Genomic DNA, 288,358 nt, shown 5'->3' with positions numbered 1-288,358 from the left:
GAAGTATGACAGGGATTACAAAGAGGACCTATAACAACTTTTCGGTTCTTGAAAATGAAGTTGAATGTTCTATTTGCAATAATTTTGGTCATAAAGAGTCTGAATGCAGGAGCAGGTTTCAGGAGAAAAAGGAACAAGCCACGAGCACCAAAAAATGGAGAATAAAAGAACCTCAGACAGAAAGATGTGGGATAGCGTTTTATGCAGAAGGACAGGAAAATCTATGGTACATTGACAGTGGATGTTCGAAACATATGACAGGTGATAAAGAAAAACTTGAATCTTATTCTACTTTAGAAAAGGGAAAGAAAGTTTCTTTTGGAAATGATACTCCTGCAACTATAAAAGGAAAAGGTATTGCTCCTTTGAAAGAAAAGGTCAAGGCTGGAAATGTTTTGTATGTTGATGGATTGAAGCATAATCTTCTAAGTGTCAGCCAGATGTGTGATCAAAAAACCGAGGTTATTTTCAGATCGAATGGATGTCTTGTTCGTGATCTTGATACAGGTAAAACAGTTCTCAAAGGCAAAAGAACTCCAAATAATCTGTACATATTTGAAGAAGGACAACAACAATGCTATCTTAGCAAGGATGAAGAGCACTGGTTATGGCATCGAAGGTTGGGACATCTAAGCTTCTCACAAATAAGGAAAGCATGCAAATATCAGGCAGTTCGCGATCTTCCAGATATCAAAATTCCAGACAACACCATATGCAAATCTTGTCAGTTTGGAAAGCAAACCAGAACTAACTTTCCAGAGAAGGAAGGATCAGCTAGCTTGCCTCTTGAGCTAGTCCATACAGATGTATGTGGTCCATTTAGGAAAAGGACACCTCGAGGAGAAGAATATCTGATATTATTCATTGATGATTTCTCAAGGTTTGTTTGGTTAGGGCTTATGAAGCACAAAGATGAAGCATTCGAAAAATTCAAATCCTTCAAAGCATTGGCTGAAAATGAATCAGGACACAAAATTAAGTGCCTCAGATCTGACAGAGGTGGGGAGTTCACATCAAATGAATTTTTCGATTTCTGCGATGAACATGGGATAAGAAGAGAATTCTCTACAGCTAGAACTCCTCAGCAAAATGGGGTTGTGGAAAGAATGAACAGAACTATCCAACAAATGGCTCGTGCTATGCTCGATGAATCAGGTACTCCTGCAACCTTCTGGGGTGAAGCTGCACATGCTGCTGTTATCATTCTTAACAAAACAAATGTCCGAGTAAACAGCACTCAAACACCTCATGAGCTTTGGAGTGGTAAAACTCCTTCCGTGAAGCATTTCAAAATCTTTGGGAGCAAATGTTATATTAAGAATACTGATGAGCAACTTGGCAAACTTGAACCTAGAGCAGATGAGGGCATTCTTCTTGGTTATTCTCCACATAGCAAAGCATACAAGTGCTACAATAAAAGACTTGGCAGAATTGTTGACAGTATTGATATAGTGGTTGATGAGAAGGGATATATTCCTAGGCAAGTTCATCATGAAGACATTGAAGAAGATGAAGGTTACTCTCAAAGGCGAAATGATGAAGAAGAAGAACCTCAAGAAGAAGAAGAATCTCAAGAAGAACCAGAGGAGCAGACAAGAATAGAAGAGAAGACTCCATCCAGATATGTCCAAAAGAATCATCCAGAAACTCAGATTGTGGGGCAGAAAGAAGCAGGAGTACAAACAAGAAGGACACTTGCAGAAGCTTCAAGCTACTTGGCTCTACTCTCCTCCATTGAACCACAAAATGTGAAAGAAGCATGCAAAGATGAATGTTGGGTCAAAGCAATGGATGAAGAACTTGAGCAAATCGAAAGGAACAACACTTGGGAATTAGTTCCTAGACCAAAAGATAAGAATGTAATAGGAACAAAATGGGTCTTCAAGAATAAGTTAAATGAAAATGGAGAAGTAATTAGAAACAAGGCCAGACTTGTTTGTAAAGGGTATGCACAGCAAGAAGGAATAGATTTTGAAGAGACCTTTGCTCCTGTGGCAAGACTAGAGGCCATCCGAATGTTCCTTGCTCTCTCAAGCTTTCAAAACTTCAAGGTATTTCAAATGGACGTGAAATCAGCCTTCCTGAATGGAGACTTAGAAGAAGAAGTATATATTGAGCAGCCAGATGGGTTCATTCTTGGAAATGATCCAAACCTTGTATGCAGATTGAAAAAGGCACTCTATGGGCTCAAACAAGCTCCAAGGGCTTGGTACTATCGGTTGGACAAATATCTTCACCAACAAGGCTTTTCAAAAGGATCAGCAGATAGCAATCTCTATATAAAAGTTGAAAATAACAAATTGCTAATTCTTGTTGTTTATGTAGATGATATTATTTTTGGCAGCAATGAAGAGACCATGAGTCAAAACTTTGCCTTGGTTATGCAGAAAGAATTCGAAATGTCACTTCTTGGAGAATTGACATATTTTCTTGGATTGCAAATCCAACAAAATGAAGGAGGTATCTTCTTGTCTCAAACCAAATACCTCAAGCAGATCTTGAAGAAGTATGGCATGGAAGAGTCAAAGCCAGTATGTACACCCATGGTTACAGGATGCAGCCTCAGTGCAAATGATGAATCAGCAGCAGTCCACCAACCCACTTATAGATCCATGATTGGGAGTTTGCTTTATTTGACAGGTACTCGACCAGATATTACACATGCAGTAGGAATGGTTGGAAGATTTCAAGCCAACCCAAAGGAAACTCATCTTCAGGCAGTCAAAAGAATCTTCAAATATCTTCAAGGGACCCAAAACTATGGCTTATGGTATCCTAGAAATACTGATCTCACTCTTCATGCTTACACAGATGCAGATTGGGCTGGAAGTGTGGATGATAGGAAAAGCACAAGTGGAGGTGCTTTCTTCATGGGTTCCAGATTAGTATCTTGGTTCAGCAAGAAACAAAGTTCGATTGCCTTATCTACAGCTGAAGCAGAATATGTGGCTGCAGCATCTTGTTGCACACAACTTCTTTGGATGATGCAGACCTTGCAGGACTTTCAAATCACTTGCACTCCACCTGTCTCTATCTTATGTGATAATACAAGTGCAATCAGCATTTCAAAGAATCCTGTCATGCACTCAAAGACCAAGCACATACCAATCAAGTACCATTTTCTTCGGGAACAAGTGCTTGAGCAGAAGGTCAAGTTGGAGTATGTTCCTTCTAAGGAGCAAGTTGCTGATATTCTCACAAAACCACTGCCCAGGGAAACTTTTGAATATCTCAGACAAAAGCTGGGAGTAGTTGATGCTTCATCCTGTTGTTGAAGTTTGTTTGTTCTACAGAAAAATTGGTATACGCAGGTTACGGAAGGGATATGTGCGTATACACGCGGTTTCATGCTGGGTAAGTCGCGTGTATGCTGGACGCTTGTTGCAGAAAGAATATCCGCGTACATACGCTGTTTTGTACAGGATAAAACGCGTATATGAAGTTCTGAACAGCAAGGGAAAACTCTGAAGTTCTGAACAGCAATAGGAATGTCAGAATTCTTCAGGCACAGTTTCAGGGAGTGCAACAGGCACAGGTTCAGGGGGAGCAGCTCAAAAGTCTCATAAAGCATTGTTGGCATTCAGATGTTTTGGTTGTTGGTTTCAGGAGAAGGAGCTCAGAAAGAAATTCTGGTTGCTGATCTAACAAGATGTTTATCAGATGCTGCTGGTGTCTTTCCTAAGTCTTGGTCTAGATCTGTTGTCTCTATGTCATGTATCTCTCTTGTCATATCTCTTTTATGGTATCAAGGTCATGTAACGGCCTTTGTTGGTTTCCCCACTATGCCTGGGATGAATGCTGTAATATAATTGGTTGTTTCTGTTATGTCCCCTCTTGGTAGGGAGTATGGATGTATGTATTGAGTCTTTTGGTGATAGGAAGGTCCCTTATGGTGTATAAGTCTTGGTTCTTGTTGAAGAACATCTTTTGCAGATCTGGCCTTCGGTCAGGGGGAGCACAAGTCAGCACAGCCAAACAGAGATATCAGCATGTCCTCAGGGGGAGCACAGCCCTTTGCCCTTGATGTCAAAGGGGGAGAGTGACTTGGTGTGATGGTTGCCATCAAGTCCAAAGGGGGAGATTGTTGGCATTATGATTCAAGTGTTGTCCTTGATGGCAACTCACTCAGAGGATGGTACAGGTGCTCAGAGGTTGGTACAGGTGATGGCAACTTAATCAGAAGACAGATCTCAGTACAGCATACCAAGGAAGCTCATACACGCCGTTTCGTTAAGCCCAAGTCGCGTGTACACGCAAGTTCGATTCATAAAAAGCGCGTGTATGTGGAAAGGTTCCTTTGGTCCATGGTGGTTAGTCCTTGGAAGTTGTGCCTATGATTTCGGACCATTGTGTCTCGACGGGCGTGTCGATCCCTAGTTTTGAAGTTGATGGTATTGTGTTACTATGGTTTTGGCTCTTGGTATTGGGTTAGGCCTAAGACTATATAAGGAGAAGAAGATCATTAGGCAAGATCATCTTTCGACAAGGCTTGAATATCTAAGAGAGAAAGAGATCTGATATGCAGGTTCTGGGTTGCTTGATCTAAGCCAAGGAGAGATCACATCGGTTGATGGAAGACTAGATCTAAGGATAGATCGGGATCTAATGGTTTGAAATGCACTATCATGATATGGTTGATTATGCGTATTTCTAGATCTGCATATTGTCGCAATGTTACGTTTTGGATCTAACTAATGTCTGGTACAGCTGCAAGTTGAGAAAGTTTATTTTTAGATCTGTACGCAGGTTGGCTTCGGTAAAAGAGCGTGTATACGCGGGTTTTGCTCATTGAAGTAGCGTATATCTTTTGAAGCTTGATTTTGGATTTACAGTGGGGTCTGACTGTTATTGCAGAGTTCTGTAGTCTGCTCTGTGTTCTGGTAACTGGTGATTGACAGGGTTCAGTGGTTCAGTGATTCAAAGTTTGGTTGTTTTATGCTTCAATGATCTGTTGTGGAAATTGAATGATTTGTGGTCTTCAGATTGTAATGTTGTGCTTCAGGAATATCCAAGTCTGAAAATGTATGAAAAGTGATATCTGAAAGAAGGAAGTTTGTAGGTCAGCACCTACGTACTAGTATCTTGGCTAGTACAAGAGCAAAGGGGGTTGGAACTCCCTTCCAAGGAAGTTTGGAGAACGAGAGAAGGTTGAAGCCTTCTGCAGGTTGTAGCCTGCGTACTGGTATAAGGCTGCACCAGTACAAAAGATTGTAAACTGAAGTTTCATATTAAAGAAAGATAGAGACAACTTGCAGCAGGTGGTTTTCACCCACATTGGGTTTCCACCTTATATCTTGGTGTTCATGTGTGTGGCTTTTTATCTGTTCTGTTTTACTGCACATGTTTACTGTTAATGTGATGAATAATGTCCTGATGCACTTAATTGAAGAATAAGCTAACTAAATTGTGAGTTTTCTTCCTATACGCTGTTTTACTTCGTCACAGTAGCGTGTACACGCTGGTTCACTTAACTGAAGTAGCGTATATGTTTCTGAGCATTTAAAAAGTTTGATTAATCAGATAATACTGATTCACCCCCCCTCTCAGTATTATTTCCAACATTAATCTCTCCGGAGGACAACTCAGATCTATGCAAACCTGTTTCAGAGGAAGAAATAATCAAAATTATCTGGTCTATGGACTCCGACAAGGCCCCCGGGCCGGACGGATTCACCATTCATTTCTACAAAGTATGCTGGGATATCATAAAATATGATCTGCAAAAGATGATAAGGGGATTCATGACAAAAGCTAAAGTAGGTGGTAGCACCAACTCAACCTACTTAGCTCTGATTCCCAAAGACTCTAACCCGGAAACCTTTGCCAGATTCAGACCAATTTCGTTATGCAATGCCTCCTATAAGATCTTGGCAAAGTTGTTAGCCAACAGAATAAAGCCCTTGCTTCCCAGAATTATCTCTAACTCCCAAGGAGGCTTCGTGGAAGGTAGACACATTCTGGACAACGTCATCCAAGTGCAGGAGACCATACACTCAAGCAAGCAGAGAAAAGAGAAAGGTATGCTCATAAAGTTAGATATGGCGAATGCGTTTGACAGAGTCAACAGAACATTCCTCAGCAAAGTTTTGCTCTCCTTTGGTTTTTCCACTCAGTTTGTTAACCTCTTAAAAGCCTGCATGAATAACCCATGGATAGCTCCCCTCATAAATGGCAGGCCTGCCAACTTCTTTAAAGCCAAGAGAGGCATCAGGCAGGGATGCCCGCTCTCCCCCTATCTTTACATCATATTGGCTGAAGCATTAAGTCGAAAACTTGAAGCTGAAAGACTGTCAGGATCCATTCCGGGCCTCAAACCCTCCAACAGAGTAAGTCCCCTGAATCACGCATTATTCGCAGATGACTCGATCCTGTTGGGGGGCGCCTCAACCAGAATAGCAAAGGCCTTCGACACGGTCATCAGGAACTATTGCAAAGTATCAGGAGCTTTGGCAAATGAAAGAAAGAGCGAAGTCTACAGCTGGAATACAGATCAATAGGAGAGCAATAATATAGCTAATACTCTCGGATTCAAAGGGCATTCCCAATGGGATAGAATCAGATATCTTGGGCTCCCCATAATCTCAGGAGTGAATAAGAGATCGCTATGGAGCGACATAATTTGCAAATTTAAAACCAAGATTTCGAAATGGGGAGGATACTGGTTGACAAAAGGAGGTAAGGTCATTTTAATTAAATCTCAGCTCTCTTCCTTAATTATTTACCAAGCAGCCTTTCTGCTCGCTCCCAGAAATGTCATGGATCAAATCTCCTCTTTCCTCAGAGATTTCCTTTGGCAAGGAGGCAGGGGCAATGATAAGAAACAACATCTTGTAAACTGGGAAACTGTCAAGAAGCCCATCGTTGAAGGAGGACTGCAAATTCGCGATCCTTCTCTGGTCAACCTCGCCTTAGGCAGCAAAATCCTGTGGAAAATGATCAAAGAACCAAGTCATCCTGTAAGTGCCATACTGCGGTCAAAGTATACAAATAAAATTGACTTGAGAAACCTCCATCTGGGTTACACAGCTAACAGCACGCTGTTGTGGAAACTCTGTCATAAGAGCTGCAAATTCTTCAAACGAAATGTCTACAGAATTCCAGGAAATGGCAAGCAAACTCGTCTTTGGCAGGATCGTATAATGGGGCAAAATCCTCTAAGCGAAAATGAGGAAATCGCTGACTTAAGGGACTGGCTAATTTCTGTTGGGAAGCTAAGTTTATTTGATATCTCCTCATGGGATCAGAGAGACGATTGGGCCGGTTGGGCAATCCCCGTTCCTCCTGCCCACCTGCAACTGCAAATGAACTCATTTCTGAAACTGATCGAAGACGCTACACCGATACATCGTTCAATGCAAGACCGGTGGGGCTGGGGCCAATCTGGAGAATATACAGCAACAGAAGGATACAAAGCACTTCAGACTTCGGGAAACAATAAGCACAGTGCCGCGTTCTGGAAAAACGTATGGGAGCCCTTAGCTCTCCCAAAAGTCAATTTTTTTTTCTGGACTCTGATTCATAATAAGATCTTAACCGGAGACAATCTTGCAAAAAGAAATTTCGCTGGCCCACACTGGTGCGCTCTTTGCAGATGCAACGCCGAGACAGCCCAACATCTCTTCATCGACTGCCAGTTCGCAAAGGAAGTATGGGAATTAACGCTCCAAGATTTACATATAAGCTCTCCCGCTCAGATATCTGTCCCAGATCTCTTCGCAGATTGGAGCCATCTCTACTCTCATCATATTCCTCAAAAATCGATTTGGTACAAAATCTGGAACGCCCTGCCCAAGTTTGTCTGTTGGAAGATTTGGTTGGCCCGTAATCAGAAGATCTTTAAAGACCTCCATCTCACTCCCTTGCAAGTAGCAGCTAAGGCCAGATCTCTTCTCCTAGAAGCGGTGCAGCAGCAGAACTATAAAGAGGACACATCACTCCAGCAGGTAGAGAAGAGGTGGCTTGGAAAGCTTGAATTTCAAAACAGAAAAAACCTCCTTTCTCCTCAAGCAGAGCCCCCAACCTGGAAAAAGAGAGACACAGATGAAACATTCCAGCACTGGTGGAGAGCACAAAACTCCCACACAATCTTCTTTGATGGGGCTTCCAAAGGAAACCCCAGCCCCTCGGGCGCCGGTGGGATCATCTATTCCCCTGAAGGGCTCTCTCGAGATACTTTCTATTGGGGTCTTGGCCTGAAGACTAACAATCAAGCAGAGCTGCTCAGCCTTCTTAAAGCATGTCAAATTGCCAGAGAAAAAGGGATCAGAGATATTCAGGTTTTTGGAGATTCGGAGATTCTCATAAAGAAGCTGAATGCTGGAGAGCTATTCAGAAATGCAGGTCTTAATAGATCTCTGGAAAGACTGAAAAGAGTGCTCTCCTCCTTTGCTTCCTACAAATTCTACCATATACTTAGAAGCTCAAACAGCGAAGCGGATTTGATGGCTAACAAAGGGAGTGCGCTGGATAAAGGGTTGTTGTTCATAAATGAGGACAGATTTGTAGAAATTCCTTGCTAAATGCTTAGATAGATCAGCTGATTTAGAAGTACAAGCATGATGTAAACAGGGCTGCTTTGGCAAAGCCCCACTCTTTTTCCCACTAAAAAAAAAAAAAAAAAAAAAAAAAAAAAAAAAAAAAAAATATCCGTTAAAGTTAAAAAAAAAAAAAATCAGATATTTTGTTTAATATAATCATGGACATAGTGTCCCAATTTAAAGACAAGGGGTTACCAATAACAATCTCATTTTGTATGACAAAGAGCATCTTATTGATATATAATAAAACACATTTTAATTTATTCTATTTTGTTATTCAATGTCGTTGTGAAATGTTACACCACTAATTAAATATATGGATGATTAAATATTATAATGAAGAGATGTGAAATATGATAATATAACAAATTAATCCAAACATCATATACAAATGCACTAATCAAATATTAATTTATATGAATATTGTTATAAGATATATGTTGATTTTTCAATGAATAACGAATTTTAAAAATTACAATAATTTCATTGTCACAAGTCGATGTCTCCAAAAAAGAGAAAATATCATACAAAAACATCGGTCCGTCTATAACATAAAAACACACCAGTGCTTTACTTCAAATAAAAAGCATCATGACGTCATCTTTTAGCATAACCAACGTCTTTTCATAAAACAATAGCACCAGAGCTTTCATGTCTTCAAGCACCAGTATTGTTTTTAATTAATGCCCCGGTGCACTATAACTCTTAACGCACCAGTGCTTTCATATTACTAATACCCCCCAGTTCTACAAAATATTATTTCCATTCCTGGTGCAATATTAAAATTAACAGCACTAGGCTGCCTATATAACAAACGCACCGATGCACCAGAACTACAATTATTTTTGCATGCCTTGGAGTCATTCCTTCATCAAAGAAAGTCTGAGGCTTTATTTATATAAGCACCGACGTGGTATATATTTCAAGGTTTGGTGCTCTTCAAGTTGAACGCACCTAGAATTTTTTTGTTGTAAGCACCAAGGTGGCATACATTTCAGGTTCCATTTATCTTTCTATTAAATGCATCAGTGCTTTTAATTATGTATGAATCCTGGTGTGTTTCTAGAAGTAGCACACTGGGGCTATTTGTTCCATAAAGCACACCGAAAAAAAAAACAAAAAACAAAAAAACAGAAAAAAAAAAAAAAAAAAAAAACAAAAACAAAAACAAACAAACAAACAAAAACAAAACAAAACAAAAAAAACAAAAAACAAAACAAAAAACAAAAAAAAAAAAACAGAAAACAAACAAAACAAAACAAACAAACAAACAAACAAAATAAAACAAAAACAACAACAACAAAAAAACAAAAAAAAAACAAACAAACAAACAAAAAAACAAAACAAAACAAAAAAACAAAGCAAAAAACAAAACAAAAACAAAAACAAACAAAACAAAAAACAAAACATCCGCTAAAAACTTTGTTCGCCCAGATTTTTTCAGTTGTGATGAAGTTTTGTTATAAGCTATACTAAAACATCTGTTCCCACAAACGGATCTTTTAATGGATGTTTTTTTGACAATTTTTGCCAATTTTATAACACTAAAAACCTTTCTTTAAGAATAATAGTAAATAATTTATGAATTCAAGGTTCAGCCCTGATGATGAACCACACTTGTTGGTTCGAAACGTGTCACCCAAAAATTTCTCTTATGTGATTTCTACCAAAAGACTTTGCTTAACTAAAAACCTTTGTTATAATCTCCGCTAGAAGGTCTTTTGCTTGTAGTGTGCTTTTTTTTGTTGTTGTTAAAATTCCACTCTTTGAAGTGCAAAAATGTAATCAAGTTAAAATGGAAAAAAAAGTCAGGTTAACACATAGGTTTTGGATTTGATGAAGTTATATTACTTGATTAGCGGTGATATTTGTAATATGTCAGTTGGGATGATGATTTGTCATTTTAGTTATTATGATCTGTAACCTAAGGAAAAGTAGGAAATTTGAGGGTGATTTTTATGAAATTGCAATATAGATCATTATCCCATGTGTAATATTTTTTATGTGAGTTAAATGAAATATATGATGACTTAGAATAAAAGGATTTGAGGACAGCAGGTTTTACCTTTTCCCTAGTTGTGTAAATATTACATGGCGTATCTTAAACTAGGAAACCCTATTGGGCCAAGAATAACTTAGGGCGATGAACCATATTTCATTCAAATTTTGTGGGTCTAACATAGTTGTGTGACCACGTCTCCGACGTCGAGGAGCTAATTGATATAACAATTGTGTCTAATAACGAACTCGTTGAAAGGGAAGGCATACCAAGCCCCTGGATGAAGGTCAGGATGTGGAGGAATCTGCCCATCAGAATGTAGATTATAATGTTTTAAGCAATTAGTTGTCATATGAAGGAATGAAAATAAATATATACGAAGGAATAATAATCTTATTGGTATGCAAGAGGAGATCCAAAAATTCATCTTGGGTGTCGATGTATATTGGGAAAATGTTATCAGATTGAAGCAGTGGGTCCTATTTGTCCGTTGAAAGTTTGCAAAATTCAATGACGCCTAGATGAAATCTTGGATTGATAAATGTTTGAATTCTATCATTGGATACCGACCAAAGTTTAGTGTGTTGGTAAAAGGTTGGTTTGGTTTCCATTTTTTAATGAAGGGGGATCTTTTTAAGATCGTAGCAATGCCTTGGGCATGTGATCGTGGATATTTATATCTTCAGAATTAGACATTTAGGTTTGATCCTATTACGAAAATCCCTAAGAGAAAAATAATATGGGTGAAACTCCCTACCCTTCTTCTGGAGTTGTGGTCAAAGAAGGTAGTTTCAAACATAGACAATAAAATAGGAAGGTTCTACTATGTAGACGAGGGATGTGTAGGTCTTATGGATAAAAAAAAGTGGCATGGTTTCTTGTGGAAGTCAACCGTCAACCTGTCTTGTGGATTATCGGTTGCAATAGACATATATTTGGGTCCATCCTCTATTAGACAGCAAGTGTATTACTGGAGTATTTCGTTTCGTTTTTTAGGGTGTCAAGAAACAGGTCACTTAATCAGGTAATGTCCACATCATTTCAATGATGATCGTCTCAGGAACATGTTGGTTTCTATTGCTAATAGGTTCCCCAGGAGCCTTAAGATGGCAAAGATGAGTCATTCGACTTCGTATGATCCATAGATGTCGGCCCTTCAAGAGGTTCCACTAAACAAGAAAAGTTAAAAGTATAATTTGCAGGAGCCATCTGATATGGTAAACAATAAACAAGTTAAAAACTATGGATCGAAGAGTACATTGGAATTTATTTCGCGGTGGATCCCCTCTTGCCCCATTGAACAATCTAATGGCAAGGACCCATTTTTCCAACAAGAATCTGGAACTATCTCATTATCCCCCATTGGAAACAAATCCATTCAGGTAGTGGTTTCCTCTCCTCTCTCAGATGATGTTGAATTAGAAAATTATACTAGTAATATAGAATTGGACCTGGAACCAATAACCGTAAAGAAAGTATTCTTCCAAGAGAATGAGGCTCTTGCTTCTCTAAAACAAAGTAGGTGTGGTTCACACAGAAAGAAGAAGTGTAATAAATATAAAAAAGTCTCCTTACGTGGGGATAATGATAGGGAACTCAATGATAGATTTTTAGATTCTATAGAGCAGGCTTTGTACCCATCTTTCGATCTTGGTTCATCTTATGAGGCTAATGGAGTTCAAGAGGATTCTGAAATATGGGAACTTAGAGAAGTGAATCCAACTGATTTAATCTCTAAATGAAGGTCATGTCTCTTAATGTGCGGGGTATGGGATTAGCCCAAACTAGACGATCTCTCCACAACATAATCCTATTGAAAGGCCCCATTGTTGTACTTTTATAGGAAACAATGTTAGATAAGGTGAAGGTTCAGGATTCTCTACTTAAAAAAATGTCCTACATGGGTGGTTTGTGCATCGAGTACCTTTGGAAACTCTAGGTGACTTGCGGCAATGTGGGATCCTAAGGTATTCTCTCTCAAAGCCTATATCTCATTTGCAGGCATAATATTGACCAATTATTACATGGGATCATGCAATCGCATTCGCATTTAAAATATATATGCTCCATATAGAAATTACAAATCATTTTGGGATAAGATAGATTGTAGTGGATTATTGGACATCCACTCACTAATTATCATAGGGGATTTAAACTTCACAATGGAATAAGGGGAAAGTTAGGGGCAGAGAGCTAAGTAGGATCCAATGGCAAGATTCTTTGAATATAGCTTCAATTAAAAAATGCTAAAGGACATTATTCCCAACCCCATATGCCCTACTTGGAAGAATGGAAGGGTGGGGTGGAAGGAATAGCGAAAAGGGTAGATAGATTTTTCATGCACTCATACTTGCTCAAGAAGCTCAAACACCTGATGACATCTTCCTTGTACTCAGGTATCTCTTATCATGGCATAATTCTTATCAATTGGAATGGTGAAAATGATGTGAAGACCCTATCATTTAAATTCTACCACATCTAGTTAAAAGAGTCGGAATTCATAGAGTTGGTTCGAGAATCATGGTCTCAACCTTTAGAACCAAACATAGAAATTAGATGGAGAAGGTTAGATATAAGTTAAGAATATTAAAGAAGGTGGCTCGATCTTGGATCAGTGAGAATAAGAATGCTCTATTGAAGGAAATCTCTTATATTGAGAAGGATATCTCTATTCTAATAGACCCTTCAGATCCTGAGTATTTTTCTAAATACACTAAGAAGGCATTATTTGATCTAGTGGCAAGAAAGAACAAAATTTTGAAAAATCAAGAAGAGGAATGGAGATTAAAAATCAGGATGAGTTATATTTAAGGTAGTGACGTGAACACTCAGTTCTTCCACGGCGTCACCACAAAAATAAAGAGTGCAAATACCATATGGTTCATTAGATATAGAGACAATATAATTCTCTCATCTCAGAAAGGCATTCAGAAAGTAATTTGATTTTTTCATTCACAATACAGGGCGATAGAGAACTCAAATATATTCAACCAACTGGACCTATTTAATCTATTTTCCTACATGGTCAATTAAGAAGAAACAAATTTGATGGATAAGACAATCTCTTTATAAGAGTTACATGAAACTTTGAAAAATCCAACAAAAGAAAAAATCCCAGGTCTAGATGGATTGCTGGTGGAATTATTCCTTTTCTTATTTGATATTATGGGCTCTAATCTCCTGGAGATGGTCAAAGAGTCTCACATTTCAAGCAATGTTACAGGTGCCACCAATGCTACCTTTATCACTCTTATTCCTAAAATCTAATTTTTCAAAATTTCTCTGATTATAGGCCTATTTCCCTATTTAACCTTATTTATAAGATGCTTTATAAATTAATAGAAAACAAAGTTAATAAGATTCTATCATATTACATCACCCCGGAACAATTTCATTTCCTACCTAACCAACGGATTCAGGATGTTGAGGCCATCACACAAGAAAGCATCCACTCTATCAAATCCCACAATCTGAAAGCATGTCTAATGAAAATAAACCTTATTAAAGCATATGTCAAAGTTGAATTGGAATTCTTCAGATTGATTCTACACAAGATAGGTTTTTATTGCATGCACATTAACTGGATAATGGCTTGTGTAAATTCAACAAACATGCTTGTGCTTATTAATGGTTTGTCGACAGAGTTTTTCAATATCTCAAGAGGCCTATGCTATGGGTTTGCACTCTTGCCCCTTATTTTCATTTTGGTTATTGATGCGCTCGGCAGAGGGATTAGGGATGCTAAGGAGACTAGCTTTATTAGAGGTTACGAGGTCTCAACAACACATTCAATGTTTGTTATGCAACCGGCTCACAAAATAGAAGAAAGAGATAGATCAATGACTTAAAACGTAGCCTCTTCGAGGGGGAAACCTCCTTTACATTACACAAATGAAAAATTCTTGGATGATACAAATGACAAGACCTCCTTTCTATATATAGGAGTCTAAGGGTTCATAATATAATCAAAGCCGACATAGCAATAATAATGTAAGGGTACAACAATAACAATAGTGGGCTTCTATGGGGCACAATAATAACAATATGGGGACAACATGGGCACAAAAATAACAATAAGGCATACAATTAAAATAATAATAAGGGAATACACTAGTATTATAGGGACCTAACAATGTTCATTGATGATTTTCTTTTCTCGAGAGAGGCAAAAATCTTAGAATGGCATAAATTTCATCACATATTATCCAAATTTGGTAATGCCTCTGGGCTTACCATGAATAAAGATAAATCTGAACTTATTACGGAAAGGAAGGATGAGGAGGAGATTCAATAAATTACTGCCCTATTTAGTGTTAGAGTTAGAAAATTGTTGGTTGGGTTCAAGTATCTGGGCTTTCTATTGAAACCTTGCAACTATGAGAAGTGGGATTTGAATTGGCTAGTTGAAAAATTTGCAAAGAAGCTTGCCCTATGGGAACAAAAATGGATAACATTGGGAAAAAGAATGGTTATGATTAAGGTTGTTCTCCATGGAATTTTCATGTATTGGATGTGTTTGTATAATTTACCAATGGAAGCCATTCACAAAATAGATGTTATCATCTCTAACTTCATTTGGAATGCGGTAAGCAATAAAATCAAATATCACTTAATATATATAGGCTGATAGAAAAGAGAGGATGGGCATTAGAGATACTAAGATATTCAATCAGGCCCTACTTACCAAGAACCTATGGAGGGTGTTTATTGGTTCATAGATATGGCAACATATTATTTGTGAAAAATACCTTCAAAATTAGAATCTAGAAGAATGGGTGTCTTTTGGGGCCCCTATGAAAAGAAACACTTCATATATATGGTGCAGGATTCTTATGAAAGTCAAACAATGGTTGTGTTAACCTATGATAGGAGGTTGGCATAGGTGATAATGTTTATATTGGTTTAGATGCGATCAAAGGGATAACTGGGGGACACAATCTACATGCCTATGTCATCTAGTTCCTTAATGATAATCGCATTCTTACCTTGGCACACACTGGTAACCTTTGCAGCTCTATTATATCCTCAACCTTTTGGCCTCATGCATATGAAATTGGCCTTCGAGCAGAGTTTGAAGCACTATGGTAACAATACCATATCCATCTTGGTAATGTTGGGATTTCCATTTTTTATAAGTCTGCTAATCTTATATGGGAACGTTGTGTATCCGCTTGAAACATTTATGTCAAATATGCATACTCCTACATTTCATCACATATCCAATCTAAGCCCTATTCTAAATGGTTGGCTCGAATGTGAAATTTGGAAGTGACATTGAAACTAAAATGTTTTACATGGCTAGTAATCCACAACTAGATTCTCACCATAGAAAACCTATTAAAGAGGGGATTTCAGGGTTCGGGGAGGTGTCCTCTATGTGGAGCGGCCCTTGAGGAGGTTGAGCACCTATTTCTAAATTTTCCCTTTGCAATTGATGTTTGGGAGGAGGTCTCAAAATTCCTTAAGATTAATCATGAGGTGGAGAGAACATTTATTGCATCATGATTGGCCAACTAGAGTTCGAAACAGAAAGAAGTAAGGGTGATCACGCTATGCATTTTCTAGGGCACTTAGTGTTGTAGGAATGAAAATATTTCTGAAAACCTTCTCCCTGATGTGTGTTCTAGAAATTCTAAAAGTATTTTCTATTTTCAAGAGATTGGTCCTTGGAGGCCTAAGGTTTTGTTGTTGCTGCTACAACACCCTCCAAAATTTTGCTACATTTGAATTTTGGAGCTACCTCGTTATCGTATTGAGTGTCACCTTGGTCATAAAGTGTCATTTTGTGTTGATTCATATGTTTCAAGTGTTCTTAAGTGTCGTCGCATTGATTTGAATATCCTTATATGAATTTCATGGTCACAACGCCTTTCTTATTGTAAAATGACACTTTTGGGTTGCAGTTGCACACACTTCACTATTTATATTTGGGGAATGAACATAAAGTGGTGTTTTGATGTTTATTCATTGTTGGTTACATTTGTTTAAGTTTCTTAATGATTTAGTATGATTCACACATGTTTTTATGTCCAGAATTCATCTTGTCCATTCCTTGACCAATCATCCACACTTAGACAAATTTTAGTTGAAAAGTGAGCCCATTAAGGCCAAGAGTGCATGAGCGCACTCTGAAGCATTAATGGGAGACCCTTCATTGTTCTGAATTTCACCCTACACCCTCCTTGAGAGCTGGGCGCACTCTGAAAGTGTGAATCCCCTTCATTTTTTTGAACTTCTCCCGCCAAGAATGATTAAGTCTTCCCAGAGCGCACTCCTTCGACTCGAAGAAGTGTGTCATCCTTGAGCACATTGTCGCATCTTAAGGACCTGAAGCTCATCCCTTCAGCCTTCCCTTATGTTCCATGCGCCATCCTAGACTGATTGAACCCGTTGTTGCACCCTAAAGGCATGAATCCCCAACCTTCAGCCTTTATGAGTGTGTCGTATGCCCTCCTTGAGCCCCCTTGAACGCATGAACACACCTCAAAGGCATGAAGCTTTACCCTTCAAGCTTCTAGAGTGCGCATTGCACCATCCCTCTCTCCCTTGAGTGCATAGCTCACTTGGGAAGCTCAAAGCTTTTCCCTTCATCCTTCAGACTTGTGACATGCACCTTGCCTTCACTGCCTTGCTTTTTAGGGCACATGAGTGCATATCGAAGCCTCAAGGCTCCTCCTCCTCCTTCCTTTAGCCTTTCAGAGTGCACCCTTGTGCCCTGTAGTTCTCTTGAATGTTTTAGGCGCACCAAAAAGGCATGGAGAATAAAATTTTCATAAAACATGGTCGAGTAGGATATTTTCATATTGATGGCTACTTGTCATGAGTGATTGCAGAAACAGGTATTCCAAGGACCTCATGGAAAGCACACACAATGAAGATAAAGCAAAAAGGATAAACAAAGGAAGTACAAGAAGAACTAAGAATGCACATAAAACTTGAAGATCAAAGTACCATGAAGACTCCAAGATTTAAGACCCTTTGGAGGGTGGAAGCACCATGAGAAGATGATGATAAATAATAGACACAATGGCATCCATGTCACCACTAAAGCAAGACCATGCCATTAATCATTGTTAGTCCCAGTCATCCCAGATAGTGATGTATCAAGTATCATCATATAATGATATGGAAGACAAAATATATTATTGTAATTATTTTAAAAGACAAGCAAGTAGAATTCCAAGAGTCATATGTAAACTCAAGAGTCACGGAAGTCCAAAGCACATGTAATACCAAAAGTCATTTGAAACTAAAAAGGTTGTAGAATTCCAGAGGTCACTATAAGTTAGAAAGTCAAGAGTCATGAGGATATGAAATGTCACTCCTAAAGCTATAAATAGATTCTCATTTCTCATGTAAAGGAGTTTTAACCTTGGCTTCTCCGATATGGAATAAGAGAGATAAGTTAGTACTTTTGGGGATCAAGTAGTGGTTCCAATGCTCCACTATTCGAGAAAGTGATGTTCATTGTATTTATGAATCTTGGGACTTTTACTTAATATTTGAAGCCTTGATGGTCAACACATTTTCATGCATGGCTTGTGGATGTTTGTAAGACTATTATGTGAATGTCCATGGTTCATGTTTGCTTTCACCAGTACTAAGATAATTGAATCATTTCAGTTCTTTTAGTGATTATTCTATTGAGAATGTGTTTTAATAGTTATAACATTTGTTGCATTTGTGTGGACTATTGTAACAACCCTTGTGAAAATTACCTGTAATAAAAGTTAAAAGACAATAACCACGGTCGATGGTGTTATCACCCAGGTTGTTCCCTATGACTCCCAAGGGAATACGGCCGGGGTAACCACTAACCAAGCTTTGGATTACAGTCTCTAGCCAAACTGTAATCAGAGAGGGCTCTCTCTTTAAGATTTATCTCTGTTTTGTGAGGATTTTAGGCTAGTTATGAAGTGAGGGTTTGGTTTGAATTTTGGTTGAATGATATCTTTCAATACCTAAGATGTAGTGTTCAGACAGTTGTAATTCATTGGGCAATGGAGTCTAGAGCTGTGAATTGTTTGAAATGCTTAAGTGGGAGTGTTCAGACTGCAGGGCCTATTGGGTATTCCAACAAACAAACTTAAAACTGTGGTGATGATGTATGATTAGCCAATGGAAAGCAATTAAGAATTTTCCACTAAGCTAGTGGTGTGAAAGTGAAGTATATTGCACAGGAGCAAACTTGAATTCCTGAAACAAGGGTCACTGTGAAAGATATATTCTGAAAGTGCAGCAATTAAGAATTACACTTATCAAGATTATAGCTGAAGAAAACATTCGTTAACAACATAGATTGAGCTCAGGTTATTTCATGAATAAATCCTGAAGCTATTCTTTTTATTTGCTGCTAAATACTAGAACTTAGAAACATGTATGGATTGTAAAAGACTGAAACACATAATGAAGAGAGTTACAGAAGACTTATTGTATTGTGAGATGCACAGGGATCCTGCAACTTTTAACAAACACCATGAACGCATTCAAATAGCTCAGAACTTGAGAAATTCCATCACTTCTTTTATTAACTCTGAATAAATTACAGCATAGGATCTCTTCAAGAGGAAATCAACAACCCCTGCAAGCTTATGCGAGGGGGAATTTATACAATCGGTTTCAAAATATCTAAATCGCTGAGTCATCTGATAATTAAATACGTTACCAACTTTTACAAAATATCAGAAAAGCAGTTACTGCTGCTATTAATACAAAATGAATGCCCTTTATATCTGTCAGGAGATACTTTGACCCTTGAAGGCCACTTAGTCGGTCTGAACATTCTGCTTTAATGCTAGAAATGTGCCTTTATGGCTGTTGTGAACTAGCTTTTCGGTCCTGTTACCTGTTTAGCTGTCAATCTTGCTTTTGTTGGCCGAATATGATCTGCTGAGTTGGCTCAGCCCTTCCCTTTTCATGCATGCTGATTTTACTAAGTTTTCCTGTGCATGCCAACTTGTATTTTTTGATGAAAAAACTTAGTGAATGGCTTCCTGGTCTATAAGATCATCTGTATTGTCTTAGTCCACCATTCCTGTGTGGGCAGTTGATGTCTAAGAATTGCATCCAAAGTCTCATCTGCCTCTGTGTATTTATAGAAATTGGGAGGCACTTCAAACAGGCGTTTAATTTCATTCATTATAAAGAATAAATTCTCTACCCTATTGTAGAGACTTTGTCCTGTAGCTGGCCCTGTTTCCTCTGAGGTGCTGGGCCTTTCAGTGATCTGATTTGTGGCGAATGTGTTGACCCTCTTGGCATACTACTCATGTGTAAATAGTCTTCCTGCGTTGTTCAGTAATCCAGGGAGCCCTCTGTTTTGCAATGCCACAAATTTGTCCATGAATCTGTTGACCTCTATCTGCATGTCCTGGGTCCTTCTTTCTAATGTCTGCACCAGGTTTCTTAGTGTCAGGACCCTCTTTACTAACAAAATAGTCTCAGTCCTGTTGGAAATTCCCATAGTTGCTAACTGAGCACTTGTTCTATTATTAAGCACGTTGATCATCCTGTTGGCAACTTCAGGCATATTGCCTAGAGAGGCCCTTGATCTCTGAATTTCCTTCTGTGCTTTTGCAATGAGCTCCAACTGCTCATGAATTGTCTCAATATACTGCCATTGATCAATGATGGATTGGCCAATATTGGCCCATAGCACTGTCTTGAGCTCAGCCACTACTTTATCCAGTTTGAGCTCCTTCTCCAGCTCCTTTATCCTGTCTTTGAGGGCTTTTATTTCCCTGCCCTTTTCTGCCACAGTCTGCTTGGATTTGTCATATCTTTCATTTACCTTGGCTAAATTCTCCCTGGCCTCATTTAATTCTGTCATTTGAGCTTCCAGGGCCTGAATCTCATTTCTCAGCTTTTGCATGTCCAGGCTTGGGGCCTGCTCTGTTGTTGGCGGTGGTGCTGAGGTAGAAGGTGATGCCTGTTCTGTTTGTTGAGTAAGGGGAGCAGTAGTTGGAGGAGCTTCCTCAAGGTTAATTATTTCAGGAGGAGGCTGAGATGTTTGACCTCCTTCCTTTTGCTGTAATGATGCTTGCAATGCTGCCTGTGCAGCCTCTGATTCTCCCAGCTTTTCTTGAGTCTGGATTAGCTGTTTATATAAAGACACCAGCAAAGCTGTGGCATCTTGATCATGTCTCAGCTGGGCAACTTCATCTGTTTGAGGGTGAATTGTTGCTGGGAGTTTGATCTTTCTCCTCAAAGCTGCCATGTCTGCATCCCTCAATTTCAATATTTCTTGTATGCCCTTGATGTCCTTGGGATCATGCCCAATCTCTATGATTATATCTTCTAAGGACCTGATCCTGTTGTCCTTTGCTTGAGAGGATGCTCTCTCCAACTCAAGTTGGGCAGCTGTATTATTTAGGCTATTTTCTAGCCTATAATTATCCAATGTCTTGTCTGCCAAGGAGGCATACACCATCTCACCCGTTTGCTTATGCAATTCGATTTTGTCCATTGGGTGGATGTCCTTGGCAAGGACCTCAAGATTGGTCCTCAAGTAGTCTGAAGGGGACTGTGGCTGCAATGCAGTTGGCATGAAGTGACTCATGATCATTTTGCCTTCACTAACATCATATGCAGACATCAGTCTTTGCTGGTTAGTGGGAGCCATTTTCAACAAATGATTATATAGTTGTATCTTTATTGGCTCATTCCTCCTCTTTATGTCAATGAACTTTGTTTGATGCTCAGTTCACCTTCTCTCTGCTGGCTTGAGGAGCTGACTTCTCCTCCCATTATCCTCTCTTGTTCCTGCTGGAAGGAACTTGCTGAGGCCTCCAGACTTGGTGGGCCCATGCCCAAAGATTGCCCCATAGGCATTTCCTCTTCTGAAAGGGGATTCATTCTGTGTCTTTTCTCCCCTTGGGTCGTTGTTGTTGTGAGGGGAGTCTCTCTGTCCCTCTTTCTGCTTATGTCTTCTTTTTGTGGGGTTTGGAGGATTGAGGCCTCCACTGTCGTTTCTGGCCTAGGAGGCACCGTGTCCTGAGCCTGCTACTCAGTGGAAATTGGGGCTTCAGCTGCCTTTTCTTGTTGTAATGGCTGCTCTTTCTCTTGCTGCCCCTCTTGTTGTTGTTGTACCTCTTGTTGTTGCTGTTGTACCTCCTCATGAGGTGGTTGTTCTGGTTCCATCTCCTTTTCTTTGCCTTTGTTTGAGGTTTGCTTAGTAGCTTTAACCGCTTGCTGATTTGCTGTGGAGGAAGATGCAGCTGCTCCTACTTGAGTGCTTGGAAGAGTGAACACCTGTGCACAAAGCTCTAAGAAGCCATCTTTTGGATATTTCTAACTGCTCTTTGATTTAATTCTTCTTGTGTAGCAGCCTCCTCTAAGGTTCCCCTCCTCCATTTTGCTTGATTTGCATATTTTTCTATGTGAGGCAACCTTACATGGTCATAACCAGATAGCCTATACTTGACCCTTCTTAAAGTTATGAAGTGATTGGGGTCATAAGGTTTCCAAAGGAAACTGGTCTGTAGGCCAAGGGATCCTAACATGCTGTCGGCTTCTTGCCAACCTTCCTCCCTTTTGTTGTAGATGAAGTGGCCTAATTGGTTTCTGACCTTGAGTTGTGCTTTCTTGCCTCTGCTTGAAAAGTGCAGCACATCAGCGTTCCCAAATTGCCTGAAGTATTGCAGGGCAAACAATCTCATGGGCACATATCTGGGCAATCTGTATGGGGGCAGCTCACACCCATATATTCTGATGATTGTGTGGTGTTGGTAATAATACCAATCCCCGATGTTGTATGCCTTGGACAGCTGAAGAATCCTCTGCATCTCATCAGTTAGCCTAGGAGGAGGTGAGCTCATGAGCAGAGACATGGCTGGGTGGATGAAGAGGTCTATAAATTCACAATAAGTGTATGGAGAAACAGATCTGCAGTGGAAAGCAAAGGACCAATACACCACTGACCTTGGATTTCCCTGTGCATCCACTCTCTTGATAGAAAAGTGGAACTTCTCATGTTGATAATACAAAGCCAAGTGGTAGATGTAGGAGGTGTATCTGAACACCCTTTCTCTTGGTAAGTTCATCAATTGCTCATGTATTTTGTCAGATATGTAAGTGGCATAGTCATAGCAGATTGGAGACTTGCCAGGGGCAAACATGAGCATCATCACCAGCACAGTCTCATCAACAAACTCAATAGAATTATAGCCCAGAATGGGACTGATCATATCTACAAGGTCCCTGCCCAATTGGTTGAGGTAAACATGAGAGATGGGAGGGTACTTCACGGTGTCAGACCCTATGTACAACTGATTTAGTTTGGTGATCTGGGCCTCTGTCAATTTAGCTCCTTGCTTTATCAGATCAGCCAGTGATAAAGGGACTAATTTCTTCTCAGTTTTGAAATGGAGCATCTCTCTGATGGCTTCAGGGGTGACATAGAAAACAACTGAGCCTGAAGGGTCAATCACAGCCCTCTGAGTGGCGTCGTAGGATTCAGCACATAGGTGGATTAGGTCAGGAAACTGGTTGACCTGAGGGAGTTTGAATAGAGGGAGGAAAGAATCCCAAATGCCCAATACATCTGTTCCAGCCTCATGTTTAATCCTCAACTAATTCAGCAAATGAATGTGGTACTTGCTGTGCATTAGCATTTCTTCTGCTATCTGATAATCCAAGTCTGCTAGAGGCTGCCAATCCAATTGTTTCTGAGGGGCATTTAAAGGAGCAATGTTTAATGCTACAGGAGCTACTGGTGGATCCATGGTTACTTTTAGGATTTCTGTTGTTTATAAACTGGTGTTACTGTGCAGAGCAACACCAAAGAGTTTTCCTTTGAACAGAAAGGTAAATTACTGAGGGACAGAGGATAAATGGTCAATTTGCAGCAATTGAAATACTGCTTAAAGTATGGATAAGAGAAATGTCTGGTCTCAAACTCTTTTTCTCAGCAAATTGGTACAGTTTGGGCTACCATTTTGCGATTGCGCGAACAGAATGCAGTTATTTGTAAAAACTCGGGCAAACAAGGCTCAACCGGTGAATTTCGACCTTAGAGTGTAAATGGGGACTAGGCACAGGGGATTTGCTGGTGAATTATAAGTTTTCTCAGTGTTTTAAGCTTTCTTGGCAATTTACAGACGAAACCAGGTGCAGGAGGGATTCACAAGGATAAATACCTGGTATACAGAGAACAATGGACACGAATGCAGGTGGAAATGGCGCGCCAGCGGTCTCCAGGTCGAGTTCAACAGGTTGGTGCGCGGTTGGATGTAAAAACCATGCAGAGAAAACAATAGCGTTTTTGGCAAAAAGTGAAAAAAAACGCGAAATTTTGGCCAAAATATGGATTTTTGGAACATTGGCGCTTTTTTTGGATGACGTCAGCATGACGTCATCAGGTGGGGTCAAGGTCGGATGACGTCAGCATGACCTCATCGGGTGACGTGGCGGCATAAGAGAGGTCCACGGGGATGGTGAGGTGGCAGACAGGTGGAGCAATGGCGGACGGGGCGTACCGACGCGGCGCTGACGTAGCAGTGATGCTGGCAGTGACGAAGGCAGGGCGGATCAACCGAAACCGGAAGTGGTTAGCGGTTTCATATCGCACTGCCTTCCATACGGAAGCGGAATTGTCAGAGGTACCTCCGATACGATGTGGGGGTGACGCGTGGCAGAGGCCTGACGTCACCCTCTGACAGATATCGGAAGGTATCTTTCAGACGTCGGGGCCGGTCCGATATGCACGAGGGCCGTCGGATGAAAAGGGCCCGATCCGACGGTCGACGGATCATTGAGCTGGCCAGACGATACGGATGCGGGTGGGATTAAAATAATATTTCTTTTGAAATTTGTGCCCGGCAGGACCTTTGGGAATTTGGCAATTCATATGGTTTTTTCAATGTTTTTACAAAAATGCGCTTAGCGCTAAGACTTTGGGTAAACGGGAAAAAGTGGGTTTTTGTATGTTTTTTGCAAATGAAGCGGGTTATGGGTAAAAAGGGGTTTTTTCACAAGGTTTCTTAGAAAATGAAGGGTTTAATGGGTTAAATGGCTTCTGAAGGGGAAAAAGGGGTAAGGTTTAGGGTTCTTAAACTGACCAGATGTCACTTTAATCCCTGACTGTGAACATATGGCTATAGTGCCAAAGGGGAAGGGGTATTTATAGCATGCTTGGGGTTTATACACCATAGTGTTTATAATAGTAGGGAAAAGGGGAACATAGGGGATTTAGATAAGAAGTTAGGGGTTAGTAAGAGTGGGGAAAGGGGTGAAACATTAAGTTTTTTGTATGAAATCAACTTAGTATAGGGAGTAGATCAAAATGAAAAGAATTTTTAGACAAGAAATGTGGCTCTAAAGGAAACCAGAACCAACATAAAACCTTGAATTCTTTCATGAAGACAACTGGTGTAGGGATGTTAGTAATGAATATGAGAAGGGGAGAAAGGAAGTTAGACATGATCCATTGTGTTACTGCAAAGTGATAGAGAAGAGGAGCTTTTCTATCAATTGATGCTTTCCTTGTTTTGACCAGCAAGATTCAGTTGGAAAGTAATGACATTTCTGCAACCCCATCTACCTACCCATCTACTTGCCTAGCATTTTTTGTTTCTTCTTGGAGGGTGCACTTGGACTTGCAGACCCTTATGCCTTTTCTTTTCTCTTGGCTTTTTCTTTTGATTTTCTATCTAGAATTACCCTTATTGCTTCCAAGGTCCCAGATTAAGCAGTTGGGAACCTTAATTCTCTACCTAAGCTACTGGTCTGCCAAGATTAAACAGTTTGGACAGACTTCTTTCTCTATTCTACAACAGAAAATTGAAACATGGCATGATCCAGATTAGGCTGTTGGACCATCCACCAAAATTGAGTCAACATCAAGCTATGTACATACCTTGTCTTCTCTTGGAAATATGGGATCTTTGTATCAGCAAAGCAGAGCATATTTGGCACTTGCATTTGCCAATCATGAAATATGAAACCTATTGATATAGGTATCCAACAGTGGCTCCACATGGGGATGGTTTTTCTTCTTGAAAGACCAAGAACAGCAGGTCAGAATGCCTTGGCCCTTTGACTACTCTTTACCAAAACTTGGAGTTTTTCTTCCTTGAAACCTCAAAATTGTAAACCGTCATATTTATAGAACTTGCTGAATTACAGCCTTTTCCTGCTTCTGCAAGATCCTTCAAACTACGCTATTCACATGCTGAAAGAAAACACTAAACACAACAAATTATGTACAAGGGAACAGCCATGCTATATACATGGGGGGCAGTCAAAATAGTGCTTCAACATCCTGCCATTCACAGGACCTTCATCCAAATCAGTTTCATCAAGATTCTTGAGGAAGTAAGTGTTGTTTCCTTATACTGCTTGGATGACAAATGGTCCTCTCCAAAGGGAATCAAATTTTCCATGTTTTCCTTTATCTTCCCTTCTTGAATCCCACTTGAGGACTTTGTCACCCATGTTGAAATCTTCAGCCTTAGTCCTCCTGTCAAAGGCTTTCTTCAGCTTCTCTTGTAGGATTTGAACTCTGTTATAAATTTGGTCTCTAGTTTGTTGTAAACATATAATTTGATTTACCCTCCTTTGCATATCATTGGGCTCAGCTTGAGTCTCTTGAAGTAGTTTCATAACAGGGATCCCTAGTGATGAAGGGAATTTGGCCTCTAATCCATAGACTAACTCATATGGGCTGACCCCAATTGATCTCTTGGTTGTTAGTCTATCTGCCCATAAGGCATTCACAAGCTTCTTATGCCAATTCTTCTTATTTTCTTCCAATACCTTCTTTATGATGTTTACAAGGCGTTTATTTGATGATTCATCTAGGCCATTTCCTTGGGGATAGTATGCAGTGGAATGGCCCAAAGTGATGTGAAATCTGTGGCAGAAGTTCACCATCTTCTTAGATCTGAAAGCAGCAGCATTGTCTGTTATTATCTTATCAGGACAACCAAATCTAGCAAGGATATTGGCCTCAAGGAACTGAATGATAGTGGAATCATTTGCTTGTCTACATGGGATGGCCTCAATCCATTTAGTAAAGTAGTCTGTAGCTGTTAGAATCCATCTATGTTGGCCTGAAGATGAGGGATGAATTTCTCCAATGAAATCCAAGCCCCATTGCTGAAAAGGTCTCTCTGTTGTAATAGGCCTCAAAGGAAGTGGCAGTAACTTTCTCTTTCCCTCAAACACTTGGCATTTATGACATGAAGTGGTAAATTTCTTGACATCAGAGAAAACAGTGGGCCAATAATAACCAGCTCTCAATATCTTATCCACAGTGGACTTCCAATACAAATGTCCACCACAATTACCTGCATGAAATTCTTCCATGATTTTGTTAGACTCATTTTTCATTAAGCAGTTTAACAATATACCCTCATGGTTTTTCCAAAGCAAATTTCCATTCATAACACAAAATTTTGAAGCTTTCATTTTTAGGAACCTACATTTAGTTCTGGACAGTCCTGGGGGAGCACACAGGTTTTGTAACACATAACAGATATCAGAATACCAGGGGGATTGTTCAAAGGCTACATTGATCTTTGGAGTCGCCAGCTCTGGTTCACTGTCTAGCTGGTTGATGTCCAAGGCTTGGAAATTTGTTTCAGACATTAATTTGGCCAAACCTTGCCCTTTTATCAGTTTTGTAGGTTTTATTTCAATGTCAAATTCTAAAATGTTGGCAATCCATTTTCCTCTTCTGCCCTCTAAGTTCTCTTGAGTAAGTATGTCTTTCACAATTGGGCTTGGTACATAGGCTATAACATGGGAGTATAGGATATAGATCCTAAAGTCTTTGATAGCTTTGACCAAAGCATATGCTTGCTTTTCCATGATCTGGTATTTCAGGGGTCCATCTCTAAGAGCTCTACTGAAAAAAAGCAATAGGTTTTTCATTTCCTTGGTCATCTTTCTGTAATAAGACAGTAGCAATTGTGTGTTGGGAAGCAAAGGAAAATATGATAAATTCCCTATCAAATTGAGGGTTGGTTAAGACTGGGGTTTGGGTGAGGGCTAGTTTGATACCTTCAAAAGCTTGATTTGCTTCTACTGTCCATTTTACTTTTGAATCCTTTTTTAGCATGTTATTGAGTAATCTGCTTAATTCGGCCAAATTTGGGATAAATCTCCTTAGGAAGTTGATTTTACCCAGAAAGGCTTGTAATTCCTTTACGTTTCTTGGATGAGGCATTTGTAAGATGGCCTGGATTCTGTCTGGGTCGATCCTAATGCCATCCTTTGAAATGATGTGACCCAACAGTTTACCTTCTTCCAAACCAAACAGGGATTTCTTGGGATTCAAGGAAATTCCATATTTCCTACAAGTTATGAATATCTGCCTTAGATGTTTCAGATGTTCAGGGTCAGATTTTGAAAATGGTGTAAGGTCATCTAAGTAGACCACAAGGAAATCATGGATCTCTTTGGCAAAAGCAATATCCATTGCTCTTTGAAAGGTAGCCCCTGCATTTTTCAATCCAAAAGGCATTTTCACATATTTGAAGGTTCCCCAAGGGGTTGTAAATGTTGTTTTGTCTTGATCATCAGGGTGAACTAGGATCTGGTTGAAACCTGAGAATCCATCAAGTAGAGAAATTCTTGAGGCCCCCACTACTCTCTGCAAGATGTGATCCATCTTGGGTAAGGGGTAGTTATCTTTCAAGGACACTTGATTTAAGTTCCTTAGATCAACACAGAGCCTTATTTCACCAGTTTTCTTTCTTGTAGGGACTAAGTTTGAAATCCAATCAGAAAATCTGATTGGTGCTATGATGCCATCCTTAAACATTTTTTGTACCTCTTGTTCCATTGTTGGGAGAAGCATAGGATTGATTCTCCTCAATTTTTGCTTAAAGGGTTTTTGATTTGGCTTGAGAGGGACAGTGTGTTGAATTACAGAGGTGTCATAGGATTTTAAATCCTCATAACTCCATGCAAAGACATCCTGGAACTCCTTGAAGAGGTCAATGTATTTAGGCTTTTGATCAGGAGGTAATGAAGCAGACAGTTTTATTATTTTGGGTTGTTCAGCAGTCCCAATGTTACACTCTTCTATGGCAGTGTTGAGGGGCTGGATTTTTGGTTTGCTGGGAACATCATTGGAGTCGAAAATGTCTTCTAATGGAGCTAAGCCTATTGGAAGAAAATTGTCTTTCAATTGTATAACTTCGGCTTCATCATCAGCTATCTCTTCACAATTGTTTTGTCCAAGTTCTTGTATGTTTTCTTTGTTAAAAATTGTTGGATGTAACATTTGGTTTGCTGTTTTAGGTGACATTGGCTTGTTATTCTGTTTACTCTGTATTTGTGATTGACTTTCTCTTTCAAGTATTTCTAATTGACTTGCTCTTTCAAGTATTTGTGATTGACTTGCTCCTTCAGTGTCAATATTTAGTCCTGCAAATTCTTGTTGCAAGGTCAGGAAATTATTTATTTGTGCATCATCATCAAATACTTGCCAATCCTTGACATTATTTGGGACAGATGGTCTGTGTTTTATCTCAGTTGTAAAACAATGGTTGGGTTCAAATGGAAGTTTACAGGTGCTTGCAAATGTGGCCAAACTATGAGCATGAAGATTATGTGTTCTCGGAATTTTGGTTATTTGAAATTCAGTGAAGGAGTTTAGAAGTTCAGCAGCAACAGGCCTATAAGCCCTCAGTCTTTTGTCATTGGTGACAAAATTTCCCTTTACTTGTTGGATAATTAGGTCTGAATCTCCTAGGACTGAGACTTTTATGGCTTGTAAGGATTTTACTAGCTTTAGGCCTAGTAAAAGAGCTTCATATTCAGCCATATTATTAGTGCATCTGAAATTTAGTCTATAGGCTCGACCCTCTGCATGATTGTTCTGCTTGTTATGTATCCAAACCCCAGCTCCTGCCCCTAATTTGTTAACTGACCCATCAAATTCTAGAAACCATAGGTTCTCTTGTTCTAGGGGAGACTTAATGACCTCTTTATAAGCTGGAATTGTAAGTTGAAGTTCTGGTTTTTCACCTGGTTTGTCTTCTAGGACAGTCTGATCACTTGATTCAATTAGCTTGATTTCTAGAGCAGTAGCTTGTTCATTAATGTCCTGATCTTGTTTATGTGTTTTGGTTTCAACATCATTATTTGTAAGACCTGTATTGTCATTGAAAAGAATGTATGAGTCTATGTCAGAATGGACAGCATATATGGGAAAATTTTGAGGTTTTTCTTCACTGCTGACCATGTATTTCATAAGTGTTTCTCTGTATAGTCTTTTTGGTTGCCCAAAGACAGAGATGGTTGCATATGACATGTCTAGTTCTAGGGAACCTTGGAGTTTAGCCCCCCATGATCTTGATAACAGCATCCCATATTTAGATGGGATATCAGCAACTACAACATCCATTAAGATTGTTTTATTTGGATATTGGACAAGGGATACACATAAGTCTTTTATCAAGCCTAAACACTTAACTTGGCTGGAGTCAAATGAGAATAGGTCCTTATATGGTCTTGTAATATCTAGATTCAACCTTTCCATGACTGATTTCGGCATCAGGTTATGAGAGGCACCTGAGTCAAACATTGCATTGTGTAGTATCTTATCATGAACATGTAAACTGACATAAAAAGGTAAGATCCCTGTGACTGTTGTCTTTCCATCAACCTCTGGACCGAACAGCAATTCTGGGGTATCATCCAACACATTGACATTGTCTTTATTACGAGTAAGTTGGAGGGACTTCTTGATTTGTTGTTTGTAGATGTCATGCTTGGCTAGTTCTGAGAGAGGGATGGCTACCTTCAGTTTGCCAATTTCATCTTCCAAGTCAAAGGGTCTTTCAGATTGAACCTTAGTGTTGTGGGTGACAACTTTTTCTTTGTTTAGTAAGTTTTCTTCTTGATCCTTGTCTTGATCTTGGGGCTTGTGCCTTTCATTCATCTTTTGAGGAAGGTCACTTGGATTAGGCTGCAAAGATGATGCAGCCAGTGGCTGTTGTGTTGAGGGAAGTTGTTCAATAACTTCTTCAACGGTTACCTCCTTTGTAAGTGAATCAGTTGTGTTAATTGGTTCTGTGACTATGGCTCTTTTAGGCTGCAGCCTGTCCTTTGTTTTTTCAGGTTGTGTTATATTTACAGTTCTACTTCTTAGTTTGTATTGTTTATGAACTTCATAAACAGCTGTGTCATAGCCTTGTTTGAAGTCAAATGACTCACCTGACTTGGTTTGGAATTGTTTAATGTCATCATCTTTGTGATCTTCTTGACTCAGAAAAACTTGATGCTCATCATTGAGGCCCATTAGGTTGATGTGGGTGTCATCTACTTGCTCGTTTGAAGTGGATGTTTCAGCATAGTTTTCCTGGAACGGAGGTCTTATCTCTGGATCAGAATTGGCCTTGCCAACGTTTGGGTTTTGATTTCTCCTAAAATTGGGATTCCTTATAGGGTTGTTTTGCGGTGCTTCCCATGATGCCTTTCTCTCAACCGATTCCACTCTATCACCCAATCTCTTCATACCATTGAGTATTGCATCCAGTTTCTGATCAAAGGCCGAGGGTTCTTCTTTGTATATGTTTCTCTTTTCCAATCTTGCCCTGTTTCTTTTAGCAATCAGGTTTGCTTCTACTGTGACAGCTACCTTTTGGGCATCTTGGAGAGTTTCAGGTGCTCTTTCCTTTAACTGATATGCCATGTCAGGGTCAAATCCATCAGGGAATTTGTACAAGGCTAAATCAGAAGGAGGTCTTAAGTTTTGTGGTATTGCGTTGTATACATTGTTAAATCTGGCACAATACTCCAGAACGGTCTCTTGAGGACCTCTCTTGATTGTGTCATATTCACCAAGTATGTGCAAGGGATCTTTATTTTTCTCCCATCTGTTAGTAAAGGCTTGATAAAGCTCATCAGGGGTTGTGATGGTATTTACAGCAACTGATCTGAACCAGGTTCGGACATCACCTGTCAGGCTCTGGACAAAAATTCTCATTCTCACACTATCATCATCTATTTCATAGTTCTCAAAGTGATCCTGCATCTTCTTGGCATGCTGAATAGCTGTGAAAGGGCCAGTGGAGTCAAAATATGAGATTTTGGTTTGGTAATCCTGAGGTAAGGCTGCAGGATTAGCAGGCAACTGCAAGGGTGCATATCTGTTAGCCATATTAACAGGGTTTAGAGGATTGACAAGGGCAACTGGGACAACAGGAACGATGGGTACCACAGGGGTAACAGGTATAGCAGAACCTAGAGTGTTGGTCAAGGGAATATGTGCAGTGGATGAAGGTGTGAAAGGAGGGCTTTGAGATGTGGATGGTGAACTAGGGGAATTGGGGGCAGACCGAAAAAGAACCTTGATTGGAGTGGAAATGGGGTTAGGGTGAACTGTCTCTAGACTTAAGTCAGCAAGCTTATCTGGCCCTTGCTGTTTCCTAACAATCTTAGGTATTGTGTTAGGATTTTCAAAAACAGTGGGTGGGTTGGGGTCCGGATTTGACCTTGTATACCGTGGATTCTTCTTGGGAGCCAGCTTCTGAACTTGTTTTTTGAGTATTTTGAGGAAATTTTTATATCTGCAAGGACTAGACTAGATTTTGGAATGGCTGTATATGTCTCAAAGCTATCATGAAGACTTGACTGAAGTAGCTTTAGGGGATATATAGCAACTAGAAAATCCTAAGGAGTCCCCAGTGGAGTCGCCATTTATGTTATCACCCAGGTTGTTCCCTATGACTCCCAAGGGAATACGGCAGGGGTAACCACTAACCAAGCTTTGGATTACAGTCTCTAGCCAAACTGTAATCAGAGAGGGCTCTCCCTTTAGGATTTACCTCTGTTTTGTGAGGATTTTAGGCTATTTATGAAGTGAGGGTTTGGTTTGAATTTTGGTTGAATGATATCTTTCAATACCTAAGATGTAGTGTTCAGACAGTTGTAATTCATTGGGCAATGGAGTCTAGAGCTGTGAATTGTTTGAAATGCTTAAGTGGGAGTGTTCAGACTGCAGGGCCTATTGGGTATTCCAACAAACAAACTTAAAACTGTGGTGATGATGTATGATTAGCCAATGGAAAGCAATTAAGAATTTTCCACTAAGCTAGTGGTGTGAAAGTGAAGTATATTGCACAGGAGCAAACTTGAATTCCTGAAACAAGGGTCACTGTGAAAGATATATTCTGAAAGTGCAGCAATTAAGAATTACACTTATCAAGATTATAACAGAAGAAAACATTCATTAACAACATAGATTGAGCTCAGGGTATTTCATGAATAAATCCTGAAGCTATTCTTTTTCCTTGATGCTAAATACTAGAACTTAGAAACATGTATGGATTGTAAAAGACTAAAACACATAACGAAGAGAGTTACAGAAGACTTATTGTATTGCGAGATGCACAGGGATCCTGCAACTTTTAACAAACACCATGAACGCATTCAAACAACTCAGAACTTGAGAAATTCCATCACTTCTTTTATTAACTCTGAATAAATTACAGCATAGGATCTTTTCAAGAGGAAATCAACAACCCCTGCAAGCTTATGCGAGGGGGAATTTATACAATCGGTTCCAAAATATCTGAATCGCTGAGTTATCTGATAATTAAATACGTTACCAACTTTTACAAAATATCAGAAAAGCAGTTACTGCTGCTATTAATACAAAATGAATGCCCTTTATATCTGTCAGGAGATACTTTGACCCTTGGAGGCCACTTAGTCGGTCTGAACGTTCTGCTTTAATGCTGGAAATGTGCCTTTATGGCTGTTGTGCTGTAGCTTTTCGGCCCTGTTACCTGTTTAGCTGTCAATCTTGCTTTTGTTGGCCGAATATGATCTGCTGAGTTGGCTCAGCCCTTCCCTTTTCATGCATGCTGATTTTACTAAGTTTTCCTGTGCATGCCAACTTGTATTTTTTGATGAAAAAACTTAGTGAATGGCTTCCTGGTCTATAAGATCATCTGTATTGTCTTAGTCCACCATTCCTGTGTGGGCAGTTGATGTCTAAGAATTGCATCCAAAGTCTCATCTGCCTCTGTGTATTTATAGAAATTGGGAGGCACTTCAAACAGGTGTTTAATTTCATTCATTATAAAGAATAAATTCTCTACCCTATTGTAGAGACTTTGTCATGTAGCTGCCCCTGTTTCCTCTGAGGTGCTGGGCCTTTCAGTGATCTGATTTGTGGCGAATGTGTTGACCCTCTTGGCATACTGCTCATGTGTAAGTAGTCTTCCTGCGCTGTTCAGTAAGCCAGGGAGCCCTCTGTTTTGCAATGCCACAAATTTGTCCATGAATCTGTTGACCTCTGTCTGCATGTCCTGGGTCCTTCTTTCTAATGTCTGCACCAGGTTTCTTAGTGTCAGGACCCTCTTTACTAACAAAATAGTCTCAGTCCTGTTGGAAATTCCCATAGTTGCTAACTGAGCACTTGTTCTATTATTAAGCACGTTGATCATCCTGTTGGCAACTTCAGGCATATTGCCTAGAGAGGCCCTTGAACTCTGAATTTCCTTCTGTGTTTTTGCAATGAGCTCCAACTGCTCATGAATTGTCTCAATATACTGCCATTGATCAGTGATGGATTGGCCAATATTGGCCCATAGCACTGTCTTGAGCTCAGCCACTACTTTATCCAGTTTGAGCTCCTTCTCCAGCTCCTTTATCCTGTCTTTGAGGGCTTTTATTTCCCTGCCCTTTTCTGCCACAGTCTGCTTGGATTTGTCATATCTTTCATTTACCTTGGCTAAATTCTCCCTGGCCTCATTTAATTCTGTCATTTGAGCTTCCAGGGCCTGAATCTCATTTCTCAGCTTTTGCATGTCCAGGCTTGGGGCCTGCTCTGTTGTTGGCGGTGGTGCTGAGGTAGAAGGTGCTACCTGTTCTGTTTGTTGAGTGAGGGGAGCAGTAGTTGGAGGAGCTTCCTCAAGGTTAATTATTTCAGGAGGAGGCTGAGATGTTTGACCTCCTTCCTTTTGCTGTAATGATGCTTGCAATGCTGCCTGTGCAGCCTCTGATTCTCCCAGCTTTTCTTGAGTCTGGATTAGCTGTTTATATAAAGACACCAGCAAAGTTGTGGCATCTTGATCATGTCTCAGCTGGGCAACTTCATCTGTTTGAGGGTGAATTGTTGATGGGAGTTTGATCTTTCTCCTCAAAGCTGCCATGTCTGCATCCCTCAATTTCAATATTTCTTGTATGCCCTTGATGTCCTTGGGATCATGCCCAATCTCTATGATTATATCTTCTAAGGACCTGATCCTATTGTCCTTTGCTTGAGAGGATGCTCTCTCCAACTCAAGTTGGGAAGTTGTATTATTTAGGCTATTTTCTAGCCTATAATTATCCAATGTCTTGTCTGCCAAGGAGGCATACACCATCTCACCCGTTTGCTTATGCAATTCGATTTTGTCCATTGGGTGGATGTCCTTGGCAAGGACCTCAAGATTGGTCCTCAAGTAGTCTGAAGGGGACTGTGGTTGCAATGCAGTTGGCATGAAGTGACTCATGATCATTTTGCCTTCACTAACATCATATGCAGACATCAGTCTTTGCTGGTTAGTGGGAGCCATTTTCAACAAATGATTATATAGTTGTATCTTTATTGGCTCATTCCTCCTCTTTATGTCAATGAATTGTTGTTTGATGCTCAGTTCACCTTCTCTCTGCTGGCTTGAGGAGCTGACTTCTCCTCCCATTATCCTCTCTTGTTCCTGCTGGAAGGAACTTGCTGAGGCCTCCAGACTTGGTGGGCCCATGCCCAAATATTGCCCCATAGGCATTTCCTCTTCTGAAAGGGGATTCATTCTGTGTCTTTTCTCCCCTTGAGTCGTTGTTGTTGTGAGGGGAGTCTCTCTGTCCCTCTTTCTGCTTATGTCTTCTTTTTGTGGGGTTTGGAGGACTGAGGCCTCCACTGTCGTTTCTGGCCTAGGAGGCACCGTGTCCTGAGCCTGCTGCTCAGTGGAAATTGGGGCTTCAGCTGCCTTTTCTTGCTGTAATGGCTGCTCTTTCTCTTGCTGCCCCTCTTGTTGTTGTTGTACCTCTTGTTGTTGCTGCTGTACCTCCTCATGAGGTGGTTGTTCTAGTTCCATCTCCTTTTCTTTGCCTTTGTTTGAGGTTTGCTCAGTAGCTTTAACCGCTTGGTGATTTGCTGTGGAGGAAGATGCAGCTGCTCCTACTTGAGTGCTTGGAAGAGTGAACACCTGTGCACAAAGCTCCAAGTCAGCCATCTTTCGGATATTTCTAACTGCTCTTTGATTTAATTCTTCTTGTGTAGCAGCCTCCTCTAAGGTTCCCCTCCTCCATTTTGCTTGATTTGCATATTTTTCTATGTGAGGCAACCTTACATGGTCATAACCAGACAGCCTATACTTGACCCTTCTTAAAGTTATGAAGTGATTGGGGTCATAAGGTTTCCAAAGGAAACTGGTCTGTAGGCCAAGGGATCCTAACATGCTGTCGGCTTCTTGACAACCTTCCTCCCTTTTGTTGTAGATGAAGTGGCCTAATTGGTTTCTGACCTTGAGTTGTGCTTTCTTGCCTCTGCTTGAAAAGTGCAGCACATCAGCGTTCCCAAATTGCCTGAAGTATTCCAGGGCAAACAATCTCATGGGCACATATCTGGGCAATCTGTATGGGGGCAGCTCACACCCATATATTCTGATGACTGTGTGGTGTTGGTAATAATACCAATCCCCGATGGTGTATGCCTTGGACAGCTGAAGAATCCTCTGCATCTCATCAGTTAGCCTAGGAGGAGGTGAGCCCATGAGCAGAGACATGGCTGGGTGGATGAAGAGGTCTATAAATTCACAATAAGTGTATGGAGAAACAGATCTGCAGTGGAAAGCAGAGGACCAATACACCACTGACCTTGGATTTCCCTGTGCATCCACTCTCTTGATAGAAAAGTGGAACTTCTCATGTTGATAATACAAAATCAAGTGGTAGATGTAGGAGGTGTATCTGAACACCCTTTCTCTTGGTAAGTTCATCAATTGCTCATGTATTTTGTCAGATATGTAAGTGGCATAGTCATAACAGATTGGAGACTTGCCAGGGGCAAACATGAGCATCATCACCATCACAGTCTCATCAACAAACTCAATAGAATTATAGCCCAGAATGGGACTGATCATATCTACAAGGTCCCTGCCCAATTGGTTGAGGTAAACATGAGAGATGGGAGGGTACTTCACGGTGTCAGACCCTATGTACAACTGATTTAGTTTGGTGATCTGGGCCTCTGTCAATTTAGCTCCTTGCTTTATCAGATCAGCCAGTGATAAAGGGACTAATTTCTTCTCAGTTTTGAAATGGAGCATCTCTCTGATGGCTTCAGGGGTGACATAGAAAACAACTGAGCCTGAAGGGTCAATCACAGCCCTCTGAGTGGCGTCGTAGGATTCAGCACATAGGTGGATTAGGTCAGGAAACTGGTTGACCTGAGGGAGTTTGAATAGAGGGAGGAAAGAATCCCAAATGCCCAATACATCTGTTCCAGCCTCATGTTTAATCCTCAACTAATTCAGCAAATGAATGTGGTACTTGATGTGCATTAGCATTTCTTCTGCTATCTGATAATCCAAGTCTGCTAGAGGCTGTCAATCCAATTGTCTCTGAGGGGCATTTAAAGGAGCAATGTTTAATGCTACAGGAGCTACTGGTGGATCCTGTCTAGTCAATTTAACGTCTTAAATTGCTCTACATAAATTATCAATCCGGGTATCGTAAACTGATGAAGTGTGGTGCACTATATGTGCTTAGTTAACCTTTTTCTTACTTCGTTGTTTTATAGTTTATTTTGTTTATAGTAATGGTTTTATAAACAATTGAGTGATTTGTGTGTGTATGGTGGTTTCTAAATGAGTGAGTGTGTGTAACTGGTGGTTTCTAACTACCTTCTAAACTTGCAAAGAAAGAGCTTGAAAGAAATAACTTGAAATGAAACTGAAAGCAAAGCATAAAAACCACTTTCTAATGGCACTAGTCACTACTCATGCTGCTGCAAAAAAAGTAAGAAAAACCACTTTAAAGACCAATTATAATGATCATCTCTTCCTAACTCTCTGCTTCCAACATATAGTACTATGTGAAACACGATTAAGAAGTAGTTAGAAATAAGTCTAAAAAGTAATCAAGCTCTAAGATGACAAATTATAACACCACTTTGCCTTTCTCCAACATTCTGCTTCCAACATACATTGTAATGTGTAACAAGTGAAGAAAGAGTTAGTGATATAAGTCAAAAACTACTCAAAGCAAGCTGTGATTTATTAGTATTCTGATCTCTTAAAGATGAACAACTTATGATAAGGAGACCATCAATATGTTAGCATACAACTTGAGAAACTAAACTTAGAAATCAAGCTAGAAAAATAAAATAAAGGCAGCAACTTATGAATATGACAACTGAAAATACCATTAGAGATAAAGCAAATACAACAAAGACATCTGTACAAGGCAGGGGCCCCCTACCACCTATGAAATCAAAGCAAAATTAAACACACTTGCATAAATTAAACTTGCATGAATGAAAATCTAATCTACCTTACATTCTACAAAGCAATATTTACAAAATGAAATCTACTCTACTTACATCCTAATATGCTCCATGAAATCTACTTCACATCTCCTTCCATGTTGAGAACATCAAATCTTTATTCAATTTCTTCAAAAGTACAAAGTACAAAAGCTTTCAAAAGCCATGGGACTAACAAGCTAAAAGGACTTAGAAAAGACTAAAGGAAAGACTAGCAAATGAAGGAGAGAGATCTCCTATTTATACAAAAAGATGAGAGCCATCTCATTAATGATAGTCCATGAATCTCTCCCTCTACCTCTAGAGTCCTAATCAAAATAGGAACTGATAAGACAAATGTCTTTTTAGAGTTACAATACAATTAGGAGATGTGATACATATCCTCATGATCCCATGATTCTTTCCAACCAAATTCGAATTTGGCCTTAGAGTGCCACATAAGGGTCTTCTAGAAGCCTCCTTTCAACCTACACATGTCAACAATCTCAACCCATTTGTTAGGTATAAGCATATGCACATTATTTTCTAATGTTTAACCACAAATTCACTTAAAAGGCTTATAAATAACAAATATTGGAAAAACATAAAGGTGGCCCAATGATAATGAAAGTGGGATGAATGTGGTGACATAGTAGTGAAATGGAGGTGAAATGGAGGTGATATAATGGACATAATAGTGAAAGTGTAATGGAAATGAATGACATTTTCAAGACTCAACAGATCCATGGTTACTTTTAGGATTTCTGTTGTTTATAAACTGGTGTTACTGTGCAGAGAAACACCAAAGAGTTTTCCTTTGAACAGAAAGGTAAATTACTGAGGGACAGAGGATAAATGGTCAATTTGCAGTAATTGAAATACTGCTTAAAGTATGGATAAGAGAAATGTCTGGTCTCAAACTCTTTTTCTCAGCAAATTGGTACAGTTTGGGCTACCATTTCGCGATTGCGCGAACAGAATGCAGTTATTTGTAAAAACTCGGGCAAACAAGGCTCAACCGGTGAATTTCGACCTTAGAGTGTAAATGGGGACTAGGCACAGGGGATTTGCTGGTGAATTATAAGTTTTCTCAGTGTTTTAAGCTTTCTTGGCAATTTACAGACGAAACCAGGTGTAGGAGGGATTCACAAGGATAAATACCTGGTATACAGAGAACAATGGACATGAATGCAGGTGGAAATGGCGCGCCAACGGTCTCCAGGTCGAGTTCAGCAGGTTGGTGCGCGGTTGGACGTAAAAACCATGCAGAGAAAACAATAGCGTTTTTGGCAAAAAGTGAAAAAAACGCGAAATTTTGGCCAAAATATGGATTTTTGGAACATTGGCGCTTTTTTTGGATGACATCAGCATGACGTCATGAGGTGGGGTCAAGGTCAGATGACATCAGCATGACATCATCGGGTGACGTGGCGGCATAAGAGAGGTCCACGGGGATGGTGAGGTGGCAGACAGGTGGAGCAATGGCGGACGGGGCGTACCGACGCGGCGCTGACGTAGCAGTGATGCTGGCAGTGACGAAGGCAGGGCGGATCAACCGAAACCGGAAGTGGTTAGCGGTTTCATATCGCACCGCCTTCCATACGGAAGCGGAATTGTCAGAGGTACCTCCGATACGATGTGGGGGTGACGCGTGGCAGAGGCCTGACGTCACCCTCTGACAGATATCGGAAGGTATCTTTCGGACGTCGGGGCCGGTCCGATATGCACGAGGGCCGTCGGATGAAAAGGGCCCGATCCGACGGTCGACGGATCGTTGAGCTGGCCGGACGATACGGATGCGGGCGGGATTAAAATAATATTTCTTTTGAAATTTGCGCCCGGCGGGACCTTTGGGAATTTGGCGATTCATATGGTTTTTTCAATGTTTTTACAAAAATGCGCATAGCGCTAAGACTTTGGGTAAACGGGAAAAAGTGGGTTTTTGTATGTTTTTTGCAAATGAAGCGGGTTATGGGTAAAAAGGGGTTTTTTCACAAGGTTTCTTAGCAAATGAAGGGTTTAATGGGTTAAATGACTTCTGAAGGGGAAAAAGGGGTAAGGTTTAGGGTTCTTAAACTGACCAGATGTCACTTTAATCCCTGACTGTGAACATATGGCTATAGTGCCAAAGGGGAAGGGGTATTTATAGCATGCTTGGGGTTTATACACCATAGTGTTTATAATAGTAGGGAAAAGGGGAACATAGGGGATTTAGATAAGAAGTTAGGGGTTAGTAAGAGTGGGGGAAGGGGTGAAACATTAAGTTTTTTGTATGAAATCAACTTAGTATAGGGAGTAGATCAAAATGAAAAGAATTTTTAGACAAGAAATGTGGCTCTAAAGGAAACCAGAACCAACATAAAACCTTGAATTCTTTCATGAACACAACTGGTGTAGGGATGTTAGTAATGAATATGAGAGGGGGAGAAAGGAAGTTAGACGTGCTCCATTGTGTTACTGCAAAGTGATAGAGAAGAGGAGCTTTTCTATCCATTGATGCTTTCCTTGTTTTGACCAGCAAGATTCAGTTGGAAAGTAATGACATTTTTGCAACCCCATCTACCTACCCATCTACTTGCCTAGCATTTTTTGTTTCTTCTTGGAGGGTGCACTTGGACTTGCAGACCCTTATGCCTTTTCTTTTCTCTTGGCTTTTTCTTTTGATTTTCTATCTAGAATTACCCTTATTGCTTCCAAGGTCCCAGATTAAGCAGTTGGGAACCTTAATTCTCTACCTAAGCTATTGGTCTGCCAAGATTAAACAGTTTGGACAGACTTCTTTCTCTATTCTACAACAGAAAATTGAAACATGGCATGATCCAGATTAGGTTGTTGGACCATCCACCAAAATTGAGTCAACATCAAGCTATGTACATACCTTGTCTTCTCTTGGAAATATGGGATCTTTGTATCAGCAAAGCAGAGCATATTTGGCACTTGCATTTGCCAATCATGAAATATGAAACCTATTGATATAGGTATCCAACAGATGGCACACATATTCCAAACTGAATGTTGGGTAAGACATCCTAGTGTGGGTTTTCGTTTGGTTGTTATGGCTGAGGAAATTAGCAAAGGCAATGGCTAAGGCTTTAGAAAGGGAAAGTGGCATTTTGGGTACATTTATTTATGAAAATAATGGAAATTATGAGAAAAGGAAGGTGAAAGGTCATCAGTTTCATGTGAGGAGGAAATTGAAGGAAAATGATGGAAAATGAAGAAAATAGAAGCCTCACTGATAAAAAGGCTCTGAGGATCAGTTGGAAGCTTGGTTAGTTCATTGTTGGAGCTCTCTCATTATTCTCTCTCTCTCTCTCACTCTTGGACACTTAGAGTTTTCTTGGAGCACTTTGGCGTTGGAGCAAGAAAGGAAAAGAAGGCAAGAGGAAGCAAAGATCAAGAAGGAAAAGGCAAGATCAAGCAACTAAAACAGGCTTCATTGTAGGTATCGACTTGCATGTGTATTTTCCTTGCTAGATTTGGCACGCATCGAATTGCATGTGTTTATTTTATACCATGGCATGGGATTTTCCAAGTGTGACGGTATTTTTAACCTAGCCTTGCCATTTCCTGATAGCTTTAATGAGATGGGTTCTCTCATTAAGTTTATGTGGGATGGTTGGATTAGATTCAAAACTGAGTGGGGTGGATATTCGAATTGAAAAAAGCATGGTCTAAGTGGTCCTTGAACCGAACTAAGGATCACGAAGCCACTGGCCTAGAAACCCATGAACCGGACTATGGGTTGCAATAAAGCCATATTGTCTACTTTTGTGTGCCTAGGAATCCTTGTTGGTGAATGCCAGGATATACGGTAAAGCCAATAGGTGGATTTTCTCTCTATTAGGCCTAGTGGTCCCAAGATTTGATGCATGGTAAAGCCTAGAGAGTAATTCTCAGTGTAGGTCCTAGTGATCTCTAGATCAGATTGTGGATGCATGGTAAATCCTAAGAGACTAGGAGGCACTCAAATTCCTCATGGTGTAGGCGGAGAACTCCAATGGCATCCATGTTGATTGGTGTTTTTGGTGTGTTCTATGAGTCCCACATTCATGCTTGGAATATGGCACAAGGGTGATTGGCTGAAGAGAGACTTGGCTTAGCCAATCTATGGTCAGGTGGAACGTGGTAGTTCCATCTCTGGTTGGTTCATTACATTCATTAATGAGAAATTCATTCCCTTGATTTTCATGTGTAAATGCACTGATGTATATATGGATTTTGATGGTTGATATGTTTATGGTATTTTTGTTCCTATTATGTTGGTTATATGTACATTTTATGACAACAACTATGTATGGATCTCAGCATGTTTTTACTTGTATATGAATGGATAATGTGTCTATGACCTAATAGAGGATAATGCAACAATTGACATGAGGGAACAATGGTTCATAGTGATTCTCATATAAGTATGAGATCCCTACACTTAATTCTATTGTTTACACCTGTAGGTTACATGTTGATGATGTGTTTGACGAAATTCCTATCATGGCCAGTAGGGGTTTGCTTATGGTCTTATTCAGTTTATTTCAATTGCATCATTATTTCCCTTTATTTTTATTTATTCTAAGCTATCACTCCATTTTGGGCAGTGGCCTGGGCTCCGGGCCTGAAAAAGTGGCTTAAATATCAGGGTTTTTGGCACAAAACTAACAATTTTGGTCACTGGTCACTAGCAAGCAAGCCTATGAGAGTGACCTTAGGTTGTTGGTCACTCCCTTGCCGATAGCATGATAGTGACGATGGCCTAAGAGATCCAAAACAGTAGTGGGACCAAGGGACAGGTTGTCTGAGTGGTCGACTTGCCTCCTGAGGGTTCTATTGATGATTTTGGATGATTGTGTGTGATGTTCCGTTGATTCCACTTACTTAAGGTCACATAGGAGGTTGAGTCTTATCACAGTGGCCTCTCGTCGCATGTTTACCCCGGCTGGCTGGTTTCTTGGGTAGATGTGGGAGGAGGATGTTGCAGAGTGGTATTAGAGCATGGTTCAATTCTCAGACTAGATGGGCGGTGTGTGTTGGTCATGCGTGCATGTCAGTTGCATGTGTGTCTCTTACACTTACATTTCATGTGATTTTTGCATTTTCTTGATGATTGATTATGGTTGTAGTATGGTTATCATGGATAATTTGATATTGATTTTGTGGAATGCATCTGTCATGAGTATGTGACTGGTTGTATATGGTTAAATGTCACTTACATGTTGATTTTCTGTCACCTACTTACATCCTTGTATGTTAGGCTCAACTCTTGTATGTTTGATTACATGTATCAGTCTTGTAGGTTGGTTACAAGTATTGATCGCTTATTCTCGACTACATGCATTCATGCGTATGTGTAGTTGATTGTGCATTGCTTATGCATGTTAATGGTTGCATGTGGCAATGCGTACATTGGACTAATAGTTGTTGTCATGCATGAGGTCATGGTTTGTGAAGTTGATATGTTCATGCATTAATGACTGGACTCTAGCTAGAATGAGGTGTATATGGTTTGGTACTCATATGTTATATGTATATATGTAGTTTTCATGCATGTACGATCTTGGTTATGGCTATGCATGAATAGTAGGTTAAACATGCCTTGAGAAGTCATGGTATGTAGTTTAGGTCATCATGATGCTATTTGTTGTTATGATGCTAATGTGTTGGCTAAGATATAGCAGGAGATGCAGATCACCATAATGAGGTTGCAGCATTAGGCTCTGGGATAAGAGCAGATCGTCATACAAGTATTTTATGTTTGGCATGTAGGTATGTAAGTTAAGGATGTTATATGCATTAGGTTTATATTATGGTTGCATACATGATAGATGATATTTGATTAGTGTAGTCATATGCACATGAGTCAGATATTCAAGAATGATAGTAACCGTGATTTTATGCACCGATATTGTTGTTTTATGTTAGATAAATTAATGATTAGGTTATATGATGTTGTTGAGCATGATATATAACTTATTGTTATTATATTATATTAACTTGATGATTAGGGTTATTTCATTGAGATCTTGATGTTGTAATTTGGATTGGTCATATGTGTGATGGTTATGTTTATTGTATTGAAGATCTTGATGTTATATGTATTGTGTTAACCTGGTTTTACCTATGCAAATGGTTATTGTTGTGATATTTAGGTATGAGCCAACATATTTGTTATATGGTGTTGTACTAATCTAGGTTGATTGTGTGGATTGATTACTATGTATGAATGATACTTGTTTGTGAGCTTACGATGCGAACATGTTAGCTAGTGACTATTTTGGATATCATGATCTTATTTACGTTTGGGTTGATATGCTGAGAAGCTATATCATGCTAACCAGCTTGATTGTGCAGACAAGATAGCCTCCCATGAGATACATTAAGATATGAGTTTTCTTACATCATATACTTGGTGCTTGACTATTTGATTATGTCGTCTATTGGGTGTTTGAGTGTTTCGTGTCTATTACATGGGGCATATGGCAGTAGGTCGCATGGTGGTCACAGGTCAGATAGAGATGACATGGTTAGAGATGGTAGATTGTTGGACACTCTGGAGAGGAGAAGGGATAGACACATGTATTATTCTAGTTTTGATTCAGATAGGCACTATGATTGTCATCGTTATGATTCATACAGTAGGAGCGATAAGGGATACTTTCTAGATGAGTTTAAGAAAGAAAAGCCACCTACTTTTGATGGGGAGATGAAGAAACCACAGGATGCAGAGGAATGGTTGCTTGGAATGAGGAAGTTCTTCAAGTTACATGACTATTAAGAGAACATGAAAGCAATAGTAGCTACATTCAGGCTCAAAGCTAAAGCAGACATTTGGTGGGTAGATGTGAATAATGTCAGGTGTATTCATGAGGAAGACTTGAATTGGAGTCAGTTTGAGCAATTATTCAAGAAGAAGTATTTGTCAAATAGATACTTTGATGACAGGGAAAAAGAATTCTATGAGCTAAAGATGGGATCCATGACAGATGAGGAGTACACTAGCAAGTTCTTGGAGTTACTGAGGTATGTGCCTTATCTCACAGAGGAAAAGGCCAAGATTCAGAGGTTCATTAGTGGATTACTGGTTGCATTCAAAGATAGGATTGAGTTCGATGAGCCTAGATCATTGGAGGAGGCCATTCGAAAGTTAAGGCATTGCTATGAACAATTGAAGCGCAAATCTGAGACTAAGCCATATTGGAAAGGTAATGTAAGGAACAAAGGAAAATGGGACAAGAAATGAGCAAGACCTCAGGGTATAGATAATAAAGAGAATGTTGCACCATCTAAGAAGTTTAATGCATCAGATAGAGGATAGGGACATTGATCTGAGCAGTAGGATAAGGAGCTCGTGTGATGTTGGACTTGTGGAGGGGATCATCGCAAGAGAGATTGTTCGTAGTATCAGGGTGGTAGACCACATATATATAGTGCACATGATGCACAAACTGTTGGGGATGTTGGTCAGAGAATTCCTTGTATTTTTGCAGCATTGGATAACAAACACGAAGACCATCAGGAATCTATCATTGAGATGGACAGTAAGCTTTGTGATAAAGTTATTTCTATTTTGATTGACCCTGGATCTAATTATAGCTATGTTAGTCCTCACCTAGTGGATAAGTGTGGCTTGAGTAAGGAATTGCATGCAGAATCTTGGTTAGTGCATTTGGTTATAGGAATGAAGAAGTGAATTCATCATTGGGTAAGAGCTTATGCATTTGAATTGAATGGTATGCCTACCACAACACATTTGAATGTATTGCCATTGGGATCATGCAATATGTTGTTGGGCATGGATTGGTTAAATACCTTCATAAAACCAAGGTGGATTGTTATGATAAGGCCATTGAGTGTGTGGATGACAATGGGGAACTAAGAGTCTTACAGGGAAAGAAGAAAGCCACATCAGTTATGATGGTGACAACTATGCAAGAAAATTGTAGTCACAGAAAAGGGTGTGTGTTATTTACAGTGCACATTTCTAGTGACAAAGGTAAGGAAGTTGAGGATGCAGATGTTTTGAGAATATGCCCAGTTTTACAACAATTCAAGAATGTATTTCCTGAGGAAATTACAGAGTTTCCACCTCACAGGGAGGTAGACTTTTCTATTGAGTTGGTGTCAGGGGTAGCTTCGGCATCAAAAGCACCTTATAGGATGAGCACACCTAAGTTGGTAGGAAATGTTGGACAAGGGATACATTAGGCCAAGTGTATCACCTTGGGGCACACTGGTATTAATTGTGAAGAAGGAAGATGGTACTCTCAAATTATGCATTAACTACAGGCAGTTGAAGAAAGTGACCATCAAGAACATGTATTTGTTGCCAAAGATTGATGACTTGTTTGATCATTTGAAGGGAGAAACAGTGTTCTCGAAGATTGATCTGAGATTCGGATATCATCAGGTACACATCAAAGAGGAGGACGTTTACAAGATGGCTTTCCGGACAAGGTATGGGCATTATGAGTGTGTTGTAGTTCCACTTGGTTTGAATAATGCTCGAGCTACATTTATGTGCTTGGCGAATAATGTGTTGCACTCGTATTTGGATAATTTTGTTATTGTTTCCATTGATGGCATATTGGTATATTCTAAAAAAGAGGAAGAGCATGTCAAGCACTTAGCAGCAGTGTTGAGGTTGTTGAGAGAGCATCAGTCATATGCTAAGCTCAGTAAGTGTAGTTTCTTTCATACTGAGGTACATTACGTGGACATGTTGTCTCCAAGGAGGGAATTGCAGTAGATCTAGAAAAGATAAGGGCCATCATGGAGTGGGTAGCTCCTAGGAATGTAGATGAGGTGAGATATTTCATGGGGTTGGCAGGCTATTATAGGAGGTTCATCTAGAACTTTTCATAGATTGCTTATCCTATCACATCATTGCAGAGGAAAGGTAAGAAGTTCAAATGGGCAGAGGAGTGTGAGGCTACTTTTGAGCAACTTAAGCAATTGTTGACACATGCACCAGTGTTAAAGATTTCAGATCTAGACAAAGAGTTTATAGTATGCACAAATGCTTGCAAAAAAGAACTTGGTGGATTCCTTATGCAGGATGGACAGGTGGTATGCTATGAGTCATGAAAACTAAATGAGCATGAGTAGAACTACCCCACACATGATCTTGAGTTGGCAACAATTATACATGCGTTGAATATGTGGAGACACTATCTTTTGGGTAAGAGGTTTACATTGATGAGTGATCACAGTGGGGTATCTATTTGACCAACTAAATCTGAATGGTAGGAAAGATCAGTGGTTGGCTATGATGAGTGAGTTCGATTTTGAGATTAGATATATCAAAGGTAAAGATAACAGAGTGGCAGATGCTCTTAGTGGACGAATATAGGTAAATCAATTAGCAGCTATGAGCTCTTATCGGACGTACTTATAGGATAGGATCTTGCAGGAAGGTTAGCAGGATGTCAGATATATGGATATTATGCATGGGTTGCAGTGGAGTATTGGTATAGGTACAGGTAAATGTGTAGGTGCACAAGATGTGGATTATTGTCTTACAATAGATGGATTGGTCCAATTCAGAGATAGGATATACGTGTCAGATAGTAGTGAGCTCAAGAAGGTGATCTTGAGGGAGTTTCATGCGAAACCTTATTCAGGTCACCCAAGTTATCAGAATACACTTATAGCAGCAAAGGGATTTTATTATTGGCCTAATATGAAGAAGGATGTAGTAGAGTATGTGCCTCGGTGTTTCGATTGTCATTGTGTGAAGACAGAGTGTAAACATCCAAGTGCACTGCTACAACCGATTGCAATTCTAGAATGGAAATGGTAGGTCATTTCCATGGAATTCATCACAGGTTTTCCAAGGACAGGTTGACAAAGGTTGCACACTTCATTCCAGTGAAGTCTACATTCACATATAGAGATGTAGCACAGGTATTCATCAGAGATGTGGTCATAGTGCCTGGTGTTCTGAAGAATATTGTGTCAGACAGGGATGCAAACTTCACATCCAAGTTTTCGAAGGAGTTGTTTGCAAGTTTGGTCATAGAGTTGGCCTTCAATACAACTTATCACTCGCAAACCAATGGACAGATAGAGAGGGTCAACATGATATTGGAGGACGTTGAGGATGTATGTGATGCATCAACAACGAAAGTGGGAAGAGTACCTTCCACTGGTAGATTTCGATTACAACAATGGGTATCAGGAATCTTTGAGGATGAGTTTGTTTGAGGCATTCTATGGGTGGAGTTGCAATACTACTGTCAGTTGGAGTGATCCAGTTAATAGGGTGTTAATTGGACCGGACATGTTGGTGTACATGGAACAGGAGATGCAATTTATAAAGAAAAATTTAAAGGTAACACAAGATAGGTATAAGAGCTATGCAGATCAGAACAGGTTGTTCAAGGAGTTCTAGGTTGGGGAACATGTGTACTTATGCATCAAAATGAAGAAGAGCTCCTTACAGATTGGATCATATGCCAAGATGGCACCACGGTTTTATGGACCCTTTAGTATCATCGAGAGGATTGGACCAGTAGCCTATTGACTTGCACTGCCTCCGATAGTGAAAGTCCATGATGTTTTCCATGTGTCATTGCTTAGGAAGTATGTTAAAGATGTTGATCATGTGATTGATTGATGTGTATTGCAGGTGGAACAAGATGGAGAATTTCAACCAGAGCCTCAATGTATATTGCATAAAAAGGTGCTTATGCTCCGGAACTGAGCAATTGAGTAGTTTAATGTGTAATGGAAGCACTTTGGGCCTGAGGAAGCTACATGAGGGATGACGGATCAAACGCGGGCTATGTATCCTTCCTTGTTTGTTGGTTGCGGAAAAGTAGTTTTGGTATGGTGTTTTGATATATGTCTTGGTATATGTTTTGGTAATGTTTGTTATATGTACATATGTATATGGATGTAAATACTGCCATGAGATTTTTTATAAATCTCCAATAAGAAGTGTTAGAGAATTATATATTACGGAGCAATGGAAGACATAAAATATTGCAGAAATATAAACACAGAAAACGCACAAAACAAGAGAGACACAGATATACGTGGTTCACCGAGTTTGGGCTACGTCCACCCCGAACAACCAGTCCTTCCTTTCTATTATCCATCAAAATGAAGAGACACATCCTACAACAAATTCGTTGTAATATCCTTTGTTTTCTCTCACAGTCTCACCTCTCTGTTTCTCGCTCACACAGAATACACATCTATCACACAACCTCAAATACAATGCCCTCATACAAAGAGAGGGGTTGCCTTCTAGGGCAAAAAACCCTAAACTAAACATAAGTTATACCGTCAGATCATCCGCCTAATGAACGGCCCAGATTGACTAGAAATTACTATACTTTTACAAGGCAATTTTACAGCTATTTTTAGCTTCAGGGGCACTGCCCCCGAAACCCCCCGCCAGGGGGGGGGCTCCCAAAGGTCGCAGCCGCCCCCCTGGACCCCCCCTGCAGCGAATATTTTACGGCCGGCGTTGCCACCCCCATTTCGAACTGGGGTCCAATGTGGCGATACCTTTGAATATAGAAGATAATCAGGCTCCACACCCAACAAGAAGTATGGGTGTCATGTCATTATGATGTTATGTTGTTATGATTTCACGTTGGTTTTCTTCTCAGCGGGTTGATCATTGTATATATTGCAACGAGATAAGTTATAAAGCTCCATCGACAGTATATTTTTCTTACAAAATTTTTGTGGTTATAGGTGTCGTTGAACACCAAGGACAGTGTTCCCCTTAAGGGGGAGGGTTCTGTAACATCCCTAGTGAGAATTCCATGTAATAAAGTTAATAAAGAAAAAATAATAACCATTGTTGATGGGACACTTATTCCAAGCTAAATGTTGGGCAGAAGTATAGTGATGGGGATCACTTGTGGTTGTTTAATGGCTAAGGAAATTGGCAAAGGAAATGGTTAAGGCTTAGGAAAGGAAAAATGGCATTTTTGGCACATTTAGTTACGAAATAACGGAAATTAGGAGAAAAGGGAGGTGAAAGGTAACAAGTTGCATGTGAGGAGGAAAATGAAGAAAATAGAGGCCTCATTCATAAAAGGGCTTCTGAGGATCAGTTGGTAACCTTTTGTCAATTGAGTTTTGGAGCTCTATCATTATTCTCTCTCTCTCATACTCTTGGAAACTTAGATTTTTCTTGGAGCACTCTTGGAGGGTATGGCATACTTGGATTTTTGGAGCAAGAAAGCAAAGGAATAGCAGGAAAGCACAAGAGGACATCGGGATCAGCAGTTACAAAGGGATTTTCTTACAGGTACCAAGTTGCATGTATGTTTTCCTCACTAGTTTTGGAATGCATGGCATATGCATGTGGATTATTGGTCATGATCTGTCACTGGCATGGAGGATTGCCTAGCCTTTCCATTTCCTAGATATCCATGGAGATTGTGGGTTTATTTCCTTCTTTTTTTTGGTTGGTTCTCATGTTTCCTTAGTTTCGGTTCATTTACTAGTTCCTGGAGCCTTAGTTGGACAAATGATTTGGAGCCCTGTAACAACTTGGATTGAGTTACTAGTCCCATAGCCTTGGTTGGACAAACACTCTTGAGCCCTTGGTGGGTTGAGTTACTAGTCCTAGAGTCTTGGTTGGACAAACACTATGGAGCCCGATGTAAGTTGTGGGTTGAGTTACTAGTCTTGGAGCCTTGGTTGGAACAAATGCTCTGGAGCCCTAGAATGCTAGTATAGAGACTAATCTGATGATGGTTTTGTGATGTCCAACCGTGAGGTGGAATCACTATTTTATGGGTTGAGGTGGTTGACCTTTGGAAGCCTTGGATGGTTTTTTATTGATGTGTTCTATGATATCCCACAGTCATGCTTGGAATATGGCATGGGGGTGAATTGCTGAAGAGAGATTTGGCTCAACCATTCCACGGTCAGGTGGAACGTGGAAGTCCCTTCCCAGGTTTGGATTTTTCATCATCAATATGAGGTTATTTCTCCTTGTATTTCCGTGAGTATTATACTGGTTTATATGTGGATCATGTGGTTGTGATTTCATTGGTATTTTTGTTGCTATTATGATGGTTATATATGTGTTTTATGACAGTATCTATATATGGCGCTCATCATGGTTTTACTTGTAAATGAATGAACAATGTATCTATGACCTAATGGATGAAATGGCAATTGATGTGTTGAGGCATCAATGTTTCTTAGTGCTTTTCAGCTAAGTATGAGACCCCTATGCTCAAATATGTTATTTACACCTATAGATTATATATTCGTGATATGTTTGAAGAAATGCCTATCATGGCTAGTAATGGTCCAGTCAAGGTCTCATTCCACTAATACAAAATGACTAATTAGTTACTAAAGAACAACTAAAATTTGCATATACATGACCATTTTTCAGTCAGTGACCAATAGTAGCTAATTTATAGTATCTTATAATGCGACCAACTTTTAGTCATTTTTAACTTAGTCAGTAATTGGTTTCCTCAATTTTCCCATCTAATAGTATATTTAGTCATAAATTTTTCATTGGTTTAGTCATTAATTGTCGCAATTAATGACCAAATATACAACAAATATATTACTATATGAATCCTCAAGAAAACCAATTAATGACCAAAATGTTGGTCTTGTTATAAGATACTGCAAATTAGCTACTAATAGTCATATATATGCAAAATTTAGTTATCATTTTATTAAAAAAAATTATCATTTGCAGTGATCATTTATCATTTTTTGGTATTTTCATATTCATTATATAAACTATTGATTTAGTAGTTTCTATTCATTTCATTTAATTTCATTCATAATATAAACGAATAATTTAGTCATATATTCTTTTTTTTTTTTTTCACATGTGGTTCACGGATACCCATGGTCAATGGGCAGCCGCTACGTCCACGGTAAGAACTGGGTAGCTCGACCCCGAAGGGGAGCACACCCCTCGGCCTATGCTGACCTGACCCCAAGAGCTTTTGGGAATTGACCCTGTGACCTCCCGATTGGCGAGGCACTGATTTGACCGATTGAGCTAACTCTTGGGGCTCTATTCATTTTATTCTTGTTCACCATTAATTAATATAAACTACTAATTTAGTAGTTTTAGATTGATTTCATGTGTTCATTATTAATCAACATAAATTAATTAGTATGATTTTGTGACTAAATTTTTAGAAAATGCCATACAATGTGCATGTTTATCTTATATGATATCACAATGTTACATATGTTATTTACAACTAAATAATATCAAGTGCAAATAAAAATAATTTCAACCATATAAATTTTATTATATAAAATATCAAGTATTACAATATGAGTTTCCAACTTAATATCGGTTGGACTACAATTTACACATAAAATATTGTTTCATCATTTTGAAACATTATCACTGTGTTGCCAAAGCATTGCAAGTGAATTCACCAACTCTGAAGGCTTGACCATCAGTCTCTATGAGTGTGTCTTATGCAAGATATTGGCTCTAATGGTATCACTAGACATATTTTCTTCTCTCTCTCATTTTGCATTTGTCACTCCAGTGTTATTGTTCTCCTATTTCTTCAATTGCTTCTTCTTACCATCAATATTGAGTTCCTCTCCTAAAAATGAAAGAAGATACGATACAGAGTATAAGACATGAAAGACAATGAATACTTTAATATAAAATAAAGTAGACTATAAAATATTTATACAACATATAGCTCAACATTCGATAGTGGCCACTATGCGGCTAGATGACTTGTATAAACAAAGAAAATAAAACTTCACTATAGAAAATAACGCCTTAGGAACTTAGTATTCAACCTTCAACAAAACCTTAGGCATAATCATACCAGCTAAGCTACATGCTAAAAATATCAGGCAATATATAACTTGTGAAAACAAATGGAAAAAAAAAGATTAGTGTAAAAATTATCCTTATTTCTTGTTCTAAAGAGTCATGTTCCTTAAATTTGGATATTCTTTTTCCCACAGTAAAAGTTCCTCGCTATTATGACCTATGTTTTTAGGATCATGATATTGATCCAACATCATATTGAATTATGGAGACAAAATGATTCAACTTTCCAAGACGAGTACCTCACTTGGTTGAATGAAGGTGATAGCTGTGAGTAGTGTCAAAACCTTAGGGAAGCATAACACTAAGGCCTAAGAAAATATATCACCAATTGTCCACTGAAAGAAAAAAATTCAATCCCACAATGGCCTCTAAAAGTACATTTCGTTGGATGGATATCACACTCTGGGAGATGATTGTCTAATACAATGAGAAGTGTACATATATTGTCATAATGCCCCTCACAATAAGACCCTATAGTTGTGTCTTATAATATTAATCATATTATACTATTTAATTATAAATTATGACTATCAGATAATTATTAGTTTGAATAATTACTTTGAAATTGTGTTTTTAGTATTTCTATATACATGAAAAATTCGGAAAGAAAAAAGTACTTTTTGTGACTAGTTAATTTCGAGTTAATCTAAATACACAAGAAATTATGGTGCCTCAGTGTTTCTCTAACAGTTATCCACTCATTGTACCAATTTATCCCATGTCCTCTACTGCTTTTGGTGAATTTTGCTTTGATGATGTCCAATGCCAATGCAATGGACATTTATCCTTGATGTTTTCCTGAGCCAAAGGGTTGCTCCACAAGTAACAACGAAAAAGTAGCCTCAAATATATTATTAGGGGCCAAAATGCAGTAATTATATGACAAGCCAAGAAACATGTGCATGTTAATAATATTCCCTTTAATATTGATTAATAATTTCTTTGCATGATCATGTAATACTAAAGTGTCAAGTAGGGACATTTAAAATTAGTCATCTATCAATATCATCTTTTAGAGTGCTTAGTAGTTAATACTTCCTATTACACACACATTAGATCACCAACTTCAAGGATAGCAATATAAACACACACAAAAATGAAATCAAAAGAAATGCTAGGAAGTCAAATGTGACTAATCTTGAGTCAAGAAAATACCAAGCCCTTCACATTAGCAAGGCATTCTTAGGTACTAAAACAGAAAATCCTTCCATTACATCATTTTAACCTTTTGTTTAATTTCTTTAATTGAGAACATAATTTAGAGGAAAAAAAAACATTGAAAAATGTCTCAAAATCCTAACAAATACTCGAATGATTGTCGTATCAATTAAACAGAAAGGTAATTGTTTGATATGCTTTTAACTTGCAGAATATATCGAAGAAAATGAATCTTTCTCATACCTTTCTCCTAATCAAATTGTAATATGTGGGTTCTAGTCAAGTAATCAAAGTCCATCCAAGATAGTTAAGAGATCACTTTGGAGAAGGACTTTTAGAAGCATTGGGATAGTAGAAATGGAATTAACTAGGAGGAAAATGAAGCACTTTAGTGGGTGCTCCAAAATATTTGAACGCAACTGAAAATGATTTTATACTCCCTCAACACATTTTAAAACAAAAACCATGCAGTTGCATCTCAATTATTTTCCACCTTTCTGTAATATGTAATTCTTTGAGCAAGAATAGAGCATTCATAAATATTGTCATGAAAGATGACTCTTCATAATCCTAATAATTTGGGCTCTAACAAATAAACAATTTCATGTAGTGAATAAATCTTACATGGTAGGTTTCAGTGATTAAAATGAAAACTTTATTCTTAATCTCATTACAAAAACAACAAAAAATCAACCCTAACTAGTTGGGATCTAACAAATCAAGAATTTCATGTAGTAAAGTAAACTTACATGGTAGATCGAAATTATTTGCAATGACAACTTTATTCTTGATCTTACTATAACATGGATAAATTCAAGAGTACATACATATTTCCTTATCTGAGACAAACTTTGAACACATTCAGAGATTTCATAGAAATATAATGATACGATTTACCTGGAGGACATGAGAAAGCTATCTACATCTAGCACCCGTCACTGGACAATAGTGTTATTGAGACATCATCTCATGGAATTAGAATCATGTAGATAGATAGTGCTATAGAGATACCTCGCAACACCTATTCAACACTGCCTTCAAGCTTCAAATTCATCAATTGATTTACTTTAGTAGCAAATTCTAGTGGGAATTCATTAAATACAACCCGACAAAAGCCATTTATGATAGTTGTTGTTGCCTTCTCTGGATCTAGTCCCCTCTGGAAATAGAATAACTGATATTACCCAATTTTTGAGGTACTTGTTTCATGTTCAACATGGGCTATTGAGTTCTTCACATAGAAAAGGTTGCAAATATTAGATGTATAATGGAAACAAGCATGCAATTCAAGGTTGCTCCTAAAGTCTCTTGGGTGAATTATAAAACACCATCTACTTAAAACATGATATATGGTAGTAACAAAAACCTACCCAAGATCCAACTTAAGAATTCAAAATGTTGCAAATAGGAGATCTCTTAAACAATATCAACTATTTAATTGCATAATCACACTAAAATAGACAAATCTTTAAAATGTTGAAAAGTGTGAAAAAATGGAGTTGGAATATTATAGTTATGTCAGGGTAGATATAGCTATGTAAAATGTAACTTCTATCTAAAACACGTAAATGTAACTTCTATAGCTACATGAAATGTAACTTCTATATAAAAAAATGGAGTTGAAATATTATAGTTACGTTAGGGTAGATATAGCTACGTGAAATGTAACTTCTATATAACATTCTAAATATCCTTTTTCAGTCATTTAAGAGACTAACATTTTTCTATCTTCGGTTAATAACTTAATACTCCACCAAAAATAGCACCAGTGTGAAAATGCTTACTCATTCCCTTGCCATATTTATGATATTTTATTTGTTTGTGGATTTAAGCTAGTGTAATGTAAATTCTACATATTCGCAATCTTATCGATCCGTTGCACTAAGTAATATAGGAAAATCCATGTGCATGAGTCTGTAATACCTGAATATTAGTCGAAGATCACATTTTCAAGTCAAGTGGTATCAGAGCTTTAGGTTTGCTAAGGTTAGATAAGCTTGTGCTCGATTATTGAATGCTAACTAGGTCAAAGCTAAAACTAGGAGAAGGAGAACTTGTTTAGGCTAATCCAAAAATTGGAAGTCTATCCTAGGAGGAGAATGGTAGAACAAGTCCCATTGGAATCAGAATCTCAGTTCATGGACAATTTTATGACCATGAGAGCCATGGTAGAATAGATGTATCGAGAATTCAAGAAGGGTCAAGGTGAAAGCACTTCGACACCCAAACAAGACAAGGGAGAAGAGGAACCTTATCTAGATGCCCCAGAGGGCAAAGGGAAAGGGGAAAAGCTTCCTCCATCATCTCCTCCACCATCACCTCCATCATCCTCATCTCCTAGCCCTGAAAATAAAAAGAAGAAAACATCTTTGATTAAATTAGATGTAAAGTTTGATTTGCCAATCTATGATGGAGAATTAAATGCAGAAAAGCTAGATAGCTGGATTAGACAGATTGATGTATATTGCAGGGTGCAGAACATTGACTTAGAAAGGAGAAAAATTTAGCTGGCTAGCCTTCGCCCTGGAGGAACTGCACTAATGTGGTGGGAAGGCAAGACACAAGCTGATTGGAAGAAGCACGGTAAAATTCTTTCTACCTGGAATGAATTTGTTTCTGCCATTAAAAAACAATTCTATCCACTAGCTTATATGCAGCAAGCAATGATGAGTTGGAAAACTCTTTGCCAATTAAAAGGGCAAAGTGTACAAAGCTATACCGAGGAATTTAGAAAAAGAGCTTTAACCCTAGGCATTTCTCTAGACTCAGCTGAAACTTTGTTGAAGTATATAGGTGGTCTACATAGCTATTTGAATCACACCATTCTCATGTTTAACCCCACTAGCCTAGATGACGTATCAGTTTAGGCTACACATCTAGAGGCTAGAGGCAAGAATGTGAACCTAGAGATTGGGGGATCATCAAAACCCTCTACAAGCAAGAACAAGGAAAAGAAGAAGCTAAAATGGAAAGAGAGGAAGGCAAACACTGTACAGAAAGACAAACCTTCATGCAATCACTACAAGAAGGAGGGGCACAATGATGAACACTGTTGGTCTTTGCATCTGGAGCTAAAACCAAAGAAGTTCAGTGGTAAGAAGAAGAAGACTGTTGCTGCTATTCAGAAAGACTTGGGGTCAGACTCAGGAGATGAAACAACAGTCACGACTATAGGTATAAAAGGTAAAAATTCTGAAGCATCTACAAGTAATTCTACTCAATATATTGATAATGAAGATAATGAGAGGAAAAGACATGATCTTTTTCATATTAGAGTTATTTCCAAGCACCAAAAGATTGATACTTTATTTGATAGTGGTTCACAAGTAAACTTGATTTCTGAAACAATTGTAAAGAAGTTGGGCTTACTAACAACACCTCACAAGAAGCCGTATCCATTAGGTTGGGTACGTGATAAAGCAAAGCTACAAGTGACTAGATAATGTAAACTTAGGTTTGCTATTCGGTCAACATTTGTAGATGAGGTTGAGTTAGATATAGTTTTGTTGGATATCTGTGGTATTGTTTTAGGAAGTCCTTACTTGTATGATACAAAAGCCATTTTCTATAGAGCTGAAAATAAGTATCAACTCACTAAAGATGGAACAGAATACATTGTAAGAGCTCACAAACTCAAAAATAACTACACTCTCATAAACTCGGGGCAGATGAAAAGAATTGTAAATTCATGCAAGCAATTTTTACTAATGGTTGTAAAGGAAAAGAACCTTGATAAAACCAATGTATTTGAAGGTTGTGATGCTAAACAGAAAGTTGATTTAGAAAAAGTTGTTTCAGAATATGATATCCTATTTCAAGAACCTAAAGGTATGCCACCCAAAAGGGAAATAGTACATGATATTCATTTGTAGCAAGATGCTCCATTGCCTAACATCGGAACGTACAGGTTATCCACTTTAGAGAATGCAGAGATCAAGAAGCAGGTACAAGAGTTGCTCGATAAAGGGTTCATAAGACCAAGCACATCACCATGCAGATCTCTAATCGTGTTGGTGAGAAAGAAATATGGTTCATGGAGGATGTGCATTGATTACAAAGCACTGAATAAAATAACGATCAAGAATTGTTATCCTCTTCCTCACATTGATGATCTATATGATCAGCTGAAAGAAGCAGTTTACTTTTCCAAGTTGGACTTGTGTAGTGGCTACCATCAAGTCAGAGTTGCAGAACAAGATGCATGGAAGACTGCTTTAAAAAAAAGCAAGGGTTGCATGAATGGCTGGTTATGCCTTTTGGCTTAACTAATTCTCCTACCACTTTCATGAGAGTTATGAATGATGTACTCTGACCTTTTATTGATGATTTTGTAATTGTATATTTAGATGACATTCTTTTTTTCAGTAAAACATGGGAAGAACATTTGAATCATGTAAAGCAAACTTTATATGTTTTGAAAAGAGAAAATCTCTATGTGAAGCTATCAAAATGTGAATTTGGAAAAACATCTTTAAATTATTTGGGTCATATTGTAGGGGGTGGTGAATTGAAGATAGATCCCTCTAAGGTTGAAGTCATTGTGAACTGGCCTAAACCCAAATCTGCTACAGAAGTTAGGAGTTTCCTAGGAGAAGCACAATATTTGAGAAAGCTTATTGCTAACTTTTCCTTGATTGTAGCTCCCTTACATGCTTTAACAGGATTGAACAAGGTGTTTCAGTGGGGAGGCAAACAGCAGAAAGCCTTCGTCACCTTGAAAGAAAAAATTAGTACAACACCAGTACTAGCACTGCCAGATATTCAATGACCATTTGAGATTGAAACAAATGCCCATGACTATGCCATGGGAGAAATGTTGATGGTACATGGTAAACCCATATGCTATCATTCTGAGACATTTAATTATGCAGTAGTTAATTATCCCACATATGATAAAGAATTGTATGCATTAGTACAGAGTGTGAAAAAGTGGAAACATTACCTAATGGGAAAAGAAACAATTATACATACAAATCATCAACCACTTCAATATTTACACTCACAAACTAAATTGCAGCAATCAAGACACTATAGGTGGATGGGTTTTCTACAGCAGTTTCATCTTGTCATCGGATATAAGAAGGGCATACACAATAAGGTTGCAGATATGCTATCAATACCAATCATAAATGCATCTACTATACTTAAGCATAACTCAGTATTGCATGAAAGCTACATTGAACAATATGCTCAAGATATAGATTTTAAAGATATATATGCAACTTTAAGTCATGGAAAATGAGTAGAAGATTTGGATTATCATGTTAAGGACCAACTCTTATATCATTTGGGAAAGTTATCCATTCCTCAAACTGAAAGAGTTAACATAATCTGAGAAGCACATACTTCTCTAATATCAGGTCATTTTGGTGTAAGTAAAACAGTTGCACAGCTGCAAAGGTTTTATTATTGGCCAAGAATGCATGAAACAATTTCTAGATATATTAAAGGGTTTACCATGTGTGCTACAAGCAAGCCCAGTAATAGAAAATTAGGCTTCTACACCCCACTTCTAGTTCCTTCTCGTCCTTGGGAAAGTGTTTCCATGGACTTTGTTGGGGGATTGCCAAAATCTAGAAAAGGTCATGATTATTTATATGTTATTGTGGATAGGTTCAACAAAATGTGTATTCTAATACCTTGTAACAAGCAGATGATAGTTGAACAAACAGCAAAGTTGTTCTTTCAACATGTATGGGTTCATTTTTGGTTACCCACTTCTATTGTATCTGATCAAGATTCCTGATTTATTGGGAGGTTTTGGTCAAGTCTATGGGAGTTTATGGACACCAAATTGAAGAAGAGCACAACATTTCATCCACAAACAGATGGCCAAATAGAGGTGGTCAACAGGACAGTGATCCAGTTACTCAGGGGTTATTGAAGCAAGCATCCCAAGCTCTGGGATGAACATTTGTATTATGTACAACATGCTTACAACCGTGCCAAGCACTCTTCTACACAGAGATATCCTTTTGAGACTTGTTTTGGTTTTACACCAAAGTCTCCCTTGGATTTTGTCTTTAATAAAGACATAGCAGTTGATGGACACAATGATGTGGACAAAGCAACCAAGTTCATTGAACAGATCCAAGAAATTCACCAGGCAGTGCAGGAACAGCTGGAAAGAAGCCAGGCCAAGTACAAGGAAAGGCATGACAAGCATCGAATTGAGCATAGCTTCCAAGTTGGTGATCAAGTCTAGTTGTACATCAGCAAAGACAGAATGCAAGGTGAAGGTAAGAAGTTGAAGCCAATAAGGTATGGGCGTTTCAAGATACTTGAGAAAATTGGGGAAAACGTTTTTCGCCTTGATTTTCTAGCTTACATGCACATCTATTTAGTAGTTAATGTAGAAAACTTGAGACTGTTTGAACCTTCATTGATTGAAGATCCCGAAGAGAAATCAGTTGCCTTCCATTGATGATTTATTGCCTGAATATCTCAATGAGTTGCAGGAAGATACAGTTCTGGATAGGAAGGTGAGAACTACGCGTAGAGGGGATGTTGAGTACCTGATAATTGGACTCAAAGGTTCAAAACCAAGCAGTGCAAGATGGATATAGATTGGACAAGTGAGGAAGCTATATCCTCACTTGATTGATGCTTAAAAACCAACTTTTGGTGGTCCAAAAGCTTTTTCAGTGGGAATGCGTGATCCAAAATGGATCCTAAAAACCCTCTAAGTCTTAAAAATAAAAAACTATCGCAAAAGGATGAACTTATAAAAATGGCGGATTACACTATCGGGCCTGAAAAACATGAAGAAACTATGGGAAACAAAGTTTATCAGATGCTTGAACAACGATGCACAGGAGCCATCAGATCTGGCCGATCAACGACCCAGATCGGATCGGCATATCGCAATCGACGATAGAAAGCAGAGGCTATTGGATGCTACCACATAAATGTTGTGACAACGATCAGCGTGGGTCAATGAGGACTGTCGATCAAGCGCGCAAATCGACGGCCCAAGTTAACCCACAATATCGCGTTAGCAAAATACAAGGAGCGCTTACTAACGGCCCGGGGACTATGCGATATGCGATTATGACATGTCGCATCGCAATATCGCATCGGAGCAACACAAAGGAGTGGGGTTGATACACGTGACTGCGATAGCTGGACCCGACGGGATTATAGATGAAGCTTAATATATTTTGAATTCCGGAAAATGGGTTTTTCTATGTATTTCGCATTTTCGTTAAATAAACGAAATACAAAGGGAATGTGCCTGATGCGATGAATCCGAACCCGAAAGGGTTTATAAATGCAAATGTATATTATTTGAAGTCCACCATAAAGCCATTCGATGGTATTTTTAGTGTTTTAATGTATTTTTACAAATACAAAGGAAATGCGAATTGGACGATATAACGGACCCGAAAGGGTTAATATATGCAACAAGATATGTTTTGAGTTCCGTAACAAGTGGGATTTCGGGCGGGCCGTAGGCGGTAAGTGGTATTGGTTGGGCTCCACCCAAGCCCATACATTGGCTGCCACATGGCCAGGCGCCGGAGAGAGAAAACCACCCTTTTCGGGCGGGTAATCTCCGTGCGCATTAGCCACCCGAAATCAATAACAATCGTAGGATCATGATCACTTGCGATAGCGCCCGAAGACGGATCTGAAAGGATTATAAGGCAGAATTAATAATATTTCAGGTCCGAGAAAAGGCGTTTGGGCAGATTTTTACAGTGTTTTTGTGTATTCTCTGTGTAAACAAAGAACGACTATTTTAGTGATTTCTAAAGCGCCGATGGTCCCTTCCGTTGCAGAACAGGTGGCCACCATCCCTGAAGACGTTTAGAAATGATTGCTTAATTCTCAGAGGGGATCCGAGCGAACAAAGGCCGGAAGCCAGAGAGCCCAGAAGAGGAAACAAATAGACAACGTCGATTGGCTTAAAAGCCATAGAAGACAAAAGACAAAGAAAACAGTGCTGAGACAGAGAGAAAACAGAGCCAGAGAAGGAGAGAAAGAGTCTGTGCACTCAGAGAGGCTTGAGGGATTCAAGCAAACTCATGCTATTTTTGTATCTGTTGTGTTGAGACTCAATTTGAGCTCACATTTTGTAAAACTCTACTCTTGAAGACATAATAGAGAGGTCACCACTGAAGGCTGAACCAGGAGATGTAGCCCAGGAGTTTTGGGTGAACTCCTTGATTATCTTGTTGTGTTATGTGTGTGTGTTTGTTATGCATCTTTAACTTCTTCATTGTCTATATTATTCGCAATCTTATCGATCCGTTGCACTAAGTAATATAGGCAAATCCATGCACATGAGTCTGTAATACCTTAATATTAGTCGAAGATCACATTTTCAGATCAAGGGACCAGTTGCAAGGGCTTGGAGAAGTCATCTCCAATTTAGAGATGACCACTTGTGTACTAAATTCTTTGCCACCTGAATGGAGTAGTTTTGCAACTAGTGTCTACTCAAGAAAATATACTACTCCCTTTGATGAACTATAGGCTCAATGTATCTTAGAAGAAACAAGGATAAAGACAAAGGATGACATTGAATCAAATGAAAAGTCTCAAATCTTTTTTATAAAATCCAAGAATAAGAAAGGGAAGTTTGGAAATTCCAAAGGAAAACAAGATATGTCCAAGATTCAATTCTTTGGATGCAATAAATATGGACATTTTAAGAGGGTTTGTCCAAATAAGAAAAAAAAACAAAAGGAAGGAAAGGATTGGAGCTCACATATTTAAAGAAAAAGAAGAACCTGAGAAGAAGCCAAAAGGTGAAAATCCCAAGGATTTATATTGTTAAAGGCAACTCCATCTCTATCATGTTCATTTGCGGTTTGTCTTACTTTTATTATAAAGTAGAAGTTAGAATAGCATGCACCGTTACATTCTCTAGAAGAGCTTTGATTTTTGTGGCATCATGAAAAGAAGCATGGCATCATAGAAGAAAGCATATGATAGTAGACAAATTAGAATCTACATGATCAAAATTGCTTTGGAAGAAATCATCTAGCTAACTAGAATGAGAATATTTGGAAAATCTTGCACACCACAGTTCATCCAAGTATTTTCTAACATAATGTTAGAGGTAGTCATCTTGCAGAAAGGATCATCAAGATCCTCCAATAAGAACCATCATTTAGGGAAGGTTCTTTAATATTTGAAATATGCATTATGACATGACCAATATATGTTCCATTTAGTATAGAAACAATTGTCTTTAAGGATGAAGGAATGATGATGGTTAAGTTGCAGTTTGAGAACCAAAATTGAAGTTTTTCTCCTCTTAAGGGAAGCTCATCTTCGACAAGGATAAGAAGCAAGCTCATTCAAAGGAAGGATGGCTATATGGTTATATGAAAGAATAGGTATGTGTCTCTTTAGTAACTCTCCTCTAGAAGGTAGAACTCATGTCAACAAGAATCATGCAAAAAGAGTTGGTCATAGGAATGTGCTCAATAACATGAACATGAGAAGTCTTCCATGAGGTTACTCGATACTTGGATGAAGGAGTTTAGTATGCTTTAGAATAGTGAAGGATTAAGACTCTTCCATAAGATCACATGACATTAGATATGATGATATTGATTGACATCAAATATGGTATCATGAAGAAAGAAAGAGAGTTGATAATGACAACTCCAAGAAAGAAGATACTGTAGTTTGCTCCATGGGAACTTTGATAAAAACATGGAGAAGGATTCTTATACATGATGGAGATAGAACATATAGAAGGATGTTGATCTCTAAAGGGAACAAGTAAGCATAATCTAACACTTTGACAAGAGGCCATCATAATAAGATAATTATGATATTAATGTCTTGGTATTTGTTATATGGTTGCTATATAGTTTGTCCACCTAGAAGAATGTTGTAGAAATGCATAGTGGCAGTTGACGCGAGTAAATCTACAACTATTTGTTTTGAACTCAATTCATTGAACACATTGATTGAATGGATGGCTTTGGTAATTCTTGAAGGATCATGTGGTTAAGTGATCTGAATTGGATCATTATATTGTTTATCACCCATCTTGATGCATTCGGAGTGGAAAAAGTGGAGGAATCAACTCACGAGACATTTTTTTACTGGCAGGACCCGATTTGGAAAAACGGGGTTCGAAACCTTCCGGGACCGTTTTGAGGCATCAAACGATGTTTTTTGGGGGTAAAACTTTGTCACACCAAAGCGGAACCTTTTCATGCTATTATACACACAGAGACATTTCCAACGACATAAGAAGTGCGTCAATCTGATTCCATATGCAAAAGTTCTGCCACTCAGAAGTTGATCTTCCTATTTTCACACCTATAGTTCAAGAGGATGTCACGTCAGCCCCCATTATTTATGGAAAAGGGGCTAGCCACGTGTTTGTGATGTAAAATACTCTAGAAGAGTTTATTTTGTAACTCTAATTAAGAGTTGATGAAGTCAAACTTAACCACTAGTAAGCTATAGGGTCGTGTTATATGTGGGCCACTAAGAGGAAGAGGCATTCCATTCTTTCGAGAGAATTTTGTTGCATAGCTGAGCAAAGATAGCCAGAGGAGATAGGAGGTAGAGCACACAGAGAGGACCTGTGCACTATAGTAGCCCACAGGCCACATGAATTACTTCTTTGTACCTGCAACCATATTTCTAGACAGAGAAAGAGAGCGAAGTAGCCTCACCTTCCAGCTGGGTTTCTCCTGAAAGGGTTTCCCAGAAGGCATATCTTGTGTCTTATGTGTGTGTGATATTATTTTTTCATTCTGTAATTTTCTTCATAATTTCCATTCACATGCATGCACTAATTACAATTAAATCCACAGATCTTAAAGTTTAATAAATTGTAATAGTGTAGAATTTTGTAAAGTTTTAATATAATATTATTAGGTCCGTTGTGACAAACTGTTTAGTGGAATATCCACAACAGTTTACAGATCATCAAGATGTCTACATTATCTTGAGATTAAAAGGTAGCAGTACAAAAGGATACCCTGATGTTTATGTTTTGATGATAATAAAGATCACTTTCATGACTATAAGGAGTTATGTCTAGCTCTACTTTGATTGGCTCAATGAAATTCCTTTGTTGATGATGACTAGAGGAACGTGATATGAAAGGTTGATGGCCTTAAACTTGTCACAAATTGAAGAAAATTTTTGGTTCCATTACATCGAGAAAGACAAAAGCTCAATATAATGAGATGCAAAGGGGAGGAGGATTCATGGAACTACTTGAAGATCTCCACGAAGAACTAGTAACTTATGTATTGAAAAGACAAGTGGTTATGAATTCCCAATTGAAAGGAATTAAGGAATCTCCTCTATGTTTGAGTGGGAGTAAGAATTCTCCTTTAAATGTTTGAGAAGGAGCTAGGATTTATTCCTAGATTAAAAAGGAATGATAATCTCCTCTTCGGTTGAGAGGGAGTGATGTTAAGACATCATATTCTCCATGTGTCATGCATTAGACTAGGACTAACATTTGTAATTCTAGTGAAGGCACTAGGAAAGAGAATTAAGGATTGGATAATCATATGAGATTTCCTAGAGGATAGAGAATCTAAAATAGGAAGTAGACCGACACTCTTCCACGATTGGACAAGTATCCAAGACAAGAGTGGTCAAAGAGGACCGATATTCTTTGAGGATTGGAAATCCAATAAAAGAATAGTCCTAAAAGGATATACCTAGTGAACCTACAGATGGGGTATGCACCTTAAGAGGTAGTGTGGTGTCTCACATAAAGCCTCTTAGCATTATGCTATGATATAGAGAGACCTTGTCAATTAAGGCCTTACTATGTTGAAAATGTTGGTTATGATGTTGATGCTTAAAAGATGGCTTATCAATCTGACTTCTCTTATGAGAATATTTTAGTTTGAGATAATCCTTATACTATTTGTACAATTATGAATACCTCTCTAGTTAAGAGGGAGCGTTGGAAAATGTAACTAGTTTCAATGTTCATAATGGTCATTGTACTTATGCCATTATGCATATCTTATGTAACAAGCAAAAGAAGAAAGAAAAATATCATTTTCTAGCATGGGTTTCATGTTTAAGTTGATTTGTCATTAGGTCAAGCATGTTATTCATGCTTCTAGGGTTTTTAAAGTTAAAATGAATATTTTTCATAAGTCTTGTAGTCAAGTCTCATTAGGAATTTAAAAGAAAAGTGAAAGTAAAATTTTATTTTAAGTCAAAATGTCATTTTTTTCCCTTAAAAGACCAAGTCAGCCTAGTTTGAGGTAATTTGACCACCACAGATGGGTATATATAAGATCAGTTTGAATTCATTCGATATATATCTAATAAAGTTCAATATCTTGATAAAGAAGGAGGAAAATCAGTGGAAACAACAAGGAAGGAATTCCAAGTCAAAGGAGAGAGACAAACAAGATCAAGGAAGAAGAAAATCTGCCCTAGAACTCCCACATGTGCAGAATTTCAGAGTTGTAGGAGGGCTGAAAATTATAGGTCTATTGCAAGAGGTTGAAATTCTATTGCAGGGGCCAAGCTTTGAAGTTTGACTAGTTTTGGAAGGGTTTGACCATTGTTGACTTGTGGAAAATTTGACTTGTTGGAAAAGCTAAGGAGGGTTGACTTGGGGCTTGTAAGAGGACTTGGTTTTGGCATTTAGGTCTTGGATTTCTCATTTTATCCAATTCTATAAGCATAGAAGAGATTCTTTCTAGGTTTTCCACTTGGAGAGTTTTTTCCCTGGCTTGGAGCCTATATTTTGTGTCCATTATCTTTTATGATCTTCATGGTTAATGTTCTTGATAATTGTTTGATGAAAAGAATTTAATAGATAATAACAAGAGGATAACATATGTTCACAAGACTTTATCAAGGATAAGGAGAATTGTTTTAATAGATGGCACACTAAATTCTCCAACAATATTCACGTTTTTGTGCACTATATCATCCTTTGAAAGTTGGTATAGTGGCTACTGCATTTGCATAAATAGTTCAAAGGCTACATGGAAACCCAAAGATTAATGTAAGTGGCAGAGATCCCATTTTCATTGGAAATTTTTGGACAAAATTATTTTCTTGTCTTCATACTCAATTAGCTCATAGCTCATCTTATCATCCTCATTCTATGGGAAAAAATGAGATAGTGAACAAATGTTTGGAAGGATATATTCATTGCTTTGTATCTAATAAAAAAACATAATGGGTCAATTGGTTACCTTAGACATTATGGTGGTATAACACTTCCTTCCATACCGTAGCAAAAGTGACCCCATTTATGGATCTTTATGGATATCATCCACCGTCCATCACATCGTCTTTAAGAGGCAATTCTAAGGTTCAAGTAATGGAAGATCACCGAGCATCAATAACAAGTTCTCCAACTCTTAAAGGATAACGTAACTCTGGCACAAAATTGAATGAAACAACAGGTCGATCAATGTCACAGTGAAAGAAGTTTTGATGTGGGCATCTGGGTATTTTTACGACTACAACCATACAAATAAATGTCCTTCAAGAAAGTTAAAAATGATAATAAATTATCATCCAAGTAATATGGCCATTACAAGGTGTTGCAAAAGATTGGTACTATGGCATATAAATTGGAGTTTCTTGCATCTTCACGAGTACATACAATTTTCCATGTTTTATGCTTAAATAAGGTTATATGTGACAAGCTCCCAATTCAAACTATATTTCTAAAACTTGACAAGGAAGGAAAAATCATATTGGAGCTTGAAGCAACCACGGAAACAAGAATTTGGAAGCTACATAATCGATCAATTTCAGAGTATCTCATTAAATGGAAGAACTTACTTGCTGAAGATTCCACATGGGAGGATGTGTATTTTATATAGAAGCATCTAAAATTACTCAAGCATTGAGGACAACATTTTTTTAAGGAGAGGGGAATGTTAGGTCCCTATAATACTAGTATAGCCCCCATATTGTTATTGTTGTGCCCCATAGAAGCCTACTATTGTAATTGTTCTGCCCTTACATTATTATTGTTATGTAGGCCCTAATTATATTTTGACCCTTTAGACTCCTATATATACCAAGGAGGTCATGTCATTTGAATCATCCAAGAATTGTTCATTTATGTGATGTAAAAGGAGGTTGGTCCTTGAAGTGGCTTATTATCAAATCATTGATCTATATTTTCTTATGTTTATTTGTTATTTTGATCTGGATACATAACATGTTTAAAGTTGAAAATGCAAAATGATAAACTTTTATTATACTTCTCAAATTAGATATTATGACCATGATTATGGAATTCCACAACTTTTCTATATCAATGGAACTAGATTGGCTAAAATATGTTTTCTATCAAAAGATATTCAATTTTTAAAATTCACAGCCTTCTTGAAGAAACCCTAGAAAAATTATCGATTTTAAATTGCAAATAATTTCACTTTTTGGACTTTGTTTTGAATGATTTGTTTTTTGAATTTGGATATTATTTTGAGAAATTCAATTCTTAAATTGGATTCTTCAAATTCTACATAGAAATTTTTAGAAATCGACTTGAATTTTGTGATCCTCTTGCATTAAAAATTAGAAAAAATAAAAAACATTCTGCCACTTTTTTTCCTAAAACTTCTGCCACTTTGTGCCCAACAAAGAGCTTTGATAGCACTTGTAGTGTAACTCACATAACATATAGTGCAAAATCCAAATGACATAAGAGAAAAGAGAGATAAACCATAGAGATATCTATTTGATAATAAGAAATAGAGAATTATGGCCAGTTCCCTCTTCAAGGGGGTAAACTCCAACAATGATGATCCAAATACAATCATAATTCTTGAAAAAACATTACATAACCTTTTACACCCTCTCTCCCCCCCCCCCCCCCCCCCCCCCACACACACAAAGAATCTGATCTACTTATGAGTCCCTTATAATGAAGGTTGACCATCTAATTTAAGTCTTATTGATGAAAATGACCCTTTTACAATGAATGACTATTAAGTAACTACTTAATAGGCCTTATTCAAAGAAAGTGCCCTCATATATTAATAAAACATCTAAGGAGGTTAGGGTAGGACCCTAACAATTTTACATAAATAATGAACAAGTTTTACAACATGTTTAATGACACAACACTTATCTACCGACCAAATGATCATGGTATGCTAGGGAAAAATTTCATCAAATAACACAATAGACAAGTAATTATTGAAGCTACTGTATAATGTTCCTCAATTATCCACAAAGACGCATGAAGCTAGTATGAGGAATATAACATATTGCTAAGAAATGTAAATGCAATTGAAAAACATAAAAAATAGGTGAATTCACTAATGAACCCCTTTGAATGGGCATTGAGTTGAAGAGAATTGATGAATCCCTAGAATGAACTTTAACTCAACTCTGTAATAGCAAATTTATTACATTAACAAACATATCTTCAAGATTAAACCCTAATTTGCAACTCACAATTCTAACCCTAGATATGGAAAAATTAGAATCTAATCAAAATCGAGTTGCAAATGGGTACGTTTACATTGGGAACTTCTTGGATACCTCAAGACATCTACTGGTGAGCTCCAGTTGCCAAACATATTTTTTCCCAAAACCTGCAAATTGCTTCATTACAACAATTAAATATTATAGTAGTGGATTACTAAAGAAGTGACTTGCTCGAGACATTACACTTCTTGGTAAACAATATTGGTGGGGTGCTAAAGATGTAAGTTCATAGGCTCATCTTCCTTATTTGATAAGCTAAAGAACCACTAGAGAAGTGAATTCATAGGCACCTTTCCCTTCTTGATTGGGTTGATGTAATAGGTCAATTCATATGCCCTATTTACTATTTTAAACACTATTACTACTTTTATTAAAAGGATTTTTTTTTTGTAAATCTAAAAACTTCCATTAATTCAAATGAAAGTTACATCGTTGATAACAATTTTGCCCAATATTCCCAATTCTTCCAATGTCACTCCTACTAGATTTGTTGGCTAGAAGACTAACATCAAAACACAAAATAAGAACTTGATACAACTGAGAAAACCAAAAACATAATGGCTAATCATACTAGAAAACATTCAACATCAAAAGAAAACCTACAATCATTAGAGGTCTGCTGAATTAACTAGAATTGGGTTCTCTAGTGAGGTACTAGGGGAGAACGGAGGTTGATAATCCTAGTGAACATTGTTTTCCAAATGAGCAAGCCTCCCCTCTAAGCGCTTCAGCTTCTCCATAATTTGTCTTTGTCCCATCGCTAAAGAATACAATCGATCCTTCATTCTCCATTGATTGCTTTGTATCTCATTGAGGAATTATATAGTCACATTCGGTCTTTGTGGCAGTCATGACTGATTTGCTCCAGCAGAGAGAAGATCCAACTAATCTGGATCTCTAAAGCATCAAATGAAGGAGGGAGAACCACTAAGTTAAGGGGTTGCTTAAGAGGGGGGTTAACAACCTCCCCCATACTGTGGCCAATCCTATCCAAATGTGCCCTTAGACCCAACCATTTCCTACCACCACCCCGAAGGCGCTGCATGGTAGGTTTGGTGATGTTCCAATGGCTCCAGACTATAATATTCTCCCGCATAAGGCACCTATAACGCCCAACCTAGAATATGCAACAACTGCGAATTTCCAAAACTTTGACATTGCTAGCACCAATAGGGACAAGCTCATAGAATCGTTGCCCCTTTTTCCATACAAGCCCAACCACACCCAACCCCCATACGTTGTGACACAACGAACAGAACTTTGCCCCCCCGGGTGGCTTAACTCTGTAAGCGGAGTAGAACCAAAGACATATGAGAAACCCTTCTACTAAAAACCTACATCGAGAGCCAGCTACCAACAACATTAACCTTAAACACCAAACAAAGCCAAAGGGGCCATGGACCTTATCACAAGGAGGGCTCTTGACATATCAATTCTCCACCCCATACATAGAGGAAAAGACAACAAAGTCAACAAGGAAAAATTTCTTTAAACCACATGAAAACAAAGAATAGATCACAGACCAACAAGTGCTTACCATTATACAAATGCAAGGTACTCCATCCAGGTCCAGCTAAGTGCTCCCCAAGCATGGAAATCACAACTTCAAGGACACCTTGTGACAGCAAGGAAAACTACTTTTCTCTCCTGCAATACCTGGGTCTCAGACCCTATCCACCCACGCAATAACAATTTGACCACCACCCTTAATTGAATTGCAAACCTCCTCGAGTGAGTTCCAAACAATTCCCAACTCGTGCAGGTAGAAGACTCGCACAAGCTTAATAAGTATCCCCTCCACCCATCAATCTCCCATAACATAACTTAGATAAATGACCATCTAGCTGGGGTTGAGGCGTAAATACCCCCTCCAATTCCTTACCAATGCATTCATATCGCCCAAACGCGCATGACGACAGGTGCCACACTTCTCTTACACATTCTTCGTGATTTCATTGATTTGATAACCTGCCTTAGAGTTCTCAATGTCCGCTCTGTCTTCCACACCCATAGGGAGTTATTAAAAGGTTATTATAAGTCCTCTCTATCTATATTATATCTAGACCTTAGAGAAATGGTAAAAATCTTCTTAAAGTAGACATCTTTAGTAAATAGTTTCATTTTTTTTCCTCATTAATTTTCAATTATGATAATCTTTTCTTTGGATTGGGATCTTATTTTTTCACTCTATGTTTCTCTACATTAAATGCTATGGTATCTCCCATACTACATGCAACCATTTATAACTCAAAACTTAGTGTTTTGAGAACTATTTACATATTCTATTAATGTTTATGAAATCAATAACTTTATTGTAAATTATAGTGTTTTTAATCTTAATATTTCTGATGATGAATTGTCTTTAATAAATTATAATGTTGTAATCATATAAAAATTTTAATATTAATTTAACTTTTTAAACCACATGAAAACAAAGAATAGATCATAGACCAACAAGTGCTTACCACTATACAAATGCAAGGTACTCCATCCAAGTCCAGCCAAGTGCTCCCCAAGCATGGAAATCACAGCTTCAAGGACACCTTGTGACAGCAAGGCAAACTACTTTTCTCTCTTGCAATACCTGGGTCTCAGACCATATCCACCCACACAATAACAATTTGACCACCACCCTTAATTGAACTGCAAACCTCCTCGGGTGAGTTCCAAACAATTCCCAACTCATGTAGGTAGAAGACTCGCACAAGCTTAATAAGTATCCCCTCCACCCATCGATCTCCATAACAGAACTGAAACAAATGACCATCCAGCCGGGGTTGAGGTGTAAATACCCCCTCCCATTCCTTACCAACGCATTCATATCACCCAAACACTCATGACGATAGGGCGTCACACTTCTCTTACACATTCTTCGTGATTTCATTGATTTGACAACCTGCCTCAGAGTTCTCAATGTCTGCTCTATCTTCCACGCCCTTCGGGAGTTATTAAAAGGTTATTATAAGTCCTCTCTATCTATATTATATCTAGACCTTCGAGAAATGGTAGAAATCTTCTTAAAGTAGACATCTTTAGTAAATAGTTTCATTGTTTTTTTTCCTCATTAATTTTCAATTATGATAATCTTTTCTTGGGATTAGGATCTTATTTTTTCACTCTAGGTTTCTCTACATTAAAAGCTATGGTATCTCCCATGTTACATGCAACCATTTATAACTCAAAACTTAGTGTTTTGAGAACTATTTACATATTCTATTAATGTTTATGAAATCAATAACTTTACTGTAAATTATAGTGTTTTTAATCTTAATATTTATGATGAATTGTCTTTAATAAATTTTAATGTTGTAATCATATAAAAAATTTAATATTAATTTAACTTTTTTCATTTTAATTTATTTATTACATTATAATTCCTCTTTAATATATATAGATGAGAAAGATGTTAGCTCATTTAAATCTATTTATCAAATATTTTTCTATTGTATAATTTTTTAATCATTTATTTTTATATTATATATTAAATCTTTCATATTAAATGATTAAAAATTAAGAAAAAAATATGTTAACTCATCTGAATCTATTTATTAAGTATCTAAAAGAATCAAATTTCTTATTGTATAATTTTTTCATCATTTATTTTTATATCATATATTAAATCTTTCATATTAACTAATTAAAAATTATTTATTAAAAACTTTGAATGCTTTTTAACCTTAATTAATTCAAATAAAATTTAAAATAGTTTTTTAAATATTACTAAACATATATATAATTATTATTTTTATTTCATTTTTAATATAACATCTTATTATATTTTTATTTAATGATATCTTTTATTAATATAACATCATATTATATTTTTACTGAATGATATCTTTTGTATAGCTTCACCACTTTCAATATAATTACTTTTTGAGTTTCACTACTCTTAATATAATTATGCTTTTTGTTACCTTTTATCCAAACAATTAGCTTTTTAAAGCTGCATTACTCTTAATGTATTATTGTTTATTACACTTTATTAACATCATAGACAAAATAGAAATATAAAAAATAATTTAGAAAATCAATCCGCCTGATACACACGATGTCTCACCTTAAAGTGTAACGCTCAATGCAACCAATTCGCTTTCACGAACAATCCTCTTAATTTCATCGAATAGGCATCATTCATTCTCCACGAGCAGGGTGGCCATTTTAATATCGATATGAATCGCCAAAACATGTGAGACAATTCCCAAAATAATTTGTTTGTGTGGTTTGTGTGGATGGACAAACCTCGACCACCCCATAAGGATAACAAAAAGAGCAAGATATAGGGTCATGAAATAATCCAATACACAAATGCACAGGTTTTGGTCTGAGAATAAAGGAAAAAAACATAAGGTGGCCACTCAGATATTTGTCTGAATAACAAATTATTAAAGAATCAAACATCCAGCAACAAAAACTGCAAAAACTGGAACTCAACTTCTTCACTCATTCCTTTTTGTCATAAATCAATATCCCAAACACAGTACGGTCAATTTCAACTTTCAGTCTATATTTCACCCCATAGAAATTGACCAGCTGATGAAATTAAGAAATCCTGTTTAAAAAGCATAGAAAAAGAGTAATTGTACTGCAGCTGAGCCTCAGGCAACCTCACTTCTGCACTTTTGTTAACCCACTTCATGTGAACAGTTTTCAAATATTTTTCTTTATCATTGAATCGATTCTGGCTCTTTGATTTGGCAAAATTTACAGTCTAGCATCATCCCCAAACTCAATCTGGCCTGAAGTTTTGAATTTGCAAACCCTGTTCTCACAATATGGGTGTTTCAATTCTGTGATATATTGAATCTGATAAGACAAAATTTGTATATTTTTGGTCATTTTGATATGTGACTGTTTGCGTCATTGTGACTATTTGTGTCATTGTAGAGGTGGAAAAAGTAATAAAGTGAAGGAATACTGATGCTTTTGAAGATTCTTGCAGAATAAACTCTTTTACTTTCGGCTGGAGCTATTCCTGTAGCTGCCAAGTTGGTCACTACAACTATACAATTATGTAATAGCAAGCAACGAACAAAGTTAAACAGAGATTTATAAACTGTAGATGATAAAGAAAAAGATGAAAACCCTTTCCACTAGAAAATATTAGTACAATTGTAAAGATTGAGATTCGCTTCTTTTTTGGTACTTAAGTCAAAAAGAGTCACACGTGTGTATATTCTCTTCATCTTCTTGGTTGGCAGAAAAACCTGGTATATGGGCTTTAGAACTTGGACAATATATTTCTGTCTCTGTAATCTGTCTGGTTTGTGCTTATATTTCGTATTGGGCTGGAACTGCAACTTGGCTTGTACTATAAAAGGGTTAATAGAAGATTGGGTGGCTTGAAATTTCTCTGATTTAGCTTGATTACCTTCTTACAGGACAAGGAGGACTAGTTACAGAGAAAGCAAATAAGCAGCTTTTAGTTTCATTGTATAGCCTGAAGATTAAAGAAAATATATTTATCCAATGCCTGGAAGCATTCGAGTATCAGGTGAGCATCTCATCTTAAAAGTTTCAACAGATTTAAGCATGCCAAAATTGCCATCAGTAAAATTGAATTTTACTGTCTGAGGAATGATTGTTGTCTTTTATTCTTTTCGCTGTGCTTTTGGGTCTCTTTAGTTTCCGATCTCAAGTGGTTTTTAGACTAAATTATGGTATTTGGGCTTTCATTTTATGCAGTTCTCGAGTCTGTAAATCTGCCTACCGAGGCAACAGGTGAGAACAGTAAATTCTTAATTCCGACTTCATGTTCAGTCGATGCATATTTTGGTGTTTTAAGTTTCAAGACTATTTTTATTCAGAAATGACAGGACGAGGTTTAATTTTTGACTACTAGAAATAAATACTTCTAAACTGTATTAAGTTCACTGTGTTTTTTTTGAAAGGATCTTAGCTCGCATGGTTTGGTGAACAATTTGTTTAGCCCCAGCTGAGTGGGTTCAAGTTTCCAAAGATATGTTGTAATTAACCTGTTTCTGGCATTTATGAAATAGTTTTACCTGGTGCAGTAGTGGCAGGCTATCTTTAAAAATTACCCTTTCTCCAAAAATTCTCATTCGTGTTTAAGAAAAAAAATTCCACTCTGTTTCTTTTCCGTTCATTGTTTATCGTCTGCAATAATGAAGTCCTATGCTCTCTGTCTTTCTACTTTGGAAAGCCTGACACCATATTACTAAAGGGGATGCATTTGTCACAATCTTCATGTTCTGTGGATACATGCTAAGTCATCATTACACCAAAAACACCTCCCTCCTACCTACCCATGCAAGTAGGGCAAGTGCGTGAGATCCAGCTGCTGCATCTAGCTTATCACAAGCATTTTTAAAGACTATCATTTGTGCTGAACATTAAATAGCTGTACAATCTATAATTGATAATTTTATCAATCATAGTTACCCTTTCTCTGGACAATCCTTCAGTCATTCTCTCACGACCTTTTCATCACAGGCAGTGGAGAGCCACGGTCTCGATTATCTGCTAGATATTCTAGACAGATATGTGGTAGGACAAAGGATCCACAAGGAGGACACTCATCTAAAATTTTGATTTCTCAAATGTCAGCATGCCACTTAAGTGACTGCCTGAATTTACACCAAGATTCTGACTTTCAGTTTTAACATGCAAAAATAATTCAACTGATCTTTCTTGTGCTGTGATTCTGTTTTTATTTGGTGAAATAGTTTATGTAAATGAACTTCAGGGATCAACTTGCAAGGTCCTCACTGCAAATGTTTTCTGTTGTTGTTGTTGTTGTTGTTGATGATCTTGTTGAACAGGAGGCAGATATGTGTCAATAAAAGGTATGGTTTTCTTTCAATTTTGTATGTGTAAGATTTATGCCGTTGAATCCAGACTGTTAGTGGCATCTACAATGTGTAACTCCCATTTTAAGTACTTCCTAACATGCAGTTGTTTTTTCTCTTCTGTGATGAGTAAAGTTAATCATTTTGATTATTTTCCTCTTTTTGTGTGTTTTAGTTAATGTTGGGAAAAGGGAGTACCAGACAAAGCCCTCAAAGGCAGATGGAGACAGGACAACAGCATGGAATTCAGATTTTACGTTGTAAGTGACTGGTTCTCATGCAATGGTTTAACTCCAACTTGGTTTATGCACTTCCGTCTTTATGACCATGTCAATTCTGGTGCAGTCCTGTGCTGAATCTTCGAGACAATTTAGTAGTATCACTTCTGGATAGCAAGGGCAATTCAATTTCTGAAACAGGTTTGTTTGTTTAAACCATTGCTTTCCATGTTAATTACTAAGTATTGGTAACATGTTTGAAATAATTATTTCCTCTTATGGGTATATTGACTTACTGGCAGACATTGGAACCCCGATTATAATTGAGAAGGGGTTCTGGGATGATCTATTTCCCCTCAAAGGTGGTGGGCATGTTCATCTTAGGTTAAACTTTCTTTTAACAGCAGAGGAACGGAAAAAAATTGAAGCTATGGTAAGCATCTATGACATGCTACAAGTCTTCCTGGGATCTATATCCTGGCAGTCCCTGTGCAGGGAATAATATTATTTTGTATGATTTTCTTTTTGTCAGAGAGAAGCTGCTCTCAACAGGAAAGAACATGGAATTCTCAAGAAACGTGTAGCCATCCAGGTTTTGGGCCCGGTGGCTGAAAATAGGAGTAGTGCTTCAATCTCAAGCACTGGCGTTACCCAAGCCAACCCAGAGGACGGGAAGAGTAAAGATGGCAGTCACAACAAGGAGAATCAAATAGCAACTCTAGTTGTCCCCCATGTATCACAACTGAATGAAGCGCAAAAGGTAACAGAGATTATTGAAGAGGCACCTGGTGAATCATCAACTGCTTTTATATCCTCACCAATTAAGCATGTGATTATCAAGAAGGAATCAAGTAACGATGCTAAGGACATATCTGGTAATAACACACAAAACCATGGATTCCAAGATCTGCCACAATATGATCTTGGAGGAGCAGCCATATCTGTATCATCTAAAAAACTTATTCCATCTGGTGTGTCAATTTCAAGCACAGGCATTGCACAAGCCACCCCTGGGGATGTGAAGAATAAAGATGGTAGTCCCAACAAGGAGAATCAATTAGAAATACTACTTGTCCCTGAAGCATCACAATCGAATGCAGTGCAAGTGAAAACGGAGACTATTGAAGAGGTATCTGAAATGTTATCAACTGCTTCTATATGCCTACCAATTGAACATGCGACTAATGAGAAGGCATCAATTCAATATGTTAAGGGCACATATGATAATAATATAAAGAGGGAGGGATTCCAGGATCTGCCACAACACAATCTTGGGGGACCTACACCTGTTTTATCTAAAGAACATACCCGATGTAAAGAATCATATTTTCTTTCTTCCCAATTCCCATCTCCTGAAAACCAGACTGAAGGGAATATGTGTGAAAATACCTTAATTTCTCATGAAAATCTACAGGCTACTCTGTCACCCCATGTGAAGGATGACTTTGCAGAATCCCAAATTTCACAAACTTATAATCTGATAGATAAACATCCCATGATTGAATCTGCACCGACAGAAGTTGAGGAAACACGATCCCTACTTCCAGAAACTGTGATTGTTTTCAAGATCTCCTCTTCTCAAGCTTTAGCCGCAATTCATCACGCAGGGGAAATCAATGTACCATGGTCTCCATTGCAGCAGGAAAGCAGCACTTTGACGTCAACGCAGGCATTTTCTGGATCATGTCCTCCTTCGGAATCATTACACATTCAGAGTTCAGCTAATTTGGTTCCTGAGTTTACTACGAAAGGTGAAACTTCTGATGCTCCCGTTTTTGAATCAACATCTTTATTGGTAAATGATGAGACTGCAAATAATTATTTGGTGAAGTTTTCAAACAAACCAGATATAGCTAGCTTAGGTTTATCAACTTCTCCAAGTATGCTGCTGCAGTCTTCTATGGATGATTTAATTTCTCCAACTGCATTTGGAGACATTCCAAATGAGGGTACAGCTGGGGAAATTGTTCACCTTCCATCTGTTTCATCTAAAGGGTCTCAATTGCATGAAATGTTTCAGACACATGAATCTTTCAATGCTACTGGACCTTTTCCTGCGTCAATTGTGGATGGTGGTGACCCCACTCTTCCTGTCAAAGACATCATTAATAATTATAGCAAATCATTCTGGTCCAGCCTTTGGTGCTGAATCGGTGCAATGTTCAGAAAATTTATCTGTGGCTCAGTGCAGGAAATACGGAGCTGCTTCCCCAAGATATATTTCCAGTAGAAAACAACAGAACTGATTATCCTTACAGAGTCTTGCCATTGGATGCTGGAAGTGATTCTTTAACTGGTTGGCCAGCAGAAGGACTTCATGAGGGATCTTCTTTGAAGACAGTTCCCAATCAACCAAATTCTGTCTCAGTGATGAATTCTACGGTTGATACAGCCTCTCCAGTGTCAACTTGCTTTGCTAGCCTTCCAGCATCACAGATAATGAAGGGGAACAGTACACAGAGCAGTGTCAAGGCAAAGATAAAAGCTTTTGAGAGCAACATATATCAGGTGATTTTTTTTTTTTTTACTTTTACTTTTTAAAGTTCATATATTATTTGTTACTCATTTTTCAATTAAAAGAATCTGTATCCACTGTTAATAAATTTGAGTGTGCAGGACTCAGATAATCACAGCAGTCCGCAAGCAAAATCTAGTCACAAAACTGAAATAGAAAGGGCTCGGCAGCGGTTACAGGCAGAAGCAGCCGCTGCAGAAGCTGCAGAGGCTATGAGGCGGGCTGAAGAAGAGGAATTGAAATCAAAACGCGTTGCTAAGGGAAGAGAAAGAAAGCCGGCTTTCCAGGAAAAGCTGGAGGAGTCAATGCACAGAAGTTCAGCTAAGGTGAAAAGAAAATGTTTGGAAAAGAATGAAGAGGATGAGAGAGAAATACAGGAAAATATAAAGGATATCACAGTTGTGGAGAAGGATAAAAGACGACATGAGTCTTACAGAATGGAAGGGGAAATACAGAAGGTGGATGAGAAAAAGCTTGAGCTAGGTGAAAGGAACAGGTGGATGGAAAATATGACTGCATTAAGGAGGCCCATGCAAGAGCAAGGAGAGAAACCATTGAGGGTAATTGAAACTAAAGATAAGACAACAAAAAATGATCCTGAGGAGAACACACTCATATGGGAAAGAATGAGGCTTGGTGAATTACAGCTAAAGAGAAATTCACGAGACAAATCTGTGAAGTCAGATCTATCTGGAAACAATACTGAAGAGGGTGAGAAATCAAGGGTGAATATATCTACAATGGATTTATATACTAGAACAGCATCTGAACAAAGGCAGAATCTGGAAGCGCTGACTGGCAAAAGCCAGCTACTGAAAGATAAAGCTATGTCTGTGGCAGAAACAAGCCTGATTACTGCAGAGAAAAGGAAGACTGGGGGAGATCAGAGGATACAAATTGGAAACGACATTATTGATGCTAATCAGAAGGTATATCTGCAATTTTTCCTAAGATAGCAGATCACTGATTTAGATATTTTCATCTCTAAATCTTTGAAATTTTTTTCTTTTGAAAATGTGCTTAAGCTTTGACATCTTCTATGAGCTATGAGTAAATTCTGCTAAAATATTATGTATTTGTTGTTATCTTGAAGAAAACAGAGCAACTCTCTTGTAAATTAATGTGCATAGACAGCCATAGGTAGTACCGTAGTTGTGCATGAATAGCTATAAAAAGTTAGTTGGCTTGTTCCCCTTCCTCTAATTTCTATCCATAAATGTCAGAAGAGGCAGAAGAGACACTAAAGAGATAGTTGATTGTTGTTATGCAAACTCTTGCAAGAGAGCCAAATTGAGTTAGATTTTTATAAGAGGAGGCCAAATGCACCATTTCTTTGTAGGGTTTACTTACCACTTATATTTCCTATTCGCTGCTGATGGATTTTTACTTTAAATCTTCTTAAGTTGATCTTCAGATAATCATTTTCAACCATTTGAAGGGTTTACTTACCACATATTTTTTCTATTTGCTTCTGATGGATTTTGACTTTAGAGCTTCTTAAGTTTCTGATTTTCATCATTTTCAACTTCCCTATATCATAATGACCATAAATTCTCTATTTAGGTTTGAACGGAATGCCACTCAATCAAAATAATACGAATTTCATTTTCCAGGATTGAATAAAATCAATCTCAGAAGCCTTTTGTTCCGGGTCATTCTTCTCTGTTTTGACATTTTTATTTTAGTGGCTGTTATTTTGTTGTTATTTGTTAATGATGAATTGCCGTCCTCATATTCCATAGATGGCAATTGTTAATTCTAAGTTTTTACGATGAAATTTATTTTCAGAGTTTAAAGGAGCGTGTAACTTCAAGCTGGACACACTTTCTATATATTGAATACTTTCATTTAGTTTTCTGTAAAAACGGACTCACTCCTATATGATTATCTATATTCTCCCCCTAGGGAGTAACTAATGTATTATTGCAATTTTGAAATTGGGCCCTGTTTTGATTCTCTACCAGCATTGTTTTTTGTTCTTTTATGTTGTTGGGGAACGGTGCTTCTTGAATGACAGCCTGAACAACAGCTCTGTTGTTAAGGAAATCTGTCATTAAGAAATCAGTAAATCTGGCATCATGCAACTTAGTTTTAGGTGGTAGAAGAAATCTTTGTCCAGTGTCAAAGTTTTGGTTAGTTTAATTTTAACTGAGGATCTATAGAATGTTCCATTCTAGTAGTAAATGAATTGGAATAGAAGAGCAGGATTTTGCTTTTATTTATACTATAGGGCATCCATCACTGCCAATTATTATCCTCTACCAAGTCTAGTCTGTTGATATTTATTGTGCCTAACCTTTTATATCAGGCTCTCGCATCTTCGTTGTTTCATATTTCGTTTCTGTCCAGTAATTGGAGCTTTTCTGAAAACCAAATGAAATAAGTGTGGAAGATAATCTGTTCACACTTAGTTGCTTCTTGGTAGTTAACCACATAGCTCTATTCCATTTTATATGAATATACCTGCATTTCTAAGCTTCTAATGTTTATATCAGTCAACTTTACTTTTCATCTGTAACTTCAGGCTATTTAACGTGCAATCCATCTCTTACAATACTTTAAAATTCATATTGTCATTGTTTTGCACTTATCTGTGTCGCATTTTCCAGTATTACATGATGCGTGTTCCTTAAAGAGTCATAAGTTCTCCACTTTGTAAAGAAGATAAATTTCAAGCCAGTATCTAGTAAGAATTTTTTAAGAGGGGAATGCAATGAAGATTTTCGTGATTTTTACCTGCAGCTGAAACTGAGGCAGGTTGGTGAGCATGACTTTATCGTTAAACAAAGAGTGAAGTTAATCGCACCTGAGAACTCATTTGCTGAAGACACACAAACAGAAGAAGGTTCTGCCATTTCAGAGGAAGAGCTTGAGGATTTAGCTAATAGCTCAAAAGCCATTGGAGGATTCATTAAACAGGTTCGTAATGAATAGACATTATGTTTGGAATCTATCTGCCACTCCTTTATGCTAGTTTATCCTTGTTCTTATTTATAGGTAATTTTGGAACTTTTCATTAACTTATCTAACATAGATATTCAAAAAGGGGCACAAGTTATGGAAACAATACCAAATAGATTAATGTCTAGGTTAAAACCCAAACAAATCTAAGAAAGTGGTGAAATAAAATGGATGCCCCAAAAGCCCTTTTTTGGTGAAAAATATTGCTTATATTACAGCAAGAAAATCTACAAAAAGACAGCCAAGAAGAATGTATAATCAAGTATAGTTTGTTGACTAATAAGGCTTAAACTAAACTTTAATGGGAGCTTCTAAGAGAATCTCTGGGAAAGTGGGCTGTGGAGGTGTGTTTAGGGATGTAGAAGGGATTTAATTACAAGCCTTAATCCAAGGCAGTGGGGAAATCTCAGAAAATGTATCTGAGATTGAGGGCTTGCTAATGGGTCTGAGTAGCTGTAACTGTGCAGTTATGCAAAGTAGTAATTGAATGTGATTTGGGAATAATGATTAAGGTCTTAAAGAAAGGAGGAGGTGAGGTAAACAATTGGAGGTTAAATTCTTTAATCAGAAGCAAGACAACTAACAAATTATCTGCAACCAGTAACTTTTGGCCACATTCAAAAGGGAGGGCAGTAAGTGGTAAATCTATTCGACGATTGGGCAGTTAGATTGAAGCTAGGAAAAATGATTACTGGGCCAATCATATCATTGATTGCAGAAAGCAAGGGGTGGGAGTATATTATGGAGATTTTAGATAAAGATAGATTGACAAATGGAGACGAGTGAACAAAAGGGAAGAAGTGAGGCAGCGGCTTCCCTATCACCTGCACAGCACTTGCTTCAAAACCTAGGAGGGTTTCACCAGCATGTACAGTTAGGTATGCTAGTGGTAAGTAGAAGCGAGGAAGGAGTCATGGTAGGGCTAACAGACAAACCCAGATGCCAGTGGTGCATCACATGGAGGGGGGCTGTTGCAGAGAAGAGATTAGGGCGGTGGCTCCAATGAGCAGCAATGGTTCTGAAATGATGGCAGCATTATGGGATCTGAAGTGGCAGCAGCATGGTGAGAGAATGTCCAAAGGTAGCTGGAAAGCAGTGGTGATGGAACATCTTTGCTCTAAGAAGGCTCTTTGTTCAGGGTCAGTATTGTTATTGCATGTGGCTTGATTTTGTTTCGAGTTGTGGGGTGATTCAGCTCCTCTTTGCAATTCCACTGGATGCCAGGTTTCTCTCTAAATTGTGCAGCAAATTGGACTATGCAGCTCGTATTCCTCTTTGCAGCTGAGCACTCAGTTAGATGTCTCTTTTGAGGACTGTATAACAGCAGCAACCTCTAGAGCTTTCTGTGTCTCTGTTTGGTGTTGCTGTAGCAAGATCTACCAGCTTCAAGCATTTTCAGGGGTCCACCTTCCTGAAGGCATGTCTATGGTTTATTTGTGGGGTCATTTTCTGTGTCACATCATCGTTGTATTTAGGAGCCTGAATAAGCTAGAAATTGTAGAAAAAGGATGCCACAAAGATAATAATGAAGCACTCAAACAAGGCAGACAGTTACATGGTAAAACCCTGACAAGGAAACATCCATGGCGCTAGGTATCAGTATATTTATTGTTCAAGAAACAAGATTACAATCAGGCTTACAAACATTCATGCTGTCAGGACCAGAGATCTATATCTAACTTTGTACCATTATAAATGTTACATGAACTACCATGGTTTCATAAATCAACACCGTTATACAAGCTACCAAATTTATGTGAAGTAAATTTTGGTTTTGACATTATAATTTTCTATTAATTGTTGGCACAATTTCAACAATCTCCACTTTGACAACAAGTTACCTAACACCTTTGCCAAGCTCATTCATCGCGTCTTTTGTAATCCAAAAGAAGCTAAACACCATCGTAGCTTCTCTAAGAGTAATGGTTTTGTAAACATGTCTTTACAATTTTCTTGAGTATGGACATTGTTAAGATCTACTCCACCTCCATCAATAATCCGTCTTACAAAATGGTACTTAATATCAATATGCTTAGTCTTACTATGGTAAGCTGGATTGGTAGCCAAATGGATAGCACTTTGACTATCAGAAAATATAGTCACATTGTCTTGTATTCTTCCAAACTCACTCAAAGTACCCTTGAACCAAATTACCTCCTTGCATCCATGTGAGACAATGATATATTTTGCCGTAGTAATGGATAAAGCAACTGTTTCTTGAATCTTTGACGTCCAACTAAAAGATCCTGCTATGGGAGTAAAGGAGTAAAGACGTAACTTGAAGTAGATCTCCTATTGTCCAAATCACTTGCAAAATCCAAATCAATAGGGGTGATGCAATAATCACTTGTGCTTCTAAGATACCAAGCACCCATTTCACTGCTTTCCAATGCTCTATTCCTAGATTTTCCACGTGTCCATTGACAACACCAACTACATGTGAAATATTTGGTCTAATACATACCATTGCATACATTAAACTTCCTACTGCATTAGCATATGGTACATGAGATGTATACTCCTTTTATTGCTCACTACTATAACATAAATTTGAAGAAAGCTTAAAATGGGAAGCTAAAGGGATATTTACAAGTTTCACATTCTCCATACCAAATTTCATGAATACTTCTCTGCATACCTTTATTATGATAACCTGAGCTTACCATTTCTCTGTTTCTATGTATTTCTATACCCAAGATTTGTTTTGCTACTCCAAGATTCTTCATATAAAAGGTCTAGCCAACTGAGCCTTTAAACTATTGATCTCATCCATGGTTTTGCTTGCAACAAGCATATCATTAACAGATGATGCAGAAGCATCCGAGCACCCTTCATTAAAATCGGAATCCAATGCTGCGAAAAGAGGAAGCATGGCATGAGGACGAGATTTACTCACGTTTTGTTGAGTTTGTTAAATTTTTATTAATGAAATTACTATTTTAAGAGATTGTAAGCCATTTCACTAAAGTAGATATGGTCAACCTATTATAAAAATAGGGAAGTGCATGATTTTAGCAAACTATTACGAGATCCTAAGAGAAACGAATGGATTTGAAATGATCCATTTGATGTATTGTGGTATATATAAATTATAGCCTTCGGTATAGTGAAAAAGAGGCCAGACGCTATGTAACATCAAGCGCTGAGAGAGCGACTTGGCTCATATAAGCGTATTGTAATTTGAATTCAAAAGTAATATAAATCATGTGTTTTATTATTATGAATTTTTTGTTGCTGTGTATACGAGTGTATTAGTTCTTCAATTTCCGTGAAACTGTATGTTTTTAGATAGATCAACACTCATCTTATGTTGTGTACAAGCTTGAACTCGTGTGGAATTGCATGCACTGCGTAGAGGAGTATGGATGGTGGTCCATAAAAGTGATAATGTGTTGCTGCATAGTGAACTATTTCGTTCATATCGTGGGCCCATAACCCACAAGTCCACGTGTTTGAGAAAGGTTGCAACTTTGCTGCATCAAAGTGTTATCATAGTAGGAAAAGATTTCCTACGAGAAAGAGTTTTCGTGCAAATGGAGGAGGTACTATTATGTTGTAGATTGGAGAGCTTGTGGTCTTTATATTGTCGTACAAGTAGCGACAAAAGAAGGTGAGAATATTGTAGCAGCCTAGAGCAAGGAGTGCTCAAATGGTTCCAAGGAGAGAGAACAAGAAAGACTCAGCTCAAGGGAGAGAAGCTTGGTGAGGTATCGGGTAGCAAGGAGGACTTGTTACTGCAGAGGTTTTGTTGCAGGTCGCAGAAAGATCATAAAGGCAATTCCACAGAGGATGTGGGTAGAATTGCTAAGGGATGAAGGAGACATATGACCAGGATGTCATAAGAATTTTTGTACCTCGGGAGTCTTAAGCAGGAGCATCCGAGCACCCTTCATTAAAATCGGAATCCAATGCTGTGAAAAGACAAAGCATGGCATGAGGATGAGATTTACTCACGTTTTGTTGAGTTTGTTAAATTTTTATTAATGAAATTACTATTTTAAGAGATTGTAAGCCATTTCACTAAAGTAGATATGGTCAACCTATTATAAAAATAGGGAAGTGCATGATTTTAGCAAACTATTACGAGATCCTAAGAGAAACGAATGGATCTGAAATGATCCATTCGATGTATTGTGTTATATATAAATTATAGCCTTCGGTATAGTGAAAAAGAGGCCAGACGCTATGTAACATCAAGCACTGAGAGAGCGACCTGGCTCGTATAATCATATTGTAATTTGAATTTGAAAGTAATATAAATCATGTGTTTTATTATTATTAATTTTCTGTTGCTATGTATACGAGTCTATTAGTTCTTCAATTTCTGTGAAACTGTATGTTTTTAGATAGATCAACACTCATCTTATGTTGTGTACAAGCTTGAACCCATGTGGAATTGCATGCACTGCGTAGAGGAGTATGGATGGTGGTCCATAAAAGCGATAATGTGTTGTTGCGTAATGAACTATTTCATTCATATCGTGGGCCCATAACCCACAGGTCCATGTTTTTGAGAAAGGATGCAGCTTTGATAACACCAAGATAATGAATATATCATTTAGACTCTTGAAGTAAACAAAATGATCATACTCACTTCTAATATAATTTTGGCTTACCATGAAGGAAGTAAATTTCTTGTATCGTTTCCTGGGAGACTGCTTTAGTTCATATAGTGACTTCTTGAGCTTGCAAACAACTCTTGTTTTGCGATGTTGAACAAATCCTTTTGGTTGTTCCATATATATTTCATCATCCAAATCTCCATGTAAAAATGTTTTTTAGCATCTAATTGCTCTAACTCTAGATTGAGTAAAGAAACTAGCATAGATACAATACAAAATAAACAAGCTTAACAACTAGTGAAATGATCTCATGGAAATCAATACCTTCCAACTGAGAATACCCCTTTGCTACAAGTCTAGCTTTATATTTTCCAACTTTAATATCAACACCCTTCTTCAATTGTTAGACCCACATACACCTGACCAATGTTACACTAAGTGGACACAGAGTAGGTGTGCTTTTGAGAAGTAAAGAATCATTTTCCAAAAATCCTTGGAAGCGAAGCATCTCAGAAGCGCCTATATATATATATATATATTAAAAAAAACATCCAGAATGCCAAATTAATATGAAAGCATACATATTTGTACATAAATCAAGATAGAAAGGGTATCCATAGTATATTAATGATTGATTTTTCAAGCATGAACCATCTAGAATTTAGATTCAATCAATTACAAACAAACATACAAATTTTTAAGTCATATAATAAAAAGTAGACCATCGACTTATGGAATGAAATAGGTTATCTAGCAGCTATCAACAATAACGTGATGCAATAGTTATGTTTACAAAATAGGCCATCTGTACTCTGAAATATGAAGACCAAAAGGTCTAAAATAATAGACTGACATAGTTTCTAAACCCCTCTCTACATAAGAAGTGTTCACCAATTGTGGAAGCACCCATGTTGTTAAATGTTGTAGTTGTGGGGTAGCATCACCATGTATGTTCCACCACTCCTTGACAAACAATATTCCACCATCACTTATTGGGATCCTCATTGCCGGTATCATCCTTCATTCTTCTCCTCTTGTCTAGCCTTTGTCTCTATTTCAATTCTCTAGGGACGTCAATCAACAGTGCCCAAACGTCTTAATCCAATCCTTAAAATATGGTAGAAAAATATTAACGTGTTGGATCAATGATTTTGATTTGAGTGAAGGGTATATTTTTGCGAAGTCCATGACAAAGGAGTTCAACAATCAACACCACCAACATTGGGATACATATAGGGCTTGGTACTCTTGATTAAATGCTAATCACATACCCTCATACATGATAGAATATAATGTAATGCCACAATCCCATTGATCCTTAAATCCTAAAAACTGTTAATTTTGAATGGGATATGAATTTTTATTTTCTCCCTGTGAAGTCCGATGAGGTTGGAACCACTCTCAAATGTCACATTTACTATAAGAATTTAACATTAACATTAGGGAGCATTTAGGAAATGTCTAGGGAGCATCTAGGGAGAACTAAGGGAGTGTCTAGAAAGCACGAATGGAGCACGATTCAACACGTGGGAACATATTTCTGCACGGGGCGGTTCCAAATTTCTAGTAACCACACAAATTGAGCTTGAAGTGTGGTTCTATTTTTTTGAAGCATAGTTCCGGGGGTGCTTTGCCCATACTTTGGAATGGTGCACATTTCAAGGTCCAGTGTGTGGGGGGCGACAATTCCTGCAACACTACACCTGACAAATTTTCTATCTTTTGGAATTTCTACGAGGTTGATGGGCCTCTCAATTACCTCCTAATTATTTAGCATATAATTGAGAAGCTGCACATTAATTATGAATCTGATGTTTGTATGGAACTTGCAAACTATTGTACTTTGTATATGCTAATACAATTTGTTAAGTGCCAACGAGGTTGTAGTACTAACTAAATATGATAGAGTTGGATGTTAATGTTCTTTCACAAGTCACCAAACCACACTTTGCAGGAATTGAAAGGCTCACACTTGCAGGAATTGAAATGTCACACTTCACACTTATACTTCACGCTTGCTGGAATTGAAATATCACACTTCACACTCGTACAAATTGAATGGCTAACTACAACACTCTTGTAGAAAGGTAAATTACTCTTTGTTAGAAAGTAATAATTCATATAGGAAAGAAAATCACTCTGCTGGAACGTAAACACATAGGCAGGAAAACAAATCACTCTTGTTGGAAAGTAAATGGGTGACTTGATCAAACTAACTGCTCATTCCTAAACTTTGCAACTGAAATGCTCATGAATTGATAAAAGCCTGCAATATTGGTAACTGTGATACAAAAGATCTATCCCAATAGGCCAAATCAAGGACGATGCTATAAAATCTAGAAATCAGAATGAATCACTACTCAAATTGATCAACTCACAAAACATTAGAAGACAAAGTGAATAGCTTAACAAGTTGCTGCAAAACTATTAATTAGAAAAAAATGTTGCAACAACATAAATAATTAAGAAATGGAGTAAATATTCATATGAACTAAATTGTAAATGAAATTATGAACTACCCTAGGTAAAATATAGGCAGTAGCTGACTAAGGAGGGGGGCCTACCTCCTTAGCTGAGGCACTAATCAAACTTGCAGTAGCACGCTCACACTATCAACATATCTCACCCACAAGAAATGAAATAGGAACCAACAAGCCTTTAAATTAACAAAAATCATAATTGCAATAGTATTTTCTTCATTTATTTCCTCTCTCTCCTCCTACTATTACTCGAGTAGAGAAAGGTATTTAGACAATATTTCAATCTCTCAAATTGATCATAAAATCAAGGGATATCCATGAGAATATTTGATTCTCAAGTTGTTCTCCTCTGTTACAACAACATACCCAAAAGATGGAAAATTTGAACATCCATTGACTCACTTAACCATCATGACTGTCAAGAGGTTGGGTCAAATCCATTGCGTTCAAGCTCTCCACACTAGACGACCAACTACCCTTGTTTTTTTCTTTGCTGAATAACCAAATGGTCGATCTCTCTGTTGTGAAACTGGTGGTGACAGGTGTGCACATGACAATTGCTTGCGCTTGTGCTACTACAGTTGTCCATGGAGTTTCAAAAGCTAAGGAATTGTGGTTGCTTCCACGGTTGGTATGCCAAGGTGTTGCAACATCAGTACTTAGTCGTGTTGCAACATCGATACCTCAACATGTTGCAACATTGGTACTCAATTGTGTTACAACATCGATACTCCAATGTGTTGCAATATCAGTATTTGTTCGTGTTGTAACATCGGTTCTTATGGACATGTTGCAACATCAATGGTGTGTTGTTGCAACACCCAACAACAACGTGCTGGAGGTGGCACAACAATGTGATTTGGGATATTACTGTTAAAAATCGGTTACCCAATTCCAACTGCAGCAACTGATGTTAATTCGATTAACTAATTTACTTGTTGTGTGCTACGGAAAATATCGAATTAAATACACTGCAACCTACACAAATAAAAACTGTGGAAACTAAATGCAACACAAGAGAGAAATAAACATCACACACATCTACACAGTTATTTTTGGACAAAAGTCCCCAGAAAAACCCAATGTGGGAAAACTGGTGAAGCAGTTGAGGGTTTTATTATTAAACAGTAATTCTAAGTACAATTCGTTTGATACCCAACTGGCTATCCGATACAGAGAGAAACTGGGAAAAAAATAGCGAGATGATCTCACCCTGTCATTGGAAGAACTGGCTATGATCTCTCTGGAAATGAGCCTCTGCGTAGAATTATGTCAACCCCATGCAGTGTCTGCGTCACCTTTGTTGGGACTACATTGCCCCTCCTTCTGATCCTCTGCTGGATGGAAAATTCAGCTCTCAGCCTCCCGGTCTCACACCCCAGCTCCCGACTTCTGAAACTCGATTTCCTTAGCAGAAATTCGATCTCCCTCTCAAGCTCTGCGTTGTGACAACGTAGCTCTGCGTGGCCCAGCGTCATCCTCTATGGACGTCGTTCTTCCCTCTCTGCCTTATACTTTCATGGCCTAAGAAAAACTTCCCTCTGGATACTATCCCTACCCCTCACTGCAAAAGATCACTTCGAATTCCTCTTCCGGCAACTGCTGTTCTTCAGAATTTCGATCTTTTGATCTTCACTCAATGTGTCTTCCAAATTCCCATCAAGCTTCTTCTTATAATCCTTTTGTTGAGAACCAACGACCCAAATTAGATCCTAATCAATGGCTCAGATCATTTTGGCTTGATCCTCATCTTCTTCTAGATGTTTCACCCCCAGTTAGATTAATACCCTTTAATTATTTTAATTTCCTAAGTTTAGACTTAGGCACCCATTAAAAAAAATTAATTATTTGAATAAACTGATTCCGGGTGGAATTTTCCAAACACTTTCTGGGTATTGTGGAATACATGTGTCCAAGCCTCCCTGCAAATTTTGAGGCTTAGAGCACATCCGATGCTACCAGAAATAAACACTCCCTCTTAGCAAGGAATTTGCTCTAGTAATGCAACCTGCTGAAGCATCACTCTGACTCTGAAACATCTCCCTCGGCGTTGTTGATGTTTGACATCGTTGCCCACCAACTACTGCTCAAATGTTGCATCTATAATGCTGCTGACACTGCCACTACCAATATTGCATCTGTACTGCAACCCTCATAAGTTCTGCATCTGTGTTGCTGCTAGCAGTGCCATTGCCAACACTGCATTTGCACTACAACCTTCTCCAACTGTTGTTGCTACTGCATCAGCAATGGAAAAGCATCCAAAATTACTGAACTGGTGTTCAACATGATGCATCTGTTGTTGGAGTTTTCGTTGTTGCTAGTCTCTGAGCTGACCCTCTTAAGCCTCTGCGCTGCTGCTGACTCTTCTCTGTGCTAACTGCACTGCTGCTAACTCTAGCTCTGCGCTGCTTAGTCTCTGGTACTCTTAGCTACTGCAACTGTCACTCCGACAATCCTCTGCACCAACTGACATTGGTCCATCCTGCTACTTCTGATTTGGGCTCCCGTAACAAGGTATTGATCCAAGAGGTGGACTCCTCAAGGATCATGCCCATCTGCAGTTCTTTCAAACTACAGGTTCTATATCACCCCACCTTTGGGTGATCATGGCAAACTCCTCCTCTTCAATCTATGCGGATGCAACCTTCGGGTCGTGCTTCTCGTCCTTGCCCTTCTTCTTGAGAGGACACTCTGTAGCGTAGTGACCAAGTTCACCACACCGGAAGCACTTGACATTCGAAACATCTTTTTTCTTCTTTCGTTGCTCCTGCTACATTTTCGTCCTCCTCCTTGGGCTTCTTTCCACTGTTGCTGTTGCCATCAAGTTTACACTTGACCAAGTCCCTCTTCATCTCTTCTTGCTGAAGAGCGGATCACATTCCTTCCCAGTTTGGCAATTTCTCCCTGCCTAGGATGCTCTGGACAAATACTTGCCACTCTTCTGAAATTGAATTTAGGGCCATCCTCACCATTTTGGTAGGCTGAGGTGTTGACCCCATAGTTGCCAACTCGTCTCAGGTCTCTTGAAGCTTTGCAAGGAATGGATCAATGCGTTCCCCCTTTTGCATCTGCGTGGATCTCATCTTTTCTCCGAGTAGATCTTCCTCTACTCGGAAGATCCTTGATATAGTGTGGACAAGGCATTGGCAGTCCCTTTGCCTGAGATGTGACATACTACATGATCCTTCACTCCGTCGAGAATCATTCGCTTGGACTTCACCATCTCTCCCTTGTACTTTTTGAGCGGATCTGGATCCACGGGCTTAGCTATGACATTGTCGACATAGATCTTGAGAAAATGTTCATTTAGAAGGCATGAAATCCTCGCCTTCCAGATCACATAGTTGGATGCACCATCCAATCGATCCTAATCTCACAATCCACTAGCTGCCATCTCTGCCAATGAAAAGGTCTAATTGCCTCCTCTCTCCTCTGCACAACACTGGGCTGACCTACGCACTCCCTATTGGAGTAGTAATGTTGTTGCTCCCTGCTGCTGCTTAGCTAATGAGAAATTAGACTTCTTGGCTGGAAGTCCTCCGAGGAAGAATTCCCTCTAGTGTGTCTCCTTCTCTCCCACTGACACTATTTTGCCAGCAACTGCTGCAAAATATCTGCGTCCCAGCTGAAGATCTGCTCTGCAAGGAAAAGTACACTGCTCACTTCGGCCTCTGGAAAGCTTCAATCTGGAGATTGAATTTCTCTATCGACTCACTCAGAGAAATCGAATTCTCCTCAAAACTTCGACTTCCTTGGCCCACAAACTACACTGCCTCTAGGATTTCGAATTGCTGCCTCTGTAGTAATTTCAAACTCCTCTTCCTTTCTGCTTCTGAGCTCTTTTTCTCACGATCTGTGCTCTGATACCATGTGAAAAATCGGTTACTTGATTCCTACTGCAACAACTAATGTTAATTTGATTAAACAATTTACTTGTGTGCTACGACAAATATTGAATTAAATACACTACACCATACACAAATAAAAACTGCAGAAACTAAATACAACACAGGAGAGAAATAAACACATGCACATCTACACAGTTATTTTTGGACAAAAGTCCCCAAAAAAACCAATTTTGGAAAATTGGTGCAGTAATTGAGGGTTTTATTATTAAGCAATAGTAATTCTGGGTACAATTCATTGGATGCCCAACTGGCTATCCGATACAGAGAGAAACTGGGCAAAACAAATAGTGAGATGACCTCACCCTGTTGTAACGACCCATCTAAATTGATCCATTATATAAAGTTTTAAACTTTATAATAAAACAAATATGATGAAATTTAAGTAATAAATATGTTAAGTTTTATAAATATAATTAAACTTTATAAAACATATATAAGTTAAATTTTATAAAATATATAATTGAACTTTATAATATATATAAATTAAATTTTATAAAATATATAATGTAACTTTATAATATATATAAATTAAATGTTATAAAATGTATAACTGAACTTTATAAACATACATAATCTAAAAGCGTAAAACAAAACTATATGCTAAATCATACCAAAAATCATTGCAGGACCCTTTAAAAGGGGGCGCTTTCAACCAACTGAAAATTGATAACAGAGCGCACTTGCCAGGAAAATATCTGAGATCTTAAATTGCATGGAAGGCGTGTCGAGTCGAGGGAAGGCGGTGGCTGCAGGTAGGAGGGCGGCCACCGCCAGGCCCGTAGATAAAACCGGCAGCCTGGATCGAGAGTGGGGGGGAAAAAACCAGGGAGGAGCAGAGAGAACCAGAAGCAGAAATTCACCAGGAGAAAACCAGGAGAAGATAATTATCCATTGGAAGAGCTTTAAGCCGTCTAAGGTTATGGGCACGGAGGGACAGAGAGCTTCTGTTGAGAAGCTTTCTGGATTGAGCAGCTAGGTTTGCTCAGTCTGGTTGGGTGGTATTGGTCTCCCGGAGATTGGATCGAAATAGCCACGACATCACCAGCAGAATCACCAGTTCAGTAGCAGAATCAGCAGCAGTTAAGGTAAGTACAAATTTAATTCTTCAGGTTTTCTGTATTTCAGATTCTAGTACTGTGTGTCTGGTTATTACAGATGGTATCAAAGCCCAGTGTTCAAACCCTTTGGGACCTCACAGGAACTACATAACCGAAAACATACGTATTTGCTCTGTCAAATTCTGCGTAGAATCATATTAAAAAAACCAGGGTCTGCGTAGAATGAGAAGCACAACCTTTCTTGTGAAAAGGGCTGCCAATTAAATCCGGCCTGGTCGAATAATGGACTTGGCCACGATACTGAACTCCGCCCTTGTTAACTTGATCACCTGAAAAAAATGCGATTACTCAGGCTGCTCTGTGGCTGAGGTAACGAGTCACTGCTTTTGCTTCTCTTAATCAGGGAAGAAAGGAATATTCAGTTACAAAATTCTCGGCTTCGCAATAATAAGGCACCCCTGCTTACCTTCTATCAGGTGACTGTCGTATCTACCTTCTGTTTTCCTTGAAATTAGCCATAGCTTCACTGCCTTTCGTTGATTGCATTGAGAATGATGAGATTTTATTTGTCAGTCATGAAAATTATTTGAAAAAAAAATGGGAAGATTGAAGACCAGAAACCGAGTTCACGGGTGAAATTGGCAATCAAATCGAAAAATAAGTGGGGTGGGGATATCAGCAGGGCAGCCCCCAAAACCCTTTCGGAAGTTGGTGGAAGTTGCAGAGAGTAAAGGAGATATGTATAGTCCAATACTTCTACATGTGCTACCATGGAATGAAACATGTTGCTCAATTTCAAATTTAAATTCGTGACGTGTTTCATTGCGGAATTATTTTGTCGGAGATAAGGCGTTAAACAATCATTTTAACATGATTATTTATTTCAAATACAAGTAAATATCAAATACAATACGCATATAGGATGGGATTAAATTGATTCTAGCGAGCCGAAGAAGTCTGCTGTAGGTCATTGTTTGCCCTTTCAATTTTGGTATTCGGCTGAGCTGAAATCGGAGCATAGTTTGAACGCATCATACTTTAAAAGCCGCATTCTCAAGCAATCTCGAAATCCCTGCATCGATACCTAAAACCGTCGCATAACATATATTGTCCCCGTAATTCGTCACAGGTTCATCTATTTTATAGCTTAAAATTGAATTAGTTTTATCATAGCTTCTTCTATTTCGGCTTAAATTCGAGGAATTTTGTCACTGTTCAATGAAATCCTGTTTTGTGCATTCGATCTGTCTGAAATCAGTGGATATCCGGATAATTTGTCTCCGAGTGTCGATTGATTTACAGCAATATGATGATTTTAAGTCTGGAATTCGGCGTCAGTGGTTATGACCAGGAACGGGTGAGAAAACAGCCCGGAATTCGCAGGCGTTAGGGCAAAAAAATGGCGGGGGAATTGACCCAAGCGGAGAAAGAGATCCTTGCTGCCGTTAATGTCGGGGCATCGGCATTATCGTTTGCAGGATCGGCTTTCATCGTGCTCTGTTATGTGCTTTTCAGACAGCTTCGCAAGTTTTCGTTCAAGCTGATATTCTACTTAGCATTATCTGTTACAGTTACAAATAGCTTTTCCAGAAACGTAGGCCATGAGGATTGCAGCTATACGTCTTCGGAGGCACCTGGAAATCTCTGGTCACGAAACTGTTTTCAGTGTTTTCCTTTATTAAAAATATGCTTCTTATTACCTATTAATAAAACAATATGTACAGCGAGAGCATGATACAAAAATGGGTGACAGAAAGTCCATTGCCATAGGGTTAAGACTGCAATTCAAATCTCACTTCTAGAAATTAAAATGGGGCATTAACCATAGGAAATCTTGGAGAAACTGAATACAACTCACTGACATCAAATTATTGACCCCGGGTCCTTCAATAGATATGCAGATGACAAAATTTAGTATCTGATCCCATCATTCTTTTAAAAAAAAATATCAATTTGTTTGTTTTTGAAAACTGGTCAGGGATGAAATCTTAAAAGCAATCCATCATGGCGTGAGAGAGGAACTATGTAATACAGGAATCATATCGATGACAGGTATGTTACCGATGTGCATTGTAAACGAGACATCTAACATTTTCATTTTGTGGATGTTGTTAGGTAAATAAACTTTAGGTGCCTTACCTTAGGGGCTAATACCCATACACTTTTGCATTATTCATATTAGGATAGAATACCCTGCATTAGGACAAGGAGGTCGCGAGACCACCCTCCTTGACCTCGGTACCAGTAAGATCCGCCTAGCGGGTAAAAATAGCAAAACTATACCCGTTTATGAATGTGATGTTGCAAAAGGAAATTGTGTGTTAAAATTCGGTTATCCACCTCAAAATTTTTACGGAATTTTATTATGTGTTCAGGAACCATCACAATGGTAAAGACGTATGAGCGACGACGACGTGATCAGGTAGCATCACCACCATTAATGTCGCCACCGTCGCCATCATCATCCCCATCACCATCGTTACCGCCAAGACCATCATCAGCACCAATCGCCCCAGCGCCAGAGTTGACTATGATAATGAACTCTTTGGAAGCCTTATTAGAAACATTAAAAGAATCAACTAAGGCTAAAACCAAAGAGGAATTTCAGCATGTAACCGCCAGTTCAGCGGAACCAAATAATTTTGAGCCCAGAAGATCGAGAGAAGACATTTCTAGGGAGCTTCAGAAAATTAGACTCCCAGAATTCTCAGGAGGTCGAGCAGGTGAATGCGCTGAAGCATGGTTGGAAGGAATGAACCGATGCTTTAGGTTAAGAGAATATTCGCCTTCAGCAAAAACAAAAATTGCCGTGTTTCAACTAAAGGAAAGTGCCTTGATTTGGTGGGGAAATTTGGAAAAGCAGCTGCACCTTACATCGGATAATGTCCCTTGGGAACTATTTGAGGAAAGGTTCCGCGCAAAGTATTTGCCTCCATACTTCCAACAACAACAAGCCAGGGCCTTCCATACATTAATTCAGGGAAATAAAACGGTGGAAGAATACGAGATAAGGTTTATGGAACTTGTAAAATACATTCACTACTTAGATTCTAATGAATGTCAAGCTGAACGCTTCATATTTGGGTTAAATCCTCGCATAAGAGCCTTGGTGAGCATGTGGAAACCCTCATCAGTAGCCGAGGCAGTCGAATGTGGTCGTTATGCAGAAGAGCACCTTGGAATCAAAAAAGATATGGGGCCAGCAGGGCCTTTACAACCAGGATTTCCAGGGAAGGCTCCCCGGAACTTTTTCAGAGGAGGTAGCTCGAGGCCACCTTACGGTAACAGGTTTACCCCAAGTGTGGGGACAAGAGTTCCCATGGCAGTAAACACTATAACCGCGGAATCGTCCAACACCAGACCAGGGGCATCGCGAGGGACTGCCGGTAGAGGAAGGAGTGCGAGAGGAATCAACATGGGAGGACGCGGCTCGTTCTCTAGAAATTCACACCTTGATTCAAGAGGATCAGCGCAGCTCAATTGTTGGGGATGTGGGGGACCGCATTTCCAGCGTGATTGCCCAGAAGCTTCATCGAATATATTGCATAGGACTGGGAAGGAGCCGATATCAGCCAATCGAAGTAATCATAGAATTCATGCAGTAGTCAACCACGACCAAGCAGCCCATCAATCTACTGTAGTGGAATCTTCAGGTATTATCAATGGCATAAAACTCAAAATCTTATTTGATACTGGTGCCATAGATAGTTCCATTTCGTCATATGCATTAAACAAATGTGGGTTGGCAGCTCGTAGACAAAATGATTTCCACCAAGTGGAAATGGCCTCAGGAGAACTCCAAACCGTGGGCTTGAGTGTGGATCAATGCAAAATTGACCTAGGGGTCTGTTCGACTAAACTAAAAGTCTATGTCACAGCCTTAGGAACGTATGATCTTATCATAGGTATGGATTGGCTGGAAGCTCACCAAGCTTGGGTGGACTGTTATGGAAAAAGGATTCTGGGCATAAATGACGAGGGAGAAGTAATCCAAATTCAAGGAATCAAGAGGGAAGTTTCTTTACGATACATTTCGGCAATGCAGGTGAAGCGTTGTTTAAGAAAGGGTTGTTAGGCTTATGCAATTCACGAAGTAAGCCAAGAAAAAGGGCCATCCTTAGAACAATATCCGGTGTTAGCCGAGTTCCCGGATGTATTTCCAAAGGAACTACCTGGATTACCCCCGGTAAGAGAATTGGATCTCACTATTGAATTAAAGCCAGGTACCCAACCAATCTCTAAAACGCCTTATAGAATGACCGCTCCAGAACTTCAGGAATTGCAAATCCAGTTGAAGGAACTACTTGATATAGGGCATATTCGGCCCAGTACCTCACCTTGGGGCGCTCCTGTAATTTTTGTGAAGAAGAAAGATGGATCCTTAAGATTATGCATAGACTATCGAGACTTGAATCGAGCTACACTAAAGAATCAATACCATATGCCGTGAATCAATGATCTTTTCGATCAAATGAAAGGAGCTGCTGTCTTTTCAAAAATTGATCTTCGATCAGGGTATCATCAGCTAAGGATTTCTGAAAACGATATCTCTAAGACTGCATTCCGGACACGTTTTGGACACTATGAATTTACTGTGGTACCATTTGGGTTAACAAATGCGCCAGCCGTATTCATGAATCTTATGAACAGTGTTTTCCGTCAATATCTTGATAAATTTGTACAAGTCTTTTTAGATGATATTCTCATCTATTCCAAGAATGAAGAAGAGCATGAAGATCATTTGCGGATAGTATTGTCCTGCCTTAGAGAACGTCAGTTATATGGAAAACTATCCAAGTGTTCTTTCTTTCAGGAAAAGATTCATTATTTGGGTCACATCATATCAGGTGAAGGGATTTCAGTAGATCCTGAGAAGGTAAAAGCGATCATGGAATGGCCAATACCGAAAAATGCACATGAGATTCGAAGCTTTATGGGTTTAGCCGGTTATTACCGGAGATTTGTGGAGGGATTCTCCAAAATCGCAAAACCAATCACAACCCTTCAGCGTAAAGGTGTTAAGTATGAGTGGACCGAGGAATGTAATAAAGCATTCTCTGAACTCAAAAGACTACTCACTAGTGCACCAATCCTAAGAGTCCCTGATATGGGCAAAGACTTTACGGTATGTACTGATGCATCCAAGCAAGGGCTGGGTGCAGTATTGATGCAGGATAAGGGAGTGATAGCTTATGCTTCCAGAAAGCTAAAACCTCATGAAGAACTCTATGCTACTCACGATTTAGAATTGGCCGCTGTAATGCTAGCTTTAAAGATTTGGAGACACTATCTGGTGGGACGAAATTTTACACTTAAAAGCGACCATCAAAGTCTACAATATTTGTTCACCCAAAGAGACTTAAATGCCAGGCAAAGACGATGGAGTGAATTCCTAAGTGAATATGACTTCGGAATATCATATATTAAGGGAAAAGAAAATGTAGTAGCCGATGCTTTAAGCAGGAGACCTCGGATATTTTCTCTCATACCCATTAAAGTGGACTTAAGACAACGAGTACTGGATCGTCTTATAAAAGACAGCTGGTATTTAAAGGTGAGAGCAAGTCTTAAGGGAATTAAGGCAAAAGAATCTAAATTTGAGGGTTATGAATTAGAAAACGATGGGATCTTACGATTTCATGGAAGGATGTACATTCCTGATGATAAAGATCTTCGAGATACCATCCTTGGGGAAGCCCACAAAGCAGTATATTGTGCTCATCCTGGAGTAGGGAAAATGTATGCGGATACCAAGAAACTCTTCTTTTGGGCAGGCATGAAGCGTGATATCACTCAATTTGTTGCAAAATGTTTGGAATGTCAGCAAGTAAAGGCAAATCATTGTCACCTAGCGGGCCTCTTACAACCCCACGACATTCCTATGTCTAAATGGGAGACCATTTCTATGGATTTTATCACTGGACTACCTCTTACTTCTCAAAGACACAATGCCATTCTGGTAGTGGTGGATAAATTAACAAAAAGCGCCCATTTCATTCCGGTAAGAGATACTTATGATGTTGCTGACGTAGCTCGAGTATTCATAAATGAAATTATCAGATTTCATGGAGTACCTAAGAAGATTATATCCGATAGAGATTCGCGATTCACTTCCAGATTCTGGACTTGCATGCAGACAGCCTTAGGTACTCAGCTAAATTTAAGCACTGCTTACCATCCTGAGACTGATGGGCAAACTGAAAGAGTAAATCAAGTACTTGAAGACATGTTGCGAATGTATGTAATGGATCAGCAATCACACTGGGAAAAGTATTTACCCTTAGTCGAATTCGCATACAACAACAGTTACCACAGTTCGATTGGGATGCCTCCATTTGAAGCGTTATATGGCAGACCTTGCAGAACACCGTTAAGTTGGGACAGGTTAGAAGATCGAGTGATAATAGGACCAGAATTAATCCATGAAATGGAAGCGCAGGTCAGACAGATTAGACAACGATTAAAGGAAGCCCAGGATAGACAAAAGAGTTATGCTGATGCTCACCGAACTGATAGGAAATATGAAGTAGGGGATCAGGTCTTCGTCCGCATCAAACCAAATAAGAGTACTATTCGATTTGGAAAAGGGACAAAGTTGTCACCCCGATTTATAGGACCGTTTAAAGTCGTGGAAAGAGTTGGACCTGTTGCCTATCGTCTTGCCCTGCCACCTCACCTGCATAGAATTCATAATGTATTTCATGTTTCTGTATTAAGACATTATATAGCTGATCTATCTCATAACATCCAGTGGAAAGAATTGCAGGTATCGGACGAGAGAGTCATAACGGTCGAACCATTACGTATACTGGAACGTAGAGTTCGACAGCTGAGGAATCGTCTGGTGGACCAAGTTAAGGTCCAATGGGACAAGTATAGTCCTGGATCAGCAACTTGGGAAAATACAGAGGACATATGTCAGAGATACCCTAATTTATGTCCATTTTGAAGAACTTTACACTATGTTTAGTATATATTTACTTCACTACAATCGGAGACTCAGAAACATTTTGAATGATTATGGATAAACATGAAACTTTATGGCATAATATATGTTTAAATTCCTGTTGGTACATGGATACCAAAACAATATATGTGGTTCATTTTACTAAGTTATTGTTGTTAAAGTAAAGACATTTAATTATTTTTTTTGTCAAATATGATCAATGAGATAGAAATCAGGAAGTGAATACATTCTAGGTGAACGTCAAAAGACATGCATGGAATATGGCAAAATATGTTATGCTGTAGTGTCATATGTGAATAATACATGAGTTATTTTGAATATGCTGATGCACATTTTACAAATGCATGGGTAAGTGTATGATTGCAGGTAAATGATCCAATTTCCGAGATGACCATGTGATGACAGAACCTCAGAACAATTAAAGCTCAAAGTGATTCTATGATAGGGTAGTAGCCCTAATTTTACTGGGAGGGGTGGAGGTGTTACCCACCGTTTATCCTCCGAACCCTGGAGTCATAGGAGGACTGTGCGAGTCACGCTCCCCTAGACGTGTGATGATGACTGCCGGATGCCTACTGGGAATCAGGTCGGTATAGCCGATGCTGTCACCTTAGTGTTTATGAATGGTTAGGTCAGTAAAATTGACGCCATGGCATACTCCAGTAGAGGACGGATAAGATGGGAGCAGAAGAGATTAGGGGGGATAGGATGATTTTGAATAGCTTGGGGACCTGGATAGAAAAAGGTCATGTCCATTAAAACCTTGAACCTAAAACTCTAAACTTCGGGACGAAGTTTTCAGAAGGGAGGGTGTATGTAACGAGTCACGACCCATCTAAATTGATCCATTATATAAAGTTTTAAACTTTATAATAAAACAAATATGATGAAATTTAAATAATAAATATGTTAAGTTTTATAAATATAATTAAACTTTATAAAACATATATAAGTTAAATTTTATAAAATATATAATTGAACTCTATAATATATATAAATTAAATTTTATAAAATATATAATGGAACTTTATAATATATATAATGGAACTTTATAATATATATAAATTAAATGTTATAAAATGTATAACTGAACTTTATAAACATACATAATCTAAAAGCGTAAAACAAAACTATATGCTAAATCATACCAAAAATCATTGCAGGACCCTTTAAAAGGGGGCGCTTTCAACCAACTGAAAATTGATAACAGAGCACACTTGCCAGGAAAATATCTGAGATCTTAAATTGCATGGAAGGCGTGTCGAGTTGAGGGAAGGCGGTGGTTGCAGGTAGGAGGGCGGCCACCGCCAGGCCCGTAGATAAAACCGGCAGCCTGGATCGAGAGTGGGGGGGAAAAAACCAGGGAGGAGCAGAGAGAACTAGAAGCAGAAATTCACCAGGAGAAAACCAGGAGAAGATAATTATCCATTGGAAGAGCTTTAAGCCGTCTAAGGTTCTGGGCACGGAGGGACAGAGAGCTTCTGTTGAGAAGCTTTCTGGATTGAGCAGCTAGGTTTGCTCAGTCTGGTTGGGTGGTATTGGTCTCCCGGAGATTGGATCGAAATAGCCACGACATCACCAGCAGAATCACCAATTCAGTAGCAGAATCAGCAGCAGTTAAGGTAAGTACAAATTTAATTCTTCAGGTTTTCTGTATTTCAGATTCTAGTACTGTGTGTCTGGTTATTACACCTGTCACTGGAAGAACCATCTCTAATCTCTTTGGAAATGAGCCTCTGCGTCCCTTCTGTGTTAGCCTCTGTGCAAAACTATGTCAACCCCACGCAGTCTCTGCGTCACCTTTGCTGGGACTGCGCTGCCCCTCCTCCTAATCCTCCGTTGGCTGGAAATTTCAGCGCCCGGTCGCACACACCAACTCCCAGCTTCCGAAACTCTATTTCCTCAACAGGAATTCGATCTCCCTCTCAAGCTCTGCGCTGCCACAACGTAGCTTTGCGTGGCCCAGTGCTCTCTAGACGTTGTTATGCCCTCTCTGCCTTGTACTCTTCAGCCCAGGAAAAACTTCCCTCAGGATACTATCCCTGCCCCTCACTGCAAAAGATCGCTTCGAATTCCTCTTTCGGCAACTGCTGTGCTTCCAAAATTCGATCTTCTGATCTTCACTCAATGTGTCTTCCAAATGCCCATCAAGCCTCTTCTTATAATCCTTCTGTTGAGAACCAACGACCCATATTAGATCCTAATCAATGGCTCAGATCATTTTGGCTTGATCCTCGTCTTCTTCTAGAAGTTTCACCCCCAGTTAGATTAATACCCTTTAATTAACTTTAATTTCCTAAGTTTAAACTTAGGCACCCATTAAAAATAATTAATTATTTTAATAAAACTGATTTTGGGTGGAATTTTCCAAAATGCTTTCTGGGTATTGTGGAATACATGTGTCCAAGCCTTCCTGCAAATTTTGAGGCTTAGAGCACATCCGATGCTACTAGAAATCAACAACTGCAACAACGTAAAGGTATTACAACAACACAAGGGGGTTGCAGCAACTGAACTTCTTCAAATCATTTGTTGTCGCCTCCAAGGGTACCCGTGGGAATATTTCTGAAGTATTTCTCATAAATTCTCACTAGTTAGCATAGAAGGCATATTTTTTCCTTAATACATAAGAATGAACACTAAAAGTGGCATAATCAGAGAAATATTGTACCTTGGTAAAAAATGCATCGTTGTGAGTAAAATGGATTATGAGATGGTATGGAGGTGGTAAAAAGGTAGTAAATGGGGGCTCAAAGGATGCCAATTTGGGCACCTGTCAACTCCCCCTAGCCAAGAGTGTTGCATGTCCCCTTGCAACCAAATAGTCAATCTAAATCAAAGTGAGAGAGACCCCTGTGGAGGTTGTTGATGTTGTATTCAACCTCCCCTGCATCATATACAAAGAAATATCCTTTTCTACTCTCAATTTCCTTCTAGCAAATCAACCTCTTCTTTCTTAGGCATGCTATAATTAACTTGACACTTTGGGGTTGGTAACAAAATCATGGGGTAGTGAAGCTTGAGGCCTATCCATTCATTCCCACACTTCTCCGTGCTTTTAATGTACCAATGCACCCTTTCCAATGCTACTGGAAGGTTGTTGTGGTTGAATGGATCTTTTCGACGCATATCTTATGTGGCTTGTTTCCACCTCTTAGCACATCCATCTACAACTACTTCAAACAACGCCTTTATTTGTGCCTTGTAGTGATAAATAGCTTCGTGTTTGTTGCGAGCCATGAACTCTGCATGTTGATGGGAGTTTACCTAATTATGTGATGTGGACACTCTAGGGTCTGTAGTATTCTCCCCTGATCCATAGACTACAACTGTAGTTATTCTCAGCTACTTTGTGAGTAATTATCAAATCAACATCATTGTTTAGGTATGATGCAAGGCTATCAATTGACATCACCCACAAAGCGATTAGGGTTCTATTCGGGATTGTGATGTAGCAAAACATGATGATAGTATAATTTGCACATCAAGTTCTTTTCTTCATTGGTGGATTTGTAGTAGGCCTCTAAGAAGGTAATTTGAGAGGTTATCTCAAGTCTTACTAGTTATCAGTGCTTTCCTCTGAAACATGAGATATTTTTCTTGGAGATACATGCTATAGACAGGGGATGGTACGCTGTAGCTGGGTGCAAACTCTATCAGTAAGCGAAGCTGTATCTTATCAGTTTTCAACTTGTCCACCTTTCTCTGTAACTTGGAGGTTTTCTCTATAATTTGGACGTTTTCTCTGCTTCTTCTTTAAACTCTTTCTTCCATTGGTCCCACTTAGCCCTATGAGTTTCTAGTTGTTCTGCCCACTTTTCTATAAGGCTTTTGATAGCTTGGGGATGTTCTCTAATTGATAACATCCTCTCTTCATGGGCTGCCATCATATTTTTTAGTTATCATCCTTGGCCTTTCTCCATACATTTGGGATTTTTTTAACAGATTACCCATCCATTAGTTTGGCCTCTATTTAAGTGGCTACCTTTTGTAACTTAGATTTATATTCTTTTGTTTGGATAAGTATTTCCTGAACAAAGGCTCTCTCTCTCTCTCTGTATTTCTTCTTGAATTGGCTCCTCTACCCTAACAGTGAGTTCACTTTCATTCTCTGTGTCATCAAGGATCCCTATTACCTGGGCAAGGCAGTATAGCCCCTCAAAAGATTGTTTAGCCTTTAGTCTAGCCTCTAGGGTTTTAGCCTTGTATTGCAACTCCTTATCGTTCTTTTCGAATAATCTATTTCTTCTAACAATAAATGAATGCAAAGGTGTAAAGGAAAGTGTACCTACATGCTTCTCCTTCCTTTTGGCTTTGTGCATTTTCCTCAAGCTTGTGCAACAACATTGGTCTATTGAGCTGCAACCATATGTTGTAGTTCTACTCCTATTTTTGTGGTTGCAGCCTCTCCTTCCGTTATCTGCTTCTTTTGATCTCCTCCTTGTGCAACGAAGCCTTATTTTAAGTCTTCCCCTGCTGGTTCTTGTGTAGCAGCTAGGTTTTCATCTCTTCTTCCACTATCCCTGTTGGTTCTTGTGTGTCAGCAGGGATTCGTTGGTTCTTGTGTGTCAGCAGGGATTCTCACTTCTTCTTCCACCACCCTTTCTGATTCTTATGTTTCAGCAGGGGTTTCTACTTCTTCTTCTACTATCCACATGGGTTCTTTTGTGTTATCAAGGGTTTCTACCTTTTCTGCCACATCCCTGTTGATTCTTTTGTGTTAGTAGAGACCTTTGTTGCTTCTCCTTCTACATTCCCTTCCACTATTCTTGCTATTCTTGTGTGTTAGCGGGGATCTTTGTTACCTTTCCTTGCTTTGTTTCCTCTGTTTTAGTTGCAACAAGCTGGGTCAAATTTTCCTTCTTCGAACCTTGTCCTCCTCCTTTTGTGTATGGCCACATGTGAGGGCCTCTTAGTCATGTGTCATTGATAGGAGGCGAACTACCAGTGATATCAAGGTCGTTGTCATGACTGTCTCTGACCTCTCCTTCTAGTTGTTGTGGCTTTGTTGGTGCCTCAGGTGTTGTAGCAGCAACCACTGTTGTGGATGCTTTAGTTGTTGTAGTAGCTACCCATGTTGTAGATGCTTCAAGTGTTGCAGCCATGGGTGCTTCAAGTGTTGTAGCATCCTCTTCAGTTGCGTCCTCTAGTGTTGCACCAAGTGCCTATACTAAGGGTGGCTTCTTCTCTAGTCTCCTCACTAGTTCATCCTAGGTGTAGCGTGCATATTGGAGCGCATGGAACACCAACAATTTGATGAGACAGTGGTGCGTGAGGGAGTCCTTGGGCTGACGAGATTTTGAATGTTGGAGGCCATTCATTGCAGCGTGTTCCATAGGAAAAATGGCATATCTATCCACCTTTTATGCCTTCAATGGTCCAATAATTTCAAATGGTGCCATAACATAATTCCATGGCATCCCTCCCAAGTAAATACCTCTGAATGAAGATTGCTACATCAATCCATGGTGCTAGCAAAGATTTTTTGTTGAAGGCATTACCCTTCTTCACTAGCACTTTAGTTGTTGCCAGGAACTCTTCCATCAATTGTGGTCATGGCTTCTTCTAGAAGTACCATCATTTTCCTACTCATGGCAACCTTGATATGGTGGCTATGGTTTCTTTGTTTACTAGACCTGGTGTTCCTCCCACCATGGTTCTGTCATTTTGTAGATTTAGAGCGAATTCGAGTGCAACGTTGTCTTCATAGTATCACACCCTTGCAGTCTTTCAACATACTCAATCCACCCTGCAACCTAGATGATGGCATGAATGTGGTCAAGGGGTTGCAATAGGAGGGTCTAGGAGGGTTCTTGATGATTTAGTGAGCCACCCATGATGCTTGCTTGAATTCAAATAGTCTATTAGTTGTAATGTGGATGAATAGTTCATTGGGAGATTTCCAATTAAGGTAGTGTAATTATGGATTAATGGCATGAGCTGTGTCATGGAGTGTGGCGTGTTGAGAAATCTAGGGGCAACAAGTGTAGGTGATTTCTCTTATAATGATAACTGCTTGTGAAGACTTTTTACTTTTCTTAATTAGGTTCTTCTTTAGCTTGATTAATATTGTGTTCTCTTCATCAAACAACTACCAAAACATAAAGAACAATGAGACAAAGGACACAAGATATAGGCGATCAGCTAGGGCCAAAACCTCTCCAATCTTGAGAGGAAAACCCACAGAATTGTTCTTCTTATAGAATATTCAATTGACAAATTCCAAGAGCTACACCCTTGACCAATGACCCTTCCAAGACCAAGTCAATCCTTGCTTCAAAGTCAATTTCTTCTGTGATATTGTTGCAATCCTTGCTTCATCCTTAACCCTCGGCCCTACAATCCCGATCTAAAACTTTCGGCCTTCCTTCCTGCAATTCTCGGCCCCCTGCAATTGACTATCCTTTTCGCACGTGTGACAAGATTTCTTTTTAACTTGTCTTCTCCTTCGCTAGACTTGGGCTAGTTTCTTAGTGATTTCAGCTTGCAAGATAAATCATTTCCTTGCCTTAATTCAGTCTTCTTGAGGAGACTAGATTTCTGATTTGCAGCAACAAAATGTGCTCTAGCTTCCTCGCACGTGTGGAGAGAAGATAACCCAAAACCAATTTAGAAATTCGTCCTTTCTTCTCTTCCTTCGTCCTTCTCTTCTTCACTCTTTTTCTCTTTCTTGTGATCGAGTGTCAAGTGGAGTAGTGTGTCCTTGAAAGAGGTCGGGTGCTCCCTTATATAGGCTTCTTGTCCATGATTTTAGGCAGACTTTTTCATTTGATAGGCCGACTTGATTGTAGCACATTGACAAGGTCTTAGAGGGTCCTTTTGACTCTTCCTTTGACTCAAATAATTTTCTTACAATATGTAACATACCCCAAATGGGTCTTTTATACATGACAATGACTCTAATGACTTGATGACTCAATAACAAATCCTAAGAGCTCACAATGGGAGCTTGACCTAAATTTTTCTTGAGTATGAAACCCATGCTTCAAGATCAACAATAATAATTTTATTTTTCTCATTACATAAAATCTTGATTACATATGTCATTATGAAGACCGAACCTAGTTACATATTTCAACAATCCCTCTTAACTAAGGAGGTATTCATAATCCATACAAGGTACTTGGACATTCTCAATCTGAAGAATCCTCATAAGAAGAGTCAGATTGGTAACCCATTCGTATAGCATCGTATTATCCAACATTGTTGCATAGCAAGGCCTTGACTAACAACTCTATCTCTCCACAAGATCAGAGCACAATGCTGGTGAGACCAGTGATTTATAGGCACCATCATTATTGTCTCTCAAGAAGCATACCCCACTCGGGTGTTCACAGGGTATGTCCTTCTAGGACTATCCTTATCTTGGATTTTCATTCCTCAAAGAATATTGGTCCTCTACGACTACCCTTATCTTGGATGCCCTACCACATCCTCAATGAGTATTGGATGCTAGATGCTTACCCAATCCTCCATTCTTTCTTCCCAAGTGAAGACAAGAATGATGTGTCTATCTCTCCCTCTCAACTAGGGATGATATACCCATTCTTATAAAAGGAATGTACCCAGGCTCTCTCTCAGTCAAGGACTTGTTTCCAAGTTTCTTCTTAATTAGAAACTTGCTTCTAGGGTTCCTCTTAACTAGGGACGTGTTTCGAGTAGCAACTCTTACTTCATTGGTGGAGATCATGGGACCTTTAGGTTCTTGTAGCCCTCCTTCATTCGATGTCATGAATTTCATCTTTAACATTATGGAGTCTTCATCTTTGGGACTTCTTTGTAGGGCATCGACCATCTATCACTTTCCTTCTTGAATCAAGGCAGTGATGTCATCCTTCCTTTCATCGGAGAGTGATCCATTAGACCGTATCTGGCCTTTCCTCATACAACTACCTTTTCCACTTCATGTATCCTTCAGGATCTTCCATCCTTCCACATGAGTATCAGTTGTAGATGACCTCCACATCTTTCTTTAGGTAGTCCTGTATCAACCCATCCAGATATTGTTCAAAAATAAAAAAAATGAACATGAAATTAAAATTACCTTTTGTGATGGCCACTCATCATGACATCTGCTTGTTGCAACATCAACATCATGCATACATATTGACACATCTCCAAGATATTCATTTGTCAAGGGTCTTCTTTCTTTCGAGACTTTCCCAAGGTCTTCATATCTTTCCCATGGAGATATTATAGCCAAATCTTTTAGTCATTGGATGTTGATTGCCTTTTCCATGTGACTGTAGTTGAATCTTTCACGATCTCTTCCTTTCCTTATTCACATATTGTTTCCTAGGAACTCCCAATCATAGTTCCTTCATATTTGTCAACCACCTCATATTTCATATGAGGACATATTATGTTGATTTCATCTAGTCAATATGTGAACCATGCCTTCAATGCATCTAATCAGAAGATAACCCTTTCTTTTGATCATACTCATGAGGTAGAGTATATATCCCAGATGATTGCAACTATATGATAACATGACCAAACTTATCAAACATATGCATACATAGCTCTTTCCTTCTTTTGGTCATCTAGACTTCCTTCAGTAGCTTCCTTTCCTTGATTGATAATATTTCAACCATGTCAACATGTTGCATTCCTTTGTCATCATACCATCATTCTTTCAAACAATGAATCCCATCCAATATGGAATTTTTCAGCGAGACATTTGCTTCTTCCAAGATATGAATCTTCTAATGAAGATTCCAACAGAGGATCCTGGTTGTCCTCATCTTGCTAATGCTCCTTCCCAATGATGTATGATGAGCTCCATATTTAGATGACTCTCTACTGCCCATAAGTACTACTTATGCTTCTAGTGAGGTTACCAAGAGCTACTTTCTTCTAATTTTAGCCCCAGCTATCTTTCAAGCTTCTCATGATGATGTCATGAGCTCTTGCTTCAATTGAACCTTTGCCATATTCTTCTTCCTTTTCTGAGAACCAAACTTTCCAAACTTCCCTTTTCTCTTTGCCATAATAGCATATGCTTTAGTTTGCAAGTTTGATCCTACATCACTTTTTGCCTTCAACCTGGTTTCTTCAATTTGGCATAGTGACCATAGTTCATTGAATGGAGTAGCTTCCTTCTTTCCATAGATGCTTGATGTCAAGTTACCCCTTTCCTCCGGCAATGCATTGAGCACTATAGTAGTCATTTCCTTGTCAAACATTATTTCTCCCAACTCTTGTAGTTGGTCCCTTATTTCAGACACCCTCATAAAGTATGAGGCTATTCCTTCTTCTTTCGATATTTTCATCTTGTAGAGTTCTTGTCTTAATGAGATTACTTCTCCTTCCGTACTTACGGAGAACAATTCTACAAGTTTGTCATATATTCCTTTTGATGTTTCTAATTTTGATACATAGGGAATGAGGGGATATTTGAGGGATTCTATGAGAATCCTTTGTGTCCTTACTTCCCCTTTCATGTACTTTGCAAGTGCTTGAACTTATTCCTTTAGAGCTTTAGTGATTGAGCCCTTAACATGTTCCATAACTTCATTTTCTATGAGGTTCATATCTGTCCTTTTCTTCCATGCAAGAAAGTTTGATGACCCAACCAACTTGTTGCTCTCCTTGCAAAGCAACATTTTGATATATTCATATGTGGACATAAAGATACTTACTTGAGAAGATACTCCTCGATGAGAATATCTTCAATCTGTTGCCTTCTTGATTTTAATGATGGTGATAATGATAGAGATGTCTTCAAAAGTGATCTTTCAAAAAGAGAGAGATCACCTTGGTTCCTTGATGATGATGACAACACCTTTGTAAACTTCAAGATGCTTCAAAGTCCTTTCTTTCTTGGAGGTGTTTAAGGTCTTCCCTTTGATGATTGAGCGAGGTTCCCAAGAATGCTTTTAAGTGTAGAATCCTTCTTTGAACGAACTAGGGTTTGTAGGTCTTCTTCTACTTTCTTTAAGATGATGATAATGTAATCCTTGTCCTTGAAGTGACTTTGAGATGAGAGGTTCATTTTGATGGTTGATGCTCTTGATGATCTTCTAGTGCTTTGGTCCTTGAGTGTCCTTATTTGAGCTTCCCTTCCTTGACTTTGTCACCTAAGCTTTGATACCATGTTGAGAAATCTAGGGGCAACAAGTGTAGGTGATTTCTCTTATAATGGTAACTACTTGTGAAGACATTTTAATTTTCTTAATTAGATTCTTCTTTTGCTTGATTAATATTGTGTTCTCTTCATCAAACAGCGACCAAAACATAAAGAACAATGAGACAAAGGACACAAGATATAGGCGATCAACCAGGGCCAAAACCTCTCCAATATTGAGAGGAAAACCCACAAAATTCTTCTTCTTATAGAATCTTCAATTGACAAATTCCAAGACCTAGACCCTTGACCAACAACCCTTCCAAGACCTAGTCAATCCTTGCTTCAAAGTCAATTTCTTCTGTGATATTGCCGCAATCCTTGCTTCATCCTTAACCCTCGGCCCTGCAATCCTGGTCTAAAAGTTTCGGCCTTCCTTTATGAAATTCTCGCCCCCCTGCTATTGACTATTCTTTTCGCACGTGTGACAAGATTAGGGCTCTTTTTAACCCTTCTTCTCCTTTGCTACACTTGGGCTAGTTTCTTAGTGATTTCATCATGCAAGATAAATCATTTCCTTGCCTTAATTTGATCTTCTTGAGGTGACTAGATTTCTGATTTGTAGCAGCAGAATGTGCCCTAGCTTCATTGCACGTGTCGAGAGAAAATAACCCAAAACAAATTTAGAAATTCGTCCTTTCCTCTCTTCCTTTGTCCTTCTCTTCTTCGCCCTTTTTCTCTTTCTTGTGATCGAGTATCAAGTGGAGTAGTGTGTCCTTGAAAGAGGCCGAGTGCTCTCTTATATGGGCTTCTTGTCCATGATTTTAGGCCGACTTGTAATTGACTGTAGGCCAACTTTTTCATTTGACAGGCTGACTTGATTGTAGCACATTGAAAAGGTCTTGGAGGGTCCTTTTGACAATTTCTTTGACTCAAATAATTTTCTTACAATATGTAACATACCCCAAATGGGTTTTTTATACACGACAATGACTCTAATGACTTGATGACTCAATAGCAAAACCTAAGAACTCACAATGGGAGCTTGACCTAAATTTTTCTTGAGCATGAAATCCATGCTTTAAGATCAACAATAATAATTTTATTTTTCTCATTACATAAAATCTTGATTACATATGTCATTATGAAGACCAAACCTAGTTACATATTTGAACATGGCGGTGGTGGAGCTTTATGTATTTGATGGTGAATGTTGTATGCAAATCATTCCAAGGTAAGTGTGATCATGTGCCAAATTAATGTCAGTCATTATGTAAGGAAATTCATACCTTTAAATGCCTGTCATGAGTTGGAAAATTTTCCAAGTTGGATACAACAGGTGTGTCACATCCCATCCCTTTTTTTGATGTTTTTAGTAGAATTAGGAGCGGCTATAATTGCTATTGGTGAAGGTGTTGCAACAATTACCTTGAATCAATGTTGTAGGATGAGGTGTTGCAACTTGCAACAATAGCCACTGTGTTTTCCCATTTGAAAGGTGTCACAACACGGTTGTCGAGTCAGCTTCAAGCTGAAGGAGTTGCAACACTGTGTTGGTTTTGTCTGTGGAAGGTGTTGCAGCGATGGTGTTGCAACACTGTATTGGTTCTATTTGCAGAAGGTGTTGTAGAACTATGTTGCGGCCACACAATACTGGTATTGTAGCAATGGTATTGCACCACATTGCAACCACATGATACTGGTGACATTGACCCCTTCTATATCACGAGTAATTCTTGAGAGTGTTTTATTGGAGAAACAGAAAAAGTATCAAGAACTTGCAAATCACACAGATATATGAGTTTCAATATATTTTATTTCATCTCCTTTTTTTATCTTTTTTTCTTTTTTAACTTATCAAGTGTCATCCAAGCTAGTTTTCACATGACATGCAACTAGTTGTGCCCTAAGGGTTTTCACAACTAGAATTTTATTGTATCTTTTTTCTAAAACAAGAACATCATAAATGAATCATCCGGCAAAGATTCCTCCCTTATAGAAAATCCCCAAGTCATTATTGGGGCATCCTTCATTAATCCTTCTTAAAAGCGCTTCTTTTAGTAGGGGCTTGTGATATAATCAAATCCTATGCCCATTTTCCATCAATGGAGTCCTTTCCTCATCAATGGCTCTAACTAAGCTTAATGGATCCATTGTCATATATAGTGTCGATTTCATATGGCCCAAGTCAGTGGGTATGGAATTTTCTTTTGTATCCCTTAAATCTTGAGTCAAGCAATAAGGTCCAATCTCCAACTTTGAATTTTTTTCCTTTATGAACTTGTCATGCCACCAAACTCTCTATTGTTGAACAATGGTTGTTTGATGTAGAAAAACTTGACGAAGTTCATCTAACTCATTGACTTGGAGAGGTATTTGTTGTTGTGCCTCAGATAGGTTCATGCCAAATTGCATTGTTGTCCTCAGGTTTTGTACTTTTGTCTCTATTAGTGGAAGAACTCTATTTCCATATACTAGCTCATATGGAGTGAAACCCATGGTATTTCACAATGTCGTTTGATAGGATCATAATGTTTTAGGGAGTCTATCTTCCCAGTCCTTGAGGTGGAGTTGATGGTCTTTGTTATGATGGTCTCAATGGTCTTATTTGTCCCTTCTACCTGACCATTGGCCTACGGATGATATGGTGTCGTCACCTTGTGTTTAATGTTATATGTTTCCATGATGTCCTCAATGAGTCTTTAAGTGAACTATGTTCCTACATTGGTGACATACTCTCGTGGTAGCTTGAACTTGACAAAGATTTCCCTATGGAGGAAGCTTGCTATTTCTTTATGTAGTGCGAATGGGAGTGCCTTTGCTTCCATCCACATTTTAACATAATATGTGGAAACTAGGATATTGGAGTTTCGTAAATATGGAGGGTTGATGGGTCCAATGAAATCAAGAGATCATTTCTCAGAGACTTCTATCATTAGATGTGTTTGTAATGGCATTTCATTTGACTGGACTGGACTTCACATAAGCTAGTAGTTGTCACATATTTTCATGTATTGTTTGGCATCTTGGAAAATGGAGAGCTAGTAGTACCATTGATGGAGTACTTTATAACCGATCCTCTTATCTGCAAAGTGGCCTCCACAAGGCCCATCATGATAATCCTTTAATATATCATGGATCTCATCCTCTCTCACACATCGTCAAATAACTAGATCTGGCCCTATGTGAAAGAGGCATACATCGATCCATGAAAACCTCCAACTTTACTTGATGATCTTTTGTCATTCTTTTGGAGATAGATGAGGTGGAAGCTTCCCTGCAGCCAAATAGTTAGCAATATCTACAAACCATGATGAGTTAATAGATACTGCAAAAATATGTTCGTCAAGAGTCTTTGATAGGTGCCTAATTTTTGTTTGTGGTAAGCCTTGAAAGGAAATCTACTACCACATTGTCTTTCCCTGGCTTATTCATGATAGTTATATCCAGTTCTTGCAATAGTGACAATCATGTAGTCACCGTACCATTAGTAATTGGTTTGTTCATCAGATACTTAATAGCAGCATGGTCAGTATGGAAGATCACATGATATCCAATTATATAATGTTAGAATTTTGGTAGCATGAATTATCGAAAGAAATTCTTTTGTAGTTACTGTGTAATTCAATTACACGAGAGATAGATTCTTATTAATAAAGTATATTGCATATGGATGATGCTCTTCTTGTTGTCCTAAAACAACTCCAATGGAAGTATTTGAAGCATCTATAGATATATGAAATGGGTGGTACCAATTGGGTCCTCTTAAGATGGAAGCCTTGGATAATCTTGTTTTTAATTCCTCGAAGGCATGTTGGCAATTTTCTATCCACAGAAAGTCAACATTTTTAGTAATCAATGAAAATAAAGGACGAAATGTTTGCCTAAAATTTTCAATAAAGCATCGATAGTAACCTACATGCCTGAGGAAGCTACATACCGCTTTTTGAGTTCTTGGAGTTGACAAATTAAATATTACCTTTATTTTTAGAGATCTACTCTTATGCCTCTAGATGAAATATGGTGCCCTAACACGATGCCTTCAACTGACATCATCAAATATTTTTCATTACAAGGGCTAAGTGACATTCCTTACATTTTATTAACACCTTTTCTAGATTGGCCAAGGAAACTTCAAATTCATCACCATAGCTTGTAAAATCATCCATGTAAATTTCCATGCATTCATGAAATAGGTCAGAGAATATTTCAATCGCAAATCGTTGAAAAGTTGCAGGAGTGTTTCAAAGTCCAAATGGAAAAACACAGTAGGAAAATTTCCCCCAGGGACAAGTAAACGTGGTTTTACCCTGGTCTTTAGGAGCGATCTGAATTTGGTTATATCCGCTAAACCCATCCAAGAAAGAAAAATACTTCTTTCTTGTTAAGGTGGCTAGCACCTGGTCAATGAATGATAATGGGAAGTGGTCCTTATGAGTGGCCTTATTGGGTTATCTATAATCAACACAAATTCTCCACTTGCCATAATTTTTAGTCACAATAATAAGAGGGAAGACTCATTGGCTGTCAAAAATAGGGTAAATAAATTTAGCTGAAAGTAACTTTTGCAACTCCTCTTTGACTATGTCTCCTAGAGCAGGATTCATTTGTTAGTGAGGTTGGCGAATGGGTCTGGAGTCTTGGTTGAAATAAATGTGTTGAGTACAAAAAATAGGATGAATCCCCTTCATGTCAGTGTAATCCTAGGCAAAAGCATCACTATTCTTTTGTAAAACCTTAATCAATCGTTCCCTTTGATGTTCTATTAGCCCTCGATTGATCATAAACCAACCTAGATCCATCTTAACTCTGGATATATCAGGCGCCAAGAGGGATCATATCTCTCGAGGCGCAAACTTTTCCTCAAGTTTTAGACTTAAAAAAGAGCTCTGCACCTTGAGAGATATGATCCCTCTCGACGCTTGATAGATCCAAAGTTAAGATGGATCTAGGCTGGTTTATGTGATTTGGTTGTACTCCTTATTTATTTATGTGATTTTGTTAGATCTTTAAATGACTGGGCTCTTCAAAAGATTCAAGAATTAAATAAAAAAATAAATTATCAAGCTGGTGGTTGTACTTCTTAGGTACATATGTTTATTTATGTGATTTTGTTAAAGTTTTAAATCACTAGGTCAATGGGCTCTTGAAATTTTTTCAGAATTAAATAAAAGAATTGGAAATAAAAACATATTTCTCCTCTTAAAAATCTTGCCATCAATTTCAAGATTACAATGATTTGATTTCTACAAAAAATCTTATGTCAATTTTTTTATTGATTCCCATAGCATTTAGTAAAAAAACAAAGCAGCTTTGTCCTCATGGCATTTTGTAAAAAAAGCAAAGCAACTTTCTCCTCTATTGATTTGACTTTTTATATTTGTATCTAAATCTAATAATTGATAATTAAAAAATGAAATGTAAACTATAGCTAATAAATCTATAAAGCTAAAGAAAATGAAAAATATTAAAAGACTTAAAGGCTTAGTACCGTTCATTGATAGCATTTTTATGTTTGTGTCAAATTTACAAGGAAACTATGACTACAATTTTATCATATCAATTTATCAATAAGTAGGCACAAAATATTACTTTTAGGTTTCCAAACTTGTCAAAACAATGAGTAACCTAGAAATATTACTTACAGATTCATAGCAGCGCCCCCTTTAATTATTCAATTAAACCTAAATACCAATCCACTGTAGTAGCACCTCCTTTGATTATTCAATTAAACCCAATCCTCTGCAACTGACAGATATGAAAAATGTGTGTGTGTATATATATATAAAGAAAAATCACTCTCACCAATATTAAACAATTTTACTGCAAAACTGGATCTCTCAGAGTATCTTTTCTTCCTGTAAATATATGTTCAAATCCTTTTTCCAATAAAAGTATGGCCATAACCTAAACGAATCTCACCAATATTAAACAATTTTACTACAAAACTAGATCTCTTAGTTTATATCCTTCCAATAAATATTTTTTTAAAACGCTTTTTCCAATAAAAGTATGGCCATAACCTAAATGAATCTTTATTTTATGAGGAAAAACGATTTATGTACCTAATTTATGCCTTTAAATAGGTTACATTAGAGAAGAATACCATGGGAAAAACCATGGGTTATCAAAACACATAGTTCAAAAACCACTGGTAATTTGATCGAGTCAAAATGTTTAGATAACATTGTTGATTTCTGAATCGGATGTGCTCTAAGCCTCAAAATTTGCAGGGAGGCTAGGACACATGTATTCCACAATACCCAAAAATCATTTTGGGAAATTCCACCTGGAGACAGTTTTATTATAAGAATTAATTATTTTTAATGGATGCCCACGTCTAAACGTAGGAAATTATAATAATTAAAGGATATTAATCAAACTGAGGGTGAAACTTCTAGAAGAAGACGAAGATCAAGTCCAAATGATCTAAGCCATTGATTAGAATCTAATCTGGGTCGTTGATTACTCAACTGGAGGATTATAAGGACTTTGATGGGCATTTGGAAAACACATCGGAGAGAGATCAAGAGATCGAATTTCTCAGAGAGGGCAACACAACAGTTGCTAGAGAATCGATCAAGGTGATTTCTTGCAGTGAGGGGCAGGGATAGTAGACCGGAGGAAGCTTTCCAGATCCAGGGAGTGCAAGGTAGAGAAGGCAGAGAGCAATTCAGTGAGGTAACACAGTGCCACGCAGAGGCAACACAGAGCTTCAGAGGGAGTTCGAATTCCAACTAGGAGAGACGAGATTCAATGCAGGAAGCCGGGGTGTGAGACCGGAAGGCCTGGAGATCGAATTTCCAGTCAGCAGGAGGTCAGCAGAGGGATTGATGCAGAGCCCAACCAGAGTGACGCAGTTCTGCGTAGGGTTGATGTAGAAGCTGCGCAGAGGCAACGTGGGGCCAGTCAACAAGCCCCTAATCAGAATCGAATCTCCCAGAACAGTGTGAGATTTCTCTCACTAACCTTTTTGCCAGTTTCTCTCTGTATCGGATAGCCAATTGGGCATCCAACGAATTGTACTCAGATTTACTACTGCATAATAATTAAAACCCTCAGCTGCTGCACCGGTTTTCCTGCATTGGGTTTTTTCCAAGGACATTTGTCCAAAAATAACAGTGTCATGTGTTGTGTATTTCTTTCTTGCTCAGTTTCTTGTTTCCGCATTTAATTTAATTGGTGAAGGCTACATTGTATTAGTTTTGGTATTTGCTATATGATGCAGTAAATAATTTGTTCAATAATTTAACAAATAGAAGATACTTAATCAGTCGCTGTAATAGAAATTTGGGTCTCCAAATTTTCACAAACATAAGATAAGAGGACAGGCATTACAACATCTTTTCCATACTGAGCTGGAGAGTGCCTCTTGGGGCAAATATTCCTGGGGGTGATTTCCACAGTTTCCGAAGTTGACTCATGCTCTTCCTTGAAAGAGGAATCATGTTCCGCTTGTGATGTATTTGTTGTGGCAAGAGAAACCTAGACTCTAGGGTCTAATATTAAATATATGGATGAGAATGTGCGACCTAGGTGAGGAAGATGAAACTATAAAGTCACCAATCTCATCATCCTCAGTTTTATCTCTGATAGCGAAATATTGCTTTATAGTAAGCACTTGGTGAGCAACCGCCTCCTCATCACTTTCCTCCCCATCTGCCCAAAATGGAGTTTCTTGGTCAATGTTGGGCTTCGCTGGAGGATATAGGGTGAGTTGGTTGGTGGAGGTTCTGTGAGAAATGGTCATATTTCTGGACTTGCAATTAATATATGTGTCTGTAGTGTATGCTTGTGGCATGGTCCTCACTGCATATTGCACAAGCCTCAGTGTGATCTAGCATACATTATTTCAATGGTTGCTTTCTCTTGCACTTTGGACAAAAGATTGCCAAAGCTAACTTTGCTCCTTCTTGTTCATTTGTAATGTGTCCAATTGAGAACTCAGCAAGCTAAGTATATCAGTCTTGAAGTAAACTAACATATTCCCAATTTCTTCTCTAGTGACTCCATTTCTTGCAATCTTACTGATTTTTCCAATAGGTCTCGTGGTCCTCTCTTAGTCTTTGATGTTCCTTAGGAATATTTTTGACATAATTCAACAATGTTGGCATAAGGTTGTTGGGAGACATCTCCACCCAACAGATTTAAGATTTCAGTACAATCATCATGAATTCCACGCAACAACAAGACATGTAATGTGTCTAGACCCAAGTCTCCTCATCTTGCCCATTGTAAATTATAGTTAAATCATTCAACATAGTCTTCTAGGCTTTCACCCTCATTTTAAGTCATTTGAAGACCTCCTCCCTTCATTCCTTGTCCTTGCAATAATCGTTAGCAACTTACGCTGTTCCTCCCATAAAATTACAATGACAGGGTGTTCTTCTCCAAGGGAGTGATGCTTGGGCTGTAGGGTAAGCCTGGTTCCAACCTCAGGGACTCTAGCTCAGACTATTCTCCTAGTTGGTGTTTTATCGAGGACCGCCCACAAAACCAAGACTTGCCAAGAGTGGACCCACAGATGATAAATGCCTTCATTGTGGCAGAATGCAGACCATCAAACACATGTTTTGGTAATGCTCCTTTTCTGTCTAGTTGGAAAACAGTGGAACATAAATTTCTTGTTTATAGCAAGGTATTATTTCATTGGCATGAATCTTTTCTTGATGGCTGCAGTCAACTTCTTATTGGACACTATGTTGGTCTTTCGTAGTGCATCTGAATATTATTCTTGTATTTTCTAATGGAAATCCATTGTAAGTTTCTATATGAAGGAACGACAAGCACTGTCTTTGCTTTTATAAATTTTTCTTCTAATGAGGTAAGTGCTTAAGTTAAAGCCAAGGGTTTTCTACTCATACATCATTCTAAAAACGTATTTGTCAATGCCTATCCTAACTGGTGTTGATAATATCGGTATTGGAAAAATATCGGCGAGGGTCCAGAAAACATGTTATCGACAATATCGGCGAAAATATTGGCAAGCATAAAAAATGCATAATATATTCATTTTTTTTTCAAATTTTTAAACATATAAAGAAATAACAACATGAAATAAACACATTGGCACATAAATATGAAGAAAGCACTGATATATATGATGTCAAATATAAATGATACATCAAAGGCGATACCAAACCCTGTTGATCTTTGATAATTGTCCAATCAAGGACTCAAATGTGGAGAACCAATACAAAATAACATCACACATATAAAAGTATCTCATCACCATGAGTTATATGTAGCAAAACAAATAAAACTAGCAGTTATCTATCTGAAATCATTGCCCTCTCCTCCTTTTATGGGAAAACATGATGGGATTTTTGCCTGGCCTGCCCTAGCAGTAGAAGGCCCTGGCCCTGGCCCTACACCTAATGTCAAATAATGAGTGCTAGGTATGGAGATGTCCTTTCCTGTATCTATAGTAGATGGTGTTGATGCTGATGCTCCCACAGTCTCCTCCTCCTCCTCCTCTTGCTGCCCTGTTCTAATGGATCATCTGGCTCTAACCATGAAGGTGACTCCTCCAAGATGGGCACTTCAGACTCCACCCTCCATGGAGACAATACATCAATATTGTCTAAGGAAATACCATCTAGATCCATTGGTGCTTCTATTTGCTTCACTCGAAGTCGGATATTGTAATGCACATACACTAAATCATTGAGGCGTGCGAACTCCAACCTGTAAGAGTGTCAAAAAAACTAACGAGTCTCGAGTCTTGACACTTGAGGATCATAAATTAAAAATTTTAAATTACAATAAATGTAATTGCTCAACTGAAGGCTGAAGCTCAAAGTTATACTTGTTGTGCTTTTTTAAGTGTATTTTCTCAAATACACTCCAATTGCACTCACACCCTGAAGAACTACATGTTTGACTCAGGATTCTTATGGCTAATTTATGCAAATTTGGTGCCCTTGCACCATAGCTTCGCCACCAAATATCTATAACAAAATAAAGAAATACAAAATTCAAAAACTTAAAACATAATTAAACTTTCAAATAAAAGTTACATAATTGAATTTTAAAAATCTAGAATTATGAGTAAGGAAATTCTAAATTGAAAATTCTAATTTCTAATGAATGATGACTTGTTACTTATGTGGCATGAAGAGGGTCATTTCCCTAATAGCATCATCAAAGCCAAATAGGCCAACACAATCCTAATAAAACTGTATCTCGCCATTGATTTTTCTACGAAGCTCAGGATCAATTACCATCCTCTGAATACAGGAATGGAGCCCTTCCATCACCTCACTATCAAAATCAAAGGTGCATTTGTATGAAAATGCAGGGTTGAGGAAGAGTATTGCTGCATGAATGGGTCGATGAAGCATCCCTGTCCACCGACTATCAATCACATCCCATAACATCAGATGCCTATCAAGCCCAGCATAACCCTTGTCTGCATAATAAGAACGAATGGCCTTCTTGGCCCTATCCACGACCTCATACAAATAAGCCATTGTAGGCTTGTCCCCATCTACCAATCTCAGAACCTTTACTATAGGTTCACTAACTGAGCATGCTTCTCCTACTCCCTGCCAAAACGTGTCAGAGTACACCATTTTTTCAATGTCTCTCCCGCCTTGTCTCCTGCTGTATCTACAATCACGCCACTCGTCAGAAACAAAGATTTGCTTCAACTTGAACTGGTATTGAAGCAAAGACTGAAGAGTAATAAAGTTGGTGGCAAAACGTGTGATTGTAGGATGCCACAACTCATTGTTTCTAGTGTATCTCCTCATGAGGCTAAGAACAAAAGCATGGTTATAAATAAACTTAGGGACGCTCCTAGCCATATCAATCACCTCCTTGATGAAGGAGAGTTTCCCCATATCCTCAAGTAGAAAATCGATACAATGTGTTGCACACGGAGTCCAGAACAATGTGTGGTGCCTTTCCATAAGCATCGTGCCGGCATACACATAATTAACTGCATTGTTTGTATGACTTGCACCACATTCTGCACACCAATATCCCGAATGAACCCATCTAACAACTCACATATCGTTGTTTCACCTTTGATATGTGCTGATGCATCCACTGATTTAATAAACATGGTACCTTTAGGACAATGTACCAAGAAATTTAGAAGGGTCCGACCCTTCCTATCTGTCCAACCATCAAACATCACTGTGCATCCAAAAACTTCCCATGTTTGTTTCAACTCCACCAATCTAGAATTGATGTCTTGCTTTTTTGCTTGAAGAATTGCCCCCCCGCAACTCCTATGTAGCACTTTTGTATTATGGGCCCACAATAGCAATAGCATAACACATTGGCCACCAAAATGGATTGATTTTGGTGATGCTGAGAGGTAAGTCGCTCCAGAAAAGACACTTCCCCATAACTCTATCTGCTTCTTGCTTCTCCATTTTTTTAACAATTGATTTTATGGAAGGTTGTGGTCCATGTCCTGTTCGTGGAACAAAAAATTGATGCAGGGTTACCCCGCTTACACCCACAGTGTGCATGTAAAATGCATAAATACATTTGTCCCAGGAATTTAACTCACTAAGGAGTCAAAATCTTCAACCTCTAATGGTTAAGGCCGTATTAATCAACATAGGCAAACCAACATACAAAATTCATGTCTCGGGACTTTAATCACCCCTTAACCTTCAAATATGACTTTATTAAAGCCTTTCTTTTAAATCCTTCCTATCGGGACTAAAACCCTCTCATTAACCCTTCACTAACCCCTAAACCATATATATATAACCTTTCTCTTCTTTAACCATTGGTTACATATATTAACATGTAAATTCTCCCATCGGCGCTACTTTCCTTTATAACCCATTTACAAAGGAAATACTCACAATCTTACCTTTTTACCTGGGGCTTCACTTTATCGGATTACAAAGGAAAACCCGACTGAAACACATAGGCCGGACTTCAAACCTTATAAACCCATGTTCATGATTATTGTCGGGTCCGCACCATTAGTCGCTCCACAGCGCTACTCCAATGCCTGATTACTGATTAGCGCGATCTCTGATCAATGCTATATCGGCCTATCGATGATATCGTGATGTCACTTTCCTCTGATCTTCGATCAATAACTCGCACGCAATCTTCCTCCGATGCTATTTTCCTTTATAACTATTTACAAAGGAAATATATGCAAACACACTTTTTCGCCTTGGTACGGCCTCCGCACATATACCGAGGTTTACCTTTTCACTGATCGCAATTGGATCTTCTCCGTGGGTTTCGTTAACAAAATCGCTATCACATCCGATATGCGATTAACCTCTGGAACTCAAAACATATTAATTGCGCCATATAACTCCCTTTGGGTCCGCTTACTTTGCGTGTCGCATTCTTCTCCCTCCCGTTGATCTCCTCCCACAAGATCCAACGGTTCACGGTAGGTTTCAGATCGACCACAAACTCGGGGTTTAACCACCTGATAAAGCAGTTTCCCCTCTCACCTCTGCTGCTACGTGGCGTGATATGTATGGGATCGGTGCTCAATGCTCAATACCACTTATGGTTTCTTCACCGCCTGAAATATCATTTTGCTTATAAACCAACCTTTCAGCTAGTTACTTCCCACGCTCTTCAATCACGCGATGACCGTTGATCTTTGAGATCTAACGGTTCATATGCGCCGATACTTCACTTCTCCGCTCTTCCTTTTTACTTAGAATTTACGCTAATTCTTCAACGTTTTCTCTGTGGTTTGGGTTTTTCTTCAGGGTTTCGCTTTCCGCCTCTGCTACTCAACTTCTCTGAGTTTAACTCCTCTGCGAATTCTCACTTTGCTACTTCTCTCCAGAGCTTCACTTTGTTTATTCAATTGGATTCTAAAACCCGTGATGATTCCTCTGAATCATTCTCTCCCTCTGCACATTCTACATAACTCTGTCTGCAACCCTGTTACAGAACCTGCAAATTCATATGTAATTCATTCATAAAATAATCATTTCACACATTTACACAGCTAGGAATAAACCTCTGTATACGTAAGTATAAACAAATGATTACATTCGAGACTCTGTGTCTCTCACAGGCCTGATCTTCAACTATCATTGGCCTCCTCCACTTTACTCTGCCCGTAGGCTTACATTTATACCAGAAAGGCTCTGTTGAACTAATTCTGGTTCAACTCCTAAGTCTACTGAACTGACTCCTAAATCGTCTATGTCCACTTCTAACTTCAATTAATTCATAAGAACTTTCTCTAGTTCCTCAAATCATGGCACTGCTTTAAGAGTTATAATTGACTTCTAACTCTTGTCATTATTAACCACTCATGTTCTCCTTTATTTGAGAGCATTTACAAAACATCTCACATTATCTAATTAATTCCTATTCTATGCACTCAAAAGCCTAAATATTACATTAATTCATCACTTAGGGAAACCAACTTCCCTAAAACACATGAGCCTCTATGTTTACTAAAATGCAATGATTTTCCTTGGGCTGAATGCTCCCGCATCAGACTCCCAAAGTAGAATGTATTCATGATCTTCTGATCATGTGTCTTCTGAGCTTTGTTTTCCTGGATCCCATACTTTGTTTTGTAATTGCCCAAATGTCTTGTTCCTTTGTTGTTGCTGCACTTCTGTTGTCTTTTGCTCCATCTTCCTCTCCTTGTCAATCAGGTTCATACTCTGATTGATCATCCTCCCTGTTGTCATCAACTTTCTCCCTATGGCCTGTTTCATCATCAACTGCCACATTTCTTCAATCTCTGTCTCTAGTACATCCTTGGACTAGTTATACTTTTCCACTTTCTTTTTCTTCTTTTTCTCTGTTTCAGGTTGTTGTTGCTGTCCACCAACTCTTCAATCCGCTGTTCTTCTCTTTGAAGTTGTCGAATGCTATCACTTACTCTTACTCTTCCTCTCATTCTTACTTGTTCTGTTATTCTTGCTGCCTCCCTTTCATCCTTACCCTCTTTCATGATTATTTCTGTCTGCACTAAATCATGATTTTCCAGCATTCTCTCCAGCAATTGAGCATCTCTGTTCCATGGATTGAATTCTTCCATAGAATCTTCTTCTTTCATCTTTATTTGGCTGCTCATTTGTGCCAAATTTCCTTCAGCATCTGCAACAAAACCTGCACTCACAAAACACTTGTTAAAATAAAAAACATAAGGCTTTTGTGCCTTATCTTCCTTTGGCACCAATTTAGTTTGTTGATCTAATTCTTTCTCCTCTGTCAGCACATCAGTATGCTGTTTTGAATTCTCAAAAGAATTCATGAGACTGTCAACTAGTCTCTCCTCCATATCATCTGCTTTAATGATGTCTTCCTGCTCTTGTCCACTGTAGTGAACTCCTTCTGCAATCACACTGTCATACTTTGAATTTCCCAACAAATATTCCAGCAATGCAATTTCTTTGTGACACTTCGCAAGTACTTCATCATCACTTATGATTCCTGCATTAATTCAAAAATCACAAGGTTCAATAGTCTCAACTGTTGCTTCACATATCAGCTCTTCAGACTGAATTTCATCTCCTTCTTTCACAAGAAATTGTTCCTGTGTTGTCACAGTTTCAAATATCAATGCATTATCAAATTCTTTCTGCTGCAATAAATCACTGCTTCTCTCATTTAAGAGACATTCTCCCTTGTCTTTTACTCTAGAGTAGTCATCTTCTAAAAGATACCTTTCCATACTTCTGACAGCTTCAAGAGATTGCTCATCCTCTGCAAAACACTCTTTTGTTAGTGTTCTTTCTCCCAAGGTTAAATCCTTTGCACAAGTTTCTTTCTTCTTAACATCTTTTAGTAGATGCCCTTCTTTCTTACTGATTGTCTCAACCATTTCCATGGCTATTTCCACTGTGCCTATCATCATGGTGAATTGATGATCCTTTACTATGTTTTCAGCTAACATAGTCTCTTCTTCAAGTTTTTCTTTAATCTCTCGCTATTTACCTTCTCCAAGAGCTATCCTTGTCTCACCATCTGCATTATCATTCTCCTGCATTTGTTCAGCATCCACAGACAAACTATCAATCTTAAAAACATAAGACCCATGGTCCCACTTGATGTTTCAACCATCATATCTCCTTGCTGTTCTAAATCCTTCATATGATTCAGAAATTCTTCCATGGTCTCCTCTTCAATCTCCTCAAGCCCATTCACTTGGTTGCTTGATATCTTTCCCCAACTGTTTATGAGACCTATCTATCTCATCTTCTTCTAGAACATAATTTAGATTCTACTTGTCTTCTTCCTCCTTTATGACAATATCAACAAATTTTCCTTCACTTGTTTCACCTGCAAACATACACAAATTGTCAGATTTAAAACCATGTGACCCTTTGGCCTCACTTGAAGTTTCAGTCTTCAAGTCTTCATCTTCACTCTCTCCCAGAATTTCTCCCCGTTCTAGTTCACAAATGGACTCTTCCATTTCCATTTCCAACTCAGCTTCCTTGAGTTTTTCCATCAGCCATCTCACTTGCCTCTGTTGTAGCCTTCTTTGCAACTTATGCCACTTCACTGGCTTCTTCCTCAAGACCCAACCTAGTCTCTGGCTTTCCTCTAGTATCCTTCTTAATGCATCAAGTTGTTCTTTCGACTCTGCAATCTCTTTGTCAATTTCCTCTTGATTCATCCTCTCGCCATTTGCCTTGGCATCCTCTTTCTTCATCTTTCTTCTGCTTTGGTCTTCCTCAGAACCTCTACTATGACTATCAGTAGCCATCTTCTTCTTTTCTCTCTTCATGAGCTCCTCACTCACTCACTATGAGTTGCATTAAAGCCTCTGCAACAACAAGTCCTCCTTGTTGCAATTACCTCACCAAGTTTTCCTCTATACTTGGTCTTTTGGCAAGCCCTTGGTTCTCTATCTCTGGAACCTCCTTTGAGCACTTCTCTCTGCTCCTTCTAGGCTTCAACGCATCTGCATATTCTCAAGAACACAACTGTTCTCTTGTATTTCAATCACAATAAAATACTTGGTTCTAAGCACTTCTTCTTTCACTTAGAAAGTCTTACCAACTTCCTTCATTACCTTGGCAATTCTATCCACATCCTCTGTGGAATTGCCTTTGTAATCTGCAACAATACCTCTGCAATAACAAGTCTCCTTCTTGCTACATATGCCTCACTAAGCTTCTCTCCTTTGAGCTCAGTCTCTTAGCATTTCTCTGGTTCTTTCCTCTGGAACCAATTGAGCACTGCTCGCTCTAGATTGCTGTAACCCTCTCACCTTTATTTGTGCATTAATGTACAAACACACATTCTCAAATCAAATCAAAAAGAACATATCACCTCACCTTCAAGCTGTCTGCATGATCTTGTTTCACCATTCCACCTGTACCTTGAATGGATTGTCCTCGGTTTCTTGCATTTGCGAGTTCTGCTACACATCACCTCTGTGTGCCTACTTTCTGTTAGACTAGAATCTAACCCTTCCTTGCCTGCATAAACATCTTAAAACATAACTTTGTTCTCAATTCTTTCACATAGAATTTCTTTGTTCTGTTTTAACACCAATTGTTTCAATTACAATTCTGCTCTGATAGCAAAATGATGTAGGGTTACCCTGCTTACACACACAGTATGCATGTAAAATGCATAAATACATTTCTCCGAGGAATTTAACTCACCAAGGAGTCAAAATATTCAACCTTTAATGGTTAAGGCTGTATTAATCAGCATAGGAAAACCAACATACAAGATTCATGTCTCGGGACTTTAATCACCCCTTAACCTTACCAGTGTTCCACGGGGACTCCCCCCCCCAGGGGTCTAGTTTCCTAGCTCTCCCGCGCTTCGGGGACTTGGGGACGAGAAGGGGTCGTTTCCCCACGCTCCCAAAAAACAGTGTATGCAGGGGGACGTGCCAGGGGGTCGTTTCCTTGTGCTAAAGGGTCGTTTCCAAAAAGGGGGTCATGGGGGGTCGAGGGGGGACGAGGGGGTTCGAGGGGCCCGATTTTTTTAAATAAAATTTTGTTTATAATTAAAATTTAACATTAGTTTTAATACTTTAGGGTTTCAATTCGTTTTTTTATAAATTTAATTCATTATTCGCCCTGGCCCCTCACTCCATTTGCAAGACGTTCCTAGTTGTTCTGCGGCAAAGAGGAATTGGTCCACATATAGCTTCATCCACTCTATCAAGAGGAACAAGCTTACCTCTAAAAGAGCGAAGAAGTTAGTTGTTGTGCACAGTGCCCTACGTCTTGAGCATAGGAAGACACCTAAGTATTTGAAGGAACCAGCAACACGATGGGATGTTGATCTAGAGGACATTGCACAGGTAGATATGGAGGAGAGACTTGATGAGAGACAGATGGGGTTGGTTGGTGTGCCACTTAGCATGTTTGAGAATGCTAGTGATTCATATTCAGATGGTGATATGGTTGATCCTGATTTATTCATGCAGCAGTTGGATGCAGAAACTAGCGGGGCATTACCTTGAGGCTTGAGCAAAATTATGCTCGTTTATCTTTTGATATGTTGATGTTCTTATGTTATTCTGACTCTATAAAATTTTGACTCTTGATGTATCAGACTTGACTTTTATAATTTTATGTCAATATTCACTGTTCAGTATTCAATGTTCATAGTAGGAAGTGGAACATCAATATGGTTTAAACTTTAATCATAATGTATGATGTATGATTATAAATTAGAATTTTAAATTTATATGATATTAGATAATGATATTCATATCAATGATCATGCTTTGCAGCTTTTCAATTCAAATCCAATTGTCATAGTGGACTTAGTTTATAAATTATATTTTATATTTATAAGTTTTTAAGACCTTGACGTCCCCCCATGTTTTTTAAAAATTGGTGAGGAGCTTTTGCATAGGCCGCTCCCGCGTATCCTCCCTCCCTCGCCCCCTCGTCCCGGAACCTTGGTGGAACATTGACTAAAACCCTCTCATTAACCCTTCGCTAACCCCTAAACCATATATATATAACCTTTCTCTTCTTTAACCATTGGTTACATATATTAACACATTCCCATCAGTGCTACTTTCCTTTATAACCCATTTACAAAGGAAATACTCACAATCTTACCTTTTTACCCGGGGCTTCACTTTATCGGATTACAAAGGAAAACCCGACCAAAACACATAGGCCGGACTTCAAACCTTATAAACCCGCATTCATGATTATCGTCAGGTCTGCAACTTTAGTTGCTCCACAGCGCTGCTTCGATCCCCGATTACTGATCGACCCGATCTCTGATCGACGCTATATCGGCCTATCGGTGATATCGCGATGTCGCTTTCCTCCGATCTCCGATCAACAACTCGCACGCAATCTTCCTCCGATGCTATTTTCCTTTATAACCATTTACAAAGGAAATATATGCAGACACACCTTTTTTGCCTTGGTACGGTCTCCGCACATATACCAAGGTTTACCTTTTCGTTGATCGCAATCGGGTCTCCTCCGCGGGTTTCGTTAACAAAATCGCTATCGCATTCGGTATGAGATTAACCTCCGAAACTCAAAACATATTAATTGCGCCATATAACTCCCTTCGGGTCCGCTTACTTTGCGTGTCACATTCTTCCCCCCCGTTGATCTCCTCCCGCAAGATCCAACGCTTCATGGTAGATTTCGGATCAACCACAAACACGGGGTTTAACCACTAGATAAAGCGGTTTCCCCTCTCACCTCTGCTGCTACGTGGCATGATATGTATGGGATTGGCACTCAACGCTCAATACCACTTATGGTTTCTTCGTCGCTCGAAATACCATTTCACTTATAAACCAACCTTTTAGCTAGTTACTTCCCACGCTCTTCTATCACGCGATGACCATTGATCTTTGAGATCTAATGGTTCATATGCACCAATACTTCACTTCTCTGCTCTTCCTTTTTACTTAGAATTTACGCTAATTCTTCAGTGTTTTCTCTGTGGTTTGGGTTTTTCTTTAGGGTTTCACTTTCCGCCTCTGCTGCTCAACTTCTCTAAGTTTAACTCCTCTGTGAATTCTCACTTCGCTACTTCTCTCTAGAGCTTCACTCTGTTTCTTCAATTGGATTCTAAAACCCGTGATGATTCCTCTGAATCATTCTCTCCCTCTGCGTGTTCTACAGAACTCTGTCTGCAACCCTGTTACAGAACCTACAAATTCATATGTAATTCATTCATAAAATACTCATTTCACACATTTACACAACTAGGAATAAACCTTTGTATACATAAGTATAAACAAATGATTACATTCGAGACTATGTGTCTCTCACAGGCCTGATCTTCAATTATCAATGGCCTCCTCCACTTTACTTTGCCCGTAGGCTTACATTTATACCAAAAAGGCTCTGTTGAACTAATTCTAGTTCAACTCCTAGATCTACTGAACTGACTCCTAAATCCTCTATGTCCACTTTTAACTTCAATTAATTCCTAAGAACTCTCTCTAGTTCCTCGAATCATGAAACTGCTTTAAGAGTTATAATTGACTTCTAACTCTTGTTATTATTAACCACTCATGTTCTCCTTTATTCGGGAGCATTTACAAAACATCTCATATTATCTAATTAATTCCTATTCTATGCACTCAAAAGCCTAAATATTACATTAATTCATCACTTAGGGAAACCAACTTCCTTAAAACACATGACCCCCTATGTCTACTAAAATACAATGATTTTCGTTGGTTTGAATGCTCTTGCATAAAAAATGATGACCTCGCACTAGCAGTAGCAAGTGATGCTGTGGAGCCCCTCCCACTACCGTCATCCTCAAAATCATAAGAAGATATCCCGAAAGATCTACCTGCACATTCAACCTTGTTTCTTTCTGCCTCTTCCTTCTTTCTGTCTTTTTCATCAATTGCTTCAAGAGCTTTTTGTATAAGCTCCGGACTAGAAACTATACAAAGCCCAACATCATGTCCAGGGAGTCTAGCCAGATGGTATTTCAATCGCGTAACCCCTCCTGTCATCCTAGTCCTGCACAATTTGCATAATAGATATGCTCGATTTTTCCCACCATCATGCTCCCCATACTCCCAAAATGGGTCCAAGGCTTTTGGCATATTTGTAGTGAGCTAATTCAAACCTAGGGCACCAAAAAAACATAAAATTGGAATTAATGATTAAAGTTACTCCACCCATACACAAAAAATAATAAGTAATAACCACCTCATTTTACAAAATAATTTTTTTGTTGCATTATTTTCAATGTGAATTCAATGAAAAATGACAATAAGATGGTGCATTTGAAAGTTAAAAAAGATATGGAGTTTGTTGTCCAAATATGGAGAAAACCATTGCATTGGCTCATGGGCATGAAAATCATAGAAAATGGAAAAAAAAATAAGCAAAATGTTGGTAGGCAAAGAGGCAAGCAAGAATAACCCTAAATCTATCAAAAAAATCATTAACATAGGGGTTTTTTAGAACATACCTATTAATGGAAGAAATGAAGATTGTTTCACTGTTCTTCAATCTTTGATCAACAAAAAATTCATAGTTAGTTGTGATAATGACTCTTCAATCTTCAATTCTTCCTTGACAACAACCACAACACTCTCCACTTCTTTCTCCAACACTCAGAAAACAAAAATGAGCAAAACAAAATTGATAATTCCCTTTTCTAGCCATGGTCCAGCTGGCCCGACGATATTCCATATCGTTGCGTGATCTTTTCGCGAGATATCGGCGATATCTTGGAAATATCACGATATTTTCGGGGAGCGAAAATATCGCGATATTTTATCGGTGATATTTTGGCTCCCCGAAAATATCATGATATTTCTGAATAATATCGGCGATATTATCAACACTGATCCTGACCTCATTCTAGTCTTGATTGCTCTGAGGTAATGCTTCTTGATATGCGAATATCCCTTTTCCGTATAATATAAGACAACTTTTCTAATAAAAACGATTATTTGCATTTATTCCATTCTTTGAATAAAGCATGTTCTTGTTTCTACTCACATTATTTCTTGTTGTTTCCTTGCCACAAAACATTATTATCATGGCCTAATTATTTTTTTACCATTTTAAAGTTCACAAACATTACATATTTTTCTTTTGAGTTGCACACTTTCTATATCTTAGTGGCTTCTCTCTCTGTATTGGACTTTATTGGATTATCAGGCAGATAAACTTCCAGGAATGAGTCTCTAAATGCATACTTCCTTTATATATATATATATATATATATATATATATATAAAATAGATGCATGTATATACACATCAGTGTAGATCCATCTTAGATGTTGATCAGTTAAGTAATGAGAGGGATAAAAAGAAATTGAGATACAAAGCTTTGGGTGCTTAAAAGATCCCAAGATAAGATGGATCTAAGTATTATATATATATATATATATATATTGAGAAACACAATGCTTATTCATCCCCGTTCGCTAATATCTGATTCTAAATTGTCCAATAACCATGTTTGGCTTCACCATAACTTCTGGGCATGATGCATATGATCTTGTTCTTTGTTGACAACATGATGATTATTAATCCCATTTGTTAATATATGTGACCCACATTTTTTTTCAAATGTCATGTATTAGCTGAGTGTTGAGCATGGTTAATACAAATCTCAATCACACTAGGCTGTTGAATGCACCTCACCACCACACAACTAGCATGGAACCATGTCAAATAATTAACAAAAAGTAATACTTAGTGCACATATCGTATTATTCTATGAAGGTTATTCGGGCATCCTTGCACTGAGCTTTATCTAGTGTGCTTGTATGGCTTATAATCTGCAGGTCCTTCTGGGCACTGGGGGACTGTGTTGCATGAGCTCCGTTGGTCCACATGGTTCATTGTATTAGGGTTCCCTTGCATGACATATGCATAGAGAAATGACCCACATTATTTTTTTAAGCATTTAAATTTATATTATTTATAATAATATATGATGATATATTTATGTCTCTGTATGTCTGAATGCTAGAACTGTGTCCGGGCATGCACATTCAAGTTTATTGTTGTGGATGAGCCTATGTTAGTATGACATGAGTTGAATTTACTTAATGCTATACATTACAGATTGTTTTTTTTCTAATTGTTTCCACATTAAATTTACAATATTGTTTTGGAAAAAATTCCTGGGCTTTACGTTCATATTTTATTCTTGATAATGACAGGCACTGGGTGTAGCAACCTTGTTGGCTGCCGGAGCTCTATTCATGTGGGCAAGAGAAGAAAAAATGAGTAGCAGGTACTGATTGTATGGTCCCTGAAATGTCTGCCCAGCTCTTTTAGGTTTTTGGATATGGAATTCATAATATTTTTGATACCTTTTAATGCTTGTTTGAATTGGATGTCCTGACAGGCGGGATCACCTTACTCCATCCAAAGACAAGTAAGTCTCAAAATTTTATTTTCAGTTGCATCAAAAACTTAATAGAGAACAACAAACTTAATTGTAACAAAAACGTGCAATTATACTTGAGAGAATATATCATGATTAAGTAAACAAAATTATGTCAAAAGTTCCATTTATGCAATTGAATAAAATTCAAATTCCTATATGTATCTCACTAACTACTAATTTAAAGTAAATTCTCAAACACACCTGTTTTTACTTTACATTCAAATGTCGAAAACATGGGTTCCAACTATTAGAGAAAATTTCAACCTAAAAATGCTTATGAAATTTTCATGTAATTTCCATGTTATTTCCAATCAAAATCCTTTAAATTAAAAAGAGGTACATGTAAATATTGTGGAGGGAAAAGAATAAAAACTATTTTTTTTAATTGCATTTTTTACTTATCTCCTTATAAGTTTACTCAAATTTCAAGTGTAAACACTCGTTGGATGTGGAATTAAATTCAACATCCAATGAGTGCCCATTATGCATACTTTTGAGAAGATCCACATTGATACAAATTGAAGATACATTAGAAAAAACGCGTTCAACATTTTTTTAAATGTATCTTCAAATTTTATCGATGTGAGTCTTCTCAAAAGTATGCATAATGAGTACTTGTTGGATGTGGAATTTAATTCTGCATCCAACGAGTGTCTACACCTGAAATTTGAGTAAACCTATAAAGAGATAACCCAAAAATACAATTAAAATAATAGTTTTCTTCTTTTCCTTCCAAAATTCATCTCTTAGTTTATTATTTTCCTTTAGGAAGCCACTTTTAGGCTGAAATTTCCTCTAATGCTTATTGTGACATTACTTATTTTTGAATGTGGTTGAGCTAGTCAACATTGGATTAAAACTCCTCTTGGGGAGAGCACCCTACCTCTTTGGTTGTGTATATATGTGCAAACTCTTCATTTGTAAGAATTCAAGTGACTCATTCGTCTGTTATAGAAGTAATTTAGCCGATAGACACCATAATTGTTGCTCTCTTTTGTGCTTGGGTCCTTCTCTCCTTAGCACACACTCTTTTGCTTGACTATTTTTCTCCTTTTACTTCACTCATGTTTAGTTATTATTGCAGAATTTGGGTTTAATTCTCTCTCTCACGTGCACACAAATTTCACTTGGTATCAAAGCAAGTGTGAACCATATTTTAGTAGTTGCTCTAAATACTTTTGGCTAGTGGCATCACTCAAAATTTCTCTGCGAGAACAAGACTAGTTTTTTCTTGGATTATGTCTCTTTTTAAGGTTTCTAAACTTAAACCTTCCTTTAAGGCCAATGCCTCTTTTCTAGGGTTTCCTAGGGTTCTTCCTAGTGTTTATAACTTTATGCCCTCCAAGGATAGCACCTTTTTCTAGTTTTAACTAGGGTTTTACCTCTTGGGTCTATAAAGGTGGAATTTTGTAGACCTCCATTCTTTCATTTGAAGGTTTCTCTTGATGTTGCTAGTAATCCTAATGGACTCAAAATGGATGTTTCTTCACATAAGTGCCAATTATCATATTTGGACAAAGCAATTCACTACCCCTTTTTGGGGCAAGGGTTTATGGATGTACCTAGCAAAACCCCTTTTGGTTGCTACTAATGACAACTATAATTGAAAATGTCTAAATAAGGACAAATATCTAGGGCTAATCAACCTATATGTAGAGCCAGATATATTTCTTCATAGCAACGAAAACAAAGGTATGAAGGATATGGTTCTTCATAACAAGGAAAACAAAGGTATGAAGGAATTTAGGAACACCTTCAAATCTCTTTTTGGCATAGTGAATAGCAATTAGGTCAACAAACTTGAGACTAAACTTTCTATCTCAAGATAGATTACTTTGATAGAATTGAGGAGTATATGGAAAGGTTTAAGAACATGAAGGATGACATCATTATCTTAGGAAGGAAGGAAAAAGCTAATTCAAGATATGTAAGGTATTTTTATGAATAATATTTCTCTACATGATCCGAATAAGATCATTATATTGTTTTTCATCCATATCGATGCTCTCAGAGTGGAAAAAGTGGAGGAATTAGCTCACGAGACCGTTTTTACCGGTGGGACCCAGTTTGGCAAAATAGGGTCTGAAACCTTCCAGGAGCATTTTGAGGCATCAAATGACGTTTTTTGGGGGTAAAACTTTGCTGCTTCAACTTTGCACCTTTTCATGTAATTCTACACACAGAAACCTTTCCAACAACGCAAGAATTGCGTCAATCAGAGTCCATATGCAAAAGTTATGCAACTCAGAAGCTGACCTTCTTGTTTTCACCACCATAATTCGAGAGGATGCCACATCAACCCCCATTATCCATGGAAAAGGGGCTAGCCACGTGATTATGATGTAGAAGAATCTAGAAGAGTTAATATTCTAACTTTAGTTAAGAGTTGAGGTAGTCAAACCTAACCATTAGTAGGCTATCTGGCTATGTTATTACCGGGCCACTAGGAGGAAAAGGGATTCCATTATTTCGAGTGCATTTATTCCATAGTTGAGAAAAAATAGCCAAGAGGGATAGGAGGTAGAGCACACATAAAGGATTTGTGCATTATAACAAACCACGGGCCACAAACCATACTTCTTTGTACCTACAACCATATTTCCATTCAGAGAAAGAGAGCGGAGCGACCTCACCTTCCAGCTGGTTTTTCTCCCGAAAGGGTTTCTTAGAGCATAACTTGTGTCAAATGTGTGTGTGAGCTTTTATTTTGTCGTTCTCTATTTTCTGCATAATTTTCATTCTCATGCATGCATTATTAACAATAAATCTACAGATCCAGATATCAAATAAAACTATAATAGTGTATAATTTCTATTTTAAATATAATATTATCAGATATATTGTGACGAACTGTCCAGTGGAATATCCACAATAGTTTACGGATCACTATAATTCAAATATTTTGCTATCATATTTTATAGTATCCTTGTTTCTATTAAGGTTTACATAGCTCCTTCTCATGAGAAGGTTTTTGCTAATCTTATCTAACACCAAGTCAATTTAAGGAATATGGGTGAATTACCCCCCGAGGTTAATCCCATCCAAAGTCTATCTCAATCCCTTCTATGCATGAGTTTGAATGGGGTAAGAAGAAAATTCAAAATCCTCCAAAGAAAAGAAACTCATATGTAACTTGTTGAAGAATCTTGGGCAATTAGGTGTAGTGTGATTCTTCACTACTTTGATAACAATTTGTGAAGCACTTTTACAATTATCTTAGCTTGATCTTCTTCTTATTATTAGTGTGTATGTTTCATCAAACTGCTACCAAAAACATAAAGACAAGAACACAAATGTTGGCTCTCTTGCCAGGGCCAAAACCTCTCTCTCTTAGAGAGGAAAACCCTTCGGTAAGTTTCTCTTATTGAAGTTTCTTATTGATAAATTCCAAACCCTAGACCCTTGACAAGAATATCCTCCAAGCACAAGTCAAGACCTTCCTTATTCCAATACTTTGTTTTCCCATCACTTCCTTCTTCTTCTGACACTTCGTTCCCCGACACTTTGTCCTCCTACTTCTTTCGGGAAAAAGTGATAGACCTTGTTATGCTTAGTTCTAGAAGAGATATTTCTCCTTGATCCTTAGTGAAATCTTTCACATAATATGATGCCTTCTCTTAACCAACCGAGCTCCTTCTTGATGTGAAGTTGCAGACTTGATGTGACAACACTTCAGCCCTAGCTTTTCACACGTGTGGGAGGTTTCCCTTAGGTTTTGACCCTTTTCTTCTTCGCTATAGTGGGAGGCCTTATAGGCCTTAGTTTCTAGCCCAAACAATGAGAGATGAGCAACTTTGATGTTGCTGCTGTAGTGACTGCAGACAACCCTCCTTTTCCTCGCACGTGTGACTGCAATTCACCCTAAAACAGTCCTTTAGACTTCGGTTATGTCTCCTCCTTCTTCGTTGCACTAGAGGCTCCTTTAAACTCGACTTTTCCACCTTTTATTTGACTTCACTTGCTCGCTGATTTCAGAGGTGATTATGATGTCGTTGGAGGAGTGGACAGCCTCTATATATAGAGGACTGTCCCTCCCTTAGGCCGACTTGAGGACAGTGGGACAACTTGACTTCCTTTGCATCATTTTACTCTTTTGATGATGTCGTTGCAAGGAGGAGACTTTGACTTTGCTTGGAGGTATTCCTTTTGACTCTAATACAATTATTTACATGGTGTAACATACCCTTAAGGGTCTTCAACATTTTCTTTTGACTATTTGACTCACCTATAGCACTTTAACATGTGCTAGACCTATTTCAATGAGCAAGAAACTCATTGACATATATTATAAAAATAATATTTCTTTTCTTGAATAAATACAAATATCATAAATACATTTATGAAAACCAAACCTAGTTACATTTCCTTCAACATAACTATTGTCACATTATTATTTTCCAATGCCCCATATACTATGAGATCAGAGAGAGATATTGCTATTTATTCTAAGACATTGGGAGCTCCTTTTCTACCTTTTACCACTATCTTATATAGAGATGCTTTCCCAGTATTTTAAAAAACGACCAAGCTACCTCCCACTCGGCCGAGCCAGACCGAGCCAATGCCTGGCTGGGTCGTCTCGATGGCCGAAATGGAATGGTTGGTCGTGTTGTTACCGAGCTGGCCGAGCCAGTCATCGACTCGGCCGGCTTGGTAACAACTCAGCCTACTCGGTAACAACTCGGTCAGCTCGGTAACAACTTGATCGACTTGGCTCTTTGAAAAAGATCCCGAAGCACATTTGTCAGATGTTGTTCTGCCTCCTACATATCAACGTTTGGGTTGTTGTTTATTGCATATTTATAGCCCTAAAGTAATCTATCACTGTAAGAAAGTTTTGAAAATTACAGGGCTGAAGTATGGTTATCCTAGTGGCATGAATTAGAAAACTGAAACAATGCATTGAGCCATACAATGTTTTTAAAAAGGCAAATGTTCTGGCAATGGACTAATAGATACATATTTACCTCTGATTGTTATGGAGCTTGACAATAATTAAATCAAGGGTTTTGAGACTTCATTAGGGGCAAATTTCTTGAAATCATCTCCAACAGTCTAGGTAGAAGCATGAGACAGGCCATCTTGTAGCAAAGGCACAAATTTGAAGACATCTGTTGATCAGTTCATTGGCTTACCATTTGGGAAGCTATGATTGGTTGCAGAGAATTGGTATTATTTTTGTTGTTGTCTAGTGATTGTCCTTGGGTTGAGGCAGAAAAGAATCCTAACAATGGTGGCTAAGTATGAACTTTGTATTAGACAGTGCACTGGGTGCCATTTTGATATAATGGATATATTCATGAGCCTACTTTGATCATATGTTGTCTTCTCTCTATATTCTAAAGCTTTGTGTTTGGAAACATGAATGAAAATATTTAAAATTATGTTATATATATATATATATAGATATATTTAATTTATTTTTTACAACGACTGAGTCATTGAAATCAAACCGGTCGAGTCGATACCGAGTCGGAGCTGACCCTCAACCGTTTTCGAACCGGAGTCGAAGTTTTAAAACATTGTGCTTTCCCTCCTCACAAGGGAAGCTTTTGGAAATAGATCTTGACCCATATTATCCTAACTTGAGGTTTTTAGGATGATCAACTACATTTCATGGGTGTCTCATTGGATTGGGACAAGAGGAGTTAGATACTCATGAGACTTCAAATTCTAGATCTGTGTGACCTCACATTACCTCTCGACCGCACCATGGGGAGTCAATTAACCTCATTAGGAGTTGCCACTTGAGGACATAGAGCCTACACCGTCACCCTAGCAGACATACTAGTTCTAGATGTCTATAGAGTCAATTGACACTTGACCTCACATTACATCTTGATTGCGCCATGGTGAATTAATTAACCTTGTTGAGATCCATTAGGAGTTGTCACTTCTAGACATAGAGTCTACATCACCATCCTAGCAGACATACTAGTTCTAGATGTCTATAGAGTCAATTGACATCTCCACCCCCCTTCCATCTGCCAGCCACTTTGGTTCATTTGGGAAACTAGGTTTATATCAAATATTTATTCCCCGTGACCTTGAATATTAGGAGAACTAGATTTCATAACTCTTGCTCTCCCCTGAGGATAATACAACTAATCCCTCTCAATCTTGACCTCTCATCGGAAAAAGGATATCGTCTACTAGTGCATTGGCCCCTTCATAGTTTTTGATAGCTTTGATGAGGAGCTCATATTGCGGTTTGCCCACATGTCCTAGACAACTAGATCTAGTGCCATCATCAAATCTAGTTCTAGTTGTGTCAATCCTTGACATCCTACCCTTTTCTTTTGGATTGAGACTCTGCTTGTACCTTCTTCTTTATATCATCTCTTGGCTAGATATGTAGCTTTCTTAGACTTTTAGATAGACATTTAGTTCTTTGTATTTTCTACTTTCATTATTTATCTAGGAGTTTATTTTTCACTCCCACATTGTATTTACACTGGATTTAGTCTTTTAGTCCCTATTGACCTACTTTTATGGTTATTTGCTAGACATTGATAAAATGATCTTATTTTTTATCATTGTTGTTAAGAAACTTACATGCAGAGCACATTACAAACTCCCTCAAGTCACAAGCTAATATCCCTTGTTGCACTGAGAGGTGCTCCACAACCAGGTATGGGGAGATGTCGTAGTGGTGAATTAGTTGAAGTGTTAGATCAAATAATAATAATAATAATTATAATGCCTGCTTAATTAAAAAAGTAATAAAAATAATAAATCGATTCAATTGAATCTGTGATATTGTAATTTTGTTTTTATTAATAAGATTACAAACAATTTTTTCTATAAAAAATCATAATGTACATATCATATTAAAATAAATTTAAATAATAATGATTCATATTAGCAACCATGATATTTCATAGCATATAATTAATAAACATATAATTAGAAATAAGAATATTTCTATATATAGATATGTGACATATGTATAAACTATAAATAGTAGCTATAAATTAAGATCCATTTTACCATATAAATTAAAACAATAATCCATATTCATAACCATTCATATTTCAGAACTTCATATTTAAATTTAATTAATAAGTTCACACACAAATATATATATATATATATATATATATAGTGCAACCATATAAATTAAATGGCTGGTAAACGCCCATAAACATCAATCCATGATAGACATAAAAAAACTTACCTCATGATACATCTCATATTGCCAAGATTAAAAAAACATAGAAATTAATTAAATTATAGCTTTATTTAAATTATTGTTGTTGTTATTAATTATAAAATAATTAATATGTGAGTTAAACATATATATATATATATATATCACCCAACTAACCACTTTACCTCACAAACCTTTGTTAGAATAGAGAGCAACACTTTAATTATGCTTCCGTCTTGCCCATTCACCTTTCGATAATAGGGGTTTCCCTTGTGGTGTATGATTTGGAAGATACTCATCAAGATGATGTTCGTCCTAGTTGTGAAGTAGGTAACATGGTCAGAGATGATCTGTATTGGGAATTTAAGCTTGCAAATCATGTTTTTTATTTTGAGGCTCTGCATATTTGATAAAGAGATCAGTGGCCATAATTATGTATAGGAATCACTTATTCTTTGTGGACATTGTTGCTACACAGAATAGAAGGCTTAGTAAATGGGCTAAAGCTAGAGGGCACAACAATAATTTGGGACAAAGGTTCACTATCACCACAACCTATGTCCCCTTCTCTTCTTGGTTTTTCACCGATGAGAGGAGTCCCAGTATCCCTCACTTGTGATTAATATGTCTATACTAGGGTTCCAAGTGAGGCGAGGAAGGCTCATTCAATGGAAAGGCTCAATTGAAGTTCGAGCTTTGGGAGAAGTTAGAATGGCTTTCCACGAAAAACCCCTTGGAAGAAAGACAATATTTGACCTAGGGTTGAGGTATGTGTCAGGATTCAATGCTGTCAAGAGAAAAGGCTTTGAATGATACACTACTTAAATTACAAACCTTCAAGGAATCTCTTAGTTGAAGGGTTAGCTTCTAACGTTCTCACTTGGTATGATAGCTAGGGCATCAGTTTATTTGAAATTCCATCGTCGGAATTCGTTCAAAACTAAAGGATGCCTAGAGAGGCATGTTGTCGCACAAGTTGTCACGACAACGCTCAGACCGGGGGCTGTCACCCTGATCCCCGATCTCTCCGTTTAAGCCTGTCTCCCGCGGCTAAGGGGGGTAGACCCTATGAGGTGATGAAGACCCACTGTCGACCAGTTGGGTTGGGAGACACGAAGAAACAAGCACTAGATTGATTTTGCTGAATTAATAGACCAGTGCCTTGTGGGTTTGATGTTTAAACGATTGTTTACTAGATGTTGCAGAGATGTAAACCATGTATAGCAATCATTTATCATTAAATAACTTGAACGATGCAAGATATCCAATAAAACCACAAAGTTCTTATAATGATTAAAGTTTCAATAACGATATCCAGCGACTAAATATTTCGAAAGATAAATGCTTTGAACAACCATGCAAATTATGAACATTAACCAGATATCATAGTCATGTAGCGAATCTTCCAAATGATCAAAATGATCAAAAGAGTTTGAATCTCAGCAAGAAAAAATAAAACATGATAAGTCGTCAAACTGAATCTGGCAAAAATCTCCCACAATATTTTTATACTTTTCAAATTACGGCAAGAAATTAAAAAAAATAAAACTAAATAAAAAACTAAGACTACACTTTAAAAGAAAAGATTTTTTTTTTTTTTTTTTTTTGTGATTTTAAATTTTTTATGATTTTTTATGATTTAAAAGAAATTTAAACTACCTAAATTAAAATATAAATATTAAACTAAAATTTGAACAAAACCTAAATCTAAAATTTAATAAACAAAACCTAAAATAAAATCTAATATAACCTAGTCTAAAGAAAATAATAAAAAAAAAATGAAAATCTAATACAAATCAAAAATACAACGATATCGAATTTCTTTTCTCTTTTTTTTTTTTTTTTAAATTTTGTAAAAGGAGAACAAATCGTAGAAAGGACTTATGCTATTCAAATAAAAGAATGAATTAAAAACTGAAACCACGTTAAAAATTTCTGCTCACGTTGAAAATCAAAATGATGCTACAACATGAAAAAAATACGCCTTTCAAACGAATCGGATTTTACCTGGCATTTGATGGAGAGAAATAGTTCACGTGAAAGGTTCTCAACCTATGCTTCTCTTACCTGTTGATCACACGCAGTCATGCCCATGCACATATCAGAAAAATGAAAATCGATACCTGAGATCATCGCACGTCAACTGCGTGAAGAAAACGTCTGCGTGATGGGATGAGCTCGACGGCGGACTAAGAAAAACCCTGAACGTTTGCAGGTCTACGCAAGTTTTCTCAGTGGCAGCCACACGCAGGAAGAAAACCGATTTGCTGAAGTGATGAACGGATCTGCCTGTGGTTTGCAGGTCGGAGGCTTAACACATACATGCACTAAAACAAATTTCACAGTTTTGCAAGCGATGATGAAGAGATAGATGCAGCGAATCAATTCTGGGTGTATTGATTCGGATTTGTCATTCAACGCAGAAATTTGAGACAGGCCTGTGTGAGAAAGAGACACGCTCTTGCTGTCGGCGGCCCAATTTTTTTTTTTGAATTTCTTGTAGTGCAGGTCGATGAAGCTTGATTAGCACCAAGGGAAAGAAAATGATTGTGAGAGAAACGTTGGTTCTGACACACACTTCTCAGCAGAGGTTGAAAACAAAATGGCGGCTTGAACGGTGATGGGTAGAGCAGCAGATATGGAGAGAGATGCATGAGGGCTGCTGCGGATATATGATGCAGCCTTAGACCACGATTGTGGAGAGAAAAAGACAGCAGTGGAACTGAGACCTGCAAACAAAAAAAAACCTGCAAAATTTGGAACCCCAGATCTGAAAACACTTGATGTTTGGAACCCTTGGACAGCAAAACGGCGCAGATAAACCTTGGAAATCTTCAGAAACCTTGCAACCTGGAATGAAAAATCACCCGAAAATGATATGTGCATAAAATAAAAACTGAAAAACCCTAAACCCAGCAAAAATTTACAGTATTTACAAATTGAAAGCTTTTCAGAAGCCAGATTTATTAATAATCACAGTAATATTATCAGAATTTAATTTTAATATAAAATGCTTCAGAAAACCCTGCATGCATTCATAAAAAATATTTCGAATGATAAGCCCGGGATTAAGAACTAGCTGGGCTCTTTCAGAAAACACAACCCGGGAGTTGGCTGGTTCAGCCGAGAACTTCCCCTAACGCCCGGTAATCTGAAAAAAGGATTCCCTGCACAGCTTAAAATCAACCATCAACATAGAAGGAGAAAACAATAGTGAAACCCCGATCAAATGGAGATACCTGCCAATATATTTCAGAATCTAGACTATCATTCAAACCCCAAAGATCAGACAAGATACCTGTGCCTAGATTAATCTTCATTAAGCTATCATTAATGGCTGAAAATAGAATTATGCAGAACAAATAGAACAATCTTACAGCATTTTCAGAAGAGTAACACCAGCAAGATTTTTAACCCCAAAGTCTTCTTTATTGCACAAAAATGACTACAAGAGAGCTTTCTTTAGCACCAGACTCTCAGATCCAATCTCTTCTCAAATGACCCCTAGCACCCTATTTAAAGGAAAAATTCCCAACGGCTAGTTCGAGTGATCCACGTCAAAATGATCTCGACCGTCGATGAGGATCAAAACATCTCTTAATCTCATCCGTCGAATTTTTTTATGCATTAAAAATTGAAATTCTGCATTTATTTACTCAAAAATATTATTATTTTATTATTTTTAAGTTTTTTCTTTATTTTATTATTTTTGTTTAAATATTTATTTATTTAATTTTATTATTTTATATTTTTTTAAAATTTTTATTTTTCAGTTATTTTTTAATTTTTAATTTATTTTTAAATGGATCCTCGAACTTAGCCTTTGGAAAAATCACCTAGGATCTAGGACTTAGGACTTATGAGGGGATTAAAACATTTTGTAACCCTCAAGACACTTTACATCATGACTTTTACAACTTTACATCTCAAGGGGGAGAACCCATTTGACATAGACCCTCATAAACCACCCAGTTCTGCGACACAACTATAATCTAGCAGATTAACACACTAGGATTCTCCTAAGATTCTAATGACAAAATCCATTCCGGCTTTGGGGTTAGGCTGAAGGAAAACTCTGCCGATCATAGATCGGTGAGACAAAAAACCTTCCGGAACGTAGATTATCACTAGGAAAGTAGGTCCACCTAGGCAATTTACATACATGACTCATATCTGCTAAGATTATTTACAATTCACACATGCAAACTGGGTTTACAACATAATATGATCAAGTTGTCGATGACTGTCGAATGGCACGGACATGTCGATCAAGCGCTACCCTTCTTGCAAAGAAAAGGGGGTGTACTGCTATGGGTAGTTGACCGGTAGTGGTCAATAAGGCATAAATGAAGAAATGTGCTTGGATGAAATCTGAAAATTGCTCTTCCCTAAAATTTCATACCAAGCCCTAGAAAACCTCCTTATCCTTAAAGGGACGAAGAAAGAGAGAGAAAGAGGTAAGGAACGAATGATTTTTCAAATCACCAAGGATCCTAGACCCAATGCATGCCTATTGGGAGAAATGAAGTCAAGGCAAACCATGGAATGATACTTATGCTCTTCAAGGAGACCTAATAGATGTTTCACTGCCCTAGATGCAACAACAACAAAATAATTTCTAGACTTTTATAATTCATTGACAATTTTATGGAGTTTGAAATATGAAAATTCAATCAATCCTCTAGGAACATTCATTCATTCATTGTCCAATGAGTAACACATGCAAAATCTTCAATAGTTCAATGCTTCCAATAATTCACATTAATTAGGGCACATTATTCACCATAAAAGAGTATTCCATTCATTAGACATTTATGAAAGACAAAATATAAGTTGCACCTACAAGACAAAGAAGAATATATCCATCCATAAATTGCCCAAAAGAAGCTCCAATAATGCTAGCGAAAATATCCAAACATCATAATTCATCTAGAAACATCCAAATTTCATCCTCTACTACAGGTCCAAATTCTCCTTTAGAGAGAGATCCAAATCCAAGTGATGATGAAATACAAATGAGGCTCTCCTTTATTTATATGAGCCTTTACAAGTTCGAATTAGCCTAATTTGCCTAATTAAGCCCCGAATAATATTTTAATGTGAAAATAACATGTCTCTGGTGACAAGCCCACCAAATAGCTACTAAAGTGAATGATAAGCCATACCAAGAGGGATGAAATAGTGGAAAATGGAATAAGAAGGGTCATTGGAAGGCCACAATGAGTCCTCTATGTTCTATGATGAAGAGGAGGGCTCCATAAATGACGATCAAGTTGGGGGCCCCTTGATTTCCAAGAAAAACATCAAGGGGTGCTCCAAGTGGCTGTGGGGCACACTCAATGGTCTCATGGCCTCCAATGGCTCAATAACGAGTTGATGCTCCATCAATGAGGGCTAGAATATGGTACATTTCCTCCCGTGTCTCTTCGGATGAGACAAAACCTTATCTGGGCCTTGGATCAACTGCCAAGTGTCAGGTGCAAATATGTGGCCAACTGGGAACGTGGTCCAAGCGCATCATCATCTGTGTATGGTTGGAGAACGAACAAGCAATGTGTGGTGTTGAGGAAGCCCATGGTGTGGCAATCAATGCTTTGCTGTGGTGGAGGCCCATGGCTCTCAGCGCTCACCCTACAAGTGCCATTATGACCCTCTAGAGGGCTTGAATCCCATATAAGGAGGCCAAGTCCAAGATGAAAACCCACCTGCAATCTATATAAGATCTAATGCGTCTCCTCACCTTCTAGTATAATTAATCATTAGTGCAATTGAGTAAATAAGCTTGCTAATCAAAGGCAAAAGTGGGCACTTCATAGTGGCATGCCCTTCCAAATGAGCTTTAAAATGTACAGGTGTTACCTTGCTTGGCAAGAGAGGTTAATGAAGGACCCTATTAGGTGGTTTCAACTTATAAGGGAGTGACAGGTCCATGGTAAATCCATCAAGTGGCAAGAGTCACGTGAAATAATGTTGGAACGAAATGGGGGCAAGAGGGAAGGCTCCAAGCTGCATGCCATGGTACAAGGGTAGCTATAATGAAGGAAACCCACACATTGGGTATATGAATGTAGGAGGGAGCAATCGTGGTACATGAGTTATCCCGGTCTTTTTTTTTTCACCCTTCTTCATATGCCTTTTTCCTTTTATTGATTTTTCTTGATTTTAATGCTTGGTGCTCAAGGGTATGAGAGCATGATGCATAAGATGTAGCAATGAATACCCCCTTAAGGTGGGGAATTTCATTGCCCACCAGGTGTTGGAAGAATCATGGGTTCCTTAATGATGCAGGGGGCACTCATAGGGGCCCTAGGAACTAGGGTGATGGCCATAATTATAAGGGGTAGAGCTCATGTTTAGCTTTTGGTTGTTACCCACCACTAGTGGGTGACACCCATAGGAGAAATTTTTCTCCCAGATTTGTCTTAAGTTGGCATCCAACAGTCCTTTGCAGCCACCAGATAGCTTGATGTGCCACCATTCTCTGCCACCTAAGCTGGCCATTATGTGCCCTCGCCCATTTGTTATGATTGTATGTTTGAAGGTGGGCGTTCGAACCTCAAAGGTATGGTTTTTCATTATGTAATTGGGTATTTTTGTTTACTTATCATGGACACATCTGGACATGGATTGGGGGGGATTCGATGGAAAGAATGGACTTGGTCTGTACTCTTGTATCCTTGTCTTCTGGGATCTCCTTTATTGGCTACTAGCTTTAGTTGTGGCACTATATGGGGAACCCTGATTTTGGTTGCGTGGTCCTGCTTCCTGATGCCACATACATCACTCCCCTTCACTCATTTTAAACCCATTTCACATATTTCCCATTTGGGTCCACATTTGTCCATTGGATCCATAGGGAGTTAGCCTCCCCCCCCCCTTGTCCACACTTTGGGTTGGGCCTGGAACGATGCCCCAGAAGTTGATGCAGCTAGAAAGAAAGTTAAAAGCATAATTTGTCACTTACAACATGAAATTGTAGCATAAAATGCAAAAGATGGCCGAGACCTAAACATTTAGTAAGTAGGCAAAAGGCAAACATGAACTCTACCCCCTATCATTATGGCAACCACCCTGGTTCCTAGGGACCCTATATGAGCCCCCTGCATCATGAAGGAACCCATGATTCTCCCAACCCTTAGTGGGCGATGAATTGCCCAACCTTAAAGGGGGTATTTACTGCTATATCATACACATCATGCTCTCATGCCCTGGATCCCTGAGCAATTAAAAGAAAGAAAAAATCAATAAAAGGCAAAATGAATATGAAGAAGGGTGGAAAAACAAAGGCCAGGGTAACTCATGCACTATGATTTCTCCCTCCTACATCTGTACAACCATGTGTGGGCTTCCCTCATTGCAGCTACCCTTGTACCATGGCATGTGGCTTGGAGCCTTCCCCTACTATCCCACTCCGTTCCATCATTATATCACATGACACCTTCCATTCGACGGATGTACCATGAACCTATCATTCCCTTAGAGGTTGAAACCACTTAATAGGGTCTTTTATTAACCTCCCTCTTGAACCTGGGGACACCTATACATTCTAAAGCCCGTTATGGAAGGGCATGCCACTACGAAGTTTCCACTTGGTTCTCTAATTTGTAAGCTCATTTACTCAATTGCACTAATGAATTGTTGTACTGGAAGGTGAGGAGACACATTGGATCTCATACAAGATTGCAGGTGGGTCTTCATCTTAGGGTTTGGCCTCCCTTTACAGGATCCCAACCTTCTAGAGGGTCATGATGTCACTTGTAGGGTGAAGTGTTAGGAGCCATGGGCCTCCTCCACAACAGAGCATTGATTGCCACGCCATGGGATTCCTCATCACCACATTTCGCTTGCTCGTGCCCCACTCATGCAAAGATGATGATGCACATGAACCACATTTCCCATCCAACTACACATTTGCACTAGACACTTGGCATATGATCCAGGGCCCAGATGGGGTTTTGTTTCACCTAGGGAGACATGGGAGGGCTTGTGTCATCATCCTTGCCCTTATGGATGGAGTATCGACATGTTGATCTAGTTGGAGACACATGAGACCATTCAATGTGCCCCCACAGCCACTTGGGAGCACCACAAATGTTTTGCTTAGACGCCAAGGGGCCAACCCCTTGGTAGTCATCATGAGAGCCCTCTTCTTCAATTTGGCACATGGAGGACTTGTTTAGGCCTTCCAACGACCCATTTGCACTATTTTTCTATGATTTCAACCTCATTAGGAGGGATTTTTGCATAATCTTGAGCTATTTGGTGGGTTGTCACCACTTTTATTGTTATTTTGCACATTAGATTCATTCTTAGGGGCTCATTAGGCTAATTTGACCAATTCGAATTGTTAGAGGCTCATATAAATACAGGTGAGGCCTCATTTGTAAATCATCATCACTTGGATCTCTATTTCTCTTGTGAAAAGAACTCGGACCTGCAACTGAAGCACGAATTGGATGTTTTGGATGCATTTTGATGTTTGGAAACTTCGCTATCTTATTTTGGAGCTTCTCTTTGACGTTTTGATGGATGGTTATATTCACTTTCTCTTGTAAGTGCCTTTTTCATGTTATTTTCTTTAGAATACTACATGATTAATGTATGGAATGTTTTGTCAAGTCTTATTGTGCCCTAATTGAAATGTGAATTCTTGAAAACACTGGGATTTGAAGTATTGCATGCATTACATGTTAAAGATTAAGTGAATGAATGTTCCTAGAGGTCTAATTGCACATTGCATTGCCTTGAAACTCCATCAAACATTAAATGAAGTATAAATACCTATAGTAGTTGTGTTGTTGCATCATTAGGGCTACCGAAGTTGCTTAGGTTTCCTTAATTGAGCGAAATTTTGGAATCAAAATAAAGCTTGACTCCATTATTCCCAATCGTAAGGAATTAGGTCTTAGAATCCTTGGTGATCACCCTTTAAAACTTTTTACCTTTTCTCTCCTTTTTCTGCCCTAACCCTAGTGGTCTCCTAAGGCCTAGTGAAAATTGCTTTAGGCTGGCCCATTTGAAGAGCGAGTTGGTCCACTATTGCGTCGGGGTCTCCTCCTGGTCTCCTTAAAATTTGAGCAAATTCCCGTGGCTAGATTTGGAGATATCCCAAGCCTTAGATCCAACATCATCCCTAATCTTAGGTTACCTTGGTTAGTGAATTTCCATAGGTCAACCATATTGGAAAACTCATTGGAAGTTAATCATTCAATGGCCTATTCGATCCTTGCTTGGTTTAGGTATCTTATTTACCTTGAAAAATTACAAACCCTAAGTCTCGCTTGGATCCCCCGAGGGTCTCTCTTGTGGACCCAACAACTTCGTAAGATCATTATTCTACAAAACCTTAAGAGAGGTTCTTTTACTTCTTTAGGAAACATTGATCTAGGCATATCTACCATATTGATTATCCCTTTGACCTAGGTATTAGCCTCCTAACAATAAGCCTTTCTTGGAGAGCCCTTCTTTTGCTTCTAAAGCAAGCAAGCCATTATTTGAGCCTCTCCTTTGAATGGGCTTTGGAAATCACACCATATCTACTCATTGACCTCATCATTCTAATGATTTCCTTGATATCGAGACTCCTCCCATCAGTGAAAGTCCGTAAAGAGTAGGGGACATTGATTGAGGTGATAGTGGGTCCTTGTCCTGTTGTTTCCATTTGGTCTAGTAGTTGTCCTGTAGGTACCTCTCTTAGGACCCCTGCCAGATTGTGTGGTAACATTTTCCATGTGCTAAATTTTTATGTCCCGACCATCTTTTGCATCTTGTGGCATATTTTCTGTTTTAAGTGGCCAAATTATGCTCTTATCTTTCTTTTTAGTTACATCAACCTCTGAGGCATCGTTCCAAGCTCGACCCAAAGTGCGTACAAGGGGAGGGGGAAGCCAACACCTTGTGGACCCAATGGGCAGATGTGGACCTGGATGAGAAACGTATGAAAAGGGGTTATAATCTGCAAAGGGAAGTGAGATATATGGTGTCAGGATGCGGGACCATGCAACCAAAATTAGGGTTTCCCATGTAATGCCACTCCTAAAGCTAGTAGCCAGTAGAGGAGATCCCACGGGAATAGAATACAAGATTAACCACCAAGTTGGGACAAGGGAACAAGAGTACAATCTGAGCCCTTTCTTTCCACCGAATCCTACGACTAATCCATGTCCAAATTTGCCCAAGAAAAGCAAGCATAAACACCCAATTATGTAATGAAAAGTCATACCTTCGGGGTTGGAAGGCCCACCTTCAAATATACGATCATAATAGATGGGCGAGGGAACACAATGGCTTGTTCAAGTGGTAGAGAATGGTGGCACATTGAGCTATCTGGTGGCTGCAAGGGGTTGCTAGCTACCGGCTGAAGAAAATTCTAGGAGAAAATTTCTCCTATAGGGGTCACCCACTGGTGGTGGGTAACAGGCACAAAAGGGACAATGAAATCTAATCCCCAATGTTAAAGGGATGCATCAAAGAACGAAGGTGAAGTTCATTGTAATCCCTTACTTGAGATGTGGTAGCACCTTTGGGCATTTCTCACACCTCTTCACCCATTTGAAGCAATCTCTAAATAATTTTAGTCACTTCAATCTTGAACACCAGATTTTCTAAATTGTCCTTGTTGAGAAGTAGTGCCTACTAGCAATTACTTGAATGATCTTTCGTTATTAGTTTCTCTATGTCTAAGGGTGGCACACATTGACATAGTATGCCATGCATCCTGATTTTGTACAGTAACCTTGCTAAGAACTTGAATCTTAGAGATTTTTGTACAAATCTTCTCTCTTGGGCCTTCATCATGCCATTGGGTGCTTGTTTGTGGTGAATGAAACACCACACATCCTCCTAGTACTCGATATAGCTTGTATTTTAAACAAACTAGCATCAGGGAAGTTATCTTCTTTGTCTTTTTCTAATTCATCGATGTTCACCCTCAAAATGTGTTTGTGTCTAACATGGGATTTAATAAGTTAACAAAAATTCAAAATTATACTTCCCGAGCAACATCAATGATTAGATGAACCTTCTTGACATTGCTATCTTGTTCATTATTTAATTCAAGGCATAGTGATGAATCTAAAAATTGAATTTATTTTCCAATATATAATGCCAATTTTTGCAAAGTAGAGAGCATACCTATATCTTTCCACTCTATAGTGTAGAGATCATTTTCAGGTCATGGAATAGATTGGATGATTTGTTTCTTTATCACGAAATTGTGTGAGAACAATTTGGATGGTGATACTTGATGCGCCCACATGGAGAATTAAAGGCTTTTTTTAGTAGAGAAATTGTAATATTGTTGCATTCACAATCTAGTCTTTTAATGCCTTGAATTCTTGTTGGGATTCATTTGTCAAGATTTAAAGGTGTTTCCTTCTTAAGTAATAGTCCCATCAGGTAAGTGATGCATGCATACCCCTTGACAAACTACCTATAATAGTTCACGTGTCTCAACAATGACTTAACCTTGGATAGGTAAGTTGGAGGCTTTAGGCCTTGAATCATCTTGAGGTTCCACCATCATAGCTTATTTTGCTAGTATATGTCCCCATTGTTATCCTAATGTTGTAGATTCCAAGACTTTTGGGTATTGAGAGAGACTCTTGTCTCCTTGGACCTATTCAATATTATCCTTGTTAGAAAATTAGAAAGGCAGAAAGATATTCTTATGTTGATAATTACTTGTGATATTCTTATGTTCTTATTTACTTTTTTATGTTCTTCTTTTATCTTTGTTTCATCAAGCAATTATCAAAAGCAAAACATGAAGATTTGGGACACCAGATGTAGGAGCACAGCCAGGGCTAAAACCCCTATATAGGGGAAAACCCAGTCAAGAACTCTTCCTTTAGTAATTTAGATTGAGATTGTCGAAGACCCCAGACGAACAGACTTTCCTCCTCCACCAAGTCAGCCTTCCAAGATGATATATTAGTTGCTTCTTATCCAGTAGCTCTAACCCAGCAACAATCTAGAAATTCGACTTCCTAGTTGGAAAATTTCGACCACCAGGAGCAGAATTTCGGCCTTCCAGTTACTGTAGAATTTCGGCCCCCTTCCAGTAGCTTCACAGCTTCACACGTGTGGGAAAGAGAGAGAACATTTCTACTTATTATGCTTGTGAGATACCTCCTTCTCCTTTGCTATCCTTCTTCCTCTTCTTCCTTGAAATTCACACTTTTTCTGGCCCCATAAGTTGTAGATTAAACTTGTTGTGAGTGTGTGTCAAATGAGGTCGAGTTTCTACCTTTATATAGTGATTCTTCCACCCAGATTTAGGCCGACTTGTCTAGTTTGAGGCTGACTTGGTGGAGGATGCCTAATTGACCTATTTTACAATAAAATAAATTTCTTCTTTGACAAATAAATCCCAAGAAGGGTTGTTTACAATATGACATGGACAAGGACACTTGACATAAACCCTAGAAGTCTTCAATGGAGAATTTGACCTAAAAACAATTGACCCAAGCATGAAACCCATGCTTTAATAAGTCAATTTATTTTAATAATAATTTTTTTTTTCTTTCTTTTGATAATACATTTCATTATGACTCAAGTACAATTATGAAGACAAACACTAGTTACATTCTTCAATGCTCCCTCTTAACTAGGGAGGTATTCATAATTACAACCATATAGCAGTACATGGAAGATCTCCAATATAAACTATGAAGAGTTCAGGCACACTCAGTCCCATGGACTAGATACCTGACCAAGGTTATCTATCCGGGTGGGACTAAGATGGACTCAAGCTTTCAGCCACTCTAGGTACCATCAGTCTTACTTGCTAACCATCAACCCAGGGATCTAGGTGCGTATCCAAGGTCAGAGATCCAAGACCAATGCCGCCCTCACTCTTCGGGATCTAGACATCATCGCATAGGACGACCAGATGTCGTCCCAAGCATCCACCATTAAATGCTTCAACTCTCCCTGATAAACTAGATATATCCATTTGTCCAAGCATGCTTCTCAAGTGTTCATCCTTCTTTATGGAGATTTACCTGTACAATCACAACCCCAATCAATAATAAATTTTCAAACATACAAGTAAACACAAACCATCAGGGTCCTCATTCATTTGGATGTTGTTTGTATCATCAAGTTATCCATATACAATTTTGTCGAAAGCTTTCTTCTTTTCATTTCTTCAGCAGCACCAAATACATTCTCAGTTCTTCTCAGGTCTTTTTCTTTAATAATGTGCCCTCCCTCTCAATTGGGGAGATGTACCCTTCTTTCTATCCAGGCTCCCTCTTAACTTAGGGAGATCAACTACTTTCTTTTTCTATAACATCAGTGAAGCTTCAACCTTTCATCTTGATCATGCTCATACGAACATCATGTGTACCTGCACAACTTTTAATAGCAAGTACAACCAAATACATATATAGAAGCATGAAGTTAACTATATCAGAATCATGGACTCATTAGATTTTAGACATCAAATACCTAAACTTAGTAGGTTCATAATCAACAAGAGACACATATTTCTATACTTCAACTTCTTTGCTAGGGTTTTGTTACAAACCCTAGACTATAACATAAAGAAACTTAGATCAGTCTCATTCTATTTAGGGCCTCAATATTATTTTCAGAGATAGATTCTATTATGATCCATTACAAACCCTATATTTCATCTTAGGACACAAAGCCTTAGATATCAGTAATTCAATTAAATAACAATTCTACTATGCAGCTAATGTTTTAGGCTTTACTAAGGTTTGATGCAAACCCTAGACTAAATCATATCGAAAACATTATCATCATATCCTAGAATATCAAACTTCTACTAGGGCTTAGTTACAAACCCTAGAATTTACAAACTATGAACATCAACAATTAGGTTAGCATATATACATATCTAGGATTTCATAATCATGCACAAGCATATCACACAAATATCAATACATTAAAGTTAGACATACAACAACTTTGACGAGGCTAGGTTTTTGACTAGACAGACGAACATACACCTAGGGCTTCATTCCTAGGATCTTACTATAGATATTATAAGGTTTTTGCTTATAAACCCTAATTAATCAAACCCTAAAGATCTAGGGATTCAATACATAAATTTTAGATAGAAAACCTAAAGGACTAGGGTTTTATTATTATAACAATACCGAGACTCTAAACAAGAAAATAGGATTTCTATACTTCATCATTAACCCTAAGTAGACTAGGGTTTCATAACTATAGACATACCCTTAGGTTAGGGTCTTATAGAGAACCTTTTAGGTATCCATACGAATTATCAAAATATAATGAGGGTAGATTCAATCTAATGATTAATCACTCAAACAAGAATCTCTTACGATTCAAAACACTAGACATGACGAACAAAATTTAAAAGAAGAATGATCGTACCTTTATATAAAGATATCTTTAAAGCTTTATAGGTTGAGACATATCTTGGGTTGTTTCTTAACAAACCTTGTAGGACATCAATGCTTGAAGGATTTCAATAGAACTTATTTCATACTTCAAGTCTATCCTTAGAAGTCTTCTCCATTATCCTTGAGCAATTAGCAAGCTTTCCTAGCCAAGGAAAAATATAAAGAGAAAGATTATTAGCATACAATACAAACACATCTTGATAAGAGAGGAAAACTAAACATAGAAAAAAAATAAGACAAGTAAGATACTCATCTTTGGTAAAATGGTGAGGGCTCCCTCTTAATCCAATCTTGAGGGATATGTACAACTTTATCAAAATAAAATGTGTTCTAACAAGACTTGTTAGACCTACAAATTCTAGAGATCAAAATATCAAGGAAAACAATTCAAAACTTAGAATAGAAGACCAAGGGAGGATACATGTAAGGGAGGACTTAGTAGTATAAGCCCTTGACTTCCGATTCTTCTTCAGTCTTGTTCTTCTTAGATGGAGCTTCATTAGCGACATTTGCTTGATCCCTATTTCTTTTCTTATTTCTTGGATTCTCAAGACAATGACTCTGGTAATGTCCTATCTTGTGGCAATTGTAACGTTCAACCTTGGATAGGTCCATTCTCTTCTTTGGTCCTTTGAACTTCTTGAAGGTTCCTTTCTTTTTGTGATGTGCAGAGTAAGCATTTGAGGTGTTTTCTTTTTCATTCTCCTTTTTGTTGTTTACCATTGATATTCTGGTTTCTTCTTGACTACAAGAATTCCAAATTTGTTCAAATGTTGACATATCCTTCCGACTGTTGAGTCCTGATGCAAAGGCACTCCAAGATTTAGGTAGTCCTAGAAGAACAGTAATTACAAGCTCCTTTTCTAGGAGAATTTCATCTATTGCTTGGAGTTGATCTCTGATTCTAGACATCCTTATAAAGTATGATGAAACAACATCATCATTTGTCATTTTAACAGTTCTTAGTTCATTCTTGAGGCTTGCTATTTGACCAACGTTCTTGATTGTGAATAACTTGGAGAGAGCCTCATACATTTCTTGAGCAGAATTTATGTTTGATATGTATGGAATTAAGTTATCCTTAACTCCATCCACTTTTAGATTCATAGCCACAATTTCCAGTTCTCTAAACTTCACTTTATTTGCATTACTTGATTTATCAGTAGGCTTCTTAACTTTTCCTTGAACAAGATCTAAGACACTGTTCTTTTTGAGAATGAGATCTATTCTCTTTTTCCAGGCCCTGTAGCTGTAGGCTCCTAGTTTTTTCTCTGCCTTCATTGAGTTTGTCATGGTTCCTGTAGATGGTAGGTTTGTCTCTTTATATGATCCCTTTAATGATCTTCCTTCAATCTCCTTTTTCCTTCAATAGATCTTCAGGCTGCCTTTTTCTCCTTCTTCACCTAAGCTTTGATACCATGTTAGAAAATCAGAAAGGCAGAAAGATTTTCTTATGTTGATAATTACTTGTGATATTCTTATGTTCTTATTTAACTTTCTTATGTTCTTCATTTATCTTTGTTTCATCAAGCAATTATCAAAAGCAAAACATGAATATTTGGGACACTAGATGTAGCCAGACTATTGAAGAATCTAGGGCAGTGAGAGTTAATGAGATTCTTCTTAGCATGATAACCATTTGTGAGGTATTTTATCTTTAGCTTATTAGCACAATATTTTCTTGATATCATTAGTGTGTGTATTTCTTACTTCATCAAATAGCTATCAAAACAAAGAAAAAAGAACACACAATTTTGTCTTTCTGCCAGGGCCAAAACCTCTCCCTCTTGGAGAGGAAAACCCACACAAAATTCTTCTTATAGAGATTCAATTGACAAATACCAAGACGGTGACCCTTGACCTACTAGGCTACTCCAAGACCAAGACATCAATTCTCTTCTTACTGTTGAGATCAACATCATCATCACTGATTTACCGAGATCATCATCATAGTACCACAAAGGTCCTTAGTTGTGCCATTGCCTGCTTCATCATCATGTCAACGAGGTCTTTCTACTTGGATGTGAGGTGCACCAAGGACTTGATCATGACCTTGTCTTCATTAAGAATGAGACCATGATTGCTACCTCACTGAGATCTTGACTGTGTCTAGAACGCCAAGAATATATAATTGTGAAGTCACCATCATGTCGAGATTGTGAGCCGAGGAGGAGAACCTGTAGTTACCGAAACTATTACTGTGATTTCATCCTTCATCGAGATCAGTACTGAGGAGGAGACTGTGATTAATGGAGACTGTAATTACCTTGCACTAAGATTTGTGTCGAGGAGGAGAACCTGTAGTTACTTGTTGTCATTATCACCGAGATCACAGAGATGTCCGAGATCCTGTACCCATCCGAAGTTTTGTACCTCTGTCCTCATCCGAAGTTGCAGAGAAGTCCGAGTTTCTGTGTTTCCTGTGGTGACCCCAACGGGGTATTTATAGTTGTTTGTCCTCCATAATTAGCCGACATGTCAGAGTGAACCGATGTGTCTCTATTTGCAAGCCGACATGACTTATTTAGCTTATTTAATTCATTTGCAGGCCGACATGACTGTGTTTTACATTGTTTTGCTTGCTACCTTCTTCAAGAGGATTGTGCTTGTCTTGGAGGGCTGATCTAGACACTAGGTTGACTCATATACATTACATATATGCTCAAGAAGAGATCCTTAACATTTTCTTTGACTATTTGACTTTCCTATAGCACTTCAACATGTGCTGGACCTACGTAATGAGCAAGAAACTCATTTTATAATTTACAAAAAAAATATTTCTTTTCTTTTACAAGTACAAAGATCAAAATTACATTTATGAAGACCAAATCTAGTTACACTTTCTTCAACACGGACAGCCAGGGATAAAACCCCTATATAAGGGAAAACCCAGTCAAGAACTCTTCCTTCAGTAATTTAGATTGAGATGGACCAAGACCCTAGACCAACAGACTTTCCTCCTCCACCAAATCAACCTTCCAAGATGATATAGTAGTCTCTTCTTATCCAGCAACTCCAACCCAACAAGAATCCAGAAATTCGACTTCCCAGTTGCAAATTTTGACCCCCAATAGCAAAATTTCTGGCTCCCAGTTACTATAGAATTTCGGCCCCCTTCTAGCAGTTGCACAACTTCACACGTGTGGGAAAGAGAGATGAAATTTTGACTTCTTATGCTTGTGAGAGACCTCCTTCTCCTTTGCTATCCTTCTTCCTCTTCTTCCTTGAAATTCACTTTTTCTGGCCCCAGAAGTTGCAGATCGAACTTGTTGTCAGCGTGAGTCAAATGAGGTCGAGTTGCTGCCTTTATATATTGATTCTGCTGCCCAACCGACTTGTCTAATTTGAGGCCAACTTGGTGGAGGATGCCTAATTGACCTATTTTACAATAAAATAAATTTTTACTTTGACAAATAAATCCCAACAAGGGTTGTTTACAATATGACATGGACAAGGACACTTGACATAAACCCTAGAAGTCTTCGATGGAGACTTTGACCTAAAAATAATTGACCCAAGCATGAAACCCATGCTTTAATAAGTCAATTTCTTTTAATAATAAAATTTCTTTTTCTTTCTTTTGATAAATACATTTCATTATGACTCAAGTACAATTATGAAGACCGACACTAGTTACATTCTTCAACAATCCTAAGATCAAATATGTGATTGTTTAAAAACTCGAACAAAGCCTAGTCGTCCATATACATTTCCAGTGACTTGTGGATAAATTGTTTGAAAATATTGACTATTTTTTGAGAGAAACATCGTTGTGTTTACTAGATGGAAAGTCATCTAACAATATGCATAATAATTCCATTTGTTGGAAAATGTCGTAAGTGGTTCATCCTTATCTTAATTCGTTAATTGGTTATAACCCAAATATCCATCAAGGAAGGAATATATTTCCCTTCCTATGACTCTTACGATTGCTTTGGGAAAAGATGTAGGAAAAAGGACTTTCATGGTTACTTGATCAACTTTCTATAGTCCATGTAGATGTCAATCTTCCCATTCTACTTCTTAGCCACCATTATGGCTGATACCTCGATTCTTTCCTCGGTCAAATAGATGATCTCAACATCTAACATCTTTTGAATCTCTTCTTGTATCTTGGCTTTGTATTTAAGATTCATTTGATATGGTCATTGTCTCATTGGTTTGGCATCTAGTTGAAGTTCAATACGAAGTTTTCCAAATTCTTTCAGAATGCCCTTTAGATCATGACCGTGGTAGGTAAAGATGTTACCAAACTCCTTGAATAGGGTGATGGCTTTGGCTACTATATGATCATTCCAACAATTAGCTATCTCCAAGTACCTCGATTCATTGCATCTTTAGCAATATTGATCTTCTTTGGAGGACCTTCTTGCCTCCTCAATTTGTTGTTGCTTGATAGGTCGTTCGTGTACATATCAACATTGACCTGCTTCTTGATATGGGCATAGGGGATAGGATTGACCTCCTTAACTATTGAAACTTTGAAAACAACAGTCCATTGATTCCAAAAGTGTGCTCTAATACAAAATAGTGCATTTTCCTCTATAATTCTGTCAATGCTTTATTGTTATCAATGGGTCCTTCATTCATATCTGAAAAATAATGCCTACATAATCGTTCCCCGTCTCTCATTTCTTGGTTCTTCTCCTTATGTGAATACCACTTATAGGCATGTTGACCTTTAAACCTGCACTTAAAAGATTATCCAAGTCTAAGAGAAAACGAAAATAAAAGAAGACCCAAGTACTCCACCCACTATCACGTTGGTGCTAATCCTCCATTCTTTAGGTTAGTGTTTTTCTATCGAAGGGGGAAAACTCTAGAATAATACCATAGATCTGTCCCTCAGATGCAGGTTTATGGAATGTAATGCTTGATTTTGGATTTATAAAAGTTAATATGATGGATTTTGGAGAGATCAGTGACTCAGTCCCTTGTCTTAGGGTTGTGGATTCTAGGCAATCGGTGGTGCTTCACATCGAGAAGGATGTGACAAGCTCCATAGTGAAAGATATTATCAGTCCTAACATATCTGGTATATTAACAGCAGTGAAGTGAAACAAACATAGGCATTATGATGATACATGCATTCATTTATCATGATCATATATTTGTCAAAGTTGAAATATGAGTGAAGGAATGACCATATTTATTGCACGGATAGCTCCTTAGTAAATCACAAAACTGATTTGACAAGAAAAGATAGGAGGTTGTTAAAGCCACCCTTCGAACCTGTTACCACTCCTTTTAGCAAGGTTGTTGAAGATCCATACAATTCTGCTAAGCGACACACACAGAACAAAGGCCTACTACCAGCACAGATTAGGTCCCCACTCTTTAAGCCCAACTCCTACCAAAATTGGTATGGGAGGTTTCCCTTGAATGACTAAAACCAATCAGTACAAGCCCAGTGCCTTGTAATGGGGTCAAATGAATGAAGTGGAGGAGTTTGTGTTGTTGCTTTGCTGGCCCATTATGTAAAATTTGCAGTAAAATTATACCAACAAGAAATACACTCTGATCTAAAAAGATATAACATGTGAGTAGTCAAATCGAGTGTACAGAAAATATACTAACCAAATATGTAAATATTTCTATAAACAGAGCATTTCCTAGGGGGCTTATTGTGGCTTGCTGTGTAAAACAACTTTCTGTCTTGTGTTTATAGGTCTCTAATTTCTGCAAAATATGCAGAAAACAACAAGATAACTCTTTGAAAAGTCACAAAAAATTCCTAAACACTTCTACACCATATATCTAGGGGTGGGGAGACTAGAAGGTAGAAGATTGGTCAATTTAGACCACATCTAAGATTTGTATCTGAAACAAAATTGAATTCCCAACAAGTTGGAAATTCACTTTTGGAGGTCTAAGTGTCAACACTCCCTGGGTGCACAGCCCAAAAAATTATTTTAGCTAATAATAGAAACTTTTAAGGGCTGAAATAAGTAATTTTAAGCTATATATTAAGGATAAAAACTTGCAAAACAAATTTGAGCTAAAACAAGGCAACTTAAAGCAGTGTTGATAATATCGCCGAAATATCGGCGATATTCGGAAATATCGCGATATTTTCGGCGATATTTTATATCGCGATATTTCCGAAATATCGCCGATATTTCCGAAAATATCGCGCGACAATCGAAAATATCGCCCGGTGACTGTAAAAAATTTCCGCATGACCTATAAAAATCCGATTTTGGTTTTTTTCATATCATTTTCATTTTTGATTGCTGGAGAAGGAAGGGGAGGGCTATGCGGTTGCTGCCAAGGAGGGTTTGAGTGTTCTAGGCCCTAGTATTGATATGCTATTCATGGTAATGTTAAATTCTTAAAGTAAAAGTGACATTCTCTTTAATCTTCATTTTCATCCTTTTACTTAAATTTTTAACATTACCATGAAATGACTCAGGATGTTTGAGAGTGGTTCCGGCCTCATTGGATTTCATATGGAGAAAGTAGAATTTTAGATTTCATTCAAAATGCAGCAGACTTATCAGTTTTTTAGGATTTCAGGATTGGGAGATTGTAATGTTTCCAGGTGACACCACCTGCCCAGGCTACCCCTGCCACCAGTAGAGGACGTGGTCTACCTCCTATAGCTCCTACTTCTAGTTCTTCAGCTTCTAGAGCATAGCAAACTCCACTGCCAACTCCACCAGCACCAACAACTACATCTAGAGGGAAAGGGAAAGCTATGGCATTTTCTCGCAAGAGGGGCAGAGGAAATCAATAGGATTAGACTTTAGTTATTTTCTTATGTGCTTGTAAGTTGTACATGAACAATGAACATTGAATATTCAAGAATCAAGACCAAGCATATCACATTCTAATTTCTAAATAGTAAATTTTGATTCTATTTATTTTTTTAAAGTGAATTATGAACTTTGAGAAGTAATTATATTTTAATTTGATTAGATAAGCTGCAACCTGCAATTTAATATGGATAAAAAACTATATTTCGGTATATATATATATAAAACGTGTCCCCCATGTCTTGTTTCCAGGTCGTTGCGTTTCATAATGAATACTCGTATTTACGTGTCCTCTGTGTCTCGTGTCCTCGTGTCATGTGACTTAGCTTAGACAATATTGATGTATTGTCTCTGTGGAGGGTGGAGTTTGAGGAGCCCCTCTTGGAGGAGTCACCTTCATGGTTAGAGCCAGTGGCAGATGATCCATTAGAGCAGGGGCAGCAAGAGGAGGACTCGGAGTCAGAGGAGTAGCAGCACTCAAAGGAGGAGTAGGAGGAGGAGGAGGACACTGCGGGAGCATCAGCATCAACACCATCTGCTATAGATATAGGAGAGCATAGCCCCATACCTAGCACTCATTATTTGACATTAGGTGCAGAGGCAAGGTCAGGGCCTCCTACTACTAGGGGCAAGCCTGGCAAACAGCCCATCATGTTTTCCCGTAAAAGGGGGAGAGGGCAGTGATTTCAGATAGATAACTACTAGTTTTATTTGTTATGCTACATATAACTCATGATGATGAGATAATTTTATATATGTGATGTTATTTTGTATTGGTTCTCCATATTTGAGTCCTTGAATGGACAATTATCAGGGATCAACAGGATTTGGTATCGCCTTTGATGTATCATTTCTATTTGACATCATATATATCAGTGTTTTCTTCATATTTATGTGCCAGTGTGTTTATTTCATGTTGTTATTGCTTTATATGTTTAAAAATCTAAAAAAAATGAATATATTATGCATTTTTTATGCTTGCCGATATTTGCCGATATTTTCGCCGATATTGCCGATAAGATATTTTCTAGACCCTCGCCGATATTTTCCTGATACCGATATTATCAACACTGACTTAAAGTACTTGTAGAAATGGCACCTTGTAAAGTGAAAAACATGCAGAAATTTGTTTGCTACAGTAATTCCTTACTGTAGATTTGCAAAAATAAACTAAAGACACCTGTGAAAGATATGAAAAATGTTCTCAAAGCAGATGCATTTTTCCTTCGTCTAGATATTGAAATTATGCACTTTTACTCCAAGGATTTACTAGCTATAAAGATAGGAAATTTATAGCATGCTATTAGAAAAAAGAAAAAGAGACTTCCAGAAATTTTAAATAAAATGGTTGAGAAATGAGACTTACTATTTTGGCCTTTTGTCTTATCAATTTGTAGAGTAGTCATCACAACCCTTTATATTGAAAAATGTGTAACTAGGTTCGGTCTTCATAAGTGTGAAATGTATTTTTGATTATTGTAAATTATGAAATGAAAGAAAATTATTATTATTATTTTTGGAGCATGGGTTTCATGCTCAAGGTCTTTTATTTTATAGGTTAAGCACCCATTGAGTGCTTCTAGGGTTTGTCCTAGGTCAAGAAGTCAAAAGAGTCATTGTCATAAGTTGAAGACCCCACTGGGCACATTGTAACTTGTAAAGAAAATTATTTTTGTCTTTAAAAGTGTCGAAATACCCTCCAAGTCCAAGTCGGTCTGGCATCTAGCAAGTCAGTCTAAAGGAAGAACCACATCCACCCTTGAAGAAGCCTATATATAGAAGAGGACTCGCCCTCCTTGAAGCACACACTCATCACTCATTCTAGCGAAGGAAGAAGAAGGAAGAGGCAGCGAAGGAGAAGAAGGATGAAGAAGTTTTATATTTGGGCTATCTTTCTCTCACATGTGCTAGAGAGGACTAGGGTTTCTGCAGCTAACCTAGGGCATCTTTTACAAGTTTGATCTTGGAGAAAAGGAGGCAAAGAGGTCAAGTGAAGGTCATCAAGGGCTTCTCTCAAGCTCTAGAAGTCAGGGAAAGGCAAGCGAAGGTCATAGGCGGGATCTTGAAGAAGATCGAAGTTCCCACTTGTGGCAACAACTGTTGCTGGGGGCCAAAATTTCAGATTTGTATCAGGAGGCTGAAAATCTGGCAATAGAAGGTCGAGAAGGTGCTACTGGAAGAGATTTGACTGGGTTTGACTAGATCGAAGTTGGCACATCATTCAAAGAGGTCAGCCTTTGTCTTGGAGGATATTGGTCTCAGTGTTAAGGTCATGGAATTTGTCAATTGAAGAATCTATAAGGAAGAGAAGAGATTTAAGGGTTTTCCTCTCAAGAGGAGAGGTTTTGCCCTAGCTTGCAGCCTATATACTGTGTCATTGTTCTTTTGTTTTTGGTGGTTGTTTTATGCTTCACACATATAATAATAATGAACAAAGTTAATAAGTAAAAATGAACCACAAGCAGTTATTAAGTAAAGAGAATTAATCATAATCATTGCCCTGTTGAATTCTCGACATGGTATCAGAGCTCAGGTTGGCTAAGGGCATCATGAAGATCTCCAATACATTGAAGAAGTTCATCAAGAAGTGTTCAAAGTTAGCAAGCTATCTCAAGAAAAACATCAAGGAAGCATGGAGTCTCTTATTCTCTAGAAAGAAGGAAGTAATCGAAGAAAAGGATGAAGGTCTCCTCTCGACACTCACTGACACATTCCAGGATGAGAGCATTTGGGTAATTGATAGTGGTGCATCTAGGCACATGACAGGTCATCACAAACAATTGAAGACTTTATCACAGGGAAAATCTTCTTATTCAGTGGAACTTGGAGATAACAAAAACTATCCCATGGAGCCATTGGATCAACCTCTATAGAGTTGGAGAATGGAAGCAACATTCATATCAACAACATCCTATTTGTTTGAGGTTTGCATAAGAACTTACTTTCCATTTCAAGTCTAGAGAACAAGGGTGAAAGATTATCTTTCATTGATGGAAAGGTTGTTGTATGGAGTAAAAACTCAAGCATAGAAAATGCTAAGAGTAATTGGTATTTGAGAAGGAAAACTTTACAGGCGGATATCTCCTCTAGCTCAAGCCTTGGTTCACATTGAAGTTAGACCATGTGGACTATGACATAGAAGATTTGGTCATCTTCATTTCAAGATTCTCCCAACTCTAAGTTCCATAGCAGATGGAATACTTGAACTAAAAGAATAGGATGAAGGAGTATGTAAAGGATGTGCATTGGGTAAGAATACCAAGAGACCATTTGGAAGTAGTGCTTCACGGTCAAAAGAAATCTTGGATCTCATTCACTCCGATTTATGTGGCCCTATGACTCCTAAATCGCTTGGAGGTCATGTATATTATGTCACATTTATAGATGATCATTCAAGAAATACCTGGGTTTATTTAATGAAAAACAAGGATGAAGTATTTACAAAATTTCAAGAATTCAAAGCTGAAGTGGAGAACCTTATAGACAGGAGAATCAAGATACTAAGATCCGATAATGGAGGAGAGTATACATCCAAGAAGATTATAGCATTCTATAAGGAATCAAGGATTAAGAGGGAGTTAATAGTCCCATATAATCTCGAACAAAATGGAGTTGCAAAACGAAAGAACCGATCCATTGAAGAAAGTGTAAAGGCAATGTTACATGATTAAGATCTACCAAAATTTATGTGGGGAGAGACCACGAAGACTATAGTATATATTCAAAATCGAAGTCCCCACAGATTGCTAGATAATAGGACTCTCGAAGAAGTATTCATTGGGAAGAAATCTATTGTAGATCATCTCCGAATCTTTGGGTGTCCCGTATATATTCATATACCAAAGGAAAAAAGGAAGAAGCTAGATCCATTAGGCATGAGAGGAATATTTGTTGGCTATAGCAATTCCTCTAAGGCTTATAGAATCTACATAAAGGAAGGACACCATATAGAAGTAAGTCGATATGTCATATTTGACGAAAGTGTCACATTTAAGAAATCTAAGGAACTTCCCATGGATTTTGATGACGAAGAAATTCCAGTATTTGAAGAAGAAGTTAACAGGGAAGAAGAAGAATCTCATGATGAAGATGAGGGTCCTAGTGAACCCATTCAACCCGTGGTCCTCCCCAAATCAAGAAAGAGACCAAATTGGTTGAAGTCTACACTACTTGATGCAGAAGGTCATGGGGTAGCAAAAGGCTCATTTAGAGAAAGCAAGAAACCCAAGAGATATTTTGGGTATGCTGCATACATGACAAAGCTAATAGAAGTAGAACCATCCACTTTTGAAGAAGTTGTCAACCATCAGGAATGGAAGGATGCCATGAATGAAGTGTATCAATCTATAATGAAGAATGGAGTTTGGGAAATTGTACCTAGGCCTGAAGACAAATCTGTGGTAACTTCCAAGTGGATCTACAAGATCAAACATGTGGAAGATGGAAGTATAGATAAGTATAAGGCAATATTTGTGGCTAGGGGCTTCTCTCAACAAGAAGGCATCGACTATGAAGAGACATTTTCTCCAACCACAAGGTATACAATGATGTGTTCATTGGTCTCTCTAACAGCAACGATGGGATGGAACATCCATCAAATGGATGTCAAGACTGCGTTTTTGAATGGAACAATTGATGAGGAAGTCTATATAGAGCAACCCTTGGGATTTGAAGTTAAAGACAAAAATGCATATGTTTGCGGATTGAAGAAAGCATTATATGGCCTCAAGCAAGCACCAAGGGCATGGTATGCTATAATGGATGCATATCTACAAAGAATAGGCTTCACAAAAAGTTCTGATGATCTGAACCTCTATATCAAGGTTGTGGATGGAGAAATTGTAATCATTCTTTTGTATGTAGATGACCTTCTCTTGACAGGTGTAGAAGATCGAATTGAAGAATGTAAGAAGCAACTAACAACAAAATTTGACATGAAGGATCTAGGGCTGATGCATTACTATTTGGGACCAGAATTCTGGCAAGGATGTGATGAAGCTTATTTGGGTCAAGGAAAATACGTGATCAAGATGTTGAAGAGGTTTCACATGATGGATTGCAAACCTATGAGCACTCCGATGATCACAAACTTGAAAAGACTAAGGGGTTCTAAATCGAGCCCTGTGGATCCTTCCAAGTATAGACAACTGATTGGCTCACTAATGAACTTGGTGAACACTCAACTAGACATATGTTTTGCAGTAAACATTCTCAATGAATTCCAAGTGGAGCCAAAGCATGATCATTGGATAGCAGCAAAAAATATACTAAGATATTTGCGAGGAACTATCCACTATTGCTGAAAATATGATAGGAGGAATGATGTCCACCTGATTGGATATACCGATTCTGACTAGGGAGGCAGTGAGCAGGATGGAAGAAGCACTACAGGAGGATATTTCAGTTTGGGATCCTCTATGATCTCATGGATGAGCAAAAAGCAAGACACAGTTGCTTTGAGTAGTGTCGAGGCTAAGTATGTTGTGGCTTGTGAAGTAAGCAGAGAAGCGATCTGATTAAGGAAGCTGCTATCCGACCTATTCGAAGGACCGATGGACCCGACAGTGATACATTATGACAACACCAGCTGTATACATTTGTTTGAGGACCCAATATTTCATGGAAAGACAAATCATATAAACAACAAGTATCACTATATTCGAGAGCTAGCACAAAATGGTGTGTTGCAGCTACAATATATCTCCACTGATGAGCAGGTAGCTAACATATTGACGAAATCTATTCCCAACAAGAAGCTTGTGTACTTGAGAGACAAGCTTGGCTTGGTGGATATATCCTCTCTAGTTGAGAGGGAGAGATAGGCATGTCATTCTTGTCTTCACTTGGGAAGGCAAAATGGAGGATTGGGTAACCATCTAGCATTCGATACTCTTTGAGGATGTGGTAGGGTATCCATGATAAGAGTAGCCATGGACCGATATTCTTTGAGGACTAGCTACCCAAGACAAGAATAGTCCAAAAGAAGTTCATACTCGGTGAACAGTCGAGTGGAGTATGTACCTTGAGAGACAATGATGATGGTGTCTATAAATCATTTTGTCTCACCAGCATTGTGTTGTGATCTTGTGGAGAGATAGAGCTGTTAGTCAAGGCCTTGCTATGTGACAATGTTTGTTGATATGATGCTAGACAAATGGGTTACCAATCCAACTCTTCTAATGAGATCTCTTCAGATTGAGAATGTCCGTGTACCTCTTGCAGCTACAATATATCTCCACTAATGAGTAGGTAGCTAACATATTGACAAAAAATCTCTTCCTAACAAGAAGCTTGTGTACTTGAGAGACAAGCTTGGCTTGGTTGATATATCCTCCCTAGTTGAGAGGGAGAGATAGGCACATCATTCTTGTCTTCACTTAGGAAGACAAAATGGAGGATTGGGTAACCATCTGGCATTTGATACTCTTTGAGGATGTGGTAGGGCATCCAAGATAAGAGTAGTCGTGGACCGATATTCTTTGAGGACTAGCTATCCAAGCCAAGAATAGTCCAAAAGAAGGTCATACTTGGTGAACACTCAAGTGGAGTATGTATCTTGAGAGACAATGATGATGGTGTCTATAAATCATTTGTCTCACCAACATTGTACTCTGATCTTGTGGAGAGATAGAGTTGTTAGTCAAGGCCTTGCTATGTGACAATGTTTGTTGATATGATGCTAGACAGATGGGTTACCAATCCGACTCTTCTTATGAGATCTCTTCAGATTGAGAATGTCCATGTACCTCTTATGAATACCTCCCTAGTTAAGAGAGAGCGTTGAAAAATGTGTAACTAGGTTCGGTATTCATAAGTGTGAAATGTATTTTTGATTCTTGTAAATTATGAATGAAAGAAAATTATTATTATTCTTTTTGGAGCATGGGTTTCATGCCCAAGGTATTTTATTTTATAGGTTAAGCACCCATTGAGTGCTTCTAGGGTTTGTCCTAGGTCAAGAAGTCAAAAGAGTCATTGTCATAAGTTGAAGACCCCACTGAGCACATTGTAACTTGTAAAGAAAATTATTTTTGTCTTTAAAAGTGTCGAAATACCCTCCAAGACCAAATAGGCCTAAAGGAAGATCCACATCCACCCTTGAAGAAACCTATATATAGAAGAGGACTTGTCCTCCTTGAAGCACACACACTCATCACTCATTCTAGTGAAGGAAGAAGAAGGAAGAGGCAACAAAGGAGAAGAAGGACGAAGAAATTTTATGTTTGGGCTATCTTTCTCTCACACGTGCTAGAGAGGACTAGGGTTTCTGCAGCTAACCTAGGGCATCCTTCTACAAGTTCGATCTTGGAGAAAAGGAGGCAAAGAGGTCAAGCGAAGGTCACCAAGGGTCTCTCTCAAGCTCTAGAAGTCAAGGAAAGGAAAGTGAAGGTCATAGGAGGGCTCTAGAAGAAGATCGAAGTTCCCATGTGTGGCAGCAACAGTTGCTGGGGGTCGAAATTTCAGATCTGTAGTAGGAGGCCAAAAATCTTGCAATAGAAGGTCGAGAAGGTGCTACTGGAAGAGATTTGACTGGGTTTGACTAGATCAAAGTTGGCACATCATTCAAAGAGGTCGGTCTTGGTCTTGGAGGGTATTGGTCTCAGTCTTAAGGTCATGGAATTCGTCAATTGAAGAATCTACAAGGAAGAGAAGAGATTTTAGGGACTCTCAAGAGGAGAGGCTTTTCCTTGGCTTGCCGCCTATATACTGTGTCATTGTTCTTTTCTTTTTGGTAGTTACATTAGGGGAATTTTGAGGTCTAAAATGGGCTCCCTAAAGAAATTATAAAATAATAGTGGAAATAATAAAATAAGATTAGATTACATCATCAAATTTTAGAGGGAAAAAAGAAAAATCTTATTTTTCAACTCATATTTTCAACTTATCTCCCTATGGGTTAACTCAAATTTTGAGTGGAAACGCTCGTTGGATTAATCACGTTTTTCAAGTATTTCTCATTTTTCGTGTAGTAGGGTCCATCGAAAGTATGCAACATGGGTACTCCTTGGATGAAGAATTAAATTTTGCATCCAAAGAGTACACCCACTCGAAAATTGAGTAAAATATTAAAGAGATAAGTTGAAAATACGAGTTGAAAAAATAATTTTATTATTTTATAAATTTATTGTTTTTTAATCTTTTTACTTTTTTAGTCAAAAATGGTGAATTATCCCCCATGGTTGACATCATCATGTTGAATCCTATTGGTTCTTATAAAGTTTATTTTGGTTGTACAGTTTTCTTAGGAGGCCCATTTTAGACCTCAAAATTCCCCTAATGTTTGATGCTTCGCACATATAATAATAAGGAACATAGTTAATAAGTAAAATGGAACCACAAGTAGTGATCAAGTAAGGAGGAATAATCATAATCATTTCCCTATTGAGTTATCAACACTTTCCTTGTTAACTTTCTTTTTGAGACTATAGATGAGTGATGAGTAGGAGGTGAAGTTATTCCAATCGCCTGCATGAAAATCCACCTCATTAGGAGGATCTATTCACTTGAGATGCCCCAACTACTATATCAATAATAGTATCAATAGCCCACAATCTGGTTGGTGATTCTTATTAGAGGGCTTTTCCAACACTTAGAAAGTGTATTTTTAATGCTAGCTAAGGGTGAGGTGAAGACTTCGGACATCTGGCTCCAACTATGGGACATGTGCTCCACCGGGGGGGGATGTGAGATCTCCAAAATCTTCCACCCATTGCTTGAAACAGACTCACCAAATAGATTTAAAATGTTAGGGGAGAATCAAACTGAAATCCCATCGCTTCCTAAGATGGCATAAATCAAAATGAAAGTGCATCACTAAACTAAGACATGAAATAGAAATAGTTGAAATAAAATGCAAAGAAAATGCAAAGGACTAATTTAATGCTCACGCTAAAGAGTATATTCATCCTATCCTACTCTAATATAAGAAAAACATATTAGGTAAAATCATACAACCAATGAAACTAGTGGATGAATTTTTCATTACCTTGGGTTTTACCTTTGTGTTTGGTGGCTAAGCAAAATAATGAAGTATCAAACCTATATTGGATGTTTGTCAAAGTTCCCTTCATGGTTCATAGCACATTTGTGGGGTAAAATCAAATAAGTGCAAAGTTTCCTTTGTGCTACTACAGGGTTCTTCGATTTGCATATCCATAGGACTAATGTAATGAAAATTTTTCATTGTATACATAGGGCCATTCATCAATTTTTTTCACTTTACTGGGAAGCAAGGGGGGTTTTGATGGTGGCTTTAACTAGAACCTGCAAGACTATTGTCCTCCCTAGCTGTCCCTAATCACATGCACACAACAATTATGAGACAATTTAGAAAAATCCAAAAGATTATGAAACCAACGACTTATGGTTAACTATTCTAAAAAGGGATGTTGGAACTTGGAAGCTTCTGAAGTATGTTTGAATATGAAGATTCTTTGGCTTGCCCACTACTACAAGGATGATCCAGGTGGATGATAATTACCATAGTTAATAATTATTAATAGTTAATAATTACCATAGTTAATCATCGATACGCATGATAAAAATAAAAAAATCATAATAGTGAAGTGAGAATCTAATTGTACAATGATTTAGATTTTACCATTATATTCACCCATGGATTTTGTAAACCATGGTATTTGAATCACACGATGATTTAATTTTTACCATCGTAATTTGTGATATTCACCTATGGTATTAATCCATGGATTTTGTAAACCATGGTATTTACCCATGGTATTTTGAAATGTAAAAGGGAATAACTCTCGATGGAAAGACACTCGTAAAAAATATAGATACGGGAATTCATTGGGAGAAAAGCATGTTTTTTCTCGTAATATAGTCTCATGGGATATTATCAATTCAATAAATATTTTAGCTCATTTTTATTGTTTTTCTGCAATATCTCTCTTGCACATGGTGCCATATTCTGAGTTATCTTTATAATTTGTTTTTTCAATATTTCTTTTACGCATTGTGCCCTATTCTCAATTCTTTTTATAATGTTTTTCTGCAATATTTCTCTCACACATTATGACATATTCCTTTGTCATTCATGAAGTTGCATTTCTTAAACAACTTGGATCACACCAACATTAATGCATCAGATTTCATGAGAACTCTATAGTTAAGTGCACTTGGGCTAAAGTAGTACTGAGATGGGTGACTTGTTGGGAATTTCTAGTTTTTATTCTTTTTTCACTCTCTAAGTCGCATTCCTCCAATGATCCAGTTCAAAGGTTCATGTCCTTTCTATCAAATGGCTCTTTGTACACCTAAGAACTACATGTCAAGGCTCTCCACTAGTGAATATCCTCTTTTGTAGCCTGAATGTAGAAGTCCCCTTTTTTCACTTGTACATATGCCTGCTCCCGTATAAGTTGGTATGGATTCTCACGGGGCCAAAATTTAGCAATTTGAATTCTCTTAGTGTTTGTGTCATACATGGGATTGTTGTAAAAAATAACATAGCTTATATCCCATTTGCATTTGTCAACTTTGATGAATGCATAAATACTCACCATTTTCTTATGGCCACCATCATCTTCAATAGCATGTCTGGTTACCAAATCCTCCTCTTCCAAATCGCTAGTACACGTGTCATGAAAATTGTTGGAAATCCATAGAGTTGGCAGTTAAATGATTTCCCTTATTAATGACATTAACTTGTGATGTTTTCGTTATTATTATTAGATCTTTCAATTTATCATCAAGACTAATGCCAAACAACAAATAGAAGAGGACACAAGATGTAGGCACGCTGTTAGGAGAAAACCCCACTCTTTGGGGAAAACCCGGTCAAAGTTCTTCCTTTAGTAGATTCAAGATGAGACAACCAAGACCCTTACAATATAGACTAGAGACTCCTTCCATCAAGTCATCCTTGTCACTGTAATGCCACCGAGAGATCATCACTGTAATAGCACTCAGCACCGAGACCTCTTGACTATAGTGACATCGAACTCTTATCTTTGAGGTTACACCGAGACGAGTTTTCACCGAGACTGTGTTATGTAGCAGCGCCGAAATTGTGGTAACACCTTACTGTGATAGCACCGAGTGATAGCTCCTTACTGTTATAGCACCTTTACTATGACAACATTTTCTTACTGTAACAACACTGAGAGTATGCATGTACCCCATCTGTGTTTCTCACTGTAATAACAACGAGACTTTCTTTCTAAGATGGAACCAAACCTTCCTTTCAATAGATACAAACTTCTGAGATTGCACCGAGAGTATATCCTGTGACATCCGAACTTCATTTCAGAGGTATCCGAACTTGTCCTTCTGTGATTTTATGCGAGCTTCTGTGGTATAATGAGAATTACTTAGGATTGTATATATAGTAGTTTCTCCTTGTAATAGGCCGACATAACATCATGAATACTTGTGTCATTATTCTAGGTGAGGCCGACATGATCGTGCTTGAATGTAGCTGACTTGATGATGATCCATTTGAAGTAGACAGAAGGAGACTTGATGGAGGAGTCTTTGACCAATAAACAAATTGACTTTGACCTAAATAAATAATCCTAAAGCCTACAATGGAGGCTTGACCTATAACAAATGACCCAAGCATGAAACCCATGCTTTAATAAGTCGATTTCAATAATAATAAAATTCTTTTTGCTTTTCTTTTGACAAATATATTACATTTTGACTTCAAGTACAATTATGAAGACCGAACCTAGTTACATTTTCCAACAAAAGCCAAGTGCTTGGAAAGGAGGGTGGGATGTTGAACTTGTGCTTTCATCTAGAGGAGGGAGGGTGGGTTCTTGAATTATCCTGACATCAAGGTTCTCCTCATACTCTTTTTCTTCAATTATTTTTTGATTTATCCTGAGAATCTTCATCTTCTTTATTTATAAGAGTAGAAGTATCTCATCCCAATTCGACCACTTTTTCCTCCTCAATGAGATGGGTCTCTTTGCTACTATTCTTTTCTTGAAGTGAGACGCTAAACTCTGTTGTAGGGTTTTCTTTGTTGTTGAGTTCTTTAGGACCTTGAAGGTAAAAGAGTCATTTTTTGTTTTGACATGGTTTAATATGATGATTCCTTAAATTGAAATAACTACCATAAATGTGGAATCATCAATATTTACCTTGATTCTTACCTTTGAGAGCAACCTTTTGTATAATACCTTTTTATGTTTCATTGAAGTGGAGTCACTAGATACGATCTTGCAAGTTAGTATTGAAACAAATATCTTATCAAGTACTAATACAAAATGAAAAGTTTACCAAGAGTATTGTCGTGTACAACCATGATTAAATGACCTTCTCCCTAGAAACATCGCCAAAAGATGTTACAACTCCTTTTAGCAAAGTTGTCAAGCATTTGTACAATCTTGCTAGGCTAGCGCACACAAGACAAAGTTCCACTGTCACTTCGGCATAAGTCCCCAGTGTTTAAGCCCAATGCCTACCAAAATGGCTATGGTAGGTTTCACTTAAATGATTGCAGCCAACAGATACAAGACCAGTTCCTTGTAATGCGGTCAAATTACTAAACTAGCGGATTTTGTGTTGCTGCCGTGCTGGCCCATTGTGTAAAATATGCAATAAAATTATACTAACTAGCAAGAAATACACTCCAGTCTAACAAGATATAGCATGTGAGTAGTCATATTGAGTGTACAAAAAATATACTAATCAAATATGTAAATATTTTTTATAAACAAAACCTTGTTGAGGGGGTTTACTGTGTAAAACAACTTGCTGTCTTGTTTTTAAAGGTCTTTAAATTCTGTAAAATATGCAGAAAACAAGAAGATGAAATCCTTGAAAAGTCATCCAAAAGTGCCTAAACACTTTTAGATCTTAGATCTAGGGGTGGAGAGGCTAGAAGGCTTAGAGATTTATAGGTCTTCCTTACTTGAGTCTGATTGGGCCTCAACTTAGAGAGTCTAGACTCTTCTCCTTCAATGCATCATTAGATGCAAGCATACAATCCATCAACACATCATCCTAGCAGAGTTTGGGGTCCAGCTCTTCCAACTTGAGGCAATGTTCAAATTGGTCTCTTTGATGCATCACATCTAGGGCTTCACTAATATTATGAAGGGGTGAAACTAGTACCAAAACTTGTCCTATTGTTATTTAGAGACTATTTTCCTCTCTAGCCCTTTGGGTCATGCTCAAGATTGGTTTGCAGAGGTTTTAGATCTTTTAGAGTTAGTGGGCATTAAAAAGGACTATCTCCCTCTATTTAGATATTTCTTGGATTTTCCTAGCCACTTCCTACCTACTAGACAATCCTTTTGAATAGGATCTTATAAGAAATTTGTCTAGGTATTCCCAAAGGTGGCCTTATATGCTTAGCACTTCTTGGAGCTTAGAGAGAGGTTCATAGTTTGACAACAAGGTACACTCCACCATTAGGTACATGCTCTAGCATTCCCCTTGGCCATTTTAGAGTGGGTTATAATAGACTTCAGGTAGAGATGGACCATCATATCGTTTGATCATACAAGATCTGCCATCTATAGGAGGTTGAGACCAAGGATCACTTCTTCTTTCATTGCCCCATCTATTATGATATCAAGGGGAGGTTTCATTGCTTATTTAGTGTGTGTGAGACCTTCACTAGCTTCTTCAGATTCTTTGACCAGAGATGCTTATCCTTATAAATGTAGAAGGCCTCCAGGCTTTGTGCCCATATTCTTTATCCTCCTACTCAACCAAACTCTACCCAATGGATCACTTCCTTCTTCATAGTGCTACCCTTAGGAAGGGGCACTAAGAGACAAAACAATATTATCATAGCTCTGAATTCTAGATTACTGTGGACACATGGGATCTTCCCCCCTCTCATGAGGCCTTCCTAGGGATGGATGAGATCCCCTATGCCTAAGCGGTGAACTACCTTTTCCAGATAATTGCACAACAAATGGTCTTAGCATCGTACCAGTTCTCCCTTGGGACATCATACTGTACCGAGCTTCCTTTGTTCAACCTTGGAAGTTAGGAGAGGTTGGTCTATGTCATGATAGACCTAGCTCTTTGCTTTGCTTTGCTTCTCCTTGTTCTTTAATTTTCTCTTCCAATACATATCCACCTTGAAGCAAATATCTAGGCTTGGTGTTTGAGGGTTGTTCATGTCTTAGCTTAGATCTCACTCTCTATTCTACCTTACTTTATTTTCTACATTTTTACTTTTATGGAAGACCTTTGGCACTTTAGTTTTTTAATGACATCATTGTACTCCACACTGCACAATCATTGTGACCTACTTTTGTGGGCATCAGTTGGACATTAATAAAATTATCTTCTCTGGATGAGTGCAATCTTGTTAGTGGTGTGCTAAAGGGTTCATATTAACCATCCTAATGGTGAAATATACCTCCAAATAGGTGGAACATGCCACTAACAATGTATCCTTACCCCCAAAGACCTCAAAGGTGAAACATGCCTCCAAATATGTAGTAGAGCCATGAAACGATGCATCAATACTCCAACATAAGACATCCCAACGATAGTGCTAGCCTCCAACATGTTGACATGAGGTGAATAGTAGCCATAAGAACACCAAGAGTCTTCTAAAAATTTTTCTCTTGCAATCTCCATGTCAACAAGGAAAAACCATCAATAAAAGCAGGTGAGATGTAAACCGCAATATCATAAGGTGCTTTGTTGTGCTTCATTTACTCCTACTTCATATGTAACAATCTTTGTAGATGTTGGAGTTGGATAATGCCAAAGTATCTAATCAGGGCCATTTCCTTGATATTTCTGATAAGTCTCAATTAGGGCTCTCAATGATATCTTCCTGGAATCAATATTTGCAATATTGATCAGATTAGCTAGTGGTGGCACATGTGATAAGAACCATAGTGATTTCATTAGAAATAATGTGATTGCAATCGCATTAGGTTTAGAGTGATTAATTTCCGCTTCACTTGTTTGGACTAAGGCATAATATTGATCTTATAAAGACACACATCTTGTAAGTTATGATATTCATTTATCAAGATGATTTAGTGGTCATCATGTTGGAGAATCTCTTTGATAGTAGGGTTACATGTTTAACATGGCCAAGTATAGGAATCACTATAGCCAATATTGACCACAATTGACAATGTGTACCATCACTCTTGGAATGTTAATTGACATTGCACTAAAGTAGGTTTTCATAGTCATACAAAAGAAGGAAAGGATAACTTTTGGAAATCTTAATTGTTTCCTTATGTTTTAGTAATTTGTTGTCGCACAAAGTATTTAGGCACCGCGACAACGCTCAAAGTAAGGGTTGTCACTCTAATCCTTACTCACTCCATTTAGACTCTCTCCTAGATAAGTCAAGGGGGGGTAGTCCCTAAAGTGAATAGATGAGGGTAGCCTGTGGAACACAGGCTCTAGGAGATTTTAATGATGAATAACTTGATGAATTTAAAGCAAGTCTCGGTCAATTACGATAAATAGATTAAGATAAGACACAATTACAAGATATAAATGACTACAGACCAGTGCCCTTTATATTGAATTAACCATAGACTAAGTAATAACAAGTCATCCGGAGAAAACTTATAGATGTGGCAAAGCGACGATCATGAACAATTAGATGTAAATGCCCAAAACTTTAACATGCAAGAGATTCCAGATTTAAAATGATTTTCACTTAATGGCCCAAATCTAGATTCAATTAACTGTTTCCAATAGTCAATATGATTTAAAACATTTATTGCACTTGACAATAGAGAAATATCAAAAACACATTTAATCACCAAATAACACTAAGGAACTTCAAATTTAAATTTAAATTATTCCTTAGGCAATAACTTCGATGTGAAAAATGAATAAGTAAAATAAATCAAAGGGGTAATGAATCAAATTTTTAATGGGTCGTAGGCCATGTTAAATTTTTTTAATGTTAAAGTGCAATTCATTTAATTTACTTTAGTTTATTTCATTTTTAATTTTAGAATCTTTTAAAGTTTTTTTATTTTTAGGATTTCTTAATTTTTTTAATGTTTTTAAGATTTTTAGGATTTTTAAAATGTTATGATTTTTAAAACTTTTAGAATTTTAAATCAAAAAACAAAAAAAAATGAAAAAAAATGAAATGTCAAAAGAATTTTTATATTTTACATTTTTTTAGATTTTTTGAAACTTTTATGATTTTGAGTCAAAATTAAAATCATAAATAAAAAATAAAAAATGAAATAAAATCGGATCAAAATAAAAGTGAAAACAAAATCGATTTTTTTAAAACTCCTAATCAATTTAACTTAAGCAAAGAATGAAATCAAATATAAATCTAGGCTAAATCATAACAAAAATAAAAAAATTCAAAAGGAGGCTAACCCTAACTCATAAATAAAATATCGAAGTGAAATAAAAAAAAAATTAACTAAACTAAACAAATGGTAATATATAACAATACACTTAAAATTCGAACTAACTAAAACCATACAAAGAAATCAAAAGCTTTGTTGTTTTGCAGCTCCAGGTCTGCAGAAGTGAATGGAGGGGCTCACGACGGCAACGAGGAGATCAATTGACTGACAGAGGATGAAGAACATGTCGACAGACAGGGATGAGGGTATGAGGCTGGAGCAGGACGGAGATGAAGGAGGCTATGATGGGAGGATGGACAGCGATGGAAATCGCAGATTTTTTTTTTTTTTTTGCAGGTTGATGGGAGGGCAATGAGCAGCGGATAAGGGCTGTAGTTGTGGACAGGTGAAGTGATGGTAGGGGTTTCGAGCGTTTGGAGATGAGGAATGGATGACTCAAAGCATGCAGCGTGGATGAAAGGTTTTGACAGCAACAAGATGGGTATTGAGGGCTGCAAAAAAATTCAAAATTTGCACAGCGAAACGAAAACCCAACCAGCAAATAAATCAGCAAAATGGTAGCCCTGATACCCTCATGAAAGTTTGCAGATATAAAAATTTTTGGAACCCTTTTCCAGATTAAAAAATAAATAAATTTAAACCCATGGATTGGAAAAGGCTGAATAATATTCCTCCAAAATGATGTTGATGAACTCTAGAGATCCAGATCTCACCCTCTAGGGCCTAGATCTGGACTCTACACAGATTTCTCTTTCAGATTTGTAGCTGCACGACAACAAGAAAACACCCAAATGATATATACAATGATAAAAACCTAAGTCACATGACACGAGGACACGAGACATGGAGGACACGTAAATACGAGTATTCAATACGAAACGCAGCGACTTCGAAACAGGACACGGGGGACACGTTTTATATATATATATATATATATATATATATATATACCGAAATATAGTTTTTTATCCATATTAAATTGCAGGTTGCAGCTTATCTAATCAAATTAAAATATAATTACTTCTCAAAGTTCATAGTTCACTTTAAAAAAATAAATAGAATCAAAATTTACAACTTAAAAGCACATAATAAACTAAGTAGTAAGTACTTACTACTAATTATAAATTTAGAACTTAGATATTAAAACCATAAAATGCAGATTTTCCATTAAGTCATCAAAATCAAAATGTATCACTGTTCAGTGTTTACAATGTACATAGAGAGTAGATACTGACTCCTGAGAGAATGCCAATGGAAAATACAAAAGAGTAGATACAAAATAAGTAGGAATATCATAGCTCGGTACTGGTCCATGAGTCATGACTCATCACTCTATCAATAGTCCATGTCCTCTATGTCATAGTCACCATCACTGCCACTGTCATCTGACTGTACTCCATCCTCCTCCTCTATGCCCAATCCAGGATCTACTGCTGCATTTGTTGGTGTGGAGGATGACCCCTCAAGATGATGTGTCTCATCATCAAAAGTCACTGGCTCTAGCACTGGGTCATTAAGATCCATGTTGGCTAATGCCAACTCAATACTATCGTCCAAGCCCATATCATCAGGAAACACATCCCACATCTTTGTTTTTCCCTTCAACCACTCCTGTCTCTGCTTGTAAATAAGATGAAGGTTGGTGTGCACATACACCATTGTCTCCGCCTTGGATTGCTCAAGCTTGCTATTTTTCAAACTATATAGATTCCGTAAGTGCTCCAATTCCTCTCACAACAAGAAGATGAAGTAATTTGAGAGAGGACCCTCAAGGCTAACTATTGTAGAATAGGGCATGCTGCCCTATGAGTTGCTCACCATGCATAGGCACTTTTGACCCCCCTATCTCCAAGTACATTATACCCCCCAAATCTCCTGGTGCCAATGGAGAACTCTACAAAGCCTTCCTCCACCTCAAGAAAAGATGTGTATCTTGAAATATCCTTCTGAATGCTATCTTCCTCCCCTGTGAAATCTCTCCATCCATGTGAGGAGAGTATCTGTGTGAGGTCCCACCACGGAGCCACTCTTGACTGTAGTACTTGGGATTCAAAGAGTGAGCTAAGCAATGCAAAGGTGTGCAATTCTTATCCCACCTAGAGACAAGAATATCCTGTATGGTGGACCATAAGCTCTCTACTGATGTCTCATATGCAAGGCACTCATTCTCCATAACAATAGTCTTCACAGACTCAATCATGGAATCCCAACCCTCATAAACCTCTCCTAAGATGGGCTGGTCCGTGTCTGCAAACCGCAAGAAAGAAATGATAGGGTTCATGATCTTTATGGTAAGATCCAGCCTCTCCCACCAACCATCATCTAACACTATGTCCTTTACCTTTTTTGAAGCTGTTTGATCCGTCTTTCTCCAAAAAGACCAAAGATCTGAAATAACCATGGCCCAAAGAGCGGCCTTCATCTCCTTCAACCTCTTAAGCATGATGAATGAGGAAGCAAACCAAGTATCTGCAATCTTCAACAAGGATAGATGTGTGTACTCTTTATATATTGTGAGGGCATTCGTATGGTTTTGCACAAAATTTCAGATATGGCGTGCATCCTCAATAAGATTGCCAATCCATGTCACATCTGAAGCAATAGATTTGAGTGCTAAATTCAAAGAGTGAACAATGCATGGTGTCCAAAATATTTGTGGATATTTAGTTTCCACAATCAAGCCAGCTGCTTTGCAAACAGGTGCATTATCTGTGATGATTTGCACACAACTTTCAATGCCTACTTCTTCAGTAACTTTAATAAACAGCTCACCCATATATTGTGCATCCTTGTATTGTCCAAGAGCATCAACTGCTTTCAAGAAAACCGGTCCATTTTGAGAATATACCATGAAATTGATGAGAGGATGGCGTGCTGTATCTGTCCATCCATCAGAAACAACACTGACACCAAATGAGATCCATGATGATTTAATAGGTTGTAGAATTTTATCCACCTCCTTCCTTGCCTTAACCAACAATGTGGTTCTAAGTTTTTCTGAACTTGGAGGCACATACCCAATTGGAGCCCTATCAACTAGAGCTCGACACATCTCAATAAACATAGGAGACCGTGCAACATTAAAAGAAATGAAGTTGAGATAGAAAAAGAATGCCAATGTAAGATCAACCTCATCTCGTTGCTCACGCCGAAAAATCTTGTCCATTGGACCACCATAAGTTTGGGCTGCCCTCTTTTTTGTTGGCTGAATTTCTTTTCTCCCAAATCTACTACTATTAGCATTCCTCAAGAATGGAGGAGGATCTTCATTTTTACTACTTTTCCTGCTTGCTGCCACCACATTCCCAGAGCCAGCTGCATCCTCCCTTTCCAAATCCATTTTTTTCTCTAGGACTGATCTTTTTGCATGCTCCAATTCCACAAGGAAGGCCCAACAAATGGCCCTTAACTTGAAAGTAAGTGCTCTTAAATTCACCCTTGCATAAATTACAAGGCCAATGCACATTCCCTCCCGGACCAGCCTTTGGCACTTGCTTCTTGGTTACATACTTCCAGAGAGGGTATTTTTTTAGCTGTGCTTGTTGTCTTGCTGCAACAGCATCATATGTTAATGTTGGCTGAGAAACACCTACAGCTTCACTTGAAGCACTTGGGGCACTATGACCAAGAGAAGGTGAAACAGAAACACTTGGAGGGGGGGGGACCACGAAAAGCACCGCCCTTCCTTTGACCTTTGCCGGCTGCCTTGGATGATTGAGCCATTAATCTTCTCACTGTTATAAAGTCCACACACCTTCACCTACAAAAAAACAATTAAAGTTAAACAATTATAATTTATAATTTATAAACTTATAAAGTTAACTCAGAACTGTTATATGATTCAATATGTACACACTGCATACAAATTGAGCAAAACAACTCAAATTGCCCCAGAGAAGGAGCTGTTGATAACATGCAGTCTTGCTGTTTCTGATTTATTGGACCTACTGTCAATAATAATTTAATATTAATAAATATATATCCATTATCCAAACTTCAAAGACAATGGCTATGTCACTTACATGGTCCACTAGACTGTGTCCTTTCTTACTTTGACAAATGCAAGGATTTAGGACTTCAGCCTGACAGTGTTATTGCCAACTTAGTGCAGGCTGATTTAAATTACAGTTAAACATTTGATTGCTCTTCCAACATAATATTGGGTAGACTAGCCATCCTTGAAGTTGAAAGGTTTCAACATGCCCATGGGGCTCATAATCCCCAAATTCATAATCACTTATTAATTATATGGTATATGCCCAAAATCAACGTTACCTACATATTCACTTCGCAATCTTTCTTACCTATTTCTAATAGCTTCTTCCCTTAATAAGTTGAAGCCTTCCTCTCTATTTCTTGCAGTATAAGCTGTACAGACCGTTGTTTGTTTGGGGTTACACTTGCTGGGATCTCCGCTGAATGGAGAAAAATACCAATTGTTTATGAATGCTATGGCTATGTTGCAAATGCGGTTGATATCCCTTTTGTCATTGTTCTTTATTCTAGCCTAAAGAAAGAAGTTCTGATTGAGAGCCGAATCCAAATGCTCTCCCGCGTGTGCTGGATTATCTCTGCTCTAAAATATCAATTGTAATACTTTGCCAAATTTATTATTATACCTACAGGCTACAATATCATTCACTTGTGCTGCGTGCATGACTAAAGGTGTCGCAATTATTGAGTAATGCGCTTTAATTGTTTTTAATGAAAATGATTTCTTTACAAGTTTACAATTTTCGCTGAAGCAGTAACATACCATTCGTTTGACAAAAAAAAAGAAATGCACAGATAAGTTAATTTGAACACGGGTTTAGGGGTTCCGGTTTACTGGTTTACAGGCCGGTCTTGAACGCTGAAGCGGAAACCTGAACGCTGCACAACAATCGACACGGGCACCAGCCGCACCACACTCTGCTCCAGACTCCAAATTCAGTTCTAACTTCAAACATCCTGCTCCACACGACAACTCCAGACGACAACACAGGACGAAAATAACTGGGAAAAATCCATTGCGTGGGCAACTAGGTTTTAAATTACATTTTTTTGCGGGGTACGTATTCAACCTGTCGAAACACATTAGGGCCACATTTTCTACCAACGAAATACATGTTTTCTAAATTCAGGACACGACGAAAACCGGCGAATACGTATTCCATTTTCCAGGGCACGGTAAAAACCGTATTCGACACGTATTAGGGTCGTTTTCGTGTCCAATACGTAAAATACGGGACACGGGACCTTGGAGGACGTGTCCTGTGACTTAGATAAAACTAAAAACAGAAAACCCAAGTCAGAAAACTAAAAATAATTACAGATCTATGCACATGAATGACAAATCTATCAGATTTAGGGAGTGTGAGTCCAACTCCATTCCTAGATCTCATAATCTGAGGCTCAACAGCTAGATCTATCGATTTAGCACAGAAAATTAATTTTTTTGATTTTTAAAGGAGGTACTGAGCTCAAAACCCTTCATGCATTACCCATAAAAAATATCTTATGATAAGCCCGGGATCAAATTAAGCTTGAGCTCTTCAGAAAACACGGATCGGGAGTTGGCTAGTCCAACAGAAAACTTCCCCGAACGCCTGGTCATTTAAAAATCAAGACTTTCCTGCAAAACTCAATTCAGCCATCAACATAGAGCGAAAAAACAATAATAAAATTCAGACAAATAGAGATACCTGCTATTACATTCAGAATTTAGATTATTATTCAAACCTCAGTGACTGAGCAAGATACATGTACTCAAATCACTCTTCAGAAGTTATTATCAATGGCTAGAAAAAAATTTACGCATGAAAATGACACATCTTACAGTATTTCCACGAAGAGTAACATCGGCGAAAATTAACCCCAAAGTCTTCTCTTATTATCCAAAAAAAAGTTTACACGAGCTTTTCGCTTAGTACACGATCCAACGATCAGATGAATTGACTGACAAATGACCTCCTATTTAAAGATGAATCCTCCAACGGCTAGTTCGAGTGATCTTCATCAAAACAATCTCGACTGTTGATGAGGATCAAAATTTCTTTTAATCTTATTCGTCGAAATTTTAAATTCTTGAGGAAATTCGAAATTTTCAATTAAATGTATTTTAATTAACTCAAAAATAAAAATTTTGAGTTAATTTCCTCAAAAAATTGACTTTGACTTAAACCCTAGGGACCAAGGGCTTAAAATTGAGCAAAATAATTAATTTGTCTTAGTCCCTGGACCTCTTAAAATTTAATTTTTAACGACTCATGGATTTTGCCTTCGAAGAATTTAAATTTACCTATGACCTAGAATTAATTAAATTTCTGGCTTAGGATTTTAATTAATTTTTAGCTAGAAAATATAATTAATTAACCTATGAGGGGATAAATTATTTTTCCAACCCTCAAGACACTTTACATCGTGATTTTTACATTTTTTACATTTCAAAAGGGAAAACCCATTTGCAAAAGACCCTCACAGATTACCCAATTCTGCAACACAAATATAATCGAGCAGACCAAGAAATTGGTAATAAAATAACCTAGCCAAATAGTTAGGATTATTCCCAAATCACTTTTACATAGACTCGATCTAGAACACTAGGACTCCTCTAAGATCCCAGTGACAAAATCCATTCCGACTTTGGGGTAACGCTGAAGGAAAACTCTACCGACCATCCGAGAATGGATCGGTGAGACAGAAAACCTTCAGGAATGTAGATCGTCACCAGAAAAGTAGGTTTACCTAGGTAATTACGTATACGACATGGATATGCTGAGATTATTTACATTATACACATGCAGAATGGGTTTACATTATAAGATGATGATCAAGCTGATGATGATCGCTGGATGACACGAACATGTTGATCAAGCACTATCCCTTTTGCGAAAAAAGGGGGTGTACTGCTATGGGTCGTTGACATGTAGTGGTCCACATCTGGCTCCACTTGGGGACATGTTGTTGTACTGGAGGAATGTGAGAATCCAGAATCTGCATCCACGCAACACAACATAACATAAGTAGCGTCCATTCAAAAATCATCATATAACGTTAAGAACATGAAAGATATAAGCTCTCCATTTATTAACTAGCTTAACAACATGAAAAACACAAATCTAACTACAAAATGAAATACTGAAATAACAGGGCATAAGCTTAGAAATACAATACAAAGATACCCCATGGCATCAGATGCGTTCAATATAGTGCATACTGAGCATTTGCCTGCTTTCAGGCAAATCTGTCGGCTCTTGCTCGGATGTGCCATGTCCAATCCTGCATACGACAGGACTTTTTCCTATCCGAAAATCAATCTGCTTGCGGCCATCTGATGCATCAAATCGCTTTCTCATTCTCTTTATCTTGTGTCTTTTCTTTGTGGCAGGATGCATCACTGATGACGTGGAACATTTTGCTTCAAAACTCTCAGATGAAGTATGTAAGATATGTGTGACATGTCTTTCTTCATTTTGCATCTGCTCTGTCAAGAATGATGGATCAGTCTCACAGGTGTCATGAGTTATAATTTGATATTTTTATGACTGGTTGATTAACCATGTGAGCATGAACCTGATTCTTATTAATTTCCATTTTATCCGGGTCACCTTTAGTTAGCCACTTTTTAATGGAACAAATGAACTCATAATAAGATGGAGCTTGTTGCAATAGATAGGGAGGCTTATGATCTGTTGACGTTTCCTTGTTTCTTTCATCCTCTGACTGATGCTGAAGTTTCTGTACCTGTATTGTTATGGCATCCATTTGGGTAGAGTGTTCAACCTTCATAGCACTGAATTCCTTGGCATTGTTTTCCTCCATGGTCAAAAATTATTCTGAAGACATATCTGAGCAGCTTCCATATTTTTTATTACTTTGTCATTATCCGCTTTTATGGTTATCAAACAATTTTGCATAGAGTTTATCTCTTTCTCATGATTTGCTTGTATGATAGCTAACTGATTATTATAATCGAATCTCATGATGGTCATTTCTTCATCCATTGTTGACAATATGTTCTGAATCAAACTTATTTCTTCTTGATAACTTGTTTCCATGGTAGCCACGTGATTTGAATTATTAAATTCCATGATCGTCATATTTTCCTCTAGGGCTAATAACTTGCTTTGCATAGAATTAATTTCCCTGTCATGATTAGGTTTCATGGTTTCCATTTCCTTAGCATGCTGACTCTACATGTCGGTCCTCATATCTTCCATATTCTGAGCACACTTTTCTACTATGGTGGCTATGTGATCGTAGTGTTTAATTTTCATGATTTCCATCTCCTCATCATGTTTTTCCAGTTGATTGTACAAAGTTCTCATATCCTTAACGTAATCAGTTATAAATTTTTCTTGGTTAAGCTCCATATTTTTTACAAGTTGTGTTTGACTGAACTGCATGTATCTAACCAACCGCTTTAGTTCTTCTATAAGATGCTTATCATTCTCCCTTTCATTGTCGACACTGATTTGATAACTTGTTCTTGCTTTCCCACTATCATGGATTCGTCCTACAATAGTACAAGTGGATGGCACATTTTGATATGGAGAATTGTCTTGAAATCTTTCATTGATAGCTGGATCCTTTACAAGATCACTCTCATTCTGTTGCACAATGTTAGGGGCGCAAGGCGAGCTACCTTGATCACCATATATATCTATAAAATCATTGACGATGTCTTGTAAAGAAGTGAAAGAATCTCCAGGACAATTATGAAACCAATTCAAAGCATCACCCTCTAAAGAAAAGGCAAATAGACGCATTTTGACATCTTCATGATTATACTAGGGAGAACTACAATATTTGATTATTGTATGTGCAACTTTGCGTAGATGCTTTCTAACAGCAATTGAATTGCCACCTGAGAACAAAGGCAATTTATGAATGGCCTCTTTCGGTATATCATGGAGAAAATCAGTAAAATGACACGGGGTCAATGAATCATCCATGGTGACTTGCTTAAAGGGATATGGAGGGACCAAACAGATGCTAGAGAGAGACGCCTGCTAAAAAAAATCAAGAGATCCACAAGAAGCGAGCTTCTAGTAAAAATTCTTGTAAGTAATGAAAGAATTGGAGTCACCACTTGAACATGAATCTAGATCTAAGATCCAAAAGGAAAACAACTAGATATAAGGGAGGGTTTCTTGTTTGAGAAATAATGGATGAATAAGTGGAGTCACCACCCAAACAAGAAACGAACCGATATGTCCAGGTGCTAAAGGTACAGATGATACGATTAATGACATGACGAAAGATAAGGCGATGAAAAGATCAAACGAAGCCAGGAAATGTTCTGCTGCTTGACAGACTAATGAATGGCGGAAAAGATGAGATGATTAAAACGATATTGAGGAAACCAAGGACAAAAAAACTCTATCCCCAGCAACGGCGCCAAAAAATGTTGTTGTTTCCTAGCTGAAATGAAAAGATGAGAAATGAGAAGAATGATGAGGAAATGTTGTTGAAACGCCAAGAATAAAATGTCCCCAGCAACAACGCCAAAAAATGTTGGCATTGTCGGTAAAAATGATAAAGATGATATGAGGAGAATGAAGATAAAATGTCGTTGAAGCATTGAGAATTAAATATCCCCGGCAATGGTGCCAAAAAATGTTGGCGTTGCCGGATAAAATGAATGATAGAAAGATGAAATATGAATGTCGTAAAGCCAAGGCCTAATAAATTGGTCCCTGGGAACGACGCCAAAAAATGTTGTCGCACAAAGTGTCTAGGCACCGCGACAATGCTCAGAGTAAAGGTTGCCACTCTAATCCTTACTCACTCCATTTAGACTCTCTCCTAGATAAGTCAAAGGGGGTAGTCCCTAAGGTGAATAGATGAGGGTAGCCTATGGAACACGGGCTTTAGGGGATTTTAATGATGAATAACTTGATGAATTTAAAGCAAGTCTCGGTCAATTATGATAGATAGAATAAGATAAGACACAATTACAAGATATAAATGACTACAGACCAGTGCCCTTTATATTGAATTAACCATAGACTAAGTAATAACAAGTCATCCAAAGAAAACTTATAGATGTGGCAAAGTGACGATCATGAACAATTAGATGTAAATGCCCAAATCTTTAACATGCAAGAGATTCCAGATTTAAAATGATTTTCACTTAATGGCCCAAATATAGATTCAATTAACTTTCTCCAACAGTCAATATGATTTAAAACGTTTATTGCACTTGACAATAGAGAAATATCAAAAACGCATTTAATCACCAAATAACACTAAGGAACTTCAAATTTAAATATAAATTATTCCTTAGGCAACAACTTCAATGTGAAAAATGAGTAAGTAAAATAAATCAAAGGGGTAATGAATCAAATTTTTAATGGGCCGTAGGCCACGTTAATTTTTTTTAATGTTAAAGCGCAATTCCTTTAATTTACTTTCGTTTATTTCATTTTTAAATTTTAGAATCTTAAAGTTTTATTATTATTATTATTATTTTTTAGGATTTAATTTTTTTTTTAATGTTTTAAAGATTTTTTAGGATTTTTAAAATGTTATGATTTTTTAAATTTTTAGAATTTTAAATCAAAAAACAAAAAGAAAGGAAAAAATCAAATGTCAAGAATTTTTATATTTTATATTTTTTTAGATTTTCTAAAACTTTTATATTTTTGAGTAAAAATTAAAATCATAAATAAAAAAATAAAAAATGAAATAAAATCGGATCAAAATAAAAGTGAAAACAAAATCGATTTTTTTTTAAACTTCTAATCAATCTAACTTAAGCAAAGAATGAAATCAAATATAAATCTAGGCTAAATCATAACAAAAATAAAAAAAAATCGAAAGGAGGCTAACCCTAACTCATAAATAAAATATCAAAGTAAAAAAAAAAGAAATAAAAAAAAGCCTAACTAAACTAAACAAATGGTAATATATAACAATACAAATAAAAAACTGAACTAACTAAAACCATACAAAGAAATCAAAAGCTTTGTTGTTTTGTAGCTGCAGGTCCACGGAAGTGAATGGAGGGGTTCATGACGGCAATGAGGAGATCGATTGACTGGCAGAGGATGAAGAATAGGTCAACAGACAGGAATGAGGGTATGAGGTTGGAGCAGGATGGAGATGGAGGTTGTGTTGGGAGGATGGACAACGATGGAAATCACATTTTTTTTTTTTACAGGTCGACAGTGGGGCAACGAGCAGCAGATGAGGGTTGTAGCTGCGGATAGGTGAAGCGATGGCAGGGGTTTCGAGGGTTTGGGGATGAGGACGAAGCAGGCAGCGCGGATGAAAGGTTTTGACAGCAGTGAGATGGGTATGGAGGGCTGCAAATGCAGTGATGAGGCTGTAAAAATCGAGCAGTAGAGAGGGATGATAAGGAGATAGAGCCGCAGGCCGAATGGAGGATTTAAAAAAAAAAAACGAGATTTCTTTGCAGCAGCGAAAATGAAAAACCCTAGGTAGCAGCAAAAGGTTGTAGGCCTTGTAAAAAAAATTTGAAATTTGCACAGCAAAACGAAAACCCAACTAGCAAATAAATAAGCAAAATGGCAGCTCTGAAACCCTCATGAAAATTTGCAGATCTAAAAATTTTTGGAACCCTTATAAATTTTTCTAGATTAAAAAAAAATAATTTAAACCCATGGACTGCAAAAGGCTGAATAATATTCCTGCAAAATGATGTTGATTTACCCTAGAGATCCAGATCGTACCCTCCAGGGCCTAGATCTGGACTCTGCCCAAATTTCTCCATCAAATTTGTAGCTGCACGACAACAAGAAAACACAAAAACGATATAAACTAAAAACAGAAAACCCAAGTCAGAAAACTGAAAATAATTATAGATCTATGTACATAAATGACAGATCTATCAGTTCTAGGGAGTGTGAGTCCAACTCCGCTCCCAGATCTGATAATATGAGGCTCTCAACAACCAGATCTATCGATTTAGCACATAATTTTTTTATTTTTTTATTTTATTTTATTTTATTTTATTTGGTAAAGGAGGTACTGAGCTCAAAACCCTTCATGCATCACCCATAAAAATATCTTATGATAAGCCCAGGATCAAATTACGTTGGGCTCTTCAGAAAGCGCGGCTCGGGAGTTCGCTGGTCCAACCGAAAACTTCCCCGAATGCCCGATGATTTAAAAATCAAGACTTTCCTGCAAAACTCAATTCAGCCATCAACATAGAGCGAGAAAACAATAATAAAACTTAGACAAATAGAGATACCTGCTATTACGTTCAGAATTTAGATTATTATTCAAACCCCAGCGAATGAGCAAGATACCTGTACTCAGATCACTCTTCAGAAGCTATTATCAATGGCTAAAAAAAATTTACACATGAAAATGACACATTTTACAGTGTTTCCACGAAGAGTAACACCGACGAAAATTAGCCCCAAAGTCTTCCCTTATTATCCAAAAAAAAGTTTACACAAGAGCTTTTTGCTTAGTACACGATCAAGAGATCGGAAGAATTGATTGACAAATGACCTTTTATTTAAAGATAAATCCTTCAAGGGCTAGTTCCACTGATCCTCGTCAAAACAATCTTGACCATTCATGAGGATCAAAATTTCTTTTAATCTTATCCCTCGAAATTTTAAATTCTTGAGGAAATACAAATTTTTCAATTAAATGTATTTTAATTAACTCAAAAATAAAAATTTTGAGTTAATTTCCTAAAAAAATTGATTTTGACTTAAACCTCAGGGACCAAAGGCTTAAAATTTAGCAAAATAATTAATTTACCTTAGTCCCTGGACCTCTTAAAATTTAATTTTTAAGGACCGATGAATTTTGGCTTCAGAGAATTTAAATTTACCTAAGACCTAGAAATAATTAAATTTCTGTATTAGGATTTTAATTAATTTTTGGCCAGAAAATTTAATTAATTAACCTATGAGGGGATAAATTATTTTTCCAACCCTCAAGACACTTTACATCATGATTTTTACATTTTTTACATTTCAAAGGGGAAAACCCATTTACAAACGACCCTCATAGATTACCCAATTCTGTGACACAAATATAATCTAGCAGACCAAACAATTTGCAATAAAATAACCTAACCAAATAGTTAGGATTATTCCCAAATCACTTTTACATAGACTCAATCTAGAACAATAGGACTCCCCTAAGATCCCAGTGACAAAATCCATTCCGACTTTGGGATAAGGCTGAAGGAAAACTCTGCTAACCATCTGAGAATGGATCGGTGAGACAAAAAATCTTCCGGAATGTAGATCGTCACCAGAAAAGTAGGTTTACCTAGGTAATTACATATACAACACGAATATGCTGAGATTATTTACATTATACACATGTAGAATGGGTTTACATTATAAGATGATGAAGCTAATGATAATAGTTGGACGACACGAACATGTCAATCAAACACTATCCCATTTGCGAAAAAAGGGGGTGTACTACTATTGGTCATGACACGTAGTGGTCAACATGATCTAATCATCCATTTGTTCCCTCGAAAAACACCCCCTTTGTTTCATGTATAGCCTCAAGAAGTATAGAAAACTCAGTTCGAATCCACTCCCAAATGGATGATTCGCTCTACCTCCCCAGAAAACATTCTTCACCATTCTATTAACAACATGTGCGCCTTAGTCAAGTGAATACTGTATGGCTTGACTTTCTTTACAAAACTGTGGTTGAAAACATCCATATCAATACTTAGTTCTTAAGAAGTGGGGAAACTGTAACGAACAAGGTTTGTATACGCAACAGAGTATGCTTCAAAAGACTTAGAAGATAAAGACATCCTTTGTAGGACAAGTAAGTGTATATTGAATATTATCAAAAAATTGATATGAAATGAGATGATTACAATGAGTGTGAGGGTCTTCTTATATACCCTAGGCAGGTAACTCATAACCAATGGTTATGTCCTTAGGGACATCTCTTTTCGTTAACTAGTTACTAATTAATCATTTATTTATTATTATTATTGTTTTACATTATTTGTATTATTTTATATATATTTTTATTCATAACATTGTCTTCCTCTTCAAAAAGCTTTATCCTCAAAGCTTATTGATGAAGGGCTTGATCTCTTTTCCTGTTTCGATTATTTTCTCATTTCCGAACTTTCATCTTCGTTGATACAAGACGATATGATGCTCTGAGTGATAAACAAAATTGTCAAACTGAGAATGGATCGGGCCAACCTAAGTTAATCTTCTGATCACTGGAAATTTGTAATGAATTGTTGTCATAGGACTGGATTTTGCAAATTTCAATATTCCTTGGAACATAAATCTGTTGTTTCTGTTTTGAATGGTTCGAATATATAGACTGACTTAGTTGTCTGCTCTTATGGTTTGGATCTTGAGAAGGAGTTTTTCTGGTTGGATTTCCCCTTATCATGCATGTGGCAGTTTCCTGGTCCACTTCAAATACTAATGTTGCTGAGTTGGCTACAAAATCATCACTTGGAATTTCCATTGTTTGAACTGCAACATCTGAATATGTTTTAACTTTCGTTGGTTTTTCATCTTCTTGAGTTATGATATTGTCTGGATCGGTATTTGTTCCCTTATCTTCAACTTGCACTTTTACAACTGGAGACTTCAATATTTCTTCTTGAGTAAGTTGTTCTAACTTGTCATTTAGTGACTTTTTGTCACTTTTTAGTTTCTTTATTTGAGTGAGTAGACTTTGATTATGGTTTCTGAGACGTAAAAGTTCCTCATTTTCTAAGTCAACTTTATTTTGGTATTTCAAACTTCTCATCTTTTAAACACTTGATTTGTTCTAATAACCCTTGATTAAGGTTCTTTAAGCATAAACTTCCCTCTTCTTTTCCTGATAGACTTTCGTTGAGTTTCTTTTCAGAAATTTCCTTTTCTTGTTTTAACTGATGTTTTTTATCTTTACATTTTCTTTCTTGTGTAAGTAGTTTTTGATTATGCTCCTTCAAACATGAATTTTCCTTATTTTTGTTGGATATGACTTCTTCAAGCTCCTTATGTTTCTTTGATATTGTTTCTTGATTCTCTTGTAGCATCAGTTTTGAAATATCCTTATAGTTTTCTGATGACGAAAATCTTGACTTTGACTTCAAAAATCTGTTTTTCTAAGTTTAACATCAACATACCCAATTCTTTTAACCAAGGTTGACCAAAAATTGGGTCACTCTTTAGGTTAAACATAGTTACGACGCAAAATTGAGAGATGCAATTATTACTTGTAAATCATTAATTTCATACTCTTTTTGGCTAAAAATATTTGTTCTTTCTCCTATGTTTGTGATCTGGATTTAAACAGGAACGCAACAAATTATAGAGATAACCATAAATACAAAGATGTAACAGAAATAATATTTCATTTCATTAATGTAAAATACTGAAATATGCTTACAAACAAAAATGATAATAAACCAGCTAGGGCGATGGTAGCTTATCTCTGAGAAGAGATGTGGCGGCTACATGCCTCTGAAATATGTTACAATGAGGCTCGAAGGCCTATTTATTGTTGAAAAACAATGGAAAACCCTAAACATCTCAAAACCTAACCCTAGAGGATGAAACGCCAAATTGTGGGGCCCCGTTTTGGGTAAGTTGGTATATCAACTTCTCAGGGTCATAACTTTGGCACCCGATTTTCGCGTGATGCGTACAATAGCTCGTTAGAAAGATCTATTGGAGCCCTACAACTTTGGGAAAAGCAAAATTGGCCCATGAACCCATGTTGCTCCCAAATTTCCCAAAAAATGTCGTTTAGGGCCTCAAAATGGCTTCGGAAATTCAGGACCTGAAAAAACTGCTAAAAATAGTAAATTGTGCTAGAATTAAGGAAACTGAAAGAGACAAGTGTGGGGGTCCAAGTGGGATAGGTGGGTGGCCACCAACATCCACTTGGATCATTCCTCCCCATTTAGGAAGCAATGGTTCCCATTGCGTTGAGTTCCTCCATCTGCTGAACTTGGTCCCTAGTGAGCTGTTCTGCAATCTCTGATGTGTCCAGTAATAGTGGGAAGCATGGTCGACGACGGTCCACGTTGAACACTTGGTGCAATCGAAGGAATGGGGGAATGTTGTGCTTCAAAGCATTATTTCTCGCAGCCTTGGTAATGGTGTAAGGACCATGTCGTCGTGGTCGGAGCTTCTGATGGGATCTTGTAAGGCGTTCTTTCTATAGATGCAACCAGACTTTGTTTCCCACTTGAAGCTTGTGTGATACCCCTGTGGGTGAGGAGAAGTTTTTTCTGTGTTCTTTCATGACCATATCCCTCTGCTGCTGCTGCTGCGTGGAGGAACCCTTCGCGGGGGTCATGGATGTGGTGACGATCTTCCCCTAACTTTGGGAGTGAACCAGATAGAAAATGAATTTCCTAGTCTGGGAGATGAGATTGCTGCCTTTCTTGGCAGTGATCAAAGAGGTGGCGGTAGGTGGGGCTACCTCCGGTATCCTGTATAATGAATTATTCAAAGAAATAATGACAGCGCGAGGCCTTGACTCATACACAGCATGTCACCTCCACAAGTATGGCTGGCCTAATAATACATCACAAACATCCAGAGGTGTAACATCACACAATACGTCGTCTGTGAAGGGCTTGATGCTGTAGAGAAGGCGGCATTGTTGGCAGACTCGGAGATCTCGTCCTTCATGAAACCACCCAATACTGTAGGGCCGCGGGTGTGGTGTAGTCGATAGGCCCAACCGCTTCACGACCTTTGCTGAAATGAGGTTCTTCTGGCTCCCACTGTCAACAATGAATTGCAGCGGCGAACCCTTCACCCACATTTGTGAGTGGAAAAGACACTCCCCTTCCTCTAGCTTTTCAGGCTCATTCTTTTGAATCTTGGCGGTGGCAAAAGTGGTGCTAGGCTCTGTATCAATGATCTACTTCCCTTTGTCATTCCCCTTGTCGGGTTCTGACTTAGGGTCGGAACATGCATCTGATTCGGAAGCCTTCAACTCGGCCACGAGCAATTGCTTGGTCCGACACTCGTGTTATGAGTGGGGCTCTTATGGAACTCACACCACTTTTCTGTGTCCTTCCTTGACTTCGTGATGTTGTTCTTTTCATGCGGCTTTGATGGGTTCAATGTTGCACGAAGCGCCCCCCCCCGGTTCCAAGCCCCGAAGCGCCTAGGAAGCTTGGCCGGAAGCGCGCTTCCGAATTTTTTGCCGCTTCTTGGAAATTCGGAAGCATGGTACGGAAGCGCTGCTTCCAGGCCTCCGAAGCGTGCTTTGTACGGCGCTTTGGGCCTCGGAAGCGTGGCGCTTTGGAGGAGGAAGTGTACGCTTCCCGTACGCTTCTGTACACTTTCGGAAGAGGTCGCGCGCAAGGCAAAAAATCATTTTTTTTTTTTTTTTAATTTATGTTAACTTAGCATAAAGGGGGTGGGTTACGGTGAGGTTAGAGTGAGGTTAAGGTGAGGAATGAAGAGAATAAAGCCCCCATTCATTCCTCATTTTCTCACTTTGAGTTTATGAGAGTTGGAGAAGAGAAGAGAGGAAAGGAGAGGAGAAGAGAGGAGAGCTTGGAGGAGTGAAGGAGGAGGAGCTAGGAGAAGGAGGAGGAGCTTGGAGGACTTCATCTACAAGAGCTAAAGAGGTAAGTTCAAACCCCAAACTCCCTTATTTTTTTGACAATTTTTTTGTATTTTTCTCCTCCCTCTCCTACTCTTTCCCATTGTTTTTACTTGCTCCTTTACTTACAGGTTGTTCACCACCTATATCCATATTCCAAGATGGTGTTCTTTTGGCTTCTATGTATCATTCCACTCTTGGTTTTAATGATGGCAAAGGGGAATAGGAATAGAAGGGAAGAAACACAAGATGACAGTGGTCCCAATATGAGTGACCCAATGTATGATGAGGAGGAAGGGTTTGAAGAGGAAGGGGATGAACCTGAAGGGGACACTGAAACACAAGATGGGAAAGCTACATCAACACCCTTGTGGAACTATGTGACCAAACTTGATGGGGTAAAGGGTGGTGGATCTTACAAATTTGTGTGCCCTCATGGTTGTCATGGAGGAAAACTATATTGTGGTTCATATACCCATCTGAGGAGGCATCTTTGTGGGGTGCTGGACAATGATGAAAAAAAGGGTCCTGTGGGGGTACAAATTTGCTCAAACATTTCAACTGAAGAAAGAAGAAAATACATCCAAATAGAGATGGCTGCACAACAAAAAAACAAGAAACAAGAAACTCATTCTGAATCAAGTGCAACCTCTAAATTTGGTAGCTGCTCATCTCCTCATGGTACTTCTGCAAGCTCTGGAGGTAGAAGAACAATAGGGGATTTCCTTAATGTTGCTGGGAGGGATGATGTGGATGGAAAGATAGTCCGTTTTCTTTGTGCTTGCGGCGTACCATTCAATGTGCTTCGCTCTCCCTATTGGCATGAAATGGTAAAGGCCATCAATGAAGCCCCAAAAGGATACAAGGCCCCCAACTATGAGAAAGCTAGAACAGTGTTATTAGAAAGAGAAAAAGCTAAGGTTCAAAGAGCTTTGACACGTTTTACAAATGAGTGGGTAGATTCTGGGGTATCCGTTGTATCAGATGGGTGGACAAATATTAGAAACCAACGTTTGATGAATGTTCTTAGTGTTTCTTCTAGTGGTGCAGTATTTATTGCATGTCATGATTCATCCTCCATCAGTGCATTTGCACAAAACATTGCAGATCTCCTATTGCAATCAATCAAAGATGTTGGTCCGAATAATGTGGTTCAAGTGATCACAGATAATGCAGCAAATTGTAAGGCAGCAAGAAAAATTATTGAGCGTACTCATCCACACATCTTTTGGTCTGGGTGCTTAGTTCACACATTGAACCTTTTGATGCATGATATTGTGAAGCACAAAGAATGTGGGTGGATTACTGAGCTTTACAGGAGAGGGAAGCAACTCATTAAATTCATCACAAGGCATACAAGGGTAAACTACTTCTATGGCACTTACTCCAAGTTGCAGCTGCTTAAAATTGCAAAGACAAGATTTGCTAGTTATTACCTCACCTTTAGGCGGCTAGTGAAGGTGAGACAAGCTTTAACTAATCTGGTGTGTGCTGAATCAGGGGATGAAATTAACACTGACATAGATGGTGCTAATGCAGTCAAGGACACTGTTCTTGACAGTTACTTTTGGGCACAGGTTAAATATGTTTTTCAATTCACCAAACCAATTTATTACATGATCAAGTTTGCAGATTCAGATCGACCAGTAATTGGGGAGGTGTATGAGCAAATGGATAGCATGTTGGGGCAGATTAAAGACATTGTTGAGCCTAGAGATACCACCTTGTACAATTATATTCGTGTAGAGGTGGAAAACCGATGGGAAATGCTAAATGTTCCATTGCATGCATTAGCATATGTTTTGACACCTAAATACTATCATCCATCATGGCTTTCAACACCAGCACCTGGGGGGGGGGAAGCAGGAGAAAACCACACCAAGATCAAGAGGCTCACAGAAAATATATGGCTGCATTGAGTAAATTAATCCCTGATGAGGAGGCTGCATCGGTACAGAGACAGGTGAGCAACTATACGCTTAACACTGGTCCATTTGGGAGCAAGCATGCAATTAAAGATCGAGAGACTTTTTCTTCTCTTGAGTGGTGGAACGTGCATGGAGGGGTACTCCACTTCTACAGGCTTTGGCATTGCGGGTGCTATCACAGGTGGTAAACACTTCTTCTACAGAGAGGTGTTGGAGCTCTTATTCTTTCATCCACAGTGTTAAAAGGAACAGGTTGAGTTTAGACTGGGCAGAGAGCTTGGTTTATGTTCATTACAACTTGCGATTGTTGTCCCATTACTGTGAAGATGCAAAGTCTAATAAAGACCTGTTGATTTGGGACAAGAATCCAGAGGAGCCCAATTTGGAGGATGGAGTGTTGCGATTAGAGCAATTAGAGGATTCTCTTATCCAGGTATGTTCATTGTGGTATGAATTTTCCAATTTTTCCTTATAAAGCATTTCTCTAATTCATGTTTTTAATTTTTTTGTTAACTAGTGTTTTTTTTTGCATGAATTTTTTGAGCGATTCTAGGATGATGATGATTGTGTTGATATGCCATCCCCACCCCCAACTATGAGAAAGCTAGAACAGTGTTATTAGAAAGAGAAAACGCTAAGGTTCAAAGAGCTTTGACACGTTTTACAAATGAGTGGGTAGATTCTGGGGTATCCATTGTATCAAATGGGTGGACAAATATTAGAAACCAACGTTTGATGAATGTTCTTAGTGTTTCTTCTAGTGGTGCAGTATTTATTACATGTCATGATTCATCCTCCATCAGTGCATTTGCACAAAACATTGCAGATCTCCTATTGCAATCAATCAAAGATGTTGGTCCGAATAATGTGGTTCAAGTGATCACAAATAATGCAGCAAATTGTAAGGCAACAGAAAAAATTATTGAGCGTACTCATCCACACATCTTTTGGTCTGGGTGCTTAGTTCACACATTGAACCTTTTGATGCATGATATTGTGAAGCACAAAGAATGTGGGTGGATTACTGAGCTTTACAGGAAAGGGAAGCAACTCATTAAATTCATCACAAGGCATACAAGGGTAAACTACTTCTATGGCATTTACTCCAAGTTGCAGTTGCTTAAAATTGCAAAGACAAGATTTGCTAGTTATTACCTCACCTTTAGGCGGCTAGTGAAGGTGAGACAAGCTTTAACTAATCTGGTGTGTGCTGAATCAGGGGATGAAATTAACACTGACATAGATGGTGCTAATGCAGTCAAGGACACTGTTCTTGACAGTTACTTTTGGGCACAGGTTAAATATGTTTTTCAATTCACCAAACCAATTTATTACATGATCAAGTTTGCAGATTCAGATCGACCAGTAATTGGGGAGGTGTATGAGCAAATGGATAGCATGTTGAGGCAGATTAAAGACATTGTTGAGCCTAGAGATACCACCTTGTACAATTATATTCGTGTAGAGGTGGAAAACCGATGGGAAATGCTAAATGTTCCATTGCATGCATTAGCATATGTTTTGACACCTAAATACTATCATCCATCATGGCTTTCAACACCAGCACTTGGGGGGGGGGAAGCAGGAGAAAACCACACCAAGATCAAGAGGTTCACAGAAAATATATGGCTGCATTGAGTAAATTAATCCCTGATGAGGAGGAGGTTGCATCGGTACGGAGACAGGTGAGCAAATATACGCTTAACACTGGTCCATTTGGGAGCAAGCATGCAATTAAAGATCGAGAGACTTTTTCTTCTCTTGAGTGGTGGAACATGCATGGAGGGGTACTCCACTTCTACAGGCTTTGGCATTGCGGGTGCTATCACAGGTGGTAAGCACTTCTTCTACAGAGAGGTGTTGGAGCTCTTATTCTTTCATCCACAGTGTTAAAAGGAACAGGTTGAGTTTAGACCGGGCAGAGAGCTTGGTTTATGTTCATTACAACTTGCGATTGTTGTCCCATTACTGTGAAGATGCAAAGTCTAATAAAGACCTGTTGATTTGGGACAAGAATCCAGAGGAGCCCAATTTGGAGGATGGAGTGTTGCAATTAGAGCAATTAGAGGATGCTCTTATCCAGGTATGTTCATTGTGGTATGAATTTTCCAATTTTTCCTTATAAAGCATTTCTCTAATTCATGTTTTTAATTTTTTTGTTAACTAGTGTTTTTTTTTGCATGAATTTTTTGAGCGATTCTAGGATGATGATGATTGTGTTGATATGCCATCCCCACCCCCATCTGGTCCCTTGGTTCCTAGGTTCCATGTTTCAACACCAACAACAGGGGGTTCTTCTTCATCATTTTCAGTGCCACAACTTCCACAGGCACCATCTTCTTCATTGCCACCACGTGGAGGCCTGCCGCCACGTTCTCTTCGTGGTGAAAGGAGGAGAGATTAGTAGATATATTCACAATCTACTACTTTTTGTCATAGATTATTCATTAGACTTGTAGGCTTGTGAATTTGAATTTTGAACCTTTTTTGTCTTGCCGGTGACCAAGTGACATATTTTCTAAACATTATTATTTGAATTTTGGACATGACAAATGTTGACAGTGGCTCACTTGCTAGATAAATCATAATATTCTCTATGTTTTATGTTTTATAATATGCTTAAATGTTTTATAATATGCTTAAAAATTTGATGTATGTTTGTAATGGCTAGAATATAGATGATTGTTGTACATACTAGTAACTACAATGGAATCATGGATGCCATATCTATCTTGATTTATGCAAAAATATGCATGTTTTCATGTCTTCTACAATTAATTTGGTATTTGGGATGTTTGTTTTGAGTATAAATGCAAATATATATATATATATATAGCAGACGCTTCCGCGGACGCTTCGCTTCTTAGATTTTTGGAAAATGACACTTCTACGTCCCCGCTTCCAAAAAACGTCCCCGCTTCGTGCAACATTGGATGGGTTGTCTTGGGTCATCCCTCCTTGGCTTTGTCCTTTGGTCTTCGGATTTGCAGATCTAAAGTCTCGCTTCTTTTGTTTAAACTTCTGCTTGATCTTGACAGCGTATCAGTATGTTGTGCTGAGCGAGGAGATGTTTAGGAACTCCATCTCTTCCTGGATGTATCTGTGTAGGCAGCCGTGGTACTTGAGTACCAAATGCTGCTCAAAGTCCTTGATACCCAACTGTGTGCGAAGGGTATGAAAAATGTTTGTGAACTCCGACACATCTTGGTCCCTTACCTGTCGCAGCGTGGTCCACTTTATGTATTTGTCCTCATAGCTTTTGACAGGGTATTATTGCTCCTTGATGGCATCCCAGAATGAATTCCAAGTGGATGCAACTGAAAATAGTGAGCCCCTACTTTCATCCTTCTGCTCGCAGTAGGTTTTCCACCAATCCTTGACGTGGGGGGCTGCTTTGAGAAGAGCGAAAACAATCTTTTCCCGACTCGAAAATTCATGAACAAAAAAATACCCTTCTAGCAGATTTAACTATTTATCTACAGCATCTGCGTCTATATGACCCTCGAAGATGGGGATTTCAAAATTAACTTGTACCTTAAAGGGTGTGGCGTTTCCAGAGTAGTTGTTGGAAGCTGATGCGTCGCCTCTGGGTAGCCACTGAAGGATCTGGGTAAAATTGTCCATCATCGCGTTCCTTTGTCGCTCGAGGGCCTCTTCGAGCAAGATTTTGATAGGATCTCCTGCCCCCTTGTCTTTCTTTTCATCCGCCATGGGAGGTCGTCGGGATTTGAGAGGCTGGTCTTGCAAAGGTTCGACTAGTTCAAACCCTAACTCCTTATATCCTGACCTCGTTGGGGACATGCAAAGAGAAACAGAGAAAAAGCAGATCGCTCTAATACCATTGATCTGGATTTAAACAAGAATGCAACAAATTACAGAGATAACCATAAATACAGAGATGTAGCGGAAATAATATTTCATTTCATTAATGTAAAATACTGAAATATGCTTACAAACAGAAATGAAAATAAACCAGCTAGGGCGATGGTAGCTTATCTCTGAGAAGAGATGTGGTGGCTACATGCCTCTGAACTATGTTACAATGAGGCTCGAAGTCCTATTTATTGTTGAGAAACAATGGAAAACCCTAAACATCCCAAAACCTAACCCTAGAGGATGGAACGCCAAATTGTGGGCCCCGTTTTGTGTAAGTTGGTACATCAACTTCCCGGGGTCGTAACTTTGGCACCCGATCTTCGTTTGATGCGTACAATAGCTCGTTAGAAAGATCTATTTGAGCCCTACAACTTTGGGAAGAGCAACATCGGTCCATGGACCCATGTTGGACCGATGTTGCTCCCAGATTTCCCAAAAAACGTTGTTTAGGGCCTCAAAATGGCTCTAGAGGTTCAGGACCCAAAAAAACTGCTAAAAATAGTAAATTGTGCTAGAATTATGGAAACTGAAAAACTAAAGGAGACAGTTGTGGGGGTCCATGTGGGATGGGTGGCTGGCCACCAACATCCACTTGGATCAGCTTGACTCGGGAAGTAATAGTTGATTCGCCAAGTTAACATTGATATAATTTTCCTCATCATGTGCTGATAGTAATATTAGTCTCATTTTCTTGGGTATATCCTTTTAATGTACTTAACCTACAATCTACAATTGGAAGACTTTTATAGGAGAATTTTCCTTCCCTCGTCATTTCCAATTTTCTTGTATTTAGTGATCGTTTTCAAAATTTTGAAAAAATACTCTTTCCTTTAATACTTCTTCGTTTATGTGGATTATTAAGACTTAAATAACTTGTAATTTGGAACTTGGGGACTAATCAACTTGGATTTTTTTTTTAAGTATCCCTTTTCGCCTTTTCAAACATTAATAATGAATCTTTAATAACCTTTTCTTCCTTAAAAAGAATTTCAATTAATTTTGGCCTTCAATTTTAATAATGGTTCTCCTTTAAGATTTAGTCACTGCTTCAAACCTTAATAATGGATCCTTTAAATAATGGTTCTCCTTTAAAATTTAGTTACTACTTCAAACCTTAATAATGGATCCTTTAAATAATGGTTCTCCTTTAAAATTTAGTTACTACTTCAAACCTTAATAATGGATCCTTTACGAATTCTCTTTTTATGTTTTTGACTTTGAATTTTCCTTAGTTCCTTCTTGCTTCAATTTTTTTTTTTTTTTTTCAAAATAAATATTCTTTTGTAAAACTTTAAGGTTGTTTAACCTTGAACTAATTTTTTTTTTAAGTAAAATTATATATATAGTTAAATATATAAATAATTATATAATTATGAAATTATATAATGAATTAATATAATTATATAATCAAATATATAATAAGGTAATATATACTAAATTATATAATTCTTTAATTTCCAAATGACCCACGGGAACAAAATGTTGACTGTTTTATAGTCCGACGATCGTGACTGTTCGCGCGGGACAGGACAGTGGATTTAACTGATTGAAAAAAGAAAGGGCAGATTGTATTAGTCAACAGTGGTCTGCCGATCGAGATAGACTGCGGAAGGATGTAGGGATAGTGGTCGCGGGACAGTGGATGTGGTTGGACAAAGGGTATTGGAATGGCAGCCGAAGACAATGGACCAACTACAGAGAGGGTTGTTGGGGGTTGCGTGGGTTTACGGAACAGAGGTTGACAGAACAACTGATGGATTTTACTCAGGTAGCAGAATGTTTGACAGTAAGAGTATTCAGAAAACGACAATGAATGGGCTTCGACTATGGCGTTGGTAAGTGAGAGGATGGGCTACGGTGGCAATGGTGGTGGTCCATTGGTGAAGACGGTAGGGTAAGGTTTTGTGTTATATATATATATATATATATTTTACAATGTTTGATTTTATTATTATCATTATTACTTTTTTTTAGAATAGCACCTTTTTCTTTTTAATAAATGTATGTTTTTAATATCCTTTGTTTTTTTTTATATGATTATTTTATTTCTCCATTTCCACTATATAATTTTTTTTAATGGCCAAGGGCCAATTGTCAAAAATGGAGAAACTCCAACTTGTGTAGCGAAACACTTCGGTTTGTGATGACAACAAGGTTGATGAAAGATTGTTGGCTAAAGGCCGGTGATCGGAGAACGTGGCTCTGACACCAACGTAATGAACAAGGTTTGTATACGCAACATAGTATACTTCAAAAAACTTTAAAGATAAAGACATCCATTGTAGAACAAGTGTATATTGAATATTATAAAATAATTGATATGAGATGAGATCATTACAATGAGGGCGAGGGTCTGCTTATATACCCTAGGTAGGTACCTCTTCACCAACGGTTATGTCCTTAGGGACATACTTTTTCATTAACTAGTTACTAATTAATCATTTATTTATTATTATTATTATTGTTTTATATTATTTGTATTATTTTATATATATTTTAATTCATAACATAAACATTGCCAATTAATTGGAAAAAACAAAAAAAATTGACGATTTTTCCCTACCATGAAAATTTTGATCATTTTTCAAATAAAAATTGCCTACACTTGAAAAATATGATTTAATATGATTTTTTCTTAAATTTAAATTTAAAAAAATGTTTTTTTTTTCATTTCTTATTGCTTGCCAATTTTTTTTGATTTTCCAAGTTGACAACCCTACCAATTTTTTCTTGATTTCAATTTTTTCAACACTGATCTTAAGAGCAATTGTAGTGTTCTATTTCCATTGATTGGCATCTGTTGTTGTTTAATTGTTTAATTTTGAACTAGGCTGAGCCTAGGCCAGGCCTAGCTCCAATGTTGGATGGAAGAATGATTTGCCCACAAATGGGATGCTATCACTAGGATTGTGCGAAGCTCGATTGACCTTGGACTCCCTTTCGGATAGTTTAATTCCCCCAAAGTGGTTCCCATCCTCAACTCCTCCCCATGAGATTTGAACTTACAACATGGTGGGGACTAAACCCCACACAAACCGATCGGTCTACGCCTCATGGGCTGACTAGCATCTATTTACCTATCTATTCTTGGTGGCTTACAACCCTGATCTTCTATTCATTCTATGTGATATTTACAAATTTGGTCTAACTCTATCATAAAACTTCTTGGTATCATAAAATGTCAAAGATTGTCCTAGCTCCCAACTCCAATTCTAATCCTTCTAAATGTGACTAGAAGCAACTTGGATAAAATTATTATTATGGGATTTTTTGCATTTATGTTGCATGAGTTTCCAGAACATGGACACCAATGTTTGAAATGGCTAGATGTTTTGCCTAAATTTGCAAGAAACATCAAATTGGGAGCAACAATATTATATATTAAGAAAATATAAAATATTTTAGTTTATAATGTATCCAGATAGTGATACATTTTAAATTTTATTTCAAACAAATTGAAGGCCAATCTAAGGCAGATCTAGTCTTACTATGTGCTAGAATTGCTATATAGTATTTATACTACAATATATTAGATTTTACTATGTTATTATATCAAATTCTCTTTTTGTTATTAAAATGTACGAATTTCAAACTATATTAAAATCTGCAAAATCAAAACCTTATGTTTTTTGAACAACAAATCAGAACCTTATATTTCTTGAACAACTATACTATAGAAATTACTAATTTAATTTGTCCTTACAGTTTTATGAATATATTTAACAGAATACTGAAACTTTTAATAACCATACATATTCAACTAGAAAAGGAGAAACAACATAATACTGAAACTTTAATAACCATAAATATTCAACAAGAAAACAAAAAATAAAATACATATATAAATTTTAACATCTTTGTAAGTTTGAACCATTGCTCGGGTTCTGATTGGAAAAAAGTTAAGTAGTACTACTCATAATATGAAAATACAATAAAAAACAAAGATATCGTTGCAAATGCTTGCTATTTACAAGGCATTAATTTATGAGACTTTCATGTCTAGTCCAGATTCGGAGAAAAGCATACATGCATTGAAAGTTATTCATATCCACAATAAAAAAGAATATGGTTGCAAATGCTTGCCATTTACAAGGCATTAATTTATGAGATTTTCATGTTTAGTCCAGATTTGAAGGGAAGCATACATGCATTAAAAGTTATTCATATTCACTAATAATTTTTAAAATAAGAATTATGTGTAGTTTAGTTTTTGTTTTGGAGTGTTATTTTGAATAAATATAATAAAAATAATTATAATAAATTAAGTATTGAATAAAAATATACACATTTTAATTTAATAACACTGGAAATTGTTATTTATTATATCAAAAATAAAATTTTAATTTAACTCTCTATATTGGAAACTCATTCCCAAGTTACCATTTCTTTGGCATTAAAGATCCCAAAAAATCCCCAAAAATCCCCAAGTTCTTAGAACCATTCCGAACCAACTGGGGACATTTAGTTCCTATTCCCATATTCCCAAAAATGTTAGAATGGTGAAAATGAGTTTCAAAGATGCTAGAAGCAGTTCCCATGCAACTATGTTTTTCTTGCTACCAAAAAGCATGATTATCTAGCTGTGACTTGGTTTGAAGATCTCATACTCAAACTCAAGATCAACATGAGTTATTCTTCTACACCTATAATTTAACAGCTGTCAAAATAGAACTTCGGGATTCATTTTCCTATGTTTAAAAGTTCAGTCTCCCAATCAGTTTATCGAGTCTTTGAAGAATCTTTACTTTGAGATTGACAATGACATGCGTGTGGGCATTGGAAGCTGGCATGGAGACACTTTTCCAATATTTATAAAGTCCAATTTTCCATCTAGTTTACCAGTGCACAGGGTTAGTTCTTCATCTTTTCCTACAAGATTAAGAGTCTTCATAGCATTTTGTACTGTTTGTGGCACACTGCTTGTTCATGTTTTCCGAATGATTGCATTAGTCATTTTCACCACTATGCTTAGCCACCATTGACATATTTTTTCGGTTACTAAGTATGGATAAAGGATGTCGCTCCAAAACTTACTTTTCATGTGTCAATTTCCTTGTAATAATCTGGGTCTATATCCATAATTTTGAATTTTACTCTCTTTCTCGAGAGAGATTATTATCATTGCTTGTAGTATATAGTTAGCCTATTCTCCAAGTACTTTTCAAACTTATGCGTACTGGTGCAATAAAATTTACTCTTCTTGCGTATTCCTTCATCACAGGTCTGCAGTTTCAGTTGTGACCAAAACAAAGTGTAATACCTTACCTTGAGTTCCCCGAGTCAATACACAATTCCCTCGTGACCACAAGTCTTGAGATGAGGTGCTTAACATCTCCACTTGTTTTTAACTGATATCGCATATGCACAATAGTGAATCCCCTTCATTAAATCCACGCAGAGTATTCCTTTCTCAGGCTTGTTCCTTCAATCAAAACCTTTTACACTGGCGTTCAAGTCATCTTTGACTTCCCTTTAAAACACCACCGTTCGATCTCCTCCATTTAAACCCCTCTTATAACACTCCTTTGTTATTACGTACTTCTCATACATAAGGAGCGTTTTGCAGACAGCATTATCATAACCATGATTCCAAGTTTGGATTCAATGGGCAGAAGGTCAACAAAAATGGTTTCCACAGCAATTGTAAATAACAGAGATGCCGAACTACCACGATTTGGTCAAAATTTAACCTAATCTTCTTCAGTGATCGAGCTGGGCGTTTTCACCTGGGAAATCCCTTGCTTTCAATGGTTAGGTTCCAGATTTCACAAAGAAAACTAAATAACTGCTCAAAAGTGAACTTTCTTCCTCAGGGACTCATTCCATAGGTTTCAGTTTGATTTTATAAAGAAATTCGGATCCCAAAGAGATTCGAATCTGTTGACATCATGTGGAACTTAGATTGCATGAATAAATCACTTACCTTAAGTACAGCGTCAACTATGACTACACCCCCTTTGTAGCTTAATGCAGACTTCAATTCAAGAATTGAAAATAATGAGATCCCCAAACCCTCACGAATTTATCAACCTTGTCAATGCATTTTCCCACAGCAATTTAACTCAAGACTTAACCACGCCTTGTTACATAATTGGGTTGTTGGGTATTTCCTCCATTAACCAGCACTCAGGGTTCGATTCAATACTTGGATCTGTTGTATTGATCCACACAAGACTGATTATTGCTTCCTGCACATTCTGGATGACCATAAATTGCTCACGCAGAGTATCACACAATTTCTGCACAGAAATTTCGTTTGCTTTCTAGGCAAACTTCCAAACAACGATTCCACAAAAGAAAACCCCAGAATATTTAGTAACAAATGATTTCATCAATATTGCTCAACGCAGAGCAATCCTCTCACAAACAAGTCCACAATTCAATGCACTCAACAGGATTCAATCCAATATCACATCTATTCAATCTATTAAGTGGGTTTCCAAACATTCTACTGGAATCATATATTCCTGTAGTCATTTACCACCAGAAATATCCAGCCATAACAATTCAGACATTTAGCACCATTCATCATCTATATAGGAACAGAGATATTTACTTCGCATTGACAGAGATATTCACAGTTCCAACTTCCAAAGCACATAAAACTGTATTTCATTAACCAGTTTCAAATATATACAGTACTTGGCCTGATTTCCAACATGGGCACGCAGCCCTGGCCTTTCTCTCCACATTCCACACTCACCTTCCCTGCCTTTCCTCTCTTGTAGTCTTACAGTGCTTAAGGAAAATGATTCTGAACTAATTATGGTTCAGATCCACTAATTACTCTAACAATCCCTAGGATCTTTCAGATCCACAAAATCCTGTTAAGATCTCTAACATGCTCCTAGAATCTCTCTAACCTAAGTCACCGGATTCGTCCTAAACCCCCTGCGAATCCCGAATCCGGCGAATCCGACACGATTCAGTCCGGATTCGTGTCCAAATCACAAGACACGTTGTGTCCGAAGGCGTGTCGCAATTTTCAAAAGCGTGTCACGATTTTAGGACACGTGTCTGGTTTCCAGGACTTGCTAAGTTCAGCGCGGGAATGAAAAGGGTGTGTTTGCTCATTAAAATTGTCATTTGGCAAGTGATTTGTGCTGTTGGAGCAAGGAGTAAAGCATTTTGGTAGCTTCATGATCAAGTCTAGGCCTTAGTATTGATATGCTATTCATGGTAATGTTTAATAAAGTAAAAGTGACATTCTCCTTAATCTTCATTTTCATCCTTTTACTTAAATTTTTAACATTACCATGAAATGACTCAGGATGTTTGAGAGTGGTTCCGGCCTCATTGGATTTCATATGGAGAAAGTAGAATTTTAGATTTCATTCAAAATCCAGCAGACTTATCAGTTTTTCAGGATTTTAGGATTGAGGGATTACAATGTTTCCATTGAATTTTGTCATGTATTAGGGTATGGAACTGGTATTTAATCAAGAGCACCAAACCAAGAGCTTTTGAATGTCGCTCCCGCTCCCCGCTTTCGCTCCCGCTCCCAAGTAACACTGTTCCTGATGATATGGGTATGGACACCACTGTTGAGTTGGCATTGGCCAACATGGATCTCAATGATCCAGTGCTAGAGCCTGTTAGATTTGATGACTTAGAGGGGTCAACCTCCATACCAGCAGATGCAGAGGCGACTATGGATACAACAGAGTAGGAGGATTAGAGGAGAGCAGTGGGGAGTCGGGGACCATGATGATGGGGACAGTGATGCTGATTCTGATGCTGATTGATGCCTTGAGGCTTGTATACCTGTAGTTGTTTTATATTTTCTATTTCTATCTGCCATTGGCATTGCACCAACACTACCTATGTAACACATTTTGATTTGATGACTTAATGAGAAAACTACAGCTGTCAGTGTGTTTATCTTACTATCTTGTAGTTGTAAGTTGTCTTTCAGTTATGAATCATGATTTAAATTTTTAATAGATTTATCATTTATGTGACCAGTACCACTGACATTTATTTGAATTTTGTATGTACTATGCATGCTAATAGCTATAGATGAAGATCTATGTTTGAAATCAATAAATTTGTATCATTAATTAAAATTTGTGTAAGAAATATGATAATATCTAATTTTTAATATATATGTATATTTTTTAAATATATATATATATATATATATATATTTAATAAAATAATATATAACGTGTCCTAACGTGTCCTGTTCCGGGGGATCAGCGTGTCCGAATCCGACACCACGAATCTCGAATCCTACGTGTCCCGAATCCCCGTGTCAGGGGACTTAGTCTCTAACTCACTCCAGTCTTGAGATCTGTTTAGAGCGATCTGATTACAATGTATTTCAATCAAATAATACAAACTTTCTAGAATTCCAATAAAACATAGGAATTTCAATCATTTAAATAATTAGGGAACCCACTCCCTTGGTAAATGTCAAGACCCCCTAGGCCTAATCAACGAGTTTGAACTTGAGAGCTTATGCTCCTACATCATCTACATTTCTTGCATCAGAGGTTACAATGAAGGCCTAGGAAGTTTCTTTGAAAAGTCCTTTTGATTGATGATCCAATAGGGCCATGAGTTCCTGCCCTCTTGGTTCCTTCATAAGAAAACCCTTGCGAAATGCACGCAACGTTTGTTTTATCCTAGTGTCATTTTATGTGTTTTTGGCGTGGATACCTGCCGTCCTTTTCTTTTTTTTGTTCGAGTAAATGATTTTGTTTCAATGAACGTTCAACTCAAAACTTGAAATCCAGAATCTGATAGAAAACATGAAACCGAGAATAACTGATGTTACAATTCAGATGAAACTGCAATATTCTCATGTTCATTTCTTGAATTTTTCCAGGCATAATTTCCTACAGAAGAATGAGGAGTCAAGCAGGAATCTTAGAGGACAAATTCAGAAGCCTAATTCAAGGAACTCTAAGCCCAGTTCAAAGGTAATTCATATAATAATGTGTTTTCCTATGCATCAGGTTTTGATTTTATGATCTCAGAGATTAATAGCTTTGGATAGATAACATTTCCTTCAAACTGTTATCTATGAGATCAAGTGATATCCTGCATACTTGTTGCAAAGAAGATGGATATATTTTGATTTCTAGTTATGTTATTAGTATTCTGGATCTTGAAATTGTCTTGGATGTGACCTTATGTTAATGCACTCAAACTTGAAAATGTTCATGTGCTGTACCTCTGCTGCTGTGTGAGGTTGTTTTCACCAAATCCTCTATGATCTTGGGCTGCATGCACTTGTTTCATCCCAACACAACTATGACGCTTTTTTACAATTGTTGTTTCTTGCCTGCCGTCACAATATGTTGAGGGCTCAAGGTTGCGGCATTACTTGAGGACATGATCTTTACTTTGTGGTTTTGCTTTGTAGATGGTAGAATTGGATGAGTTTTTTGGTATTTCAAATTTTCATGGTGGGAAATGTTTTCTGTAATGATTTCTTTTTTGCCAAGGAACACCCAGGGGATGCCCCCTTCTTCCCTTTAATATCGAGATGGAGGGTAGCTCAACTGCCAGCTACAACAGTGGCTGGTAACCCTGAGAGACTCAACTTGATTTGAGCCTGTGACTGATGGCCTCCCCATCAGCAACATGCCTTGGAAGGATGGTTCAACTGATTGAGCTAACCCTTTGGGCTATTTGCTGTGATGAAATTGTTTGTCTAGTGTAGTTATTTCATTTCCAACATTTTTCTTTGTTATTCAATCACAAAATTTGTTAGAAGGACATAATAGTTTCTTTATTGTTTATTTTGCCACAAGTTGGTACCTGTGAGGGATTAGTTTGTCTAGTTGAGCTTTGCCATTTTCCTTTATTGCAATAGAATTTCGGCCTAACTCTGTGTTGGGAATTTGGTGACCCCCCTTCCTTTACAACAGGTATGTGTTACACATTCTTGTGAAGAACATATATGCTGATTCATTAGAGAGCTTCAACTTGACTTTCTAAGTCGGTGAACCATGAATCGAATCTTCACGTTGTTATTCTATTACACATGAACTTAGTGACAAAGTTCTTGTGGCTAGTCTTTGATGGGATACAAACAATTATGGTTGTTTTCAGCTCATATGTTTCCCTCTTCCTCCCATCATTTACCATCTCTCCATGGTTAAATGTTTTTGACACAAATATTTAACCTTTAACAAGACAATAAAATTGTAGAATAAAGGTAGGACTTCACACTTAGTTTTATGTGAAGTCTTTTTGTAACATATTTGATCTATACAAATTTTTCCTGCTGTCAAACTAAGGGTTGTTGGTTTGTTTCTATTATTCATTATATTCATGTCAAAGTCTAATGCCTAGCATGCTCTGCTTGATAAAGATGGGAGCACCTTGCCTCCTGTCATACTAGGGGTTGTTGGTTTTGTTTCTATTATTCATTATATGTTAGACACACAAATTGGAAACCAAATTCAACTATATTAACTATTGATCTCAATGAATGATGTACAATGTGTACATATAAATACATACAAGAAACCGTTGAATCAATTTCCGGGTCTTCTTGGACTCTAATAACCACTCAACATAACACAAACTAACCCAACTTTAATCCCGAAGATTAGTTGTCTAACATTCCTGCCTTAATCCAAAGGGATATATCAAAGTCCAAAAATGAGAGCTCAAAATGCAAAAATGCATCTCAGCCAAGAGATGAATGTTTCTTAGAAATGGTTTTTAAGGATGACCACAAACCAATGTGGGAGAACTCAAGGTCTCAACCAACACCAACTCTGAAACCTTCATAGTAGTTCTCAGAACAACCAAAAATGTGGTTTTAAGGTGAAAACTAACTCTGGAGCTATCAATGTAGTTCCTCGAACAATTCCGAATCTGGAAATGTTCATTCAAAAACAACTTATTCAGCAAAAACTGAAGTCTCTCTGGCTACAACTTTGGCTCTAACTGGTATAGGTCGTGGCTCAGTGGATCTCTGACTCAGTCTCACTTGACATCTTCGAACCGGTAGCAGACCATGAACAATTCCCCCTTTGTCGGATATAGGGTGAGAAGTATTCTTCATCACTGCAAGGCTGGTCAACACTCTCGAACATATCCTGTGGTATGACCTGTAAATCTTCAATGGTTCCTTGTATGTATTTATATGTACACATTGTACATCATTCATTGAGATCAATATTTAATATAGCTGAATTTGGTTTCCAGTTTGTGTGTCTAACATTATATTCATGTCAAAGTCTAATGTCTAGTATGCTCCACTTGAAAAAGATGGGAGCACCTTTTGCCTATCCATGGTAATTTTCAATCCGATATATCATGATTAGCATGTAATGCTTTCTTAATTGTCTCCATATTCGCAGAAATCTTCATGATCGTGGCCAGTATTTTTATCTTCCATACCAAAAGTATACTGCTTTTGTTACTTAGAATTTCAGATCATTCTTGCATTGTGCTATCTCCTGATAAACAGATAGAACACAATTCTGACAACTGAAAATGCTTCTTCTTTTCCTTTCAAAGATTGTGCACATTTTATCCAGTTGTGTGCTTATCCACTCAATTCCATTGAGGGTGAGGTTTACAGCTTGGTTTTCTTGTCATTAAAGATTAATTTTTAAACAAGTAGAGCAAGTAGTGGATTTCGACCATGATTGATAACTAGCTATTATGTGTCAAATCGTTACTGGGTTGAAACTTTGATTCTTCACCAAATTGTTTTGCACATAATCTCAATTCTATGATAGCCCAAAGGGAATATCATATCCTTGCATAATCTTGTTCACTATAAAGGAAATCACGTAAGGCATATAGCTTGTTTTGTTTATAGGTATGGACTCGACCACCCTCAGCAGGCTTTAACATCTGCCGGTTTGCATCCTTGATATATGTGTTTAAAAGTTCAACACATTGCAAATTTGTGCTTATCATCTTCTGTCTAGCTAGAGCTCTTGCTTCTCTCTGCTTGTATTAGCCTGTTTCTGTGATTTTACCAAGATTTCACAAAATGTTAGCTCATATCATAAATTTGGGAATGTCTTAACCAAAAACGTAATAAATCTCTCAGCTCTTTTCATTGACAGAACAGGTGATATCTGAGATATACTGCTGATAGTCGTCCCTACATACAAATCAAGTGTTTTCCTAACTGTAACCAACATATACTATGATCGGCAGTGAACAGATACAATACACATGCTATCATTTAGTCCTGTTGTAGAACCAATTACAAAAACATGTCTTAGTACTAAGCTATTTCTATCTGTGGATTTTGGCAGGATCCCCAATGTCCTGGAGAGTATTACATTCTTATATAAACAAATTTAAAGATATCAAACCCAATTTATTTTATGTTTTGTATTCTATATTAAATTTTCTCATCAGATTAGGTAAAGTTTCAGTCTGAGCAGTTAATTTTTCAGAGACATCTATGGTTCCATTTCCATAACGATAGTTGGGTTTAAGACCTTTGAGATATAACCGATTCTAGACCTTAGCTATAATCACTATAATTCTAAACTTTAACTATTTTCCTTATTGGTTAGTAATAACCGAACATGAATTAAGTGCAACCTTGTGATTGTTTTCAGAATTTTTCAAGAGGCCCTTCAATTTCATCTCTGTTATAGATGTGCATATGCTTTTTTTTTTTGTTAGACGTGTAAGCTTCTTTTCTGTTGTTTATCTTTGACATAATGGTAATCCTGTTCGTATCTTTTGGACGTTTTTCTGTTGTTTATCTTTGACATAATGGTAATCCTGTTCGTATCTTTTGGACGTTTTCCTGTTTGTGAATTCTTTCATAATTTTTTGAACTCATAGATAAAGATTGAGTCTGAGCAATTCATTTTTCAGAGATGGTGCAATATCTTGTCAATTTAAGTTCTATTTTGAGTAGTACTTTATACTTATACGTATTTTCTTATAGTAACATTTGAAATATTGGAATTCTCTTATGGTCCTGTAAGCACATTTCCTGTAGCTCCTGTACTCGGTAACTATGCTTCTAACATGCATGGAATGTTGTTGGTATTGAAGGTATCTGTGTACGACCTAGGTGATTTGGATTAGGGATTAAATCTAAATAAATATTTTTTAGCGCCACCTTGGAATTTTTTTCTAAACCTAATTCTTCCTTTAGGAGTTTTGAACAAATTAATCAATCCATTATACAATGAAAGTGTTGCAGAAACCACAGATTTCTCTTCACAAAAAAAGTATTGTCTAAATTCAAGTGAGAGGGACAAAATATTTACAATTCTTCCATATGATCAATGCCATTTGAAGGGCATATATCTCATTAAAATTGATATACTGTTGGTCTTCAAAGGATTTTCAACATAGGAAGCAAGCGTTTGGGACCGAGGTGGAGGATTATGAGTTATGTGTTAGTGTCATCCCTGTTTTTGGTGTGTGTGTCTATATATATATATATATAGAGAGAGAGAGAGTCGGTAACTTGTTGGAGTAATATGGGCAAGGCCCAAGATCAAATCTAGTGGCTGCCACTATAACAGCAAGAGTATACCCAACCATATATACAAGAATTTGTGACTTGACAAAAACCGAGACTCTACAAGGGTGGGAGAGCCTACTACTTGAGCCTTATCACAATGGGCCAAAGATGTCACCCTGTGGGATTTAAAACTCGGTGGAAGGGATAACATCCCATTGTGCCAACCACTTAGTTGTCCCATGAGGAGACCATTTGTGATACATATATTATTTGATGATCCCGTGTGTTAATTTGACCACTTTTGATTTTTGGTTACTTGATGGTTGGTGGAGATGCACTGTTCCACAATGTGGACATGCAATCCCCAGGGCCCATGGTTTTTCTCACAAAAATGATAACGTTTAATTCTTTATTGAAGGTCATTTTCTTGGTATATTTTTGATGCGATTCTTTATCATCCACTTCTTGGATTCTCGATTAAAGTAGGGTTAGCCATTTTAATGATGCGCTAAAAAGCATTTTGGGTCTTCCCCATTGTCCTTTCCTATAAGAAAGGAGTTTCATATATGAAAGTGTAGAACAATTCATGGGAAACAAGAAATTACACTCCATTTTAAAATAAACTTTGACCATTTCCAACAAAAATATTTTATAATTTGTCGTTTAGTTAGGATTTAAAAAACTGTTCTGCAATAAAATGTGAAAAAATAGTATTAATCTTTCATTGGAGAATTTTCAAAATAAAAAGGAGGCTTGAAAGAAAAAAGTGTGCTATTAACATCAACTTTAAAGGAATCAATAAAATTCAAGATGATGATGTCAACCAAGAATAAATAGATTTGAAATTAAAGAAAACAATCTACATTTTTTTATCATATTTATAACTTATTTTCTTATAGGTTTACTCAAATTTCAATTTCAAGTGTGACCACTTGTTGGATGCAAAATGAAATTGTAAATCCTAGTACAAACAACACATATTTTTATAAACCCACATATGACTGATCCTGATTGGATCATTATATTGTTTTTCATCCATACTGATGCTTTCAGAGTGGATAAAATGAACGAATTAGCTCATAGGACCTTTTTTACTGACAAAACTTAGTTTGACAAATTGGGGTTTGGAACCTTCCAAGAGCAGTTTGAGGCATTAAATTGCATTTTTTTGGGGGTAAAACTTTTCCTCTTAAGCGCCTTCACCATTTTTCGCTATTCTACACACAAATATCTTTCCAGCAACACAAGAATCATCTCAATCATAGTCCGTACACAAAAGTTATGCCACTCAGAAGTTGACTTTCCTATTTTGATCATTATAATTCGAGAGGGTGCCACATTAGCCCCAATTAGGCATGGCAAAGGGGCTAGCCACGAGATCATGATGAAGAAAACTCTAGAAGTTTCCATCTTGTAACTCTAGTTAAGAGTTGAAGGCGTCAAACTTAACCAGTGGTAGGCTATCAGGTTGTATTATAACTAGGTCACTAAGAGGAAAATGGGTTCCATTCTTTTCAAGTGCATTTTGTTCCATAGACGAGCAGAGTATCCAAGAGAGATAGGAGGAGAGAACATAGAGAGGATTTGTGCATTGTAGTAGCCCACAAGCCACATGCCTTGCTTCTTTGTATTTGCATCCATTTTCTATTTAGAGAAATAGAGTGAAGTGACCTCACCTTCCAGCTAGGTTTTCTCCCAAAAGGGTTTTCCCAAGATATATCTTGTGTCAATTGTGGTTCTATTTTTTGGATAATTATGATTTGTATGCATATGCAATAAATAGTAATTAACAAATCCAAAAATCTAAGGAGAAATAAACCCTCATAGTGTAGATTTCAGATTTTCTAATATATTTTCATAGATCTGTTGTGACGTATAGTCAAGTGGAATATCCACGATAGTTTATGGATCACATTGGTAACAAAATAGGTTTCTTTGGGTATATTGTGGGGAGTTGCAGGGCATCTAGATCAGTTAAACTGAAAGTTAGAAAACCCCAGTCATGGCCGACGAATTTGTGAATAACCCTTCTAATCCCACAGAGGAGATATTTTCGCGGTTGGAAGCACAAGTTGCAGATATAAAAAATAATGTGATCCTCGTTATGGCGGTCTTGAGTGTTGATTTCTGGTAGCATCGGATGTGCCCTAAGTCTCAAAATTTGCAGGGCGGCTTAAACACATGCATTCTCCAATACCTATAAATCATTTTGGGAAATTCCACCTAGAGACAGTTTTATTAAAATAATTAATTATTTTTAATGAGACCCTAAGTCTAAACTTAGGAAATTAAAATAATTAATGGGTATTAATCTAAACTGTGGGTGTAACTTCTAGAAGAAGACGAGGATCAAACCAAAATGATCTAAGCCATTGATTAGAAGTTAATCTGGGTCGTTGGTTGTCCAACAGAAATATATAATAAGAGGCTTGAGGGCCACTTGGAGAATACACAGAGGGGAGATCAGAAGTTCGATTTTCTGAAGCAGAGCAGCTGCCGGAGATATTTTTGATAGTGATCTTTTGCAGAGAAGGGCAGGGATAGTATCTGAAGGGAAATCTTTCCCGATTGGAGAATACTCAGCAGAGAAGAGAGAGAGATCCAACAGAGGCAACACAGAGCCAGAGAGGCTGACGCAGAGCCACATAGAGGCAACACAGAAGCCTTGAAGGAGTTTGAAATTTGTTGGAGGGTTCGATTTCTGTAGCTGGAAGCCGGGGTGTGAGACTGGGAGAGCAAAAGTCAGAATATCAGAGGAAAATTGATCAGCTGAGAAGAGTGACACAGGTCCTAGACAGTGTGACATTGGGCTGACGCAGACACTGCACAGAGGCAGCCAGGGGCTGTTCATTCAAGGGCTGGATCAGCCAGGACTTCCAGTGATAGTGTGAGGTAATCTCACAAATCTCTTTGTCAGTGATATTCTCTGTAACTGGATTGTCAGGAAGGCATCCAAAGATTGTATTCAAAAATTACTACTGCATAATAATAAAACCCTCAAAGTTGCTGCACCGGTTTTCCCGCATTGGGTTTTTCTGGGGACATTTGTCCAAAAATAACTGTGTAGATGTGTTGTATATGTTTCTTGTTCAGTTTCTTGTTTCCGCTTATAATTTAAATGGTGTAGGCTGCAGTGTATTAGTTTCGATATTTACTGTAGGAAACAGTAAGTAACTTGATTCAAAAATTAACAAGTAGGAGAAACTTAATCAGTTGCTGCAGTAGAAATTTGGGCATCCAAATTTTGACATTGAGTAATAAGCTCGAGCTATTAAGAGAATATGGGGGTCCTAAAGAAAAGGTTTGATTAAAGGGGAGATCAAGAGATCAAGAAGAAACAAAGTCGAAGAAAGAACTCGAAAAAAATCAATCCAGTTCGAGTGTCGTGAACCATTCATAGCCCCTATTCTAAATGGAAGCAAAAGTTGACATTAAGTTGTATCAAGGTGAGATTGATGCTCTAAAGCTAAATCGTTGGTTGCAACGATTGAAAGCTTATTTTAGTGTCCATCATATAGATTAAGAACAAAATATTTCGTTTGCTCAAGTAAAATTAGAAGGCCATGCCTTGACCTAGTGAGAAAGCCGCACAAAGACCTTAAGGTTGGAGGGAGATCCTCCAATGACTAAGTGGGAGGATTTCAAAATCCTCATAAAGTCACAATTTTACCCTATCGAGTATGTAGAGGACCAGTGGATCTGGTGGCATTACTTTAGGCATAAGCAGGGGTAGAGTGTACAAGAGTACAAAATGATGGCCATAATGCCGGGTATCTACCTAAAGAACCTAGACATACTCCTCAAGTATCTGGGGGGTCTACATACCATTTGCAGAAGAAAGTGTTGTTGTTGAATCCTAAATTGATGGACGAGGCTTGTGTACAAGCAAAATACCTAGAGAAGATATCCTAGAAGAAAGGGCAATCAAGTGGGTCGAAGCAAAAGGAGCACCAGGATGCTTCTAAACAGGGGAAGACGAAGTGGAAAGGGAAAAAGATAAAAAGATGGAAGTCACAACACACTAGTGCAAAGATCCTAGCAACCACTATAACATTCATGGTCACACATGTTGAGAAATCAATGCTTGTAGGAATTAGGGTTTGATTCCTCTTTCTTGATAATTACTTGTGAATTATGTTGGCTTCTTTTACTTCTTTATTAGTTTATCTTTCATCAAGCAATTACCAAATTATATGTGAAGACCACAAGAACAAGAGACACAAGATGTAGGTGCTCAGCTAGGGAAAAACCCTACAAGGGGAAAACCCTGTCAAATTCTTCCTTTAGTATATTCAAATCAAGATGAGACACTTCCAAACTTTTTAAACCTAGACAAATACCTCCAACCACCAAGTCAAGCCTTCCCTTCAATAGATGATCCTTGTCAAAGTCTCCAAGTGACAACTCCCCAACAACAACTTCACTCCAAAATTTCGGGCCCCTAGCAACATAGCTTCAACCCCCAGCAACAAAGTTTCAGACCTGCAATAGACACAAAATTTCGGCCCTAACAACTGCCCAGAAAATTTGCACGTGTGAGAGATAGATAACCCAAAAACTTGAAATAGGTCTTCCCAACAAATTTTGTCCTCCAACTACTACGCTCTCTTTTTTTGCTTCTCTTCCTTGAAGATCGAATTTGTTGAGTGAATGCTCCAAATGGGTTGAATTGCCTCTCTTTATATAGTCTTTTTGTTGGGTCAAATTGCCTTAATGTAGGCCGCCTTCATGGGGACATGGCTGACTTGGTGTGGAGGTGACAAATAACCTTTTTGACTAAATTTTTTTTTAACATGATACAAAATCCCCAGAAGGGTCTAGTAATAATGATAATGACTCTAATGACTCAAGACAAAGCCTAGAAGCCTTCAATGGAGGCTTTGACCTAGAAAACATTGACCCAAGCATGAAACCCATGCTTTAATAAGTCATTTTCTTTAATAATAAAATTTCTTTTGACAAGTACAATTATGAAGACTGATACTAGTTACATTCTTCAACACTCCCTCTTAACTAGGGAGGTATTCATAATTACATACATATAAGAGTACATGGAAGATTTCAAAATGAAATGAAATACGAAGAGTTCTAGCACACTCAGTGCTACAGATTAGATACCTAACCAGAATGCTCTAATCAGGTGGGACTAAGATGGACTCAAACTTTAGCCACTCTAGGTACCATAAGGCTTATAAGCTCTACCATCAACCCATGGATCTAGGTGCATATCCAAGGTCGGAGCTCCATGACCAATGCCTCCCTCCCTACTTCAGGATCTATACATCAACACATAGGCCAACTAGATGTCCTCCCAAGCATCTTGCCATAGGATGCTTCATCTTTCCCTATCAACTAAATTAGTAACATCAACCAACCCAACCATGCTTCTAAAATATACAAACTTCTTATTCAGAAGAGATTTTGTCAGCACATCAACTACTTATTCATCTGTCGAAATATATTGTAGCTTTACGACCGAATCTTGTACCAAACTCCTAATGTAGTGGTACTTTTTGTTGATATGCTTTGTCCTTACATGGAATACGGGGTCTTCAGACATCTTGATGCTGCTTTGATTATCACAATTTATCACTTTAGGGTCCAGAGGCTTTCCAAACAAATCTGACCAGAGTTTTCTTAACCAAGCAACTTCCTTTCCTACTTCACATGCAATAATATATTTTGCTTCAGCACTACTTAACACAACAAGATGTTGTTTTCTACTCATCCATGAAATCATTGCAGATCCCAAACTAAAACATCCATCGATAGTGCTTCTTCCATCAGTCTCACTACCACCCCAATCAAAATCGGTAAAACATGTTAACTTGAATTCCTTTCCATCATACTTCAGACAATGATGTATTGTGCCACGCAGGTATCTCAAAATATGCTTGGCAGCTATTCAATGGCCATGACGACGCTCCAACTGAAATTGACTAAGAACATCTACAACGAAACATATATTAGGTCTTGTATTTACCAAGTACATTAGAGAACCCACCAACTTATGATAGCTAGTAGGATCGACGAGACTAGAGTCAGAGCTTCTCAACTTCTTGAGATTAGTGATCATGGGAGTAGTCATAGGCTTGGAATCCATCATACCAAATTTTTGTAACATCTTGATTATGTATTTACCTTGACCCAGATATATCTCATTGGGTTTCTGCCAAACTTCCAAGCCCAAGTAATAGTGCATGAGTCCCAGATCTTTCATCACAAATTCAACTGTTAGCATTTTCTTGCATTCTAGTATTTTGCGCTCCACACTTGTAATAAATAAATCATCCACATATAGTAGTATAATGACTGGTTCATTCTTTACCACCTTAATGTAAAGGTTTGCATAGCCAAAACTTTTGATGAACCCAATTCTTAAGAGACCTGCATTCATTCTTGCATACCATGCCCTAGGAGGTTGCTTCAAGTCATATAGGGATTTCTTGAGTTTGCAAACATGTGTATCTCTGCTATTTATTTCGAAGCCTCCTGGTTGTTCAATGTATACTTCTTCATCAATGGTTCCATTTAAAAATGATGTTTTGACATCCATTTGATGGATATTCCATCCCATAGTAACATCCAGCGAAACCAAAGATCTTATAGTAGTATACCTAGCAGTAGGAGCAAAGGTTTCTTCTTAGTCTATACCTTCATTTTGTGAGAAACCCCTTGCAATGAATCTAGCTTTGTATTTGTCTATGCTTCCATCAACAACATGTTTGATTTTGTAAACCCATTTTGAGGTGACAACTGATTTGTCACTAGGTCTAGGAAAGATTCCCAAAACTTCGTTATTCATGATGGATTGATATTCTTCTTGCATTTCCTTCTTCCATTCCTCTTGATGAGCAACTTCTTCAAATCTAGTTGGTTCAACTTCTATCAATTTTGTCATGTATGCTGCATAACCTGAATATCTCTTTTGCTTTATCTAAAAGTTCCTTTAGTAGCTCCATGTCCTTCGACATCTTCAAGTGTAGCTTTTAACCAATTTTCCCTCTTCTTCATTTTGGGAATGATTACAGGTTGAATAGGCTCACTTGGTCCTTCTTCTTCTTCTTCTTGGTTTGTAGTTGTCTTGCCATGGTGCTCTTCTTCATATAGTGGTACATCTTCATCATCATATTTGATTGGTATGTCCTTGGATCTTTTGTAGGCATGATTTTCATCAAATATAACATCTTTGTTAACTTCAATTTGTCTTCCTTCCTTGATGTAGATTGTATAAGACTTTGAAGAAAGACTGTAACCAACGAAGATCCCTTTTATGCTTGTAGAATCCAATTTTTTTCGCTTGTATTTTGGAACATGGATGTATGTGGGACACCCAAAGATTCAGAGATGGTCTACACATGGATTCTTTCCAGTGAATGCTTCTTCCAGTGTCATATTATCAAGGATTCTATGAGGACTTCTATTTTATATATATATTGTTGTCATTGTTGCTTCTCCCCATAGAAACTTTGGTAGATCTTGATCAAATATCATAATTCATATACATTCTTCAATTGTTCTATTTTTCCTTTCTGCAACTCCATTCTGCTCAGGGTTGTAGGGAACAATGAGCTCCCTCTTAATACCTGCTTCTTTACAATATGCAATTAATTCTTTTGAAGTGTATTTCCCTCCATTGTCAAATCTCAATGTCTTTATATTTTTTTTGGTTAAGGTCTCCACTTCGGATCTAAATTCCTTGAACTTTTCAAATACTTTGTCCATTGTCTTGAGAAGATAGAGTCTTGTCTTTCTAGAATGATCATCAATGAAGGTAACCTAATAAAGATGGCCTCCAAGAGATTTGTTAGACATTGGGCCACACACATTGGAATGAATGAGGTCTAATATTTCCTTAGACCTTGTATCACTACTTGTAAAAGGTTTCCTTGTATTCTTTCCTAAAGCACATCCCTTACATACTCCTTCATGATCTTCCTTGATGTTGGGGATGAACTTTACCATTTGACTAAGTGAGGGTATTATCTTGTAATGAATTAGCCCATATCTTCTATGCCATAGTTCGATAGGATTGATCTCCATGTGAACTAGGGTTTGAGGAGATGGTGTTATAACTCTATATAGCCTTCCTTCACAAACTCCAATAACTTTCGCCTTTTCAATACTTGAATCCTTTCTGTTGTTAATGTTTGCAAAATTTGCCTTCAGCTGTTAAAGGGTGCAATTGAACAGAAAGTTGGCTTGCATCTTTAAAGTCACAGAAGCACTCAAAGATTAATTGAACCGCTTCCAATGGATGATGCTTGGAATTAGCTTTCCAACGACATATAGAACTCTTCAAATGGACGCTGGAATTAGAAGTTATAACAAATAGGAGTTGCCCTTGAACACTAAAAGCCAAGGAGAAAATGCTATAAGAGAAAATCCCGCATATCGGAAATCGAAGGTCTCGGTGGTCTACAAATGACCGTTATAAAGAAAATGCTAGGAAAAGAGCCAACAGTAAAATGTTGGGGAGCACCTCAAAAAACGTGACAAAGGAAATCAATGCAAAACCAGGGGTAGGCGGGTCTTTTCTCTCTCCTCCAGGGGGCCACGTGGCGGAGTATTATTGGATTCGGTAAACACACGGTGGCGCCAACGTCACCATGACATGGCAGTACGAAGGACACGTGGCATACTGAATTGGCACTTTCAGGTTCCTATGGGGGCATATCTAGGTGACACATTTCACCCCTCAAGAAGTGACACGTGGCACTGATGACGTCATTAATCGACCATCGACGATTGAGGGTAGCATTGCATTATGCATCATAAGGAATTTTCCAATAGCGAACCTCCTACTGGGGGGCTCCGATACAGGGGTTGGCCCACGATCACATGAAGGGCCAAAGAACCAGGGGCTAAGCACAAAGGGTGATCAACAATCACAAGTTATGGAGGTCACACAAGTGGCATGACTCGGGAATTGCCGATGTGTTGATTGCGATATCCCGGGTGGGACCAATCAACAATTGGTGTTCGCAATGTTGCAAAGGTTGTCTAGTGTAAAGGTTGAGGATTTCGCCGATATGCGGGATTTTACTTAATAAAGGAATGAGCCCCCTGGATATGCGTCCAAAGGCCTTAGCGCCTGGTCATAGCCCCTGGTCATATGCTAAAAAAGGGAAAAGGGGCTCAAAGTAAAAGAGGCTAAAGTAGATCGAAAGGTGTTGTTTTGTGAGGTCTTTTACTATAAAATCCTTGGAATAACACAACGATAAGGTAATGCAGAGCTTTAAAGAGTTATTGGGTTGGAAGCTGAGACATTTAAGAAGGACATGGAGCATTCATAAATCTACATGGGTCGACCCTATAAAGCCTCTTGTGACAAGAAATCAGGGTCAACACAGATAGGGTAAATGAACTCGACTGTACCACGCCCATGCCCGCGGTGAGTAAATGAATGTATGGAAGATCAGGAAGACTTAACGATTCAGCATGGAGCTCCATGCAGGGAGAAGATGAAGTACTGCCCAGATGGCCTTTGTTTTTGTACAACAGCATGAAACTGATAGTTTAATCACTCCCAACTCTTGAGAATGAGCGATTCAGGCAGTAAAGGCAGAAGCGACTGGAACCATCTAAGTACTAGAGAAGGAAGATCATGACAAACCATTTACTTGATCAAAGGTGATCTCAGAGGTGGGCATGGATATATTTCGCTGATGTTTTCATCTAATTGTTGATTTTTTTGTTGTCATGTACTGTGTCGCAATTTAATGAAGCAATTAATCTTTTGTAGTCATTTTTGGGCCACAGAGCCATCCCATGCCGAGACAGCTAGTCGGTCAGACAACTGAAGCTCGAATGAGATATTTATTGTAACTATTATTCAAAGCTCCCCTCTTCTCATAAATAGAGGGAAGAAACACTTAATAAGGGCTCAAAATTTTTGGAAAGAAACTCCTGATTGGATCCTTTTCTTATTTCACAAAGGCAGTGTATGAACATTGATGTATGCACTCTATCAGAGAATTTAAAGGAAGAATTGTGGTGATTCCAACTCCTTGATTTGTAGTATGTTTTTCTCTATTAGTATTTCCATATGTGTTTGACATTCTCCTTCGATTGCATGTAAGTAGTAGCTAGATATATTTCCATTATATGCAGATTCATTTCAGTCAAGTATTTGATAAAGAATGCCTGTATTGATATGGCGATAAGGTCTTTAAAAGGTGCTCCATGCATCTCAAAATCTCATAAACCTTTCATTGCTTTCGTTTTCCTCTAAATCCAGAGATACAAAATTCTTAAAGTCTAAGCTCTGTTTTGATGGATTTTCTCTCTAATGTCTTCTACTGTTCCATATCCATTAACAAGTGATTTGCTACGAGTTTCAATCTGCTTTGGCCACCATTGTTTGAGTATTACTCTCTGTGGAATCCTGTGGAATTCTGCACACATGTTATTTCTTACATTGTGCTTTCATGAGTTGTTCTGAACCAACCCTTTTCCAACCATTCGTGACAGAAAAGTATTGGTGTTGCAAGCTGTCAAGATAAATTTGCTAGCACTACTTAAGATGTCCTAGGCACTGGTCTATAATCAACCCAGAGGCTCTCTCTAGGAGGCTTTCCTTATGCCCTGAAGCATTGCTGCTACAGGTGTTGGAATTAGCCACAACATATTTTTGGCGTCGTTGCCGGGGAACGGATTAGAATATTTTTCCTGGGGTACGAGAAATCTTTACATTCCCTCTGTTAGGTGAGCAAGTGAAGTGTGGGTTGAAGATCTCTCACCTTGGCGACTCCACTATTTCAATTTTATGGTAAACATCCTGGTGACTCCACTGTCTATATCTTTGTTTGATCACCCTGGCTTTCAAGCAACCTCATATTCACTCTGATGCTAAACAACAGAAAACTTCCACTACATTTGAAGTTGAGATCACTCACTTAGAGGGGTTTTCAAATGGGCTCCTAGATCGAATTCTTGGCCAACAAATTTGTTCCACTAGATTTTTCTTCTATTGCTGGTTATCCTAATCAAGTCACTTCATATCTAGAATGGGAGACCTATTTGCCTAGATTCAAAGGAAACACAGATAGAAGACTAGATCAACACCTCAAAGATTTTCATGAATGCATGGAACAACAGGGTATTGTTTTTGAAGATGTGAAAATGAAGTTGTTCATGCATTCTTTAGAGGGAGATGCGAAAGTTTGGTACAAAAAAATACCTCATGGAAGCATATATTCTTTAAAGTGCTTTCACTTGGCATTCAATCATTATTGCCGGAAATATTGACTATCGGATGCTCTGTTTGAAGATTGTTGTGCACATTATAATATTGAAAATATTTCTGAGGTTAATGATCTTGCTGAAGATGTCTGTGAGACTCTGTTCCAAAAAGACATCTACTCACATCAAGAAGCATCACCCAGTGATCAAGAAAACGGAGAAAGAGACAACGTCGAGTTGCAAACAAACCCTCATATATCTTATTCAGCCGAAGTTGATGATTCTCCTTCTTGTGATGTGTATGAATCCGATGGAGAGTCAAGGGATGCAGAACCACAATAGTCTCAGTTATGGGAAGCTGCACAAAAAGAGGAGGCCCACCAGGAGGTTGACAAAGAGGATCCAATTTATGACCCACATCCTTCAAATGGAGAACCAGTTCAAGAAGCTGATATTAAAGTTGATGAAGGTTCTCCGATCTATGACTCATATGATTCAAAGGAGGATGAGATGGTTGCAGATTTTCAAAGGGATCCACTTACAAACAAGTGGGGAGAAGACTACCAACAACAACTCCTTCAAGAGGAGCCCAAAGCTGAAGAGCCAAGCAATGATTGTGGCTGCCTGTTGCAGAAAGATTCCTCCCTGGAATCTGTTCAAGAAAGGGAGACAATTATAATTTTTTCTCATCATTTCCCTGATCCAGTAGCTAACTACATGGAATCTTTCTTTGGCCTGCAACAATATACATCAATTCCAAGGTATGTGTCAAACCTTTGGTTTGAAGCTCTTATGGGGTGCATGCACATGTTAGCCACTTATTATCAAGAACACAACCCCATTAGAAGGTTCAGAGAGGAGATTAAAATAGTTGAGCATCAACTACCAAGTTGGGGGACATATCAAAATTTTTGTCCAAAGATTTTTTGTGGTACATGCCTGTTTTAATTGTTGAATTCCTAGAGAACGAAGGCATTAGGTCCAACACCCAAATGCTGACCTGGTTCCATTGGAGGGATGAACTCACTTAGGTGAATTGATGCCTAGTACATAAGTAGGAGTTGTATATAAATAAGCTCATTAGTTGAGCATTTATTTTCCAGTTGTTAGAATTTACTTTTCTGCATTTTAGTTTGATGAGGAAAGGCCCCCCTGCAAATAAAGTTCCATGGAGATTTTCTGGTTGTATAAGTGCATTATAATTTTTGACTCCATGCCCAATGGTGAAGGCTACTAGTTTGTAGGTTCACAGCACCTTGCCAACAAGTCCCCAGGTGGAGCCAATGTTGTCACCCTCTGCAAAATTTGCCTTCAGCTGTTAAAGGGTGCAATTGAATAGAAAGTTGGTAGCCATCTTTAAAGCTAGAGAGAATTTAAAGATTAATCAGACCTCCTCTAATGGATGATGCCTAGAATTAGCTTTCCAACAACATATAGAACTCCTCAAATGGACCTTGGAATCAGAAGTTATAACAAATCGGAGTTGCCCTTGAAGGCCGAAAGCCGATGAGAAAATGCTTTAAGAAAAAATCCCGTAGATCGGAAATCAGAGTTCCCAACGGTCTGCAAATGACCATTATAAAGAAAATGTTGGGAAAAAGAGCTAACAGTGTAAAATGCCGGGGAGTGCCTCGAAAAATGTGGCAAAGGAAATCAACGCAAAACCAGGGGCATGTGAGCCTTTTCTCTCTCCTCCATGGTGTCACGTGGCGGAATATTATTGGATCCGGTAAAGACACAATGACACTAAAATCACCATGACATGTCGGTACGGAGGACACATGGCATGCTGATCTGGAACTTTCAGGGTCCTATGGGGGCATATCTAGGTGACACGTGTCACCCCTCAGGAAGTGACATGTGGCATTGATGATGTCACCAATCGGCAATCAGCGATCAGGGGTAGCAGTGCATTGTGCATCACAACGAATTCGCTGATATCGAACCTTTAACTAGGGGCTCCGATACAGGGGTTGGCTCGTGGTCACATGAAGGGCCAAAGAACCAGGGGCTAAGCACGAAGGGTGATCGACGATCGCAAATTATGGAGGTCAAACCAGTGGCATGGCTCGGGAATCACTGATGTGCTGGTTGCGATATCCTGGGTGGGCCCAATTGACGTTCGATGTTCGTAATGCTGCGAAGGTTGTCCAGTGTAAAGGTTGAGGATTTCGCTAATATGCAGGATTTTACTTAATAAAGGGATGAGCCCCGAACACGTGTCCAAAGGCCTTAGCGTCCGAGGACCAAGCTCTCGGTCATAACCCCCGGTCATATGATGAAAAAGGGGAAAGGGGCTCAAAATAAAAGAGGCTAAAGTAGATCTGTTAAAAGTGGCAACTAGGGCCAAACTCCATGCGGGTCATCTTATTTATCAGCGGATATTTTTATTGGATCCCTCTCATCGAGTGGTGTAGGATTGATCCAAAGATCATCCGATTCTGATAAGTATTTATGAAGTTATGCATTTATTTATGTTATGGACAAACTGTTAAGTCGGCCAACATCTTATGTAGGATCAGAAGCCCAACTGACGTGTCTATTCAACCTCTACGTTTTTAGTATAAATAAGAGAGGATTGGGAGTCATTAGAGACACACTCTTTATGTGATCTCTTCTCCATGTCTTGGGTTTCTGGAGAAGGAAAGACACTAAAGAGTACGTTGACCTAGATGATGCCCTAGCTGAAAATAAGGCCCTAGATCTAAAACACAGATGCCCTAGAAATAGTCATGGAGAAGTCTATACGCAGCAAGAGGAAGGGTCTATCCACAGCCGCAGAGAAGTCTATCCATAACCGTAGTAAGGGTAACCGCAGTCATGGTAAGTCTGTCCATAATCGTAGTAAGGGTAACCGCAACTTGCTTGGAGATAAGGCCGTTGTTAGGGATGAAGGTCGTAGTAAAGGGAGCCGCAGTCATAAGGACATGAGGCGGCAGTCAAGCCGCAGCGATGAAGAGTCAAGCCGCAGAAAGCCATAGTGATGGAGAGGGAAGCCACAGTAGGAGCCACAATCAAGTGTAAGGGTGCCACAGTCATGGTAAACGCAGTAGTAACCTGGCAAATCAAGTCTCAGATAAGGACGTTGTATTTACATGAGTTCTGGGCTATTTATAGTCTCGGACATAACCATGGTGAGCCGTAGTCTTGATGAAGCCCTCTCGGTGGTCTCAACATAATGGGTAGAAGCATTCATGACTGTAATCATTCTATACGTAGTCACCTACTTGATGATCACTACCTTTGTCACGACTATAATCTAGACATGGTGTGAGGAGAAGGGTCATAAAAATACAATCTGGGCATAGCTACAGATATCTTTGGTGAGAGTGCAAGCAATACTCTCAGTGGTTCTGTCCTAGAAGATTGAGGAGACCTAAATCTCAGTCCACTGCTAGGCTAGGCCGTAGGCCATAGCCAGCAGTTGGAGGCCCTTTCTAATAGCTGCGTTGAAGAAAAGCAACAGTATAAGACAACATGATGATCATGGACATGGGTAGCATGATGATGAATGAGATCATGGACATGGGAAACATGATGATGAATGAGACCATAATGATGAAGATGCAGCATAATAAGGAGCAGCATGATGATGAGAGCAGGAGCATCTCAGTCATCAAGGTTCAACACATGTGATAGTACAACATGGTGTCACATGGTTATGTGCAACAAATAGACTATAGGTAGCATTATGATAGGTGAAGGAGTCACCTTAGAGAATCAGTTGAAGCAATATGTATTCAGCTGATCTCATGGGATATCGAAAGTCAAAATATTGACTTATATTGTAAATGTACTATCTCTCTCTCTCTGCTGAACTTTGAAGAACATAAAAGAAGAATTGATCAAGGGTTTCCCCACATTGGGGTTTGTCCCTGGTTGGCGCCACATCTTGTGTCCTCTTGTCTTGGCTTGTCTTCTGCGATTTATATTTATGTTCTATCTGCAGTTTACTTTAATGCTGATGTGATTGCTAACTTTGAAAATTTAAATAAATTGCTTTAGCATATAACATACCTAAAATTAACATGGTATCAGAGCTGAGGTGAAGACAATGCCCAAGCAAGAGTGAAAGAGCAATCACCGAAGACAGTTGGGAAAGGATAAAAGGATCAGTGGATTCCTCATCCCTTTTTCTAATTCACCTAGTGTGAAGTCGAAGCAGAGAATATTATCAGAATGGCGCAGCGGAAGTTTCTGATGGCCTACTTAAAGATCACTTCATTGGGAAGTTCGGATCTAAGGGTGGAAGGAAAGGCAGATGCCTTGGTTGCAATAAGTTCGGCCATCATGCGAAGGAGTGTCCGAAGGACAGGGACACATCTCTTGATGAAGATAATAATCATTCCAGGGACATCTTCAATGATTAGAGGAATGATAAATAATGCAGGTCATCAAGGAAATGGTCGACTCTTCAAAGAAAGCAAAGAACCCCATAATCTCTTTTATGTACCTGATCGCAAGAAGAACCTGGTGTCCATCTCAGAAATGGAAGTCAAATGTTTCAGGTGGCACTCATCGATGGAAAGGTACGTGTTTGAAAATAGATTTTTCAAAGATGTTTTAGATTTCAGGGTTGTATCAAGTCCACTGGGGACCATGTCCATTGACTCAACACTGAAGGTCTGTGAGGCAGATGGTGACCAGGATGCCTGAATTCAAAAAGAGCATGAAGGTACATGTCTGAGATGTACTAAAGGAAAATATTTTAAGGGGACCATTCCCCTCATGTAGCAGGTCCACAGGTCTAGAACAACCTGTGGAGTTTGAGATTCATGAACGGGAATCTCATGTATATAGGTGGAAGAAAGCCCTCTATGGCTTGAAGCAAAACACCCCGAGCATAGTATGAGATGATTGATAGCTGTTTGATGAAGTTGAGATTCACTAGGAGTGAAACCAAACCATTAGCCGAAGGTTGTGGATGATAGACCTCTCATACCGACACCTTATGCGGACGAACTATTTTTGACAGGTGCAGACCCTCTCATTTGCAGAAGTAAGAGGGAGTTGGATTCCAGACATATGTTTTGTAGTTAGCATGGTGAACTCATATTTGGTTGAGCCTCACTAGATTGGTGCTAAGAATCTTCTGAGATATCTTCGGGGCACAATCTCTCATGGATTGAGATACAATGCTGAAAATATGAAACTGCATGATTATTCAAATGCTGAGTGGGCAGGTAGTGTGGAGGATCACTAGAGCACTTCTCAATGCTGGTTCTCTTTGGATTCTGATTCGATATCATGGGTGAGCAGGAAGCAGAAGTCGGTTGTTATAAGTGCTGCTGAGACCGGATACATAACTACGAGTATGACCTCTTATGAAGTTCCCTGGTTGTGGAAACTCTTCAGTGAGTACACATGATGAATACCACTGTGATTCTCTGTGACAACCAGAGGTGGGATTCGATCGTTGAGGAATCCCGTATTCAATGATTGCTCCAACAGATAGACATCAGATACTGCCTTATCTGCGATATGGTAAGTCGATGAGCAAGGAGGCTCCATCACACTGAGATGATGTATAGGTCGCTACACTTTGTCAGAGCCCCGGGGAAAGATCAAATTTGTGATTTTCCCGAATGACTTGGAGTCGTCGAGAGACCCTTGTAAAAGGGTCCTGCATGTTGCATACATTGAGCTTTGGGAGCTCTGGGGGCTTGTGTTTCTTACTAGAGCAACATACGACCACAGGGTGACTCACCCTCTTCTGGTGGTGCACACTGGAACAAGATGATTCACTCTCTTGTGGGACAAGATGATTCGCTCTCGTGTGGACAGGATGATTCACTCTCCTGTGAACAAGATGATTCACTCTTGTGTAGCAGGATGATTAGTTCTCCTGTGAGGTCTGGATGATGTGTTCTCCATGACGATTGTGTAGCAGGATGATTAGTTTTCCTGTGAGGTCTGGATGATGTGTTCTCCATGACGATTATGTAGTAGGATGATTAATTCTCCTGTGAGGTCTGGATGATGTGTTCTCCATGACGATTATGTAGCAGGATGATTAATTCTCATGTGAGGTCTGGATGATGTGTTCTCCATGATGATTGTGTAGCAGGATGATTAGTTCTCCTGTGAGGACAAGATTGATTAAGTTCTCCTGTCAAGGTATCCTACCCATGCAGTCTGGGACTCATGGGAAGTACCTCTCATCTGCTCAATGAGCAGGGAAATGAGGATAGGGACCATAGTAGTACTGATGGACACATCGCTGTATCTACCGTACTCTATATGCTAAGATGACCTTCATTGATCTGGGATCAATGATATTGGTCTAGGACCAGTGGTAGGAGTTGTACCCACTATGACACTGACTTCGGGTTGGTTGAGGACTAGTCTGGGACCAGTGGTACATACTCTGAGACTGACTTCGAGTCAGTAGAGTACTGGTCTGGGACTAGTGGTAGGAGTTGTACCTACTATGACATTGACTTCAGGTCGGTTGAGGACTGGTCTGGGACCAGTGGTACACACTCTAAGACTGACATCGAGTCAGTGGAGAATGGTATGACACATTCTTGATCAATTCTTCTTATTCATGGTTCAACAGAGCAAAGTTCAGCAGAGTAGAGCCAACAGAGCTAAGCAAAGCCAGCAGAGCTAGCAGAGCTGAGAGCAGCGCAGAGCAGAGCCAGCAGAGCTAAGCAAAGCAGAGCCAAGCCAGCAGAGCTGAGCAGCACTAAGCAGAACAGAGCAGAGCTAGCAGAGCTAAGCAAAGCTGGGAAGAGCTGCGCAAAGCAGTGCAGGGCATTGATGGAAAAGATAGTATAGTCAGACATATGGATCAGCGGATGGAGTTCTCCCTAGTTGAGAGGGAGTGTTAAAATTGGCAACTAGGGCCAAACTCCATGTGGGTCATCTTATTTATGGCAGCTGATATTTTTATTGGATTCCTCTCATCGAGAGGTGTAGGATTGATCGAAAGATCATTCGATTCTGATAAGAATTTATGAAGTTATGAATTTATTTATGTTATGGACAAATTGTTAAGTCGGCTAGCATCTTATGTAGGCTCAAAAGCCCAACCGACGTGTCTATTCAACCTCTACGTTTTTACTATAAGTAAGAGAGGATTTGGAGTCATTAGAGACACACTCTTTATGTGATCTCTTCTCCACGTCTTGGGTTTCTGGAGAAGGAAAGCCACTAAAGAGTACGTTGACCTAGATGATGCCCTAGCTGAAATTGAGGCCCTAGATATAAAACATAGAAGCCCTAGAAACAATCATTGAGAAGTCTATACGCAGCAATAGGAAGGGTCTATCCACAACCACAGAGAAGTCTGTCCATAACCGCAGTATGGGTAACTGCAGTCATGGTAATGAACTCGCTTGGAGATAAGGCCGCAGTCAAGGATGAAGGTCGTAGTAAAGGGAGCTGCAGTCATAAGGACATGAGGCCACAGTCAAGCTGCAGTGATGAAGAGTTAAGCTGCAGAAAGCCGCAGTGATGGAGAGGGAAGCCATAGTAGGAGCCACGGTCAAGTGTAAGGGTGCCACAATCATGGTAAACCACAGTAGCAACTTGGAAAATCAAGTCTCAGATAAGGACGTTGTATTTACATGAGTTCTGGGCTATTTATAGTCTCGGACATAACCATGGTGAGCTGCAGTCTTGGTGAAGCCCTCTCGGTGGTCTCAACATAATGGGTAGAAGCATTCATGACTGTGATCATTCTATACGCAGTCACCTACTTGATGATCACTACCTTTGTCATGACTACAGTCTAGACATGGTGTGAGGAGAAGGGTCATAATAATACAATCTGGTCATAGCTACATATATCTTTGGTGAGAGTGCAAACAATATTCTCAGTGGTTCTGTCTTAGAAAATTGAGGAGACCTAAATCTTAGTCCATTGCTGGGCTAGGCTGTAGGCCATAGCTAGCAGTTGGAAGCCCTTTCTAATAGCCGCGTTGAAGAAAAGCAACACTATAAGACAACATGATGATCACGGACATGGGCAGCATGACAATGAATGAGATCATGGACATGGGCAGCATGATGATGAATGAAACCATAATGATGAAGATGCAGCGTAATAAGGAGCAACATGATGATGAGAGCAGGAGCATCTCAGTGATCAAGGTTCAACACATGTGACAATACAACATGGTGTCACACGGTTATGTGCAACAAATAAACGATAGGCAACATTATGATAGGTGAAGGAGTCACCTTTGAGAATCGGTTGAAGCAATATGTCTTCAACTGATCTCATGCGATATCGAAAGTCAAAATATCGACTTATATTTTAAATGTACTATCTCTCTCTCTCTCTGTTGAACTTTGAAGAACATAAAAGAAGAATTGATGAAGTGTTTCCCCACATTGGGGTTTGTCCCTGGCTGGCGCCACATCTTGTGTCCTCTTGTCTTGGCTTGTCTTCTGCGATTTATATTTATGTTCTATCTGCAGTTTACTTTAATGCTGTTGTGATTGCTAACTGTGAAAATTTAATTAAATTTCTCTAGCATAGAACATACCTAAAATTAACAAGATCGGAAGGTGCCGTTCTGTGAGGTATTTTAATATAAAATCCCGATGGAATAGCGCTGCAATAAGGTAATGCAAAGCTTTAAAGAGGTATTGGGTTGGTAACTGAGACATTTAAGAAGGACATGGGGCATTCAAAAATTGGCATGGGCCGACCGTATAAAGCCTCTTGTGACAAGAAATCAAGGTCGACACAGACAGGGTAAATGAACTCGACTGTACCATGGCTTGCAGTGAGTAAATGAATGTATGGAAGCTCAGGAAGACTTAATGATTCAACATGGAGCTCCATGTAGAGGGAAGATGAAGTACTGCCTAGATGACCTATGTTTTTGTACAACATCGTGAAACTGATAGTTTAATCACTCCCAACTCTTGAGAATGAGCGATTCAAGCAGTAAAGGCAGAAGCCACTGGAACCAACCGAGTACTAGGGAAGGAAGATCATGACAAATCAATTACCCGATCAAAGGTGATCCTAGGGATGGGCATGGAGATATTTTGTTGATGTTTTAATCTAATTGTTGATTTTTTATTATTATCATGTATTGTGTCGCAATTCAATGAAGAAAATAATCTTTTGTAGTCATTTTTGGGGCACAGAGCCATCCCATGCTGAGACAACTTTCGGTTATACAACTGAAGCTTGGTTGAGGTATTTATTGTAACTATTGTTCAAAGTTCCCCTCTCCTAATAAATAGAGGGAAGCAACACTTATTAAGGGTTCAAAATTTTTGGAAAGAAACTCCCAAGTGGATCCTTTTCTTCTTTCACAAAGGCAGTTAATGAACATTGATGTATGCACTCTATCAAAGAATTTAATGGAAGAATTGTGGTGATTCCAACTCCTTGATTTGCAATATGTTTTTCTCTCTTAGTATCTCCATATGTGTTTGACATTCTCCTCAAATTGAATGTAAGTATCAGCTAGATATATTTCCATTCTATGCAGATTCATTTCAGTCAAGTATTTGATAAAGAATGCCTATATTGATATGGTGATAAGGTCTTTAAAAGGCGCTCCATGCATCTCAACATCTCATAAACCTTTCATTGCTCTCGTTTTCCTCTAAATCCAGAGATACAAAATTCTTAAAGTCTAAGCTTTGTTTTGATGGATTTTCTCTCTATTGTCTTCTATTATTCCATCTCCATTAACAATTGATTTATTGCGAGTTTCAATCTACTTTGGCCACCATTGTTTGAGTATTACTCACTATGGAATTATGCACAAATGTTATTTCTTACATTGTGCTTTCATGAGCAGTTCTGAACCAACCCTTTTCAAACCATTTGTGACAGAAAACTATTAGTTCTGCAAGTTCTCAAGATAAATCTGTTAGCACTACCTAAGATGTCCTAGGCACTGGTCTATAATCAACCCATAGGCTGTCTCTAGGAGGCTTTCCTTATCCCCTGAAGCATTGGTACTACAGGTGCTAGAATTAGCCATAGCACTTTCCCAAAACCAAAACTTTACCATCTACAAACGAAACCTTATCTTCTTTATCTTCTAAAAAAGAAATGGAAAGTAAATTCTTTTTCAAACCTAGGACATAGAATATGTTGTTGAGGTGTAGCTTTGCTCCACTTTCCAGCTTCAGTGATGTAGATCTAACACCCTTGATTGCATAATTGTTGTTATGTCCTAACTCCACTGCATGAGATGATGTTCCTTTGATAGAGTTAGAATTTGTCCACTTTCTCCTGTCATATGTCTTGATGCTCCACTTTCAATGATCCATGCGTTGTCATCATCAAGAGTACTTGTAAGTGCAACCAAGAATCCTTCACCCTTGAATTTCTTAGATGGATTGTAGATGATCCTTCCAATCCAACTCCCTGCAATTCTCATGACATTGAATCCCATCTTCAAGTAACTTGCCATAAAGGGAGTAACCTTTTCTTCGAAGCCAACAAAGTGACCTTCAACCTTCTTCGACCTTAACTCTGATACCATGTTGAGAAATCAATGCTTGTAGGAATTAGAGTTTGATTCCTATTTATTGATAATTACTTATGAATTATGTTGGATTCTTTTACTTCTTTATTAGTTTTTCTTTCATCAAGCAATTACCAAATTATATGTATATGAAGACCACAAGAACTAGAGACACAAGATGTAGGCGCTCAACCAGGGTAAAACCCCTACAAGGGGAAAACCCAGTCAAACTATTTCTTCAGTAGATTCAAATCAAGATGAGACACTTCCAGACTTCTTAGACCTAGACAAGGGTCTCCTCCAACCACCAAGTCGACCCTTCCCTTCAATAGTTGATCCCTGTCAAAGTCTCGAAGTGACAGCTCCCCAACAACAACTTTAGTCTAGAATTTCGACCCTGCAACAACAGAACTTTGACCCCTAGCAATATAATTTCAGACTTGCAGTAAACATAGAATTTCGGCCCCAACAACTGCCCATAAACTTCGCACATGTGAGGGATAGATAACCCAAAAATTCGAATTAGGTCTTCCCACATACATGGAAGATTGGATGTATACGTGAAGGTGGAAGTACCTCTAATTTGTAAGCCATACTTTAAATCCTCTGCAACACTATATAAGGGCCATAATAACTATATGCTAATTTATTGTCCTTTGTTTTTTTCTTGAGGGACATTTGTTTACATGGTTTTAGTCTCACAAATATCTAATCCCCAAGTTCAAATTCTCTTTCACTGTGATGTTGATCTTCTTGTTGTTTGATCCTATTTTGTGTTATAACTAAGTTGTCCTTCAATAGTTTGAGAACCTCTTGTTGGTGCTAATCAATGAATGTATTGAATTAATTTACATGAGCAAATGAAGCTCAATAAGTAATACAAAGATATTTACAGAAATAGAAGCATCAAGTTTCTATCAGGAAATAAAAACAACCAGTTTCTTCTAAGAAACTGCTAAAAAGATAAAAATAGAAATAGCTAATAAGAATGAGCATTAAACACTAAATAACATTATTATAATACCCTCCCTTAATGCTCAATCTATTTACAACACCGATAGACCCTCTGAATTTTACAAACTTATCAGGACCACGAGGCTTAGTGAAGATGTCGGCGGGCTGCTATGTTGTGGGAACATATCGCAATTGAACATATCTGTCTTCAACAAGCTGGTTAATGTAGTGACAATGGGTTTCTACATGCTTTGTTCCTTAATGAAAGACTGAATTCTTGGCAAGTTTGAGCACTCCTGATTATCATAGAACAAGGGAGTAGGACCTGTCTGGAAAACATGCATATCCGCTAGCATACGTCGAAGCCAAACGGCCTCACGAGATGCCTTGACTGCTCCCGATACTCTGCGTCTGTTGAGGAGAGAGCCACTGCTTGCTGCTTCTTACTAGTCCAGGTGACAACACCGGATCCTAGACTAAACACATACCCAGCTGTAGATTTACGGTCATCAACCAAACCGGCCCAGTCAGAATCTGTGTAACCACTGAGTATAGGATCGGAACTTCGAGTGTACAGAAGTCCATAATCAGGAGTGCCACGCACATAACGCAGCACACGCTTTGCTGCTATCCAATGATCAGCCTTAGGAGCTGACATGAAGCGGGAAATGTAGCTCACTGCAAAACTGATGTCAGGTCTAGTGGCAGTAAGGTAGATGAGGCTGCCCACTAATTGCTTGAATAAAGTTTCATCCACAAGGGGTGAGGATGACTGAGGTGAAAGTTTGAGCCCTGGTTCCATAGGAGTCATGGCAGGTTTGCAATCCTGCATTCTGAATTTGTCCACAAGATTTCTGGCATATTTGGACTGAGAGAGAAAGATGTTGTTCTCAGTCTGCCAGACTTCAACCCCCAAACAGTAATGAAGAAGTCCTAAATCTATCATATCAAAAGTGCTGCACAAATCCTGTTTGATCCCATGGATCAAATGTGTTGAGCTGCCAGTAATGATAAGGTCATCCACATAGACAACCACAAACATAATATCATCACCAGTATGCTTGATATACAAGTTTGCATCAGATGGACTCCGCTGAAAACCATGATCTGTGAGGTACTGATCAATTTTCATGTACCAAGCCCGAGGAGCTTGTTTTAGACCATAGAGTGCTTTGACTAATCTACAGACTTTCTGTTCTTGACCGGCAAACTTGAATCTTGGACGCTGTGTCATGTAGACTTCTTCCTGTAAGTCACCATTCAGAAAAGCACTCTTTACATCCATCTGATGGACTTTCCAATTGAACTGAGCTACTAAGGCAAGGACAAGCCGTATGGTACTCATCTTGGCTGTAGGAGCAAAGGTCTCCTCGTAGTCAATGCCTTCCTTCTGTGAGAACCCTCGAGCAACAAGGCGAGCTTTATACTTGTTTAGGGTTCCGTCTGCTTTGTACTTCACTTTATACACCCATTTGCAGCTAATTGGCTTTTTCCTTGCAGGAAGATTAGAAAGGGTCCAAGTGTGATTCTTCTGAAGACTCTGGAATTCAGCTTCCATAGCCTGTTCCCACTCAGGTGTACCCTTAGCCTCTGAATAGGTTTGAGGCTCAAAAATACTATGCAGGTTAGCCATAAGAGCAAAATTTACTGTAGACTGCTGTTTGCTCTTATGTCTAGAAGTTATACCTTCAAGGAGCTCATTATCCCGGAGATCACCAATGGTTTTAGCCCACCATTTAGGCCGAGGAGTAGAGGAGCCAATATCAAGAAGAGATGGAGAAGGCTCACGAACAATAGAAGCAGCAAGAGGAGGGTTATTTTCTGGAGGAAGCTTAGGTAGTGCATCATCAAATACTGATGCTGCATCATCCTTCCCATCAGGTGGACCTACTGGAAGAAAAACACTGTGAGGCTGATCCTTAGAACACTGCTCAGAAGGAGGAGATTGAAAGAATCCTCTGTCTTCATCAAATACTACATCACGACTGAATCTAAGACGACCAATGGCTATATCTATCAACCTATAGGCCTTGTGATGATCACTGTACCTTGTCATCATGAGTTTCTGGCTTTTGGAATCCAACTTAGAGCGCTTAGCAACTGGAATCCAAACATATGCAATTGAGCCAAATACTTTGAGGTGACTGATCTTAGGCTTACGACCAGACCAAACCTCTTCGGGAGTCTTCCCCTTAACAGCCTGAGTAGGTGATTGGTTAAGAAGATAGACAGCAATAAATACTGCTTTAGCCCAGAATTTGTTCGGAACATTCTTGTGTTGTAACATGGAACGAGCCATTTCAACAATCGTACAGTTGCGACATTCGACAACACTGTTCTGCTGAGGAGTGTAGGGTGTAGTTAACTGACGTTTGATGCCATGAGTATCACAGAAGTTGGAGAAGGCAGAAGAACAAAATTCCCCCCTGTTATCCGTCCTAAGAGTTATCATATTATAGCCAGACTCTTTTTCAACTAAGGATTTAAACTTCTGAAAGATACTAAATACATCAGATTTATATTTTAGAAAATACACCCACATCTTTCTACTGAAATCATCTACAATAAGCAAAAAAAATTTGCAACCAGTAATATAAGATGTATGCACAGGACCACAAATATCAGCGTGAATTAACTGAAGTACCTTAGATGCGCGCCAAGATTCTCCATCCTTGAATGAAGACTGATGTTGCTTGCCAGTGTGACAGGCACCGCATACTCCCAACTGCTGAGTCTGAATATCAGGTAACCTTGACACAAGTTCCTCCCAAGAGAGCTGAGAGAGATACTGCATGTTTAGATGCCCATATTGCTGATGCCACAGAGTGATGATGCCAGAAACAGGAGCTGCTAGAGCCACTTCTGGAGAATCACCAGTGTCAAGAACCCTGTACATACCATGATCCTCTAGGCCAACAACAACTATAAGACTAGTCTCCCTGTCGATAATGGAGCACTTGTGCGCACTGAACACTACATCAAGCTGAGGAGAGTACCTCATAATATGGCTGACAGACATCAGATTAATTTCCATACCAGGAACATAGTACACATTCAAGAAGATGAGTGTGTGCCCACCAGACTGGATCTGAACTGTTCCTCTGCCAACCACTGTGTACTCTTCACCTCCTCCAAACACCACAGAATCACTGAAAGGTGAGAAGTCAATAAACCAGTCACGCCTATGAGAGAAATGGCGTGATGCACCAGAGTCAATGTACCAGGCCGAAGACGGGACATGATCTGAAGACCTTTTAGCCATAAAGGCGTAAAAGGCAGATTCTGTTTGCTCGGAATGTTCTGCAACATTTGCTGTCTGATGGGGCCCTCCCTGTTTCTTCTGTTCAGAAGCAATCCTCTGTCGGTAATCTTTCTTCATGTGGCCGAATTTGCGACAGTAATTACACTGCACATTTTTCTTCCTAGCAGGATCAAAAAGCTGAGAAGAACCTTTATGCCAAAAGGACTGAGAGGATTGATATTTGGCAGCAAAAACATTCTCTGAGGAGGCTGATGAGGCACCACTACCAAACTGTTGTTTCCAACGATCCTGCTGCATGAGTTTGTTGCATAGCTCCAGAAACTTCAGATCAACATTAGTGGAGGTAATGTTGAGTGTTTCTATGAAGTGCTCATAAGATTTTGGTAGACTTTTTAGAGTGATGACTACCATATCTTCTTCCTCCATGGTCCGACCAATGGCTTCAAGCTGATCTGGAATGTCTTTAATCTTGTTAGGATGTTCCTGTAAAGACATATGTTCGTCCATCATGATGGAGAACAACTGATTCTTGAGAAAGAAAGCTCTGCTCTTGTCGGATGTCTCGTGCAATTCCTTTAGATGTTGCCAAATTTCAACCGCTGTTTTGCGGGAAGGAATTTGCGGTAACTGATCATCAGTCATAGAAAGTTTGAGAAGCATAACAACCTCTCGATTTCGATCATCAAACTTATCTTGATTGGTACCAGTTGGACTAGGACGAAGCTCTTTGGCCAAAAGAAGCTGGTCAAGATGCCTATATTAAAAAATGGTCAACATTCTCTGTTTCCAGATGTTATAATTGGTGCCATTAAAGCGCTGACTGCCTTCCAACATCAAATTGGTTAGTGAAGCCATATGCATGTTTCCCAAGACACAAAAAACACCAAAGAAATCCGGCATGAATTTTAATGCAGATCTGCTGAAATTTTAATGCAGAAATCGCTCTGAGAGGCTTAGGCAGAAAGAAACTTGGAGAATATTTGTATGCCCAGAAACAGAAAAAAAAAAATCTGTATTTTTTGAAGAATTAAAAGAAAATATATATACTGAGGAATTGATACGGGCAGGTTACCAGCAATTCATGGTCTCCATAATTACTTCTTTATGCAAAAAAGAGAAGCTATATAACATACCAGACTGTCCCTAAAAATACGTAGCCCACCAGGATGAGCCCACGTGTTATTACGCCCGGTTTTAGAATCTTTAGATTGACAAGATTCGGTCCCCTTGAGAACGCTGCCACGAAAATTCTGCCACGACAGTCAACAGCGATGACAAAAAAGAACCACGATGAAGATTCGTTCGAAAATTCAAAACAGGAACCTGCTATGCCTCTTGCTGTTGTTGCAGATCCGTTCCTTCAAATCATCAACTACGTTGCTGTTAATGTGTTGCAGATTGTCGTGGTGCAGTGCTTAGCCGGATGAATGTTGACGCCTTTATTTACACATTCACAGACGGTATGCCTGCATTTGCTGTAGAAATGATAAACACATGCATCTCCACATCAGGTGCGGCTCCTTCGCGTCGACGATAGAGATAGACCCTGGCACATTCGGGCGCTTTTAGCATACGACGACTGCTTGGTGAATGACGATGGAAATTTGGTGGCGAGAGATACTGTATCGTTTGTGTATGCCAATAGTTTTACGCCATGCTTGCAGTCAGCCTGGAGGGAGCAACGAAATGCTAGCAGTCTCGGCTTTTGCCGCAAAGAAAAACTTCAGTCTCGTGGTGCAGATCCAGGATTGGACATGGCGGTAAAGAGCGGTCTTCGCCTATTGCAGATCCGTCACTCCGAAAGTCTATAGTTACCACGACTATCAACACTTCAGTTTGCTGATAGGAAACCCAGATTTGCAATAGGGTTTTACCATGCCTCGAGAGGTGACGTAACTTCTGGCCGCAGTAGAAGGTGGAATCGAGTAGGTCAAACAAAAAAAATCCACATGGTAAAAAAAAATTCGAACAATGGTCAAACAACGTCCGATCCAGCACGAAGCACGAGGGAAGTGTTTCAAATCTCTTAGATGACACCATAAACCCTCACGAAACCACCGAAGAACAACTCAAACAACAAATTCAAAACCTAGAGAGCAATTTCGAAATGAAGCACAAAATTTTTCACACGAATGAAAATTATTTCGAAAAAACACCCGAGCTCTGATACCATAATCAGTGAATGTATTGAATTAATTTACATGAGCAAATGAAGCTCAATAAGTAATACATATATATTTACAGAAATAGAAACATCAAGTTTCTATAAGGAAATAGAAACAACCAGTTTCTTCTAAGAAATTGCTAAAAAAGATAAAAATAGAAACAACTAATAAGAATGAGCATTAACACTAAATAGCATTATTCTAATAGGTGCCCTATGTGGTCCTCCCTTACATGAGCCTTTATAGTCTCTTTCAAGGGTGATGTGATGGATGGAGGATGATTTCCACAAAGTTCCATAAATGGCGCATTTTTTATGAAGTATGGAAGGATGTGTTGTACCACCATTTTTTCAAAGGCAACTACATTATCCATTGTGCATGTTTATTAGATGAAAAGTAATGTAGATTTCCTTTCAAACATTTATCACCATATTAGTGCACCCATTGGATTGAGGATGGTAGAAGGATCTATGAGCCAATTGAGTACCCAAACAAGAAAATAGTTTGTTCCAAAAATTTCTAGTGAAAATTGGATCTCTATCACTTACAATAATCCTCGGTATTCCATGTAGCTTTGGACTATTTCCATGAATGATTTTGACATTGTACTTTATTTTAAAGAATGATAAAGAGAAAAAATGTGAATATTTTGTCATCTGATCTATGAGTATCGCAACAACATTATTTCCTTGATATTTGTATGAACCTGTAATAATATCCATTGAAATTTCTTCCAAATATTGGCTTGGTATGGATAATGGTTGTAGGAGTCCTAGGGTCTTGATTGTATCTCCTTATTCTATTACCATATCATCCATTCAACCAAAAAAACTTGCACATCTTCTTTAATACGCTATTTTTTTTCCTAATCCTATAGTATGTTTTCAAGAACCTTGAGTGTCATCCTACAGGAGAAATGTATAATTCCAAAAGGACCATTTGTTTGAGTTGATAATTCTTATATAAGTATAAACAATCTTGATACCAAAACAAATTATTCTTCCACATAAATTTTTCTACTGCATCAGGGTCCTCTTGTAGTTGTTGAATGATCTTGCATACCTTCTCATATCAACTTCCATTCTATCCTTACTTCTTCCACACAGTTAGATCGTGGAATTGATATAGCACATAGTAAACCCTCTCTATCTTCCTCTTTCCTTTATAATGCATCTTCCACAATATTTTTTTATCCTTTTTGTAAATAATTTCAAAGTCATTAAATATCATTTTTGTAACTCATTTTTGTCGATCTTCTAAAGATAGTCTTTGTTCCAAGAAGTACTTCAAAATATCACTATCTATTTTTACTTTTAAGTGTATTCCTATTAGGTATGAACATCATTTCCTAATTGCAGGTAGTATGACCAATATTTCTTTTTCATAGATGGTTTGAGTAATTTCTTCCTTTAAGTTCACTACTTTAAAATGTGAGAATCCTTCCATTTTACATCAAAATTACATCAATTCCATGGCTTGAGGCTTCACACTCCACAATGAGGTTTTTTGTGAAGTCAGGTGTGACTAATATAGGAGTGGTACACATAATCTATTTAAGTTTTTCAAAAGATTTGTTCACTTCTTTAGTCCAAATAAATGCTTCCTTTTTCAATAGTTTTGTTAGAGGTGCTACTATTTAACTATAACTCTTGAAAAACTTGCAATAATATCCTGTCAACCTTAAGAATCCTCTAAATTTATTCAAGTTCTTGGGGATTGGCCATTCCCTCATAGCTTTTATTTTGTCAGGGTCCACTTTGGAACCTTCATGGGATACAATATGAATTAAATATTCCACATCTTGAACCCCAAAGGCATACCTGGAGGGAGTTGCATGTAGTTGTTGTTCTTCCAATAGTGCTATAACCCATCAACATGTTGTACGTGCTATTCCTAAAATTTGTTGTAGATATGTATGTCATCAAGCTTTGAAATGTTTAAGGTGCATTAGTATTTCCAAATGGCATACTAAAAAACTCTTAATGATCTTCATGTGTTCTAATGGTTGTTTTGGGAATGTCTTATTGTCTCATTCTTATTTGACAATATCCAAAACAAAGATCCAACTTAGTAAAGAATTTTTTCCATACAATTCATCTAATAATTCACCAATGACAAGACTAGAAAACTTATATTTGATCATCATTTTGTTAGTTATCTATAATCTAGATAAATACACCATGAACCATCCTTTTTGATAACCATCACAATCACTAAAGACAAAGCACTTTGGCTAGGTTGAATGATGCCAACTTCTAACATATATTGAACGATACACTTAATATCACTCTTGTGCATATATAGATACTTGTAAGGCCTAATGTTAGGTGTTATACATCCAAGTTGCAAATGAATAACATACTCATGATCTCGAGTAGGTGGAAGAAGCTTAGGCATCTCTCTAAATACCTTGGAATGATTGTTGATAACTTTTTGGAGATCCACTAGAGCAGAGCATATAGATATTTTAACATTTGAGGAACACAATTGTGCAATTACACCATGGTATTCCCTTTTTAGCAATTTTATCATGTTATTAGAGCTTATAACTTTAGAGGGTTTCCCTTGGATACCTATAAACTCAATTTCATTTCCTCTTGATGAAAATCCCATGAAAAGATTTTGAAAATTAAGGGTCACTATTCTCAATGATTGTAACCATTGGACCCCTAATATAACATCAACACCATCCATTTTGATTACAATCATGTGACAATCCAATAAATAATACCCTATCTTTAGCTTAATACTATGGTAATTCCATAAATAATTTATGGTACCTCCATTTGCAATCTTTACTTGAAATTAAGGTGTTGGAAATACAAAGTAGTTAAGATGTTTTTCCAATTTGTAAATGATGAAGTTATGTTATGCAACTAAATCACAACGCGGAAGAAAACATAGATCAACGACTTGAAAATTAGCCTCTTCGAGGGGGAATCCTTCTTTACATCACATAAATGAACAATTGTTGGATGATACAAATGACAAGACCTCCTTGGTGTATATATATATATATATATATATATATATATGAGTCTAAGGGGTTGCAATATAATCAAAGCCTACATAACAATAATAATGTAAGGGCACAACAATAATAATAATGAGCTTCTATGGGATACAACGATAACAATATGGGGGCTACATGGGCACAACAATAACAATAAGGGGTCTAGACTAACAATAACAATAAGGGCGATACACTAGTATTATATGGACCTAACATGACCCTCTCCTTAAAAAAAAGGTGTTGTCCTTAATGCTTGAGTAGTTTTGGATGCTTCTGTATATAATTCTCATCCTCCCATGTGGAATCTTCAATAGGTAAGTTTTTCCACTTAATGAGATACTTTGAAATTGATCGATTTTGTAGCTATCGGGTTCTTGTTTTTGTGACTGTTTCAGGCTCCAATATGATTTTTCCTTCCTCGTCAAGTTCTGGCAATATTGTTTGAATTGGGAGATTGTCACCGATAATCTTTTTTAAGTATGAAACATGGCATACTGGGTACAATCGAGAAGATGCAGGCAACTCCAATTTGTATGCCATAGTACTAATATTTTGCAACACCTTGTAAATACCATAGTACTTGGGTGATAATTTAATATCCTTTTTAGCTTGCTTGAGAGACATTTGTTTGTATGGTTATAGCCGTAAAAATATCCACTCGCCTATGTCAACACTTCTTTCACTGCAATGTTGAGCTACCCGTTGTTTCATTCGATTTTGCGCTAGAGTGAAGTTATCCTTTAAGAGTTGGAGAACTTGTTGTTGATGCTCTATATGATCTTCCATTGCTTGGACCTTAGAATTTTCTCTTAAAGATGATGTAATGGGTAGTTGATGATATCCATAAAGTGCCATAAATGGGGTCATTTTTGTTGTAGTATGGAAGGAAGTGTTATACCACCATTCAACTAGAGGTAACCACTTGACCCATTGTGTTTGGTTATCAGATTCAAAGCAATGAAGATATCCTTCCAAACATTTGTTCACTATCTCAGTGTGCCCATTGGATTGAGGATGATAAGATGAAGTATGAGCTAATTGGGTACAAAGACAAGAAAATAATTCCCTCCAAAAATTTCCAATGAAAATGAGATCTTTGTCACTTACAATAATCTTTGGGTTTCCATATAGCTTTTGAATTTGTTTCCATAAATGCAGTAACAACTATACTCACTTTAAAAGGATGAGATAATACACAAAAGTGTGCACACTTGGTAAGTCTGTCAACTACCACCATGATGACACTCTTTCCTTCTAGGGTAAGCTTGTCGGGCCAACCTGTTTTGTGGTCTCCGCCTTTGGCCTATGTGAAGGCTCTCCACTGTTGCGTTGTCTCTCCATGTCAGCCCAGAGCTTCGTGTAAAGGCTCCACCACCATCTCTATTGAATTTGATATTTCTACCAAATTTGGTTGTGTGTTAAATCTCATCCAATCTCTGCTAATTCTGTTATGGAAGCTTTGGGTCAACAAACTTTGACTGGCTCTATCTTCTTATCTAGGAGGCCTTTTCAGGACTTCTATATATCGTTGGAAAGCTCTTTCAGAGCTTTATTTATCCATTTGGGTGACTTGCATCTGCACTTGAGATGATAGGCTTCTCCATTATTGGATCCAAATTCTTTGCTCCTTTTTGTTGTCATTCTGTCATGCTGCTCGATCAGTCTGTTCCCTGAGACCTTTTTTGGTACCCGAGCTGCCTCTTGACTACAATGAACACTTTCTTTCCATCACCCTATTTCCATCAATGACGACATATTTCAACATTCTTCCCCTTTGGCATTGATGGCAACACCAAAATCAAGCAAAACATCTTTTGATCTCGTAATTCTTTTAAGTCCTCCCCTTGAAATGCACACCTCTTTACTGGTTCTTGCTGTTGGGTATCTGTTGCTGGTGCTGTTGTTGTGAAAGATCACTTCCCCTATGTTGTTTTATTTCTTTTGATCTCTCCCCCTTTGACATCATTGTCAAAGACACCATCATTCTCCTCTTATCGCCATACTCCATCTTTCAACACTCTTTCTCTATGATGTTGATCCTTGTGGACCTGACAACTTCACCTTGATTTGCTGATAATGAAACATCTGCCTTTCTCCCTCTTAAAGGAAGAGCTAGTGGAGGGAGGTAAGAGGCACAACTTGCAATATTTGCCTCAAATACTCAAATTGTTCTCTAGGAAGTGACTTGGTGAAGATATCAACAACTTGCTCTTTGGTGGGTACATACTCCAGCGTCACAATCTGAGATGCAACTTGCTCTCTTAGGAAATGATGCTTTATGGGTATATGATTTGTTTTGGAGTGAAAAACTGGAATCTTTGACATGTTGATTACACTTGTGTTGTCACAAATAATGGGGATGAACTGCTCATAGACCACTTGCACATCTTGCAAAGTTTGCTTCATCCATTAAAGTTAGGTGAAACAAGAAGTTGCTGCAATTTATTTTGCTTCAGCTGTAGATAAGGAAATGGAAGCTTGCTTCTTGCTCAACCACGAAGCTAGACTTGCTCCAAGAATGAAAGCACCACACTTGTGCTCTTTCTATCATCCACATCACCTGCCCAACCAACATCAGTATAAACAATCATTGAGAAATCTTTACCTCTTGGGTGTGAAAATTCAAATACCCAAATCACCATTGCAACAACTGATTAAGTTCCTTCTACTTGTTAATTACTGAACAAATTATTTATTGTTTCCTACAGTAAAAACCAAAACTAATATACTGCAATCTTCACCAATTAAATTATAAGTGGAAACAAGAAACTGAGCAAGAAAGAAATACACAACACATTACACTGTTATTTTTAGACAAATGTCCTTGGAAAAACCGAATGTGGGAAAATCGATGCAGCAGCTGAGAGTTTGTAGTATTAAGAAGTAGTTTATGAATACAATCTGTGGATGCTTTGCTGGCTATCCAGTACAAAGAATATCACTGACAGAAGAATAGTGAGAAGTACCTCACACTATCATAGGTGATCCCGACTGATCCAACCACAAAATGGCTTGCCCCTTGTTGCCTCTGCATAGTCACTACATCATCCCAATGTCACATTGTCTGGGGACAATGTCACTCCCTTTGCTGATCGATTTTACTCCCAGGAACTTCGATTTCCACCTCCCGGTCGCACACCCTAGCTTTCGACTTCATAAATTGATTCCTCCATCAAAAATACAGACCTCCTCAAGGCTCTGCGCTGCCTCTATGTCAGCCTACACTGGCCAACTTAGCCTTTGCGCTGCCTCTCCCGGATCTCTCTCTACCTCCTCTGGTGAGTATTCACGGATCAGGATAAATCTCCATCTAGAACTATCCCTGTCCCTCACTGCAAAAGATCACTTCAAATTCTCTTCCAGACAACTGTTGTGCTTCAGAAATTCAATCTTCTAATCTCCACTCGATGTGTTTTCAAAATGCCCATCAAGCCTCTTCTTATAATCCTTCTCTTTGAGAAATAACGATCCAAATTAGATCATAATCAATGGCTTAGATCATTTTGGCTTGATCCTCGTCTTCTTCTAGAAGTTTCACCCACATTTAGATTGATACCCTTTAATTATTTTAATTTCCTAAGTTTAGACTTAGGCACCCATTAAAAATAATTAATTATTTTAATAAAACTATCTCCGGGTGGAATTTCCCAAAACAATTTTTAGGTATTGTGGAATACATGTGTCCAAGCCTCCTAACAAATTTTGAGGCTTAGAGCACATCTGATGCTACCAGAATCAACATTGGATACCAAAGTCCATAGTCTATTGTTGCTTTGAGATATCTGGGAATTCTTTTGGCTGCTAAGAGATGGCTTTGTCTGGGAGTTGCTTGAAATCTTCCAACTATAGCAACAACCTACATGATGTATGGTCTTGTAGTTATCAAGTATAAAAGGTTGCCAATGATGGATCTATATAAAGTCTGGTCCACTGCTAAAGTTTCATCCATCTTGCTAAGCTTGCAACCTATCACCATTGGAGTGCTCACTAAAGAGCATTCTTCCATGTCAAATTTCTTCAGTACTTCTTTGAGATATAAATATGCCTTTGGGGGTTTGCACTATTTGCAATCCAAGGAAGTAGGAAAGCTCTCCAAGCATGGACATATCAAATTCTACCTTCATATCAGCTGCAGATACATTGTTCAACAAATATGAATTACTTGCAAAGATGATATCATCAACATATACTACCACCACAATGATTTTTCCATCCTTTTCTTTGACATATAGGTTACTGTCAGCTGCTCCTCTTTTGAATCCACACTTTCTCAGGTAGCTGTCTAGCTTGGAATACCAAACTCTAGGGGCTTATTTTTTTAGAAAATTAGAAAGGAAATTTTTTGTTCAATTCTTGATAATTGCTTGTGATGTTCTTAACTTCTTATTAAGTTTTCTTTATATCTTCTTTCTTTTAGTTCATCAAGCAAATACCAAAGCAAAAACACATAAAACAATGGACACCAAATATAGGCAATATTCCGGGGAAAAACCCCCCTCGAGGGGAAAACCTAGTCAAAATTCTCTTCCTTTCAATAGTATTCTTTGAGACTTTTTACCTTAGACAAATACCAAACCTTCCCTCCACACCAAGTCAGCCTCCTAGATCTTCGACCTCTCTTCCAACAACTTTGACTATGTAGCAACTTTCGGCGTTAGGTAGCTTTTGGCATCAGTGAAACTTGGAAGACTTCGATCTACCAAACTAGGGCACGAAACAAAGAGAAAGAGGCACCAAAATTTCGTTTTTCTTCTTCTCCTTAGACTCCACCCAACTCGCACTTCCTTTGGGCTTCCTTAGACTCACTTCACACTTCTTCGACTTCCTTAGAGATATCGAACTTACTTGAGATGAGATGCTCCAAATGAATTTGACTTGCTTCTATTTATAGGTTTCAAGGGAGGTCGAATTGATGTCCTTAGGCCGTCTTGATCTCTTCTAGGACGACTTGGTGTAGAGGATACATAAATTACATTTGATTCAATATTAAACCCTTTTACATGATTCAAAAGCCCAAGAAGGGTCTCTTTAAAAGTACAATGACTCTATTGACTCAAGAAAAATCCTAGAAGTCCTCAATGGGGAATTTGACCTAAAACATGATGACCCAAGCATGAAACCCATGCTTTAGTAAGTCATTTTAATAATAATTAAAATTCTTTTCTTTATTCTTTTGACAAGTACATTACAAGATGACTCAAATACATTAAATGAAGACCGAACCTAGTTACATTTTTCAACACTCCCTCTTAACTAGGGAGGTATTCATAATATACAAATACAATGGAAGATCTCAAACTATATGAACAGTGAAGAACTTTAGGCACCGCAATGCCATGGACTAGATTCCTGACCAGGGTAATATATTCATTAGTCTCTCATCAATTTAGGCACCGCAATTCCATGGATTGGATTCCTAACTAGGGCAATCTATCCATTGGTCTCTCCACAATTTAGGCACCACAATGCCACAAACTAGAACCCTGACCAAGGAAATCTATCCGGGTGGGAATAAGATATACTCAAGCTTTCAACCTCTCTAGGTACCATCGGGCTTACTTGCTAACCATCAACCGAAAAATCCAGGTGTGTGTCAAAGCTCAATGACCAATGCCACCTTTCCAACTTCGGGACCTAGACATCAACACAAAGTGTCAGCCAGACGTCCTCCCAGCCAATGCTTCACTCACAAAACCTCAACACTCCTTGATCCAACAGATTAAGGATAACCAATCACTCCCAATCAAATTGATTAGTAACCAACATACTATCAAAATTCTTCGAGAGATTCACTTGTACAAACACAACCCCAATCAATAATATACTTTCACATGTACATAATCAAATACAAACCTTCGGAGTCTTTTCAGACAATAGATGTTGCTTCTCAACACAGTAGGACTATCAATCGAATCTTTGACAAAAGATTCCTTAATCATACACTTTCCTTTCCTACTTCACATGTATCAACATACCCTTCATTCTCTAGTCAAAACTATGCTATGCCCTCCCTCTCAACTAGGGAGCTTTCCTTTATCCAGGCTCCCTCTTAATCTAGGGAGATCAACTTCTTTACTTCGACATCGGAGAATCTTTTGTGGCTTCCAACCATTTCATCAGAGTTTGTCATCATCCACATCATGCTTATCAACGAACATTTTCACCATATTGAAGATTGTGTACCTGCACAACTTAGATAGCAAGTACAACCAAATCTATAGAAGCATGAAGTTAGCCATATCAAAATTACGAAAGCATTTCAACCTTATATATTAGATACCAAAACAAACAAGAGACACATACTCTTTCAACATCTTAGTAGGGACTTAGTCATAAACCCTAAACTAGTTCATAACAACTTTCATTACATCTAGGGTTTCAATGTTTCTTCCAAAGGTATGACATACCTTTCCTCATAGGAAACCCTAAAGACAATTCAAACAAATATAGATCATCAAAGCATCTAACAATTTAAGAATTCATATGTTAGACTCCTTACTAGGGTTTCACACAAATCCTAGATTTCATACATGAGAATTAATCAAACAAAACCAATCACAACTTAGTCATCAACATAACCAACTTCCACTAGGGTTAGTTGCAAACCTTAGGTTTTTCAGTCAAACATCAATCACAGCCAAAACTCAGATTTCAATGATATTACAGAAATCTCAAATTATCACATTGTCATCACACATTAGAGATTTTCACTTCTACCAAGGTTTAACTCCAAAACCCTAAAATTTCACAAATATGATTATCCCAAAGAAACAACCTTTGACTAGGGCTTATTTCCAAACCCTAGGATTCATGATCACTGATAGACAGATCAACTCATACATCTAGGACTTCATCATCATGCATAAGCATTTCATATCATGTGTTAGTCAAACCCAACTTCACAAATATCAATAAGAGTTAGACATGCAAAAAACTTGATTAGACTAGGATTTGATCAGGCAAATACACATTCTAAGGAAATACTTTCTAGGACATTATAAGGGTCTTGCTTACACATTCCACCAAACCCTAATGAGTTAGGGTTTCCATATAGGAACATAGAAAACCCAAAGTTACCAATACTTCAAACGTTCAGGATTTTAGACTTTATCACTCAATCCTAACAAGTTAAGTCTTCCTGATCATACCAAAATCCCAAACATGACATTGTCAACAAAAACTTCAAATATCATTTCTCAATGACCCTAAGTAGTTTAGGGTTTCAAACATTCACATTAGCATACCCTTAGGTTAGGGTTTTCCAGAGAACCTGTCTAGTGTTCTATAAAAAGAATATGAGTGGGGTAGATTTATCAAGTGATGAATCACCCAAAACAAGAATCATTATGATCAAATATAGCTAGACATAACATGTTAGTAACAGATTGTCAAATGAATAAGCATTTAATATAAAAAAATCAATGGCATACCTTTGTTTCTTGACAAACTTTATCTTGGATGGTTCTCTTCAAACTCTTTGGGGATATAGTAGATGTTTTCCTAATCAAGACAATAGAGTGAGAATGGTGATTAGTATTAATGTAATCAAAACTTAAACAAGCACATGAAACAAAAAAATGAAAAGGAAATGAGATACCTATCTTTGGGAGATGTTGGGGTCCCCCTCCAAATCTTGAGGGATACCTATAAACTTATCAAACAAAAGAAAATGTCTTTTCCAATAATCATGTTAAAACCTATAAATATTAAAACACAAAATAGGACCTCTAAGACTAAAAACAAAGGACTTACTAGTGTAAGTCCCTTATGTCAGATTCTTCAGGTCTTTCTTTGGATCTTCTTCTTCAACAATATTAGCATGATCTCTTTCTCTCTTCTTATTTCTTGGATTGTCGGGACAATCACTCTTGTAGTGACCCTTCTTATGGGATTGATAGCATTCTACCTTGAACATGTCAACTTTCTTCCTTGGTCCTTTCGATTTTTTTCCTTTATGTTTAGAAATGTAGGCATTTGAAACATTTTCAAAATTGGCAACTAATGAGATCCTTAATTATCCCTGATTGCAAGAAGTTCATAATTCTTCAAAAGTGGGAGATTCCTTCCAATTGTTAAGACCTGCAGCGAATGCACCCCAAGAAGGCGGAAATCCTAATAGAGAAGTGATCACGAGTTCTTTGTCTGGAATGATTTCATCAATGGCCAAAAGATCATCTCTGATTCTTTCTATCTTCACAAAGAAGGAGGCCAATGTGTCTTCTTTAGTCATCTTTGTGGTTAGTAAATCATTCTTCAAACTTGCTACTTGACAAATGTTCTTAATAGTGAATAACTTTGACAAGGTTTCATACATTTCCTGAGCATGATTGATGTTGGCTACGAATGGGACAAGGTTGTTCTTTATTCCTTCTGCCATTAGAGTCATGACCGCCAATTCTAGTTCCCTGAAATTTACTTTGTCAGCATCACTGGAGTCTACTGTAGGCTTCTTTACTTTTCCTTTGACCAAGTCTAGAACCTTGTTCTTTTCAAGGATGATATCAATCCTCTTTTTCCAAGACCTGTAGTTAGAGGCTCCTTCAAGTTTTCTTTCTCCCTTAATTGTGTTAGACATTGTCTCTGAAGATGGTAGACTTCTTTCCTTGAATAACCCTTTTGAATGATTCCTTGATTACGTGCTTGAGACTGCCTTTTTCTTCTTTCTTCACCAAACCTCTGATACCATGTTAGAAAATCAGAAAATCAGAATGGAAGAAATATTTTCTTATACTTGATAATTACTTGTGATGTTCTTGACTTCTTATTAAGTTTTCTTTATATCTTCTTTCTTTGATTTCATCAAGCAATTACCAAAGCAAAAACACATAAAACAATGGACACCAGATATAGGCACTATGCCAAGGAAAACCCCCCCTTGAGGGGAAAACCGAGTCAAAATTCTCTTCCTTTCAATAGTATTATTTGAGAAATCACATTGTTCTGATTTCTCTTTCTCTTTCCAAACTTCAAGCTTTTGTCTAGTTTGTTCAATAACTAGTTCTGTCTGCTTTCCTTTAATCCTGCAATTAACTGCTACATGCCCAAAATTTTGGCATTTAAAATATTGCACTTGATAATTCAGGGAAGTAAAGGAATTATTATACCTTGGTCTTTTTCTTCTCTGTTCAATTCTTCTCTTGGATCTAAGTTGTCTATATGATAAATTATCTCTGTAGTTTGCAGCTTTGTGGCCATAATTGGTGCATGTAAAACAATATCCAGGGAAGACATCATTGTACCTGGATGGTTTCCTTCTGCGCTGAGAATTTTTTTGAACAAATCATTTTGCATGGACAAATTTCTCCTTTTGCTGTTGTTGCTGGCTTTTCCTTGACTAAATATTGTCGTTTAACTGCTGTGTGGGCCCTTCTTTTGCTTGGGGAATGAACATAATTTCCTTTTTACCCTTTAGTTCACCTGCTGCATTGGACTCACCATCAAAACCAAGACCAATTCGATATTTGGAGATGCGTTGAGCCTCCAGAATTTCATTTAAATTTTCTATCCCTTTGTTGAATTTGTAATTGAAGCTGAGTTGTGTTTTAGCCTTTTCAAGCTCCTTCCTTAACAACACAATTTCACCTTGCAAATTCTAACATATTTGAGCCTTTCATTCAACTGCTGGTTCAAGGTTTCTTGGACTTTCTTACCTTCTTCTAACTACATAAGTAATGACTCTACTACTTCAACCTTCTCTTTTATCAAGGATTCTTTCTATTTTTTTCTTTCTTTCTCAGCCTCTATATTTCTTCAAGAGCACTTACCAGCGCTCCCTCGAGGTCGACTTCTGCCTCTTCATTATCATAATTAACAGCCCCGACTTGCAGATTTTCAATGGCCATCAACATGAATTCCTTAGGGCTCTCATCATCTTTGTCCTCATCTGAGGATTGGTTGGGCTCACTTTCATAGGAGCTCCCATCTTGAGCATATAGTCCTTTCTTCTTAGCTTTCTTTTTGTCCTTTTGAACCTTATTAAATTTTTCTTTAGGATCATAATCCTTTTTCTTCTTTTCATGACACTTTGATGCATAATGACCAACTTGACCATAGTTAAAACATTTAAAGGGAAACTTACCTTTATACTTTCTTGATCCTCGCTTGATCCTCTTCACAAAGTTAGCTTCTTCTTCATATGATTCACAACATGTGTCAACATGCTCATCCTTGCACTTCTTTTATGCTTTGAAGGCTGATTCTTTGGTTGCAACCTTTCCTTTAGAACTCCTCGTCTCATAGGCAGTGAGTATTTCAAGGAGTTGATCTAGAGTGAGAGTGCACAAATTTGACATTTCTTCAATGGATGACACCTTGGGATTAAAACTCTCAGGAAGTGATCTTAGCACTTTTTGAATTACAACATCTTCATCTAGCTTCTCATCAAACCCTCTTATGGTGTTCACAACTTCATCAACTCTTAAAAAATATTTTCATCATCATGCATGTTTAAAGATTAAAATTGCATCCTAAAACCTTGGAGTTTAGCTTTCTTTACCTTGATGTCTCCTTCATAGAAGTTGCTCATCTTCTCCCATATGGCTTTGGCATATGTGCAATCCATTACTTTGACAAACTCTATTTCAGGTAGGCTAGCAAGCGGGGCATGCATTTCTTTAGGATTGCATGAGAATTCTAACTTTTGATATTCGGTTATTAGTGCTGGAGGTATTTTATATTCTTCTTTCACAACATCCCATACATCAGCTCCAAGTGATTGAATATAGGTCTTCATCCTCACTTTCCAAAACACATAGTTTGTTCCATTGAACATAGGTGACTTATTGGTAAATCCTCCTTCCTGGTTCGCCATGGTCCTTGATCTTTTTTCCAACTATTAGACTAATTAGAAGTAACTGACTCTGATACCAATTGTTGGAAACTAGGACAATCCTGAGAGGGGGGGTGAATCAGTATTGTAACAATTTTACCAATTTAAAATTTTCTATTACTTAGTGCACATCATTGAATGCTTCAACAATAACTTAAATAACCATAACATAGATAAACTTCAACAATCACAATGGAACACATAAGAACAAGGAACTTTCAGAACTGTTCTTCAATCCATTTATAGGGAAAGCTATGACTTGCAATTACAAAGTTCTAGCTTCAACCAGCAAGAAGCTACAACTTCCTAGTTTATTAGTTGCAACTGAATGGAGCTACAACCCCACCTATTCTCCAACACCCACTGGAAGGAGCATCAACCCTTGATCAGCAAACTACAACTTGCTAGACACTCACTACTTCAATTTTCATCCATTTACACACTAAAAACATGAATGCCTTCAACGCTTAGAAAACATTTGAATCTCTCAAGCACCAACACCTTCAACAATACCTGGTCACTGAAAACACCATACCAACACTTCGCTACAACAAAAGATCTGTCTCCAAAACTTTGTGTAAATTCTTCTTGCTTAGGCCTGCTTTTATAGATTTCTCTTTTTGCTAACTTTGGCTTTGAATTTTTGCATGAAGCCTCTATTTTTTCCTTTGTCTTGCTCATCTCTATTTTCTGGCCTGTGTTTGCTATCTCTAGGCTTAATCTCCAAGTCAAACTGACCTTAACTACCTTTTCTACAACTTGAACAACTTATTTTTTGCATTTTTCCTTTTTATAGGATTTAGCAGTACGCTTGTTATTTTTGTCTGCAGTTTGATTTTGGTGTAATTACCAAAATTGCTCTTAATAAACAACTCCTTCTTTTTGTCTTTAAGCACCTTTCCTTTCGGACCTTTACTTGCTTTTCGCCATAGGACTGGTCTCTGTGACCACGACCTAAGCTATCGGGTGGTTAGCCGTTTTTGAGCCCTACGCGGTCCTTTTTCCTTTTGTTAATGACTCCATGCCGTTCGTCATACCTCTACGTGAGGCGAACAAGGAACAACACTTAGCTACTTCCAAGAGCCTTTGCGACTCTTTTCAACTGTCAGGCCCATGGTCACTCCTTGTGGCATAAGGCCTGGTGTGGGCACTTCGCCCGTAGCTCCCAATCCCAGATCTTCTATTGAACTCAAGTCTTTAAAAGTTACGAGATCCCGAGATTTGGGGTTGGCCCCACTTTCTATTGTCGCCGCGCCCCTAGTCCTCCACCACTGCATGGGACGTGTGTCCAATGCTAAGGCTGAAGCCCCCTTTAACATGCCGCATCCTCTTATGCCTCACTATTGAACTTCCGGGGCACCATCCATCGATATTAGCTAGCCGATAGGGTCTGCTTGACCCTCTGCTCATTATATTCCGCTCTGTCCACTTCCATCATGTCTTGGTACTCTACAACCCGACGCGACCACCAAATGTCTAGAATTGAATCTTGTAGGCTGATCCCTCCGGGATGATGTCACCCTTGCCACGTGTCAACCTCTAAGTGGTGACACTTGTCACCCAGAAAAGGGCCATTTGGGTGCCCAAAAATGTCATATTTGCATGCCACGTGTCCACCTCCCATTGGCTAATGTTGACATCATCCTCTGCTATTTGCTGAGCCAATCTTAAGTCGCCACATGTATTTTTGGAGGAGAGACAAAAGGTCCTCTGAGCCCTGTTCTGCGAGCACTTTCCTTTGTTAATTCACTTTTGGCCTTACCGACCTTTTTCTCTGGGTTCGAGCCTTTAGTCTCCGACATCACTCTTGAGTGAATTGTGGTTTTGGGAGGGGTTCCCCAGGAGTAGCTCTCCATCGTTAATCTACATGATCAACTGTGTGAGAAACCACTTCCGGAACCACAAATCCTATCTAACGGAATGTCTCTAGTGCCCCTCGGAAAGGCGCCACGTAGCCCGACACTTTCCTCTCGACGCTTAGCCATTTTTGATTTTCTACTGGGTCAAAGCTGTCTTATACTCCCTGTTCTGTTTTACCTCTGGATTTTCCTTCCGGGTTCACCCTGAGCTGGCTGAGTGGGCCTCCCGCTCAACTCTTCATTGGTTCACGTTATGCTACCATGGCCCGACGTTCACCGCCCGACCCAACCCATTTGTGCACCAAAAGGATAGTGCCATAGTGAACTCTTCAATTTATTATCACCGGGATGGCGTCATCCTGGTCCTCCTCTCTCGGTCACTTAGAATTGGGCTCTAAAGTGATTTTGTCAGGGTGAACCCTCTGGGGTAAGCCTGCCGTGCTAACCTGTGTTGTGGTCTTCGCCTCTGGCGTATGGGAAGGCTCTCCGCTGTTGCGCTATCTCTCCATGTCAGCCCAGAGCTTCGCGTAGAGGCTCCACCACCATCTCCGTTGAGTTTGACATTTCTACCAACTTTGTTTGTGCATCAAAGCTCATCCAACCTTTGCTAATTTTGTTATGGAGTCCTTGGGGTCAACAAACTTTGATTGGATCTATCTTCTGATCCAGGAGGCCTTTTCAGGGCTTCTATATACCATTGGAAAAATATTTTAGAGCTTTGTCCATTTGGGTGACTTGCACCTGCACCTGATGTGATCTGCTGCTTGAGAATTGGTTCCAATGTCTCTACTCCTTTTTGCTTCCATTCTATCACGTTGCTCCATCAATCTTCTCCTTGAGACCTTGTTTGGTACCTAAGCTGCCTCTTGACTACAATGAAAACTTTGTTTCCATCACCCTGTTGCCATCAATGACAACATATTTCAACATTAGTTTCTTCTGGAGTCCAAAAAAATGCATTTTTCTTCAGTAATGTTGTTAGAGGTGCCACTCTTTTCCCATAATTCTTAACAAACTTATGGTAATACCTTGTCAACTCGAGACATCCTCGAAGATGCTTTAGGGTTGTGGGGATTTTTCATTTATTAATGGCTTTAATTTTGTTAGGATCTACCTTAACACACTCATGAGATACAATATTACCCAAATATTACACCACTTGTACCCCAAAGAGGCATTTGGAGGTTTTTGCATACAATTGTTTCTCTTCCAATAGTTTGAGCACCCTATCAACATGTTGCACATGATCCTTCTAAGACTTGTTGTAGATTAGTATATCATCAAAATATAATAACACAAATTTTCTAAGGAAGAGTTTGAAAATGGAATTCATCAAACCTTGAAATGTGGAAGGTGCATTAGTAAGGCCAAAAGGCACAACCAAAAATCCATAATGATTTTCATGAGTTCTGAATGTTTTTTCAGAGTGTGTTCAGTTTTCATTCTAAATTGATGATATCTTGAACGAAGATTCCAACTTGGTGAAGTAAATTTCTCCATGTAATTCATCCAACAACTCATCAATGACATGAATGAGAAATTTATCTTTAATAGTGAGCTTATTGATCCCCCTATAATCTGGACACAAACGCCATGATCCATCCTTCTTGTGTACCAATACTACTGGAGAAGAGAAAGAACTTTGGCTAGGTTGAATTATACACGCCTCTAGCATTTCTGCAACCATATGTTCAAATCACTCTTTTGGGCATAGGGATATCTATAAGGTATGATGTTTGGAGAAACACTTCCTGGAATCAAGTGAATAACATGATCATGATCATGAATAGGTGGGAGGCCTTTGGGAGTCTCAAATACCTTGGAATGATTGTCCAATATTCTTTGGAAATTTGGAGAAACAAATGATTTCGATGTTTGAACATCTAGTGAGCATAATTGTGAAATTATGTCTCATTGTTCTTTCTTCAAAATATTTTTCATACCATTAGAGATGATTATCTTCCCTAGTTTCCCTGCGATGCCCCTTAATTCATTTTCCTTTCCTTCCCAAGAAAATTTCAAGAAAATTTCTTAAAAATTAAAGGCTATCGTCCCCAAAGTTTGTAACCACTAGACTCCTAATACAACATCAACACCACCTATTGGAATGGAAAGCATTGGACTATTCAATACATAGTCCCCCATGCTTAGATTGATATTATGGCACTTCCTTGAGCAATTTATAGTTGTGCAACCATCACTTGACACTATGGTGTTATATATAGAAAGCAATACAATTCCTTGGCTATCTTATAATGAATACAATTATGGGTACTACTAGAATCGATCAACATTATTACCTTTTCTTTCTTGATATATATCCTTCTATCTTGAGAGTTTGAGGAGTGGTAATTCCTTCCAATGCATTATAAGATATGGTCATATTCATTTCTTCTTTCTCTCGGGTTGGTTTTTGGTGTATATCCTATTTCTTTTTATGTTCCTTGTTCATTTTCTTCCTCCTCTTCACAATCTCTGTAAAATAATTTCTTCTCAGCACATTTATGACCCTTAGTGTATTTGTTATCACAACTGTAACAAAGCCTTTTTTCTCTTTTCTCCTCTAGTTGTTGTGGTGTCAACCTTGTAGGTTGTGGGAGGCTATGAGCAACAAAACTTCCATCTTTATATTTGTGAGTGGTAGACTTCCTTGTTGCCATAGTTTTGCTTTCAACTTTTCTTGCCACTTTGAACACCTTCTCCAATGAGTTAGGTTCCCAAAGGCGAACCTCATGTTGGATGTTATCTTTTAAAGTGTCTATGAAGACATTAATCCTATGCTCTTTTGGAATATCATTTACCTTGATATTCAATATTGGGAATTCCTCAATGTGCTCTGTCATTGAACCCTTTTGTTTGATATTTATCAATTGACTAAAGAAGACATTTTTCTTTGTATCTTCATAATGTGATACTAATTCTTCTGTAAATTTTTTCCAAGTGACTTGATTTACGATAAAAAAACCATTGATACCACACAAACCGATTTTGTTCTAAATATAAAGATGCAATGCGTACATTTTGTGTGTGCGACACATCATGTAGATCAAAGAATTGCTCCATTTGTGGTATCCATGTTACCGAATCCTTGCCATCAAACATCCTCATATCGATCTATGGAATGTGGTTAGTCTTCAACCCACTATTGGAGTCTCTAAAATCATATTTTTGTCCTCATCATGATTTTCATGGAGTACTTTGTCACTACTAGGAATCATTTCTTGTAGCAACTTTGTCAAGCCTTCCTTCAAACCTTCCATTTTTGCTTTTAAGCCATCCTTCAAACCCTCCATGTCCATTTTTATTTTTGATTCTAAACCATCCATGTTCCCTTTTAAACCATCCATCTTAACATTCATCATCACTTCCAATTCATTTTTGGTCACTCTTTGCGAGAGCGAAATTTGTTACACTTGATCTCGTAATTTTGATATATCAAGCTGCATTTCTTCCTTTTTTTCATGCGTCATAGTAGAGTTTTCCGATTGCTTAATGGAAGTATCCATTTTCTTGTTGTGAGGCATATTGGAACCAAATAATGATATCTATGCTTTACTATGCCCTTGCAATTACTTCAAATTGATTTTTCAAGCAAAAGTTATGTAAATTTAAAACATATACACATTTTTATTCTTGCTTTTAAGAGCTCAATATTGAAAGTGTTGTATCACTGCAATTTTGGCTCTTCAAGGTCTGAAATTTCCTCAAGTAGCCCTTTGAGTCTTCCTTACAATGCTAGAAGTTAGACTGTGATTGGATTATTCAAGATAAAGTTATGCCCAATCTCTCGCGATGTCCTGATTATGGACTTCTTCAATAGAAAAAAATTGTACAAAATGCCACGTTACTGTTTCAACATTCATCTTTTAAAATGACACAGACAAACTGCAATCCATGCAGTTTCAGTCACTTTTTACGAAATTTAAATCTGATGCTCATTGAGAAAGTTATGATGATTTTGCCTAGGTCACCTATTTGAAACTGAATTCTGGAGCATGCAAAAACCCTAACTTCTTCAGACCATATCTTAGAAAATATAACGAACCAAGATCTAAAATTTTTACAAGAAGTTCACTAAGATTTTGGCTCCACGCGGTCGAAATTTAAGCTTCTAATTCCTCGAAGAAAAATATTTATAACGAAAGTTTCAAGATGACCTGCTTGAAGCAGCAAAACCCTAGAATCCAAAGCTCTGATACCAGATGTTATGCAACTAGATCACAAAACAGAAGAAAAGATTGATCAATGCCTTGAAAATTAGTCTCTTTGATGGGGTGACCTCCTCTACATTACATGAATGAAAAAATTCTTGGATGATACAAATGATAAGACCTCCTTGGTATATATAGGAGTCGAAGGGGTCACAATATAATCAAAGCCTACATAACAATAATAATGTAAGGGAACAACAATAACAATAGCGGGCTTCTATGGGGCACAACAATAACAATATGGTGGCTACATGGGTACAACAATAACAATAAGGGGGTTGCACTATTAATAACAATAAGTGGGCTACACTAGTACTATAGGGACCTAATAAGTTATGGGTACTACTTGAATCAATCAATATTGTTACCTTTTTCTTTTTGATATAATTCTTCTATCTTGAGGTTTTTTGGAGTACCAACGTGACCCAATGCATGAAATTATATTCTTGGAGCAATATCTTCTACCTCTAAATCTTATGACAGTTCCACTTCTTGATATCTTCATAGTCTATGTAGAATAATTTCTCAGTGCATTTATGATTTTTACCATACTTCTTGTCACCGTTGAAGCATAATTCCTTTTCTCTTCTTTCATCCATTTGTTGAGTTTTCAACCTTTTCGATTTAGGAAAGGAAGCTTGATTTTCTCTATAGGTATTAGTGACCATTTTTCTAGTAGCCAAAGTTTTTACTCTCAACTTTCCTTGCTACACTAGAAACATGCTCTAGGGATTTAGGTTCAGATAAACACCTCAGTTGGATGACAGCCTTTAAAACTCCCATAAATAGATTTAACAGATTATCCTCTAAAATGTTCTTTACTTTGAGACTCAACTTTTGGAATTGTTGAATGTTTTTGTAACTAGATCTTTTTGTGAAAGATTTGTTGATTGAATAAAGAATGTATTGCTCTTGATATCCCCATTATTGATTTTTATAGTGAAATTAGGGTTAGCACAATATTTCTGAAATTTTGATAATTACTTTTGATGTATATCTTCTTTTATCTTATTTCAATATATCATTCAAAAATTATACTTTGAGAATTCAACACTAAAACAATAGAGATCACAATGCACAAAAGAGAGACAAGATTTACCCTGGGAAAACCCACTATTGGGAAAAATCCAACAACCTTTTCAATAGAGAAATTCTTTCTCTTCAATAAGAGACACACCTAGAGCTATGGTCAAACCTGGTCTTTTCCTCCAAGTCAAGTCACCCAAATTAATATTGCACTTCATTCTGCCTGCCTGATCCAGAAATTTTGGCCTCCTTGCAACTGTCTAGTAGCCTAGAATTTTGGTTCCTAGAATCAATCTAGTAACCCCGCAAATTTCAACCCCCCTGCAACAAAATGCTTAGAAACAGTGTGAATCACAGAGAAGGATTTCTATCCACAGATGCGAGTTGATGATAGAGGAGAGAGAGAAACTCATCCATCTTTCTTTGTCCTTCTTCATCCTTTTTGACCTCCTTCGCTTGCCCATAAGCTACCTTGAGTGAGGAATGTGAATCTGCTAAATGAGGAGCTTGAGCCACCTTTATATAGTTTTGTCTAGGGTGAATAAACATGTCCCCTGGTCAGAGCCAACTTGATTTGGAGGGAAGCTGACTTGTCACTTTTTGGAGCCAAAAATTACATTTCAAAAATTCAAATTTACATCTTTTAAAAGTCAAAATGGGAGTTTGACTTAAGATAAATTTTCTTTGACTCAAGCTTTTAGAAATATGCTTTACAATGATAAATATAATTATATCAAGTGACCAAAAGTACATTATGAAGACCGACCATAGTTACAAATTCAACACCCCATCTTAACTAGGGAGCTATTCATAATCACTGTCATAAATGTTCTCATATTGAATAAATTTATCTAAAGAAAAGGTTACCATTATTACTAGCATCATCATTATTATTATCAGCATCCGCTAGCGGCTATTTTTGGGGCGGTACCAAACCCATGGCAATGTCATCAACATATCAAGACTCACTCCTCCAAAGAGATTGGTCCTTGAATCCCATGGCCACCACCGAGGCCAAAAATGTTGAGGCCCTCAACTAGTAAGCACTCACTCACCCTTCCTAGTGAGCACTTTGGGTCAAGACCTCACTCAACCCCTTCCTGTTTGGTGATTGGGTCTAGATGCTGAACCAGAACTCACTCCACCCTACCCAGTGTGTGATTAGGTTCCATGACCTCACTCCAACCTTTCGGCGTGTGATTAGGGTCTAGATGCTGAAGGACCTCACTCCACCATGTTTGGTGTGTGATCAAGGTTTAGGACCTCACTCTACCATTTCTGGTGTGTGATTAGTTTCCTCCTCCAAGAGACACTCACTCAACACTGCTTGCTGAGTCCTTTGGGTCTCTTGGACACATTCTCCCTTTCATGAGAATGTCTATCCATGTTGCAAACAAACAAACACTCCCTCTCAATGAGGGGTGATCTCCATGAGCCCCAACTCATCTTTGAAGTACACAAACTTGTCTCTCAGCAACGACTTTGTTAGAACATAAGGTGTTTTCTCATTGGTGGAGATGTACTTGAGCCTTATTTCTTTCCTTTCCACCATGTCATGGATATAGTGGTACTTGATCTCAATATGCTTCGACCTGTAATGGAATACAAGATTCTTTGAAAGCTTCACACAACTTTGATTATCGTAGTGTATCACCATCAGTTCCAATCTTGGGCCAAGTAGCTCTACAAACAACTTCTAGAGCCAAACTGCTTCGGTACAAGCCTCATTGGTTGCAATGTACTCTGCTTCAACAGTGCTGAGTGCTATTGATCTCTGCTTCTTGCTCATCCACGATATCATAGTTGATTCCAAACTAAAGCATACTCCCATGGTACTCTTCCTGTCTTCAACACTTCTTGCCCATTCTGCTTCTGTATATCCCTGAAGATGTACATCCCTATTTGCAACATATTTCAAACCATAATTCGTTGTACCATGCAAATATCTCAATAAGTGCTTTGTTGCAATCCAATGCTCATGTCCTGGTTCTATCTGGATCTGGCTCAAAGTTTTCATAGAAAAGCAAATGTCCGACATGATATTAACCAGATACATCAACATACCAATCAATTGCTTGTAAATAGATGGATCTATCAAACTGGAATCAAAGCATCTTAATTTCTTTGTTAATCACCATGGGAGTCGCCATGGATTTGCAATCCGTCATTTTGAAACAATGAAGGATATTTATCACATACTTCCCTTGACCTAGGAGGACTTCACCAAGTTTCTTTCATACTTCTAATCCCAAGTAATAGTGCATCAACTCAAGATCCGTCACATCAAACTCAAAAGCCAGTTGCTTCTTGCATTGAATGATAAGAGGCTTGACACCTATAAAAAACAAGTCATCAACATATAATAATAGGATCATAGGTGCACTCTTCACAACCTTAAAATAAAGGTTTGGATCTACTTCACTTTTGGTAATTCTCAGTCTTGTCAAATAACTATCGATACAAGTATACCAAGATCTTGGAGCTTGTTTGAGTCTATACAAGGCCTTATTCAACATGCAAACATGAGTCCCTTTTCCATATACCTTAAATCCTTGATGTTGCTCTATGTACACCTCTTCCTCAATCACTCCATTGAGGAAAGTAGTCTTTACATCCATCTAGTGTAGTTCCCATCCCATATAACTAGCAAGTGAAATAATGGATCTAATTGAGGTGTACCTAGAAATTGGAGCAAAAGTCTCATCATAGTCTTCTCCTTGTTTATGGGAGAACCCTCTAGCGACGAAGAATGCCTTGTATTTTTCCATGCTCCCATTTGCAACATGCTTAATTTTATATATCCACTTGGAAGTCACTACTGACTTCCCCTTAGGCCTTGGCACAATTTCCCAAACATCATTCTTCATGATAGATTGGTACTCCTTATTCATTGCTTCATTCCATACCTGCTTACTAGCTGCTTCTTCATAAGTGGAAGGTTCTTCATCAATGATTTTTGTCATGAGAGATGCATAACTGGAGAACCTTTTAGGTTTCTTTAGTTCTCTAGATGTGCCATCAGGAGTTACATGTCCTTCTACCGTTTTCAAAGTGGATCTAAGCCATGTTGGTCTCTTCTTGAGCTCAAGAACTATAACTGGTTCTGTTGGTTCTTGAGGCCCTTCTAGCCTTTCGGTACATTATTTGGAACTTGAATGTTTCTCTTGTTACCCAAAATTTTGTGGGTGATATCCCTAGCAGGAAATTTTCTCCAAGACTGTCCTTAGAGCCATCAACCCTTTGCAGACACCAACTAGCTCGTGGTGCCACTACTCCGCCACCTAAGCCAACCATGTGGTCCCTCACCCATCTCTCATGATCGTATGTTTGAAGGTGGGCCTCCCAAACCTAAAGGTATGCCTTGTAATTTAGTATTTGAGTATTATAGTTTACTTATCATGGAAACTTTTGGGCATGAATTGATGGGGGGATTTGGCGGAAAGAGTGGGTTAGGGTTGTGCTCCTGTCCCCTAGACCTCTTTTGGATGTTACCCTTGGACCTTAATCCTGTGGGATCTATTTTATTGAGCTTTGGGTTTTAGGGATGATACTTCATGGGAAACCCTAATCTTGGTTGCGTGGTCCCACTCCCTCATCCACATATATCACTCCCCCTCGATTCATTATCACCCCATTTCATCATTCTTCCCACTTAGGTCCACATTCCTTCACTGGGTTCACATAGGTTTAGCCTCCCATTCCCCTTACCCACACCTTGGTTCAAGCATGGAACGATGCCCCAGAGGTTGACGCAACTAAAAGAAAAAAAAAACATAATTGGCCACATTCAACAGGAAAATGTACCACAAAATGCGAAAGAATGTCGAGACAAACACATTTAGCACGTGGAAAAAAGCCAATGCATGAGCTCTACCCGATTCCCATGGCCATCACCTTAGTTCCTATAAGCCCTAGATGAGCCTCATCCTTCACTCAGGAACCCATGATTGTCCCAACCCCTGATGGGCAATGAACTGCCCCACCTCTAAGGGGGTATCCACTGCTACACCATACACATCATGCTTTATTCCTTGAGCCCCGAACAATGAATCAAAGAAAAATCATAAAAGGAAAAAGGCATACAAAGAAGGGTGGAAAAATAAAGGCCGAGGTATCTCATGCACCACAATTGTTCCCTCTTATACATTATATACCCAAGTGTGGGCTTCCCTTTATTAGCTACCCTTGTACCCAGACATGTGGCCCAGGATTGCCCCTTTCATTCCATACTTCATTCATCTCTTTATCACATGCCACCACCATTTAAAGGATGTACCTTGGACATACTATCCCCTTTAAAGGTAGAAACCACCTAATAGAGTACTTGGTTAACCCCTTTGGAGCTTGGAGATGTTAACACCTGCCAAAATCCCACTATGGAAGGGCAAGCCATTATGAAGTGCCCACCTGTTATCCATGGTTTGTAAGCTCTATAACTCGATTTATTCAGATTGCTTGTTGTACTGAAAGGCTAGGGGACACATTAGAGAAGGCCTAAAAGTCTAGTTACATTCCAAGGGAAAAGCCTTTTCCTAAAAAGCAAAGTGAAGAAGATAAGCCAAGCTCATCTCAAGTCCTGAACACTTTGGATCCAACCAATGTGGTGGACCAAGATTCATCTTTTGAAGATGATCAAAGTGAGAATGACGAGAGTGATATGAATAAGTAGATGAGCAAGACAACCTTCTAAGATCAAATGTCTTTAACATTTAGCTTGGGAGTTCATACACTCATCCTCCCATTAGTGAGGTCACAACCAATGAGGAGAAAGAAGAGCCTATTCTTAATGCTGATAATAGTAATAGAAAATTCAAAGGGGTGCAATATTCATGAAAGGACGATAATAAGGACCTCACAACCTCCAAGGAACTCACCAAAGATGACCCGCCTCCCAAGCAAACCACTCCTAAGGAAGTTCCTTCTAAAAATCCTTTTAAAAAGGATCCCTAAACAAAGACAGACCCTAAAAAGGATCCCCCAAGAAAGGAGAACATTAAGAAGAAGGAGAACGGTAAGCAACTTGGACTTAACATTGACTTGGAGACCACTATAGGGAAAATAACTATACCCGTTCCTTTGAAAGAGATTGCGAAACTTCCTGTCCAACAACAACAAAATTAAGAAGTTCCTAGGTTTCGAGGAGGAAGAATTACCTGAAGACTTACAAAACATTCATATTCCCGATTGTAACCTTGGGCATGAACCATTCATTCTCACTTCTGCTATCAATGACTTTCTGTTACATAATTATATGCTTGATTGAGGGGCCTCCGGCAACATCAAGCCTTTAAAGGTTATGAAGTATCTAGGTCTCATCATCACTCAACCATATAAGAAGGTGCATGGTTCAAATTCTAAGCCCGTAGAGGTGGAAGGTCTCATAAAGGATCTAAAGGTTTCTTTGGCTAGGAATCCCGATATATCCCTTCTCATGGATATTGTCATCATAGATATCCCTGATGTATGGGGAATGCTCTTGTCTAGTTAATGGGGGGCCACTGTTGGGGGGCATGTTCAAATGGACTTGTCATATGCCACTATTCCCCAACCTAATGGGACTCCTCTCATCCTCTATAGAGAGTTGACTTACCTTTCTCACGTGATCAAACCTAGACCAACGACATACTACGAGACTCATGAGGTCGAGAAGCCTTCTCCCATTCTCCCTTCATAAGAAGTTTGTATCCTAAAACGACCAAATCGTAAAACGAGCAAAAAGTGGAAGCTCAAGGAAGAATGTAAGGTCGGGGACTTGGTCTTAGTCGATAAAGACATGATGCCTGTCAAGATACATGGAAAAGTTGGGGAAGAATATTATTACATTTCTAAACTCAACGATGAACATTGGCCACAATTGGTTAAGTTGAGTCGTATCACCCCTTTCCTTGATAGTTGACATTGTACTATATGCATATTAGAGTAGGATGCATTGCATGATGATTTTCACATTAGAACTAATATCATGTGATATTCCTCATAGTAGATTAGCTGCATTTAGATTCAAAATTTGCATTTGAAGAATTTATTTTTATTGATCAGTTTTATGGGTCTAATCCAAGTATGTGCGATCATGAGATGCCGCGAAAGCATGTTGGCCCGTGTTTTTCATCTATGATATGTGCAGGTAACAGGTCTACATTGTACCAAGAGATTGTTGATGTTCTTGTGACATACTGTTCGAGTAGCTTTGCCCACTTTTTGAGAGATCACGTCCTAGTTGGAGCCAGATGTTACCCACCATTTTGTGGGTGATATCCCTAGGAGAAAATTTTCTCCAAGACGGTCCTTAGCTGGCAACCAACAACCCCTTGCAACCACCAACTAGCTCGTTGTGTCACTTCTTCGCCACCTGAGCCATCCATGTGGTCCCTCACTCATATGTCATGATTGTATGTTTGAAGGTGGGCCTCTCAAACCTAAAGGTATGCCTTATCATTTGGTAATTGAGTATTGTAGTTTACTTATCATGGAAACTTTTGGGCATGAATTAATGGGGGAATTCAATGAAAAAAGTTGGCTAGGTCTGTGCTCCTTTCCCCTAGACCTATTTTGGATATTATCCTTGGACCTTAATCTTGTGGGATATCTTTTATTGACCTTTGGGTTCTAGGGATGGTACTTCATGGGAAACCCTGATCTTGGTTGCGGGGTCACGCTCCCTCATCCACATATATCACTCCCACTTCATTCATTATCGCCCCATTTCATCATTCTTCCCACATGGGTCCACATAGGGTTAACCTCCCTTCCCCTTACCCACACCTTGGGTTAGATATGGAAAAATGCCCCAGAGGTTGATGCAACTAAAAAGTAAAGTAAAAGCATAATTGGACACATTCAACAGGAAAATGTACCACAAAATTCAAAAGATGGCCGAGACAAACACATTTAGCACGTGGGAAAAGGCCAATGCATGAGCGCTCTACCCCATTCCCAAGGCCATCACCTTAGTTTCTATAGGCCCTAGATGAGCCTCCTCTATCATTTAGGAACCCATGATTGTCCCAACCACTAGTGGGAAATGAACCGCCCCACATCCAAGGGGGTATCCACTATTATACCGTACACATCATGATCTTATTCCTTGAGCCCCGAGTAGTTAATCAAAGAAAAATAATAAAAAACAAAATGAATACAAAGAAGGGTGGAAAAATCAAGGTCAGGGTATCTCATGCACCACGATTGCTCCCTCCTATACATTATATACCCAACTATGGGCTTCCCTTTATTAGCTACCTTTTTACCCCGACATGTGGCCTAGGATTGCCCCTTTCATTCCCTACTTCGTTCATCTCTTTATCACATGCCACCACCATTTGAAGGATTTAACTTGGACATACTATCCCCTTTAAATGTAGAAACCACCTAACAAGGTACTTGGTTAACCCCTTTGGAGCTTGGAGACATTAGCACATGCCAAAAGCCCACTATGGAAGGACATGCCATTATGAAGTGCCCAACTGTTATCCATGGTTTGCAAGCTGTATAACTCAATTTCTTCAAATGACTCGTACTAGAAGGCTAGGGGGCATATTGGATCTTATGCAGGATTGCATATGGTCTCTATTTTGGGTTTGGTCTCCCTATACAAGGTCCTAAGTGTCTAGAGCACTACATTGACACATGTAGGGTGTGTGTGTAGAGAGCCATTGGTCTCCACAACAGTAGACGACACTCCATGGATCCCCATAGACACTCAGAAAATGCTAGAGATCCACCTATTGGACGAGGAAGATGCACCTGGTTCACCATGCCCAGCCGGCCCCACAATTGTACTATGCACTTGGGAGATGACCCAGGGGCTAATGTAGGCCTAATTAGCTATATCAAATTCATTAGAAGTGTATAAATACAAGTGATGTGAATTCATTTTAGCATCATCACTTGGGTTAGACTTGTATCTTTATAGAGAATTTCACTATGCTTCTTGGAGGACGAATTTTTGGATCATGTAATGAATTTTGATGTTTGGATTATTTTCTCTTGTCTTAGAGCTTCTTGATTGGCAAAGTCTTGATGGTTGGATATACTCTTAACACATGTAAGTGTAATTTAATGCTTTTTTATCTTTCTATTTATGTCATATACATTATTGCTGGGATTTCCCTATACTAGGGCTAATTCACTGCATCCATTTATGCAAAGTTGTGGAAATTCGGTTTCTAGATAGTGATGCTTCATGTATGGGCCATGTATTATGAATGAATGTTCCTAGAGATGCTTCTTCATTGAAATTCATCTTGATAAGCCATCTATTTTGCAAAACAAAGTATAATGTTCTTGAAGCTGCTTTTGTTGCTGCCCTAATGCCATGCAAAGTTGTCTTTAAGGCCTCCTTGACATAGAAAATTCAATATCCATAGTCATAATTACTCTTGACTCCAAATATCCCCAAAGGATTAGGCACTGGTCCACCATAAAGGTGATCACCTTAAACCTTATTTCTTCTCCTCCCTCTTCTTTATAGGCCTAGCCCATTAGGTCTCCTAGGGCATCATTTATCTCGCAAACCATCCACTTAAAAATTCGATCTCTTGGCATCCTCTGCGCTGGTGTGTCTCCTAGGTGCCCTACAACTTTGAAGAAATTCCAACGGTGCGATTTTGAGATATCTCAAGCCCTGGCCTCGAGATTGAATCTTGCCCTTGGTTTCGTTAGGCTAGAAACCTCATTGGGACCCTCATATTTCCTTGCACAAAAAATTCTTTTTTGGCCCCTTTCTTGCTCCGAAATAGGTCCAGTATATCATTAGTTGCTAAACCCTACCCCCTTGACCTAACCTGGGGTCCACTTGGTCCCTTATGGTCCCATACACCATTAAGGACAATCCTTTAAGGATCACTTGGAATCCAAATCTTCATAGTAACTTTAGGGCTTAGGAACCTCCATTATAAGATACATACCTTGAACCTAAACCTTGAAATTCTCCTTAAGCCCTTCCTTGAGAGCATTTCAAATTTGCACTTCGAAGAAAGCAAGCCACATATTTGAGCCTCTCTTGTGAATATGCTTCTGGGATCACCCCTCACCCTATCATTGATCCATCCATATCGTGATCCTTATCATAACAGGTGTCCTCCCATCAGTGAAAGTCCGTAAAGAGTAGGGAGCCTTGACCGAGATGACAGTGGGCTATTGCTCCATTATTGCCATTAACCTGGTAGCAACCCTTCAAGGATCCCCTTTTTAGGACCCCTGCTAGTTTGAGCGGTACCACCTCCCTTGAGTCTTCTAGATTTAATTCTTCCAAGGAATCTAAAAATACTTCCTTAGACCTCCAATATGCCACTTTCTCATCGAAGGTGATATCTCGACTAACCTCAATTTGTCGCTGTTCTGGAATGTAAATTGTGAAGAATCACTATATCCAACAAATATTCCTTTCTTTCCTGAAGGCTCAAGCTTTCTCCTCTTATATGTAGGAACATGAATATATATATGACAACCAAATATCTCATGTGCCTAACCTCTAGCTTCCTTTTAGAGAAGGCTTCTTCAAGAGTCATACCTTCAAGAACTTTGAGGACTTTGATTCTGAATGTACACAATTGTTTGTGACGCTTCACCCCATAAGAACAATGACAAGTCCAAATCATGCATCATGGCCTTGACAAATTATTCAATGGACCTATTCTTTCGTTATGCTACACCATTTTATTGTAGATTATAGGGAACAATTAGTTCCCTCTTAATCCCAACTTGCTTGCAAAAAAAGTAACAAGATCCTTTGAGGTGTATTCTTCTCCATTGTCAGATCTTAGTATCTTTATCCTTTTACCTATCAAGTTTTCCACTTCATCTTTGAATTCCTGGAGATTTTTGAATACTTCATCTCGTCTTCAAGAGATATTTCCATATTTTTTTTTTCCTTTACGCTGTGGTTCACGAACACCTTGGTCAGTGAGTGGTCACTACTTCCACAGGGAAATTTGGGCTAATCGCCCCTTGGCCTACTAGCAAGACCTAACCCTAAGGGCCTCATGTAGAATCAACCCTGTGACCTCCCGATGGCGAGGCACGGTTTTTGACCAACTGAGCTAACCCTTGGGGCTTATATATCCATGTTATATGGGAGAAGTCATCAATAAATGTCACATAGTACAACGAACCACAGGCATTGGACCACATACATCAGAATGAACCAAGTCCAAAACTTCCTTAGATCTGTTGTCACTGTTTGGAAATGATTCCTTGATGTTCTTCCCAAGAGCATAGCATTTGCATACACCATCATTCTTTACCTGTAGTCCAGGAACTCCTAACACTATTTCACTTAATTCATGAAATGCTCTGAAATGAAGATGCCCATACCTTTGGTGCCACAACTCACTTGAATATATTTCGTCATGTACTAGTGCTTGATCTGGTTGACTCACAAGTATATACATTCTACCACCATGAATCCAAATAATCCTAGCATCATCTATACTAGAGCCCTTTGACCAAACAAGTACTTTCCCATCCACAAAATCAACCCTATCTCCTTTATCTTCTAAACAAGAAACAAAGAAAAGATTCTTTTTCAACCCTGATTAATAAAGGACATTGTTGAGATGAATGTTGTTACCAGATTCCAACTCTATGGATGCCTTCCCAATTCCTTTGATTGCATAGTTGTTGTTGTCTCCCAATTCAACCCTTTGAGACAAATTTTTCATCATGCTTGAAAGATTCCTATGCTCTCCAGTCATGTGCCTTGATGCTCCACTATCTACCAACCACATGTCATCATCATCTGCAAAGGAACTTGTCAAAGCAGAAAAGTAGAAGAAATGTTTGTTAGCCTTTGATCTCTTTGGTTTTTCATCTTGTTCAACTTCTGTTGCGAAAGCTTGTTGCTTCCCTCTTTTTTTCTTGTTAGTGATATTAGTACAATCTCTCTTGAAATGTCCATATTCTTGACAACCATAACATTGTATCTTAGATAAGTCTTTCTTCTTCATAGAGGAAGAAGGCCCTTTTCTTGACTTCTTATGTTGAGGTGAAAATTATTCTTTCCCTTGTTCTTGAAGCGAGCTACAAGGGCTTGAACTTATTCATCTTGATGATCTCTAGACATTAATCTTGCTTCTTCTTGAGCACATGATGTCCATATTTTCTCAAATGAAGGAGCTTCTTTCCAACTGCTTATGCCTATTGCAAATGCATTCCATGATCTAGGGAGACCATTGAATGCGACAGTCACAAGTTCTTTTTCAAAGATGGTTTCTCCAATAACTTAAATTTGAACTCTGATTTGTGAAATCCTTATGAAATATGAGGCCACAGAGCAGTCATTAGTCATCCTTGAATTTCAGAGCTCTTCTTCAAATTCATGGACTGGCCAACATTCTTGATTTTTATTAGGGCATCAAACATCTTCTTGTAGGTATCATGCTTTGCAATGTAGGGAATGAGATGATCTCTAATGGAGTCTACTATTAGACTCATGACAGTAATATCATCCTCTTTGAACTTCTCTTTTCCAGTTGCATCGTTTGGTTCAATAGTGTTTCCTGTCATGATATCCAACACTTTGTTTTTGGAAAGAATAAGAATTATTATGACTTTCCAAGCTTTGAAGTTTGATGCCCCCTCTAGCTTGTTTCATATTTCATGGAGGAAGCCATAGGAGCCAATATACAAGGAGGACTTTAGTAAGATGCTCTCTCTAGGGCTTTTGCAAAAGTGATCTCAATGTAGCTTCCTTTCATCACCAAAGCTCTGATACCATGTTGCTTTTTCTAGTGCAATTAGGGTTAGAACAATATTTATGAAATTTTAATAATTAATTTTGATGTAGATATTCTTTTATCTTATTTTGATATATCATTCAAAACTTATACTTCAGAAATTAAACAGTAGAACAATAGAGATCACAATGCACAAAAGAGTGACAAGATTTACCATGGGAAAATCCACTACGGGGAAAAACCCAACAACATTTTCCATAAATAAATTCTTTTTGTTCAATAAGAGCCACACCTAGACCTATGGTCAAATCTGGTCTTCTCTTCTAAGTCAAGTCACCCAAATTGATATTGCACTTTATTCTACCTGCGTGATCCAGAAATTTCGACCTCCCAACAACTGCCCAGTAGCCTAGAATTTCGCCCCCCAAAATCTTCCCAGTAACCCATAAAATCCCCCCCCGTGACATAATTCCCAGAAACAATGCGAATCATAGAGGAAACTTCTATCCACGCATGCAAGTTGATGAGAGAGGAGAGAGAAACTCGACCTTCTTTCTTTGTCCTTCTTTGTCCATTTTGATCTCCTTTGCTTGCCCAAAAGTTGTCTTGAGTGAGGAATGCGATTCTGTCAAATGAGGAGCTTGCACTGCCTTTATATAGTAGTCTTTCTAGGGTGAATATACATGTCTCTTGGCCAGGTCCGAATTGACTTGTAGGGAAGCCAACTTGTCACTTTTTGGAGCCAAAAATTACATTTCCAAAAATTCAAATTTACATCTTTTAAAAGTTGCAATGGGAGTTTGACTCAAGATAAATTTTCTTTGACTCAAACATTTATAAATATGTTTTATAATGATAAATATAATTACATCAAGTGACCGAAAGTACATTATGAAGACCGACCATAGTTACAAATTCAACACCCATAATGTGCTATAAATTCCTCTGTAAAAATGGGTGAAGAAACCACAAAATCCTTTTTCCTTTTGCAAAGCCATTGATACCATACATGTTGACCTTGTTCTACAAAGATTGATGCAATATTTACCTTTTGTAAGGATGCCACTTCGTGTAGATCAAAGTAATGTTCCTTTTGAAATATCTGCGTTGTAAGATTTTTACTATCAAACTTCCTCATATCAATCTTTGCAACATAGTAGTTCCTTGGTGCTAACTTGAAGCCTTAATGATGCGGATCTTGGATTGAAATTTCATGATTGTGGTTCTGTGATTCAATATTTGTACTCTCCTATTGTGATAAATACTCCCCATATGTGATTGAGTCTCAACACCAAGTTTCTCCTTATGTTCATGATTTACTTGGATCTCCATATCCTTATTGGGGAGATCCTTTAATAGGTGGACACCTAGCATTGAAAATATAGTGAGTACCCAATCCCACTCTTTTGATTTATATCTACTTAGCCCAAGATCAACCAATTAAAGGATCAAAATTGAAGAGAAATGGATTCCTAAGCCACACTTGATGTGAGTAGAGTGTTCATTCCTATTTACATGTTATTGTGATGGTCAATAAGTCTTAGTACAACTAATCTCATTATGGATAGTGTATGTCCATTAATGTTTGGATAATTGGACAATTTGTTTGTCCCTATTCACATTTACTATAAGGTATTGAATAATGTGAGTATTCCTATGTTTGGTCTATGGTGTATTGAGGCCATTCCCACTACATATCTAGTGTATATGCATTTGGTGTAAGTCCTAGTTCAGAATAAAGTTATTGGATTGGTGATATGTTCTCATCCATTTTTGTTAATTTTGAATTAAAGAATGTCCCATTCCTCAAGAAGAGTGATTCCTTTCTCTTTTGGCTAAGTTTGTACTAAGGTGGGAAATTTTCAAGATAACCTTAGATTAGTATGACATTGTAGAATTAATCTAAGTTAGTATTCTTAGTCTAAATAGAATAATTAGTACAACATAGTGAATTTTGTAATTGACTAATGTTAGTAATAGTTGGGTGTATGTGAGTCGTGGTAGCAACTCACCTAGAGTTTAGGATGTGAGTAAGAATATGGAGGGATAACTACAATCTCCTATATTATGGGAGAATTCATATTGTATAAATCTCTACAAGAATGAAAAAAGTGCTAAAAGTTTATGTGCACATATGTTGTCTTTGTATTGTTGCATTCCTCAAAATTTTCACTTCTTTCGTTCACATCTATTAGTATCATGAGTCAATATCCAATTTGGTAAAGTATATGGCATTTTATATCCAATTCAACAAATGATTAATCCTAGGTAGAGGGAACTTATTCTTGAGGGTGGTCTTATTTAACGCTTTGTAGTTGATACGTAATTCTCCAAGTCCCATCCTTCTTGGAAACTATGATAATAGGTGAGCCATAGGGTGAGGTGCTTTGCCGTATAATTTATTGCGTGGTTGCAACTTCTTCTTCATTTCATCTACTTCAATTTAGGATTATATGTATAGTCCCATGTTTGGTGATAGAGAGCACTTATTTATGTTCTCAGGTGGTTACTATTTAGGCCCTTAAAACACTTATCTATGTTCCTATAAAATTTTCTCTCCCTAGTGTTTTTTCTCTTTAGTATATCCATTTAAAGATAAATTCCATTGATTCATTTCCTTGGTGATTTTGTTTCAAGATCATTAATACAAACTTACATGAGCTAATTTCTTTCTTGGCTTGGTTGGAAATTACTAGGGATATTTTTAATTTACCTTTGTGTGCACTAATGATGAAGAATTTTCTATTATTAACTAGGTGGTATTGGTTTTCTCTCGTGAAGAGTACATCTCTTATGCACATTAAGCGGTTTCGAAACACAACACCACACAGAACAAGTGGCACCATGCCCATCTCCACTTAATTAATGTAGTTTGCATCGATGGAAAATTTTATCTTTGCACTTCTTAGTAACTCTAATCTCTACATCCTTATTTAATTCTTCTAATTGCTATGTGCAAGGATGGTCATGAAACTCAAATCCATGCTTAGGACTTAGATGCTTTGCTATGAGGTTGTCTTGTGAACTAGAGCCAAAATAGAACATCCAACTTTGTATTCTTGATTTCAATCTTAATATGGTATATTTGTATCAAGTCTTTTCCTTATTTGTGATATAGTCTAGTTATGTTCATGTCACCTTGCATTCTAGTGAAGGAAATGTTCTTATCTACATAAGAGATGCTCTCTAATGGTTTATTCAAGCCCATGCCTAACGTGCTCTCTTTCTTGTCCTTTTTTAACTCTTATTTTGATTCAACGAAAGCTGTAAATTACAATACTTATTTTATTTTGACCATCTATGTTACAATGGTTATAGTGATTGTTTGGATCTTTACATCAGTGCACAATTGTGACAATCTTCTTATCCTTTTCATTCCACTTGTTCTTTCCTTCCTTGGAAGTGCCCCAATGATCTATCGACTTGGAACTACATTTTCCTTTTTTCTTTCCCATCTCCATATATTGTGTTTACTCAAAAGCCTCATTTATTCTTAGGTTTAAAAAACATCACTTTCTTACACAATTTTCTTTACCAACCTAGTACTTGAGGAGTACATCTAGGGTTATTGGGAGATATGGCCAACATAATATCTTGTTTTCTTAATCTATTATTGTACACTTTGCACTTGTTCCCTGTGGTAGTAGTTCCAACAAATCCATTTCTCTTCTTCATACCCAATAGGGTAAAACTAAGACTTGATGAGAGTTTTAAACACTTCCCACTTAGTTACTAGTGGATAACCCTTTATTCTAAGTATCTATGTGAGTTTTCATGCCCAATTTGGGTTTGAAATCCATCCTTTCAAGGAAAAATGATATCTTCTTCTCTTCTCCTACGTTATGCACATTGAAGAGATCTATAATGATTGCAACCATTGATTCAACTTTAGAGCATCAATATCACCTTGGCAAGGATCGATGTCCACTTTTACTTTCACTTTAAATAGACTTTGGGAAGGTGTGATATATATGTACACATACACACATGATTATTCTCTTTCTTGTACTCCCAATATTTAGTATATTGTATGTGAAATTATTCTATTTTATTTTTTAAATAAATTTCCACCCCTATATAACTTCCATAATCATTCCACATAGCTAGCATGCCTTTTCCACGTGAAAACTATTTTGTTCAATATTCAAAACAAATGCCTACTGATTGATTTGATGCTATATCAACATCTTAGCTAGTTCTTATGATTTTAAATATACTCAAAACATTTGTTTCACTAATTATGAATATTTTATAACCTTGTAAATCTTGAAAATAATTATTGAAATATAGTACTGAACTTCATTCTTTTCATTTCTTGCAGGTGATGAACATTGAAGAGATAACACACATTGATGATCCTTCTAGAGAGAGATCCATAAGGAATAAAAATGGAGATTGTAGAACTGATAATTTGGTAAATCAGTTACAAAATGAATCACAAGAATATGCTTCAAACAAAGGGCCAAGTTTGACAAAAGCACATATTTCCATACCAATGAGTTGTGATTCTAACATTGACCCAGAGGCACATGGATTAACATTGCAAGAAGTAGAAGATTTGGTTAGTCCTAGTCAAATAATTTCCATCTATGATGGGCATGTTACAAGTGGAGAGGACTTGCAAATTTCACTCTTTACTCATCCCAAAATGCAATATCTTGCTTCACTTATATACAAGGACATTTATGGTATGGAGCCAACTAATGAAAAGGTGCCTATGTATTTTGCAAAGCAATTATATGCCCATTTAGTAATAGGTTACCAGGTAGACTTTAGAAGCATACCAGAAGGGGTTCAAATCAGCAAATGTGATCAAGGGATACTTGATCAAATTTTTCATATTGATAACAATGATTATGGACACATGCCAAAACCTAAACTTGTTTTTATTCCACATGATATTGAGCAAAGGGTGCATTGTTTAAATGAAGAGAAAAACCATATAGAAAGTATTGTTCAAAGAGAACGCCGACATCTTCAAACATTTGTTCATGCATTTTGTGTTATAAGCGAGAGGGCACGCCAAGATATAGACATGGCAAAGAGTGGATTAAATGGTGTAATCAATACTAAAAAGGACTTAGAGAGGTCCCTCAAGAGTATAGAATTACAACTAAAGCATGCATATTTGGACAACTTAGACATGCTAGAGGCACAAAGAGCTAGGTGTGTTGCACAAGTAGATGATGCTATGCAACAATTAAGAGCTACAACTACATGGATACTGGAATTACAAGGCCGCATCAAGGATCACAGGGAACAAGCATTACAAATTTTAATGTTGGTGAGAGAAATGGAACAAAGGGGTCAACTATTGCAACAAGAAATTGACATGCTTTCAAGAGGAACACAGTCAGATTCATATAAGGTTAGTTATAGTCGATTTTTATTCTTTCCATGTTTGGGAGGAGCCTTAAAGTTACAGAATTTGGAACCCATATCATATGTAGACATACACAAACCATGTTGTTGTGTGTGCCTATCTACCCTACAACAAGATGGGTTTTATGGACTGCAGTGTGGTCATTTGTACCATTTTAGTTGCCTTTTAATTCATATTATTGGACAAAATAAATGTGTCACATGTAAAGATGAAATAACCCATGAGACATACTTGAATATTGGGATGGAAGATTTTATTCCTAATATTCAAATCTTAGATGAGGTAGGATTACCTTTAGATTGTACCCCTAAGAAATACTTATAGATTGAATCTCTCATAATAAGAGAAATGAGTGAATGTATTATTTGATTTGCATATATTTATGTTAAATACATATTTTACTTCAAATATAAATCTAAACTATAATTCCATATATATATATATTTCTTGTGAATTGATTTTATCTTCTAGTGAGCAATTGTCTTCTCAATTTAAATATTTTGTGCATTTCTCAAACAAACTTTTGATATAAAATATCTTCTTAGTCATATTCCTTTACGAAGAAAACATGATTATTATGTTCCCTTTATTGTATCTAAGGTAAATTTTGATTAAATAGTTATATTAGGAGATTAATACTTTATCAATATGTAAAAACTTTATTTTGTAAATGCTTTTACATGTATTGCTTCATTGAATTTTGTTCAAAGTTTACCCTTCAAATCTAGATCTAAGTGGATGGATAAAGCATATAAAAGAAATTTAAATATAAACATTTAACGTTTACTAAAGTATGTAATTTACGAGGTTGTGAAATTAGAATAATGAAAATGTAAATTGAAAAAAAAAAAACATATGCAAAAAATGACATTATTGTTTATATTTATTTATATATATTATATAATAAATAATACTATATATTTTTATAATAATAATTAATTTGAAAGAGGCATGATTTTTTCATAAATTAAAATTATGTAAACAAAATATTAAAAGAAATGTATTCGTCTCACTAATTACGACTCTTTAATTAGGACTTTAGAATTATCAATCCATATATATATATATATATATTTAAAAAGTATTCGTCTTAAAAATGATTAATTCCATTAATAAGTTATTAATAAAAAAAACACAACATAGTAATTAGTTTAATGAATATATTTATAGCCTTATATTTTTTAGTGCCCCATTTAAGTAGTCAATAAATTACCAACTTTTTGGAGTGAAAGACTTAATTCTTTCAATAACATATGTAATGGAACTAATGTTGTATATGAGTAAGTGTGCTCTCTTTCTCTCTCAATTAACTTATTCTATACATTCACATATTGTTTGCATGGTCCTTTTGTATCTTTTGTTACTTTTTTGTTTTTGGCCTTAATTATAAAATAGAAACGATTGGCATGGATTGATTAATTAATCATGAATAAGTCTTCAAATTAGTCCCACCAAATCTTGAAATACCTAATTCTAATTCCCTAATTAAAACATTATGGAATGTTTTGATCATGTCACTAATATCAAGTTATCCCAACAAGTATGTTAAGCTACATGAATTCAATTAAGAGTTGGTATTGATAAGATTAAACACTTGAAGCCTATTCTAGCAAAAGTGTGGTTATATGGCCTTTTTTTCTTGGTCTCGTTAACTAATGTGAACATAATTATGAACTTAAAATCTCAAATATTGTTACAACTAATAAATCTAGAGTTGTGTTTTATGTTTCTACCTAAGAGATAGAGAAAATGTTATATTTACCCAAAGGCATGGTCTCTATTGTAAAAATGTCCAGTTTGATAATTTAATGCAATGGTTGATGAAACAAATCTTTACTTGAACATCATTTCCTTGAAAAGAATTAGCATGTTCTTAGTGCTTATCATCTTTTTAAAGATCAATATGTTCCTAACGTTGTTCAAGAATTATTATCATACCAATTCTACTTAGGTTATAAAATGATGTGTTACTACATGCTTATTTATTGTGTATAATTAAAAATCATATTCCTCCTCATAAGAAGGTCAATCGTATTCTCAAATATTCATAATTTGTCTCAGATGCCCTCCATTGTTAGTTACAATGCAGTGCCTTCTCGTAAGAAGGGCCCTCTATTAGAAACTAGGGCAATATTGAGAGGGGGTGAATTAATATTGTAGAAATTTTAACAATTTCTTTCACTAGTAAAGAATACTAGGACACCAATAAACACTTCAACAACAATTCATATGAGCATCACAAGAATCAACACAAGAAGTACAAATAACATACATAGATTCTTCCAATTTTTTCTTCAATTACTTTCACAAAGGCAAGCTTCAACTTGTTGTTACAAAGTTCTTTGGCTACAACTAGAAGGAAGTTATTGCTCCCTAGTTTATTAGCTACTATTGAAAGGAGAAACTACCCCTAGTTTATTAGCTGCTACTGAAAGGAGATCCTACCCTTGATTGTTTACCAACCACTACTAGGAGCTACAACCCTTGATTTGCAAGCTACCACTTGCTTGAGCTCCTTGATTCATCTTTCATTCCATTTTCGAAGTCAAATCATGAAGGCCACTACCTTTCATAAAATAAATAAATTCCTCCTTAATTACCCACCCAAAACTCTATAAAATCACTTTCAACAATCTCTAATCATTGATCAAACCACCAACACACCAACAAAATCAATATCACCCACCTCTCAAAAAACATATCTTCTTGCAAATTTGATTATGCTTATATATAAATTGAGCTGATATTTTTAGTTTATGAATATTTAGTGAAGTTAAGCTCTTAAGCTTGCATGAATTCATATTTTTTCTCATCTACCACTTCATCAAGTCTTTTGAATGTGGTATTTAAGTCTTGACACTCTACTCTCCCATCTCTTTATGAAAATCTGAGTTAAATTGTCCAAATTTGCAATTGTGGAATTAGAGGTTTTAGTAGAGGTTCTATCTCTAGTTCCAAATTTGGCTGACTGCCAAGTTTGGACGATTTTCCAAATACGTCTCTAATTTTTTCCATGTCGCTAATTCTATTGTTGACTTGTCCATGCCGCTATTTACAATTTAGCACACTTCTTTCTTTGGTGGATTTCATCAAATATGGCACAAAATGTCAAATTTCCTCTGTTGCCACTGAATTGCATTTACACTTATACGTTGGTTCTTTTTCCCATATAACTTGGAGCTGTGAACAATCCCTAATTAGATCGGGGGCTCAACAAGGTCAAGTCATTGCACATTTCATTCTCCATCGACTGCACGAAGAGTCGACTAATCTGATATTTTTTTTATGATTTTTCACTGAAAACCAATTAAACAAATACATAGGAAAAACTTGATAAAATGACCCCTTGGCACAAAGTTCAATGTAGGCTAGGAGGTTAGAGGTTGGCCCCTGTTTTTCAATAGTTGTCCCCAACTACCATGGAGGCCCAACTAGCCTGCGATTTTGCCACATCATCCTTTCGATGTCATCCTTGTGTCATCTGTGCCACATGGAGGATCCTAAGTGGTGCCACGTGTCACCCAAATTTGGCCCACTTTGTCACTCAAAAAGTCCAAATTAGCTTTGCACGTGTCATTGGTCCGTACTACTATGTCACATGTGCTTATGCCATGCTGACATCATCCCAAAACTTTGAGCTACTGACGTCATGTGCCACCGTGGCTTCACTTGTGCTTCCACGTCAACTTTGTGAGCCAACCAAAATGCGCCATGTGCCATCCTCTGGTTGCTCTACACTCAACTTGTACGATAGAAGAGAGATCCCAAACTTAGGTTTTTCATTCAGTTTCTTTATAAAATTAAAAAATATTGGAATAGGCTGGGGAGTCGGGGATTTGGCTCATTTTCATTTGTGTGCACTTGCACTTGTTCCCGAACTCCAACTAGGTTTGATGGCTCAACTGCATCCCACATGGTTGGGGGTTGGGGGTTGGAGTCCATTTCCTTGCCACACACTTGCATTAGCTCTTGAAGGCCCAACCTCTGAATAGGCTGAAGGCTCGACTAGGTCGGGGGTTGAGGACCTGACCAGGTCAGGGGTCAAAGCGTATAAAGGTTCTAAGTGCACTTGAGATGAGCAATACTGAAAATGGCTCCAAATTCTATGTTCTTTTATTAATATCGTTGTAACCATATTTTCATTTGCCATCAATTTTCTATCAACGAAAACCTATTTCTAACATTCTCCCCCTTTGGTATTGATGGAAACACCTAAAACACAATCATAAAAGGTGTACTTCCTTTTATTCTCTTTCTTTATTTGGGTATTACTCCCCCTTTGGTATACTTCTCCTCCCTTGACATCAATGGAAAAGAACAACATATGCTCCCTCGATAACCTAGATCCCCTTGTCTTGCTGATACTGTGGCCCTGACAACTTTCTTGTGATATACTAAGTGCTTGTTGGTTTCCTTTCTTCCTCTTGAAGAATATATAGTGGAGGGAGGTAAGAGGAACTACTCCCAATATTTTCCTTAAGTACTCAAATTTATCTATTAGGAGAGGTTTGATGAATATTTCAACTACTTGCTCTTTTGTAGGTACATACTCCACTTTGATGATCTGATTTGCAACTTGTTCTCTGAGGAAGTGGTACTTGATTGAAATATTCTTTGTTTTTTGAATGGAAAAGAAGATTCGTAGACATGTTGATTGCACTTGGATTATCATAGATCATTGCTATAGGCTGATCATATATCACTTGTACATCTTGTAAAGTCTACTTCATACATAAGAGTTAAGTGCAACAAGAAGTTATTGCTATATATTCTACTTTAGCAGTACAAAGAGAATTTCAAGTTTTCTTCTTGCTCAACCATGAAATAAGGCATGCACCAAGAAAGAAAGAACCAACAGTAGTTCTCTTTATGTCATCCACATCACCTACCCAATCAACATAAGTAAAAATAGTTAGTGAAAAATCTTTGCCTCTAGGGTACCAAAGCCCATAGTCTATTTTGGTTCTAAGATATTTGAGAATCCTCTTTGTTGCTACTAGGAGATGATTTTTTTCTGGGGGTTGCTTGAAATCTTCCAACAATACCAACCTCCTGCATGATGTCTGGTCTTGAGGATGTCAAATATAAGAGGCTTCCAATAATAGATCTATATAAAGTCAGATCTACTTTTGGTGATTCATCAATCTTGTTGAGCTTGCAACTTGAAACCATTGGAGTGCTTACCAAAGAACATTCTACCATGCCAAATTTCTTCGAAACTTCCTTGAGATAATTGAATTGGGAGATAAAAATTCCTTTATAAGATTGTGTAATCTGCAAACCAAGGAAATAAGAAAGTTATCCAAGCATAGACATCTCAAACTCAACTTTCATATCAACTACAAACTAGCGAGTTAGAGATTTTGAATCACTGTCAAAAATAATATCATCAACATAGATAACCACCACTAACAATTTTCCATCATTAGATTTCACATATAGATTACCATCAACTACACCTCTTTTAAAACCACACTCGAGTAAATAACTACCAAACTTGGAATACCAAGCCCTTGGGGCTCGCTGTAGACCATACAAGGCCTTTTTAAGCTTGCAAACATAATCAAGTTTATTTATAGCTGAAAACGCTCAGGCTACTCAATGTAGACTTCATCTTGTAAATATCCATTTAAAAAGGTAGATTTGAGGTCATTTGATATATCTTAAATTTCTTGAAACTAGCGGAAGCCAAAAATATGCGTATTACCTCTAATTGAGAAACAAGAGCAAACATTTCATCAAAATCTAAACCTTCAATTTGTGCATAGTATTTTCCAACTAACCTTGCTTTATTTCTTACCACTTCACCATGTTCATTCAATTTGTTCCTAAAGACCCATTTTGTGTCAATCACATTCTTGTTTGTTGGTCTAGGAATAAGCTCCCATGTTTGATTTTTCTCAATCTAATCAAGCTCTACATTCATGGCCTTTAACCAATTGTCATCTTGGATAGCCTGAGAAAAATCCTTTGGTTCCATCATCTAGGAGAGTTACATGCACTTGATTAGGGGAATTTAACAATCTTCTTCTTGTCCACACACTTGAATTTAAGTCACCAACAATTTGGTTAGTTGGGTGATGTTTTTTCACATACCTTGTAGGATTTTTGCATTGTGGATTGAGGGGTTCTTCAATGTATTTATCTGAAAATGGCTCATCATCCTTCTCATAATTTCTGACTAAGTCATTGGATCTGATATTTACTGGTTGACTATCTTCAAAATCAATATGTTCGTTAGCTTTAACATCAATGTAATCAACTATCCTCTTTGTATTCTTGTTGTAACATCTATATCCCTTGCTAGTTTGAGAGTATCCAATAAAAATACCTTCATTAGTTCTTGCATCAAACTTACCAAGCTTTTCATCGTTCTTTTTCATATAAAACTTGCTTCCAAACGCCGTGAAATGATCGATTGTCATAAGTTTTCCATACCAAAAATCATATGGAGTTTTATCGTTGTTTTCTCTAAAGTGTGCTTTGTTTAGAATCACCACTGTTGTGTGAATGGTTTCAAACCAAAATCTCTATTGAATATTACTTTCTCCCATCATAACTCTGGTCTGCTGCTCAACTGATTAATTGGCTCTCTGCTACATCATTCTGCCGTGGAGTCTCTGCTATGGTAAATTTCCTTTTGATGCCATGTTGTTTGCAAAAATAATCAAACCATTTTGAAGTAAACTCATGTCCATTATCAAACATTATGCACTTTATTTTACAGTCTGTCTCATTTTCAACCATTTCCTTAAAGTTCTTAAACTTCTCAAAGGCACCTGATTTTTCTCTAAGAAATGTTACACAAATAATTCTACTAAAATCATCAATCGTAGGCATGAAATATGGTTTACCTGAAGGTGTCTAAGTTCTTGAAGGACCTCACAAGTATATATGTACTAATTGCAATGGCTTGTTTGATGAGTTCTTCTTGGACTTGAATCATGTACTTGCACTTGTTTAACAATTTGACAAGACTTGCAAATAACATTCTCATGATTTGAAAGCTTTGGAAGATATCTAACAACATTCTTGTTTCCCAATTTAGCAATCTGATCAAAGTTTAGGTGTCCAAGTCATAGATACGACAACCAAATCTCATCAATCTTTGATAAACAACACCTCTTTTTCTTCTCTTTTAGCACATAGACATTATTGTCTATTCTCAAATATTCAACTACCATTTCTCCTATGCCTGCAAACATGATTTGGAAATTTTTAGCTTTAAACAACACATCATAGCCTTGGTCACACATCTAAGACACACTGGGTAAATTATGCTTTAGCCCATCAATAAACAACAAATTCTTGGCGTTATCTTTGTCATTCTCTAGGCTAACAACTCCTTTTCCCACAATCTTACCGGGTGCATTGTTTCGAAAGGCCACATTACCTTTCTCAACTAGTTTCCATGAAAGAAATTACTTTTATCTCCTGACAAGTTCATGGAAAAACCACTGTCGACATACTAATGGCTTCCTTTAGTTTGAGCATATAAAATAATATTACAATTCATTGTGTTTTGTTTTTCCTTCCATACTTTGGATTTTTGGCTTGATTGATTGATAATTGGATCAAGCCTTTTATTTCTAAGTCTAGAATCAACGACTCTATGGCCAAAATTCCAACATACATAACATTGAATCAAATTGTTAAAAGGAGAGAATGAATTGTTGTACTTGGGTATGCTCATCCTTTGCCTAACATATTTATTATTTGGCTGATAATTTCTTCTTCATGGCCTAAGATTTC

At 38.0% G+C, this 288,358-nt stretch overlaps 2 protein-coding genes across 10 annotated transcripts; both read left to right on the top strand.

Annotated features, from left to right (window-relative positions):
- The first annotated feature begins 6,038 nt into the window (after nt 1-6,038).
- On the top strand, nt 6,039-6,497 carry LOC149186095 (secreted RxLR effector protein 78-like). Its single transcript, XM_089409225.1, has one exon. The coding sequence runs from the start codon at nt 6,039-6,041 to the stop codon at nt 6,495-6,497; it is 459 nt and encodes a 152-aa protein (XP_089265351.1).
- A 67,174-nt stretch (nt 6,498-73,671) lies between these two features.
- On the top strand, nt 73,672-280,959 carry LOC149186094 (uncharacterized). 9 transcript variants are annotated; one of them, XM_089410893.1, is made up of 16 exons: nt 73,672-73,739; nt 74,332-74,403; nt 74,771-74,883; nt 75,075-75,110; nt 76,172-76,195; nt 76,374-76,458; nt 76,544-76,617; nt 76,719-76,849; nt 76,949-78,167; nt 78,608-78,924; nt 79,033-79,860; nt 81,674-81,850; nt 133,014-133,087; nt 133,202-133,231; nt 210,015-210,108; nt 279,545-280,959. In XM_089410893.1, the coding sequence occupies exons 3-16, from the start codon at nt 74,859-74,861 to the stop codon at nt 280,928-280,930; spliced, it is 4,500 nt and encodes a 1,499-aa protein (XP_089267019.1). In that variant the 5' UTR covers nt 73,672-73,739; nt 74,332-74,403; nt 74,771-74,858; the 3' UTR covers nt 280,931-280,959. The 9 variants fall into 9 exon arrangements, with proteins under 9 accessions (XP_089267019.1, XP_089267022.1, XP_089267017.1 ...); XM_089410891.1 differs by having other exon boundaries at nt 73,734-73,869; XM_089410898.1 differs by lacking the exon at nt 279,545-280,959 and adding an exon at nt 213,424-213,796 and having other exon boundaries at nt 73,734-73,869.
- Nucleotides 280,960-288,358: the final 7,399 nt, after the last annotated feature.

The sequence above is a fragment of the Pinus tabuliformis genome, chromosome 3_1 (assembly GCF_031772625.1).
Source record: "Pinus tabuliformis cultivar Carrire ecotype Pingquan chromosome 3_1, CPIR1, whole genome shotgun sequence".
Classification (NCBI taxonomy): Eukaryota; Viridiplantae; Streptophyta; class Pinopsida; order Pinales; family Pinaceae; genus Pinus; species Pinus tabuliformis.
This window is presented reverse-complemented; position numbering and strand designations above follow the sequence as displayed.

Bases quoted from the DNA above. Each gene is read 5' to 3' on its own strand.
- LOC149186095 (XM_089409225.1), top strand. From the start codon at position 6,039: ATGGCGAATGCGTTTGACAGAGTCAACAGAACATTCCTCAGCAAAGTT.
- LOC149186094 (XM_089410893.1), top strand. From the start codon at position 74,859: ATGCCTGGAAGCATTCGAGTATCAG. The intron at 74,884-75,074 runs GTGAGCATCTCA...CATTTTATGCAG, and splicing joins TGGAAGCATTCGAGTATCAG to TTCTCGAGTCTGTAAATCTG. The intron at 76,196-76,373 runs GTATGGTTTTCT...TGTGTGTTTTAG, and splicing joins CAGATATGTGTCAATAAAAG to TTAATGTTGGGAAAAGGGAG.